This window comes from Lithobates pipiens, unplaced genomic scaffold (assembly GCF_037356315.1).
Source record: "Lithobates pipiens isolate NorthernLeopardFrog02 unplaced genomic scaffold, aLitPip1_a1.2 Scaffold_10, whole genome shotgun sequence".
Classification (NCBI taxonomy): domain Eukaryota; kingdom Metazoa; phylum Chordata; class Amphibia; order Anura; family Ranidae; genus Lithobates; species Lithobates pipiens.
The window spans coordinates 192,640,524-192,928,881 of record NW_027507686.1 but is presented as its reverse complement, the minus strand read 5'-3'; the positions used below and the strand labels follow the sequence as shown (position 1 = coordinate 192,928,881).

Sequence of the window (288,358 nt, the reverse complement as noted above, 5' to 3'; positions counted from 1 at the left end):
AGCTATTGGCTACTGGCTATTGAACTTCCTTTTTCTAGTCCCGTCGTACGTCATCGTATTCTACATGAACGGACTTTGGTGTGATCGTGTGTAGGGAAGTCCGTTTCAGCGGAACTCCGTCGTAAAGACTGTCAGAGTTTATTCTGACGGAAAAAACGGTAGTGTGTACACGGCATTAGAAGAAAGGTGTTCAGAAGAGCCTAATGTGCAAAAGGCCTTATAACGACATAGACTGAGATTATTATAATCTTTGAGCCAGTCTCTTTTTTTGTTGAGCAGTAGGTTCATAGCCTCATCTAATTAGCCTAGTTTGATGGCTAAATGTACATTTGGCCCATCTGGATATAGATTCTTTCCTCATACACATCAAAATTATAGAGTAAGTGAAGGAGATTTTTTTTGAGAACCATTATTATCTGAGTGATTGTATGTCCGTCTGGCGTTTTTTTAAAATATCTTTTCAATCCAACAATATAACTTCCGTATTTACTGTAGTGGGCCACTAGGAGGTGACACAACACCATTTATTACACTTTCAATAAACAAGCACTTGCAAGTATTTTAAGCGTATTCCCACTTTAGCATTAGCAGTCAAAAGCTTACTATATGTTTATTATATATTCACACAGCATGCCTAAAAATGTTTCTTATCTTTTACATGTTTCGTGGGGGAAGGCCTCTGGGCAACAAGTTCAAAGTGCATGTGTCCTCAAAGGAAGTGGGGGCAGACTGAATTTCCCCTCATTGGCATACAATGCAGAAGCCCCGCTTCTAGACCTTTAACCCTTTGTTAGAAAGACAATGTGCTCATCTAGTTTACAACTGATTATGAGACCTGCCAACACAGCACAAAAAGAGTTTATTATGGTAAACATCATGTTGCATAGCAAAGCAAAACTTCACTTTTGGCGTTTTCAGAAAAGCGCAAATAAAAACGGTAAGCGTCATTTTTTAAAATATTTTAATACATTTTGCTAAGAGAATGGGAACAGGTAACAAATATAAAGTAGGTGTTATCCCAATTTGGTTTCAAGTAGGAAATACACTTTCAGGTTGGGTAAAGCATGTTTAAAATGTACTCTTGTCTCAGCAAATTGAGGCATATTCATGACAGTTGGTCAGTTGTCAAAAGAGATAGCAGTGTAACACATTCAACAATCTGTTGGCTTACTTACTCAAACCATTGCTTCTCTACCACTTCATTTCAGTAGGAATAAAAGAATAGGCACAAACTGGTCTCAAACTGACTGTTTGCCGCATACAAACGAGCGGATTTTCCATCGGATAAATCTTGGATGGTTTTTCCTACGGAATTCCGCTCAAGCTTGGCTTGCATACACATGGTCACACAAAGGTTCGCTGAACTTTCGACCGTGAAGAACGCGGTGACGTACAACACTACGACGAACCGAGAAAATTAAGTTCAATGCTTCCGAAGCATGCGTTGAATTGTTTCCGAGCATGCGTAGGAATTTTTTGTGTCGAAATTGCTACAGACGATCGGAATTTCCGATCAAAACTTTTTCCGACCAAAAATAGAGAACTGGGGTATGTAAACTTTTGATCAGGGTCATTTGGGTAGTTTCTGTTGCCATTATGATTTAAAAAGAGTAAACACAGTTGATTGATAATAAATGGCTTCAGCCAAACATTAACCATTAGTGAAAGAAAAGTTTTGTGTTATCATTCATATTCTCTGAAAAATGGGCAAGAAATCATAAATTCTGCCAGGGTATGTAAACTTATGAGCACAAGTGTAGGTGTGCACAGCCCATTGCATTAGGGTGTGCATCCCAAAGCTCAAACACACACGCCTTTCTCTGCAACCTCAGCTTCACTGGACAGTGAATGAATGGGGAGTGCTCTGTGCTGAGCGGCTTCTTGTTCATTCAGAAACTGAAGCCTAGTAAACACAGTTTGCCCAGGCAATAGGAGAAATAGGCACTGCAGTGATTAGGGTGCACACCTGGCACACCCCCTGCACATGCCTATGCTCACACATGTGGCAGAAGGCAGTAAAACCAGATGGTTGAGTCCCAGTTTTACTGCCTCCTGTTTGCCTGAACATTGACATGCATTTGCTCAGGGCTGTACACATGCCACCAGCATGATACTGTTCTTCACGGTTGTTCAGCGGGTATTAATGCCACCAAATGTGACCCATGCAAGCCTATGGGGCATGCCACAACTGCAGGAAATGCATGTGATTCAGCCACAGTAGTGTGGAAATTACAGGGTTACATCAGGCGGTGAGGAAGCAACATAACGCCTTCTCACTGCCTGTCAAATGCCATCTGAAGAGAACATGGAACACTGTTCATAGGGCACCATACATGTGAAAGAGCCCTTGAAGTCTGTTTGAGATTGGTTTCTCCTTTGCCTTTATTCTTTTCTATATTTCAAACTGCATGCAGAGCAAATACTTGATAAATACGCTTTAAAAGCTAGTCACTTAGAGAGTCACTTCACCCTTTTTTAACCACTTCAATACCAGGCACTTTCACCCCCTTCCTGCGCAGAACAATTTTCAGCTTTCAGCGCTGTCACACATTGAATGCCAATTGTGTGGTCATGTGACACTGTACACATATGACATTTGTATATTTTATTTTAGACAGATAGAGCTTTCTTTTGCACCAAGAGACAACAAACAACAAAAGACAGAAAATTTTGAAAAAATTGTTTTTCTTAGTTTCTGTTATAAAATTTTGCAAATAAGTATTTTTTCTTCATCACTGATGTGCACTTATGGGCAGTGATGAGGCTGCACTGATGAGGTTGCGTTGATAGGCATTTATGAGGTTGCACTGATAGGCACTGATGAGGCTGTACTAATGAGGCTGTACTGATGAGGCTGCAATGATGTGCACTGATGGGGCAGCACCGATGACATTTGTATCTTTTTTTTTTTTTGACAGATAGAGCTTTCTTTTGCACCAAGAGTCAACAAACAACAAAAGACAGAAAATTTTGAAAAAAAAAAATGTTTTTCTTAGTTTCTGTTATAAAATTTTGCAAATAAGCAATTTTTCTTCTTCACTGATGTGCATTTATGGGCACTGATGAGGCTGCACTGATGAGGTTGCGTTGATAGGCATTTATGAGGTTGCACTGATAGGCACTGATGAGGCTGTACTGATGTGCACTGATGAGGCTGCACTGATGAGGCTGCAATGATGTGCACTGATGGGGCTGCACTGATGACATTTGTATCTTTTTTTTTTTTTTTTTTTAGACAGATAGAGCTTTCTTTTGCACCAAGAGACAACAAACAACAAAAGACAGCAAATTTTGAAAAAAATGTTTTTCTTAGTTTCTGTTATAAAATTTTGCAAATAAGCAATTTTTCTTCTTCACTGATGTGCATTTATGGGCACTGATGAGGCTTCACTGATGAGGTTGCGTTGATAGGCATTGATGAGGTTGCACTGATAGGCACCGATGAGGCTGCACTGATGGGCTACACTGATGAGGTTGCATTGATAGGCATTGATGAGGTTGCACTGATAGGCATAGATGAGGCTGCACTGATGGGCTACACTGATGAGGTTGCATTGATAGGCACCGATGAGGCTGCACTGATGGGGCTACACTGATGAGGTTGCATTGATAGGCACTGATGAGGTTGCACTGATAGGCACTGATGGGGCTGCACTGATAGGTGGCACTACCAGCTCCAGCAGCACTCCAGCCTTCTCAGGATACCATACAGTGTTAATGTCCCTGTCTTGTATGTGATGACACTGGATCTTTGAGTGGAGCCCTGGAGCTGGCTGGAGAGAGGTGTAAGGTAAGTGATACAGCCCCTTCATCTCTCCCCTAGACATAACAAGCATTTAACCCTTGAGGCGTGTGTGGTGGAAAGTACCCACTTTTATGTTGTGTTTGTGTTGTAATCTTGTAGTGGCTTTTTGCCTTTTTCCTTTATCTGGGCTTTAAGGCCCCATTCACATCTGGCGTAGCTGAAAAGCGGGCAGAACATTTCTACCCGCGTTTCCAGAATTGCGCATTGCGCTTGCAGTGCCATTATTGATTGCACCCAAATGGAGGTGGCAGTTGTGCATCCTGTTGCACACAAATAAAAATCACAAAAGGACGTGTTTCAAAACTTACATATATGAGCTTCAGCTCCTTGGCTTCTGATTCTTCTCTAGATCCACTCCATTGTAAAAGCAAATGTAAAGATTTTCCAGCTTGGTGGACAACATTCTAAGTACCAGACTGAGTGAGATTATCTCTGGGGCAAGTCAACTAAGCAATTAATCTTCTACACACGCGCCATAGCCATGTATTTGAAAGAGGAATTCCAGGTATGGATTTATGATATATAGTTACATTAGACTATGAGTAATCAATGTAACTATGTGTATACCATACCTGGCTGATGCCCCTGGAAGATGGAAATCACTGACGTAGACACTACTACTCCACTGATCTCTACTTGCTTCCAGGTCCCATGTGAGCAGCTGGCTTGATGCACTCTAAACACAGGAGGTCGGCTGCTTAGCGGGGGAGGGGGCAGTGGCGGTGCATCCATTAAGTGTACACGGGCGCCGCCCCCTCTCTCCAGCCACCCCCTCTGTGTACTATGGATAGATTCATGCATTTCACGAATCTATCTATGGCCTCTGTAGACAACTCCTATTCAGGCACCCAGCCCCTTTTCAGATGCCAGGTACCTGAATTCCAGCGGCAGTGGGGGGTGTTTTTGAAGCACCTGATTAGAGCCATAGGCTCTAATAGGTTTCAAAATAGGAGAACTGCGAGCGCAAAGCATTGAGCTTGCAGTTCACCCAGGTGGGTTAGCAAAGCAAATTAATATTTGCTTTGGTAACACTGAACCACCTATTAGCCAATTAGGAGGCACGTATCTAATACCTATTACCCGCCACCTGATTGGCTGAAGGCACAGACGCCGTGATTGGATGCCTAACGTAACTGAAGAATGGGAGGACAGAGAGCCACAAAGGACACAGGAGTTCGCCATCGTCACCTGCTGCATGTCCCACAGCTCGCTGCCATCATCCGCCACCAGGATGGGGTAAGTGTGTGACAGTCAGACGGTGAGCTGGGGGGGGGGGTCACAGAGGCTACATATGATGGGCACAGAGTCTGCATATGATGGGCACAAGCTTAATATGATGAGCATGAGGCTGCATATGATGGGCACATTGGCTGCATATGATGGACACAGTGGCTGCATTTTATGGGGCACAGTGGCTGCATTTTATGGGGCACAGTGACTGCATTTGATGGGGCAGAGTGGCTGCATTTTATGGGGCACAGTGGCTACATTTGATGGACACAGTGGCTGCATTTGATGGGTACAGTGAGGCTGCAATTGATTGGCACAGTGGCTGCATTTGATGGAACAGTGGCTGCATTTGATGGAACAGTGACTGCATTTTATGGGCACAGTGTGCTGCATTTGATGGCACAATGAGGCTGCAATTGATGTTTTTTTTCAGAATTTTTCAGTTTGTTTGTGCCCCCTCCAAACATTTTGATCACCAGCCACCACTGGGAGGGGGCATTCAGAGAATGCAGAAAGGCAGGGCAGTGATGTGTGGTGGAGATTTTGAAATATAATATTTATAGCAAAGAGCTTCAAGGAAACCATTGTGAGGACTTTCTATTTACATTTCCATGGTCTGTTTTATATATATATATATATATATATATATATATATATATATATATATATATATATATATATATATATATATATATATATATAATTTTTTTTTTTTATAGAAATGTGTGACTTAATAATTTTAGGTTTAATCATTAGATGGTGGGCCTATTTAATGTTTTTGGTATCACAAACACACCAACGTGTTTGATCTGCTGTCTGCATAGTAACTGAGTTACCCTATTGTTCATATACAGGGCCATTTCAGACATAATGGCTCTACCTGATCACAAGTCCTTGAAATGCTAATTTATGTTATATCAAAGAGGGCCAGCTATTTTTAAGACTGGCACCGGAGATTAGGTGGGAAGCATGATGTTTAACTGGGCTTGAAATTATAACCAATCAGAATAGGAGGCAACTTTGAACCAGTGAGGTGACCCTGAGTTCTGCTTGGTACGTAGGAGTGGGTTATTCTAACGACATAAAACCAAAATCCCCAGAGATGCCAGCTCTCTTAAGCCTCATGGACTGGACACGTAAGATTCCTGTGTAATGTATTACCTTATCTTTCTTCATCTCGGTGTGTCCCCTCCCCCACTGCAAGCATGGTAAATTAGAGCAGGCTAGATAATGTATCTGTATTATTATTATGTCTCTTTTCTTTTCTGTAACTCTTTCTACCATAGGACTTTGACTTAATATAATATTCATCTCTTGAAAGGATGTGTATGACCATTATAACAATATTTGGTAACATCGTTGTTTTTAAGGTTGTATCCTCTACATTATATGGGGTAATCTCTAACGTTTCTTTTCTATACAATAGTAAGTTTAAATAAATTAGATTGTTACCCTTTTCACACAGGTATCATTCGTTCTTAATTTCATGGTTTGATTCATATAGATAAAAGGTTTTTAATCACTTATTTTATGTATAGGTAAGTATATAAGTGAGGTAGGCAAAATAGCCATGACAGATGTCACATTCTTGTCCAATCAGAGAACACTTTGAATTAATTCAAAAAGTTCAGCCAACTTCCCGTGTCCATAAAGCAGCAGGCCAGCCAATCGGCACAGGACCCAGAAGCAAGTGAAGATCACGGGAGTAGCGGTATCTACTTCAGTGATTCCCAGATTCCAGGAGCATAAGATCACACGCCACATTTTCCTTTCCCCACAACACCACACCTACAAATGAATGCCACACCCCCAATTATAACAAGATCCCACCTACAGACAAAAAAGTGTCCCTATACTTTTTTTTACGTTGGCAACTATGACATACTGATCATTAAGAGCCGGTTCACATAGGGGCGACTCAGATCCGACTTCAGGTCGCCCCTAGTCGCGCTACATGTAAAAATCAATGTAAGTGAATGAGAGCCATCTTAATGCACACTACTGAAGTCGCTCCGACTTCAGAAAAGGTTCCTGTACTACTTCTATCTGACTTGTAGGCGACTGGTACCCATTGATTTCAATGGAGGTCGCCTACAAGTTGGATCTCCGTCTATACGGAGGCAACTCTCACAAAATTATCAGCTCTCAAAAGAGAACTCCACGCCAAATTTTTTTAATAAACGGTGACAGCGGCAGCGGCGACAGAAGACAGGACCACCACTTGTAAAAGAGCTAGAAGAAGGCGCGGTGGCCCGGCAATAAGAACCGAAGAGGGGGACAAGACCCCCGAAGTCGGAAGAAGAGGGCGGCGGCGAAGAAGAAAGCCAGGCTTCTCCGCTAGTAAAAGAGCTAGCAGAAGATATCGGAGGAGTCCGGCGAGAAGACCCCCGAAGACGGAAGGAGACCCCCGGAGCTGTGCAATAAATTATTTTAACCCTTGTGTATTGTGTTTTTTTTTTACATTTTTTTCACAGGTGAATGGGTACGGGTAAATTATACTCCATACTTATTCACATAGGGTGGGGTGCCGGGATCCGATCGCCCCCTTATTAAAGGGGGCTCACGGATTCCGATAAGCCCCTTGCCCGCAGACCCCGACAACCAACGGCCAGGGTTGTCGGGAAGAGGCCCTTGTCCTCATCAACATGGGGACAAGGTGCTTTGGGGTGGAGGGGCGCACGGCCCCCCTTTCCCCAAGGCACCCCCCCATGTTGAGGGCATGCGGCCTGGTACGGGGGGGGGGGCTTGCTCGTCCCCACCGCCTTTCCTGGCCGGCCGGGTAGCATGCTCGGATAAGGGTCTGGTATGGATCTGGGGGGACCCCCACGCCGTTTTTTCGGCGTAGGGGGTTCCCCTTAAAATCCATACCAGACCTAAGGGCCTGGTATGCTCCCTGAGGGGGAACCCACGCCGTTTTTTTTCTTTTTATTTGTTCCCCCTTGAGAGCTCATTCTCTGATTGTCCACGGCAAAAGTCGCCTAGCCTGGGGCGACTTAAAGAGGAAGTAAACCCTGATGAGTTTACTTCCTCTTTCATTCCCTGCAAAGGCAAAGCATAATGGACTACTATGCATCGCATAGTAGCCCATTATGTGTCACTTACCTGACACAGAAGCCAGCATAGTCGCTGTTGTCCCCTGTAGTCCGCCGCATCCATCTTGTTGGTGGGGTCTTGCAGCTCCGCCGCTGTCATTTGGCGAAGCCGTGATGACGTCACTCCCGCACATGCGCACGGGAGCCGACACGCACGGCAGCTCCGTCGCTGAGAATGCCGCGCTCAGTGCGCCTGCGCGCCGCTGTCTACGGCGCATGCGCCATAGACAGAGGTGCCCGTTTTTCGAGCAAATGTCTCCTAAACCATATAGGTTTAGGAGATATTGCTTAGACCTACAGGTAAGCCTTAATCTAGGCTTACCTGTAGGTCAAAGTGGTTTGTAAGGGTTTACAACCACTTTAAAGTCGCGTTGTAAGTTGCCCCAAGTCGTGTTGAAGTCGTGTCCAAGTTGCCTCCAAAAGTCGCGTTGAAAGTCGCGTTGCCCCTGTGTGAACCGACTCTAAAAGAAATGTCTGCATTACTCACTGCCTCACCCAAACAGGAGTAAAGCAGAGTTTACACTATGGTAGCTTTTTTACAGTAATTCCTAATTTCTAGTTAGAGCACTCAGAGATTCAGCTTAACAATTTGTATTATTGTTTAGCCAAAATAAAATAAAAACAATGCAATAAATATTTACAGAAAAGGTATAACAAAACAGACATTAACAATAATAAAATAAAAAGGTTAAGGCTGCATTCACACCTGAGCACGGCGTTTTCAAGCAGAAAATCGTGCGGTTTTGCAGCGTTTTTTACCGCTATTCGCGCCGTTTTTTACCGCGATTTTGTGCTGGCCAAAAGGTCACCAATGTTAAAAGAAGAAAAACGCCCAAATCTGCTCGATTTGAGCGACAAAAAAGGGACCGGAACTTGTTTGAGCTTCAGGCGTTCGGCTTCAGGCGACATGGAGTGGAGATGTGAACCATTTCCATTGAGAATAATAGATTTTTTCCCCTATAGCTTCAGGCTTCAAGCTACAAAACGCTCAGGTGTGAATGGGGTTCCGTTCACATATACGCGAATCGGATATGTTTTGAACTGCATCTGATTTGCATAACATGAGAACCGGCTGCCTTCTGAAGGCAGCCAGTTTACAGTTTACACATTTACACGGAGCGGCCACAGCGCGGTTTTAAAAGGAGTTTTGCATTTTTCAGTCTGGTGCAGGTGTGATTTCAGGTAAAAATTTGTACCTGAATTGCACCTAAACTGATGAACAGAACCGCACCGGAATCCCATGTTGAAACCACGGCCACATGTATGTGAACCCAGTCTACGGGTCCTTGCACATGCGACTGATGTATGAGCACTGGATGTTGCTGGCAGAAAGTTCCTGCACTTTATAGCGCACGCTATAGGTGAACAGCCCAGGTAAACATGCACGTAAAAATTCTTCTAGCTCCAAGAATAGCAATTATTTAAATCAAATAATTGCAGTCCAAGGGGGAAGTGTGATATATGCATCTACTCATTTGTAAAATACTGACCAGTAATGCAGATTTTTATTTTTTTTCTGATCTAAAAGCGTTAATAGTTTACTGATATTTACACAGCTGTGTATACAAGCTCAATGAAAGCAGTAGGCTGCATTTAGATCAATAGAAAAAAAAATGGCTGAACATCTAAAAAATGTTGTGTTTTTTTCACCCCCGTGTTGTATGCAAGAGCCACACATCAGGGGGACACAGGCGGCCATGCTGCGCAAGCCGCATATTATGTTGAAGTTTTGCAATACATTATGACCCGTACAAATGAGGGGGATTTAATATTGGCATACAATTTATTATCTATGAAGTACTGAAAGTGGACAGCTCTATCTCCAGCATTTTATCCTTTTCTATGACTGGCAGCCCTACACTGGGGTTGATGCACCTAGCCTCATGAATACGGTACACTGGTTGTTGCATATATAATACAGAACTTCTAACATCAGCCCAGGTGAACTCTAGGATTAGACAGCCAGCCGTGAATGTGCCCCCCGCACCTGTATTGTGATTGTTGCCGCTTTCTGCCCATAGGCCTCTTACCTGACCCTGAAAGTGTGTATATATACACGTGTACTTTATACTCAGCGCACCATGGGCTCCTGAGGAAGCGATCAAGTCGCAAAACATGTAGAGCTTTTTATAGTGTAAGGTGGAACCCCAGCACCTGGCGGGGAACCCCACAGGTGTTCTTTAGGGGGACCACATCATACCTGTTATATGAGTGTAGCACTACCCCCGAAGGAGCAGCTGGTTAGATTTGGGCTTAGCGTTACCTTCTCTTTTCCTTGTTTCACGTCTAGGGGTGTCCCGTGGTAAATGGCCCAGTAACTCAAGAGACTAACAACAGATCCACTTGAATGGATTTTATTTGCAAAACATAGACAATGAACAGTCTCTTAAATTGGGATCAGAGGGTTGGAAAGGAAGTTCAGGTACTTAGCGTCAAAGTCAAAATGTTGAAGAACTTGCTTACTTTGACTGCATCCAGAGAATAGCCATTCGCAACTGGATGTTCACTCAAGTTGGACAGTCCCTCTCTCACAAGGCCTAGAAGCCAACAAGGTGCTTACTCAGGAACAAGTCTCTGCCACAGACGTTGTTGTAGAACGTACAAGATAATGTCTCTGCCACAGACGTTGTTGTAGAACACGTAGGGAAACTAAACTTAAGGAACACTCGTAGGACACCTAGATCTTTCAGCCGGCTGAAAGATATCCATGAGACCGGATTCTCTTGGGTACTTCAGCTCTTCCAGGCTCTTACTAAGAAACCCACCAGTACGTGGTCTTCTTCTGAAGAGTCCTCCCCTGGAATGCTTGAAGTCACTGGGTCTCTCCCAAACCGGAGACGGCACCCGACCACCTCAGAATCCTCATTTTGTTTCCTTGCCTTGGGATAGCCAGCCCTGAGACATCCAAATCGGGTGGATCCGCACCCCAGGCCATAGCCTTCCTGGGGGCTGGTCAGGAGGACCAGGACCATGAAGTCAGTACATTATTCTGGACCGGAACCCCAAACCACGTGACGTCCACATCTTAAATACCCTCTCCCAGAAAGCACAGCGAGAGCACCACTCCCACTGGGCGGGCTCCGAGAGAGAGAGTAACTTAAGTGCCTAACCAGACCATAGTTCCATGCCTGCCAAGAAAGACAGTGCCCCCTGTGGCCAGGCTGAACATCTCACAGTCCAGTCAGACTGATGCCGAAGTCTAAATTTAGATAATTGTACCCAAACCAAACTGCAGTTCCGGCATAACTTTAACTTTGAAAAACGCATAGCTCGTGCTCTTCAGGAGCTGCTGCTACATGAGTATATCATTTTTATTTTAAATGATATGACCTTGTGATGATTGTGTAAGGTTTTATGACATTGTGAAAAAAAGATGATCATGTTTTATAATATTTTGAGTTCATGTGTATGTGCCTATAAAGACCATAATCTCATTACTCTAAAAAATGGTTGTGCTTGGGACGTGGCACCGAGTACCTACACTGTACCCATGGCACCACCCAGTGGGTACAACATTTACTGTATATTTATGCTCTAGGGCATTTGTCTCTGAATGCATATGGCCCTAATGTCAAGTACCAATCACCAGGTGCTACATATTTCAGCCTGTCACAGATTTTGATAGGCTTCTCCAAGGTGACCAAAGTGTAGGGATTTGATGAATACAGGATAAAACTAACCAATATTTTTTTTTTATATAATTATCTTCTAAGGGGTGTGGCAAGGGGTGTGTCCTATGCCTACATACTTTTGCTAATAGGTGTCCCTCGTTCCTCGTTCCTCAAAAAGTTGGGAGGCAGACCATTTATTACAAGGCCCTGTCCAAAGTCTTATGAAAACAGTGGGTTAGTAAAGGGCTATTGTGCCTCTGCATTGTTCCTAAGAAAACTATTTTTTTGTCAAATGCATTGATTCACATGGTGGCTTAGCGCAGGCTGGATATTATAATCTGACTGTCTTGTTACTTTTGAATTTTGGGGGAAATAAAGATGGTAGGGGCCCACTTCCCCATCCTCCCCACACAGATTGGGGTTCGTCGGACATCATTATAATCACACACAGTTTCACTTGTTGCCTGATATGATATAAAAGGGGGCTGCCATTGCTGGCTTCTTTCTGAAGGTACTATTTAATTAATTAAAGGACGATCAGCAAGGTGTGTTTCTCTATTGTAGACTGCACACATCTTGTTAAAGGATTTATGTGTAATACAGGTTTTGGCCACTAGATGGTGGTGTTTAAATATTTTTTTCTTCTTTGCACTGACATTGCTGTTTTTTTAATTTGTTTAATTGAGTTCTTTTTAGTAAAGTTGTTTTAAAGCAGTATTAAACCCAAAAGCAAAAGTTTATTACATTGCAGCTTACCAATACTTAGATGTAATGGCTGTATTAGTTTCCTTCTTTTTTTTACTTTTTTCTTCTACAGTAAAACTTCGGATTGCGAGTACAGCAGTTTACGAGCGCTTCTCAATACGAGCTGTTTTTAAAAAAAAAATGCTGACTCAGTCTGCGAGCGTTATTTTGCAAGCAGGGTTCAAGCCTCTGGGGGCACCGGCGACGCTCGGAGACACACAAAGTCGCTTGGAGACACTCGGAAACACTCCTGAGTGACACTCACTCTCTGACACTCACTGACACTGAAACTAATTATCTGAATTTCCATTGATTCCTATCAGGAAACTCGCTTTGATATACAAATGCATTGGATTACAAGCATTCTTCTGGAGCGCTTATGCTGGTAATCCAAGATACTACTGTATCTTCATCTGGTGAACCAGCTAGCAAGTCTGTTGTTTTTCAAAAGCGCAGTCTCTCCAGCAGAATGTATCAGTTTACATGGATGAGACAATCCACATAACACTGACAGGAGTGATTAAAATGATCAGCTTTTATGTATTCATGCAAAATCTTTATCCCAAAAGGAAAAAAAAACAGTTTGCTTAAACTGATTATAAAGTTTGAGCTGGAGTTTGGCTTCCATTTGTTAGGGTATCTAAATCTGCTAATACATTCAACACTACCCTCACACCCAGACTGACAATGGTTCTGTCTGATGTGTCCCCCTCCAAAGTTATGTCTCATTAATACAGGACGTGTGTTACTAGCCAGGTCACCGGGAGAAGACAGAAGGGAAAACGCCAAAGAAAAGAAAACTGATGCAGTCATCACATCTAACGATTGGTAAGCTGCAATGTAATACATTTTTGGTTTTATTACCACGTTAATATTTAATGTAATCTGGCAGTATCCTTTGTGTATTATAAATTATTTTATGTCTGATTTCAGTAGTCAGGGGGAGTGCCTGCTTTTCCTTTTCTGCAGTCTTCATAATGTATCATGACAAAACATGTAGGGAGAAGTTTGGTAGCTGATGTTATTACACACAGCAGTGAGCAGCAGCATCTGTACCATACATGCTGTTCTATTGAGTTTTACTGTGAATGTCAATTGCTTGTTTTTTAAAAAAAAGCGACTTATGCCGATTCACGCTTTGAGTCTGTCCCTTTCTTCTCCATGATCAGTATATTACCACACTGAGGAAATTTCATCTTTACTAAGTGGGAGTCCCGAATCTGGTGCAAGTAATGGCCTTTTTGTATGACCAGAATGCAGATTCCCAGGACCATTTTTTACGCTTTTGACCTTTACTTTATAAACTCTATAGCTTCTGGCAAAAAGTTTGAAGTGCGTTAGGGTGGCAGAAGAATTGATGTTTATTTATTTTATGTCTGAATTTAGTAGCCCGTGGGATTTCTGCAGGCTTTATAATGTAGTCTTTAGTCAGCTGCTACACACCATCCCCTGATGACATCCTTTCATGACGAAACGTGTAGGGAGGAGTTTGGTGGCTGATGTCTTTAAGCACACCAGTGGGCAGCAGCATCTGTTTATCAGCACAGTGAGTTTGTCATTATTGTTTGCACAGCGATGTCATCGCTGCAAGGGACACCTTTCTTTTTTTATTTTTTTATTTTTTTTACAATTTTTACCATGAAATTACTAGTTACCTGGCTGTCTCTGGCTTCAGTACTTTCTGAGTCACTGACTGGAATAAGTTTGTAGATCAAAAAAGTCAGAGGAAAGTCAGGGGTGCTTGCTGCATGCTTATTCAGTGAATAACAGAATTCAAGCAAAAGGTTCAGGGACAACAGCTAGGCAACTAGCATTTGCAGAATCCCCCCTGTTTCCCCAATGACGGGTCATCTTTGCGATCTGCATTCTGTGTTTAGTCAGCCTATTCGTTTTAGTGGGCTGCCCTAATAGGAAAATTGCAGGGAAAAAAGTCCCTGACCCTTTATTTAAAATCACTCCACACCAAGCGTATAGTGCTGTGACACCATGTGGTTTGGCGCACAAGGAAACGCGCCTCATTTGCCGATGCATGGGAATGCCATTAACATTAAGAATTAATGGCACCCCCACAGGTCTGCTAAGGAGTATGATTTTACGAGCATTTCCAACCCACAATAATGAATACAGTTCTTGAAAAAGTATTTTGGGTTCATTATCTCTTTAACGAAAGACAGTAAATGTAAAATGTACCTTTTGTCATTATGTACCAGAGAAGACATTGCACTATTTGGATTCTTTTACTGATTGAATTAATTACATTGTGTAAAATATATGCTGTACAGTATGTCAACTGGGTCACTGCTGCATTGAAATGCGCTCAAGTCTGTGACTCATGAATTTGGCAGGGCATTGTGTTCCCAGTAATGTAAGTGATTGGAGCTTACCAAATACCATTTTATTTTAGTTATCGCTTTGTCAGTCATTTTTATTGCAATGTCAAAATTTGCTCAATCTCATTGTGCGTGAAGATTACTGTCTCGATGTCTAATGCGGACTTGGACACTGCTAGCACATTATCAAATGAGCAAAAACTGCTGTGCTAGCTTGGAAAAGCCAAGTTAGAAGAACTTGAAACAGGCAATGCTACTTTTTGTGAACTGGAAAAAACAATGTAATATTATTTTCTTTTCAATAGATTTTCATTCAAAAGTTTGTCGGGATACAAAAAGAATATCATTGCATATAGAGCTGTACACTATTAAGAGGTTATCAAATGTAAAATTACAACAATAATTATAGTTAAAGTGGTGTTCCACACACAAAAAAAAATGATTAAAATTCCTAAAAAAAATAAAAAAAAAACATTTGGAAAAATGTATTTTTTAACTCACCTCTAAATGCCTGTTGCTAGGGGGTCCCTCGTAGTCTGCCTCCTTCAGTTCCTGGGCTGGTGACATCACTTCCCCTCGGTGCAGGAAGAGCTCAGCTCTGCCCCCTCCCTCCTGTCAGCCATCTGGGACACGTGACAGGTCCCAGATGACTGCGCGGCCAATCACGGCGCCCCTCACCGGGTGCCCACAGTTGCCCACAGTTGCAATGCCGGCGCCGCCGAGTGGAGGGGGGGACGAGCGGGGCTTCGTTACCCCGCATCGCTGGACCCTGGGACAGGTAAGTGTCCGATTAATAAAAGTCAGCAGCTGCAGTATTTGTAGCTGCTGACTTTTAATTTTTTTTTAAGGGGAACCCCTCTTTAAGTAAGGCTACTGCCTACTCGTATAAAGGTGCATACAAACTAGTGCTACAGATACAATTAACTAATTGGTTGCACGTGGCGCTGTTACCTGTGTGCCTTTCAGTCAACACTCCCTAATCTTCTAAAAAATCCTATCCCACATCATACAAAATGTGATAATTAGTAAACACTTCAGTAAATACCCAAATTTACAATTAGATTAAGTGTACAGTGACATAAATGAGCAAACGTGAATATAGTCCATCCACCGAATACAAAAAAAATTTAGATATATAAAAAAAATTAATTATAAAGATAAAGTAAAAAAATATATAATATCCAAATAATAAAGAGTTTTTTTATAGAGGCGTGAACAAATCTCCAGTGTTTAAATCTCCTTATACACGTGACTCCTTCACCACACCATCCGTGCTTAATGGCCCCCCTTCGTGAAAAAACTCACCAAATGCTAAGCCTTACACTCTCGTGTGAGGCAAAAGGGCTTGCAACAGATCTCTCAAGATGTAATTCAGATATCAGCACATCCGATTTTATCTTCTCCAATTGCGTACTTCAATGTGTATATATAAATACCTCAAAGAAAAATCACAGAGGGAGACCCCAATAGTGTAATACTGCAAACACTCTTTAATGTAAGAAATCGCACTCTTTATGCACTCACATGAACTTAAAAGGGTAAAATCACTTCAAAAGGATAAAGAAACTTGCTTCACAAATCCACTCCACAACAACATTCTGAATACGTCGGGGCATTGGTGGTCACAGCGGACTTATTAGATACGGTACTGGATCGCTGAATCTCACCCCTCCTCGTGCGTCCCGCCTGGTCCCACACAGCAGGTCCGTTAGAAAAAGGCGCCTTCAGATCAGATGATTCAGTCCACTTAGTCCTGTACCTCCTTCCCAGCTCCGTGTATGTCAGCTCAATGTTCACCATAGGGGGCGTGGCTATCTGGTGAACATTGAGCTGACATACACGGAGCTGGGAAGGAGGTACAGGACTAAGTGGACTGAATCATCTGATCTGAAGGCGCCTTTTTCGAACGGACCTGCTGTGTGGGACCAGGCGGGACGCACGAGGAGGGGTGAGATTCAGCGATCCAGTACCGTATCTAATAAGTCCGCTGTGACCACCAATGCCCCGACGTATTCAGAATGTTGTTGTGGAGTGGATTTGTGAAGCAAGTTTCTTTATCCTTTTGAAGTGATTTTACCCTTTTAAGTTCATGTGAGTGCATAAAGAGTGCGATTTCTTACATTAAAGAGTGTTTGCAGTATTACACTATTGGGGTCTCCCTCTGTGATTTTTCTTTGAGGTATTTATATATACACATTGAAGTACGCAATTGGAGAAGATAAAATCGGATGTGCTGATATCTGAATTACATCTTGAGAGATCTGTTGCAAGCCCTTTTGCCTCACACGAGAGTGTAAGGCTTAGCATTTGGTGAGTTTTTTCACGAAGGGGGGCCATTAAGCACGGATGGTGTGGTGAAGGAGTCACGTGTATAAGGAGATTTAAACACTGGAGATTTGTTCACGCCTCTATAAAAAGACTCTTTATTATTTGGATATTATATATTTTTTTACTTTATCTTTATAATTAATTTTTTTTATATATCTAAATTTTTTTTGTATTCGGTGGATGGACTATATTCACGTTTGCTCATTTATGTCACTGTACACTTAATCTAATTGTAAATTTGGGTATTTAGTGAAGTGTTTACTAATTATCACATTTTGTATGATGTGGGATAGGATTTTTTAGAAGATTAGGGAGTGTTGACTGAAAGGCACACAGGTAACAGCGCCACGTGCAACCAATTAGTTAATTGTATCTGTAGCACTAGTTTGTATGCACCTTTATATATTTTGACAGTTTGTAACAAGTGGCAGCTAAGGTGTAGAATTCGTGTCATTTAAGCGCTGTGGTGATACACTAGGTAAAGGGTTCGGTGTGTGTGTATCTTTAATAATTTACTGCCTACTTGTACCTGACCAGAGCACTTATAACTTCTTGGTAATGTTGAATCAAGTAGTAGCACCATTAGTATATTTTCAAGATCAGAGCCCTTGACACCAAAGGAGGTTAGGTATTTAGAGTGAGTTAACATTGCTCTTCCATCGGAGTCAAGAAGAGAGAAGCTCTAGGGCTCACCCTTTGTATCCATAAATTGAATCATTAAACTTAAAAAAAGAAATAAGGAGGGAAAGAGGAGAAGTAAATTAGAGTAAAATTAATTCAAAATAAAATAAGGAAGAGGAAGGGGGAGGGTGGGAAGGGGAGGAAAAGGAAAAAGGTAAAGGTCAGGAATCCAAAGTAGGAGTATTTTCCCTTGGCCTGGGCCCCCCACCATCCAGTTCTACCGACTATGGGGCTTGGAGGTACTTAATCCAGGGGGACCACACCCTGTCAAATCTGGCTTGTCTGTCTTTAAGGATTCTGGTCAATTTTTCATTGACCATGATCCCAGAAATGTAATGCTTTACCAGTGCAAGACTGACCACTGGAGTTTTCCATGCTCGTGCTATTATAAGCTATTTTATCTCCTGAAAAAATAAAAAAAGATGAGAGTTCGGAGATGTCTAGGGGTCTGGTCCAGCAGGTCTGCAGTGCTGTCTTAGGATTTTTAGGTAGATTTTGTCCTGTCATTGAATAGACCAGGGTGAATATTCTGATCCAAAAGTGCTGGACCTTAGGACAGGACCACCAGACATGTAACATAGTACCCTCTTGCCCGCATCCTCTGAAGCAAAGGGGTGAAGTGCCAGGGTACATTTTTGCCAGCCTTGCCAGAACAAGGTACCACCTGGACAGCATCTTGTAGTTTCCTTCCACCAGGGAAGTATTGAGTATTCCCTTGTGCACCATGGTCGACCATTGCCCCATGTAATATTATTGTAAAGTGTTACTAAACCCAGGACTCTGCATTCACTACATCTAGTCTCCCACAGTTCACCAAACAATTATTATTATTAGTAAATATAACCTGCTAAATATCTTTTCTCAGCACTACCGTGTTTCCCCGAAAATACTGTAAGCCCGGGTCTTATATTAATTTTAGCAACAAAAGACACAGTAGGGCTTATTTTTGGGGTAAGTCTTACCATGTAATGTGCTGTCTTCTCTACCCCTCTATCTCCCTGCCTGACAGGAATCCCCAGTGTCAGCTGAGTTAAAATGCTTGTAAAATCCTATAATCCACTCTATTACAGTAGTATATAATGTACAATGTGTGTGTTTCTGTAATATAATTGTGCCAAATACCTTCATTTATAGCGCTGCTCTGTGCTTCTGTGACCCGCCGGAGCGCTCTTCCCTGCATTTATATTACAGAAACACACACATTGTAAATTATATACTATAGGGATGAGTTTCGTGTTCGAGACGAACGTACGTTCAACTCGAACATTGGCTGTTCGGCCGTTCGGCGAATTCCGAACGTTTGGGCCGTTCGCGTCAAAATTCGAGTGGCGCGCGCGGACCACAATGCACTGCGGTGGCGCAGTGCATTGCTGGCTCAGGATTGGCCAAGCATGCACTGTGACCCCGCATGCTTGGCCAATCGTAGCGCCAGCAGCGAGGAGAGCCATGATTGGCCACAGGCATCCTGCCTGTGGCCAATCATAGCTCAGGCTGTGTAGTGCACGCCCCACACTATATAAGGCCGCCTTTGAGGCGGCCTTGTGTAGTGTGTTAGCATCTGAAGCAGTGGGTGTTCTGTGTACCTTCAACACAGTACACACCAATCGTTTTTGGCTGATTTCCTATCTTGCTGCTGTGTAGTGGTTGTTGTCTGTGCCCTGACCGCAGTATACACCACTATATTCACCTCACCTATATAGCTAGTGATCTAGCTTTAACCACTTAACAACTGCCCATTGCCGATTAACGGCTTCAGGGCGGTTGTTTAACTCTGAGAGGCCGTTAATTAACGGCCTCCCAGAATTCTGCTCTCGCGCGCCCCCTGGGGCGCGCACTCGAGAGCATCCGTGACCGCCGGGTCCACAGGACCCGGCGCATCACGGATCACGGTAAACGGCCGCTCATCGCGGCCGTTTACCACGTGATCGCTCCGTCAAATGACGGAGTGATCACTTGTAAACAAACCGGCGTCATGTTATGACGCCGGTTCCTCCCTCCCCTCTCTGTACTGATCGGTACAGCGGAGGGGAAAGAGATCGGTGTCAGCAGCGATGTGGGCTGCATCTGCAGTGCCCACATCGCTGCTCACCGAATTTAACCCCTCAATTCCCTGCCAATACTCTGCAATACCAGTGCATACTATGCAGTACCCTGCCATTACTCTGCAGTTCCCCGCCATTACTCTGCAGTACCCCGCCATTACTCTGCAGTACCCCGCCATTACTCTGCAGTGCAGTACCCTGCCATTACTCTGCAGTACCCTGCCATTACTCTGCAGTACCCCCCATTACTCTGCAGTACCCCCCAATACTCTGCAGTACCCCCCAATACTCTGCAGTACCCGCCATTACTCTGCAGTACCCCGCCATTACTCTGCAGTGCAGTACCCTGCCATTACTCTGGAGTACCCTGCCATTACTCTGCAGTACCCCCCATTACTCTGCAGTAACCCCCATTACTCTGCAGTACCCTACCATTACTCTGGAGTACCCCCCAATACTCTGCAGTACCCTGCTATTACTCTGTAGTACCCCGCCAATACCCCGCCAATACTCTGCAATACCCTGCCATAAATTGCCATACCCAGCCATACTCGGAGATACCCAGCCATACTCGGTGATACCCTGAAATACCCAGCCATAGACGCCCCCCACCCCTCACCGCCCTCCGGTGCTTCTACCAACTCGCCAGTACGATCAAAGCCAGAATCTTTTTTTTATTTTTTATTTCAGGCTTCCCAGCCTAGAGGTGAGATGTGGGGTCATATTGACCCCCAGATTTCACTGTAAAGAGGACCTGTCACCCCATATTCCTATTACAAGGGATGTTTACATTCCTTGTAATAGGAATAAAAGTGATCAAAAATATATTTTTGGGGAAAAAAATGTCAAACTAAAATAAATAAAGTAAAATGAACAATCAAAAAAAAAATTTTTTTTTAAAGCGCCCATGTCCCCATGTGCTCACATGCAGAAGGGAACGCATGCGTAAGCCCCGCCCACATATGAAAACGGTGTTCAAACCACACATGTGAGGTATCGCCGAGAACGTTAGAGCGAGAGCAATAATTCTAGTCCTAGACCTCCTCTGCAACTCAAAACATGTAACCTGTAAAAAAAATTTTAAGCGTCGCCTATGGGGATTTTTTAAGTAGCGACGTTTGGCGCCATTCCACGGGCATGTGCAATTTTGAAGAGTGACATGTTTGATATCTATTTACTCAGCATAACTTTATCTTTCACTTTATGCAAACATTGGGCTAACTTTACTGTTTTTTTTGTTTGTTTTTTAAGCACAAAACTGTTTTTTCCCCCCAAAAAACGAGTTTGAAAAATTGCTGTGCAAATACCGTGTGAGATAAAAATTTGCAACGACCACCATTGTATTCTCCAGGGTCTTTTGGTATGCATATGCTGTGTGTGTGAAATAACCTGATAATATGACAATTTTGTGGGGAAAAAAAAAAAAAGGAAATAGGCCGTCAGTACTTCAGGTGTGATCAATTTTCAGATATTGGCACCATAGCTTGTGGACTCTATAACTTTCACAAAGACCAAATAATATCCACCAATTTGTACTTATTTTTACCAAAGATATGTAGTAGTATGAATTTTGGCCAAAATTTATGAAGAAAAAATTACTAATCTGCTAAATTTTATAACAGAAACGAAGAAAAATTCATTTTTTCGCAGAATTTTCGGTCTTTTTTCTTTTATAGCACAAAAAATAAAAAACTGAGAGGTGATTAAATACCACCAAAAGAAAGCTCTATTTGTGTGAAAAAAAGGACAAACATTTCCTATAGGTCCAGTGTTGCATGACTGAGTAATTGTCATTCAAAATGTGAGGGCACCGAAAGCTGAAAATTGGTCTGGTTATTAAGGGTGTTTAAGTGCCCAGTGGTCAAGTGGTTAATAATAGAGCTTGCAGTCAGTAGTGTTAGGAGATAGTGCGTGCTGTCTGCGTGCTCTGTACCCAGTACATACCGCTATAATATAGGGCAGGCCCCTACTTTCAAACATCCAACTTACAAACATCTCCTACTTGCAAACGCAAGGAGACAGCAGCAAGTGAGATGAAAAAAGATGGACGACAAAACAAATTATACAGGGGTGATAACCCTTCCCTATGTTTTCCAAAAAGCTTAAAAATAGTTTGTTTGACTGGAGCTACACTTTAAAAATGTACCGGTTGAAAATTACAAACAGATTCAACTTAACACAACAAACCTACACAGTCCCTGTCTTGTTTGCACCGCCTGTATACTGCTGTTCTGAGTATATAGGGCCTGGGGGCCACACGCATTTCCTTTTTTTAATATGGGTACGGGGTTCCCCTTAATATGCGTACAAGACCCAAATAGGCTGGTAATGGGCAGGGAGGGCTACCCATGCCATTTTTCTGAATGATTTTCAACCATATTGCAGGAACCAGATATAACATTAAAACCGCAAGCAGTTTTAAATGGTGTTATTTCCGTTTAATGTCATTTTGTGCAGGGACTGTTCCAAACACGGGAAACACGTGGCACTTCACAGGCATACTACAGACACCCCCCAGGCACCATATTTAAAGGAATATTTCACCTTTTTTTTTCACTTTAATCGTCATTAAAATCAGTGCTCCCGCCAAAACGGCAGTTTTTAAAACTTTTTTTTGCAGTGACCCATGTCCCCTGAGGCAGGAGGCAGGTCCCCAAACCCTTTTTAGGACACTATCTTGCATATTAGCCGTTAAAATTAGCACTTTCCATTTCGAACGTTCGAGTCCCATAGACTTCAATGGGGTTCTAACGTTCGTTTCGAACGCGGGGGTCGTTCGCAAGTTCTGGTGCGAACCGAACCGGGGGGTGTTCGGCTCATCCCTAATATACTACTGTAATAGAGTGGATTGTAGGATTTTAAAAGCATTTTAAACTAGGGCTTATTTTCGGAGCATGGGCTTATATTGCAGCCCTCCTGGAAAATAACGCTAGTTCTTATTTTTGGGGTAGGTCTTATTTTTGGGGAAACACGGTATACAGTAGTCTGGCCAAGCACTGGTTAAAGCTTGTAGGAGGAGTTTTCATTCTTCTCTGATTGTTCTATGAGGCTTACCCTGACCCTCTTTCTGGACAGTGTTAATTGGCCCTGTGCTGATCTCCTATACCCCCCCCTCCCCCCCAAAAAACTATCTTGCAATACACACCAAACTGAGCATGTACAGAGTGCCTCCAAGGCTCTGTACTATCAGCAGATGGGTTGGGGACAGTAGAATAAGGGGAGGATCAGAGAAGACAGAATCAAACAGTATTTTTACAAAATGCAGAGGATTACCCCCTTAGGTTCCACGGTGAGTATAACAAGCATGATTTATTGCATATACAGACTGATTTTACTGTTGTAGGTTTAGTAAAAAATGATCTACTAATTATGAGTACATGCTACAATTACCCTTTGTCTTTGTATCTCTCGAGGACCCCAACTCCTGTTGCTAAACAAGTCTCTGTCATCCATCAAATAAACTGAAAAGGAGGAATGAGATTTCTATTGATAACTCAAGCAGGTCAATGCACTTGGATATTAAAGCGGAGTTCTGCTCATTTGTCTCCTCCCCCTCCAGTGTCACATTTGGCACCTTTCGGGGGGAGGTGGGAGCGGATACCTGTCTTTGACAGGTGTCCTGTCCCCATTTCCGGGAGTCCGCGCCAAATTACGACAACAGCTCGGCTCCCACCTCCTTCTTCCCCGGCTGCTGGACCAGTAGGAGAGAGGAGTGGAGCCTCGCGCATGCGCAGTAGGGTTCCCAGCGTGAAGCCTTAAGGCTACACTGCCGGGTTCCCCTACCCGCAATGGCGGGGGCAGCACCCAACAGCTGATGGAAACCTCCGCTGTGGTGCCAACATCACTGGACTCCAGGACAGGTAGGTGTCCTAATATTAAAAGTCAGCAGCTGCAGTATGTGTAGCTGGCGCTGCTGGCTTTAAATTTTTGCAAGGATGGGCAGACCTCTGTTTTAAAGTGTTTGTAAACGCTCAAGTTATTTATTTATTTTTAAATAACACATATACCTATACTTACTTGTTCTGTACAATGGTTTTGCACAGAGCAGCCCCAGGACATTTTTTAATGAGGGAGAACTGTCAGAAATGTACTAGAGACAAAAAGTACAAGCAGGTCTTTTATTACAAGAATTAAGAGACCACAGATGACACTGCAGTGTAAAATTGACCAGTAGCAGGATGAACAAGGGTAGGCCTAAATTTACTAAAGACAAAGAGCACTGGCAAGGGTTTTACTACAAGATAATGCAGTGGATTCAGTACAATGAAATTGGCCAGCAGCAGGACAATCATAAAATAGCTAACTTATATTTTTACTATGAGGATGTCTTGTTGAATAAACCTCTGTTGTAGTGATGTTACACATACCCCATGCAGTAGTTATAGACTCAAGTTCTTTAGTGATATATACAGACATCCCAACCTGCAAAAACTCATTTCAGGGAGGTGTTGCTTTGCAGTGCTTCTGGGGAAGAGGGTGGTATGTGGCAGTGGACGGTGTCAGTAGTTTTTTTATTTTTAATAATTGATTTTTTTACAATTTAATTTGTTTTTAATTGTTTTTCACAATGCTTTTTGGGGTGAGGGGTTGGGGCAGTGGACAGTGTTGGTAGGGCAGGGGAGAGTGGTGTCAGTACTAGTTAGTTTTATTAAATTTTTTTACACTTTTTCATTTTTTAGAATGACAAGGACATTATTCAATTTTGGTTAAAGATACCCGCAGGACAAAAAAAAAAACCTGTAAGGCAAGGGCATGATGAGCTAGTATGCAGTGCATACTAGCTCATTATGAAATACTTACCTTAGAATGAGGCGTTGGTATCCCACCCAGTCCACGCAGAGGGAGCTGACATTTTACTCTCTGCGTGTCTTCCGGGGTTGGCGGCTCTGGCGCTGTGAGTGCCCAGAGCCGCGATGACATCACTACCACACGTGCGCGTGGGTTTTTTCTTTCCGGCAAGGTCTGGCAGTGTCTGCCGGACCTTCAGGTGGGAATGCGCCGCTGAAATCAGTGGCTGCATGCAAAGCGAATATCTCCTAAACCAGGGATATGCAATTAACGGACCTCCAACAAATCCCATGAGGCATAGCAAGACTCTGGCAGGCACAAGCATGACACCCAGAGGCATGATGGGACTTGTAAATTTGCAGCAGATGGATGTTCGCTAATCGCATATCCCTGTCCTAAACCGTACAGGTTTAGGAGATATTCATTTTACCTACAGGTAAGCCTTATTATAGGCTTACCTGTAGGTAAACGTTAATAATTTGGGGTATGCAACCACTTTAAAGCTGTAAAGCTTGTTTTTACCTACAGACACCACTTATCTGCATAGGCAGTTTTTTTGGTAAGGGTGAATTATCCCTTTAAGATCCCAAAGTTTTAACTATCTGTTCAGCAGAAAGCATTCACATATGTCCCCTAACTCTTTAAAACATTTTGTAGGAACAAGACAAGTAATCAATACTGTTTGCAAAATGGATTACGGTATATCGTTATCTTGCCTTACAGTATCAAATTGCTCAGAATGATGCTAGGGAAATAACATGCTTACTTTATAGGAGGGACCAAAAGCAACAAGTACCTTCATTCTTAATGCAGCCCCATTATTTCAATTTGCCATCCGATTATTCGTGTCCCTTCTAAGTTTAAAATGTACACAGTGCATTGAGGGTAAGCCAGATAGAGTGCCTGTCATCTCTCAAGCAATCTGATCATAGATCAGATAGTGGGGCTGGTGGTGGCGTTGGGTGGATGGAAAGTGAGAACAGGTTCTATATGTTACCTCTTGTAAAATGAATCTGTTACTTTGTCCAGTAAGGGAAAAGTATTGGATTAGTGTAACTGATGGTCTTTGTCTCATTTCTATAGTATAGTAACTGAAATGATCAGCTTGCATATATTACCGTGTACAGAGAACACAAATTGTTTTGAACAAGCAGAATGATCAGGCCAAGGTTTTCTTGCAAAAACCCACATATTCTGTAAATCTAAAAAGGGATGAAAACAAAGTTAAAAAATCAATTAGAATTGCTTGCCAGTAAACCACTTTAATTATTTAATGGCAATGCTACCTTTATGATATTGCATAATGCGCCGTTCCATGTACATTAATAATCCTGCTGGCAGCAGAACCATGATCTGTTTCAACCCCATGCCTTTTTTTTTTGGCAACAACAAAGTACTGCAGTGCCTGCTGGTGCAATATCTCCTCTAAAACAGCCACTACTCTGCTACCCATACACCAGGCCAAGCAGAGTTTTGGTGCAGATGTGCAGCAACATGGCTAAATAATGCACGTAGTACACATAATAGGAACAAAAAAAGTTAAAGTGAATCTTTACCCTCATTGACAAATTTTTCCTCTCCGCCCCTCCTCCCCTCTTTTTAAACAGGGAGCGCACTTTGTTCGGGCCCCCCTTCTGTGCGTGTCATTCACCTAGGCGAATGATGTGCACTGTCCTCCCTTTGCCTACTGGGATATGTGACGAGCACATATCCCCAGGAAGCATAGTGCTCCATTGATAGAGGAGGAGGGGGTGGGCCTAGAGATGCCCATGCCATCACGAAGCCCAGCGACTGATATTGTATAAGAAGATGGCGGCGTGGGACTGAGCGGAGAAGAATTCTGAGAGTATTCTGCAAGACATCGCTGAATCTGCTGGGTGGGCGAGTATCTGAAATGCTAAAAACTTCCATCAAGGTAGGCAGGGGTGTAAAAAAAAAAAATACGGGAGGGGGAGCCTGGAGATCCGCTGGAAGAGAGCAGACTGTCTTTTATGGGTTGCCCTCTGTGTAGAGGTGATTAAGATTAAGGGGGGATATGATCAATATGTATAAATATATAAATGGTCCATATAGTGAACTCGGTGTAGAGTTATTCACTTTAAAGTCATCACAGAAGTCTAGGAGGCACTCTTTACACCTGGGGGAAAGAGATTTAAAGTGGTTGTAAACCCCATTCATGAAATTTGAATTAAGCACATATATCTGTAGTGTTTACATGTCTCTCTCCAAAGCTCTAAGGCTACTTTCACACTGGGGTGTTGGGGGCATCGGTGGTAAAGCACCACTATTTTTAGCAGCGCTTTGCTGCCGTTCTTGTGGGCCTTCTTGGCAGCTAGCGGGGGGCTTTCAACCCCGCTAATGGCCGAAAAAAGGGTTAAAAGCGCTCGCTCTGCACTTCAGCCACACTGCCCATTGATTTCAATGGGCAGGGGTGCTGTAGGAGCGGTGTATAAACCTCTTAAAGGGCAGGGAAGTGTTAAAAGGTCAATCAGATTGGGGTGCTGCTGCTGTAAGCTAAGCTAATGGTAAAATAAAATAATTATTCCGCAACAAAATATATACTGTATGTTGCCGATGAGGCTATTAATGAAAAAGGTTTTGTTCCGTACAAAACACAAAGTTTTAAGGCATCCCCCAACCATGTTATTTGTACGATTTGTATATTTTCATTGTTGCCCTAAAAGCTGCTTAAAAAGACCCCCCTCCCCCCACCCCTGTGGTACAGTATTTCGTTTTTTATGATCTTTTTTTTTTTTTGTGAACTAGAAGGGTTATAATAGATATGACAAGATAATGTTTGAAGTTTGGTGTACAATTGCCTGTTGCAATAAAAATGTTCATACTTTTGTACATCAAACATAGGGGTGCATTGTTTCTTATTTTGGGTTTTAAGGTAGCACACACCAGATAAAACATCCTAGACGTGGAATGGGTTTGGGTTGGAGGGAAGGGGAGTGTTTAAACCAGGGGTGCCCAACATTTTGATCTTCTTGGGCCACATTGGAAAAAGAGGAATTGTCTTGGGCAACACATAAAATACACTAACAATAAGAATAGCTGATGAGCAGAAAAAGTCGGGCAGGTCACAAGTTAACAATCACTGAAATAGATAATGTACCTATCTGAGTAATAAAACTTTTTTTTTTTGTAACATAAATTGAGTGTGATAGTTGACACTGTGTTTGATAAACTAAAGCCCCACACACACTATTAGTTTTTCCTTCAAATTTCTAAAAACCATATAATATGAGGTCAAACCTTAGGAGTTTCAATTAGTATGCAATCAGGCAGGCCCTTGCACTACATGGTTTTGGAAAACCTGAAGGAAAAAAATCATCATAAAATCTGATAGCTTGTATGGGGCATAAGGGATCAATATCTGGTTTGATGCATGTAGTAGCAATTCTCAATTAATTTGGTGGAGAAGGATCTGGGGGTTTTGGTAGATCATAAGCTCAATAATAGCATGCAATGCCAAGCTGCAGTTTCCAAAGCACGCAAAGTCCTTTCTTGTATTAAGAGAGAGAGAGAGAGAGAGAGAGAGAGAGAGAGAGAGAGAGAGAGAGAGAGAGAGAGAGAGAGAGAGAGAGAGAGAGAGAGAGAGAGAGAGAGAGAGAGAGAGAGAGAGAGAGAGAGAGAGAGAGAGAGAGAGAGAGAGAGAGAGAGAGAGAGAGAGATCATTTTGCCCCTGTACAAATCATTAGTAAGACCTCATCTGGAATATGCAGTTCATTTTTGGGCACCAGTTCTCAAAAAGGATATTGGGGAACTGGAGAAAGTGCAGAGAAGGGCAACCAAATGGATAAGAGGCATGGAGGAGCTCAGCTATGAGGAAAGATTAGAGGAACTGAATTTATTCACTCTTGAGAAAAGGATATTAAGGGTGGATATGATCACTATGTATAACTATATAAGGGGTCCATATAATGAACTTGGTTTTGAGTTATTCACTTTACGGTCAACACTGAGGACGGGGGGGCACTCTTTACGTCTAGAGGAAAATTTAATCTCCAAAAACGGAAAGGTTTCTTCACAGTAAGAGCTGTGAAAATGTGGAATAGATTCCCTCCAGAGGTGGTTCTGGCCAGCTCAGTAGATTACTTTAAGAAAGGCCTGTATTCTTTCCTAAATGTACATAATATAACTGGGTACTTACATTTATAGGTAAAGTTGATCCAGGGAAAATCTGATTGCCTCTCTGGGATCAGGAAGGATTTTTTTTACCCCTGCTGTAGCAAATTGGATCCTGCTTTTCTACTTTTTTCCTCCTTCCTCTGGATCAACTGTGGGTATAGGATTGGGTATATAGGATTGTATGATATTTTTTATTTTATTTTTTTATGGTTGAACTAGATCAGGGGTAGGCAACCTTGGCCCTCCAGCTGTGGTGAAACCACAAATCCCATCATGCCTCTACCTCTAGGAGTCATGCCTGTGATTGTTAGGGTCTTGCAATGTCTCATGGGACTTGTAGTTTCAAAACAGCTGGAGGGCTGCAGTTGCCTACCCCTGAACTAGATGGACTTATGTCTTTTTTTCAACCTGACTAACCATGTAACTATGTAATTTTCAAGGTACTTTGGTTCTAATTTTGCTCTTTGTGTGCTTTATCCTTGAAAATAGTTGCTCACAAATATAGGTGCTGCTGAAAACTGAAGAGTGACTATGAAGAGTGGGATATGTTTCTTTGGAAATATAAAACTTATAAAAGTCCAGTAAAAAAACACTGTCAAAATTGTCTTCGTCTGCATGTGTTCGTTAAGTGTGAATGCATTTTTACAAAAATTCCCCCCAAAATCAACATTTTCAAGCCTACTATTTTGTGTAGGTCCGCATTCACAGCTGTATTGGGCCACAGGTTAGACACCCCTGATTTAAACAGCGTTAGCTACTGGCCAATCAAAGTTTTACAATGATGCTTAAGGAGCATTTAGGCTTAAGTACTAAATGCATGATTTCCTGGCCCCATTGCTATGGTTCCTGCAGCTTCCTTGTGCTGAGATGTCATTGATTATAGGTGATAGACTTTTGCAGGCCATCAGAAGTCTAGTAACTTTAGCATCTGGGCCAGACCCAGATATTTCACAATGCAACCCAGGCAGGAATCTAGGGCTTTGAGGATATCACAGAGGCCCAACTACAACCTTTATACTCCTGCAGTTAAGCATGGGGATAGTACAGTTTGTTAAAGCTTTGCATACACCAATAAGATGTAGGGAGGCAAAGCTGATAACCTGGGCCCCTATTTGCTTTAATCCATCTTTAAGCTTTAGAGCAGGGGTCTCCAAACATTCTTAACAGAGAGGTAGTTTGCTGTCCTTCAGGATTTAGAGGGGTTAGACTGTGGGCCGTGGAAAAAGAAAATGCACCATCACTGGTTTTAGTGGGAGGAATAATGTCCCATCGATGGTGTCATTTGGAAGAATAGTACCCCAAGGGTTGGATAAAGGCAAGCAAGGGGCCACACCCGGCCCCAGGGCCGCAGTTTGGTGACCACTGCTTTAGAGAATTAAAGATGGATTAAACCAAATAGGGGTCCAGGTTATCAGCTTTGCCTCCATACATCTTATTGACATTGGTATATGCAAAGCTTCAACTGTGCTATCCCCATGCTTAACCACAGGAGCGTAAAGGTTGTATCTGGGCCTCTGGGATATCTATAAGGCCCTAAGCTCATGCCTAGGTTGCATATAGCCAACTGACCAAAAGGCAGCATAACAATAGCAAAGAATGGAGAGAAGATGGATGTCATAACTGTTCCACTGTTGTTACTGCTGCCTGTGTCCATGGCATGATTGATTATATTCCAGAAATGAGGACCCAGCTGCAAACTAGCTTATTCAGCTTATCGACCTGGTAACAGATTGGTAGTTGGGAATCACGCACAATCAATCAGACTGTGCTTTGTGAAGGGTAAACCAGAGAAGAGATGGGGGCAGGTAAGCAAGCAACACCAAAACTCATGTTTATCTTTGACGCTTTCCCAATCCATTGCTAGTTTAGTGATTTATGGGAGCAGACTAAGCCCTTGTACACACGGTCGGACATTCCGATGGACAATGTCTGATAGGACCGTGTTGTCGGATAATCCGACAGTGTGTGGGCTCCATCGGACTGTTTCCGTCGGTGTATCCGACGAACCAAGTTTTCCAGCTGGGCTATAAAATTTTCCGACAACATGATCCGATCATATATAGAGAATTCCGATCGGACAAAGCGCCACTCATGCTCAGATCAAATTCCTAGACCAAAGCTATTGGCTACTAGCCTGAACGTAGTCCCGTCCTAACTAAATAACGTCATCACATTAAAGCGGAGGTCCACCCTAAAGTGGACCTCCGCTCATCGGAACCCTCCCCCCCTCCGGCGCCACAATTGGCACCTTTCAGGGGGGAGGGGGGTGCAGATACCTGTACAGTACAGGTATTCTGCACCCACTTCCGGGATAGCTCTCTGCGGAAAGGGGCGTAGATTACGCCCCTTTCCGCAAGTGCCCGCCCCTGCCCCGCTGCCTGCTGGGAAACACACAGATCCCAGAGGCAGCGGGGACCATCCTTATTGCTCAGCGCGATTCGCGCATGCGCAGTAGGGAACCGGGAAATGAAGCCGAAAGGCTCCATTTCCTGATTCCCATACTCAAGATGGCGGCGGCAGCACCCGACAAGACGATCTAGAGATCGGCTTCGGGTGCCGACATCGCGGGCGCGCTGGACAGGTAAGTGTCACTATTTTAAAAGTCAGCAGCTGCAGTATTTGTAGCTGCTGGCTTTTAAAAAAAAAAAAAACGCGGAGTCCCGGCGGACTCCCGCTTTAAGTACGATCGGATTTTCTATCAACTTTGTCCGACTGTGTGTATGCAACAGTTTTGGACAAAATCCGACGGAATGTCTGACCATGTGTACAAGGGCTAATACAGTGTAGAATCTAAGCAAATACTGATAAATACTTTTACACAAGATCATGACACTTTCATTCAAGGTTAACGCATTTTTTAAAATTGTATTCAATTGGAAAAATGTGTAAATCCTGGGAAAGCTTAGGTTCACAATGATGCGGGTTTGAAATTGTGTGCGTTCAGTTGAACTTGCACAATTTCAGACCCGCATGTAAGTCCGACTTCGGGCACGATTTTAGAGACATCTGTGTGGGTTCCTGCACAGATATTGAAATCTATTGAAATCACCCAGAAGTCGCCACAAGTAGTGCAGGAATTACTTTTGGGAATCGGTGTGGCGCCCCAAAGTCGGTGTCGCACTGATTCAGATGGTGCAGTTGCCGTCAACGGCCAGGGATTTGACATGTCAATTCGCATGTCAAAACGGCCCGATGTAAACATGGGCTAAAAGTTGGGTGAAACTTGTGCGAAAACATTTTAAAAAAAGACACATTAGTGATTAAACAAAATATTAAGAGGTTAGAAAGTGTAACTTTATCAAGGTACCTGGAGTTGGGCTTTTAAAATAAGTTTGGGGGGAAGAATTTTAATATATAGTTATAGATTATTTTATCAGATACTTTTGGCTGGGCTTATAAAAACACAACCAAATCTGTAAATTACATCACTGTCTGCTTCTTGGAATATAATAGTTTGGATATTTTATTGACAATGGCATTAATAAATCATGACCTAATTTGTTCTGTTAAAATAACCAGGGCAAATTGTTATTGATGTGGGATAGTCAGCAGAGCATGCCGTACATGCTAATGCACAGAGCACAGTAATGGCTCTTTCCGAGACATATATTTAACTGAAAGTACTCGGCACTATATTTGCTATCTGATTTTAGAACGCAAATGATTTTCCAGGTTGAATTATTGTGCTTACAAATATCATTGCTTTGTTTAGAATACCTATCGTATCTTGTTATGTCCAATAAAGGAAATCTTTCTTTTTAAAGGGTAACTCCAGGCTTAAATTTTATACACACATGTGTATATACACTGACTGGCCACTTTATTGGGTACACCTGTTCAATTGCTTGGTACTAGTGATGGACGAACGTTTCGCCCGGCGGTCGTTTCGCGGCGAATTTCCGACTTTCGCCGTCCGCGGGTTCGAACGCCTTTTTCCGTCGTTCGCCCCGGCGGACTTACGTGTTTAATGTATACAAGAACTTTAACCTTTCGTGACACGTTTATCATGTGTTACAGGACAACCAATTGAGACATGACAGCTCATGGACACTTGGACATTCCCCCTAACCTATAAATACACCCGATCCGGTGGCCATTTTACATTCTTTCTTCTGTCACTGTAGGGAAAGGATCCTGTGTGGAGTAGGGACAGAGAAAACGCTAGCTATTTGGTACACAAAAGTTCTTTTCAGGACTGGTATAGGTGTTAGGTCAGCAGCCTGAGTTTCTTTTGTCAGTTTAGATAAAGGGACAGAGCGCTGTATGCTGCTATTTTAGGGACAGCTCAGCCAGATTAGTCTTTCTTCATCATCATCATCATCATCATCATTAGCTGTTACTATCAGGTCCACAAAAGAGCTGTTCCAGCTAATCGTTCCAGCCTACTCTTTTTTGCCAATTTGTATAGGGACAGGCAGGAAGCAGTGTGTCAGGCAGTGAGGATAATTTTAAAGACTTGCTGTTACTATTAGTTCCACAAAGGTTCTTTTCAGGACTGGTATCAGTGGTACGGTAATAGGCTTGTACACGTATAATATTCTTTCTTCCAAATATAGAAAGAATATTATACTTGACTGCTGCCCTTCTGCTGCAGTCTGCTAATCATTCACAACTCACTTGTTCCACAAAGCTCTTTATCAGGACTGGTAACTTGGTCTGTCTAGGGTGCTACGGTACATAGGCTTGGGTGCGGTACAGTCTGCTGTTCTGTAAGGACCGCTATCGGTCCACAATACATAGGGTTGCCGTGCACTACTGCTGACCGCTGCCCTATACTGCAGCAGTCCTTCAGCGGTATAGGGACTGACGCACAGTCTGCTAAACACTAATACACAACCTGCTTGGTCCACAAAAGTTCTTATAAGGACTGGTAACTTGGTATAGGGTGCTACGGTACATAGGCCTGAGTGCGTTACAGTCTGCTGTTCTGTAAGGACCGCTATCGGTCCACAATACATAGGGTTGCCGTGCACTACTGCTGACCGCTGCCCTATACTGCAGCAGTCCTTCATTGGTATAGGGACTGACGTACAGTCTGCTAATCACTAACACACAACCTGCTTGGTCCACAAAAGTTCTTATAAGGACTGGTAACTTGGTATAGGGTGCTACGGTACATAGGCCTGAGTGCGTTACAGTCTGCTGTTCTGTAAGGACCGCTATCGGTCCACAATACATAGGGTTGCCGTGCACTACTGCTGACCGCTGCCCTATACTGCAGCAGTCCTTCAGCGGTATAGGGACTGACGCACAGTCTGCTAAACACTAACACACAACCTGCTTGGTCCACAAAAGTTTTTATAAGGACTGGTAACTTGGTATAGGGTGCTACGGTACATAGGCCTGAGTGCAGTACAGTCTGCTGTTCTGTAAGGACCGCTATCGGTCCACAATACATAGGGTTGCCGTGCACTACTGCTGACCGCTGCCCTATACTGCAGCAGTCCTTCATTGGTATAGGGACTGACGTACAGTCTGCTAATCACTAACACACAACCTGCTTGGTCCACAAAAGTTCTTATAAGGACTGGTAACTTGGTATAGGGTGCTACGGTACATAGGCCTGAGTGCGTTACAGTCTGCTGTTCTGTAAGGACCGCTATCGGTCCACAATACATAGGGTTGCCGTGCACTACTGCTGACCGCTGCCCTATACTGCAGCAGTCCTTCATTGGTATAGGGACTGACGTACAGTCTGCTAATCACTAACACACAACCTGCTTGGTCCACAAAAGTTCTTATAAGGACTGGTAACTTGGTATAGGGTGCTACGGTACATAGGCCTGAGTGCGTTACAGTCTGCTGTTCTGTAAGGACCGCTATCGGTCCACAATACATAGGGTTGCCGTGCACTACTGCTGACCGCTGCCCTATACTGCAGCAGTCCTTCAGCGGTATAGGGACTGACGCACAGTCTGCTAAACACTAACACACAACCTGCTTGGTCCACAAAAGTTTTTATAAGGACTGGTAACTTGGTATAGGGTGCTACGGTACATAGGCCTGAGTGCAGTACAGTCTGCTGTTCTGTAAGGACCGCTATCGGTCCACAATACATAGGGTTGACGTGCACTACTGCTGACCGCTGCCCTATACTGCAGCAGTCCTTCAGCGGTATAGGGACTAAGAGTTTTGTCACAGGGTGATTTAAAAAATGACAGGCAGAGGAAGAGGCAGGCCCTTCCGCAGGGGTGGTAGGGGTAGGGCAGGAGCAACAGCCTTGAGCCAAAGTGGGAAGTTGCAGAAGGTGCGTTCAATTACTTTAAAGGACGCACCAGACTTGGTTGAGTGGCTCACTCAGCCTTATTCTTCTGCACCCTCCTCATCCTCTCGATCTGCACCCTCTTCTTCACTCTCTGCTATGTGCACCCCCAAAGACACTACCACCAACAACACCACCACCACCACATACCTTCCGCTTGAGTGCAAATGGGGGCCTTCATGCTCCAGTGTTTTAATAGGGACCCCCGTATAAAAAGCATGAGGGTCAAGGACCAGTACTGGGTGGCAACGTACTTAGATCCCCGGTACAAACACAAAATGGCGGAAATGTTACCGCCGTCGCAGAGGGCTGTCAGAATGCAGCACTTCCAGGCCTTGCTTCGAGAAATGCTGCATTCTGCTTTTGCGTGCGCTGGCAGAGGAGCAATTCCCACTCCCAGAGAAGGATTTGCGGGTACCAATCCAACAGCGCCTGCAAGAAGAGGCCGGTTTGAAGATGTGTTGGTGACTTCGGATATGAGGTCATTCTTTCAGCCGACCCATCGACAGGTGTCATCCGGATCCAGCATCAGGGAACGCCTAGACCGTCAGGTGTCCGACTACATTGGGTTAACGGCCGATGTGGACGCTCTGAGGAGTGATGAACCCCTAGACTACTGGGTGGGCAGGCTTGACCTCTGGCCAGAGCTTGCCCAATTTGCAATCGAACTGTTGGCTTGCCCCTCATCCAGTGTCCTGTCCGAAAGGACGTTCAGCGCAGCAGGGGGGATTGTGACCGATAAGCGTACTCGCCTAGCTCACGACAGTGTTAACTACCTCACATTTCTAAAAATGAATGAGGCATGGATCTCGGAGGAATTCAACACATGTGATCAGTAGACCATGTATATGTCTATAAACAATTTTTGGAATCAAGCACACAGACCTTCTTAATTCATTTGGCTCACTTCCCTGACCCAAAAAAGCACACCGTACTATATGCCCCTACCCTCCTCTTTGAAGAGGTTGAGCGGTGTCATATTTCTACTGGGGCTGCTTATTATGAGGGGTTCCCACCATCCCTGTGCTGTGCTGACTTCCTCCTGGGTGTTCTTATTATGAGGGGCTCCCACCATCCCTGTGCTGTGCTGACTTCCTCCTGGGGGTTCTTATTATGAGGGGATCACACCATCCCTGTGCTGTGCTGACTTCCTCCTGGGGCTGCTTACGGTGCTGCTGTCAGCGCTGTATGTCACGGAGCTGCTGTCAGCGCTGTATGTCACGGAGCTGCTGTCAGCGCTGTATGTCACGGAGCTGCTGTCAGCGCTGTATGTCACGGAGCTGCTGTCAGCGCTGTATGTCACGGAGCTGCTGTCAGCGCTGTATGTCACGGAGCTGCTGTCAGCGCTGTATGTCACGGAGCTGCTGTCAGCGCTGTATGTCACGGTGCTGCTGTCAGCGCTGTATGTCACGGAGCTGCTGTCAGCGCTGTATGTCACGGAGCTGCTGTCAGTGCTGTATGTCACGGAGCTGCTGTCAGCGCTGTATGTCACGGAGCTGCTGTCAGCGCTGTATGTCACGGAGCTGCTGTCAGCGCTGTATGTCACGGTGCTGCTGTCAGCGCTGTATGTCACGGAGCTGCTGTCAGCGCTGTATGTCACGGAGCTGCTGTCAGCGCTGTATGTCACGGAGCTGCTGTCAGCGCTGTATGTCACGGAGCTGCTGTCAGCGCTGTATGTCACGGAGCTGCTGTCAGCGCTGTATGTCACGGTGCTGATGTCAGTGCTCTGTATTACGGTGCTGCTGTCAGTGCTCTGTATCTCCTGCACCCTCTTGTTTGCCTACCCTGGTCCCTGACCTTCCCTCTCCTCCATTGCCTTCATTAGCTCCATAGTCCTGAATTGTCAGAACAATTTCCCAAATAAAAAAAAAATGCTTGTAGTTATCGATCCCAAATTCACCTCATACATGTATTATGCTATTGTCCAGGTGGTGGGACTACGTGCTACCCCCTAATAATTACCCCGTGGCCGCAAATTCGACCTAAAGGTTTGCGAAATTCGCCTCCCATTGAAGTCAATGGAGCCCGCGGCGAACGGTCGTTTTCGCGAACGTTTGTGTCCGTTCGCGTTTCGCGTTCGCGAAACGTCCCGTCGGAAGTTCGTCCATCACTACTTGGTACAACAAATTTCTAACCAGCAAATCACATGGCAATGCATTTAGGCATCTAGATGAGGTAAATATAACTTGCCGAAGTTCGAATTGAGGATCAGAATAGGGAAGAAAGGGGATTCAAGTGACTTTGAATGTGGCATGGTTGTTGGTGCAGATGGGCTGGTCTGAGTATTCCAAAAACTGCTGATTTACTGGGATTTTCATGCACAACCATTTCTAGGGTTTACAGCGATTGGTCCTAAAAAGAGAAAATAGCAAGCAGTTGTGTGGATGAAAATGCCTTGTTGATGTCAGAGGTCAGAGGAGAATGGGCAGACTGGTTCCAGATGATAGAAAGGAAACAGTAACTCAAATAACCACTCGTTATAACCAAGGTATGCAGGATACCATCTCTGCATGCAGCACACATCAAACCTTGAAACAGATGGGCTACAGCAGAAGATCACACCGGGTGCCACTCCTGTCAACTAAGAACAGGAAACTGAGGCTACTATTCACACAGGCTCACCAAAATTGGACAATAGAAGAGTGGAAAAAATGTTGCCTGGTTTGATGAGTCTCCGATAAGCCTCACATTCAGAGGGTAGGGTCAGAATTTGGCATAAACAATGAAAGCATGGATCCCAACTGCCTTTTATCAACGGATCAGGCTGGTGGTGATGGTGTAACGGTGTGGGGGATATTTTCTTTGCACACTTTGGACCCCTTAGTACCAATTGAGCATCATTTAAACGCCACAACAAGGAAAATCTCCCCAATGGGACAAAGATGGCGAAAGAAATTTGACAAGGGTCATGACCCTCCCTTACTCTATCCAAAATGAAAAAAAAAGTTTTGCCTATAGTTATACTTTAATTAACTTTCTCTTCCCACTTTGTTCCTGTTTCCAACTATAGTTTTGGCTATACAAACAGCTGATGACTTGAAGTTCTTCTTAAACTGTATCTGCAAATTGGAACGTCTATAGAAACAAAGAAAGGGTCATTGGGACTTTAAAGAGGTATATGCGGCAACAGAAAGGCAGTCAGTGTAAAAACACAATTTTTATTGCTTAGTAGTGATTGCATAACATGTTAAAAATCCATTCATGGGTTTGTAGTCTTATAAACAACATATAACGAAACTTGGTATATAGAACAAGCAACAACAATAAATTGATACATTATATAATATATGAAAACTGGCAACAGCATCAAGGTAATACATTGTAAGATAAATAATAACTATCCTAGATGACATAGACCACCTCAGGGACAGAGTATAAAAAAAGGAATTCTGTATGTATATAACTGATTGAACCATGTAATAAGAATATGATGCATCAAATAATCCCTAAATAAAAATTGCACAGGTGATCAAATACCACCAAAAGAAAGCTCTACAGGCACACCCCACTTTTAAGTACACAATGGGGTTTATTTACTAAAGTTGGAAAGTGCAAAATCAGGCTCACTTCTGAAAGAAACCAATGAGCTTCCAGGTTTTATTACCACTTAATTGAACAAACAGAAGTTTTTAAGCCCCGTACACACGACCGGACTTTTCAACATCCAAAGTCTGACGGAATGATTCTGGCAGACTATTCGATCGTGTGTGGGCTGCCACGGACTTTTGATTCGCAAAAGTCTGACAGACTTTAGAAATGGAACATGCTTCAAATTTTTACGCCAGAACTCTGCCGGACCCAGAAATCCGCTCGTGTGTGTGCTAGTCTGAAGAACACAGATTTTGGAACACAGAACTCGGAATTCGGAACACAGAATTTAGAATATGGAACATGGAATTTGGAATACAGATTTTGGAATACGGAATTTAGAATGCGGAACACGGAACATGTAATTTGGAACAGAGAATTTGGAATTCAGGACATAGAATTTAAATCTTGGAACACGGAATTTGGAACACGGAATTTGGAACACGGAATTTGGAACAAGGAATGTGGAAATCGGAATTTGGAAATCGGAATTTGGAAATCGGAATTTGGAACACAGAATTTGGAACACAGAATTTGAAATTCCGAACACGGAATTTGGAATTCAGAACACGGAATTTGGAATTCAGAACACAGAACTTGGAATTTGAAACACATAATTTGAAATTTGGAACGCCTAATTCAGAACATGGAAATTTGGAATTCAGAACATGCAACGCGTAATTCGGAACACGGAAATTTGGAATTCGGAACATGGAACGCGGAATTTGGAATTCGGAACACAAAATTTAGAATACGGAACGTGGAATTTGGAATTCGAAATAGGGAATTTTAAATACGGTACTCTGAATACAGAATTTGGAAAACACAGAATTTAGAATTCGGAATATAGAACACGAAACATGGAATTTGGAACACGGAGTTTGGAATTCGGAGCACGGAACATGAAATTTGGAACACGGAACTTGGAATCTGGAATTCTGAAAACGGAATTTGGAATTCGGAACACGGATTTCGAACACAGAATTTGGAACTCGGAAGACAGAATTTGGATTTCGGAACACGGAACATGAAATTTGGAACACGGAACTTGGCATCTGGAATTCTGAAAACGGAATTTGGAATTCGGAACACAGATTTGGAACACAGAATTTGGAACTCAGAAGACAGAATTTGGAATTCGGAACACAGAATTTGGCACACAAAATTTGGAACACGACATTTGGAACACAGATTTTGGAACAAAGAACTTGGAATTTGGAACACAGAATTTATAACTCAGACCATGGAATTGGTAACACAGAAATCGAAACATGGAATTTGGAACAAGGAACTTGGAAATCAAAATTTGGAACACAGAATTTGGAATTCAGAACACGGAATTTGGAATTCAGAACATGGAATTTGGAATTCAGAACATGGAATTTGGAACGCGAAATTTGGAACATGGAATACGGGATTTGAAACACAGAACACGGAGTTCGAAACATGGAATTCAGAAAACAGAATTCAGAATATGGAACACGGAATTCAGAATTCGGTATATGCAACACGGAACATGGAATTTGGAAATTGGAATTTGGAAAGCGAAATTTGGAATTCGGAACGCAGAACTTAGAATTTGGAACTTGGAATTTGGAATTCAGAACTTGGAATTTGGAATTCGGAACTTGGAATTTAGAATTCGGAACTTGGAATTTAGAATTCAGAACTTGGAATTTAGAATTCAGAACTAGGAATTAGGAATTCGGAAGTACCGGAATTTGAAATTCGGAATTTGGAATTCAGAACGCGGAATTTGGAACACGGAATTTGGAATTCGGAACACGGAATTTGGAATTCAGAACACGGAATTTGTAATTCGAAATACGGAATTTGGAATTCGAAACACGAAATTTGGAATACGGAACATGGAATTTGGAATTTGGAACACAGAATTTTAAATTCAGAACACGGAAGTCAGAACACAGAATTTGAAACACGGAATACGTAAACCAGAATTTGGAACACAGAACACAGACTTTGGAACACGGAATTCAGAAAACAGAATTCGGAATATGGAACACAGAATTTGGAATACAGAACACGGAACATGGAACATGGAATTTGGAACTCAGAATTTGGAACACGGAACTTGGAATTAGGAACGTGGAATTTGGAATTCAGAACATGGAATTTGGAGTTTGGAACACGAAATTCACAACACAGAACTTGGAATTTGAAACACAGAATTTGAAACACGGAACTCGGAATTCGGAACATGGAATTGGGAAAACAGAATTTGGAACACAGAATTTGGAACACAGAACTTGAAACAGGGAACTCGGAACATAGAATTCGGAACATGGACTTCAAAATATGGAACTTGAAACATGGAACACTGAATTCAGAACATGGAATTTGGAACACGAAACACTGAATTTGGAACATGGAACACTGAATTCGGAACACTGAATTCAGAACATTGAATTCGAAACACAGAACTTGGAATTCAGAACATAGTATTTGGAATTTGGAACACGGAATTCGGAACACGGAATTCGGAACATGGAATTTGGAACACAGAACTTGGAATTCAGAACATGGAATTTGGAATTCAGAACATGGAATTTGTAATTCGAAACACGGAATTTGTAATTCGAAACACGGAATTTGGAATACGGAACATGGAATTTGGAATTCGGAACACAGAATTTTAAATTCAGAACACGGAAGTCAGAACACAGAATTTGAAACACGGAATACGTAAACCAGAATTTGGAACACAGAACACAGACTTTGGAACACGGAATTCAGAAAACAGAATTCGGAATATGGAACACGGAATTCAGAATTTGGAATACAGAACACGGAACATGGAAGTCAGAACACAGAATTTGAAACACGGAATACGTAAACCAGAATTTGGAACACAGAACACAGACTTTGGAACACGGAATTCAGAAAACAGAATTCGGAATATGGAACACAGAATTTGAAATACAGAACACGGAACATGGAACATGGAATTTGGAACTCAGAATTTGGAACACGGAACTTGGAATTAGGAACGTGGAATTTGGAATTCAGAACATGGAATTTGGAGTTTGGAACACGAAATTCACAACACAGAACTTGGAATTTGAAACACAGAATTTGAAACACGGTACTCGGAATTCGGAACATGGAATTCGGAAAACAGAATTTGGAACACAGAATTCGGAACACAGAACTTGAAACATGGAACTCGGAACACGGAATTCGGAACATGGACTTCAAAATATGGAACTTGAAACATGGAACACTGAATTCAGAACATGGAATTTGGAACACGAAACACTGAATTTGGAACATGGAACACTGAATTCGGAACACTGAATTCAGAACATTGAATTCGGAACACAGAACTTGGAATTCAGAACATAGTATTTGGAATTTGGAACACGGAATTCGGAACACGGAATTCGGAACATGGAATTCGGAACACAGAACTTGGAATTCAGAACATGGTATTTGGAATTCGGAACACGGAATTTGGAACACAGAACTTGGAATTTGGAACACAGATTTCGGAATCCGGAACTTGGAATTTGGAACAATGAATTGAGAATACGGAACATGGAATTTGGAACACGGAATTTGGAATTCAGGACACAGAACTTATTACTCGGAACATGGAATTTGGAATTCAGGACACAGAACTTATTACTCGGAACACAGAATTGGGAACACGGAATTTGAAACATGGAATATAGAACAAAGAGCGTGTAAATTTGAACTTGGAATGCAGAATTTGGAACACGGAATTTGAAATTCAGAACACAGCATTTGGCAGGGGGGTGGGGGGGGGGTGCGTGCTGCCTGTGACACCCATGACCTGACCGATCAACCTGGGGGGGTGGTGGGTGCTGTCTGTGACCTGACCGACTGGGGGGGGGGGATTGGCAGTGGGTGGATCATTTTCCACCCCCTCAAAAAAAACACCAGCTGCCACTGTACCATATAGATTTATCCAGTCCATTTTGACGGACTGATTGATTGGTGTTAGGAAGGTTTTTAGATTTCCTGTCCTTCACTAACTGACTCTGAAAGGCAGTGGATCAGGGTCCACTCAGTAGGCAGGCAGGTCTTCAGTAGAATTGCAAGTAAGAAAGTGCACTAGAAAAGTATCACAGACAAATGGACAATCAAACTCTGATTAGCGGCTTCAAATATATAAGTGCAAGCCAACTTACAGGACCTCACCTTGCCAATTGGCAAAGATCATCGCTGGTAAGGTCATTACTCAAGAAGACTAGTGTATGTTGCCTGCCCAAAAATACAATCATATTTGCTTCATTCATGTTTCTGCTTTAGTAAATAAAACAGCCCTGGTTGTAACGTCTAGTGTTTTCCTGCTAAGTACATTTGAAAGAAACATTCAGCAAGCTTACTGCATATTAATTTATCAGATTTATCATCAATTACTTAATGAATTCCAAGGACTCCATGGGCTTCTCAGAGTTTTAATATATGCTAACGAACCTCATTTAGTAACTGGTATGCTGAAACACAATGCTTTCTTTGACATCTGATAAGATCTCTTGATACAAAGAGAAAGACACAAAAATATTGTAATTATTCAGTCATTAGTGTTCGCTTCACAAAAGATTTTATATTTATATTTATATACAGTATGTATATGTATGTATGTATGTATGTGTGTATATATTACACTGTGTGTATATATGGAATATATACAACACACGCCAACACATTCAGGGGTTCAAGAACTCACCTTTCACCAGGGCTAAAACACAAGTGACAAAGAGACATATTTGTTTACAAATGTGGTCTAAAAAGATGTTGAAAAAAGGTTATGACATATTAAAGAGTATGATCATTGGTGTGGGGCTTTTACTGCTGTAATAACTGCTGTGGAACTTCCTTTGTTGCTGCTGAATTATCCTTCTGCAGTATAGACAGGGTTAAACTGAATATTCATTAATGCATAAGTGCAGCAGCCATCTTGAAGGAGACCACTTTGCAATGCTTGTCTATGGAGTGTCTCTAATGCAGAGGGCAGCCATCTTGGCTGAGTCTGATTGTATGTCAGAGGTGATCGGCTTATGCAACAGAGCAAGGAGAAGGGGTCTGCAGGCTGGTGAGGAAAAAGGAGAGGACTGTTTGAAAGCAAGCATGTGTTTGGGGAAAGGACTGGGCTACTGCTGCTGGGTGAAAAAAACCCTGCCATAGCTGACCATAGTCAGGAGAAGAAAAAAAGAAGACTACTCACCTTGCCTCAGAGATTGGGAACTTAGCCACTGTGCTGCCCTATTGAGTGAACTGCCTGGTTCTACTTCTAACACCATTGTATAGTAATGAAAAATAGTATTGAAAGCTCATAGAAAGCTTTCACTTGTTGCCTGAAGCTGCTCTTTAATGTGCCCTTAATTAATACAATAATTATACATTATTGTTATTTTACATAGCAATAATTTAGCCCAATGCTACTTTTTTTAGATCAATCAGCAGAATTAGTCCTAGGATTTCTATACACTTGATGGCCAAAAGTATTTGGACATCATTCAAGTATTGAGTTGGGTGCACAAACACAGATTCCATAAAGACATATGTTTGAGGAGTTTGTGTTCAGGAATTTGACTGGTCAGCACTATTAACGCCTTGCAGATGAATTAGAATTTCTGATTGCTAGCCAGGTCTTCTTGTTCAACATCAGCACTAATTCCCACAGACACACTCCAAAATTTTGTGGAAAAACTTCTCAGATAAGTGGAGGCTTCTCTGAAGAGGGGGGAGCAGCCCTGTTTACATTTCTAAGTAGCCACCCTGCCATTAGCAGAGGTGACTAGTAAATTTGGTCTGCTAGGTAGTAGTTTGTCCAGGCCAATGTATAGCTTTTCACTTGGCTCTCCTCTAAATCCAGTGTTGCTGCCACTCTGTGTCACTGGCACATGGGACAATAATACATTTAATAATAAACTTTATTTTAAATAGCGCCTTTAACCACCTGCCAACCGGGCTATAGCTGAATGATGGCTACAGCATAGCCGGCCAGTTCTGGGAGGCCGTCATATGACGTCCTCCTGTGATCTGACCCACCGTGCAGAACGCTCTGTGATTGCTGACCGCAGATTGAGGTAAAGAGCCAATCAGAGGTTTTTTACCATGTGATCAGCTGTGTCCAATAACAGCTGATCATGATGTAACAGAAGCAGGTTATCAGCATTGCTTTCCTCGCGCTGACAGGGCGAGGAAGGGAGAAAAGAGCCGATAACCTTCTTTAAAAGCAACATGTACACTGATAATCAGGGCACTGATTATCAGTGTCCTTATTATTAGTTTAGTCCCAACAGTGCCCACCAGTGCTCCAATCAGTGCCCATCAACGTTGCCAATCAGTGCCTCCTTATCAGTGTCACCTATCAGTGCTGCCTATTAGTGCCACCTATCAGTGCAGCCTCATCAGTGCCCATCAGTGCGGCCTCATCAGCGCACATCAGTGAAGGAGAGAAATTACCTGTTTGCAAAATTTTAAAACAAACTATGAAAAAGTTTATTTATTTTTTTTCAACATTTTCGGTCTTTTTTTTTAGTTTATTTAGCAAAAAAACACAGTGGTTATTAAATACCACCAAAAAAATATTCTGGCGCTGAAAGCTGAAAATTGTGCTGGGCAGGAAGGGGATAAAAGTGCCCAGTAGGAAAGTGGTTAAAGGTAGCTTCTCAAAGTGCTTTACAAGGAAAACTCAAGAAATAAACAGGATAACATAAAGGAAAAAAGGGACAATTATGTGAACACTTTTTTAACCACTTCAATACAGGGCACTTTCGCCCCCTTCCTTCCCAGCCCAATTTTCAGCTTTCATCGCTCTAGCGCTTTCAGTGACAATTGCGCGGTCATGCTACACTGTACCCAAATGAAATTTTTATCATTTTGTTCGCACAAATAGAGCTTTATTTTGGTGGTATTTATTCACGACTCCAGCGGAAATTTGGAAAAAAAAACAATGTTTTCTTTTTTCTATTTTAAAAGAAATCCAATAAAATCTAATTTTGTCATAAATTTAAGCCAAAATGTATTCTGCTACATGTTTTTGGTAAAAAAAATTCTGTTAAGTGTATAATAATTGGTTTGTGTGATCACGGACATATGTACGCAAATGATCATGTACATATGTGTGCAGGTGATCACGTACATATGTGTGCAGATAATCATTGGGACATGTGATTTTAGTGGGACATATGTGGGGGACATGTTTTTATTATTAGGGACATGTGTATTTATTATTTGGGGACATGTATGTTTTGGGGACATGTGTGGGGACATTGTGTTTATACTGTGTGGTGTGTTTACACTGTGTGGTGATTTGTGTTTACACTAGACTGGTGATCAGTGAGTAAAAAGCTATAAAAAACAGCTCATACTCACTGATCATCAGCCGGCTGCAGCGATCTGCTCTCCTCTCCTCTCCTCTCCTCTCCTCAGAGATGACTTCTGTGTGAGGAGAGGAGGAGCCGATTGCCTAGCAACCGGCTTTTTGTTTACATCACATGACGGCAGTGATTGGACACGGCCGTCATGTGATCAGGAGGGCCAATCACAGAGCCCTCCTGCCGATCTGAGATGTGCCGTGTCTGGGTGACACGGGCACATCGGGATCGCGCCGCTGCGCGGGCACGCGCGCGCGATCCCGCTCCTTCTGATGGACGTTCCTGAACGTCCTATCAGAAGTAGACGGCTCCCACCCAGCCGTATATGTGCATTGGCCGGGTGGGAAGTGGTTAAAGAAAAAAGTTTTTAGATTTGATTTGAATAAGTTTAGAGAAGATGACTCTCGGACAGTGGCGGCCCATGCATTAAGGGCGCATGGGCGCCGCCCCCTCTAGCACCAATAGATAAATTCATGCATTGCATGAATCTATCTATGGCCGCCACTGATACCCCCTATTCAGGCGCCCAGCCCCTTTTCAGGAGCAGGGTGCCTGAATTGCAACGGAGAGGGGTGGTTTTGAATCACCTGATCAGGGCCATAGGCTCTAATAGGCGTCAAAAAAACGTGACTTGCAAGCGCCATGCTGGGCGCTCACAGGTCACTTAGCTGTGTTAGAAAAGCAAATGAATATTCGCTTTCCTAACACTAAACCGCCTCTCCGCCAATCAGGTGCTCGGATCTGTTACCCATCTCCTGATTGGCTGAAACGTCAGGCGCTGTGATTGGACGCCAGGCATCCAATCATAGCAGAGGACGGGTGGAGAGGATGGAAGAAGACATCGAGGAGCTGCTCCACTGAGACAGGTAAGTGCAGACGGCGGGGGGGGCACACTGGCAGCATTTGATATGGCACAGTAGTGGCAATTGATGGGCACAGTGGCGCCAATTGATGGGCACAGTGGCTGCGTTTGAGCACAGTGGCTGCATTTTATGGGGCGCAGTGGTGGCAATTGATGGGCACAGTGGCTGTGCTTGATGGCACAGTGGCTGTGCTTGATGGCACAGTGGCGACAATTGATGGGCACAGTGGCTGCGTTTGATGGCACAGTGGCTGTGATTGACGGTACAGTGAGGCTGCAATTGATGGGATTTTTTTTCAGAATTTTTCAGTTTCTTTGCGCCCCCTCAAAAAGTTTGAGCACCAGCCTGCACTGCTCTCGGATGTTCTTTTGAAGTAAATTCCAGAGATTTGGAGCATAGCAGGAGAAGGTTCTGTCTCCCGAGTGTAGGTGAGTGGAGGTTTTCCCGGGGGGGGGGGGGGGGGGGGTTGATAAAAGTTAAGAGAGATAATGGGGTGCCAAGCCATGAAGAGCCTTATTATAGGTGAGCAAGAGGAACATAAAGTCTATGCAAAACCTGATGGGTAACCATTGAAAGGACTCCAGGATAGAGGTAATATGATCACTTGTACAAGACCTAGTCAGGGTTTTGGCTGCAGAATTTTTAACATATTGAAGCTGATTAATAGTGGATTTAGATACACCAGTAAGTAGAGCATTGCAGTAGTCAAGATAAGAGAACATAAATGTATGATTCAGCTTTTCAGCTACAGTGTATGATAGCATAGAATGCAGCCAATCAATGTTTCTCAAGTGTAAAAAATATATTCTGACAGCATTTTGTACATGTGGATCAAAGGCTAAATTAGCATCAAATATAACCCGCAGAATTTTCAATTTAGACTGAAACCCAAATACAGTGCCATCTATAGATAACCTATTAGGACTGGCCTTACATAATTGATGGTGGTGCCAATAAGTATGGTTGCATACCACTTTTTAAAGACCGAGTACAAGTACCGATACTTTTTTTTCAAGTACTCGCCGATGCCGATTACAAATACTTTATTTTAATGTTATGTGACAGTGGCACTAATATGCAGCACTGATGACCCAAGATTGAGCTGAGAAACACCGTACTTGACTGGACCAACATCAGACTGGTATCCGTCAAGAGAAACAAAGTGGCAGCGATCAGTAAGATATGACTTCAGAGCCAATTCTGAGACTTCAAATATGGTTTTTAAGGTGAGAGACTTAAAGATTGTGGTCTACAATATTAAAGGCTGAACTAAGGTCCAATAGTATAATAAGAATAGCTATAATAAGAATAAGAATAGCTAGCGAACCAGAATCAGACGCTAACATTAGTGACTTAGACCAAGGTAGTTTCTGTACATTGCTGTTGCAGAAAACCAGATTGGAGGTGTTCAAATAGATGTGAAAGCTGTAACAATCTTGGATTATGAACATGTATGTCCCCCGGCCAACCACTAGGAGGGTATTGGCTGGTGGTGGATGCTGGGGGAGGATATAAATATTTAGTGAGTGGCCTGGTGAGCTCTCTTTCTCTTCAGGCTGCGTCCTGGGAAGGTGAGTGCATTTATTTGCGCTGACCAGGCGAGAAGCCTGTTTGGGCGTGGCACAACTCTTCAAGCTGCCCTGCCTGGTCGAGGAGTATACTGCATCAAAATTGGAGAGCCAGGGATGGAGGTCCTGCTGGAGGGAAATGGAGTCTGCCATCAGAGGATACTGGTACACTCTTGGATGGAGAAGGAGTGTGGTGGAGTCTGGAATCCATGCTACTGGAGATATCTAAAGTCCTGGCCCTTTCTCCCTGTAAGCAGACACAATCAAAACTTGGAAAAGACTAAAATGACTAGTGCCAATTTTTGTCAGGACTCTTCACTGCAGCCAACAAGTTCATATAGGTGTCATAGTCAGGTATCCACTGTTAGGAGCATAAGACATGCTACTACCACGTTCTCCTGGTCTGTTCATCTTACCAGGCAAGAGACCTTGCCAACAATACCTCTTTTCCACCTCCTCTGTTTTGATTGGCTGTCAGTGCTGTGGAGCTCTATTTGTATATCGCAAGCCCAGGGATTTTAATATCATTCAGCTTTATAGCTCCTGTGCCTAGTGCTTTGTCTCTGGATGTCTTCAGCTTCCTTGACCACTCGCCTGGACACAGATTATCTCTCCTCCTGGACTGCAGCCTGCCCTGATCCTTGTCTGGATTATGAATTACACTACTGTCTGCCACCTGCCCTGACCCTTGTCTGGATTACAAAATATGCTACTGTTTGCCATGAGCCCTGACCTCCACTAAGACTGTATCAGCCAGACACAAGACCAGATCACCACAGCATACATCACCTGCCTTTAGCTGCACCAGTTCTCCTAGCCATTTTACACTGTATGTGAACTCTCTCCCAGGGTGCTGTGGAGCACCCCAATCCTTTGACAATGGCACAATGTGCCTTATGTCCTGGGGAATCCATGTAATGACAGGCGTACTGGTCTTAAGGAAAAGGTCGCTGCTATAAGTGAAACTGAGTGAAAACCCCAATATGTTTTTGCAGAACAGGTCAATAATCGACAACCCTTACACCCAGAAACTTTTGCCCATATCGTGTATCTCATAGGGACGCTTCTCGTGAACTGCCACAGCCATTACAAATATTTTAATTCTTCTTTCTGGATTTTCTATTTTATGTTATGGATAATGCATTAAGGGGAATGACTCGTCCCCTTCTCCAGGAGAAAGGCAGATTGAGGGACACATTGAAGGTAACAGCCAAAAATTTGAAGACTGAGCTACTCTGAAGGATCCAAAAAGTACATGGTGGATGATTTAGCAAACTATCTTAACCACAACTGAAATACCAGTTTTGGGTTGATTTTTACTGTCTGTAACCCAGTGATTCACTTCTCTAGACCTACCAGCACAGTATCCTGTGTTCAAGATGTATCCAAAAATGTATCACACATAGTGCTAAAGTTATATTTGTGTCACTGGCATGCGTTCCTTTACTCATCCCTGGATTTTATTTGTGGCAGCTGACTGGGACTGGGCATTTCTACTCAGATTACTGACAGCTAGTATTCCTAGATCCTTTTCACATTTGAGTTTACAAATTGTTTTCACTTTATAATAGTGATGTAGTATAAATGATATTTGTATGAACGTATGAATGTAGTGTCAGTTCAATTAAACCTATTGCACAATTACCGTACTAAGACATTCCAATGGGTGTGAGGTATAAAAATGTAAATTAGTACATGCAATGTGGAAAAATACTAGTCATTGCTTTGTGAAGTGTAGGGCCAAATTGTAAGATACTGATGAACCTATTAGTAGACTTCTAAAAGGACACTCATTCAAATTCAGGGAAAAATGTATATCTTATGCAAATTGTGCCCATAGAGAGACCCCAACCAAAGCTGTGCTGTAAATGTGCTAACCAATTAGCCAACGTGCAGCCCACAAGATGAAGGGGCAATTTTCCACTGACCAGCAATGTAAGGGTGTTGGGTACAAGAATTGTGGCATATGTAGACTAAGGCTAGCCACAGACAGATTGTTGCTGAGCAGGCCCGAATTCTGTTCCATCTTTGGGCAGTCTGATTGTACTGAATCTATTGGTTGACTTTAGAACAACCAGCCTGTCATTTTTTTCCTTGTGCGATCCCTGCTGGCAGCTATAGCTGCTGGCAGTGATCATTGTATTCTGACAGCGGGGAAACCTTCCACTATCACACTACAATAGTGCAGAGGGAGGGATTCCCCCATTAACAATGTCTATGTTGATGGGGGGATCAAGTGATTTGAGAAGGAAAGAAAATGACATACTCTATGACTTTAAGGTTTTATAAAATCATGTACCTGTAGGTCACATCCACTATTTGGAGTGTTGTGGCCATGCACACCATTATGTACACTTCAGCATTTTTCTCTTTGGTGAGCCTGAAGTCTTTAACAATCCTAGCAATGCCCTGCTCATGTTAAAAAAAAAAAAAAACTGGAGAGATTGGTTCATTAGCATGCTTGTCTGAGGTGCAATGGATGACTTTATAAATATATATGGAATAAGCAAACAACTAGACCCTCTTACTAGCTATAACAGCCTCTGCGACTTTGAAAGTTACATATTTGTATCTAAAATAATAGCATCACCCCCAAGGGCTGATCTAATATATTAATATACCACCAACTAGGTTTCCTACCATAGAACAGAGATCCTAAGAACAGAAATGTGTCAGCCTTGACAATGTTGGGAATACAATATAAAAGTGTGAGCCTTTGACTCAATAAGGTAACAATCTAGTTTGAATGACTATTACAGCATATAAATCAGAGGTGGACTCTTAATTTCGTTTTGGCATCTACAGATGGTTACACCTGAAGCGCAAGATTAATTATCTGACTGTCCACAAAGCAGTAGTTCTTGGATCTTGTGAGGTTTTCAGCTACCAAAATAAGTTACAATTAGGCTATATGCCCACGGAAGTTTTAAAAAACGAGCTGCAAAGCTAGTACCAACACCAGGAAAAAAAAGCGGCGTTAAAACCGCAATTTTTTTTGTGTTTTGCATTGGCGTCAATTCCCATTTAGCCACTCTAGCTTTCAGTCGCATTTCTCTGTCTCTATTCAAAATCAATGGTTCCCTATGGGAGCACTTTGATTTAAATAGAAGTTGCACCAGAAGTCAGATCAAGACCCTGACAAAATTTACGTGAGGTTCCCCCAAGGTCCATACCAGATCCTTACCTGAGCACGCAGCCCGGCAGGTCAGGAAAGGGGAAGGGACGAGCGAGCGCCCCCCCCCCCCCCCCGGACCATACCAGGCCACATACCCTCAACATGCAGAGTAGGTGCTTTGGGGCAGATGGGACAACAGCATCTTGTCCCCCACAACCCTTGCCCAGTGGTTTTCGGGGTCTGTGGACGGGGACTTGTCGTGATCTGGAAGCCCCCTTTAACAAGGGACCCCCTCAGATCACGACCCCCCACCCTAGGTGAATGAGTATGGGGTACATCGTACCCCTATCCATTTACCTAATTAAAAAAGTGTCAAAAATAAACACACTACACAGGTTTTTAAAGTATTTTATTAAAGCAGCTCCGACTCTCTCTTCTGCTCTTTTGCTGGATCTTCGCCCCTCTCCGGTTCTTCTCCTCTCTCTTCTGCTCTTTTGCAATGTCTTTGCCCCTCTCTGGTTCTTCTCCTCTCTCTTCTGCTCTTTTGCAATGTCTTTGCCCCTCTCTGGTTCTTCTCCTCTCTCTTCTGCTCTTTTTCTGGGTCTTCTCCCTTTGTTCTTCTTCCGATGTTGACTTGATGCGATCTTCTGGTGTAATGCTGTGTCCGTCGTGTGCAATGACTTATATTGGCATGGGGCGGGGCCACCCTAGATGTAAGTCGGAGGACATGCCCCTTGTGATGTCACCACCCAGGGCATGATGGGGTTATGACATCACAAGGGGCATGTCCTCTAACTTACATCATCGGGTGGCCCCGCCCAATGCCAGTGTAAGCCATTGCACAGGGCAGACCCAGCATTACACAGCAGATCATGTCGAGTCAACATTGGAAGAAGAACCGGAGAGGGGCGAAGACCCAGCAAAAGATCAGAAGAGAGAGGAGACAAACCGGAGCTGCTTTAATAAAATAATTTAAAATATATGAAGGGGGCACTCATGAGTGGCTCTTCTTCCCAGGGCCGGATTATAGATTCTACACACAATTAATGGCCGGCCGCCAGCCGCTACATTGTCTTGCAGTCTTGGCAGACAGCTGAATTATAGGCCCAAGACAGTGAGGTGTACTAGTGCACTGAGGCTGAGCACGCTCCTCCCCTTAACGTTCCGGGCGGCACGATGTAATCCAGAAGCCAGCCCAAGAGGCTGGTGGGAAAGGAGTGTAGGTGGCGCAGACGCTGCTGCAAGTAAGGAGGAGGAATCGCCATACAATTACCTCTGCATGGGGATGGGGAAGTCGGGCAGATAAGTGAAGCTCAGTGTATTTGCTCTCAAAATATAAAACAAATCATATACCACGCTGTATTAGATATAAAAGCAGCCAGCACAGACAAAGACCAACAGCACAAGTAACAAAATTTAAAAAATGTGCAGCATTTAAATGTAATAAGTGAAAATGTGATACTGTGTGTCAACAATATATAGAAAAACAAAATAAAAAATAATGGATTAATGACATTTACATTACCAAATGACAAATAACAAAAAAAAAGTCCACCGCGTGAATATTAATAAGCATCAGTTGTTGATGAAACAGTTTTTCTAGAGGGTCTTCAGGTAAACATATTTGAAGAAAGCCGATCAAAAATTGAAGGAAATGTTGTGAAGGCACCACCACCAATCATATGAAGGCTTACCAGAAAAGGTGGACTTAAATATAGAGAGGAAAAGCCAGAGGGATTTCTCATACCCACACGTTGGAACCGAAAATGAAAACAAAGTTCCACATAGTGTGATACTGTTTTAAAAAAAGGGTTGTTTATTAAAACAAAGGTAAAATCAAACACTCACATTTTATGAAGTATTCAAAAGCATGTAGTGGATATAAAAAAGGCTCAGTAGTGATGGCAGCATTCAACCCGGCATGTTTCATCTAAATAGACATCATCTGGGGTAATGAATCTCCACCACCACATCTGCGCTAGAGAGAGTGGCCCCAAAATGGATCACATGAAAACCAGAAGTTCTGGTCCAGAAGGGCTTATGTCACTTCCGGTCTGGCGTGAAGAATTAAAAATACTAATCATTAAGATACGTTTTTACACCAGTCTCTGATAATTAAAAGACTACTATATTTAATCACGTGTAGCCCGCTGTAAATACCAGCATATCCGACGTTTGATTCCAATGGATATCAGTCACAACAGAGAAATGCAGAGCCAAGCCTCACTATGAAGTGAGGCCATCTATCGTCAATTCTGGTAGATAGCTGGAGAGGGGAAGTTGAAACCAAGCATCACTATGAGGCAAGACATCATTACATCACTTCCGATAAGGGAAAAACCCGGACTTAGGCATGCATGATGACGGACCATACAATAGATGGAAGGCACTTCACAACGCCTGATGGGATATGCACAATGATGTATGAAAGTGACACCTACAAGGAAAATAACACTCAGAAGTACACTCAAAACGTACAGTGTTAAAACAAAGTAAAAAAATTAAGTATAAACAAAGGGATGCAATTTGGAGCCACATAAAAACAATATGTTTACATCAACCGTATGAAGATTAATGAAACACTAGAAAATGTGCTCACTGACCCTTGTGGCAAACAAACGTATAGTATGACCACTGTACTGCTTGCCACATGGGCAGGTTATAAGGTACACACCAGTAGTGGCGCATGTACAAAATTGTTTGATGGAATATGTACGCTTAGTGACAGTGGAAGAAAACTGTTTTATCGTATGTCGACCACAGGTATTAACCTGACACACTGAACACTTCTTACAAGGATAGTATCCAATTAAATTATGAAAAAACTATGTATGTACAGGAGGGTGACATTTTGTGCAATCTTACCCCTCAAAGAGGGGGCTCCTCTATAGGTAACTCTTGCTCTTTCAGGCAGTAATGTACCCAACATACGGTCATTTCTTAACACGTTCCAGTGGCGTTCAATAATGGATTTAATTTGCTTTTGTTGTACAGAGAAAGATGTCAGTACAGACCATTTACAAGAATCATCAAGAACATGCTGAGGTTTCTCAGCGAGTAAAGAACTCCATTCTATTTGCACATTCAAAATCTCAATCTACTTCTCCTTGGTTGTAGCCCTTATCCAAAAATCTCTGTTTCAACACCATGGCTTGATTTTTATACATGTTCAAATCAGAGCAGTTCCTGCATAAATGCAGGAACTTACCCTTAGGAACTGAACGCAGCCAAGATTTATGGTGGCAACTATCAGATGAAATTAATCCATTACAGTCAGTGGGTTTTAAATACGTACTAAACTTGAACTGGCGTGTACATAACTCTATTTCGAGATCCGAAAAATGGATTTGAGTCTGGCTACATTCGAATGTCAAAACGATATTCCTATCATTCATTTTTAATTCTGCAAAAAACTGACACAAGGATTCTGAGGTGCCGTCCCATAGGAGGAGGATGTTGATGATGTATCTGGCCCACAAAATAAGCTCAGGTCTACGGTCAGCATAGACGACATCCTCCTCCCACTTGGCCATAAACAGGTTGGTGAGACTAGGGGCAAATTTCCTGTAGGTACCATGAATATCTTTTAAACCTGCACAGTTTAGGAGATACTCACTGTATCAGCATAGAAACAAGCAAGAAACAACTTGCTTGTGCCATTACTTCAGCTGCTGTGTCGTTATCGGACATCATCGTCTCTCTGGCCAATAACAGCGCCGGAGCCCGTGATACCCAGAAATAGCTCCGCGAGACAGGTCGCTGGCCACAGCAGTGTGCCAGAACCACTGCGGAAGCTGTGATCTAAGGTAAGTATTTCATAATGAGCTAGTATGCAGGTTTTTTGATTTTGTGGGTTTACAACCACTTTAACTAGTACACCAGAGTTACCTGCAAACAGCAGGCAAGAGTAAAGAAAGCCCCCCTTTGTACATCAAGCCTTGCCAGTACAGGAACGACCGGAGCCTCTAACTGTGGAGAATGAGGAGAGCCTCACAGCCAAAGTGGATGACCTGGTCGTTTCAGGACCTTGGGCCCCTAACAGAGTGACAGGTAACCAGAAAGCCAAAAACAAACAGATAAAAAAAGGGAACGGGGAAAAGAAAAAGGAGAAAAATAAACAGCAGGGAACCTAGATAGTGCAACTGTCTCTTTCTCTCTCTTTCTCCAGCGCTTGCATGACAAAAAGGTATTGCTGCCGGGGTCCTAGCAGGTCTTATGGCCTTCAGGATCCAAAACATGGTGAGGGGTGGGATATTAGGTGATGGACCTGTCATGTGCGAACAACCTAGTCAGCACTGTAAAGATAATACATAACCATATCCACTAGACCCCCTGTATCTAGTAGGGCTAAGCAATTTGTCAATCTCCAGAGAATAATACATCCAACCAAACCAGATGATGTTGTTCTTTTTGTTTACTAAGATAGACCCATCCTTTTGCCTGCATAGTCCTTTCTACCTCCATTCACCAATTTTGCAGGGTCAGGCATTTATTCTGCTTCCAATATCTAGGAATGAGGCTTTTGGCCGAGTTCAGCAAAAGTATGGGGTGGCGTTATTTTTATAGCATTTTAAGGGAGACGTGTGAAATAGGAACAGTAATAGAGCGAGGTAATTTCAATAGGTTTGAGTGTAGTTTTCTGAATACATGGAGAAATTTCCTGCCAGAAACTTGTAATTTTGGGGCAGTTCCACCATATATGTAGCTAGGTGCTCTCCTGGGTTCAACCTCACCAACATTTGGAATCCACTCCTAGGAACATTTTAGCCAAACGGTGGGGCATATGGTACCATCTAGAGAGAAATTTATAGCAGGTTTCTTGGGTTTTGGTACTAATGGAAGAGGCATGGGAAAGTTTAACAATTTCATGTAATTGAAGTATGGTAAAATCGAGCCCTAATTCTGCCTCCCATTTCCTTATGTAATATGGAATGAATTGCGACTGCGCCCCCAGAAATAATTTATACATTCTAGATAGCAAATGAGTGGTATCATCCTCTTGAGCACACAACTTTTCAAACTCTGGTAGAGACGCAGCTGTGCGTTTAGGGCAAAGGGATAATCTCTAAAGTGAAAGTAAACTCCCATCTCTGACTTTTACTTATAGGTACTGTAAATACCTCCTAAATGTGCACTGTTTAGGAGATATTTACTGTACATGCAGCCGGTGACATCACTGGCACATATGCTCTGAAGGAACGCCCACTCGAGCCATTCCTTCAGAGTCCTGTGCCGTAAGTGGCTGCTCCCGTGGCATGACGTTCAGCCGAATCTTGCAAACTCAGAAGGTAGATCGGGTGAAGATGTGGAGATAACCTGCTCCCTGTGGATCAAAAATTGCTCCTTGTTCTCAGACAGCAGCAGAAGGTCGGTGAGGTAATGGTACAAGCGTATCCCTCTTGTTCTGATGAGAGCCACCACGGCAAGAAAAACCTTTGAAAAGACTTGGAGTGAGGTTGTCAGCACGAAAGGGAGGCAAGTAAACTGCAGATGGTCTTGCCTGACTTGGAATCGGAGGTAATTGCGGAACTCCTCTGCCACAGGCACATGGAAGTAAGCATCTTTTAGGTCAATTGAGATCAGCCAATTGCCTGGCTGCACAGTTTGTTGGATAGCAGACAGGGTCTCCATTTTGAACCTTTCATACTTTATGAATTTGTTGAGGTAAGTTAGATCTATCACTGGACGCCATGAACCATTTTTCTTCTGAACTAAGAAGAGAGGCCAGTACACAGGCTGGAACATTTCGTCCTTTGGGACCGCCACCACTAATCCCTGTGTTTTCAGCGAATCCACATAGGATAGTAACACCTGCTTCTTTTCTTCTGACCGTGGAAGCAGGTTGGAAATAAATCTAGGGGGAGGAATACTGGTGAAGGACCATGTGTGGCCTGAGGATACCGTCTTGATGGTCCAGTAATCCGAGATTCAGGCCACCCAGATGTGCCAGAAAAGAAGCAAAGGAGCCCCTACCCCACCCGCCTGGGTGGGCCCAATCTCAAAATTACTTAGCTGGCTCACGTCCACTGGACGTCTGTTTTTTAGCGGACTTCTGAAAGGGAGCTTGCCCTCTGTTCTAATTCCTTCCTGAAGTCCCGACCAGGCCTGTAAGATCATGCTTCCCTTGAACACTCGGTACTGCGTCTTCAAAATTGAGGTCTCTTCTGACCAGACACCTATCCTGGGGCAGGAACTTCCCACCGGTGGCCCGGGCTATAGCGCTGACCAGCTTGTTCCGAAATAGCGAGGAGCCTTCAAAGGGGATCCTACACCAGGCTTGTTTAGACGCCGGATCAGCAACCCAAGGTCGTAACCACAGGGCCCGCTTAGCCGTGACCAAAGACAGCATAGTCCAGCCCAGCAGGCGGATAAAGTCGATAGAAGCCTCCCCGGTAAGGCTGCTTCCAACTTCAGTTACTAGACTACCGAGCCTGTGGCTAACTCTTATGAAACCCCTCTGAGTACAGAGTCCACATTCTCTGTCCAGGATTCCATAGCCTTAGACATAGCCGCAAGGGCCAGGGCGGGATTGAAAGCCATTCCAGCTAGCCCGTAGATTCTCTTAAGGTCTTGGTCTATCCTTTTCTCAAGACCGTCCTTGAAGGATACTGCATCCTCCAGGGGAAGAGTGACGTGTTTCGCCAGACACATTAGTGCTGCATCCACGAGTGGGAGCGTTTTCTATATGTTTGACTTCCTCTGCCTTGAATTTATATAATCTGGAGGTTTTGCGTGACATAAAAGCTTTCTTGTCTATTTTGTCAATGACATCCTTCAATTCTGAAAGAAGCGGAAAGTTAGAAAGTTATTTTCCCATATGTTTAAAGAACTTCCTTTGTTTAGCCGGTTGAGTAGAAGGGTCTTCCCACTTCAGGGCCTCTTTGACCACTTTGACTAGTGGAGAAACAAGAGCAAAGTCGAAACTTCCCCAGCAAAATCGTCTCCTTCTAACTCTCTGTCCAAAGATTCGGGAGAAGCATCATAGGGCTGGGATGGGCCTGGATCCTCCTGGGCCTTGTCAGCCAGGGAGCCAGATAGTGTGGTGGACTGCCTCCATGTGTGAGTTGTACCCCACTCCTTTAGAGACTGCTGTACCACATGCTTGACAAGTGACTCCATCTGTTGGTTTTTCTTTTTCTCCAACCGCCCGGGCCAAACATGGGTCACATAGTGACTTGCCCTCCGGGACTCGTGTTCCACATTCCCAGCAGGCTCTACAATCAGAGTGGCTGTCATGATGGTGGGTGCAGTGACTGGAGGAGGAATGGGAACATCTCTTCTGATTGGAGGAGGAATTGGAACTACTCTGATTGGAGGAGGAATGGGAACATCTCCTCTGCTGTTGGGTCCTGGATGGAGAATTCCGTCGAGACCTGGATGATGAGTGGTGATGTTGCGGCCCGGCAAGGTCTCTGTCATTCTGAACCACGATTTAGTGGTTTGATCTGGAAGGGATGAAGGAAGATAAAAAGAAGGGGGGGGGGATCTGATGTTAACGCATTCCCAACCAACAGAAAATAAATCTCAGCCCCACCCCCTCATCTGCACATACCTTGTGGGAGAGAGCTGGCCGCACAAAGGCGGTGATCTGTTCATGACTCCTGGACGGAATGTCAAAAACCAAAGGAACGAATCGCACGGAATAGTGGTAATATGCGGATATCACTAGGACAAGCTACGAAACTAGTAAAAACAAAAGGAACAATTATATATTTGTTATATATATATATATATATATATATATATATATATATATATATCACATACACACACATACCCATATACATACATATATTCTCTTATATATATATATATATATATATATATATATTTTACTTTTTTTAAATGTTTTTTGTTTTTTTATTTTATTATTATATTATTTCACTTTAAACATACCGTAACCCCCACAGAGGCTCACCTTGTGCAGTGCAAAAAGCTGGGCTTCGGAGAGGCTACCGCTCACTGCCTGTAGGAATCCCCACTTGGCAGAGGCTGACGGCTCCTTAAATCCCCTGCCCGATGACATCACCACCGTCACCTCGCACCTCTGCTGTGCAGTGCAACCGCTGGGCACTCTGCGGCCACGCACATGCGCAGAGGATATCGGCGGCCGCAACTCGGAAGTGGTACAGCATCCTGGAATGCAGAAGCGCTCCAGATGCCATGAGAAGTTCTCAACAAGGGGGCAATAGGGAAAATTGGCAGGGGGACGGTATGGACAAGACCCAACATAGAAAGAAAAAACACAAACAGCTGCCATGCAGAAAGTGAAAACAGCTGACCTTGCCAGCCGAGCTTGTCAGATGTCCATCCCCGGCATACAAAGGCAACCTCCCCTCCACCACTGGGGTATCTTGTGCCTGCAAAACAGCCACTCACCCGCCCATGGCTGGGCTCTGAACTTGCACCGCGTAAATGGTATGCCGTGATCCAGAACAATGTCCCAACTGGACGCCAAGGCAGGAGACAAATGAAATGTAGGTCCATTGGAGGAGGACAAAAAGTCCCTTGTGGTGAGTTCATATTTATGGGTATAGGGTCCTATAGCATTGGAGAGGAGGCAGAGTTAACCCACACGTAGGCTGCCATGGAGTCTGTCAGGAAAAAACATTTTGCCTATAGTTCTATTTTAACTTCTGTCTCTTCTGGGGCCCAATGTAGTAAGTCCAGAGGTAGCCTAAAAATAGTTCTGGAACAGTATTTGCTTGCATTCTCCAGGCTTTTCCACATACATAGGATTTTCCTTTAGCCACAAAGTAACAAAATTACCTCTTGTAATTATTATTTATGTACATTTGTCTCTGGAAATAGCTGTGCGGTTTGGACTAATAAAGAAAATCATTATGTGAATTCCACTACGGAAAGTTGATAGCTTGTGAAGAAAAGGGTCTTATTGCTTTCTAGTTTTAAACTTTATGGCCAAACACTAATAAATTCAATGAGAAAAGTCTAAAGTTAGCAGCAGGCAAACCTTTTAATGGACTTCCCATTCCAAAGTAGGGCCAAGCTCTTAAAAAAATTCCCTGCTCCCCCTGCATAATTATTATTGATCTGTTGCCATGCACCTGGTATTTTAAAGGCATTACTAACTTCCACTTGGCTTAAGTGGCAGGCGGAAGCATTTTTAGGTTGTAAACAATCTGGCAGACCAACTGAAGTATATTTATTTCTGTCCTGGAGGACAGCTTTCTAAATTATTCATGTTGACTGTCTTTTAAACCCATATCAAAACTCTCTTTAACTTTTAAGCTGGCCAAAGACAAGATGATATGGCGATGACGGGACTGGGTTATAGTTTCATGTCTTTGGGTCAACCTTATGACAGCCCTCTTGGGTATTTGTAATAGTAATACATCTAACAGGTAAAAACCTGTTTTGATGCTATTGTTCCTGCCCCCCCCCCCCTCCTTAAATATGAGGGGCACCAGTAAAAACTGACCACTCCTTTCTAACATAAATACTGGTTATTTTTTGTTATAAGCATAAAAACAAATCTGTTATAAACTAGGCTTCCCACAGCACAGCAAGAATTTAAGGTTTGTGACTTACTGTATGTGTTTGGAGGAAGAAAAATGCTAATTATGTCCCTAAGAACACCATCCCTACAGTCAAGCACAAAGTTGGAAACATTATGCTTTGGGGCTTTTTTCTGCTAAATGTACAGATTGACTTTGCCGCATTGAGGGGCCAATGGATGGGGCCATTTATTGTAAAATCTTGGATGAGAACCTTCTTCCCTCAGCCAAAAACACTGAAGATGGGTCATAGATGGGTCTTTCAGCATTATAATGACCCAAAACATACTGCCAAGGCAGCGGCGGCTGGTCTATAAGGGGCGCCGCCCCTTTAATCTCTATGTACCGGCCCCTAATTTTCATGTGGGGTGCTGGACACAGATTTCTACAAGTTTTTTTTAAGGCTCTAGAAGCTCTAATTGGCTTCAAAAACCCATTTGTGACATTAGCGAATCAGCATTTGCTATTGTCTTCCTGCTTCTCCTCCAAGCTAATCAGGACAGAAAGTGGATCTTCAGACCAGATTGGCCAGGAGGAGAAGCCAGGGAAGCCACCCATGACCTGAATGGGGTAAGTGCGGACCTGGTGGGGGGTTTTTGTTTGCCACCTCCCAAAAAATGGAACACCAGCCGCCACTGCGCCAAGGCAACAAAGTAGTGACTCAATAAGAAGCACATTAAGGTCATGGAGTGGCCTAGCCAGTCTCCAGACCTTAATCCTATAGAAAATTTATGGAGCGAGCTGAAACTTCGAGTTGCCAAGCAACAGCCAAGAAACCTTAAGGATTTAGAGAAGATCTGTAAAAAAGAGTGGAACGAAATCCCTCCTGAGATGTGTGCAAACCTGGTCACTAACTACAAGAAACGTCTTACCTTAGTGCTTGCCAACAAGGGTTTCTCCACCAAGTACTAAGTCATGTTCTGCTTGGGGATCAAATACTTTTTTTACTCACTGAACTGCAACTCAATTTATAACATTTGTGTTTTTTCTGGATTTTTGGATAATAGTCTGTCTCTATCATTTAAAATACACCTATGATAAAAATGATAGACCCCTCATTTCTTTGTAAGTGGGCAAACTTCCAAATTCTGCAGGGAATCAAATAATTATTTTCCCCATGGTATTGATTGGGCTGTTTTAGCAGTCTGAGAGTCTTGTGAGCATGACATAATCCAAATATTTGACCTAAAACAAACTTTAGACTCTTGCACGGGCAATAGAAGTGGTTGTTTAACACTACTATTCATCCTCATACTACATGAAGCTCTCTAAACATTTGGGATCTGAGTATACTTAATATACTTCAACTTCTCCAGTTGTAGACACCACATACATTGCCATTAAAACCTAAAGCTAGACTGAAATTTCAGTTTAAATAAGTTAAAGTGGTTGTATACTCTTTTTTTTTTACTTTTACCTACAGGAAAGCCTATAATAAGGCTTACCTGTAGGTAAAAAAAATATCTCCTAAACCTGTACGGTTTAGGAGATATTCCCCTCGGTATGCGCCGCTGACTGCAGCGGCGCATGCGCACAAGGGGATTCTCGGCAGAAAGCCCGGCAGTGGCCGGACCCGGCCGGGATGAAATCTCCCGCGCGCATGCGCGGGAGTGACGATATCGTGGCTCCGGCCACTCACAGCGCCGGAGCCGCGATACCCGGAAGAAACGCAGAGGGAGCATGTCAGCTCCCTCGGCGTGGATCGGACCAGATGTCGGGGCCTCGTTCTAAGGTAAGTATTTCATAATGAGCTAGTATGCGGTGCATACTAGCTCATTATGCCTTTTCCTTTGCAGGTAGACAAAAAAAACAAACATCTGCGGGTTTACTCCCGCTTTAAATTCATTCTGGGTGCTTTAAAACAGAAGATGTGCAAAGTATTTTATTTTATCTTCTTAGGAAAGCAGTCACAGTGTGAGTAGAAAATCCTGTCCATTGCTAGAAAGCTGCAGAGAAGGACCCTTCTCCCTAGTCAGAGCTCTTCATTCAGTAAGGAGCATGGGTTTTGCTGATTGCAGACATATACTTTAGGTTTGACGCAGCAGGTGGGCAATTCTGCAGAGAGTCCACTGCTTCCACACATTGTTCTAGGGTTCTTCTTTGCCACTTGCTGGCAGGGGCCAGGCATTTTTATTTGAGCTTGCCTGCTTCCGAAGAAAACAATCTCTAAGCCCCCATACACACATTCCGATCACCAAATCCGTCGGATAATTTCTGACGGATTTAGTCCGAAACTGGTGTTGCCTACACACGGTCAGACAAAGTTGTCAGAATTTCCGGTCGACAAGAATGTGGTGATGTAAACCGGGTACGACGGGACTAGAAAAGGGAAGTTCAGCACCACATGCGGCACCCTTTGGGCTTCTTCTGCTGATCTCGTGTTTATCGCGTGTTAGTAGAAGTTTGGTTAGAGACGATTTGCGCTTTTCAGATTTGTCCTTCACATCGTTACTGCTCTTCAGTTTGTGTTGTGGGTGCGTACCTGCTTATCAGTGCGTGTAGTCAGTTCGCATTTGTTGGTCATCGCGGATTATATCTTGATATAGTACGCTTTGATTTTCAGTGCTTATTGTCCACTCGTTTCTGGTTTTCAGTTCGTTCTTTCAGGCCTTGCTGTTTATCGGTGCCTTCTGTTGTCCATTCTGACCAGCTGACCGTTTTGAAGCCATGTTTCATGTACGTACTCGTCGTAGAGTTTGTGCTGTGCAGGGGCTTGGTGTTGGGCTTTTAACTTTGACACAAGCCCAGTCCATGAACAGGGCAAGGAGGAGTTTGTGGACCAAGAATTGGTTGCTCCAGCGTGACCAATTCTCGCACATGCCTTTGCTTCGTGAGATCTGGGAGAATAATCCTGATGATTTCAGGAATTATCTCCGGAAGACGGACACCGTTTTTCACCATCTGCTGGCTTTGCTGTCCCCTTATATCAGCATGCAGGATACCTGAATGCGGCAAGCCATCACTCTGGAGCAGAGGCTCATCGCTAAGTTGAGGTACTTGGCGACAGGGAGAAGGGAAGTCTTTAGGACCTGAAGTTCTTGACAGGCATCTCCCCCCAGACTCTGGAAATCATTATTCCAGAGACCTGTTCTGCCATCATACAGGTCCTGCAGAAGGACTATATTAAGCTAAGTTTTCTCCTTTAACATCACATTCTATGTATTTAATGTTTGCTAATGTATTGTATTTCTTTCCTCATTCCCTAATTACCAGGATTACAATATGCTGTAATTGATATGCTGTGCCCCTTTGTCCTCATGCATGCTGGAAGCTTTTAAAGTTCCTTTTTTGTCCTCCATGCATATTTGCCTTCACTAACCTCCCCAGCATGCTCTTCTGGGCCCATAAACCTATAGCCTAGTCACTTAGCAATGTATTTTGTCAGCTCCATAGTATTGCTTTTCCCTAAACACCCCCTAAAATGTGTACAAATGTTATGTGTGTGCTTAAATTCATGCAGAGTGCCAGAGGTTTTTTTTTGGTGGGCCAAACTCATTAGGAACTCCCCTCCCCCCAACTGCCACGTTGCGGTACTTTGTGACAGGGAGAAGAGAAGTCTTCAGGACCTGAAGTTCTTGACAGGCATCTCCCCCCAGGCTCTGTGAATCATTATTCCAGAGACCTGTTCTGCCATCATATAGGTCATGCAGAAGGACTATATGAAGGTACGTTTTCTCCTTTAACATCACATTCTATGTATTTAATGTTTGCTAATGTATTGTATTTCTTTCCTCATTTCCTAATTACCAGGATTGCAATATGCTGTAATTGATATGCTGTGCCCCTTTGTCCTCATGCATGCTGGAAGCTTTTAAAGTTCCTTTTTTGTCCTTCATGCATATTTGCCTTCTCTAACCTCCCCAGCATGCTCTTCTGGGCCCATAAAACTATAGCCTAGTCACTTAGCAATGTATTTTGTCAGCTCCATAGTATTGCTTTTCCCTAAACACCCCCTAAAATGTGTACAAATGTTATGTGTGCTTAAATTCATGCAGAGTGCCAGAGGTTTTTTTTTTGGTGAGCTAAACTCATTAGGAACCCCCCTCCCCCCAACTGCTAGGTCAGCTGATAGCAATCCTCTATCTGCTGACTTTGCCAAACCCAATACACACTATACCTACCTCTTTTGTGGTCAGATTTATGGATGAATTCACCAAAGCATGTAGTGCAAGGGCCTGCCTCAATACTTTAAAATGCTACTGTTCAAAGTTTTTTTTTCTCCTATTATTATCTTGATAGGTAATAGCAGAATGTAAAAATGTGCTTCCATTTGTTCATTTTTTTTGTATTATGACACTTCTTACCTGTCCGGTGGGCTGCCAATAGTGTAAGTAAGCGGGGGCTGGCCAAAGTATCACACATTATTTATGCATTTGACTCTCAATGAAGTGGAGAGGGTTACCTGTCCAAAACACCCCCCCCCCCTAATTTTTTGCAATGGGCCATCAGATGGGGGGGGGGGGGATGTTGGAGTGAGGAATCTGATAAGGGGACCTTATACTTTTGGCTTTAAATACTCATTTCCAAAAATGTTATACTGATCTTGGCCAAAAATGTTTGTGTCTAATCTGCTTGCAATTTTGATGTGCAAAATGACAATTTTTTTTCTTGTTTGATGCTACAGTTTCCTTCAGCGCCACAGGAATGGTAGACTGTGTCCTCCCACTTTGCCACCCATTGGGACTTTCCCAATTGTGGAGGTGCAATTGATGGGAAACATGTCCGCATCATCCCACTTCCCAACTTGGGGTCCTACTATTATAATTACAAGGGGTATAATAGTATCGTAATGTTGGCGGTGGTGTCAGCTACCTACGAGTTCCTGTATGTGGACGTGGGGAAAAATGGCCGGATGTCGGATAGTGGAGTGATCGCACAGAAGGAGTTCTACTGGCGTCTCCAGAGTGGCAGTCTGGGCTTGCCACCTCCAGAGGAGAATGTGGAAGGACTCCCTTTTGTCTTCATCGCGGATGAAGCGTTTGCTCTGGGAAACCATCTGATGCGGCCTTTCCCGATGAGGACCCTCACCCTGGACCAGAGGGTCTTTCATTTCCGGCTGGCTAGAGCCAGAAGAGTAGTGGAGAACACTTTTGGGATAATGGCCAGCCGGTTCTGCATATTTTTTACTCCAATCCATATGGCGGAATATAAACTCAATCATATTGTGCTTTCGTGCTACATTCTGCACAATTTTTTGAAGAAACACTCACCGAACTATGTGGCCTCAGTTGGGCCTGATGCAAACTTACCAGAAAATGCCAACCTGACGGCCCTTGAAGCTGCCCGTCCTGGCTTGCCCCCCCAAATCGCCTGCAAAGTCAGAACAAGATATATGGAGTACTTTGTGAGTAGGGGGCCATTGATATGCCAGACAATGTCTGAGAGGCATTTTTTAAATACATTTTTCTTTCAAACTGCAATAATCTTTGTTTTCATTTACTGCTTGGGTTTGTTTTAAGGTGTCTCCTTGGTTTTTTCTTTTGGTTATTTTTTTGGGCCTTTTTCTTCAACACTTCAGATAATATTATTATGTTGTGGGTCTGCTACACACATACACCTTGTTTTTGTTGTTAATATATGTAGTGCATCACTGACAAAAATATTGCTAATTTTCAGCACCATCACAGAAATTTGTGGAGTCATGAAAATGGCGTGATTGGGGCAAATTAAAAAGCACTGTGGGTGTTATTTACTAAAGGGAAATCCACTATGCACTACAAGTGCACTGAAAAAGTGTACCTGAAACTGCACTTGGAGTGCAAAGTGGAGTTACCTTTAGTAAATAACACCCATTGTCACGGAAAACAACAACTTTACTACAAATACTGCTTTTGCGCATTGAAAAAGGAAGCCACACATTGTTGATAATTAAACTTTTTACTCAAAGCACATTCACATTCCATATAAAAGGATTTTACAACAAACCAACATATTTGGTGTATATAACATTATGTTTGGTAACATTAATATAACTTGGAGTTTTTGTATAAACAGGCATGTATCAAAGCATGACATACAGAACACAGGAACTTACAAAGTTGAACTTTGAAAAGTTAAGACAATATCAGACATGAGTATGTACAAAATGTGCTGATATTGCCTTCATCACATGGGGTGTCACCCCTGTAAAAGCCAAATTTGGAAGATGCACACAAATTGTGAATCCAACTGGGCATTTTCCTCCTGATCCCATGCCTAATGTCAACATGTGCTATCTCCCATCATGGGGGATCAATGTACGTGTTTTGGGGGTGCAACCCCTTCATCTCAGCCACTTTAGTAGCAAGGAAGGGGTTGCACCCACAAAATGCATACATTGATCCCCCATGATGGGAGATAGCACATGTTGACACACTGTGTGCATCTTCCAAATCTGGATTTTCTAAAAATATAAAAGTGTTTTTTTTTAAATGAATATGGATGCTAGCTAGTTTTGGGTGTTTCAGATTCTCCCTAAAACATCAATGATGTTCTTAATTTTTTGTTGAACATCATTGATGTTTTTCTTGATATTATCTAAATCGCGATTGCACCCCATTATCTCCCCCCCGATGAGGATCTGGGCACTTTCACTGGTAAAATGCGATTCTTCTTCCACAACATCCACATCACCTAAAAAAAAAAAAAAAACACTGTGTATTATAAATATGCAGGCATGCATACATTGATTAGCTTACCTGAAGCTGTGGTCTCAGACACTCACCTTTTGTGGTGCCAATTTCTACAATCTCTCCTTCCTCCTCTGCTTCTGGTGTTGGTATTACCCCTTCTTTGGAAGATGTGGGGTTCCTGGTGTCCTCAGACGTCCCAAGTCTTCTCTCCCCTATGAGAATGTAAAAAAGGAATACTTACCACACAGATATTTGAGCGCAGAAATAGGAATATGAAACATTGCTTGGAAGTGTCGTACAATTGTGTTTTTTGGCAGAGTTCAAAGCTGAAAACATTATTTTTGACACTTTCTAAAGCTGAAATACTTACCTGTTTTGTGAACAAATGTAGTAAAGTGCAACTTGCCAAAACATCATCTTTGGAGTGTGCTAATGAACGATGTTTATTACGAACGACTGAACTCATGAACATGAAAGTGGCGATTTTAAACTGTACAACATTAAATCAAAGCGCATGGAGCAGTATGCAATAAATAATAATAATATGAACACACAACTACTTACTTTTTTGAAGAACTCACTTGATCCTTCTGTACTGATCGTGCTCCCTCAGTTTCAGGTCTGACCAGCGTTTTCTCAGTTGATCCATGGATCGTAGTACCCCAAAATTCTTCTGAAGACTCTTCACAACTTTAGTCATGATCTTGGCCTTTCTGACATTTGGGCTTGGGTAAGGTCCATACTTCCTATCATAGTCGTTCCTCTACAATATGTCCACCATCTCCAACATCTCTCCAAAATACATATTTGAGGCCTTAAATCTCCTCCTCTGGGATCGGGACGTTTCTGGCTCCGAGCTTTCCACGTCCTCCTCCTCCTTCTTACTAGTATGCTTTGTGCGCACCTGCTGGGTCTCCGCCATGTGCTCTCCCCACTGCGCCAAAAGAGAAGGATCGGGGAATAGACTAAAAAGAACGTCAGGAGAGGGTGGAGTTTCATGCATGCGCACTGTATATAAACCGCAACACGCGTGTGTCGTACATACGATATGTGAGCAGAGGGAGGAGCTGATGCGCCGATCATTCAAACGAATGTACAATTTTAACTTGGTACATCACTAGCCTATACTGCTTCTAGATTGAGGCCTATATTGGGACAAGATTAGGAGAGTTTAGCCTGACATTAGGGTACAGGGAGCTGCCCTGTCTGTGGCAAGCTAAACATCCCCACTAAAGCAACAAATTAAAGAGGCAGGCAGCGATGGAGAAACTGGTTGAGTTTGTGAAGCCGGTGGTCTCCAGGGCAGACATCAACTATTTAAGAACGAAAATTGGTGGCCTGAGGAGTACATATCTGAGGGAGCGCAAGAAGGTGCAGGAGTCCATGAAAACTGGAGCTGCCGCAGATAAAGTTTATGTCCCCAGGCTGTGGTACTATGAGAGGATGCATTTTCTGGCAGACTAGGCTGAGGTCAGGGAATCCCTCTCTACTCTTCCTTCCATGCTTCCTTCTATGCTTCATTCCACCCCTGCTGAGTCTTCCGACGCCCAACCTGGGCCTTCCAGTCAGGAAGGTGTGGAGGAGCCCAGCTTGAGCCAGGTATAGTATTGTTCTACATATTTTTGGAGTAAAAACGAATGATGTTAACTTGATTTTTGCTCACTAATTGCTGATTTTATAAAGTGTTTTACATATCAATAGACAGTAGTGGCCAAAATATTTGGGCCAAGAATGAAAAATGCTTGGCTCAGAATGATACTCTTTTCTATTCGTTAACAATTTGCAACAGCCAAGAGCTGAAAATTGTGTGTGTTTGATGAACCTAAAACTATGTCCCTTTTTCATACACAGGAAGACCTCAGCCAGGAGAAGGGTGTGGAATGCGGCAACCAGGAGGTGGCTGTGGAATGTGGCAGCCAGGAGGAGGCAGGGGTAAGTGGCAGCCAAGAGGTGGACAGGCCTAGGAGCCTGATTGAATCCCAAGTCCCTCCCCTCTGCCTTCCACTCAAAAGGGCCAGAAAGGGGGGGGGAACCTGGAGGAGTCAGCGCTCAAGCTAATTGGGGAGGCTTCTGTGGCCCTCAAAGACACCCCCACATATCAAAAGGCCTTTGCTGCCTTGGCTGCATGCAAACTGGACCAAATGGAGGAGGGGCAACGCCTCATGTGTGAGGAACTAATTATCCAAACTCTAAATAAGGGGTTGAAGGGCCAAATGACACAAACACGCTTGTGTGATTTGGACCATGCTCCTCCTCTTTCTCCTTCTGCCACACCTCCAGCACCACAGCCACAGCCTGGAAGGAAGCGTGGAAGGAAGACCAGAGAGTGATGACCTGGGTCCAGTCTGGTCTTACAGAAGATGCAGGCTCTTGTATGACCACAGCCTGGGGACATATATGTCATCTGCTGCTGTTCCGGGTTTCTTGGACTTCTGGACCAGACTGTTTTCCCTCAGATATATACTCCTCAGGCCACCAATTTTTGCGTTTAAATAGTTGATGTGTGCCCTGGGGGCCAAAGGCTTCGCAAATTTCCCCAGTTTCTCCAGCGCTGCCTCCCTCTTTATTTGTTTACGACACCTAAATAAAGCTTTTTTTTGGTGCAAGAAATACTTGCGTATGTGTTTTACTTCAAAAAGGACAGTTTATTTGTGAGTAGGCAGGTACATTTCAAAAATACTAAATCAAATTAAAACAACACCAAACAACCTCCTAGAGATTAAAAAATAAAACAATAAAATAAAAACATAATAATGGTGTTGTAGTAAGTTGACACACAAAACACACCAAAAAAATTACGAAGATGAGCAAAATGTCAAAAAAGGAGATCTTGATTAAAAAACCAATCACAAAATTTAAACTAAAAAAAAATCAAAAATGATTGGGGAGATGTGACGAATAAAAATATTGTATTCATGAAATCAGGAAAAAGAATAAAGAAATACGTTTTGGAGAAGTGTGTGTAAATATGAGCAGCAAAACAACTTCGTTCTTGTAGCATTATAAAGAAAAAGAGAATGCGCTGCATTAAAGAATTTTTAAAATTGCAGCGTGACAAATGTGCTATATCGATTACAAACGCTAGTTTTACCTGACCGAGCGCTTCTGTCTCAGAATTTATCCTGAGCATGCGTGGCACTTTGTCCGTCGGACTAGGTTACACATGATCGGAATTGACGCGCATCGGATCATGTTGTCAGAAAATTTTAGATCCAGCTCTCAAACTTTGTTGGTCAGACATTCCAACTGAAAAAGTCTGATGGAGCCCACACACCGTCGGATTATCCGACAACATGGTCCAATTGGAAATTTTCCGTCTGAATTTCCGACCATGTGTACAAGGGCTAAGTCTTTGCACACCTTTTGTTTTATGCACCTGAATGTATTTATCTGATATAAAAAACATTTTTGAAAGAAAAATCTGAGGTTATAAGGTAATTTTAAAGGCCGTTACTGCAACTGCAGCTAATATGACCCAACCTACACAGTTAATAGAATGTCTATGGACTATCTCGATATTTATTGACACAGGTAAATCAACAAATGAATTAAAAGGTAAGTTTTAATAATACTCAAAAGAAGAATTATACATAAAATATACAAAAACAATTACAATCAAACAAAACATTATAAAAACATCCTCCACAACTATACAATAACTGTCAGGTTTCCCTACCCTATGAATATGGCAATAAGGTGAGTTATGAGCCCCAATAAAAATTCAGAAAAACTTATATACAAGTACCTTCATCCTAATCAATCATTTTTGAAAGAAAAACTGGAGGTTATAAGGTCATTTTAAAGGCCGTTACTGCAACTGCAGCTAATATGACCAAACCTACACAGTTAATAGAATGTCTATGGAGCCCTATGAATATGGCAATAAAGTGAGTTATGAGCCCCAATAAAAATTCAGAAAAACTTATATACAAGTACCTTCATCCTAATCAATCATTTTTGAAAGAAAAACTGGAGGTTTCTAAAAAAAAGAGAATAATTGCGCAATACCGTTGTCTGAGGAACACAGAGAATTAGTGAGGAGGAGCAAGACGATGCATCTGACCAGGGGAGGGCTGGCAGCCTTAGGCCTGGGGGGCAAGTCTAGTCAAGTGGCCCATTAATCCACGAATCAGCTCACCATCAACAGTGCCCATCAATGCAGCCTCACCAATGCCCATCAATGCAGCCTCACCAATGCCCATCAATGCAGCCTCACCAATGCCCATCAATGCAGCCTCACTAGTGTCTATCAATGCAGCCTCACCAGTTCCCATCAGCTCAGCCTTGTCAGTGCCCATCAATGCAGCCTCACCATAGCCCATCAATGCAGTCTGTTCAGTGCATGGGGATTAGAGAGAGAAAAGCTGCTGGATAGGGATGAGCTTCGTGTTCGAGTCGAACGTACGTTCGACTCGAACATTGGCTGTTCGTCCGTTCGGCGAAATCCGAACACTTGGTCCGTTCGCGTCAAAATTCGTGTGGCGCGCACGGCCCACAATGCACTGCGATGGCGCAGTGCATTGCTGGCTCATGATTGGCCAAGCATGCACTGTGACCCCACATGCTTGGCCAATCGCAGCGCCAGCAGCAAGGAGAGCCATGATTGGCCACAGGCATCCTGCCTGTGGCCAATCATAGCTCAGGCTGTGTAGTGCACGCCCCACACTATATAAGGCCGCCATTGAGGCGGCCTCGTGTAGTGTGTTGGCATCTGAAGCAGTGGGTGTTCTGTGTACCTTCAACACAGTACACACCGATTGTTTTTGGCTGATTTCCTATCTTGCTGTTGTGTAGTGGTTATTGTCTATGCCCTGACCGCAGTATACACCACTATATTCACCTCACCTATATAGCTAGTGATCTATCTTTAATAATAGAGCTTGCAGTCAGTAGTGTTAGGAGATAGTGCGTGCTGTCTGCGTGCTCTGTACCCAGTACATACCGCTATAATCCACCTACATAGCTGTTCTCTATTTGAGCCCAATTGCCATCTGCAGGAGTTATTGGAAGTTGTGTGTGCCTCCAGCACAGCACAGTATACATCTGTATATACCCCTTTATCTCTGCTGTTCTATAAAAAAGGCATCTGCAGGAGTTAGTGGGTGTTGTGTGCCTCCAGCACAATATAAACTACCCAACTACTGTTTTACCCAACTCCCTTCAGGCCATTACCATGTCTGGAAGGCCAGCAAGGAGAGGCAGACAGGCGCGAGCCGATAAAAGAGGGCAAGCAGGCTCGTTGTCTAGAGACAACAGTGCTGGTCGTGGACGCGGTGCATTGTCATCAGCACGTGGCCATGGGACATGCTTGTCCTTCTTTTCTGCAGCTGGACATGTTGAACCGCAACATGCCAACGACTTGGTAGAGTGGATGACCAAGCCCTCTTCATCCTCCTCATCCTCTCTCACCCAGTCTCAGGGTAGTAGCAAAGCAGCTGCCAACGCATCGTCTTCCCTCCTCTCAATGTAATCATCAGTGACTCCTTCCCTAGACCCACCACGTCCTCCTGAGGAGTCTCCTGAACTCTTTGAGCACAGTGTTGGGTACATGCTCCAGGAGGATGCCCAGTGTTTGGTGGGCTCTGATGATGACACTCAGCTAGAGGAAGGCAGTAGCGTGAGCGCAGAGAGAGGGGATGCTCAAGAAGGACAGCAATCTGGCAGTCATGTTCCACAAGCTGCAGCATACTGCCAGGTTTGCTACAGCAATGAAGAGGGAGGGGATGATGAGGGCACTGACTCCACGTGGGTGCCTGGAAGGAGGGAGGAGGAGGAGGAGGAGGAGGCACATGTCCAACGAGGCAGGATGCCCTCCGGGGGCCAGCTTAGGGGCAGCACACCGACTGAATCACACCGCAGAGCTCCGCCTGTGCAGAGCGCTTCCTCTGCGCGTTATTCTAAAAGTTCTTTGGTGTGGGCCTTTTTTGAGACGAGTGCATCAGATCGCACCGCTGCTATTTGCAACATATGTCTCAAGCGTATATCTCACGTGGCCAAAACATCAGCCGCTTGGGCACCACATGCTTGACCAGACATATGTTGACCTGCCATGCAGCTCGTTGGCAAGCGTACCTCAAAGACCCACACCAAAGAACAAAGCGGACCTCTCCTTGCTCCTCATCAGCTGGCATCTCCAACCCCACTAGACCTTCAGTCCTCTCTGAAACCTGCTCTGAGAGGAATGAAGGTGTAGAATTAGGTGTGTCACAGCCAAGTGCTTCCGGGAACTCTGCTAGTGGTACACCCACGTCCGATTATAGCAGGCAAATGTCCCTGCCCCAGCTGCTGGACCGGCGGAAGAAGTTTACTCCCAGCCATCCACATGCCCAGCGGTTGAATGCTAGCTTGGCTAAATTGCTAGCACTTCAACTGCTGCCTTTTCAGTTGGTAGACTCGGCCCCCTTCCGTGAGTTTGTACAATGTGCGGTTCCTCAGTGGCAGGTCCCCAAACGCCACTTTTTCTCACGGAAGGCGATTCCGGCTCTCTACCGGCATGTGGAAGGCAATGTCCTTGCCTCGCTGGACAGGGCGGTCAGCGGTAAGGTGCATATTACCGCTGACTCATGGTCCAGCAGGCATGGACAGGGACGTTACCTGTCTTTCACGGCCCATTGGGTCACTCTTCTGGCTGCTGGGAAGGATGCAGGACAAGGTGCAGTAGTGTTGGAGGTTGTTCCGCCACCACGCCTCCAAAATGCTACTATTGGTTGTGACACACCTCTCTCCTCCACCCCCTCCTCTTCTTCTTCCTCCATGGCCTCTTCCAGTGCTCTGTCCTCAGAACCAGCGGTGCTCCGTAGGCGTTCCAGGGGCTACGCAAGTACGCAGGCAAAACGATGCCATGCCGTGCTTGCGCTGGTTTGTTTGGGGGACAGGAGCCACACTGGGGCGGATGTTTTGTCAGCTCTGCAGGGGTAGGCCGAGAGGTGGTTGACGCCACGCCAGCTTAAGCCAGGAATGGTGGTTTGCGACAATGGCACCAACCTCCTCTCCGCCCTCCGACAGGGACAACTGACCCATGTGCCCTGTGTAGCTCACGTCCTTAACCTGGTGGTGCAGCGGTTCTTGGGCAGGTACCCCGGCTTACATGATGTCCTGAAGCAGGCCAGGAAAGTCTGTGTGCATTTCCGCCGATCATTTAATGCCTGTGCTCGGCTGGCTGAGCTCCAAAAGGAGTTGAACCTGCCCAAGAACCGCCTTATATGTGACATGCCCACCAGATGGAACTCAACATTGGCCATGCTGCAGCGGCTGCACACGCAGCAGAGGGCCATCAATGAGTACCTGTGCGACTATGGCACCAGGACAGGGTCAGGGGAGCTTGGTTTTTTCTCACCACGCCAGTGGGGCATGATCAGGGATGCATGCACTGTCCTGTCACCGTTTGAGGAGGCCACAAGGATGGTGAGCAGTGACAGTGCATGCATCAGTGACACTGTACCTCTTGTCCACCTCTTGGAGCATACGCTGCGTGGAATAATGGACAGGGCACTTGAGGCAGAACAGAGGCAGGAAGAGGAGGACTTCCTTGCCTCTCAAGGCCCCCTTTATCCAGACAGTGTTCCTGCTGTGCTACCCATCACACAGGAAGAGGATGAGGAGGAGGAAGAGGAGGAGGAGGATGATTGTGTCAGCATGGAGGTGGAGGCTGGCACTCAGCATCAGCATCAGCAGCAGCAGCAGCAGTCTTATAGGGATGATTTACAGTCCCAAGAAACACGTGGACTTGTACGTGGCTGGGAGGAGGTAGCTGCGGATCATGTTGTCCTTAGTGACCCAGAGGACTCCGGACCGAATGCCTCAGCTAACCTACGCTGCATGGCCTCCCTGATCCTGCAAAGCCTGCGGAAGGATCCTCGTATTCTTCGGATCAAGGAGAGGGACCATTAGTGATGGACGAACTTCCGACGGGACGTTTCGCGAACGCGAAACGCGAACGGACACAAACGTTCGCGAAAACGACCGTTCGCCGCGGGCTCCATTGACTTCAATGGGAGGCGAATTTCGCAAACCTTTAGGTCGAATTTGCGGCCACGGGGTAATTATTAGGGGGTAGCACGTAGTCCCACCACCTGGACAATAGCATAATACATGTATGAGGTGAATTTGGGATCGATAACTACAAGCATTTTTTTTTTATTTGGGAAATTGTTCTGACAATTCAGGACTATGGAGCTAATGAAGGCAATGGAGGAGAGGGAAGGTCAGGGACCAGGGTAGGCAAACAAGAGGGTGCAGGAGATACAGAGCACTGACAGCAGCACCGTAATACAGAGCACTGACATCAGCACCGTGACATACAGCGCTGACAGCAGCTCCGTGACATACAGCGCTGACAGCAGCTCCGTGACATACAGCGCTGACAGCAGCTCCGTGACATACAGCGCTGACAGCAGCTCCGTGACATACAGCGCTGACAGCAGCTCCGTGACATACAGCGCTGACAGCAGCACCGTGACATACAGCGCTGACAGCAGCTCCGTGACATACAGCGCTGACAGCAGCTCCGTGACATACAGCGCTGACAGCAGCTCCGTGACATACAGCACTGACAGCAGCTCCGTGACATACAGCGCTGACAGCAGCTCCGTGACATACAGCGCTGACAGCAGCACCGTGACATACAGCGCTGACAGCAGCTCCGTGACATACAGCGCTGACAGCAGCTCCGTGACATACAGCGCTGACAGCAGCTCCGTGACATACAGCGCTGACAGCAGCTCCGTGACATACAGCGCTGACAGCAGCTCCGTGACATACAGCGCTGACAGCAGCTCCGTGACATACAGCGCTGACAGCAGCTCCGTGACATACAGCGCTGACAGCAGCTCCGTGACATACAGCGCTGACAGCAGCTCCGTGACATACAGCGCTGACAGCAGCTCCGTGACATACAGCGCTGACAGCAGCACCGTAAGCAGCCCCAGGAGGAAGTCAGCACAGCACAGGGATGGTGTGATCCCCTCATAATAAGAACCCCCAGGAGGAAGTCAGCACAGCACAGGGATGGTGGGAGCCCCTCATAATAAGAACACCCAGGAGGAAGTCAGCACAGCACAGGGATGGTGGGAACCCCTCATAATAAGCAGCCCCAGTAGAAATATGACACCGCTCAACCTCTTCAAAGAGGAGGGTAGGGGCATATAGTACGGTGTGCTTTTTTGGGTCAGGGAAGTGAGCCAAATGAATTAAGAAGGTCTGTGTGCTTGATTCCAAAAATTGTTTATAGACATATACATGGTCTACTGATCACATGTGTTGAATTCCTCCGAGATCCATGCCTCATTCATTTTTAGAAATGTGAGGTAGTTAACACTGTGGTGAGCTAGGCGAGTACGCTTATCGGTCACAATCCCCCCTGCTGCGCTGAACGTCCTTTCGGACAGGACACTGGATGAGGGGCAAGCCAACAGTTCGATTGCAAATTGGGCAAGCTCTGGCCAGAGGTCAAGCCTGCCCACCCAGTAGTCTAGGGGTTCATCACTCCTCAGAGCGTCCACATCGGCCGTTAACCCAATGTAGTCGGACACCTGACGGTCTAGGCGTTCCCTGATGCTGGATCCGGATGACACCTGTCGATGGGTCGGCTGAAAGAATGACCTCATATCCGAAGTCACCAACACATCTTCAAACCGGCCTCTTCTTGCAGGCGCTGTTGGATTGGTACCCGCAAATCCTTCTCTGGGAGTGGGAATTGCTCCTCTGCCAGCGCACGCAAAAGCAGAATGCAGCATTTCTCGAAGCAAGGCCTGGAAGTGCTGCATTCTGACAGCCCTCTGCGACGGCGGTAACATTTCCGCCATTTTGTGTTTGTACCGGGGGTCTAAGTACGTTGCCACCCAGTACTGGTCCTTGACCCTCATGCTTTTTATACGGGGGTCCCTATTAAAACACTGGAGCATGAAGGCCCCCATTTGCACTAAAGTGGAAGCGGTGTGGTGGCCTGGCTCCTGCTCATCATCCAGGATAATGTCGTCCTCTTCATTCTCCTCTCCCCATCCTCGCACAACAGGGATCCCAGAAAGGTTTAAAGCATGCTCTTCTTGCTCCTGCTCATCCGCCCCGGCACCATCCTCCTCTGACTCCTCATCAGACTCCTGTTGTTGACTTGTCTCAGATAGAGTAGCCCCCCCTGGGAATTCATCCAGCATTGCGACTTCCTCATCTTCCCGCTCCTGCTCCTCCACAGCCTGATCAATGACACGACGCAATGCACGCTCCAGAAAGAAGGCATAAGGTACCATGTCACTGATGGCGCCATGGCTGCGACTGACCAGTTTGGTGATCTCCTCAAATGGCCGCAGAAGTCTGCATGTGTCGCGCATGAGCAGCCACTGGCGCGGTGAAAAAAAACCCAGCTCCCCAGAACCGTTTCTTTCGCAGAGTTCATACAGGTAGACGTTAACTGCACGTTTCTGCTGGAGCAGCCTATCAAGCATATAGAAGGTTGAGTTCCATCGCGTCGGGCAATCGCAAATAAGACGTCTGACCGGCAGATGGTGTCGCCGCTGAATGTCAGCAAGGCGAGCCATGGCCGTGTAAGATCTTCTGAAATGGGCCGAGATTTTCCTTGCCTGCCGCAAGATGTCCTGGACCCCAGGGTATTTGACAAGGAATCGCTGCACGACCAAGTTTAAGACGTGTGCCATGCACGGCACGTGCGTGATTTTGCCCTGTTTCAATGCGCTAAGCAGATTGGCACCGTTGTCACACACCACTTTACCAACTGTCAAATTGAGCGGTGTTAGCCACTCATCTGCCTGTGAACGCAAAGCTGAAAGGAGTGCCGGGCCAGTGTGGCTCTTTGCTTCCAGGCACAACAGACGCAGCACGGCATGGCAACGTCTCACCTGGCATGTGGAATAGGTTCTGGGGAGCTTGGGCGGTGCAGTGGAAGAGACGCTAGCAGCGGAAAAGGAGGAGGCAGCTGAGGAGGAGAGGGAGGAGGATGGAGTAGGAGGAGGAGAAGAAGAGTCAGGCCTGCATGCAATCCGTGGCGGTAAAACCAAATCTACACGGGTGCCACGGGTTACATGCTTGACGGCCGTCAGAAGGTTCACCCAGTGGGCAGTAAAACTGATATACCTTCCCTGCCCGTGTTTGCTAGACCACGTGTCTGTGGTCAGATGTATCTTGGCACCGACACTGTGTGCCAGAGATACATTCACTTGCCGCTGAACATGGCCATATAGCTCTGGGATGCCCTTCTCTGAGAAATACTTCCTTCCTGGGACCTTCCATTGTGGTGTTCCAATGGCCACAAATTTGCGAAAGGCCTCCGAGTCCACCAGTTTATATGGCAGTAGTTGGCGGGCTATGAGTTCTGACAAGCCAGCCGCCAACCGTTGGGCAAGAGGGTTATCCGGCGTCATCATTTTTTTACGCTCAAACATTAGGCCCACGGAAGCCTGCCTTTTTGCAGAAAAATGTGAGCTTGGCGTGATGGAAGGTGGAGTGGAGGACAATTGTGAGGAGAGAGGAGAAGGAGAAGTAGAAGACGAGGCTGGACGGTGAGAGCCTGCAGTGTGGCTTTGTGTGTTCCGTTGCTCCCACTGGGCTCGGTGATGGCTGCTCATGTGCCTTCTTAAGGCGGTCGTCCCTAGGTGAGTATTGGGCTTACCGCGACTAACGCGTTGACTGCAAAGATTGCAGATGGCAACGCTATTGTCAGCAGCGGACACGTTAAAAAAAGCCCACACTGCGGAGCCATGTGCCGGTGTCCTGGGAGCGCCAGATGTGACCGTACATGGTCGATGACTCGCTCCTGATACATTTGCAGTCTGCTTTGTCCCTGCTGTGCAATGTAAGTCATTGCTGCTTCTCCTCCCTATCTGCTGGTCCATATCTCCCTCTGAACTCCCCTCCTCTTCCTCTCTTGTGGGCACCCACGTGACATCACTAGACACGTCATCATCAACGTCACCTTCCCCACCGCTATAAGTAGAGTAGGCAGCAACACCGGGGACCAACCTCCTCCTTGGGCTGATCTGGGTACTGGCGTCAGACTGCTGAGTAGCGCTTGTTGCTACCTCCTCTTCCTGATCCAATACCAAGAGTGGCTGCGCATCAGAAATGTCCTCTTGATATGGATCGGAAAATAATTCCAGTGACTCAAGCGGAAGGTATGTGGTGGTGGTGGTGGTGGTCGTGTTGTTGGTGGTAGTGTCTTTGGGGGTGCACATAGCAGAGAGTGAAGAAGAGGGTGCAGATCGAGAGGATGAGGAGGGTGCAGAAGAGTAAGGCTGAGCGAGCCACTCAACCAAGTCTGGTGCATCCTTTAAAGTAATTGAACGCACCTTCTGCAACTTCCCACTTTGGCTCAAGCCTGTTGCTCCTGCCCTACCCCTACCACCCCTGCGGAAGGGCCTGCCTCTTCCTCTGCATGTCATTTTTTAAATGACCCTGTGACAAAACTCTTAGTCCCTATACCGCTGAAGGACTGCTGCAGTATAGGTGAGCGGTCAGCAGTGGTGCACGTCAACCCTATCTATTGTGGACCTATAGCGGTCCTTACAGAACAGCAGACTGTACCGCACTCAAGCCTATGTACCGTAGCACCCTATACCAAGTTACCAGTCCTTATAAGAACTTTTGTGGACCAAGCAGGTTGTGTATTAGTGTTTAGCAGACTGTACGTCAGTCCCTATACCGCTGAAGGACTGCTGCAGTATAGGGCAGCGGTCAGCAGTGGTGCACGTCAACCCTATCTATTGTGGACCGATAGCGGTCCTTACAGAACAGCAGACTGTACCGCACTCAAGCCTATGTACCGTAGCACCCTATACCAAGTTACCAGTCCTTATAAGAACTTTTGTGGACCAAGCAGGTTGTGTATTAGTGTTTAGCAGACTGTACGTCAGTCCCTATACCGCTGAAGGACTGCTGCAGTATAGGGCAGCGGTCAGCAGTGGTGCACGTCAACCCTATCTATTGTGGACCGATAGCGGTCCTTACAGAACAGCAGACTGTACCGCACTCAAGCCTATGTACCGTAGCACCCTATACCAAGTTACCAGTCCTTATAAGAACTTTTGTGGAACAAGCAGGTTGTGTGTTAGTGATTAGCAGACTGTACGTCAGTCCCTATACCGCTGAAGGACTGCTGCAGTATAGGTGAGCGGTCAGCAGTGGTGCACGTCAACCCTATCTATTGTGGACCGATAGCGGTCCTTACAGAACAGCAGACTGTACCGCACTCAAGCCTATGTACCGTAGCACCCTATACCAAGTTACCAGTCCTTATAAGAACTTTTGTGGAACAAGCAGGTTGTGTGTTAGTGATTAGCAGACTGTACGTCAGTCCCTATACCGCTGAAGGACTGCTGCAGTATAGGTGAGCGGTCAGCAGTGGTGCACGTCAACCCTATCTATTGTGGACCGATAGCGGTCCTTACAGAACAGCAGACTGTACCGCACTCAAGCCTATGTACCGTAGCACCCTATACCAAGTTACCAGTCCTTATAAGAACTTTTGTGGACCAAGCAGGTTGTGTATTAGTGTTTAGCAGACTGTACGTCAGTCCCTATACCGCTGAAGGACTGCTGCAGTATAGGGCAGCGGTCAGCAGTGGTGCACGTCAACCCTATCTATTGTGGACCGATAGCGGTCCTTACAGAACAGCAGACTGTACCGCACTCAAGCCTATGTACCGTAGCACCCTATACCAAGTTACCAGTCCTTATAAGAACTTTTGTGGAACAAGCAGGTTGTGTGTTAGTGATTAGCAGACTGTACGTCAGTCCCTATACCGCTGAAGGACTGCTGCAGTATAGGGCAGCGGTCAGCAGTGGTGCACGTCAACCCTATCTATTGTGGACCGATAGCGGTCCTTACAGAACAGCAGACTGTACCGCACTCAAGCCTATGTACCGTAGCACCCTATACCAAGTTACCAGTCCTTATAAGAACTTTTGTGGAACAAGCAGGTTGTGTGTTAGTGATTAGCAGACTGTACGTCAGTCCCTATACCGCTGAAGGACTGCTGCAGTATAGGTGAGCGGTCAGCAGTGGTGCACGTCAACCCTATCTATTGTGGACCGATAGCGGTCCTTACAGAACAGCAGACTGTACCGCACTCAAGCCTATGTACCGTAGCACCCTATACCAAGTTACCAGTCCTTATAAGAACTTTTGTGGACCAAGCAGGTTGTGTATTAGTGTTTAGCAGACTGTACGTCAGTCCCTATACCGCTGAAGGACTGCTGCAGTATAGGGCAGCGGTCAGCAGTGGTGCACGTCAACCCTATCTATTGTGGACCGATAGCGGTCCTTACAGAACAGCAGACTGTACCGCACTCAAGCCTATGTACCGTAGCACCCTATACCAAGTTACCAGTCCTTATAAGAACTTTTGTGGACCAAGCAGGTTGTGTATTAGTGTTTAGCAGACTGTACGTCAGTCCCTATACCGCTGAAGGACTGCTGCAGTATAGGGCAGCGGTCAGCAGTGGTGCACGTCAACCCTATCTATTGTGGACCGATAGCGGTCCTTACAGAACAGCAGACTGTACCGCACTCAAGCCTATGTACCGTAGCACCCTATACCAAGTTACCAGTCCTTATAAGAACTTTTGTGGACCAAGCAGGTTGTGTATTAGTGTTTAGCAGACTGTACGTCAGTCCCTATACCGCTGAAGGACTGCTGCAGTATAGGGCAGCGGTCAGCAGTGGTGCACGTCAACCCTATCTATTGTGGACCGATAGCGGTCCTTACAGAACAGCAGACTGTACCGCACTCAAGCCTATGTACCGTAGCACCCTATACCAAGTTACCAGTCCTTATAAGAACTTTTGTGGAACAAGCAGGTTGTGTGTTAGTGATTAGCAGACTGTACGTCAGTCCCTATACCGCTGAAGGACTGCTGCAGTATAGGTGAGCGGTCAGCAGTGGTGCACGTCAACCCTATCTATTGTGGACCGATAGCGGTCCTTACAGAACAGCAGACTGTACCGCACTCAAGCCTATGTACCGTAGCACCCTATACCAAGTTACCAGTCCTTATAAGAACTTTTGTGGACCAAGCAGGTTGTGTATTAGTGTTTAGCAGACTGTACGTCAGTCCCTATACCGCTGAAGGACTGCTGCAGTATAGGGCAGCGGTCAGCAGTGGTGCACGTCAACCCTATCTATTGTGGACCGATAGCGGTCCTTACAGAACAGCAGACTGTACCGCACTCAAGCCTATGTACCGTAGCACCCTATACCAAGTTACCAGTCCTTATAAGAACTTTTGTGGACCAAGCAGGTTGTGTGTTAGTGTTTAGCAGACTGTACGTCAGTCCCTATACCGCTGAAGGACTGCTGCAGTATAGGGCAGCGGTCAGCAGTGGTGCACGTCAACCCTATCTATTGTGGACCGATAGCGGTCCTTACAGAACAGCAGACTGTACCGCACTCAAGCCTATGTACCGTAGCACCCTATACCAAGTTACCAGTCCTTATAAGAACTTTTGTGGAACAAGCAGGTTGTGTGTTAGTGATTAGCAGACTGTACGTCAGTCCCTATACCGCTGAAGGACTGCTGCAGTATAGGTGAGCGGTCAGCAGTGGTGCACGTCAACCCTATCTATTGTGGACCGATAGCGGTCCTTACAGAACAGCAGACTGTACCGCACTCAAGCCTATGTACCGTAGCACCCTATACCAAGTTACCAGTCCTTATAAGAACTTTTGTGGACCAAGCAGGTTGTGTATTAGTGTTTAGCAGACTGTACGTCAGTCCCTATACCGCTGAAGGACTGCTGCAGTATAGGGCAGCGGTCAGCAGTGGTGCACGTCAACCCTATCTATTGTGGACCGATAGCGGTCCTTACAGAACAGCAGACTGTACCGCACTCAAGCCTATGTACCGTAGCACCCTATACCAAGTTACCAGTCCTTATAAGAACTTTTGTGGACCAAGCAGGTTGTGTATTAGTGTTTAGCAGACTGTACGTCAGTCCCTATACCGCTGAAGGACTGCTGCAGTATAGGGCAGCGGTCAGCAGTGGTGCACGTCAACCCTATCTATTGTGGACCGATAGCGGTCCTTACAGAACAGCAGACTGTACCGCACTCAAGCCTATGTACCGTAGCACCCTATACCAAGTTACCAGTCCTTATAAGAACTTTTGTGGAACAAGCAGGTTGTGTGTTAGTGATTAGCAGACTGTACGTCAGTCCCTATACCGCTGAAGGACTGCTGCAGTATAGGGCAGCGGTCAGCAGTGGTGCACGTCAACCCTATCTATTGTGGACCGATAGCGGTCCTTACAGAACAGCAGACTGTACCGCACTCAAGCCTATGTACCGTAGCACCCTATACCAAGTTACCAGTCCTTATAAGAACTTTTGTGGAACAAGTGAGTTGTGAATGTTTAGCAGACTGCAGCAGAAGGGCAGCAGTCAAGTATAATATCCTTTCTATATTTGGAAGAAAGAATATTATACATGTACAAGCCTATTACTGTACCACTGATACCAGTCCTGAAAAGAACCTTTGTGGAACTAATAATAACAGCAAGTCTTTAAAATTACCCTCACTGCCTGACAACACTGCTTCCTTCCTGTCCCTATACAAATTGGCAAAAAAAGAGAACGATTAGTGGTTACTGGAACAGCTCTTTTGTGGACCTTGATAGTAACAGCTAATGATGATGATGATGATGATGATGATGAAAGACTAATCTGGCTGTCCCTGTAGCATACACCGTCCTTTCCCTTTCTCTAAACTAACAAAAGACACTCAGGCTGCTGCAAGAATCAGCAGCACAGCAAACCTATCAACACCTAACACCTATACCAGTCCTGAAAAGAACTTTTGTGTACCAAATAGCTAGTGGTTTATCTCTCCCTACTCCACACAGGAACCTGTCCCTATCTTAACAGAAGAAAGAATGTAAAATGGCCACCGGATCGGGTGTATTTATAGGTTAGGGGGAATGTACAAGTGTCCATGTGCTGTCATGTCTCAATTGGCTGTCCTGTATCACATGATAAACGTGTCACCAAAGGTTAAAGTTCTTGTATACATTAAACACGTAAGTCCGCCGCGGCGAACGACGGAAAAAGGCGTTCGAACGTGCGGACCGCGAATGTCGGAAATTCGCCGCGAAACGACCGCCGGGCGAACCGTTCGGCCATCACTAGGGACCATTACTGGCTGGCCACTCTCCTTGATCCACGGTACAAGGGTAAGGTTGCCGACCTTATCTTGCCATCGCAGAGGGAGCAGAGGATGAGACATCTCCGGGAGGCCTTGCAGAAAGCTCTGTGCAAGCGTTCCCAGAGACTGGGAGGTTACAAACTCCTGGTCCTGGACAACGTTTTGCTGAGGCATCGGTCAGAAGGAGCGGTGGAGAAGGTGGCCGTCTGACTGATGCTTTCAGACAATTTTTTAGTCCGCAGCCCCAAGGTATGATTGGTTCCAGCACCCATCGCCAGCGTCTAATTTACATGGTGCAGGAATATCTAGGGGCAAGGTCAGACTTGGACACCTTTCCCACCGAAAATCCTCTGGCTTACTGGGTCTTGAGGATGGATCACTGGCCAGAGCTTGCACAATATGCAATTGAGCTACTGGCCTGTCCTGCATCCAGCGTTCTTTCGGAACGCACCTTCAGTGCTGCTGGTGGCTTTGTTACCGATCACAGGGTGCGCCTGTCCACCGAATCAGTTGATCGACTGACCTTCATCAAGATGAATCAGTCTTGGATCACCCACAGCTACCAAGCACCTGAAGCTGATGTAACCGAATAATTTTTTTTGAAATACCACATCCCTTCAAGACTGCCTATGCTGATGCTGAGTGACTGTCCTGTTATGTTGATTGTCTATCCTCTTCCTCCTCCGCTGATATGTTGGAAGAACATTTTTGGTTCTGGGTGATGCCAGCAGCCCAATTTTTCTGCCCCTGTTTAACAGGGGCGTTTAATTACAATTTTTGATGCAATGCTTTGCAGCAGGGCTAATTCCTGCAATAAAACTAGAGTATATAGCAGAGGTTGCAGTGTGGTGGCACCAGCACCAGTGCCTAAGGCCCAATTTTTCTGCCCCTGTTTAACAGGGGCGTTTAATTACAATTTTTGATGCAATGCTTTGCAGCAGGGCTAATTCCTGCAATAAAACTAGAGTATATGGCAGAGGTTGCAGTGTGGTGGCACCAGCACCAGTGCCTAAGGCCCAATTTTTCTGCCCCTGTTTAACAGGGGCATTTAAGTACAATTTTTGATGCAATGCTTTGCAGCAGGGCTAATTCCAGCAAAAAAAACTAGAGTATATGGAAGAGGTTGCAGTGTGGTGGCACCAGCAGCAGTGCCTAAGGCAAAATTTTTCTGCCCCTGTTTAACAGGGACATGTAATTACAATTCTTGATATAATATTTCACAGGAGGGCCCCTTCCTGTGCCCACCCAGAGTAACGGTGAGGACTTATAGTGTTGTGGCACCAGCACCACAACCACCAAAGGTCAATTTTTCTACCACTGTTCAACAATGGCATGTAATTACAATTCTTGATATAATCGTTCACAGCAGGGCGCTCCAGCGCCCACCAAGAGTCACTTTGATGATGAAGATGAAAAAAGATGGACGACAAAACAAATTATACAGGGGTGATAACCCTTCCCTATGTTTTCCAAAAAGCTTAAAAATAATTTTTTTGACTGGAGCTACACTTTAAAAATGTTCCAGTTGAAAATTACAAACAGATTCAACTTAACACAACAAACCTACACAGTCCCTGTCTTGTTTGCACCGCCTGTATACTGCTGTTCTGAGTATATAGGGCCTGGGGGCCACACGCATTTCCTTTTTTTAATATGGGTACAGGGTTCCCCTTAATATGCGTACAAGACCCAAATAGGCTGGTAATGGGCAGGGAGGGCTACCCATGCCATTTTTCTCAATGATTTTCAACCATATTGCAGGAACCAGATATAACATTAAAACCGCAAGCAGTTTTAAATGGTGTTATTTCCGTTTAATGTCATTTTGTGCAGGGACTGTTCTAAACACGGGAAACATGTGGCACTTCACAGGCATACTACAGACACCCCCCAGGCACCATATTTAAAGGAATATTTCACTTTTTTTTTCACTTTAATCGTCATTAAAATCAGTGCTCCCGCCAAAACGGCCGTTTTTAAAACTTTTTTTTGCATTGACCCATGTCCCCTGAGGCAGGAGTCAGGTCCCCAAACCCTTTTTAGGACAATATCTTGCATATTAGCCGTTAAAATTAGCACTTTCCATTTTGAACGTTCGAGTCCCATAGACTTCAATGGGGTTCTAACGTTCGTAACGAACGTGGGGTCCGTTCGAAAGTTCTGGTGCGAACCGAACCGGGGGGTGTTCGGCTCATCCCTACTGCTGGATAACACAGAGCGGAGATCTCCCGCTTACCCAGTGCGGCTTCTGTCATATGAAGTCCTGCCTCCTGGACCAGGTTCTATGATAGATGTCACCAGTGTGCTCTTTATCATAGGACATCCTTGGCTTCCTGGCAGTACACTGAGGTACACGTCACCGAGGAGCCGATGCACGTACCCGGTTGCTGTGATGTCTGCCGGGCACCCGCAATCGCTCATGACAGAGCAGGAATGTGGATCTGTGTGTGTAAATACACAGATCCACATCCTGTCAGGGGAGAGGAGACAGATCGTATGTTCCTAGTATATAGGATTGGTCTCCTCCCTAGTCAGTCCCATCTCCCCCACAGTTAAAATCACTCCCTAGGTAACACATTTAACCCCTTGATTGCCCCCTAGTGTTAACCCCTTCCCTGTCAGTGATATTTATACAGTAATCAGTGCATTTTTATAGCACTGATCGCTGTATAAAAGTCACTGGTCCCAAAATAGTGTCAAAAGTGTCCGATCTGTCCACCGCAATGTCACAGTCACAATAAAAATTGCAGCATTACTAGTAAAAAGAAAAAAATTATAAAAATTCCATAAATCAATAACCTATTTTGTAGACGCTATAACTTATTACTTCTTATCGCAATTTTTTTTACCAAAAATATGTAGAAAATTACACATCAGCCTAAACTGTTAAGGCTTAAGTTGGCATATTATAGCAAAAAGTTAAAAATATTGTGTTTTTTTTAACCAGTTCCCGACCAGCGCACGCCAATGTACATCAGCACAATGGCACAGGCAGGCATATTGGCGTACAGGTATGTCCAATCTGGTCGGGACCCCTGTGAGTCCGGTCGCGGGTACCCGCGATCGTCTCACGGGGCGGCTGAACGGAGAGATGCCGTTGTAAACAGCATCTCCCCGTTCTGCCTAGCAACAAGTGACGCTGATCTCTGCTCCATGTGATTGGAGTAGAGATCAATGTTCACTAAATGAAAGCCCAGCCCCCCCCCCCACAGTTAGTAACACACCCCTAGGAACACTTAACCCCTACACTACCACCTACTGGTTAACCCCTTCACTGCCAGTGTCATTTACACTGGAATCACTGTATTTGTATAGCAGTGATTGCTGTATAAATGACAATGGTCCCAAAAATGTGTCAAAAATGTCCAATGTGTCCGCCATAATGTCGCAGTCACAATAAAAATCACTGATCGCCGCCATTACTAGTAAAAAAAAAATTATTAAAAAATGCCATAAAACTATCCCCTATTTTGTAAACGCTATAACTTTTGTGCAAACCAATCAATCGCTTATTGCGATTTTTTTTACCAAAAATATGTAGAAGAATACGTATTGGCCTAAACTGAGGGAAAAATTTTTTTGTTATATATATTTTTGGGGGATATTTATTATAACAAAAAGTAAAAAATAATGCATTTTTTTCAAAATTGTCGCTCTATTTTTGTTCATAGCGCAAAAAATAAAAACCGCAGGGTTGATCAAAAACCACCAAAAGAAAGCTCTATTTGTGGGAAAAAAAGGACGTCAATTTTGTTTGGGAGCCACGTCGCACGACCGTGCAATTGTCAGTTAAAGCGACGCAGTGCCGAATCGCAAAAAGTGGTCTGGTCTTTGGCCAGTAAAATGGTCCGGGGCTGAAGTGGTTAAAGTTGGCACTCTTTTTTTGTTTAAAGTGCAAATAATAAAAACCACAGAGGTGATCAAATACCACCAAAAGAAAGCTCTATTTGTGGGAAAAAATTTATTTGGGTACAATGTTGCATGACCGCACAATGAAAACTGACCTGGACAGGAAGGGATGAAAATGGCCGGTATTGAAGTGGTAAATTAATGAAAGTGTATTTCTTCCAAAAAAAATTGTATTTGAAAAACAGCTACATAAATACAGTGTGACATAAAATATTGCAACAATTGCCATTTTATTCTCTAGGGTCTCTGCAAAAAAAAAAAAAAAATTATATATATATATATATATATATATATATATATATATATATATATATATATATATATATATATATATATATATATATATATATATATATATATATATATATATATATATATATATATATAATGCTTGGGGGTTCTAAGTAATTTTCTAACAAAAGATTTATTACTTGTAAACAAGTGTGAAAAAAGGTTTAGGCATGAAGGGGTTAATAATATCAGCTCCCAGCTTGAAACAATGGGAAAGAAGTGAGAAATCTTCATAGTGTAAGACTTTTCTTTTTAATAAAAAAAACACATTTACCAAAAAACTTACATTATCTGTGCTCTGTCCTCAGGATCAGCCTCATGGGGTGACAGTCTGCTCCCCCGCAGCCTCTCGTTTGTTCTCTTCCTGTGGTCAAGCTAGGGAATTTTTTGCGCCCAGGAATTGCTATTTGGCCACCGGGACTACATGTCCCATCAGGGGCGGGCTGGGCCAGGGGGCAGGGTGGCAATTTCCCCCTAGGCTGCCCTAACAATATATGCAAAATGGCCGGCGGCCACCGCTCACGATTTTTTTTTTCTTTTCGGGTCAGGGCAGGGGCTGCAAGCGGAGGCAGAGGGAGGGGCGCGGAAACTCAAGAGGCACTCACTTATGTAGTGGAGGCCGCTCTGTTCCCGCACCTCCCGTCGGTCGCGCTCACACTAATCCACTGACAGTGGAGTGAGAGCCAACCTGTCAGCTCATGTGGGGGATCCCCCCCCCCTCTCCTCCGAACACTGCAGCCTGTGTGAGCGTCCGCCCACTCTGTTCCCTCCCCTACTTCCTCATTGGTAGAGGGAGGGAGCCCATCAGGGCCTCCAGCAGCTGCAAAGCATCATGGGACATGTAGTCCCGGTGGCCAAATAGCAATTCCTGGGCGCAAAAAATTCCCTAGCTTGACCACAGGAAGAGAACAAACGAGAGGCTGCGGGGGAGCAGACTGTCACCCCATGAGGCTGATCCTGAGGACAGAGCACAGATAATGTAAGTTTTTTGGTGAATGTGTTTTTTTTATTAAAAAGAAAAGTCTTACACTATGAAGATTTCTCACTTCTTTCCCATTGTTTCAAGCTGGGAGCTGATATTATTAACCCCTTCATGCCTAAACCTTTTTTCACACTTGTTTACAAGTAATAAATCTTTTGTTAGAAAATTACTTAGAACCCCCAAGCATTATATATATATATATATATATATATATAATTTTTTTTTTTTTTTTGCAGAGACCCTAGAGAATAAAATGGCAATTGTTGCAATATTTTATGTCACACTGTATTTATGTAGCTGTTTTTCAAATACAATTTTTTTTGGAAGAAATACACTTTCATTAATTTACCACTTCAATACCGGCCATTTTCATCCCTTCCTGTCCAGGTCAGTTTTCATTGTGCGGTCATGCAACATTGTACCCAAATAAATTTTTTCCCACAAATAGAGCTTTCTTTTGGTGGTATTTGATCACCTCTGTGGTTTTTATTATTTGCACTTTAAACAAAAAAAGAGTGCCAACTTTAACCACTTCAGCCCCGGACCATTTTACTGGCCAAAGACCAGACCACTTTTTGCGATTCGGCACTGCGTCGCTTTAACTGACAATTGCACGGTCGTGCGACGTGGCTCCCAAACAAAATTGACGTCCTTTTTTTCCCACAAATAGAGCTTTCTTTTGGTGGTTTTTGATCAACCCTGCGGTTTTTATTTTTTGCGCTATGAACAAAAATAGAGCGACAATTTTGAAAAAAATGCATTATTTTTTACTTTTTGTTATAATAAATATCCCCCAAAAATATATATAACAAAAAAATGTTTCCCTCAGTTTAGGCCAATACGTATTCTTCTACATATTTTTGGTAAAAAAAATCGCAATAAGCGATTATTGATTGGTTTGCACAAAAGTTATAGCGTTTACAAAATAGGGGATAGTTTTATGGCATTTTTTTATAATTTTTTTTTTACTAGTAATGGCGGCGATCAGTGATTTTTATTGTGACTGCGACATTATGGCGGACACATTGGACATTTTTGACACATTTTTGGGACCATTGTCATTTATACAGCAATCACTGCTATACAAATACAGTGATTCCAGTGTAAATGACACTGGCAGTGAAGGGGTTAACCAGTAGGTGGTAGTGTAGGGGTTAAGTGTTCCTAGGGGTGTGTTACTAACTGTGGGGGGGGGGGGGGGGCTGGGCTTTCATTTAGTGAACATTGATCTCTACTCCAATCACATGGAGCAGAGATCAGCGTCACTTGTTGCTAGGCAGAACGGGGAGATGCTGTTTACAACGGCATCTCTCCGTTCAGCCGCCCCGTGAGACGATCGCGGGTACCCGCGACCGGACTCACAGGGGTCCCGACCAGATTGGACATACCTGTACGCCAATATGCCTGCCTGTGCCATTGTGCCGATGTACATTGGCGTGCGCTGGTCGGGAACTGGTTAAAAAAAACACAATATTTTTAACTTTTTGCTATAATATGCCAACTTAAGCCTTAACAGTTTAGGCTGATGTGTAATTTTCTACATATTTTTGGTAAAAAAAATTGCGATAAGAAGTAATAAGTTATAGCGTCTACAAAATAGGTTATTGATTTATGGAATTTTTATAATTTTTTTCTTTTTACTAGTAATGCTGCAATTTTTATTGTGACTGTGACATTGCGGTGGACAGATCGGACACTTTTGACACTATTTTGGGACCAGTGACTTTTATACAGCGATCAGTGCTATAAAAATGCACTGATTACTGTATAAATATCACTGGCAGGGAAGGGGTTAACACTAGGGGGCAATCAAGGGGTTAAATGTGTTACCTAGGGATTGATTTTAACTGTGGGGGAGATGGGACTGACTAGGGAGGAGACCAATCCTATATACTAGGAACATACGATATGTCTCCTCTCCCCTGACAGGATGTGGATCTGTGTATTTACATACACAGATCCACATTCCTGCTCTGTCATGAGCGATTGCGGGTGCCCGGCAGACATCACAGCAACCGGTACGTGCATCGGCTCCTCGGTGACGTGTACCTCAGTGTACTGCCAGGAAGCCAAGGATGTCCTATGATAAAGAGCACACTGGTGACATCTATCATAGAACCTGGTCCAGGAGGCAGGACTTCATATGACAGAAGCCGCACTGGGTAAGCGGGAGATATCCGCTCTGTGTTATCCAGCAGTAGGGATGAGCCGAACACCCCCCGGTTCGGTTCGCACCAGAACTTTCGAACGGACCCCACGTTCGTTACGAACGTTAGAACCCCATTGAAGTCTATGGGACTCGAACGTTCGAAATGGAAAGTGCTAATTTTAACGGCTAATATGCAAGATATTGTCCTAAAAAGGGTTTGGGGACCTGACTCCTGCCTCAGGGGACATGGGTCAATGCAAAAAAAAGTTTTAAAAACGGCCGTTTTGGCGGGAGCACTGATTTTAATGACGATTAAAGTGAAAAAAAAAAGTGAAATATTCCTTTAAATATGGTGCCTGGGGGGTGTCTGTAGTATGCCTGTGAAGTGCCACATGTTTCCCGTGTTTAGAACAGTCCCTGCACAAAATGACATTAAACGGAAATAACACCATTTAAAACTGCTTGCGGTTTTAATGTTATATCTGGTTCCTGCAATATGGTTGAAAATCATTGAGAAAAATGGCATGGGTAGCCCTCCCTGCCCATTACCAGCCTATTTGGGTCTTGTACGCATATTAAGGGGAACCCTGTACCCATATTAAAAAAAGGAAATGCGTGTGGCCCCCAGGCCCTATATACTCAGAACAGCAGTATACAGGCGGTGCAAACAAGACAGGGACTGTGTAGGTTTGTTGTGTTAAGTTGAATCTGTTTGTAATTTTCAACTGGTACATTTTTAAAGTGTAGCTCCAGTCAAAAAAACTATTTTTAAGCTTTTTGGAAAACATAGGGAAGGGTTATCACCCCTGTATAATTTGTTTTGTCGTCCATCTTTTTTCATCTCACTTGCTGTTGTCTCCTTCCGTTTGCAAGTAGGAGATGTTTGTAAATTGGATGTTTTGAAAGTAGGGGCCTGCCCTATATGCTCTGCAGAAATGGCGGAACAAGGTGTTGGTTTTGCCACAACATTGTAGGCCCTCAAAGTGACTCTTGGTGGGCGCTGGAGCGCCCTGCTGTGAACGATTATATCAAGAATTGTAATTACATGCCATTGTTGAACAGTGGTAGAAAAATTGACCTTTGGTGGTTGTGGTGCTGGTGCCACAACACTATAAGTCCTCACCGTTACTCTGGGTGGGCACAGGAAGGGGCCCTCCTGTGAAATATTATATCAAGAATTGTAATTACATGTCCCTGTTAAACAGGGGCAGAAAAATTTGGCCTTAGGCACTGCTGCTGGTGCCACCACACTGCAACCTCTTCCATATACTCTAGTTTTTTTTGCTGGAATTAGCCCTGCTGCAAAGCATTGCATCAAAAATTGTACTTAAACGCCCCTGTTAAACAGGGGCAGAAAAATTGGGCCTTAGGCACTGGTGCTGGTGCCACCACACTGCAACCTCTGCCATATACTCTAGTTTTATTGCAGGAATTAGCCCTGCTGCAAAGCATTGCATCAAAAATTGTAATTAAACGCCCCTGTTAAACAGGGGCAGAAAAATTGGGCCTTAGGCACTGGTGCTGGTGCCACCACACTGCAACCTCTGCCATATACTCTAGTTTTATTGCAGGAATTAGCCCTGCTGCAAAGCATTGCATCAAAAATTGTAATTAAACGCCCCTGTTAAACAGGGGCATAAAAATTGGGCCTTAGGCACTGGTGCTGGTGCCACCACACTGCAACCTCTGCCATATACTCTAGTTTTATTGCAGGAATTAGCCCTGCTGCAAAGCATTGCATCAAAAATTGTAATTAAACGCCCCTGTTAAACAGGGGCAGAAAAATTGGGCTGCTGGCATCACCCAGAACCAAAAATGTTCTTCCAACATATCAGCGGAGGAGGAAGAGGATAGACAATCAACATAACAGGACAGTCACTCAGCATCAGCATAGGCAGTCTTGAAGGGATGTGGTATTTCAAAAAAAATTATTCGGTTACATCAGCTTCAGGTGCTTGGTAGCTGTGGGTGATCCAAGACTGATTCATCTTGATGAAGGTCAGTCGATCAACTGACTCGGTGGACAGGCGCACCCTGTGATCGGTAACAAAGCCACCAGCAGCACTGAAGGTGCGTTCCGAAAGAACGCTGGATGCAGGACAGGCCAGTAGCTCAATTGCATACTGTGCAAGCTCTGGCCAGTGATCCATCCTCAAGACCCAGTAAGCCAGAGGATTTTCGGTGGGAAAGGTGTCCAAGTCTGACCTTGCCCCTAGATATTCCTGCACCATGTAAATTAGACGCTGGCGATGGGTGCTGGAACCAATCATACCTTGGGGCTGCCGACTAAAAAATTGTCTGAAAGCATCAGTCAGACGGCCACCTTCTCCACCGCTCCTTCTGACCGATGCCTCAGCAACACGTTGTCCAGGACCAGGAGTTTGTAACCTCCCAGTCTCTGGGAACGCGTTGCACAGAGCTTTCTGCAAGGCCTCCCGGAGATGTCTCATCCTCTGCTCCCTCTGCGATGGCAAGATAAGGTCGGCAACCTTACCCTTGTACCGTTACCGTGGATCAAGGAGAGTGGCCAGCCAGTAATGGTCCCTCTCCTTGATCCGAAGAATACGAGGATCCTTCCGCAGGCTTTGCAGGATCAGGGAGGCCATGCAGCGTAGGTTAGCTGAGGCATTCGGGGGGTTGCTATGAATAGATCTGGCGCTATACCTATATGTGAAAGTATGTCTCCAGGGACTTAATGGTGTAATAAATTAAAAGTGTTACTTCAACCTGATATATAAGTGACAATGTGCAATGTGCTGTTCTAGTATGAAATATATATAAGTAAAGATTGGAAAATGTATAAATGGAAATATTTGCCACAGTAGATATTTGCCAGCGTGCTGGCTATAAAATAAAATTATGTGCAATGTAAGACTTAAATTAGTGATCACTTCTTAATGTCTAAAAACATATAAATACCCAGAACATGTAAGGTGCTAGTGCTAGTTCTACTTAATATATTAGTGACAAATATGAAATGTAAACATAGAATTAACCAAACTATAAAGTTTAAAGTGCACAAATGTGACGGTAAAATATATGCATGCAATAATAAAATACACAGTAAATATGTGATAGATGTCAGTACATCAAGTGGAACATGCCAAAAAATTGGGAGTGAAAAAAGGGTAGCTCCTACCTATTTCATCTCATTTTATTTTATATTTACATATAAGCTCCATAGCGCAACCTACCACCCCTGTTCCTTTCCTTTATTTGGAGCCTTTTTGACTCCCAATAACAGGTTGCAGCAATGGACCTTTTTAAATATGTTGACAGCAGAGCTATTAATTTAATGGAAATCTTTAACCAAGAACATGTAGCCAATAAACAGGATTTAGACAGTCTGTTCAAACAATTAAAGCACAATTTAGAAAAGCAATTAAGAGTATGGTGGGACTTAGCCATCTTGGAGATGTACATCTCAGCAAAAATCACCCCCAGGAGGCTAAGATGGGATGTTTCCCCCAACGACGCCCTAAATGATAAACACCTAATGGAAGACTGGTTTAAATTTTTCAATGAAAGTGAAACTCTGCTACTACAAAAGATTGTACTGAGAAGACAAGTCAAACTCAAAAACATTGAAGCAGAGATTTCACACATTAAAGAACAACTGTCACCACATAAAGAAACAACTGAATACAAGGAGAAAGAACAAAATTTGCAAGAAGCAATCAGGAAATATGATAAGGATGTCCAACAAAAAAAGCAGAAAAAATTCCGGAGGGATGTACTGGATTATAAAAATCAACAAATCTACAAGTGGCAAATGGATACCACTTATACAGATGAGGACAACAACATTTCCATGGGTGATGACCCAGACGAAGATCAAGGAAATGGAGGAGATGTAGAATGGCAACAACCCACCCAAACACCCAACAGGGCAATTAGACTAACAGAACCTTACACACCTAATTACCGAGGACCAGAAACTAATCAGAACACAAACAGGGACAGAAGAGAATGGGACACTCCTAGATATGTCCCTCAACCACACCCGGATCCTTATAACATTCCAAGACATCACAACAGGTACTCCCCTCTTAGAAGATACCCTCAAACTACCCCCTCTCATGGCAGGTACCAAAATGATTTTTTTCACAGGGGACAAGGACACAGACCACTGAGGAATCCCCCATTTGGACCAAGAGACGGCTGGAGACCTTTCCGGTACCCAACAAGAAGCCAACATCAGAGACCTCCGAGGAGGAATGGAGGATGGAATCCCAGGTGGACAGGTCCAGGAAACATGAGAGAAGAACATTTAGTACAACAGGACTACCGAGAGAACCAAGGGAGAGAGTACAGACCCCCAAGGTGGGCAGAAGGAAACGAAAGAGGGGCAAAAGAGGAGGCCTCAAGAAAAAGAAGGCGAGAATATTAGGTGAAGGTATATACAATCTAAGCGGGACCACTTTCTGCGAGGAGGAACTCAAAATACTTGACTTAGGCTTAAAATATGCGCCGGATAAAGATCTGGATAAATTTGAAACCTTTATCGACCTACAAAAATTCATTAGGAAATTAAATATAAAAAAGTTTTTTGCCAACAAAAAAAAGGGAAGGAAGAATCAAGTTTTAAACATTCTGAGTTGAGAAATAATTCAATTTTTAATCCCAATCAGCAGCAAAACGAGGGAATTAAAGTTTTCAAAAAATTGGTTGAAAGAGACATTAGGGAATTAACAATTAAACCCTCCAAGAAGAAGGGTATTTGGAAGACCATAAAACAGTTGGAAAAAAAGAAAGATATAGTTATAAGACCAGCGGACAAGGGCGGTGGACTGGTCATACTTAACAAAACAGACTACGAACAAGAAATGGCCAATCTTCTGAATATTCCAGACACTTACCAACAATTAAAGAAAAATCCAAAAACGGTATATAAGAACAAACTTAACAGCTACGTCCAGAAAGGCCTAAACAAGGGGATTCTTAATAAAAAAGAAGCCCAATACTTAATCCCAAAAGCACCAAAAATTCCTGTAATTTACTATGTCCCAAAAATCCACAAGAGCCAAACGCAACCCCCAGGGAGACCCATAGTAAGTGGAATTGACTCCCTTTTTTCAAGACTGGGAGCATATGTGGATGGTTTTTTACAACCGCTGGTAACCAAAGGCAAATCTTACCTAAGAGATAGCAGACAATTATTGAAGGAACTGGATAACATTAAGATAGATGAAAAGGATTTACTAGTCACTATTGATGTCAATTCTTTATACACTAACATTAAACAGAAAGACGGCCTCAATGCGGTAGAATGGGCCCTCCACAGAAGATCTGATCTAAAACAAGAACAAATAGACTACATACTGGAAGGATTAGACTTGGCGATGAAACATAACCACTTCTGGTACAAAGACAAATATTATGTCCAAACCAAGGGAGTTGCCATGGGGGCCAAATACGCACCCAGCGTAGCAAACTTATTCCTGGATCACTGGGAGGAAGAGCAAATTTATGGAACCCCCAGAGAGAATTTAAAAATGTACAGAAGATATATAGATGACATTTTAATAGTCTGGGGTGGCTCCCAAGAGGAACTACGGTCCTTTCTGGAAGAAATAAATTATAACATTTATGGCATCACATTTACAGAAAAATGGGACACACAAAGTATAGACTACCTAGATCTACAAATCTTTAAGTCAGAAGGATCACTAGGTACAAAAACTTTCTTTAAGGCTACGGACAGAAATGGGTACATACCTACGTCAAGCTGCCACCACCCAAGATGGATAGGCAATATACCCAAAGGACAGCTCTTAAGAATATATAGAAACTGTACCAAAAGAGAGGACTTTGAAGCACAAGCGGAGGTTATAATTAGGAGATTCACACAGAAGGGATATAAAGAACCCTATCTCAGAGCCCTCAAAGAAACCATAAATAAAACGGAGAGAAAAAAATTAATAGAGGACAAGACGACCTTCAGGAACAAGAAAAATATAGAAACGGCTTTTTTTACAGGTTTTAATAGACATCACAAACAAATAGAAAAGATCATAAAGAAACACTGGCCAATCCTAAAAACAGATGAAACGCTAAAGAAAATATTACCCAATAACCCCGCTTTCATTTATAAGAAGGCCCCTAACTTAAGAAATAAATTGGTTAAAAACACTATCGACCCCCCACGACACATAAAAATCAGTAAACACCTGAAAGGTTTCTTCAAATGTGGACAGTGTCTCCCATGTCGCAAAAGCAAAAAAACCCAAAGAAAAACCACCAAATTCATGTCAGCCACCAATGGAAGGGAATTCCTCATAAAAGAACTGATTTCCTGTAAAAGCACGCATGTGACATACGTTATAGAATGTCCGTGCCGCAAACAATATGTAGGAAGAACAACACGGGAACTACATATAAGAATCAGTGAACACATTAAAAATATTAAGAAAGGATATGACAAACACAGTGTCTCGCGGCATTTTAGGGATTTTCACAATCAAGATCCCAATCAAATGATTTTTTATGCCATTGATAAAGTGAAGGGACACTGGAGAGGAGAAGACATGACTAAAAAGATTTCACAGAATGAAACAAGGTGGATTTTTAATTTAGAAAGTTTACACCCAGCAGGAATGAACATAGACCTGAATTTGAATTGTTTTTTAACTCATTTTTAATTCAAAATTCATTTAAAATTCTTCCTTTTAACATTTTCAACAATTTTAATTTTTTAATAATTCATCCAGATCGAATGTAACTCTATCCACACTATTACCAAAGAGAAAATATATTATTTAGTGTCGAATTTTTGATCGAATACAGTCCACAGCATCTTAGGCCGAATGTTGTCCACTTAATAAACCAAGCAACCATTTTAACATTATTAAAGAAAAAATACATACGTCTTTAGGTCGAATTTCGGATCGAATGAAGCCTGCAGTACTGTGGGTCGAATGTTATCTATTCGATAAACCAACATTCCAACCCATTACTTTAATACGAAAAACAATAACTGTGGAGGGGCACATTTAACCTTGAAACATTCCTCTCTATTCTCTTTGTACACACATATATATATATACATATGGTTTTATGTAATTCACGTAGTCGAAAAGTCCAAACATCTCATATTAAGTAAATTTTATTAAAATCACTGTATTCACTTCATCCCAATCCAATCCTTCAATTCTAACCTTTATTCCTTACTCCCTACCTCACACTTCCAGGCATTTTTCCATCATACACATATGTCTTTATTTTATGCCCAGATACATTTTATGTTGCTAAGGAATGATAATTCCCATTCACAACATACTTCCTTCCCTCTGTATCACATAACCAAATCTAAACATTATCCGTCCAAGCCTCTATTGTTTTTATGATCGGGTATTAATATTTGTATCTTACTTTCTATAGCACGGTCTGTCTATTGTTAATGTCATTTTTATTTGCATTTTTATCTGTATTTTTATATTCACTTATTTTTTATATTAGTCCGTAATTGTAACTCTGATTTCAGCATAGAGAATATGTGCAGAAATACACAACAGCAAATAGGCATATATGCATGGGTATGCACATATATGCTTTGTAGGTCCTGAAAAACCTCCGGTGGGCTAAATTGTAGAATACTGTAAAGGATAGTAGCAGGAACACAATCACCACAGCGCTTTATTCGATATAAGGGCATTCCCATAGTTAAAATGGCGGCGTTCGCCCGCGCATGCGCGATAGGTGTATTGTGCTCTATATAGAGCGTAAGGTGTGTGAAGATGGCCGCTCCAGATGACGTCCCAGTGACGAAACGCGTAGGGCGTGGCTTATTGAACACACACTTTCAACACAGACGGCGTGGAAGCCGAACGGAACGCTCGCAGCAGCTTCCTTACTTCTTATACAGCAACCTTTTATGCCATTACCTATATCTAAAATTGTGAGTAGTTTTAAGCATTTGTTTAATAAATTGATTTATACGGTATCACACTATGGATGGTCCTCTCTTTTAACATATACATACTGTGGCACACTCCACCTGGAAATAACGAGGGATCCCCAGCAGCCCACCAGAAGCAAGCCAGAGAGCGACACAGTAGCTCATACTGTGAAGGCTGATCCTCCCCGGATGGGGTTATTTTTCTGGTGAGAGTACAACCTAGAAGTGTCCACAATGCATGAAGAATAGATTTGGATCTATCACATCCCCTCCTTTTATCCACGGAAAAAACCCCATTAATTGCACTGCACCAAAGACTTCTTGCTCTTTTTTACATTTTTATCTCTTTTATATTTTTTTTATATATTTTTATATTTTCTGGACAAATATTTAACATTTTTATTTTTATTTTTACCCTTTTTTCACTCCCAATTTTTTGGCATGTTCCACTTGATGTACTGACATCTATCACATATTTACTGTGTATTTTATTATTGCATGCATATATTTTACCGTCACATTTGTGCACTTTAAACTTTATAGTTTGGTTAATTCTATGTTTACATTTCATATTTGTCACTAATATATTAAGTAGAACTAGCACTAGCACCTTACATGTTCTGGGTATTTATATGTTTTTAGACATTAAGAAGTGATCACTAATTTAAGTCTTACATTGCACATAATTTTATTTTATAGCCAGCACGCTGGCAAATATCTACTGTGGCAAATATTTCCATTTATACATTTTCCAATCTTTACTTATATATATTTCATACTAGAACAGCACATTGCACATTGTCACTTATATATCAGGTTGAAGTAACACTTTTAATTTATTACACCATTAAGTCCCTGGAGACATACTTTCACATATAGGTATAGCGCCAGATCTATTCATAGCAACCCCCAATTTAATATTCCCCACCCTACCAGGTGGATACTAATAGAGGCAGCTCCTACCTATTTCATCTCATTTTATTTTATATTTACATATACCGTATATACTCGAGTATAAGCCGAGATTTTCAGCCTCTTTTTTGAGGCTGAAAGTGCCCCCCTCGGCTTATACTCGAGTCATCGCTGTCTGCCCGCTCGATCAGCGTGTCGAGCAGACAGACAGCGGCCATTCTGATTCAAAAGCCGCGCCTCCGGCTCCGCCTTCGCCTGTGATAGGCGGAACACTGAATTTCCCAGCAGCCTGTGTTCCGCCTATCACGGGCATCTTCTCATCCTCGTACTACGGACGAGGATGATACGACGTCCGTGATAGGCGGAACACAGGCTGCTGGGAAATTCAGTGTTCCGCCTATCACAGGCGAAGGAGGAGGCGCGGCTTTTGAATTTTACAATGGCCGCCGACGAAGAGGGCACGGGACGGAGGCAAGGCAAGGCACGGCACGGCACGGGACAGGACAGGACGGGACGGGACGGGACGAAGGCAAGGCACGACACGGGACAAAGGCTCGGGACACAGGTAGGCTGGACACACACACACACACACACACACACACACACACACACACACACACACACACACACACATGGAGACACACACACACGGATGGATGGATGGATGGAGACACACACACACACAGGGATGGATACACACACACACAGGGATGGATGGATGGATGGATGGAGACACACACACACAGGGATGGATGGATGGATGGATGGAGACACACACACACAGGGATGGATGGATGGATGGATGGAGACACACACACACAGGGATGGATGGACACACACACACACAGGGATGGATGGACAGACACACAGGGATGGACGGACACACAGGGATGGACGGACACACACACAGGGATAGACAGGCATGTCTCACCCTCGGCTTATACACGAGTCAATAAGTTTGCCAGTTTTTTTGGGGGTAAATTGGGGGCCTCGGCTTATATTCGGGTCGGCCTATACTCGAGTATATACGGTAAGCTCCATAGCGCAACCTACCACCCCTGTTCCAGCTGAGGCATTCGGTCCGGAGTCCTCTGGGTCACTAAGGACAACATGATCCGCAGCTACCTCCTCCCAGCCACGTACAAGTCCACGTGTTTCTTGGGACTGTAAATCATCCCTATAAGACTGCTGCTGCTGCTGCTGATGCTGATGCTGAGTGCCAGCCTCCACCTCCATGCTGACACAATCATCCTCCTCCTCCTCTTCCTCCTCCTCATCCTCTTCCTGTGTGATGGGTGGCACAGCAGGAACACTGTCTGGATAAAGGGGGCCTTGAGAGGCAAGGAAGTCCTCCTCTTCCTGCCTCTGTTCTGCCTCAAGTGCCCTGTCCATTATTCCACGCAGCGTATGCTCCAAGAGGTGGACAAGAGGTACAGTGTCACTGATGCATGCACTGTCACTGCTCACCATCCTTGTGGCCTCCTCAAACGGTGACAGGACAGTGCATGCATCCCTGATCATGCCCCGCTGGCGTGGTGAGAAAAAACCAAGCTCCCCTGACCCTGTCCTGGTGCCATAGTCGCACAGGTACTCATTGATGGCCCTCTGCTGCGTGTGCAGCCGCTGCAGCATGGCCAATGTTGAGTTCCATCTGGTGGGCATGTCACATATAAGGCGGTTCTTGGGCACGTTCAACTCCTTTTGGAGCTCAGCCAGCCGAGCACAGGCATTAAATGATCGGCGGAAATGCACACAGACTTTCCTGGCCTGCTTCAGGGCATCATGTAAGCCGGGGTACCTGCCCAAGAACCGCTGCACCACCAGGCAGGTTAAGGACGTGAGCTACACAGGGCACATGGGTCAGTTGTCCCTGTCGGAGGGCGGAGAGGAGGTTGGTGCCATTGTCGCAAACCACCATTCCTGGCTTAAGCTGGCGTGGCGTCAACCACCTCTCGGCCTACCCCTGCAGAGCTGACAAAACATCCGCCCCAGTGTGGCTCCTGTCCCCCAAACAAACCAGCGCAAGCACGGCATGGCATCGTTTTGCCTGCGTACTTGCGTAGCCCCTGGAACGCCTACGGAGCACCGCTGGTTCTGAGGACAGAGCACTGGAAGAGGCCATGGAGGAAGAAGAAGAGGAGGGGGTGGAGGAGAGAGGTGTGTCACAACCAATAGTAGCATTTTGGAGGCGTGGTGGCGGAACAACCTCCAACACTAAAGCACCTTGTCCTGCATCCTTCCCAGCAGCCAGAAGAGTGACCCAATGGGCCGTGAAAGACAGGTAACGTCCCTGTCCATGCCTGCTGGACCATGAGTCAGCGGTAATATGCACCTTACCGCTGACCGCCCTGTCCAGCGAGGCAAGGACATTGCCTTCCACATGCCGGTAGAGAGCCGGAATCGCCTTCCGTGAGAAAAAGTGGCGTTTGGGGACCTGCCACTGAGGAACCGCACATTGTACAAACTCACGGAAGGGGGCCGAGTCTACCAACTGAAAAGGCAGCAGTTGAAGTGCTAGCAATTTAGCCAAGCTAGCATTCAACCGCTGGGCATGTGGATGGCTGGGAGTAAACTTCTTCCGCCGGTCCAGCAGCTGGGGCAGGGACATTTGCCTGCTATAATCGGACGTGGGTGTACCACTAGCAGAGTTCCCGGAAGCACTTGGCTGTGACACACCTAATTCTACACCTTCATTCCTCTCAGAGCAGGTTTCAGAGAGGACTGAAGGTCTAGTGGGGTTGGAGATGCCAGCTGATGAGGAGCAAGGAGAGGTCCGCTTTGTTCTTTGGTGTGGGTCTTTGAGGTACGCTTGCCAACGAGCTGCATGGCAGGTCAACATATGTCTGGTCAAGCATGTGGTGCCCAAGCGGCTGATGTTTTGGCCACGTGAGATACGCTTGAGACATATGTTGCAAATAGCAGCGGTGCGATCTGATGCACTCGTCTCAAAAAAGGCCCACACCAAAGAACTTTTAGAATAACGCGCAGAGGAAGCGCTCTGCACAGGCGGAGCTCTGCGGTGTGATTCAGTCGGTGTGCTGCCCCTAAGCTGGCCCCCGGAGGGCATCCTGCCTCGTTGGACATGTGCCTCCTCCTCCTCCTCCTCCTCCCTCCTTCCAGGCACCCACGTGGAGTCAGTGCCCTCATCATCCCCTCCCTCTTCATTGCTGTAGCAAACCTGGCAGTATGCTGCAGCTTGTGGAACATGACTGCCAGATTGCTGTCCTTCTTGAGCATCCCCTCTCTCTGCGCTCACGCTACTGCCTTCCTCTAGCTGAGTGTCATCATCAGAGCCCACCAAACACTGGGCATCCTCCTGGAGCATGTACCCAACACTGTGCTCAAAGAGTTCAGGAGACTCCTCAGGAGGACGTGGTGGGTCTAGGGAAGGAGTCACTGATGATTACATTGAGAGGAGGGAAGACGATGCGTTGGCAGCTGCTTTGCTACTACCCTGAGACTGGGTGAGAGAGGATGAGGAGGATGAAGAGGGCTTGGTCATCCACTCTACCAAGTCGTTGGCATGTTGCGGTTCAACATGTCCAGCTGCAGAAAAGAAGGACAAGCATGTCCCATGGCCACGTGCTGATGACAATGCACCGCGTCCACGACCAGCACTGTTGTCTCTAGACAACGAGCCTGCTTGCCCTCTTTTATCGGCTCGCGCCTGTCTGCCTCTCCTTGCTGGCCTTCCAGACATGGTAATGGCCTGAAGGGAGTTGGGTAAAACAGTAGTTGGGTAGTTTATATTGTGCTGGAGGCACACAACACCCACTAACTCCTGCAGATGCCTTTTTTATAGAACAGCAGAGATAAAGGGGTATATACAGATGTATACTGTGCTGTGCTGGAGGCACACACAACTTCCAATAACTCCTGCAGATGGCAATTGGGCTCAAATAGAGAACAGCTATGTAGGTGGATTATAGCGGTATGTACTGGGTACAGAGCACGCAGACAGCAAGCACTATCTCCTAACACTACTGACTGCAAGCTCTATTATTAAAGATAGATCACTAGCTATATAGGTGAGGTGAATATAGTGGTGTATACTGCGGTCAGGGCATAGACAATAACCACTACACAACAGCAAGATAGGAAATCAGCCAAAAACAATCGGTGTGTACTGTGTTGAAGGTACACAGAACACCCACTGCTTCAGATGCCAACACACTACACGAGGCCGCCTCAATGGCGGCCTTATATAGTGTGGGGCGTGCACTACACAGCCTGAGCTATGATTGGCCACAGGCAGGATGCCTGTGGCCAATCATGGCTCTCCTTGCTGCTGGCGCTGCGATTGGCCAAGCGTGTGGGGTCACAGTGCATGCTTGGCCAATCATGAGCCAGCAATGCACTGCGCCATCGCAGTGCATTGTGGGCCGTGCGCGCCACACGAATTTTGACGCGAACGGACCAAGTGTTCGGATTTCGCCGAACGGACGAACAGCCAATGTTCGAGTCGAACGTACGTTCGACTCGAACACGAAGCTCATCCCTATCCAGCAGCTTTTCTCTCTCTAATCCCCATGCACTGAACAGACTGCATTGATGGGCTATGGTGAGGCTGCATTGATGGGCACTGACAAGGCTGAGCTGATGGGCACTGGTGAGGCTGCATTGATAGACACTAGTGAGGCTGCATTGATGGGCATTGGTGAGGCTGCATTGATGGGCATTGGTGAGGCTGCATTGATGGGCATTGGTGAGGCTGCATTGATGGGCACTGTTGATGGTGAGCTGATTCGTGGATTAATGGGCCACTTGACTAGACTTGCCCCCCAGGCCTAAGGCTGCCAGCCCTCCCCTGCAGATAACCCAGTTTGTAAGCACATTCACATGGGCACTGATTGTATAAGGTGGCAACTGTGCTAATATCAAAGGGTGACAGCAGTGCACTAATTGTACACAATTAATTGTTTACAGATATTTTAAAGAACCTTATCAGGTTGCCATACCATGGAGAAGCTGAGTATATTTATAGACCGTAAAACAAGAAACTATTTTGCTTCCTGTTGCATGAAATGACATCTTAGCAGGAGTTCCCAAACAGTCTGGAACATATGTCTTTCTTAATATACCCCTGTATCATGAAACATGCCTGCAATGCTTCTGTAGAGAAGGTAGTAATATGTTTCCCTCTCTGTAAAGCAGAGCAAATAATGAGATGTAATGTCCAGTAAACCATGGACACTGACACTTCTAAATTATAATTCCTATACCAACTACAGTAAAGTGAGGTCTGATTAGCTGTCATATTACTGTACTGTAGTTTGCAATTGAGATGAAGTTCGACACTGCCATGGGTTCATGCCAAATACTGCATGTTCAAGTTTCGTGGACCCAAGGAGAAAAATAAAAACAAAATGCACTGCCCGGCCTTTAACTTAGGTCAGCTAGCTTAGAAGGACCAAAAGGGGGTTCTTTAGGATAGGTCATCTCCATCACTATAAAAAAGAGGTTGCGGAGGCGCATGCGCGGCAGCTCCATGGACGGTCGCATGTCCTGAGGGCTCCGTTCGCCCCGACCGTGATCCGCAGCCTTTGAGCCACACGGAGAAGAGCTCAATACCGCAATTTCACCCTCTCGTCCCCGCGGATCAGCGCCACCCACTTACCGTTCGTTCATCACGGCGAGACGCAGCTTATCCCGGCGGCTGACTCCGGAGTTCCAGGCCGCATCCACCGCCATGATGGCGGACGCCGCTCCCGTCGCACAAGGCCCTCGTCTTCATCCGATGCCATCCATCGCGGATCGACTCCCGTCCAGCCCTAACTCCACGGAACTGAATCTTCATTCTGTGAGTTACCCGCTGCCATCACTTTCATCCCCAGCATCCACGGAATCATTGCTGAGGAGATTTCATGGGGGATCCCCGCTCACTCCTATGGAAGACTATCTCTCCTCTCCGGCGGCGTGTGGGGCTGCCCCATCTATCCAGACTAATCCCACTGATATCCCGGCCCTGCTAGAGACATTCTCCCACATGCTATCCAGAGGCCTAGCTCAGAACGCATCGCATATTACCTCAATTATTCAAGCTGACCTACAGCAACTTGGGGCCAGGATTGAGGCAATAGAACTTAAAACTGACCAGACTGTTGCCAGAACCATACAAAATTCTGACAGGATCTCTGAACTACAGGAGCAGCTGGACACCGCTTACTCTAAATTAGATGACCTCGAAAACAGGAATCGCCGATATAATTTTAGGCTCCGAGGCCTACCTGAATCTTTTAAAGAAACAGACGAGGTGGTACGCGCCTTTATTTCTTCACTATTACCTGATCTGCCTGACCATCGTCTAGAGCTAGATCGCGCTCACCGAGCACTTCAACCCCCTCGCCAAGATGGCCTACCCAGAGACATTGTGGTCAAACCCCACTTCTTTAAAACTAAGGAAGAAGTCATGCGCAAGGCCAGAGAAACTGAAAATCTTTCCTTCCAGGGCCATCCAATCCAAATCTTCTCGGATCTATCCCCATACACGATCCAGCTGCGGAGATCCTTGAAACCACTCTTACAAATTTTAACACAAAACTCCATAGCTTATCGCTGGGCTTTCCCATTCAGACTGCATTTCACTTATTCCAATAAACAATATGGCTTCTCCAACTTCACCGATGGCGAACGCCTGCTTCTTCAATTGGGCCTCATCTCTCAATCTCCTGTTGACCCTGCGGATCCCAAGTCTTCCAGCTCTGCGAAGAGGCCTCCACCTGCAAGCCCCGACAAGCCCCTCTGGCAAAAGCAGAAGGCGAAGCGTCCCAAGGATGGACGCCCAACTTGAAAGACAGACTTTGAATATGTTGACATTGATTACTGTTTTCTGCTAATAAGTCTTTGTTTTGGATTCCACGATTACAGCGCGTATTTTGCGCAATCTCCTTTTTCTCCCCCCTTTTTTGCAAGGGTACATTTCTTCTCAGACGGGTGCGATCAGCACTACCACAGACTTCCTACATGACTTTTGAATTTTTTTTTTTTATGCCTGTTTTGTGTTTTAGCTATTGGTTTCCTCCTTTTATGTCTTATCCCTAGATGGGTTTTGATAATACGAGCGACGGCTCTTCTCCACGTGGCTTTCGATAGCTATCGTAAGCTTACGGCTCTCCCACTTGTGATTGTTTTCCCATTCTTGTTCTACAGTTTTTTTTTTTTATTATTTGTTTGGTTTTTCATATTTTTTTATTAAGCGGGTTTTAAGATGCCCCTCATTTCATTTGAAGGGGCATTGGGCCTTAGGTGGGTCCCGGTCGGGGTGGTTTGCACTGCGCCCCCTACAGTCTCCGAGTGACGGGCCTTTTCTTCCCCTCACTCAGAGGCTTCCACACTTTTCCCTTTTTGGGACTTTTTCCCGAGACTAGGCTTCTCGGGCCTTACATGCAGGGGACTGACGTGTGTCATCCTCCCCTGCAGATTGTTTCATGTATTGTATGTGTTTTATCTGTTTTTGTTCTCTCAAAGATATCCATAGCTTTCAGGTGGTTAAGATGTCTTTTGCTCTTTCTCTGCAGGATCAGTCAACTCCTCCCTTACCCCTTTTTTCCTCCCCTCTTCTCCCGGGTCTACCAGGGCTCCTCTAAGCCGACAGCGTCACTTCCTTTTGCTGAGGCATTCCTAAGCCAGGATGATCCCTCTCTTCGCAAGGATATGGTAAGAGATCCCTATATAACATACTGGCTATTCCCTCTGACTCGCTATGCCTGATCAAACACCCCCCCCTTCCTTCTGTATAGCAACACATAATGTGCAGGGGATGAACTCTCCCGTCAAAAGGAGAAAACTATTTCAATTATACCAAGCCCAAAAGATTGATGTAATTCTCATGCAGGAAACTCACTTCAAATCCGCGTTTAATCCCTCCTTCCTACATAGTAGATTTCCCCTCTTCTTCCTGGCTAACGCCAAAAACAAAACTAAAGGGGTCGCAATATGCATATCTAAGTACCTTAGATTCACCGCTACGGACATATATAGAGACAAGGAAGGCAGGTTTGTTTTAGTTAAAGGATCCCTGGAAGGAACTATTTACTCATTTGTGTCGTACTATGCCCCTAATAAGGGACAATCAGCTTTCTTTCACTCCATGATGTCCACGTTGGACCCTCTACTAGAGGGTAAGGTAATAATGGGGGGTGATACTAACATCCCATTTGACCATTCCCTGGATAAAACAGGAAAAGGGTCAGCTCGCAACAGAAAACCGCCTAAACAGAGCACTAAGATAGCGGCTATCCTACACTCGAGAGGCTTAGTGGACATATGGAGAGAAAAAAAACCCACTTGTAAAGACTTCACACATTACTCAGCCCCCCACCAGGTACATGCCAGGATTGATCACATTTTTGTGCAATCACACACTATTCCATTGGCTTTAAAATCGGAAATCAGGGACACATCACTATCTGACCATTCGCTTGTACTACTTCACGTTCAGTCCACCCACAATCTCAGCAATAGATTCACGTGGCGACTTAACGAAGGTCTCCTTAGTGACCCAGCTCATAGTGCAGACATCTCCACTGCCATAAAGGAATACTTCTCCCTTAATAAGGATCCCTATACAGCCCCAGAAGTTGTCTGGGCTGCACATAAAGCTGTGATCAGGGGGAGAATCATCCAAATATCGTCCCAACTAAAAAGAGGGAGGAAGGCTCACGTAGACTCTCTATCCAAGGAATTCCGATTACTAAGCAAAGCTCATAAACGTACCCCCACTAGAGAATCCCTGGAAGCCCTGCAAGCAGCTAGGACTGCGCTCAATTTGGCTCTCACCACCGAGGCTGAGAAACACTTAAGATGGTCCGGGGCCAGGTTTTATTATCAGAAAGACAAGATAGGTTCTAAACTTGCAGCCAAATTATCCCCGAGGCCTCGTCCTTCGGCGTTCCCGAAAATTAGAGATCAGGACGGAATTCTAACACAGAATCCCCTCCGCATCATGTCATCCTTTCATAAATTTTACTCCTCCCTATATAAAGATGATGAGGATAGTCCACAACCCTCTGTGGATCAATTCTTGGATACTGTCTCCCTCCCAAAATTGTCACCAGACCATGCAAACCTACTGGAGGACCCAATTTCGGTCACTGAAGTCCTAGAGGTGATCAAACATCTTAAAAGTAATTCTGCCCCAGGTCCTGATGGCTTCTCGGTGGGATATTATAAAAAATTTGCCCCGGTCCTTGCCCCCTTTTTGGTTGATTTCTTCAACTCCATCCGGTCCGGCTCTCCCTTGGATAAAGCCCTGAATTTAGCCTATATTTCTGTCATTCCTAAACCCGGCAAGGACGCATCCTTGGTGCAAAATTATCGCCCAATTTCGCTTATCAACAATGACCTAAAAATCTTAACTAAGGTGCTTTCTAATAGGATCTCATCATTTATTTCACGATATATTCATAAGGATCAGGTGGGCTTTATCCCAGGGAGACAAGGTCCAGACCAAATCAGGCGAGCAGTGGATATCATTTCTATTCTTAACTCACATTGGGATGGCGGATCCCCACAGGACGGCTTTTTGTTGTCCATTGACTTGCAAAAGGCTTTTGATACACTGACGTGGCCCTTTCTGTTTAGAGTCCTAGAGAAATGGGGCTTTGGTCCCCTTTTTCTGGGGACTCTCAAAGCCTTGTACTCTACCCCGAGCGCACAAGTCCGTCTACAAGGCTGTTACTCAGAGACGTTCGACATCAAAAAAGGCACCAGACAGGGGTGCCCACTATCACCCCTGCTATTCGCCATCGCCATAGAGACTTTAGCTATTGCCATTAGAGCTCACCCTGACATTAAAGGAGTCCGTTGTGGCCCGCAAGAACACAAATGTGCTTTATTCGCGGATGATCTCCTCCTCTTTTTAACTTCCCCACTGATCTCCACACCTAATGTTTTTGCCCTTTTGGAAGCATTTGGACTAGCCTCCGGTCTAAAAATGAATGCATCAAAATCCCTAGCACTCAATGTCTCAGTTCCCCTGCCTATAGTAACTACACTACAGAATCATTTCCCTTTTACATGGTGTCTCGATTCCTTACCCTATTTGGGCATCTACCTAACATCTAATATGAACACTCTCTACTCGGCCAATTATCCTTCCGCCCTTGCAAAATTATCTGCAGACTTACTAACCTGGTCCCATCTCGGTCTCTCCTGGCTAGGTCGTATCTTTGCGGTCAAGATGACCCTCCTTCCCCGTATCTTGTATCTGTTTAGATCCCTTCCTCTCCCCGTAAAGAAAGCCCAACTCCAACCACTTCAATCTAAAATTCTCCAATTCATCTGGGGTTCCAAGGGTTGCAGAGGATCAAAACAATTATTGTATAGACTCAAAAAGCAGGGAGGCTTAGCGCTACCTAACATTTGGTGGTATTACCAAGCAGCACAATTAACCCAGATCTCTATGGTTTATTCCCGGGGCCCCAAACCTGATTGGGTTGCGATTGAAAGACTGGCTGCCCCCCATTACACCATTGACTATCTCATCTGGGCTCCGCCTAGAAGCCGACCCCCTATCATGTCTCCCACCCTCTCCCATTCGCTAACCCTATGTGATCGATTACATAAAAACCCTGCCGTTAAGGCCGTTAACGCATGTTTTTCACAATCCAGACTTCCCGCCGGGTATGAATATCCTGGCCTTTAGTTGGTGGCTCAACAAAGGACTACTCAGGATTGGTAATTTTTTTAACGCTTCAGGCCCTATCTCATTTTCTTTCTGCCTGAAAAAACTCGAGATGCCCCCAACCGAACGATTTAGATTCTCCCAACTAATCCATTTCTTGCACTCCAAATGGCCCGATAGACCAAATCCTCCTGCTATCACGACATACGAGTCATGGTGTTCAGACATAGCGAGTCAAAGGGGAGGGATCTCTACGATTTATACAGCTCTAGCTTCTGTTACGGCCAAACCTACCTATGCATTGGCCTGGGAAAATGATCTCAATATTTCTTGGGATAGTGACCTATGGTACTCTTGTTTCCAAAGATCTTTCACTGGGATCCTCAACGTGTCCCTGATTGAAGCTAGCCTTAAACTTGTCACTAGGTGGTACAGGGTTCCCGCCCGACTAGCACAGATCTTTCCGGAGGCGTCTCCTCTTTGTTTCCGTGGTTGCGGACATATAGGTTCATTGCTCCACACCTGGTGGTCTTGCCCACATATCAGGGGCCTTTGGAACAGAGTATTTGCCCTAATTCGCAAGCTGATACCGCTTCCGGTTCCCCAAAATCCGGAAGTGGCATTGCTTAACCGCAAAGTGGACAAAGCCAATAAATCATCTCAGACACTTATATTCTTTATCCTTTTAGGCACCAAAATCACTATAGCAACCCACTGGAAACAACATACAGTCCCATTCGGGGCAGTTAAACGAAAGATCTCCTGGATTATGGCGCAAGAGAAGTTGGTCAGTCGCATACAGGATAAGGCCTCCTTCTTTGAAAAAGTGTGGGAACCCTGGGCCACATTCCACAAAATCCCCCTTGTTCCGGGATTATAACTTTAATTTTTATAACTTGTATTATCCTTTTGCTTGGACACCCTGGTAGACCCCCCCCCACCCCCCCTTGATCCCCCTTAACCTTCCTCCTTTCCCCTCTCCTACACCCCTTTTTTGGATTGATCTAGGACGAGCTTGGAGCGGACTGATCCCATTCTCTCCATGATACCTGCTCAGTTGTCTGTTCTATTTTCCCACCTGATAGTTTATAAGGCCTTACACTCCCTCATAGATGGTACAGGGTGTAACGGTTACTATAGTTATTGTTGGTTATAGTTGTTGTGCACAGACTGCGCCCGGCGCCGCTCTGGCTTCCCGGGCTTGCTTAAGGTACTCGGTCTTCTGTGCTACTAGTTTATTAATAATTAATCCTTCATTATGTTTTAACTAGTCCAGTCTCTGTCGGCCTATCCAGGTCGGGGCGGGGTGGGGGGGTCTCCTACCACAGCAAGTACCCTTTTCGGGGTGGTGGGGGGCCTTCTGTCACTCTTCCCTAGACCGCCTGCAATAGGGTGTAGGTGTGAGATGCACCCCTAATAACATCACCGAGCAGTGACGACTTCTTATTTACGTTACCGCTAACGGGCCAACTTGCCTGGATAGCTGAGTCCCGCGCCCATTAGATTCCCTCAAAGTTTATCTCGTTAGGGCAATTTGGTCTCCTGATGTGTCTACATAGATCCTGACCGAAGCTTAATACATGTTTTATTCTGTTAGCTTTGGATCTTGCAGTGTGTATTACTGATTTTTACCAATAACATGTGCCTTTTTCGTAATGGTCATTGTTATTTAACAACCATCTACTGTAATACTGCTTGATGATGTAAGGCGGACATGTCATGTCTTGTTGTTCTTTCGGTTTGCATAAAATCAATAAAAATATTGAAACTAAAAAAAAAAAAAAAAAAAAAAAAAAGAGGTTGCAGGAGCCATATTGATAATGTGATTTAGCGGCGTTAGGGAAAGCAATGGAATTGCTGTCAATAAGGTGCATAATGAGCAATAAGTGTAGGAACCTGTAGGCACTGGCAGGTCTGTAAAAGTAGACGCAAACCCTGTAGTCCTGTAGTTGTCCATAGAAAAATGTTGTGTATCTTTGTGAACAAGAGGATGGAAGGAGGGAAGGGTTTTTACCTTTTTTTTTTTTATTCTTTTTTTTCCACTTTTTCCATCCTTTCTTATATCGTTATGCTTCTGATGTCCTATAGCCTCTTTACATCCTGTTTCTGTCCATGTACACTACAGTGATAACAGGCTGCATGTGGTTTTTCACAATACATATTTCTTAATTGTTGTTGGCTTCAAATGTTTTTTTAAAGGTTTCATTTTACAGCCTGCTCTATTAACATTAAAAGCCTTCACTACCCACAGTCATATCGTCTAAATATTGGTTTCCAAAATAAACCCTCCAGTCCTTTGCAAGAGTATATTATTGTGGGCACCTAGTTATCCTAGGAGGCCCCCTGAAGCGTTTGAGGCTTTTCTTTCTTCTTTTTTTTTGCATCAGCTTTATTTTTTAAATCATCTGTAGATGATTTGACTTTGGGGGTGGGGGGCTTTGTAGTATATGAGATGAGCATGTGATAGGGTGGTTTACAGGGCAGGGGATTGTGGGTTATGGGCAGAGTATTGTAACCAAATAACATAAAATGCCCCAACAAGAACCTTTATACAGTGTTAGTATCACTAAATGTTTTTTTTCAAGAAAGCTAATATTTAAAAAAAAAAAAAAAAAAAAAACAGGCTTTCCAAATGATGTTATCATGTTAAGGCTTATATGAGATTTTAGTGGTTAGGATTACATCAACTTTAACAAACTAAGCTTAAGATCTTTGAATTGCAGTACTTCAGTTCATTTTATGTGCCCTTACCTGTGTGTCCAGATCTGTACAACCAAAAATACTTTTAGGCTGGGTTAATACTATGTGCAGCCGAAGGAAAAACAGGGGGTCCCGTTCACCGTTTCAGGTCCAAATTTTGGCTGAATTTGGACCTGAAATGGCGCCAAAGATGCACAGGACTCTTCTGTGCGCTCCACGGCTGCCCTGAAGATGTGTGAATCAGCTATATTAAGAGCCGGTCACACTCTCCATGCGCATTGGATGTGGGGAAATGCATACAATTCGCAATAGTGTGAACCCAGCCTTAACAACCACTGTCTGTTTACAACAATTGACTGATAGCTAGCTCTTCAACTGATAAAACATTAGCCACTTTTTATCTATTTCCCAAAAAACATGTAAAAATACTGTACAGTATACTAAGTTTATCACTAACATCTGCATTGGTTATTTTTGGTAGTCTTCCTTAATCCAGATCTGATTTGTTTTATTAAAAAGCCAGCATTTCATTCACAAATCCCCCTGCTGCACTGAAGGACTTCTCTAAATATAACACGTGCAGCAGGGTAAGCTAATACCATAAGGGCATATAAGGTCACCACCAGCCAGTGATACATCCTTAATACCCAGTAGACAAATGGAATAAAAAAAAACATGTGGGATTTAAAAAAAAAAAAATTCATACTCACCTACTGTAGGTGGATGCAGCATTGGTCTGATACTGCATCTTTCCCTTGCCGCCTCTAAGACCAAGAAGTGAGCAATCAAAGACGACTGTTAGTCACCGGCTCTGTGCTCTTCCCCTTCAGCGCTCACTGGAGGCCGGGCTGTAGAGGGGGCAGGAGTGGCTCATGTTCTCAGTGGCACTGAAGTCTCTCCAGAGCCTGGGTCGACTGGGTGACATCAGCTGACAGGAGTGTGGGCCACAGGAGTGCAGAACTAAGTGCACACCTGTGATCTATAGAAGAAGTAGGGCAAAAAGAGCTCTGGCCCTACTTCTCCTTTAAACTTGTAACTGTTTTAGTTACAGTCTTGCCTTCTCTGACCAGTTGACTAGGGCAGGGACAGCCTTATGAGGAAGAAAAATTTAAAAAACCTAAAAAAAAAACATTTTAAAAATGAAATCTATAAATAGAAAACACATTAAAAATCTGATGGCGGTTGGGAAAATGTTAATGTGGTAGATGCCCAAGCCATGAACAAGAGGGAGGGGGCTGGAATAATATAAAATGATATACACCACCCTAAAAAAAAATCTTGATTTTTAATTTTTGAAACTGCGTCTGGGAACCTTCCACTCTGTGGTAACTCAGGGCAAGAATTTTCCACTAGGTTATATGTGGGGAGGGGGCGTTTGTTGCTGTACTGCTGTGCAAGGCGCTTGGACAAAGTGGGGCTATACAGTACATAGACCTAAATTCATCAGGCTCAGCAGGGACCAGATGAATTTTGATCCATGTATGGGCAGGGTAGTAGTACAGAAGTCAATCTACTGATTGACTTTTGTGCAATCGCCCTGTTGGGTCTTGTCACTCAGTCAACACTGCCCACTATTGCCATTGTTTCTCAAATAATGCCCTCTACTTTCTATTTGAAGATACATTCTGCCTCTTGCTGCCTATCCAATGTGCACCAAACACACACATAAAGTCTATACTTTTTGGAAATAACAGGGAGAGGACAGGATACATAGAATATGATTTTTTACAGTGGGGACAGAGACAGCAAAAAAAAAAAAAACCTAGCCTTCTCCAATGAAATAAAATGTTTTTAGATACACATTAATAATCTTTTTCCCCGAAAGCATAAAAGATCGCTGGGACTTGCTACTCTGCATCTTATTTCTTCAACAACCACTATTTACTATTTTTTTTTATATTAAAATAGGAACTGCGTGTATAACAAAGCAAAAGAAGATACAATGTTGGGATCTCCTCCTATGCAATGCTCCTATTAAGTTGAGAATAAATCAAGGAAAAGGTTTATTTAGCATGATACTTAATCCACTGCTGAATACCTGCCCAAAGCTGAAACCTGATCTGGAAAATCTCAATGGAAAGCTACTCTGCTATTGGACATGGTGATATTTAAGAGCACAAATCTGTTAGCATAATAAATATTTATTGCACTTCTTGGTACAGATAGAGTAACAGAAACCTCTCACTAACCCCTGAGAATCTGATATATGCAGTAAGCTCAACATTAGAGTGGTAGGCAAATAGCAGAGACACATTTGTTAAAAATCCTTATGTTGGCCAAAGAGAAAACATTCAACATACATTGGTTTTTGTCCCATCTTGAGACTGAAACTCATCCTGGGCTCTAAGCCCTGCCATTTGCAGGTAGCCTGGGGAAAGTAGGTAGTAAAGGAAGTACTTCTTACCACCATGTCTAGGCCCCTTGGGAGGGGGGTGGGGTGTAACATGTCAGAGGGCATGGCCTGGATGGAGTTAGGCTGAGGCTGTTATCACCTATTACATGCTGTGCTTGTATGGTGTGCGTTGGTTGGAGTTCTGTGGATTACATGGGGTCAGGCAGATTTTTAGCCTGACCTGCACCCTCAGTGGAATACACCGAATGGGGGACATAGATGCAGAAGCGGTAACCCTAAAGTTGGCTTAGGTTCACAGTGAGTAGGGGAAGATTACTTTCATTTTATTATCTGCAGATCACTTAATAAGGGAAATCTCTACAAAAGAGGATTCATACAGAAATATAATTCAAACCATTTTCATGGGGTAACAAATGGGGATCTTTGTCTGGAGGACCAACACAACAAAATGGCCCTTTCATTGTAGGGACAGATTTTTGTTCAATTAAAAAAGTGTACCTTGCAAAGTGTTCTGTGATGTTGCAGTGTTTGATAGACATGGTGAAAGGTGGGTGTTCCAAAAGGATATATTTTTTGTCTGGTGCGCTCCATTTTTTCACTTCTTTGAGCTTCCCACCTCCAGGCTTGCCAGGGCCAAAACCTTATCTCCCGATCCTAATCCTTCTGTGTCCTTCTGAAATTGGCTGGCTGAGTGCAGAACCTGCATTATCTGCAAGAAAAGCTTCCTCCTCTGACGTCAACTTCTCTCCAAGTTTTCTCAGACTCGTCAGGTACTCCCCTTTCTGCTGAGTATAGAGGTCTCTCCCAAGTTTTCCGATCTTTAAATCGTGGTCCATCTCTCCTAACCACGTCCTCAGCTGCCCTGGCTGTTTTTTGGCAAACATCCGGATAACCTCTGGGGTCTTGAAGGCCTGGATGATCGCTGCTTGAATCGACAGCTGCATTCCGCTCAGCTCATCAACCAGTCACATTGTCAGCATAATCTTCTGCAGAGAGTCATCAAATTCACTTAGTTTCTCTTAAAGTTTCTTTCTTGGTTTCCTCATACTCATCAGTGCCCAACATTTCCCTACACTCCTCCAGGTCTTGGAGCTGCTGCATCAATCTATCGAGCTGTTCTTCCAGGTTCTGCCGGAGTTTACTGGTCTCCGTCATACCTCTTGATGCCGTGTTCAGGCTGAGCCTGGGCTGGCTTCCTAGGATATATTTTTTGTTACACTTTGTCACATCTTCCATTTGGTTACATGACATCTCAAAATGTTGCAATTACAGCTCACAATGGGGAGCAGGTAGTTATATAATGTCCACTATGTGTAACTGACCATATGATATGATATGATGGATCCTGAATGGTAAAGCATCTCCATTCAGGGACACAAGTCGTATTACGTATTAGTACTGGTCCAGAGGGAAGTCCACTCCTGCTTCCCAGTAAGGGTTTGGTTGAGTGGAGTTCTATTTTGTATGTTTTTAACTACAATAACAATAGTGATTTTAAAACTGTCACTGGTTAAACTAGAAAAAAATTATATTGTGCAGTTATAGATTTATATTGTAAAATAAAATTATTTGGCATATATAATAAAATAATTCTTGGAAATACTACCAAAAGCTACATATACATATCACCTTTTTTATCATAGTTAATAATCAAAGAAGGGAAATAATTAGCTCTATAGCTGAATTGTGAAAATTGCTTATTCAAGGATGAAACAAGGTGTCAGGTCACCTTGAGGTGAGGTGACAGATGCACACTGTAGGGATCAGGAGTGCACCGTAATGTTGTGGACCCTACGGCTGACTGCTGCGGACGGGAGACAGGTCCCACCAGGGTTAGAGCGTAAGATTCCCTGGGGCGTGGAGTCTAAGAGCCAGCAGGTGTTCACCAGAGCCTCGAGTGGTGAGGATGGACTTGGCTGCAACTGGCTCCAGGTCGCGACCCCCAGGGTCCCTCAGCTCACACCCACAGTAGGCAACAGGAGGATAGGGATGGTGAGGGACAAAGCCAAGGTCGGGGCCACAAGCAGACAGGAATAGTCAGGGACACGCCAAAAGGTCAGGATCACAGGCAAACAGGGATAGTCAAAGACACGCCAAAGTCGGAAACGGAACAACAGAAGAGCACACGGCAGGTAACAGGAAGCTAAACACACAAAGGAATTGTCACGATCGATCGACCGTCCCGATCGTACATAGGAAACTCACCCGCAGGTTTCCTGTACAAGAAGCTCGTCGGTGTCCTCGGACGCGGGCTGGCGCGAATGAACGCACGCGAGTGCACGTAGTCCCTAACAGGCGCACGCGGGTACGCGTTGACACAAACGAACCGAACTGGTGTACGCGGGTATGCGGGGTCACGAGCGGGAGTACGGTTACCGGCGGGGGCACGCAAACTCGCCGTGGCGACCGTTCTTGGCGCCCAACAGGCTATTTAGGGAATCAGCTCCTGTTCTCCCGTGCTGTCCTGTCTACAGCGTTCCTGTGACTTCTGCTACCAGTTCCTGCTTGTTCCTGATACTGTACCCGGCCTGTTCTTGACCTTGTTTGATTGCTGCCTGCCTCCGACCCTCTGCCTGACTGACCACGTTTCTGCCTTCTGCTGTGTACCTCTGCTGCCCGCTAGTTGCCGACCCGGCTCGCCTCTGACCACGCCTGCTGCACCCACCTGAACATCAGCACCTGCTATTCCTGCTGTTCCTGCCTGACTGCCAGTGCCAGCTGTTTCTGCCGTCCCTGCCCAGTTGCCAGTGCCAGCCGCTCCTGCTGTTCCTGCCCGGCTTCCAGCGCCGGCTGCACCTGCCGTTCCAGTCAGTTACCTGTTCCTGCTGTGCCCGTTGTCTACTGCCTTCTGTCCTCTACCTGACCGCCTGCACCAGCTGGTGGTGGATCTCCGTTGCTGCAACCCAGCTTGGCACTTGTGCCCTCCGAACTCTTGAATCCCTGTCTCCACCTCCAGGGGCTCTCAAGCCGGAGGCTTACGAGGCGCCGCTCCCTGCACTGTTGGGCTCTCCAACCAGGTACGTGACAGGAATACACAATGGTTGATCAGCACTGTTGGCTTGCAGTGCACAGGTTAATATAAGGTTCCCTGATAAGGCCTGGGGTGGAGCCATGCTTAGAGGAGAGGTTATAAAAACCACCAGGTGGAAGTGGCTGGCCTCTTAGTCTGAACACATGAGGGGAGGTAAGCAAACAGGAAGATCACTGCATAACCATGACACAAGGGCTGCCAAATCTGCACTGTTATTCAAGCTTACAGGTCTGTGATGGACTGATATATTGGCTTTTCAGCTGAGCTACTTGTATCGGTGATCTATTAAGGCTCCAGATATTCATATTAAAGTGGATGTAAACCCACTCTCATCCTTTCTAAACTACTGCAATATTGGTTATCTAGAAGGATATACATGCCTCCTGCATGTATACTTATCTGTCAAATGTCTCCCCTCTGTCTGCTATGAGACCCGAAAAACTGCAGATTCTGTGGGTGGGTCTGTTTTCCAGGGCTCAGTGGGTGGAGTCGTGATGTCAGTAGACTCCCCGCCCACCTCTACACTCCCCTTATCAACATGCATTTTCTCCTGTGTATTTCTTACACTGAACTCCTGCTATGATCTCTAACATCCAGTCAAAACCCAGAAAAGTCACCACATGACTTCAACATGCCAAATCATGCTGAGGTGTAAAACAGCCAATCCTTGCTGAGCTGCTTAAGAAAGGAGTGGGGGTGGGAATTAAAAAATAATGCATTTCTTAGGCTAGTGCACAAGATATGTAAATCACCTGTCAATCACAGCAAGGGGGAAGAACGGACAAAGATTTTGCAGTTTGTCCGTTTTATTTCATTATTCAAAACATTTTCGGGTTTACATCCACTTTAAGTATCCACTAGCCCATCGGAGGGATATGCAACTAGCAGACCTTCAGCTGTTGCAAAACTACAAGTTCCATCATGCTCTGCCTCTGGGTGTCATGCTTGTGGCAGAGTCTTGCTATGCCTCATAGGACTTGTAGTTCTGCAACAGCTGGAGGTTCGCTAATTGCATATCCCTACATAGAGGGTGCATGATACATCACTTTATCACAGTCACAGTTGGCACAGGATTATTGGAATTTCATCAACCTCAGCGTGATATAATTAATATCTCCAGAACTGTACACAGTAAGCGAGTCAGTAACAGATTTTAGCAATAATAGACATATGAAATGCACATGCTGCACGCGAGACCTTTCCGACACTGTTGTTCACAGTAATTATTTTGTAAAGAGTACCAGTCACTTATATACAAGAAATTGAATATTCAAGCTTTTATAATTAAAATTGTGCAAGCTTACTTACTAAAGCTTTGCCCTTTTAAAAGGCTATATTGACTTTATCTTAGTCTGTCAATGACCTGACCTCTTAGCCCTTGTACACACAGTCGGACATTCTGACAACCAAATCCGTTGGATTTTGTCCGACGGATTTTGTCCGAAACTGTTGCATACACATGGTCAGACAAAGTTGTCGGAAAATCCGATCGTTCAGAACGTGGTGACGTTATTTCATTACGACTGGTATACGTTCAGGCTAGTAGCCAATAGCTTTGGTCTAGGAATTTGATCTGAGCATGTGTGGCACTTTGTCCGATCGGAATTCTCTACAAATGATCGGACAAAGTCCGATCGGACCATGTTGTCGGAAAATTTTATAGCCCTGCTCTAAAACTTTGTTGGTCGGATTTTCCGACGGAAACAGTCCGATGGAGCCCACACACGGTCGGATTATCCAACAACGCGGTCCGATCGGACATTTTCCGTCGGAATGTACGATCGTGTGTACAAGGGCTTTCACTTACAGGGTCCCTGAGCTTCTGAGTTTGTGTAACAGTATAAAATAAAAGAGCCTCTTTCTTGATCAGTTCAAGACTGACCATTTAGAATCTTGTATAAGTTCAGTTGTGACTGGCACTGTTTAAGAGAACAGCTCTATTCCAGTCATTGTTGCAATATGGATGTAGAAGGTCCTACCAATTATAAGCTTATTGTGAAGATACTTTGTTATGCCCCGTACACACGAGAGGGATTAAGTCTGACAGACCTCCAAAGGAGTTCCGCCGGAGTTCCGCTGGAGTTCCGACGGAGTTCTGGCGGACTTTTCGACCGAACGGACTTGACCACACACCATCACACCAAACTCCGACGGAGTCGAACGTGATGACGTACGACTGGATTCGACGTAGGAAGTTCATAGACAGTAGCCAATAGCTGCCCTAGCGTCGGTTTTAGTCCGTCGGAGTAGCACACACACGAGCGGATTTTTCAAAGGGGACCGGGTCCGGCGGAGTTCCGTCGGGAAAATTTAAAGCATGCTTCATTTCTAAAGTCCGTCAGACTTTAGCTTCGCTAAAGTCCGTTGCAGCCCACACACGATCGGATAGTCCGCCGGACTCAGTCCGTCGGAGTTTGGATGTCGAAAAGTCCGCTCGTGTGTACGAGGCATTAGACATAGTCTAGATTGAAATGAATTTGACCCCAATAAGCTTTATTACATCAACTAAAGGTCTTTAAAGGGTGAAAATAAGCGTTAAAAATATATAAAAAAAAGCCTATGTAGGTAAGGGGTGCTTGTAGATAAAAAACAAATTGTGCAGTGCTGTTCATTTATTATGTCATTTATTAGGAAAATCTATCTAAATCTGCTAGTGCATCTCACTACCTTCTCTCCTGATTGGCAATGCTGCTGTCTAAGGGTGTCTCCATTGCTCCTCCATCCAGAGTGGAGTGTGTTATTGGCCAGATCACGGGGGGGGGGGGGGGGGTTTACAAACAAAGTCACCACATTAATACCCCTTTCACACTGGGGCACTTTGCAGGCGCTATAACGCTAAAAATAACGCCCGCAAAGCACCCTGAAAGAGCTGCTGCTGTCTCTCCAGTGTGAAAGCCCCAAGGGCTTTCACACTGGATTGGTGCACTGGCAGGACGCTAAAAAAAAGTCCTGCTAGCAGCATCTTTGGAGAGGTGAAGGAGCGGTGTATACCTTCACTGCTCCTGCCCATTGAAATCAATGGGGCACCACGGCTATACCGCCGGCATATCGCTGCTGCAGCAACGCTTTGCGGTGGTTTTAACCCTTTTTCGGCCACTAGCAGGGGGGGTAAAAGCATTCCGTTATTGGCCAAATAGCGGCGTTTTACCGCGACACACCCACCACCCAATTTGTGGGTTTAATTCCACTTTAATTATGGACTGTACAGTATAGATGCTTTCAGGATTATGTGGATTAATCCAAAAATACTGGAAAAGCAAATGTTACCCACGTCCAGTCTAAAGCCTCAGAAGTTTAGCTAAATATGAGAAATATTCCCCAGATTACTTCAAAACTTGCAATCTGTGATTAATGCTGACAGCTCTGTCTATCCTGTGTGGTGCCAAGACATACTGATAACAGATGTTAAATCACACTTGCAGCTGAGGTGTCTTCAACACAAGATGTTATAAAGGAAACAATATACTTTAAAGGAGAAGTAAGGCCAAAGCTATATTGGCTCTACTTCTCCTATGGATCACAAGAGTGCATGTTCTGCATGCCTGCACTCCTGTGACCCATATTCAGCTGAGTGCAGGCTAAAGTTCACTGTCGACTGATGTCACAGAACCGGTTCAGGGTCTGCATTGTTCATGACTTTACAGTGGAGATTAACCCAAATGCTTGGACCGGCAGCTGGCTCAGCCACTCAGTAAGCCATTGAGAGCCTGAGCCAGCCACTCCAGCCCGTTGCACAGCCCAGCACTCCAGTGAGCACTGGAGGGGCAGAGCAGAGGCTCTTTGAAGACTGAGAACTAAGTGATCAGCAGTCTTTGATCAATCAGTTTTCAGTCTTAGAAGCAGCGGGGGACAAATGCAGTATCAGACCAATGCATCAACCTAGGTGAGTATAATTTTTTTTCCACAACCCCATATGTCTCTGTAAGGCTAACTATACTAAAACTACCTGTTGGCAGACAAATACTACTGTTGTTGACCTCATTCTGAAAGTGCTAGTTGCCTTGCTGTTATACACTGATACACTAGTTCAGTGCTTTTTGGGTCGCTACTCCAAAACAAAAACAAAACATAAGATCAGGATAGTCAAAGTATATACCGGTAGTCCTTTCACAAGTCAGTTCACACAGGGAGTGTAGATGGTCTTTTTTTCAACATGATTAACTATGTAACTATATATAGCATGCATGTTTTCTTCTTTTCCACATCTCATTACTACCTTTTATAAAAAGCTACACAGGCGAATTAATCAATTAAATGTCTCAGTCCCTATCAGGCAGTTCAATTGAAGGTTTCCATCAGACATAACAGAAATAGAGCATTAAATAAACCACTTATAAACTTTTGGTATTTGGGACAGGCTCGTTCTGGTATATATTTTAATATATAAAATAAAAAGTGAAATGAAATAACCAAGATGCCCACCAATTCATCTGACATTTGCTTTGTATTGACTGCAGTTCTTTTTTAGGGCCATTTTACTCAGTGGTGGCTCCCAGCATTTTAGTGCGCCTGCAAGGGACAGGTGCAGCATCCAGGCCCTTTGCCTGGAGCCAGTAAAGACTATGACAAGCTGTAGCTGGATAGGGCTGATTGTAATGAGTGGCGTTCACATTTAGGGTCCTGTGTTTTTTTGTTTTTTGTTTTTTTTGTTTAATTTGTATTTATTAAAGTAAAGGTATGAACAAAGTATGAGGGACAATACAAAGAAGGTTAAAGCAAATTCATAAGTTAACCTCAAAAGGAAAGCATGGTCCATACCTCATACATACAACGGTGAGCATGTATGAGCTTATCCTAAAGAACAACCTTAACAAATGTCAAGGTACTAATTGTTCAGTTCTGACCCGCTTAACACGATTAGTGACATGTTCATATTAAGGCCCCTTTCTCACTGGGGAGCTTTGCAGGAGCTACAGCGCTAAAAATAATGCCTGCAAGGTGCCCTGAAACAGCCACTGCTGTGTCTCCAGTGTGATAGGCCGAGGGCTTTCACACTGGAGCGGCGCACTTGCAGGACAGTCAAAAAAGGCCTGCAAGCCGCATCTTTGGAGCTCTGTAGGAATGGTATTTACCGCTCCTAAAGCGCCCTTCCTATTGAAAACAATGGGGTACGCTGCAAACCTGTCTCCAAAGCGCCGCCGCAGCAGTGCTCTGCAGGTGGTTTTAACCCTTTTTCGGCCGCTGGCGGGGGTTAAAACGGGGCTGCTAGCGGCCGAATAGCGCCGCTAAAACGACGGTAAAGCGGTGCTAAATATAGCGCCGCTTTACCGCCAGTGCCCGCAATGCTTCAGTGTGAAAGTAGCCTAACGCAGATCAAAAACGGCAGAAACTACCCTATAAAAGCCCTTAATTTAGGCATATAACCTTGAGAAAACAGAATACAGGTAAAAGAAAAGAGGGGATAGGAAGTAGAGAATAAAAGCGAGGATGGGGGGGGGGGGGGGGGGGTGTCCACCTCGGTCCAATCCCTCTTATGCAAAATATTACACACATAGCGTGTTACACTTTACCCAGGTTGGGACATAATTTCAGCAAATACAGTATTTAAAGGCAAACCAGCAGGACCATATTTTCTTAGCAAGGTCTGATTTATCTCTAAGGGAGAGAGTCAAGTCTTCCATATAGTATGTGTGGTCTACTTTCACTAGCCATTGGCGAAGTGTGGGTATAGTTGATTGCTTCCAATATTGGGGGATGAGGGCCTTTGCAGCATTATGTAGGTATGGTGTTATAGATTTCTTATATGATCCCGGTTAGTGTGTATAATGTAGCAAAGCATACCACAGATCATTGGGGATCTCAAAACACTGGATCTCCTTGGACCAGTGTAAAATTGCCAGCCAATATGAGCGTATAAGCAGACAAAACTACCAGATCTGAGCATGTGTTGCTCTTTTCCCGCATCACCTCCAGCACAGAGGTGATGCTTGTGAAAAAACCTTGTGCAGAACTACAGGAGAGTAGTGCCCTCTCGTAAGCAGTTTATAGTTTACCTCCACCATTTTGGTAGCCCCAGAGGAAATGTGGGCCATTGTGAGGATGGTGGACCTTTGGGCTGCTGACAGCTCTTTGCCTAAGTCATGTTCCCAGTTGTTTAAGAAATTAGGGGCTCCTGTGGTAGCTAATGTTAGCAAAATTTGATAAAAGTGGGAGATAGGTTTCTCCACAGGTCGTGCTTCAGAAAAGGCAGCTTCTATAGGAGTCAGATCCGAAAAGGACCGTAGAGGTTTAGGGAGAGATTGCACAAAGGCTGCTAATTGGCGGTATCTCCACCGATCTATGGGTATAGGTGTAGCGCTATGTATTTTTGTAAACAGAGGTACAATGCCCGATGGGTTAGTTACTAGGGCCCTGTGTTTTATAGGAATAAGTGTTTGGAATGCAGGTCCCTGAATGCATAGGGCTATATGAGTACCATTTACTACAGTATTCAGTGCTGTCCAGCTGATGCCTACCATAGATTTTAATACCCTGTAGGTAGCAGGACTAGATATTGAACCTGTCCCTCGTAGGCGCACTAAGATGACAGAAGGGATGCACAGCTGCTATACACTAGAGCTGGCCAAAATGAGAATCACATTTTTTTTGCTTAGAAGATAGATCACGATCCTCTCACGATTCTCGTGGCGTAACATCATCTTTCACATTAAAACAAAAAATTGGGCTAACTTTACTGTTTCGTTTTTTTTTTTATTCATTGAAGTGTATTTTTTCCCAAAAAATTGCGTTTGAAAGGATGCTGGGCAAATACAGTGTGACATAAAATATTGTAGCAATTGACATTTTATTCCCTAGGGTATATAATATACTGGTATAATACGGGATAATATATATCATATATATAATTTTTTGGGGGTTCCAAGTCATTTTATATTAAAAAATATTGATTTTAACTTAAAGTGGATGTAAACCCGAAAAAAATATATTTTTATGTCATAATGTAGAGTATAAGATTTCCTATCATTTGAGCCCAGTCTTGCCACAAAGAGTTAATCCAGCTCTGAGCAATCCTCTTTTATTATTCAGTGAGATAATTCTTGACAGAGAAAAACTTTGTCAAATCCTCCCCCTTGCTGTGAGTGACAGGTGATTTACATATCTCGTGCACTAGCCTAAGAGACATGCATTATTGCCTACCGCTCCTTTCTAATGCTGCTATGCCAGGATTGGATGTTGCACACCTCAGCATAATTGGGCATACTGAAGTCATGTGGTTACTTTTCTGTCTTTTCACTGGATGTTAGAGATCATAGCAGAAGTTCAGTGTAAGAAATACACAGGAGAAAATGCATATTGACAAGGGGAGTGTAGAGGTGGGCGGGGAGTCTACTGACATCACGACTACACCCACCGAGCTCCACACAACAGACCCACCCACAGAATATGCAGTTTTTCGGTTCTCATAACAGACAGATGGGAGACTTTTGACAGGTAGGGATACATGCAGGAGGCATGCATATCCTTATAGATAACCCCTATGGCAGTAGTTTAGAAAGGATGACATTGTGTTTACATCCACTTTAAGAAACAAGTGTCAGAAAAAGATTTAGACTTTAAGTGTTTAAACTTCCTGCATTTTAAAACTCCAGGCAGACTGCCCGGATTTTTTTTCTTTACACACAGAAGTTTCCCTTTGATCTAAGAAGGAAGTTAGTTACAATGTTTCATTTTACAAACTTGGCCAACCGCAAAGATGTTTTCTTTTGACAGCTGAGTGAGCAGATAAGTCTCTCCACTTGTTATATGAAAGAATCGGCAAACTCTGCAATAGAGATTATCAGAGGGGTTGAATCGAGATCACGATTTTTTAATGATTAATTGTGCAGCTCTACTATACATCCCTGTATGCAAAGGCCCAATTGTTCAGAGATTTACGGTATATGTGAAAAAAGGCAAGAAGCGCACAAGAAGATAAAATGTAAGACTTTAATAATGGTACAACCAAGCATCAATACTTTGATTTGGTTATATAAAACAGATTTGAAGGAGTGTTGGATTGGCTTATCTATACAAAGAGGTAGATACAATAGTTTTACTTACTTAAACATTCCTTGAAATAAATAGAGCAGTGTACAAGTTTTTTTTTTTTTTTAGCTTCACAACACACTATGATTTTAGATTATATTTTAAACTGCTGTGACATGTCACAGGAGATCACATACAAATTACGGTATATTCCAAGGCAAAATAGGTACCATAAGAAATATGGTTAAAGTGATCACGTTCTTGTAGTGCCAGGGCAAAAATACAGCAGCCATAGCAGTCCATACAGCTGCTATGAGGTTCTAAGGACCTGGGGGCCCATTCTGTGCCTGAAAAGGGATTGTAAAATTGATGGTTTAAATGTTAGGGGTTGAAAATGACAGAATTTTCAGTGCATTGATTACGTGTAAATACATTCACTAGATCCGTAATAGTGTCAGCTGACCAGGAAGCAGAAACTTTTCTATTATGCAACATAGCATAGACCCAGCACAGCAGCACCTCACAAGAAGTTAAGGCTCTGCCTGCACCTGAGGACCATAGAGTGACTAGTTCCTAATTTCTGACTATATATTCCATTACTGTAGCTGACAGTGTTAAAGGGTATTAATAGAATCCAAATAGTGGTGTGTTATAAGCTGCCTAACTATGCTTATCAGCGTTAAAAGGGGTGTAAATAGGTATGGACTATGGGCCATTAAAATTTTTCTATGGGGCCCTAAGATTTCTAGTAATGTCCCTATTGTGACACTTGGGAAAGTGCAATTATCTCTAAATTAGAGACGTTTCTATGATTACTACTGTCTTCTCAGAAGTGAGTCTTAAAGTGTATTTTTTACCTTTGGCTAAAGTAGGGAAGGGTTAAAACCACTATATTGTTATTTTTTGGCTGGGAGATTTCTCTTTAAAGCGGAGTTCCACCCAAAAATGGAACTTCTGCTGTCCGGATTCCACCTCCCCTCCGGTGTCACACTTGGCACCTTTCAGGGGGCAGGGGGGAGCAGATACCTGTCTAATCCAGGTATTTGCGCCCACTTCTGGCGAAAGATCAAAGCAGTATCCTCAGCGATCTACGCCCTCCTCTGTCACCCCCGCTGTCTTCTGGGAGACACACAGGTCCCAAAAGACAGCGGGGACCAGTCAGAATGCGCAGTGCGACTTGCGCAAGCGTAGTGGGAAACCAGGCTGTGAAGCCGCAAGGCTTCCCTTCCTGATTCCCTTACAAGCAATGCCAGCATCTCCACCTGTACCTGTAGGTACAATAAATACCTCCTAAATGTGTATCATTTAGGAGAAATTTGCTGTAATAGCGGCCAATGGCCTCACCTGCGCATAACACACAGTGCCATCCATTGAGAGAGAGCTGTGCCGTGGCTGTGACTCACATTTACACATGTATGAGAGCCAGGGAACTAGCATTTCTGGAGATGTCAGCAATGCTGTCTCCATACTTCCTTGCCACACACTTTTTTGCACAGGGTCTTTTGGCAGTCTGCCTCTACCACTATCTTTGATCATCTCTAAATATTCATCTAATATTAATTTCTATTGACACGGCTCAGCACAACTACCACTTGTATACTGCTCACCAAGGTAAACATTCAAACTTGGCCTTTTGTTCATCCAGTTTTAATGACATGAAGTCATCAGATATGATCATTTGTGCCACGTACCTTGACCCATTATGGAAAATATACATTAAATCACTTGTACTGGCAAATACAATCAAATGGCTGTGAGTACCTGTAACAGTTTTACATATATTAGATTATCTTTATAAAAACTGGAATTTCCTGTAGGCCACAGCTATAGTTTTGTAGGATGGTTCCTCCATCAAACACCTGTGAAGTATTGGTGTCCATCCATTGGCAATCCTTTCCAGGAAGGTAAATATCTCGGTGGAAATGACCTTTTTCAGTAATTGGTGCAATCAGCATCTGAAAAGGAAAGTGATTTGCTCAGAGTGGAATTTTAATCTTGGAAATGTGCAGATCTGCCCACACCATCTTTAAGGAAATTACCTGGTGTTATCTTAGCAGAGGATTTATTTTAATATATAATTATTATTTATTCCTGAGGAAGTGAACGTTGTTCAATACAACATGTTGAAGAAATTCCTAAGTCCCTGGATCATCTTAAACTATTGTATGATATCAATATGTAATTTAAAGAGATATTAAAGCCAAGCTCCACCCAAAAGGGGAAGCTCTGCTTATTTGCTCCCCTCACCCCCTCCGGTGCCACATTTGGCACCTTTTGAGGGAAGTGGGTACCCGGTTTTGAAAGGTACCCACTCCAACTTCCAGGTTGAAAGTTCAGCCCCCTCCTCCTTCAACCGCCGCCGGGCCATTCACAAAGTGCAGTGCGCTTCGCGCATGCACAGTAGAAAACTGTCTGTGAAGCCGCAAGGCTTCACTGCTGGTTACCATTACATGCAATGGTGGCAGAGCCCATTGGAAAAATTGGCTGAGGTGAAGAAACCTCTGGATTCCTGGACAGGTAAATGTCCTAATACAGTATTTGTAGCTGCTGACTCTTAATTTTTTATGAAGGAGCCTGGAACTCTTCTTTAAAGTAGATCAGGATAAATTTAAAGTGATTGCATGTTCCTAGTAAACATTTTGTAAAACTGTAAATATACAAGTGAACTACCAGGCTAAATGTATCATTTCAAAATGGTTGTATCTGATATAAATAAAGTTTGAAGCTTTTATGAGATATATTATTATTATTATAATACAGGTTTTATATAGCTCCAACAGTTTGCGCAGACAGCAGGCAGTACACTTACAAAACACTTCAATACAGGAGAAATCATTGGGCCCTGCTCATTGGAGCTTACAATTTAGGATGGAGGGTCAAGTAATACAAAAGGCAATAGCTAGCTGTGGGGGATGAACTGATGGGAAAAAATAAAGTACAGTTGTTAGGTGGAGGTAGAACAGGCTTCTCTTAAGAGGAGGTTTTTCAGGGATCGTCTAAAAGCAAACAGAGTAGGGGATAATCAGACAGATTGCGGTAGGGAGTTCCATAGGATGGGAGAGGCTCAGGAAAAGTCCTGGAGGCGAGCATGGGAGAAGGTGACGAGGGAGCAAGCTAGCAAGAGGTCTTGGGAGAAAGAAAGAGAATGATTGAGTTGGTATTTTGGGACTAGATTAGTGATGTAGCTTTGGATGGCTTTGTAAGTTATTGTTAGTATTTTGAATTTAATTTGTTGGGTGAGTGGCAGCCAAAGAGGGATTGGGAGAGAGGATTAGCAGACACTGAGTGGTTGTTAAGGAGGATGAATCTGATAGCACTATTCGTGAAGGACTGAAGGGGGGATTGCCTATGTAAAGGTAAGCGAATGAGGAGGGAGCTGCAGTAATCGAGGCGAGAGATAACCATGGAGTGAATTAAGAGCTTAGCAGTGTCATTGGTTAGAAAGGGGCATATTTTCGAGTTGTTGCGGAGGTTGAGGTGGCAAGATTTGGACAGTGATTGGACATGGGACCAAAAGGATAGTTCAGAGTCCAGGATTACACCTAGAACCATGCCATGAGGAGATGGGCTGAGAGTTCTGCCATCGATCTTGACCAGGGGAAGGGGCACAATATATTTGTTGTATTTTACGTATGTATGATGACTATGAGGTACTCGGAAAGTCCCACTGATACTTCTAGAGTTGAATTTAAAATTGGGGATGATGGTACAAATAAAATTATCTACTCATACAATCCAGTAATTGTTCTCTATTTTTTTGTGGATTGATTGTCCATTGTCCATAGTACTTTTTGTAGTAAATTAGTGTAGCGCTACACTAACTAACTATTTTTCAGTTAGGCTTTGTTTGCTTGAGTGTCAGCTGCTCACTACCGTCACATTTTTTTGCTTTTTCACATTTATTTTTTTAGCGCAGTGTTTTTCCTCCACTATCCTTCATAGTACTTTTTGGTTTTGAGTGATACATGAGTTAATTTCCAAAAACAAAAAGTAAACAGCTGTTAGCCATACAAACCAGATTCTTCCTTTAAAAAAAAACTTGAAACTTGATTGGTTGCCATTGGAAACTGCCTCTTTCTTATTCCAGTTTTTGCAAATTATCTCTACAGCCTACATTAGCTTGGGCATCCTCTCTCTATTTCATATGGCACTCTTAAAATGACATCTATCATATTGACAACCACTCAAAAAAATAGAATTCTTATTAGCGTGACAAAATGGAAGCTCAAGAAACCTGATCCACAAGTCACTGGCTCTTTCTGAGGGTGTCATGTTTGCATCCTGAGCTCTGAATCATTTGTGGTGAGTGCAGATGTTTCAGAGGTTCTCTCAGCAATGGAAACAATGACTAATTGGCCATAACTTCAAAATACATCACTTCTCCTTTTCTCTTTTACGTTAAAAGGCCTGAGTCCGTGATTTATTGATGTAGATGTGTGAAGTAGTCTGGACTTCCAATGGAGTCAACATCAAAGTGTCAGATACTAATATGATCCATAAAGCTGTTTGAATGGGATCATGGCCTAAGATGAGTGATTTCAGCCAATAAACTCAGGAATGTTTACTACCACAGAATGATGGGCCACAATTCAAACTGTCCAGATGGGAAAACTTTGCAAATCTGAGATATGAGAATTACAGCCATAAAAGGAAGTATGTAGAGATTGTAAGCTATGATTTACTGATATAGTAGCTAGCTACCATGCTTATCCAGAATGTAGACCCCAAAATGTTTCAGAAAATAGGAGAATTAAAAAACAAAACAAATAAAGCTTTATGGGGAGTTTAAATGTCAGGTGAAAAATGGTCCATTTAATGGAATGGAAAGCATGGTATTGATTTGATTACTCTAGTGTTGTTTCTTAGGCATTTTTTTGTGAAAACTCAACCAAATTTTATTACAAAGAACTAATTCATAGTCATAATTGGAACTTACGCAAGTTTTTTTCTATCCACGTTACACTATGTTTTTAAGCTATTGCCATCCTAGCCCTAGGGAGTAATAGGGAGTTAGGGAGTAATATCTGTATACTGTGTAATAACACCTTTTGTCTGTACTTTGACTATGTACTGCTTCCACTTCTCTTTTTTAATGCAAAAACGTAATATGTTTTAGTAAAAGAGAAAAATGGTCTACTGATCTAAACCTCTTTGTGTGGTAACATGGATTGGTCACACTCCCTGGTCTGTCTGGATGAGAATCACCTAGTCCTTTATACCAACAGTTGCCAACCAGTGGTCCGTGGTCCATGAGAAAATTTTGATGTTCCCCAGTGATTTTGCTGGAAATCAACATTGTGGTGGATGTATCCTGCCCAAGTAGTGAGTGTACAGTTTGTATAACAGTGTACATTTGGTGCCCCCTCAAAATAACTCATCACACAGCCATCAGTGTCTAAACCGCTGGCAACAAAAGTGAGTACTCCCATAAGTGAAAGTGTCCAAATTGGGCGCAATTAGCCATTTTCCCTCTCCGATGTTATGTGACTCGTTAGTGTTACAAGGTCTCAGATGTGAATGGGGAGCAGGTGTGTTATATGTGGTGTTATCGCTCTCACTCTCTGATACTGGTCAGTGGTTACTGGAAGTTCAACATGGCACTTCATGGCAAAAAATTCTCTGAGAAGCTGAAAAAAAATATTGTTGCTCCACATAATGATGGCCTAGTCTATAAGAAGACCCTGAAACTGAGCTGCAGCATGGTGGCCAAGACCATACAGCGGTTTAACAGGACAGGTTCCACACAGGCCTCACCATGGTCGACCAAAGAAGTTGAGTGTACGTGCTCAGCGTCATATCCAGAGACTGTCTTTGAGAAATAGACATATGAATGTTGTAAAGGTTGAAGGGGTGGGGCATCAGCCTGTCAGTGCTCAGACCATACATTACACACTGCATCAAATTGGTGAAGGAAGCCTCTTTTAAAGATAATGCACAAGAAAGCCTGCAAACAGGTTGCTAAAGACAAGCAGACTAAGGACATGCATTATTGGAACCATATCCTGTGGTCTCATGAAACAAAGATAAACTTATTTGGTTCAGATGGTGTCAAGCATGTGTGGCGGCAACCAGGTGGGGAGTACAAAGACAAGTGTGTTTTGCCTATAGTCCAGCATGGTGGTGGGAGTGTCATGGTCTGGGGCTGCATGAGTGCTGCCGACACTGGAAAGCTACAGTTCATTGATGGAACCATGAATGCCAACACATACTGTGACATACTAAAGCAGAGCATGATCACCTCCCTTCGGAGACTGGGCCGCAGGGCAGTATTCCAACATGATAATCACCCCAAACACACCTCCAAGATGGCCTTTGCCTTGCTAAAGGAGCTGAGAATTAAGATGATGGACTGGCTAAGCATGTCTCCACACATAAACCCTATTGAGCATTTGTGGGGCATCCTCAAACGAAAGGTGGAGGAGCGCAAGGTCTCTAACATCCACTAGCTCAGTGATGTCATAATGGAGGAGTGGAAGAGGACTCCAGTGACAACCTGTGAAGCTCTGGTGAACTCCATGCCCAAGAGGGTTAAAGCAGTGCTGGAAAATAATGGAGGTTACACAAAATATTGACACTGTGGTCCCAATTTAGACATTTTCACTTAGGGGTGTACTCACTTTTGTTGCCAGTGGTTTAGGAATTAATGGCTGTGTGTTGAGTTATTTTGAGTGGACAGCAAATGTACATTGTTATACACGCTGTACACTCACTACTTTACATTGTAGCAAAGTGTAATTTCTTCAGTTTTGACACATGAAAAGAATTAATAAAATATTTACATAAATGTGAGAGTTGTACTCACTTTTGTGAGATCCTGTGTATATATATATATATATATATATATATATATATATATATATAAATAACTTCCATCCTGAAGTTCTCTGGCTGTTCTGACAGAGGTCCTTACAGTGGCCTCCTATACACCTGGACAGCTCTGCACTCAAGTAATGATGCATTAGAGATACACTGTCCCGGAATACTGGAAGATAAGTCCATATTGATAATGTTTTATGTGGCGCTAACTAAAATATCACTCAATGTGTACTAACCAAAATAATATAAATATATAAATAAGAAAAATATAGAGAAATATATATAGTAAATTAATACAGTGCATAAAAATGTGCAAAAAAATTTTAAAACTAGTGCAACACAGTAAAGTGTATAAAGTATCAATACCAATAGTAAAGAGCATCAAACATAACGATATGACGAAATTGAATCAATCAATAGGTCCATGCAATGGTGCAAAAAGTGCAAATCGTATAAAAAATATTTTTGCCAAAAAACCTTAAAAACTCCAATAAGTTAAAAAATCCAGTGCAAAGTGCAAAAATTTAAAAATGTAAACAGTCCACTCAGAAACATGTGCAATCCGTTCAACAGATGATGATAATCATGCAATGTGAGTGATGAGTGCAATATACACCGTTCCTTAATTCTTCAGTGCTTTAGGTGCACCCCTTGTTTCCCCCAGCCTCTCACCTCTAATAAAGGTCCCTAAGGACCGGAACACGCTTGAGGGGTGGTTGGTAAACAATCTTCCACCTCTTATAAAAACAACCTCCGGACCATCAGTTATTTCCTCCAATATCCACACTCCGGTTCATATATAAGAGAACAAGGGGCCTCCAATGAGTAGTACAGTTAATTCACTTTATTGATAAAAATATCCACACTTACATTTAAATGCAGAGATTCACAAATATAAACAGAGGTGCTTCCGGTCTCGGCCGTGACCGGAAGTGACGAACGACACCTCAACTCCTCCCTGACGCGTTGCGTCACATACCACGTGACTTTCTCACGGCCGAGATCGGAAGCACCGCTGTTTATATTTGTGAATCTCTGCATTTAAATGTAAGTGTGGATATTTTTATCAATAAAGTGAATTAACTGTACTACTCATTGGAGGCCCCTTGTTCTCTTATATATGAACTGGAGTGTGGATATTGGAGGAAATAACTGATGGTCCGGAAGGTTGTTTTTATAAGAGGTGGAAGATTGTTTACCAACCACCCCTCAAGCGTGATCCGGTCCTTAGGGACCTTTATTAGAGGTGAGAGGCTGGGGGAAACAAGGGGTGCACCTAAAGCACTGAAGGTTTAGGGAACGGTGCATATTGCACTCATCACTCACATTGCATGATTATCATCATCTGTGGAATGGATTGCACATGTTTCTAAGTGGACTGTTTACATTTTTACATTTTTGCACTTTGCACTGGATTTTTTTACTTATTGGAGTTTTTAAGGTTTTTTGGCAAAAATCATTTTTATACGATTTGCACTTTTTGCACCATTGCATGGACCTATTGATTGATTCAATTTTGTCATTTCGTTATGTTTGATGCACTTTACTATTGCTATTGATACTTTATACACTTTACTGTGTTGCACTAGTTTTAATATTTTTTTGCCACATTTTTATGCACTGTATTAATTTACTATATATATTTCTCTTTATTTTTCTTATTTATATATTTATATTATTTTGGTTAGTACACATTGAGTGATATTTTAGTTAGCGCCACATAAAACACCCCCCCCCCCCCCTTATTTGCATTGTGAGTGTAGAGAACTCTTTTATATGTGAGCAGCTTTCTATAGTTTATACCTAGTTCTTCTAGTGAGGTTGTGCGCAACAGGATTTACCCATTTTTTTACATATTGATAATGTGCCATCATAAAGCGTGTCGATGACAGTCTGGGCAAAGTATATATTGCCAGCATACAATGGGTCTCTGTACAAAAATGTATTTATGCGATCATATCACAGCAGTAAATTTGTAAAGTTCTGGCGCCAGGAAAAACCTCTTGACATGCCTGATGAAGGTGTCCTGCATGGCCCCAAAAAGTTACAATTTACTGTTGTGATGTGATCGCTTTAATCCATTTTTGGATACTATTTTGAAGATCCATGATGTGTTAGTAAATATGTTTTTGACTTGTGTTGATACTGGTTCCCAGCAGCTAGTTGCTACTGCACCCGCTTGTTTCCAGCCAAACATATGAGATGGGAATTTCTTTAATGCCAAAGGTAGAGAAGTACTAACAGACCCTTTTGTTCAGGCTCTTTTCAAATGAATTGAGCCTATTTAGTATTTGTTGCTTGCTAATGATGTTGTAGACACGTTTGTCTATGTATGCAGCCTATTAATTTCAGCACATGGCACATTTGCATTCGTAGTTTGGCTTGCATACACACGATCACGCAAAAGTTCTATGAACTTTCGACTGTCAAGAATGCGGTGACGTATAACACTACGACGAGCCGAGAAAATGAAGTTCAATGCTTCCGAGAATGCATTGAATTGTTTCCGAGCATGCGTAGGAATTTTGCGCGTTGGAATTTGTACAGGCGAACTTTTTCTGACCCAAAAATAGAGAACCTGCTCTCAAACTTTTGCTGCCTGGAATTCTGCCAGCAAAAGTCCGATGGAGCATACACACGCAATTTCTGTCCAAAAGCTCACATCCGACTTTTGCTGGCTTTTAAGATTCCACACACCTTTGCTTCTGTTAACAAAAATGTACAGTAAGGCCCCTTTCACACTTGGGCGCTTTGCAGGCGCTACAGCACTAAAAATAGGCCTGCAAAGCACCCTGAAACAGCTGCTGCTGTGTCTCCAGTGTGAAAGCCTGATGGCTTTCACACTGGAGCGGTGCACTTGCAGGACGTTAAAAAAACTCCTGCAAGCACCATCTTTGGAGCAGTGAAGGCAGCAGAACTGCAAACAGCAGTCGGTTTTTAGCAGAGCCAGGGACAGATTCTTATATTTTCAACCTCCATAAGACTGTTAGGCATAGAGAGTTAATTTCTGTGCTGGTCAGGATGTCCAGAAGCTCTGGGGGCAATAAATTCATCCTATTAAGATAGCTAAACTAATTTTCCTTACTATTCAGCCACAAAGGAAATTTGTGACTAGAGACAACATGTTTGAAGTCTCCTCCTGTATGTTGATGTTAGCTCTTCGTGATCGGAAATGTCGCAGGATAAGTGTCAACAGCAACCGCTGCAATACTTAATAATACGGTAATGGGTAAGTGTTATCTTCATATGCATAAGCAGGGCTTTTTATCAGAAGGAACTAGGAGGAACTCAGTTCCACCACCTCTGGCTCAGGTCTTCTGCTCCCTGCACACCACTATCACTTGGTAACACTAAAGTCCAGCTTTTGCGTTTACAAGTGATAGCTTATCTCCCAGTAGTTCCCACAGGTCAGATCGCCTGTGCAGATCCCACTGAGTGCCGGACAGGGACAAGGGAGATCAGAACAGAACAGGTGCCCAGGGTTTAGTGCAGTCACGGGCAGGAGAGGGTGCGTGGTAGGTTGCAGCATCTGTGGTCTCCATTTTTTTCCTGGTGGCCAGTTGATGATGCTCTTACTGCATAATCTCCCTTGCAAGTGACTGCAGTATAGTATGCTGGGAGGTACTACAGCCAGATATGTTTTTCAGCTTAATATTGCAACAAAGGTAAGATATATGGCAGATGGTGTAGCTTTTAAGGAGGGGGAAGAAAATGAGGGCAGTGGAGGGAGGGGGTTGTATGCAGAGGGAAGAGCTACTATTTGATACCAGTTGGCAGGTATGTGAGTGTGGCCAGCATGGTTGAGTTCCTGCAACTATTCTCTGAGAAAAAGAAGCCCTGTGCATAAGGATATGCTTAACTCTTCAGCCCACATAATGGGCTGCTTCCACCCACAGGCCCCACTGCAACCAAGTGAGCTGCTATGGCAATTGTTATGCCACTAGTGGCCAGGTGGGGATGGTGCTTGAGGGGCCAGAGTGTTGTAATTGTCTGTTTACATGTTTGTTGATGAATAAGGAAGCCAGAGGCTGTAAATACTGGCATCTCCCTCTAAAAATACTACTTGCCTGGCTGTTGAGCTGATGTATTGGCTTTCATACTTTCCGAGTCCCTGATCTTAAATAATTATGCAAAGTATGTGCTCTGACTTAGGTCTGACATTTCTGAGCTGTGTGTTCTTTTCCGAGCTAAGTGTCAGAGAATGCATTGAAAGCACGGGCAGCCAGAAAACTAATATTTTCACTGAGCTTAGCAATGGCAGCTTCCATATTCTGTTTAGGTTAATTGTTTTTTATTTGCTACATTTTACTTTTCCTATTGTTTATAGCATTTTCATAATATATTTTTCTGTTTTTGCTCTCAGTCTTTCCTTACCTCATCTCCAATAAGAAACTCATCATCCGTTGTGAAAGCCACTGGGTCCTCTGGGCTGAGCCACCAGACAGGCCTGTAGATGGGGTTTCCGGTCCTAAGCCATTCATAAGTGTATTTCATCAGTAGGGGAACAACTAAGTCTTGGTGTCTTTGTATATACCGCTTTGTAAGATTGAGGACCTGTCTCATTAAAACATAAGCAGAATTTTATTCAGTACATGATTATTGCCATCGGAAGCTGTTTATACTATTTATACTGCTCTATTTATTATACTATACCATTTAGTTTTTACACTTATTATATTATTATAGTAATATATAGCTGTTAAAATTAGTATTGAACACATCACCATTTTTTTAGGTAAATATATTTCTAAAGGTGCTATTGATATGAAATTTTTACTACATCTCGGTAACAACCCATGCATACAAAGAAACCAAAAAATAATAATTTCAAAAAATGACGTTATATGTAATAAAATGGAATGACACAGTGAAAAAGTATTAAACACGCTAACTGAAATTCATTTAATTCTTCAAAATCCTTTGTTGGTAATAACAGGTTCAAGATGCCCCCTGTATGGAGAAACTAGTCGCATGCATTGCTCAGGTGTGATTTTTTTGCCCATTCTTCTACACCAGTGATGGCGAACCTTGGCACCCCAGATGTTTTGGAACTACATTTCCCATGATCCTCATGCACTCTGCAGTGTAGATGAGCATCATGGGAAATGCAGTTCCAAAACATCTGGGGTGCCAAGGTTCGCCATCACTGTTCTACACTGTATTTAAATCTTGAAGGTTATGTGGGTCTCTTCCATGAACTTTGATTTTTAGTTCTTTCCATAGATTTTGAAATTCAAGTCAGATTCAAGTCAGGTGATTGGCTATGCCATTCTAGCAGCTTAATTTTCTTTCTTTGAAACCATATGAGAGTTTCCTTGGCTTTGTGTTTGGGATCATTGTCTTGCTGAAATGTACACCCTCGTTTCATTTACCTCACCCTAGTAGATGGCAGCAGATTTTTATCAAGAATGTCTTGGTACATTTTTCCATTCATCGTTCCTTCAATGATATAAAGTTTGCCAGTATTGAATGCTGAAAATGCCCTGCACCATGATGTTTCCACCTCCAAACTTCACTGTTGGTATGGGGGTGTTTTTGGGGTGATGTGCAGTGCCATTTGACCTCCAAACATGGCGTGTATTATTATTAATTTTGGTCTGATCCTGCTAATTCCAGGTCTTTCTGAAGCCCTTCACAACTGGTCCTTGGCTCTTGGACAACTCTTCTAATAATTCTTTTCACTCCTCTGTCAGAAATCTTGCGAGTTGCACCTGGTCGTGGCCGGTTTATGATGAAATTATGTTCTTTTCACTTCCAGATTATGGCCCCAACAGTGCTCACTGGGACATTCAGAAGTTTAGAAATCATTCTGTAACCAAAATCATCAGTATGTTTTGCAACAATAAGGTTGTGAAGGTCTTGAGAGAGCTCTTTGCTTTTACCATCATGAGATGTTTCTTGACTAAATCAGCTGATAATAATTTGCACTGACAAGGGGCAGGATTGCTTTCTAATTACTGAATGAATGAATGAATGAAATACTTGTATAGCGCACAATGCGAACTGAATCGCCTCTAATGATAGATTTCAGCTGGTGTCTTGGCTTTCCATGCCTTCTGCACCTTCCTTTCTTCATGTGTTCAATACTTTTTCCCTGTGATTTTTATATATAATATATATATATATATATATATATATATATATATATATATATATATATATATATATATATATATATATATACAGATATATGCACACACACAGTATAGTATATAGTGCTGGGTTCCAACTGTGAGACACAGACTGAAGCTGCATACAGTTCATACAGCACTTAGAACCAAAGCAGCACTTAGTGAGAGAAATAGTTAATTTGGACCAGCTTGGTTCAAATTAACTATTTAAAGTGTCAGAAAACCTGAAGGTCAGCTTTCTACAATATGCAGGTTGTAATTTGGATCGAGTCGCTGTCTGCCAAACTGCTAGACTGTATGTTAAGCTATTTCACCACAATTGGATCCCTTCTAGAGATCACACTTTCAGTGTCAAGCCATGGTTTCCATAAACTGCTACTGCAACTGAACTGCTAAAAAGCCTGCAACAGCTGTATGACTAAATGGCTCTAGAGGGGGCACCCATGAAAAAAAGGGCATACACATTTGAAATATATATGTCAGTCCATTCTGGCAAAATGTTTGTAATCAGCTTGGCCGGTCTAATGGTCCAGTTTTTCTTTCTGGGCAGCATAGCCTGGTCAGTAACTTTAATTTTCACTGCTGCAGTTAACGTGGTCCCCTTTTTTAAGTGTGGCCCACTCCCTGTTGCAAAAAAGCAGTAAAAAAAAAAAAAAACAAAGAAAAATTATAATAATATACTCACCTTTGCCTGGCTTCATAAGCACAATGGGGGACGCCATCATTCTGCCGATGGGATCCCAGGAAATGCTGAGTACTCAAAATTTTGTGTATTTCAGCACAGTGACAGCTTGTCCTTTCAGTGAGATTTGGGCTACTCAGTATTCCTCAGAATCTTGCTGGAAAGAGGATGATGTCACCTTTGACTGGGTGAAGTGGGCAGAAGCCAGAGGAAAGATAACTACATAATCCAAGTTTTTCCCCCTGCAGGTGTCTTTTCTTATATACCTCAATTCTGCAGGGGGCACATGTAAAAAATGGAAGCGTGATAAATCTTAGTAAGTCATCCTACCCAGCCTGCTAATTCACAGCAAAAGAGCATAACTACACTAGTGATATCATCAGTGTACTCTCTATTCCTTTCAGTACACTTCCAGTATTCATTTGACAGCACTGTGCAAAGTATTGTAGCAATGGCTTATAGTACTGCCCCTCCCTCTGCTATTTCTGCTGTGCAGGGGAATACAAGAACGTAATGTAAAGTCAGAGTCAGATGCTAATGCAAATTGTATTTTAAAATAAATGTAAGTATTTTTTAAAAAATGCCTAGATGTAAATAATATGTGTCACTTATATCTGTCTGGAGTTCACCTTTAACTTTCTATTACAGTGCTAAGAAAGCTTACCCAGTTGTCGCAGCAAACCCACGGAGGTGTATTAAAAGACATCACGGGTAGAAAGGTGACAATTTGTAGCCAACGGATAAAGAGTTCCTCTTCTGTTACAAATTCCCCACTTAGAGTTCCACCTTTAAATAAACACATTTCAAGAAGCTGAAACATTAAAGTGGTTGCTAAGCCTCTACAATAAAAACATCCCATCACCTCTGTAACATAACTTTATGTGTCCCTGTGTCTGTGTTATATAAAACATCTGCCAAATTGTACCTTATATCCACAGCGCTCACGTGACTCCTCAGCTCTCTCCTCTGCCCGGCTGACAGCTATAGTGGGTGGGGCCGAGCAGCCGCAGAGGAGAGAGAGAGCTGAGGAGTCACATGAGCACCGGGAGATGCTCTGATATAAAGTACAGTCTGGTAGCTTTTTTTAAATAACACAGACACAGGGGCACATAATGTTATGATACAGAAGGGATGGGATGTTTTTTTGCAGTGATTGCAGCAGGAGGGGAGGGGGCGAGCACTGACACGAGCAGACAGGCATGGAGGATTGGGGAGAGGAGACAGAGAAGGACAGAGCAGGGCTGCAAAAGACAAAGGCATGTAAACTGACCACGGTGTAAGTGCTCAGCAGTCATGATAAATCGTGGTCAGTTTACAGGGTGGGGGGCATAGCTTTAAGGGGGCAGGATCTGTTTTTTTCTTTTAGGGTAACAAATTCTTTAATGTTTGTCATTATTCAACTTGGTTCACGCAAAAAGGGTATTATCCATAGGCTTCAAAGCAGAAGCTTGAATTTATACACACCATTTACAATTCCATACAGTTTCTAAATTAGTGCCCCTGAGGAATATATAGGATTTACGTAATATACCTACATAATAAAAATGTACCACAAAGCAAAGTGAAGGAAGCCACATAACTGTGAATTTTAAAGAAATGAAAGCCATAGCAAAGCAATAAAAAGGAAGATTTGCTAAAGTAAGAAAGACAAACAACAAATTACACTTGCAAAAAAAAGGTGTAATAACAGACATCATGTTGATTAAAGACCCTTAGTGCACATTTCAAGTATATACACTGGACCTTTTTAACAACTTCTGTCACATTGTATGATGGTGACCACTGACCACACTTATCAGCATGGGGAGGCTTTTTTTTTTGTTGAAGAAATAGCTATCAGCTGTTTTAATTCATAAAGGTTTTTAGGTACAGTACAGTATACTAGCTGAGTTGGGGTGCATGTCCTCAATGAAGTGATGCAATTCCTATGTGGTTATTAAGACAAGAAAAGAAGAGAATATACAGCACACAATAAGAAAAAAACAAAACAGTTGAATATGAACCTTCCAACTGTCCCTTATCTAGAGGAACTGTCCCCTTTTTCTCCTCAGTTGTCCCTTTTTGCGATCAGATATACATTCTGATATTGAAAGTGTGCAGTGGGATAGCCAATTACATAGAAACTGGTCCAGCCTGGACCAATGTAACTATGCAAACTGTTTACAATACTTGTGGGTTCCCTCTAGAAGCTGGAAATCACTGTAGTAGACACCACTACTCAAATGATCTCCACTAGCTTCCAGGTCCCGTGTCAAACAACTGCCCTGCTTCACAAGAAGTTGTTCGCTTGGCATGGGTGCCATACAGAGAAAGCTTAGTATCTTTTCAACCAATGCATTGTCTTGCTGGACAAGGTGTGTCTTGTGATAAGCTACTTGTGAACACATGAGATTGCCCATCTGACACTTTCAGAGAATGCTTTGCATTTTCTCAATGAATGTAAAGGTTTCTCTGTTTGGACAAGGTGGAGTGGCAGCGCGTGATGTCACGCTGTCCACCTTGTCCAATGAGGCAATGCATTGGTTGAAAAGTTGCAAAACATTCTCTGTATGGCACCCCTTCCAAGCGAACAACTGTGCAACAGGGCAGATGCTTGGCACAGGACTCAGAAGCTAGTTATTTCCAGCTTTCAGGGGGATTGGCCAGGTATGCTATGTGCATACACAGGAAGACCAAGTAACTACAGTAGGCAAAAATTTCCATAGCTTTAATTGATTTTGAAGATATACTGTACATGAATTAAGGGGAACTTGCATGGTTACTTGAAGTTGTTCTCTAAGGAAACACAACCCATAGACCCAAGAAATAAAAATATAGAGAAAATAATATGGCATATATTTCTTGGTATATTACATACATCACCATTTTCCAAGGTAAATATATTTCTAGGTGCTATGGACATGACATTTTTGCCACTTGTCGGTAAAAACCCATGCAAACCATACATACAAAGAAATAAAAATAAATAAGTTTAGAAAGTTATGCGTAATAAAATGGAATGACACCGGGAAAAAGTATTGAACACATGAAAAAAGGAAGGTGCAAAAAGGCATGGAAAGCCAAGACATCAGCTTAAATCTATCAGTAACTAGAAAGCAATCCTGCCCCTTGTCAGTGCAAATTAATATCAGCTGGTTCAGTCTCAACTTATGGCCTATAAAAAGGTGTCTCATTACCAAGGTGTCACACAAGAAACATCCCATGATGGGTAAAAGCAAAGAGATCTCTCAAGACCTTCACAACCTTATTGTTGCAAAACATACTGATGCCAATTGTTACAGAAGGATTTCTAAACTTCTGAGTGTTCCAGTGAGCACTGTTGGGGCCATAATCCAGAAGTGGAAAAGACCTGAAATTAGCTGGTACAATAATTTTAAAGGAAACAATAAATAATGCACTCACCCACCATGGCTTGCATGCATGCTCATCATGCAAGACTTCATTCTAGAAGAAAAAGTATGTTGAAACTTGTTTAAGTTTTCCTGTACAACATTTAGACAGGCCTTTGAAATACTGGGGTAATGTAGTCTGGTTAGATGAGGCCAGAACTGAACTCTTTGGAAACTATAATACACACCATGTTTGGAGGTCAAATGGCACTGCACATCACCCCAAAAACTTCATACCAACAGTGAAGTTTGGAGGTGGGAACATCTGTTTTTTGGGCTGTTTTTCAGCATACCGTAATGACAAACTTCATATCATTGAAGGAAGGATAAATAGAAAAATTTACTAAGACATTCTTGATAAAAATCTGCTGCCATCTACCAGGATGAGGAAAATGAAACGAGGGTGGACATTTCAGCAAGGTAATGATTCAAAGCACAAAGCCAAGGAAACTCTCAATTGGTTTCAAAGAAATAAATAAAGCTTCTAGAATGGCCCAGCCAATCACCTGAATTGAATCCAAAAGAAAATCTATGGAAAGAACTAAAGACAAGGCCCAGGGAACCTTTAAGATTTGAAGACTGTGTGGAAGAATGGGCCAAAATCACACCTGAGCAATGCATGCGACTAGTTTCTCCACAGAGGGGGTGTCTTGAAGCTGCCATTACCAACAACGATTTTTGTACGAAGCATTAAATAAATTTCAGGGGGCATGGCCTGTAAGGGCATGTGAGTGGACGCATTACACAGAGCTCCAGCTGACTTTCCTTCACCGATCCTTTCCTCGCTGTTTATCTGGACTGGCACTGACCACCATCACTTATTAACACTCCCTGGACATACCAGGACTCTATCCGGTGTCTTCCCGAGCCCATGATGACCCCCTAGAGGCCCAAGATGGTGTCTGCTCTCCACAGTGCAGCCTGCAACATGTAGAGCAGAGAAAAAGAAAGAGCTCTGGGGTAAGTACCACAAGGCAAACAAAACACAGGGGAAGGAGCAACCCAGGGACATGATCTATTACACCCAGAAACTGAATGGGGCAAGCGGCTCATTATCCACACCTGCACAGAACCCTGCATATGAGCCAGAGGGCCAGGGGGGTGTAACGGCTTTAGATGATGTGTCGCCATTAGAAGCATCCCCAGTCCCTACCCCAGATATTTTTGACTTGCCACCTGATGACACCCCGCAGCCCACACTCACTGAAATCTTGCATTCGGTCCACAAGTGCATTGCTTCCGGGGGCTTAAAGAAACGGTCTCCCTATTGACTTCCAAAAGACGGATGTGGAAGGTAGGAGTAGTGATCTGGAAGATCAATTACCCCCTCTCATCAGGTATGCAAGTTTGGCTGCACAACAAATGCTATAGGCTGACAACAAGTCAGATGACATAGAAAATTGCCCTAGGCATAATGATGTCTGCATTGTACGGCTCCCAGAGAAGATTGAGGGCAGAGACCCCACTACTTTCATAGAGCAATGGCTGCAAGATGCATTTGGAAAAAAGGCCTTCACGCTCTTTTCAATTTAATGAGACTAAAGTTTCATTCTATCCAGATTTCTAAGCGGTGGTGCAACACAAGAGAGCTAAGTTCACAGATGTGAAGAAACGACTGCAGAGGCTCCAAGTGAGCTACGCAATGCTCTACCCAGCCAGGCTGAGGATTACAGCCAGAGGGCAGTCTACCTTCTTTGAAACAGCATATGAAGTTTCAGCGTGGCTGGATCACAATGAATAGGACCTCCAGTGATGCTGCAACACCGACAGGGGTGACTGACATCTGTGAAACCTATTTGCCATGACCACCAAGGTGCCTTCTTGTTAACCTCTGAGTTACCTATTCCCACAGGGGACATGTTACAGCTGGTTTAGTCCAGCATTTGTACTGGCTTCTTTGAAAAACTGCCTAGTACAACAGCCAGCATAATGCAAAAGTGTGTGAGCCTTGTTTGCACGCACCCACCTTGTTACATAGGTGTCGCAGCTTCTGTGGCACTCCTGTTTGTGCCCGATTGGCACTCATGCATCTATTCAAAACTGCGTAAAGGAGATTGCTTACATTTTGTTATTGATGGATACGGCCCACTGGCATCCCAGAGTTACATCACCCCTTACAGATGATACTGTTGCGCAGTGTTTTGCAATATTTTCCTCAATACCATTTCTAGTTATGTATGCCACTACTTCGGTCCTCCACTCTTGGGCACCAACAGGAAATCTTCAGTTACATCTCAATTCATGTGAGCCCTCTACTGGGGAACTTCATCTTGTGTGATGCCCACTGTTGCAGAGATCGTCCATTGTGCACAATATGTCTACCACCCCAGTTGTTTCATGGAACGTCGGAGGAGTTCATGATCCGTTAAAACATACTATAATTACTTCTTATTTAAGGAAATTCCATCCAGCCATCAGAGGCCTGCAAGAAGTTCACCTCACAAGGGATGCAGTGAACTGTCTGCAGTACCCTTGGGTGGGCAAGGCGTATCACTCCACTCACTCTGCCTATTCTTGTGGGGTGAGTGTACTGGTTCACAAATCTTTGGCATATCAGGAACTAGACTCCCTGATAGATTCTATGGGCTGCTATGTATTTCTGCATTGTAAACTATTTACTTTAACCCTTATCATTGCTTTTGTGTATATTCCCAATTTTCTAGAGAAATATTGCAGCTCTTTCTGTCATACCTGGTTGACAAGCCAGAAGTTCCCACTATGATCATGGAAGACTTAAGTGGCTATTTGGACTCTAGATAGGATAGACATCCTCCAGTCCAACCACTGTCTGGCGGAAGGGGCACTCTTCTGAGCCGTCTGCTGGCGGAGGTAGGCTGGGTGGATACATGGCATTCAAGGTACCCTGCAACAAAACAATTCTCATGCTTTTCAAAAACTCATGGCTCTCTTTCCCACATAGATCTCTGTGTAGGCTCTTCCCATGTCCTTAATTATGTCTCTAAAGTAGAGTACTTCCCCAGAGGGGTGTCTGATCATTCCCCCATGGTGACACACTTAGTTACCTGTCCCTCTAGTTCCCTACCAAGAGCCCGATCGAAATTGAATGCCTTCTGGCTAAAACTTTTCCCCTCTCATGTGCATGTAACTCACCAAATTGGGAGTTACTTTTCCATCAATCAACTGTAGTCATGTGTACACTGAAATATTTCGTTTTGGAATTCTATTTTTGTCTGAAAAATAAATGTATTTAGTTACTCCCAAAATCCGTTTTTTATTTATTTAGTTTCGTTAAAAAATGCATTCGTCCGAAAATCCGAAATAATTAAGGTCCAATCTGTCATTGAAGGCTTATGGTGTCTGTTGAATGTTCTAAGAAGATTCGACGGAGCAGCTAAACAGTACAACGTTGCAATCATACATTTCCGGTCGAATGTTCCACCTACAAGCTACAGTAGAATTCTAATGTTGTATGACACTAGTAATAATTATATTTATTAATTATTATTACTAGCCAACCAACATTAGAATTCTTCTATAGCATATGGGCGGAGCATTCATGGTGACTGCTTCATCGAATCTTCATGTCAAATCTTTCCTCTCTATGTCGAATAATCTTGGACTAATAGAGTTAGGTTAGGCACATTCAACCTTTTTTGCTATTGTCTTTATAATGTCAAATCTTTTCTCTCTGTTGAATCTTTTCTCTCTATGTTGAATAATCTTGGACTAATAGAGCTAAGGTTAGGCACATTCAAGCACAGGTTTGATGGACACAGATTGCTACTGTCACCGTTATGTCAAATCTCCTATCTATATCGAACTGTTGTCACAACAAAAACAAAAATAAAGCATTTGTTTACGTCGGATCTTTTGGTTTTCGGATTCTGTGCGTTTGTTATTATTTGTTAAAACAATAACGAAAATACCCGGAATTCTGATGAAAATGCATTCGGACAAAAACGAATGCACATGTCTAATCAACAGTATTCAAATTCTTTACCGAAATGGGACACCTTTAAAGCCTGCCTCAGAGGCACTTTTGTAGCAGGAATTTAAGCCATAAAACATGACTCTTCAGCCCTCTTGGAGTATTTGGAAAACCCAAGTGTGACAACTAGAGCTTGCATATGTCACAAATCTTTCTGATTCTGCGAGGGAGGCATGGATATTGGGCCAGGATTCCCTGGACTGGTTGAGATCCTCCACCGCAGAAAGGAAATGCTTTTTTTACCAAATTGTCATTTTATGAGGAAGGGGCGAAAACGGGTCGCCAACTGTAAAAAATTGCCAGATCTCAACCATCCACTCCTCCACTGGGCTAATAGTAAATGACCCAGAATCATTACTGAACTGGCCTCTTTTTACACAGACCTATATGGTTCATGTGACAGCTATTCAGATGAGGCACTGCTGAACTATTTCTAGTCCATATCCTTGCCAGCTCTAACCCAACAGGCTCACAAGGATGAGCACTTGTAAGGCACCGGGGGATGACGGTATACCCATGGAGGTCTACACACAATACGGAGAAGTTATTTTACCTAAACTGTTGGAGGTCTTCAGTCAATCCCTGGAGTTGGGACAGTTACCTATGTCCATGTCCAGGGCAAATTTTATTTTATTGCTTAAGCCAGGGAAGGACCCGGTGACCCGAGTTCATACAGACCCATTTCTTTACTTCAAAGTGATGTTAAAATTTTGGCAAAAGTATTGGCACTGAGGGTGAACAAAATCACTCTACACTCTACTCTACTCTAAACAATCTATTATCCATCCTGATCAGGCAGGCTTCATGCCATGCAAGTCCACTGCTACCAACCTTAGAAGACTCTTTCTGAATATACCGATAATGCCGGACACAGAGCCTTGTTGTCCCCTGATGCCAATAAGGCATTTGACAGTGTTAGCTGGAGCTACCTATTAGCTAGATTTGGTTTTTGAGCCCACTTTATTGCATGGAGGCGACTGCTGCATAGCTCTCCACAGTCGGCCATACGAGTATCGGACAGGATGTTTTCTGTCTTTGCACTGGGCAGGGGAACTATGCAGGGATATCCCCTGTCCCCTCTGCTCTTTCTTTTGGCCATTGAGCCCCTTGCTGTCCAGGTGCGTGATTGTCCACAAATAACAGGCTTTGAATTTGGCGAAATGCATGAGTGACTCTACGCTGACGACATGCTACTTTTCCTGGGGGAAGTACATGACTCTTTAACTAGGGTGATGTCCATTATCTCAAACTTTGGTCATTTTTCGGGCCTTACTATTAATTGGACAAAATCATCTTTGATGCTCTTGGATGATGCACCTGGGCAGCGATCAGCGCTTCGCCTGCCCTGTTCCAGTAGTTACTTCATTTAGATACTTGGGCATCCAAATATCTTCTATGCTTACTGATTACTATAGCTTAACCATTTAACCATTATTGTCCCGGTTCAGAGATAAGATAAATATATGGAACAGACTTAATATGTCTCTGGCGGGGAAAACCCACCTCATCAAGATAACTTTAATGCAGCGTGATCAAACATTCCAACAACACAAAGTTGTTAAAATTTCTAAACGTCAAGAACGAGGTGACATACAACACGTACGACAAGCTGAGAAAAATGAATTTCAATAGCCAGTGCAGCTCTTCTGCTTGATTCCGAGAATTCGTGGAACTTTGTACGTCGGAATTGTGTACACAAGATCGGAGTTTACGCAAACAGATTTTGTTGTCGGAAAATTTGAGAACCAGATCTCAAATTTTGTGTAACAGAAATTCCGATGGAGCCTACACACAGTTGGAATTTCTGACAACACGCTCCGATCGCACATTTACCGTTGGAAAGTCCTATCTGGCAGCACAATTGCAGCATTTAATTGGAGCTATGTCCTCTGACCCCGATAGCTTATCGGCTCAGCTCTTGCTCAGAGTACGAGAGAAGAATCGATTCCAGAGGGACTGAAGGCTCAGCTGTTCCAGTGGCCTAACAAACAAATGTCCACTTATACGCTCCTATAACTTGTTAGCCCCTTAACATTGCAAAATGTTAAGGGGCTCACAAGTTATAGTCCGCTCTGGGGAAACAGAACGTATGAGGAACTGGTCAAACTTCAACAGGGGCCTAGGTGGCGTTCCCAATGTATAATTTACCTCTCAGATATTTTTCACAATGGAAAACTACTCTCCTTTTCAGACTTACAAAATCTCGGTATGCATTGCCCTCCAATATTCTATTTTATTACCTGCAACTACAACATGCAGTTAGGGCACAAGGGGAGGCTGTAGACTGGGTACATTCCCCTACACCTATTTACAATTTGCTTCAGACAGCTACTGAGACAAAATAATTATCTCACAATGCTCTTATGTTATCTTATGTTTCTAAAGGACTTTCTAGGGGACCATCCAATAAAGGCAATGGCTTTGTGGGAGGGTGACCTGGGCCCTGTGCCAGATGATCAATGGGAGGAAGCCCTCCAGTCTGTCAATACCTGCTATTTGAATGTTTTGCAGATTACACTCCTGTTAAACTTCATAGAATGAGCAAACTATCCAATCTGATATGTAGTAAATGTAAGATGGTGCCCGATGACCTGGTGCATCTCCTCTGGCAATGCCCCAAGCTCCAGAGATACTGGAGTGAGTTTCTTGCCACACTCAATAAGGTCTTCCAAACAAATTTCCCCCTTGACCCGATATGCTGTTTACTAAATGTCTTGGAGGGGGTGATCCCAGAGGAGTTGACTAGGATTGCTTTCTCTTGAGCCCTATTTCAAGCTAGGAAAACTATTCTTATTAGCTGGAAGTCTGACACCCCTCTGAATATTAACTCATGGATACAACATATGGGGAACACCCTTCTTGAAAGGTAAATATATCAACATAGGGGGAGGCCTGCCAAATTTGACAGCGTGTGGGCCCCTTTGCTTGATACACTGGGACTCAGTCCCAAAGAGCTTGTCCAGATGAGGTTTCTGCAATGTACATAGATGAAGGATTCTTAGGAGTACTGCCTGATTAGAGAACATGTTCACATAAAGAGCAAGCACAGGAAAGGTGTAAATGCCAGTATCTCTATATGAGTTTCCCTCTAATGGTAATGATACACTCGGCACCAGGATCCTATCGGATCACTCTCCATACTGGGCTACCCTCTGCTTGCCTTCTACCCCATTGTCCAGAGATTGAACCCATTCTGGTTTATGGTCCTTACTGATTTGGAGGCCGTCCAGCGAGAATGGACCAAATACTTCCAGTCTAATGCGTGATCGGCCTCGACCTGGGAGGCTTTCAAACTCCATGCTCATATGATAATATCAAACCGATAAAAAGACATAAAGCCTCCTCCAAACTCATCCTAAAACAAGCTGAAGAAACACTGGACTCTCTTGAGCAAGTGTACCTTGCAAATCCCACGGCCTCCAATTCAGCTAAACTACGCCTGCAATCCAGACTCACAGACCACCTACACTTTGAAAAGGCCAAAAAGGGCTTTTTTTTTTAGCAAACAAAAAATATATACAAACACAGAGAGCGGGCGGGGAAACTCTTTGCATATATGGCTCATCTAGATCATAGCCCCCCAGTAGTGGTCCAACTTCTGTCAGAAACTGGGACCACCCTGACAGACCCAGCATTGGTAGCCCAGGAGTTTAGACGCTTCTATGCTGACTTGTACACCTCAAGGGCCAACCGGCCTTCGAACGAGCTACATGCCCTTCTGCAGGGCGTAGAATTCTCCACCCTCACAGAGCCCCAGGTATAGCTCCTCGAGGCCCCTATAACAGAAGAATGTATAGCGAAGGCTATAGCATGCCTACCACCATCCAAGGCCCCAGGCTCTGATGGTCTTCCCCGAGAGTTCTACTCCCAGTTCCAAGAAACCCTACTTCCCAGACTCCATGCATTATACTCCCACATATATGAAACCGGCACGCTCCCACGCACCATGAGCGAGGCCCTGATTGTCCTTATCCCAAAGCCAGGCAAAGACCCTCTATATCCCGAATCATACCGCCCCATCTCCCTCCTACAATTGTACGTTAAAATATTGGCCAAAATTCTTGCCCTTAGACTAAACAAAGTAATACTCAGCCTCATCCATGCCGATCAAACCGGCTTCATGCCCAATAAGAACATGGCATTCAACCTTAGAGGGTTATTCATGAACCTTCATGAACCAAGCCCCTCATGATAACGCCGGTACAAGGGTGGGAGTTAGCCTTGATTCCGCCAAGGCATTTGATTCAGTAGAGTGGAGCTACCCTCTGGGAGTGCCTCCACAGATTTGGCTTCGGCCCCAGATTTGTTAAGTGGCTCCAGCTCCTCTACCAAGCCCCCACTGCCCACATTCAAGTAAATGGACAAACATCTAGTTCCTTTCCGCTGTCCTGAGGAACCCGCCAAGGCTGTCCCATTTCACCCATGCTGTATGCATTGGTTGTGGAACCCCTGGCCATTGCTATCAGGGAGCACCCTGATATTCGGGGCCTCCGCATGGGCCAGGTGATCAAGGTGATCAGCCTCTATGCTGATGACATGCTGCTCTACTTGGAAGACGCAGGTCCCTCCTTGACAGCAGCCCTACATTTAATTCAACACTTTGGCGCTTTCTCGGGACTACAGATAAACTGGTCCAAATCCCAAATTCTCCCTATAGACGCCACCGCCCCCACAGATATGCAGGCAGCCTTACCCCTAGTGTGAACCAGCCAAATAAAATATTTAGGTGTACAATGCTTCGGCTCCCTCACCTACTACACACGATTGAACTTAGAACCACTTTTTGAGCTCCTCAAACGCAGAACCCAGGTCTGGTCCAGACTCCCTCTTGGGGTCATGGGCCGGCTCAAAAATGATTCTTCTCCCCAAATTACTCTACCTCTTCTGGCATGCCCCACTTTATGTTCCAGGCCATATGTTCAGAAACATGGAATCTAGCCTCAATACAGTTGCATGGGGCTCCTCTAGGCACAAGCTGGCATGGCAGACTCTTAAATGCCCTGTCCACCTGGGCGGCACTGCCCTACCCGACCTGGCACTATACTACCTCGCCTCCCAACTATCCAACCTCTATTATCTCAACAGACACGATAAAATCAGATACTCCACACTAGTGTGCATGGTGGCCATGGATGTAGTGGCCCACCCTTTTCAGATAATTTTCTGTAAGCATCAAGGCCTCTCACGTCTAGGTGACAAACCACACATGCTAATACACCACAATAAGATTTGGCACATAGCACAATCCATTATTGGGGCTCCTCCCTTACACGCCCATACACCACTATGGGAAAATCCTCTCCTCCCAGAACTACTGACCATCCCAGATCATAAAATATGGATAGTTAAGAGAGTTATATACCTATCCCAACTTATTACTGGACATACCATTAAGATGTTCCAAACCCTTAAGGAAGAATTCGCTCTCCCCAACCACACGCTCTTCCGCTACTTACAGGTCCGCCATGCCATCCAGTCTCAGTTCAAGAACCTTGCCCCTATATTAGAAACCGGGACCCTGACGGATATGGTACTTGTTGAAGACCCTAAGAAACTGATATCCCTCTTATACACACACCTTCTCTGTTAGGGTCCGGGTGTGGAAGCCCGACTTGTAGGAGGAGACCTCTCTTACAACGCTGGTTCAGGAGCCGCTGGAATGGAGACAGCGGTCTCGAGAGCACAGTGGGTAGGAGTGCCTGCTGGATAGGACCGCTGGAGCTGGTAGCAGAGCGGAGGATCCTCTGGAAAGGCTGAGCGACTGGAGGTTGCTGGAAGGCTGAGAAATGCAGACAGTAGCTTCAGAAGCCGATCACTGAACAGGCAGAAGGCTGGAGCAGAGTCAGACGGTCCGGGTCAAGGTAAGTAGGCAGGTGGCAACAGGAGGCAGGAGGTGTCGGTAAAACTGGCAGAGGTCGGCAACGGAATCGTAGGCAGGAGAGGTAGCGAGGTCAGGCAGGCCGGGTCGGGTTCGGAGAAGGCAGAGAAGTCAAACAGGCCGGGTCGGTAACGGTAGCAGGTAATCAGGTTCAGAATCAGGTATTCAGGCACACAGGAGCTGAGACGAAACAGCGCCGCACCGGCGCGCTTGAGGAACCTTTAAACGTTCAGTGGTGGGAAGTAGCGCACGAACGCCACTCACGACCACGCGAACGAGCGCGCGCACGAACGGCACACACGACGATGCATACTAACGTGTAAACGAACGCGCACGCGAACGCGGACGCGTACGCGAACGCGCAGGGAACACGCGTCGACGCCTGTGTGAACGCAGCTGTGCCTGTCTATTGCTGGTAAGTTCCTGACATTGCCCCCTCCCAAGGGGCAGCTTCCGGATGCCCAACAGGTCCCTCTTTTCTGGATGGGCAGACAGGTATGCACGAATTAACCGCCTGGCATGGATATTGCTGTCCGGCTCCCAGGAATTGTTCTCCGGCCCAAACCCCTTCCATTTGATCAAAAACTGAATACGTCCCTGTCTTCTTCTGCAGTCGAGGATGGCCTCCACCTCATATTCCTACTTTCCATCCACTAGGATGGGCTCTGGAGGTCTAGTTCCTCTATCAGGAAAAGGATCAGGGACGGCAGGTTTCAGCAGTGACACGTGAAACACAGGGTGAATCCTAAGCGACTCGGGCAGGGTTAACTCATAGGAAACTTCATTAATTTTCCTCTTCACCGGGAATGGTCCCATAAATTTAGGTGCAAGTTTCCTGGAAGGACAAGCCATTTTAATGTTATTGGTAGAAAGCCATACCTGGTCGCCAGGTTGTAGGGTCAGTTCCCCTCTTCTTTTCCGGTCAAAGGCTCTCTTACCGTCTGCCTGGGCCTTAGCCGCTGCCTCCTGCAACACCCGGTTATTGTGGCTGAGGAAGTCCACTGTCTCCTGGACCGCTTGAACTGAGGTCTCTGAAAGAAAGTCAGGCAAAAAGGTTAAATGAAAGCCATAATTGGCGAAAAAAGGGGACTGACCGGTGGCCGAATGACAAGCATTGTTATAGGCAAATTCTGCCAAAGGCAGCAGGGGCACCCAATCATTCTGTACGAATGATGTGAAGCACCTAATATACTGCTCAAGAGTCTGGTTGGTCCTTTCTGTCTGCCCATTAGTTTGGGGATGATAGGCCGAGGACAGGGCCAGCTCAATTTTCAGGATTTCACACAGGGCCCTCCAGAAACGTGAGGTGAACTGCACTCCTCTGTCGGAGACTATATTTGCTGGAATTCCGTGTAGCCTCACAATCTCCTTAATGAATACGTGGGCAGTCTCCACGGCAGATGGGGTCCCTTTTAGGGGTAAGAAATGGGCCATTTTGGATAACCGGTCTACCACCACAAAGATAGTCGAGCACCCCTCAGAACATGGGAGCTCGACAATGAAGTCCATGCTAATCATTTTCCAGGGTCTGTCGGGCACGGGTAAGGGTTTTAGCAGTCCCCAAGCCTGATTCCTTGGCGTCTTGTTCTGAATGCAAACGGGACAGGAGCTGACGTACTTTTCGCAAAAGTCCTTCAGATTGGGCCACCAGAACGTGCGTCGTACGAGCTCAAGGGTCTTACGGACCCCAAAGTGGCCTGCCAGCGGGTGGTCATGAAGAAGGGACAACACTTTGACTCGGACATCTTTGGGGACGAAAACTTGACTTCCCCTCCAGAACAGGCCGTCTCTGGACACTAGGGTGATTCCGGGGGGTTTTGAGGAGTCAGAGGATGCTTCCTTGATCAGGGAAAGTAGGTCTGACTGTAAAAGTAAAAAATTTCCGGCAGGCAGGATTGTATCAGGGACAGATGAGTCCTTGGGGTTGTCATACATTCGTGACAGCGCATCTGGTTTCACGTTCTTCGATCCGGGCCGGTACGTGATATGAAAGGAGAAACGTGAGAAGAACAAGGCCCAGCGGGCTTGTCGGGGTCTTAGTCGCTTGGCAGACCTTAGGTACTCTAAGTTCTTGTGATCTGTATATATTAGTACCGGGTGAGCAGCGCCCTCCAACAGATATCTCCATTCCTCCAAGGCAGCTTTAATAGCAAGCAATTCTCGGTCGCCCACGTCGTAATTTCTCTCTGCGGAAGAAAGTTTCCTGGAGAAGAACCCCACAGGGTGCATTAGGTCCTTGTTGCCTCGACGTTGGGAAATGACCGCTCCTACAGCCACTTCAGAAGCGTCTACTTCGAGGATGAAGGGTAGAGACGGGTTCGGGTGACTGAGAATTGGGGCAGACGTGAAAAGTCTTTTAAGTTCTTCAAAGGCACTCTGGGCCTCCTGAGTCCAGCAGAAGCGAGAGTTCTGTTTGGTCAGTTGCGTGATGGGCGCAATTATAGCTGAAAAGCCTCTTATGAATTTTCTATAGAAATTCGCGAAGCCGATGAAGCGGTGTACGCCCTTCTTATCCGGAGGCGCTGGCCAGTCTAGCACAGCAGACACTTTCTGGGGATCCATCTTGATGCCCGTTGGGGAGATCACTAGTCCCAGGAATCGGATGCTCTGTAACTCGAATTCGCATTTCTCAGCCTTTGCGTAGAGTCGATGTTGGCGAAGACGGTTTAGGACCTTGCGGACATGTTCCCGATGCTGATCGAGGGAGCTGGAAAATATTAAGATGTCGTCCAGGTAGACAATCACAAATACATCAAGGAAATCCCTGAATACGTCATTAATTAGGTGTTGGAACGTGGCCGGGGCGTTGCAGAGCCCGAAGGGCATTACTAGGTATTCATAATGCCCAAATCGGGTCCGGAAGGCTGTCTTCCATTCGTGCCCGGCCTGAATGCGAACTAGGTTATAGGCTCCTCTTAGGTCAAGCTTGGTGAATATGATAGCGGACCTCAGTCTCTGAAAGAGTTCGGGTATCAAAGGTAAGGGGTAGCGGTTCTTAACCGTAATCTTGTTTAACTCCCTATAGTCCACACATGGTCGGAGGGTCTGATCTTTCTTGGTGACGAAAAAGATTCCAGCTCCTGCTGGGGAAGTTGAAGGGCGAATGAACCCCTTCTCTAGGTTCTCGTCCAAGTAGGTCTTAAGTGCCCCCTGCTCCTTTTCTGATAGAGGGAAAATGCGTCCGAAAGGGATCTCGGCCCCAGGGAGTAGTTCAATCGGACAATCATAGGGGCGGTGAGGAGGTAGAGTGTCTGCTCCCTTCTTACTGAAAACATCAATAAAGTCGTGGTAATGCTTGGGTACAGTCTGAAGTAGATCTTGGTCAGAGTCTACACATAAAAGGGTGGCAGAAGGTTTGGTGGAGTCTGTTAGGCAGTGCTTCAAACAATAGGAAGAAGGAAACGTGACTTCTCTAGTAACCCAATTGATGTAGGGGTTATGGGCTTGGAGCCAAGGTATGCCCAGAATGATCGGGAACATTGGAGAGGAGATCACATCAAGGGTCAGGAATTCCTTGTGCAGAGAGGAGATGGTGACAGGCAGGGGAAGAGTCTCTTGGATTACCTTCCCAGAACTGATGCTGGACCCATCGGCCAGGAAAACTGAGAGTTCATGAGCCTTGCCTCGTAACGGGATGCCCTGTTGGCCAGCAAAGGTGGAATCAATAAAGCAGCTGCACGCCCCGGAGTCAATGATAGCGTTGACTGTCACCGTCCTTCCTTGGAGCTGTAGTAAAAGAGGAACAGCAAGGTGGGTTGAATTGGCAGACAATGCAGAGAGACTGGCAGAAGCAGGAGATAGACACTTACTTGTCTTGACAGGGCAGTTAAAGACATAGTGGCCCGAACCACCACAGTAGAGGCAGAGATTCAGCTGCCGACGATGTGCGCGTTCCTCCGGGAGTAAAGCAGGGCGCATTAGTCCCAATTGCATGGGCTCAGAGGTGTCAGGAGTCGTACAAGGCGGAATGGAGCTGGTCGGAGGTACATAACGGGAAGCAGGCATTGGGGCTTTTGCTGTCATCCAAACTGGGCGGCCTTGCTGAGCGGAGCGCTCTGATCTTCGCTCCCGGAGACGACGGTCAATCTGGATTGCCAAGGAGATCAGGGCCTCCAGAGTTTCTGGTATGCCAACTCGAGCAAGTTCATCTTTAAGCCCCTCGGATAACCCCATGCGAAATTGATGTCTCAAAGCTGCATCATTCCATTCCGTGTCTGCGTTCCAGCGTCGAAAGTCCATAACGTAATCCTCGGCCGGTCTGCGGCCCTGCTGGAGCGCAAACAGGGCAGACTCAGCCGTGGCAGTCCTTTGGGGATCCTCGTAAAGCTGGGCCATGGCCTCGAAAAAGGACTGCAGAGAGAAGGTCGAGACTGAATCTCCTTCAAGTAAGCGGTGGGCCCAGGTCTGGGGTTCTCCTTGCAGGAGGGAGATTACAAACCCTACTTTAGTAATTTCTAGGGAAAAAGTCCGTGGTTGTAGGGCGAAATACAGTTGACAAGCGTTCCGAAAGGCCCGAAATTTGGTTCGATCCCCAGAGAACCTCTCTGGGATGGGTACCCTTGGTTCAGGTGGAAGCATGACAACAGATGGTGAGGCGGCAGGCTGTACTGGTGGGGAGGAAGGAGCAGGAGCCGCGTGACCAGTATCAGTAAGGTTCTGGACCTGTCCTTCAAGTCTGGCGTAGCCATCCTGCAGCGATTTTACAGCTTGGGTAAGGGCCGACAGATGCGTGCAGATCTCCTTCATGGGAGAGGTCTCTCCTGCGGGCTCAGTCATGGCTGTTTCGTACTGTTAGGGTCCGGGTGTGGAAGCCCGACTTGTAGGAGGAGACCTCTCTTACAACGGTGGTTCAGGAGCCGCTGGAATGGAGACAGCGGTCTCGAGAGCACAGTGGGTAGGAGTGCCTGCTGGATAGGACCGCTGGAGCTGGTAGTAGAGCGGAGGATCCTCTGGAAAGGCTGAGCGACTGGAGGTTGCTGGAAGGCTGAGAAATGCAGACAGTAGCTTCAGAAGCCGATCACTGAACAGGCAGAAGGCTGGAGCAGAGTCAGACGGTCCGGGTCAAGGTAAGTAGGCAGGTGGCAACAGGAGGCAGGAGGTGTCGGTAAAACTGGCAGAGGTCGGCAACGGAATCGTAGGCAGGAGAGGTAGCGAGGTCAGGCAGGCCGGGTCGGGTTCGGAGAAGGCAGAGAAGTCAAACAGGCCGGGTCGGTAACGGTAGCAGGTAATCAGGTTCAGAATCAGGTATTCAGGCACACAGGAGCTGAGACGAAACAGCGCCGCACCGGCGCGCTTGAGGAACCTTTAAACGTTCAGTGGCGGGAAGTAGCGCACGAACGCCACTCACGACCACGCGAACGAGCGCGCGCACGAACGGCACACACGACGATGCATACTAACGTGTAAACGAACTCGCACGCGAACGCGTACGCGAACGCGCAGGGAACACGCGTCGACGCCTGTGTGAACGCAGCTGTGCCTGTCTATTGCTGGTAAGTTCCTGACATTCTCACTCCCAGAGCTACAGCTCACGCATCTCGACTAAAGACAAAATGGGAGGCGAACCTCGGGGAATTTGAGGATGAACAGTGGGGGGAAATATTAGAAATACCCAAAAAAGTATCACCCAAACTCTCCGACAGACTTACACACCTCTATATCCTCCACAAGTCGTACATCACCCCTTCCCGACTCTCCAAATATAAACCAGATACTGACCCAACAGCACCTTCTATCACCTCATATGGTTTTGCCCACCCATCCAACAATATTGGACACAGATTATTAAATTCCTCCATGACCACATGGGATCTCCCCTAACCTTATGCCCATGCCAATGCATACATGGTCTCCTCCACTTACCTGAAGAAGAGAAATACCTTACAACATTCTTGCAGGAAACTCTTTTCACTGCCAGAATGCAAATAGCTCAATTATGGCTTAGATCCACCTCACCCACAGTCCGACAATAGAAGAGGGCTGAGAACCTCACATTACCTTACAAAAAAGTCCTCTACTCCCACTGCGGATGCCCAGGTAAAGTTCAGAAGATCTGGGATAGATGGATAGAAGACTCCTCCACTTGTGCGGATTAGGACCAATAGTTCACTTAAAACTAGGTCGCAATATTAATCTGCTATTATCCTTATCGCCTATGACAAAAGAACTCACGTGCATTAATGTCTTTATGTAAAAGAAATAAGGCTATGAAAACGGTAGATCTAGATACGTTTGTCGGACAAAACTTGTATATCCTATCAATACATTGGGGTGCCTGTTGCACCCGGCAATTGCAGTATAATATCCTGTATTGACTTTTATGCTCAATAAACTTTATTTTGATTTAAAAAAATGGTAATGATACACGAATGAAGGTGTACTATGAGGTCTTATGCCGTGTACACACGGCCGGAATTTTTCGTCAGCAAAGGTCCAACAGAACAAATCCAGCAGACAGTTCAATCATGTGTGGGCTTCATCGGACCTTTGCTGTTGAAAAATCATATGGACCTTAGATTTAAAACATGTTTCAAATCTTTCCGACGGATTCGAGTCCAGTCGAAAAATCCATTCGTCTATATGCTAGTCCGATGGACGAAAAGCTATAGGCTACTGGCTATGAACTTCCTTATTCTAGTCCGGTTGTACGTCATCACGTGCGAATCCGTCAGACTTTGGTGTGCTTGTTTGTGGCCAAATCCGTTCGTTTGGAAAGTCCGTCGGAACTCCGCCCGAAAGTTTGTAGAGAAGACTCATGTGTACGCGGCATTTGAGACCTGTTTACTCTTTATTTCTTCTTATTTCTACATGCCTTGTAATTTTGACTTGTGTTTGAAGATAATGTGACAAACAAATGTATTGTGGTATAATTGTTATGCATATAATTTTGCAATAAAAAACCTTTTGATTTAAAAAAAATAAAAATCAGTTAGCATGGTTTTCCCTGCGTCATTCCATTTTATTACACATAACTTAATTTCTGAACTTGTTTGTTTTGGTTTCTTTGTATGTATGTATTGAATGGGTTGTTACCAGCATGTGGTGAAAATTTCATGCCAGTAGCACCTTTAGAAATATATTTACATAGAAAAATGGTGACATGTTCAATACTTATTTTACCCGCTGTATTTACATTTAGAGCAGATGTCCAAACCTATCTAGAAAATAATAATTCAACATTATAATATTTCATAAAACTCATCCTTCAATTTGCCAGTTGTGCTTCAAGTTACAGGAATAAACTAAGGCTGACATATTGTACAGTAGATGTCTGGTGTGGGTAAATTTGCTGACTAATGCCGCGTACACACGACCAGTTTTTCCGTCAGAATAAACTCTGACGGTCTTTCTGACGGAGTTCCGATAGAGTTCCGCTGAAATGAACTTACCTACACACGATCAACCCAAAGTCCGTTCATTTAGAACGCGATGACATACGACGGGACTAGAAAAAGGAAATTCAATAGGCAGTAGCCAATAGCTGCCCTTGCGTCGTTTTTTGTCCGTCGGAATAGCATACAGGCAAGTGGTTTTCCCGATAGGAATTAGTTCCGTCTGAAAGATTTAAAACATGTACTTTTTCTAGGTCCATCAGAATTTTTGAAAAAAAAAGTCAGATGAAGCCCACACATGATCAGAATATCCGATGAAATGATTCCGTCTGACCTTTTCTGCCAGAAAGTCCAGTCGTGTGTACGCGGCATAAGAAGTTCCAAGCAGCATTATACTAAATATGTGTGCTGTGAATAAATGCAGCCGCATCTGAAGTGGTTGAAACTACAAGTTGTACACTTGATAATATGAACAATTTAAATGCCCCTTCTAGTGTAACAGGTGTTATGCCTTATACACACAGTCGAAAATTCCGACAGAAAAGGTCCGATTGGATTATATTGTCTGTAAATCCGATCGTGTGTGGGCTCTATCTGACTTTTTTCCGTAGGAAGTTCCGACTGAAAAAATTTAAGAGCAGGATCTCAAATTTGCCGACAAAAAAATCCGATCTGACTTTTTTCGATCGTTTGTAGAGAATTTCGATCGGACAAAGTGCCACGCATGCTCAGATCAAATTACGAGACCAAAGCTATTGGTTACTAGCCTCAAAGTAGTCCTGTCGCAACAAACAAATGTCATCATGTCCTGAATGATCGGATTTTCCGACAACTTTGTCCGAGCTTGTGTATGCAACACCAGTTTAGGACAAAAATCCGTCTGAAAAAATCCAACGGATTTTGTGGTCGGAATGTCCGGCCGTGTGTACGAGGGCTTAGTGTAGGCATGAGATATCATCTAACTATGAAAATGAAAAAAAGGACACCCCCACAGTAGGGATGAGCTTCATGTTCGAGTCGAACATACGTTCGACTCGAACATCGGCTGTTCGCCCGTTCGGCGAATTCCGAACGTTATGGGCCGTTCGCACCAAATTCGTGTGGAGCTTACGGCCCACAATGTACTGCGATTGCGCAGTGCATTGCTGGCTCATGATTGGCCAAGCATGCACTGTGACCCCACATGCTTGGCCAATCACAGCGCCGGCAGCGAGGAGAGCCATGATTGGCCACAGGCAGGATGCCTGTGGCCAATCATAGCTCAGGCTGTGTAGTACACGCCCCACACTATATAAGGCCGCCAGCGCGGTGGCCTTGTGTAGTGTGTTGGCATCTGTAGCAGTTAGTGGGTGTTCTGTGTACCTTCAACACAGTATACACAGATCGATATCGGACGATTTTTCGTTCTTGCTCTTCTGTAGTGGTTGTTGTCTGCGTACCCTGACCGCAGTATACACCGCTATATTCACCTATATAGCTAGCGATATATCTATCTTTTATAATAGAGCTTGCAGTCAGTGTTAGGAGATTGTGCGTGCTGTCTGCGTGCTCTGAACGCAGTACACACCGCTATATCCACATATATAGCTAACTATCTTGCTCGTTTAAATAGAGCTTTCAGTCAGTGTTAGGAGATTATGTGTGTTGTCTGCGTGCTCTGAACACAGTATACACCGCTATATCCACATATATAGCTAGCTATCTTGCTCGTTTTAAATAGAGCTTTCAGTCAGTGTTAGGAGATTGTGCATGCTGTCTGCGTGCTCTGAACGCAGTATACACCGATATATCCACCTATATAGCTAACTATCTTGCTCGTTTAAATAGAGCTTTCAGTCAGTGTTAGGAGATTATGTGTGTTGTCTGCGTGCTCTGAACACAGTATACACCGCTATATCCACATATATAGCTAACTATCTTGCTCGTTTTAAATAGAGCTTTCAGTCAGTGTTAGGAGATTGTGCGTGCTGTCTGCGTGCTCTGAACGCAGTATACACCGCTATATCCACCTATATCCACCTATATAGTTAACTACATTGCTACATTGCGGTGCATTACATTGCATCTTAACATGGACTTTTCTCCCCACTTCCTGAAACATGCAAAGGGCCAATGGCAAAATTTACACTGACCTGAGGTTTTTCATGTGTCATGATGCACAAAAAATAGGGCACGTTTTACACAACAAACAAGTATCCAACAGTCGCGTCTCTGACAGCTCCCCCCCTGGGGCTCGTGGCTCTGATTCCCGCCCCACCACACATGCAGCTCTGATTTTCCCCCGCTCGCAATTCTGATTTCCCCCCTCTCGCGGCTCCGACAGCCCCCCCCACAGGTGGTCCAGCACTGCCAGTCCTGAATCCACCAGAGCAGCAGTGGCGGCGGGGATGTCCGTCCTCCTGTCTCCTCTGTGCCACCTCTTCCTAAGCGCCAGGGCATCTGCTAGTTAAAGAGCTGGAAGAAGAAAGCAGAGGCCCGGCAAGAAGAACCGAAGAGCGGGACAAGACCCCCGAATTCGGAAGAAGACCCCCGGACAGCGGCAGCGATGAAGGAGAAAGCCGGGCTCCTCCGCTAGCAAAAGAGCTAGCAAAAGAGCAGAAGACAGCGGAGGATTCCAGCGAGAAGACCCCCGAAGACGGAAGACCCCCGGAGCTGTCTAATAAAATACTTTAACCACTTTCAGACCGGACCATTTTGCTGGTAAATGACCAGAGGTCTTTTTACACTTTGGCACTGCGCTGCTTTAACTGGTAATTGCGCGGTCATGCAATGTTGTACCCAAACAAAATTTGCGTCCTTTTCTTCCCACAAATAGAGCTTTCTTCTGATGGTATTTGATTGCCTCTGCGATTTTTATTTTTTGCGATATAAACGTAAAAAGACCGCAAATTTTGAAAAAAAATGATATTTTCTACTTTTTGTTATTAGAAAAATCCAATAAACTCAATTTTAGTCATACATTTAGGCCAAAATGTATTCAGCCACATGTCTTTGGTAAAAAAAAAGTCAATAATTGTATATTTATTGGTTTGCGCAAAAGTTGTCACATCTACAAACTAAGGTACGTTTTCTGGAATTTACGCAGCTTTTAGTTTACGACTGCCTATCTCATTTCTTGAGGTGCTAAAATGGCAGGGCAGTACAAAACCCCCCCAAATGACCCCATTTTGGAAAGTAGACCCCCTAAGGAAATTGATAAGAGGCATGTTGAGCCCATTGAATATTTTATTTTTTTGCCTCAAGCGATTGAATAATGACAAAAAAAAAATTTTTTTTTTTTTTTTACACAAAGTTGTCACTAAATGATATATTGCTCACACATGCTATGGGCGTATGTGAAATGACACCCCAAAATAAATTCTGCTGCTTCTCCTGAGTACGGGGATACCACATATGTGGGACTTTTTGGGAGCCTAGCCGCGTACGGGGCCCCGAAAACCAAGCACCGCCTTCAGGCTTTCTAAGGGCGTAAATTTTTGAGTTCACTTCTCACTACCTATTACAGTTTTGAAGGCCATAAAATGCCAAGATGGCACAAAACCCCCACAAATGACCCCATTTTAGAAAGTAGACACCCCAAGCTATTTGCTGAGAGGCATGTTGAGTTCATGGAATATTTTATATTTTGCCACAAGTTGCGGGAAAATTACAAACTTTTTTTTTTTTTTTTTTTTTTTCACAAAGTTGTCACTAAATGATATATTGCTCACACATGCCATGGGCATATGTGAAATGACACCCCAAAATAAATTCTGCTGCTTCTCCTGAGTACGGGGATACCACATATGTGGGACTTTTTGGGAGCCTAGCCGCGTACGGGGCCCCGAAAACCAAGCACCGCCTTCAGGCTTTCTAAGGGCGTAAATATTTGACTTCACTCCTCACTACCTATTACAGTTTTGAAGGCCATAAAATGCCAAGATGGCACAAAACCCCCACAAATGACCCCATTTTAGAAAGTAGACACCCCAAGCTATTTGCTGAGAGGCATGTTGAGTCCATGGAATATTTTATATTTTGCCACAAGTTGCGGGAAAATTACAAACTTTTTTTTTTTTTTTTTTTTTCACAAAGTTGTCACTAAATGATATATTGCTCACGCATGCCATGGGCATATGTGAAATGACACCCCAAAATAAATTCTGCTGCTTCTCCTGAGTACGGGGATACCACATATGTGGGACTTTTTGGGAGCCTAGCCGCGTACGGGGCCCCGAAAACCAAGCACCGCCTTCAGGCTTTCTAAGGGCGTTACAGTTTTGAAGGCCATAAAATGCCAAGATGGCACAAACCCCCCCCAAATGACCCCATTTTGGAAAGTAGACACCCCTAAATTTAGGGGTACACTAGTGAGACTAGGTAATAAATGGCGGGTGCCCTGAAACTATAAAAAAATAACTAACCAACCAGCGTCACCTGTAACAGTTATATGGTGATCACTGGTGAAAGGGTTAACTAGGGGGCAATCAGGGGGCTTTATGCGGTAGTATATGGGGGTCCCTGGCGCTATAAAAAGCTGCGGCGAACCTAAATACCTACCTGCCTAACTAGCGTCACCTGTGACACTAATACAGCGATCAGAAAAACGATCGCTTATTAGGCTGGGTTCACACTGGAGCGATGCGGGAACGCCACGAATGCGCGGCGGGTTCCCGCATCGCATGCCTCCCGGCGGCAGTTCACACTGCCCTATGCGAACTGCTGGGAGTGTCAGTGAAATGTTACTGACACCCCCAGATCAGTTCGCATATCGCAGTGCGATCTGCAAACTCGGATCGCATGGTGTGAACACCCATGCGATCCGATTCTGCTGCGGGCCAAAAAAAGGGTCCCGTGCGAATTTGCGGCGGGTGCGGCGGGTGTGGCGGGTGCGGCGGGTGCGGCGAATGGCTGAACTCGAATCGCACAGAGATCGGATGTGATTTGCACTGCAGTGCGGTGCGAATCACATCCGTTCTCAAACCGCTGCAATCTGAACCCAGCCTTAGTGACACTGGCGACGGGGGGTGATCACGGGGTTAAACCTTTATTGGGGGGGTTAGGGGGGTACCTTAGAACTAAAGGGGGCTAGCCCTAACTGCCCTAACAGTTATTAGTCACAAATGACACCCGCCGGGTGATCAGGGGGTTAAACCTTTATTAGGTAATAAATGGCGGGTGCCCTGAAACTATAAAAAAATAACTAACCAACCAGCGTCACCTGTAACAGTTATATGGTGATCACTGGTGAAAGGGTTAACTAGGGGGCAATCAGGGGGCTTTATGCGGTAGTATATGGGGGTCCCTGGCGCTATAAAAAGCTGCGGCGAACCTAAATACCTACCTGCCTAACTAGCGTCACCTGTGACACTAATACGGCGATCAGAAAAATGATCGCTTATTAGGCTGGGTTCACACTGGAGCGATGCGGAAACGCCGCGAATCCGCGGCGGGTTCCCGCATCGCATGCCTCCCGGCGGCAGTTCACACTGCCCTATGCGAACTGCTGGGAGTGTCAGTGAAATGTTACTGACACCCCCAGATCAGTTCGCATATCGCAGTGCGATCTGCAAACTCGGATCGCATGGTGTGAACACCCATGCGATCCGATTCTGCTGCGGGCCAAAAAAAGGGTCCCGTTCGAATTTGCGGCGGGTGCGGCGGGTGTGGCGGGTGCGGCGGGTGCGGCGAATGGCTGAACTCGAATCGCACAGAGATCGGATGTGATTTGCACTGCAGTGCGGTGCGAATCACATTCGTTCTCATAAACCGCTGCAATGTGAACCCAGCCTTAGTGACACTGGCGACGGGGGGTGATCACGGGGTTAAACCTTTATTGGGGGGGTTAGGGGGGTACATTAGAACTAAAGGGGGCTAACTCTAACTGCCCTAACAGTTATTACAGTCACAAATGACACCAATGCAAAAAAAAAAAAAAAATGACATTGGTGTCACTGTGACTGGGGGGCAGGGGTAATTGGGGGGGTGATCGGGGGGTAAAGGGGGGGTGTGAGTGTGCCTGGCATGTTCTACTGTGTGTGTAGAGTGTTGGTGCAACTCACCGATCCGCTCTCCTCCGTGTCGGAACGGAAAATACCGACACGGAGGAGAGAATACATCACTTCCTCTCCTGTGTTTACATTACAGGAGAGGAAGTGATGTCACGGGGGATTTCCATTCGTCGAGAGCGATCGCGAGGGGGTGGCCATGAATGAATGGCCGCCCCCTCATCCCGGATCGCTCTCGAAGAAATGCCGACCGCCGCAGGCACCGGGGGGGGGGCCCGATCGGGCCCCCCACCCGCGGGCAGGCAGGGACTTATATATACGCCCATATGCCTGCCCGTGCCATTCTGCCGACGTATATCGTCGTGCGGTGGTCGGCAAGTGGTTAAAAACCTGTGTTGTGTTTTTTTATGTACACTTTTTTACCCAGGTGAATGGGTAGGGGTACATTGTACCCCATACTCATTCACATAGGGTAGGGGGCCAGAATCTGGGGCCCCCTTATTAAAGGGGGCTCCCAGATTCTGATAAGCTTCCCACCCACAGACCCATACAACCAACGGCCAGGGTTGTCGGGAAGAGGCCCTTGTCCTCATCAACATGGGGACAAGGTGCTTTGGGGTGGGGGGGCCAGAAAAATGCACTTCAATCACCTTGACACCATATCAAGCCTGGTGCCAGGATGATTGAAGCGCTAACACCAGCCACTGCCCTGACAAATTACCCGTGAAAAATCGCTTACCCCCACGGGCCCCCCACCGGGGCCGTTTTTAAGGCAGGGCAAAAGGGGCAGCTGCCCTGGGCCCTGTGATTGTTGTGGGGCCCAGAGCAGCTGCCTCATACTTGCCAACTATCCTGGTTTAAATTCCCTCACCCCTTGAGGTTTTAGTCCTGTGCTGTGTCCTGATATCTCAGTGTGAAGTGCTGCTACTAATGCTGCCCAGCTCTACACTATTAGTGTATACAGATGACTCACCTGCAAACCCTGTGTTTAAATGTAAATTACCAATATTCTTATGTAAATAGCGGTGGCATTCATATGTAAATAGCGGTGGCATTCATATGTAAATAGTGGTGGCCGGGCAGCATTGATGTGTATCTCATGCCCCCCTGAGGTCATATACACAGTAATCTCTAGCAACCAAAAAACAAGCAGAACTCACTTGCTGTAACCTCTAGCAACTAACCAGTGAGCTGTAATGTGTTCTGCAACCTCTAGCAACCAGTCAGTGAGCAGTAATGATACACTGTAACTTCTGGCATCCAATCGCAATTGCTGCCTGATCTGATTCAGTAAACTGATTTTGAGTCCAGCTGCTATTTATTTTATGTTTCAGAGAAGGTGAAGAGTAAAAATGCATAGGGGGGGGGGGGCATGAAAATTTTGCTCAGGGTCCAATCAATATTAAAGACGGCCCTGCCCCCCACCCCAAGCCTTGGCACAATTTTCTTTCATGCAGCTGGTCCCTGGTGCCAAAAAGGTTGGAGACCGCTGATCTAATAGATTCTGCACGGCAATATACGGCAATATATGTGAAGAATTCAAACTGGTGTCTGGTAGATGAGCTGAAACTTGAATGAACTGAGAAAAATTACCTATTGCATCTGGAATGAAAAAATTGTATCCTAGCAAACTGTAGTGCAGCACAGATGGGATGATTCCTTTCAGGCCACTATAGCTCCAGTCTGACTGCAGAGGGCTCATTTGAATGAAGAATGGCAGATAGCTGGACCTGTTAAAAGAGAACATTGGGATCATTTACTGCAAAATATATAATTTTTAACATTTTTTAAGCAATACTATATATTATGGAGATGGAGATCATTACGTCATCTGTCTGCCTCTCCATCGCCAATTAGTGGAAGTCTTGTATTCATTGATAAAAATACAAGGCTCACTCTTAATGGCTGAGAAGCACTTTAGCCTGACTCATTTTTGTTCTGGCAGCAGAAGGGAAGTCTTCCGAGCCACTGCCAAAACAACACTTCACAGTGTATGTCGCTAATGCAAATACAGTATAATATAGCGCTCACAGCAGCTGCATTACTTAGTAAGGAAAATAGTTTGTATGGGCCAACTTGGCCCCAGCAAACTAATGCCAAACTAGTGCCAAGAATTCTGGGAAGGGGATGCCCCAGGGTTCCTTGTAACATCATTAGGATCTAATATCACATTTAGTATAGCAATACCAAACATACAAGCCAATTGAGCCAAAAAGGATACTTTACATGTTTTCATGGACTATATGTACAACCTTAAAGTGGTTGTAAACCCTTACAGACCACTCTTTGCTACAGGTAAGCCTATAATAAGGCTTACTTGTAGCTACCCAGGATATCTCCTAAACCTGCACCGTTTAGGAGATATCCCCTGTATTTGCACGTGCCAACGTCATCGGTGCATGGGCACTGACACAAACTGAAGCAACGGCACGTATGTGCTGTTGCTTCAGTGACTGTGCCATCACCTCGCGCATGCTCGGGAGTGACGTCATCGTGGCTCCGGCCAATCACACCGCTGGAGCAACAATACCTGGAAGTGACCCCCAGGAGTGACGTTGCGGCCGGTGCTATGCACGGGCAACGCAGCAAGGGCTTCGATCTGAGGTGAGTATTACATAATGAGCTAGTATGCTATGCATACCAACTCATTATGCCTTTGTCTTGCAGGTGTTAGTTTATATATTTTTTTAAAGTGGGTTTACAACCCACATTAATTAGCCTGAATAGTTATGAATAGCGACAATGGGTGCAAGGAGAATCCTGCTGGTGCCAGATTTGAGCTCCCAGTGAACTAGGCCAGCAAGTGTAGAAGGGCCAATAAGGGGGTTTTAGAATAAGCAAGTCCCCTCACTATCAAATGGAGGACAGGATAGGCAATCCATGCCCCTTAGAAGACATGGCATTAGTGAATTGGAAGCTAATTTAGGGAAAGCTGACAAACTGAATATAGAGATTTGGTGACAAATCAAACATAGGCAAATTTGCCCATCACTAGTTATGATCTGTTTTTGAAACTAATGATTGACAGCCATATTCATACATTTCACACTAAGCATATATGTGAGTCTTACAGGGATGACTATTTTATCCTCCCTGTATGTATATTTTTTCTTTTCCAATTTTTGTCCATGAATGGTTGATTTTGATATACTTACCTCTCCTTATAGATGTATCATGCATCCACCCCTGATGAGTGGATAGATCCCATGAAACGCGTCGGGCTTAACATAGATGCAACACATACATACTTACTTGGTCTTTGGATCCAGACAATACTGTGGATTATAACTGTTATATTATAGTGATTTTTTTTTATAATTGAGGACAATATTATTATATATTCTATTCATGCTTTTAACATGTAAATGATTTGGATACATGATTTGTTACATTATGTGTCACTATTGCATGTATTGTCTGCTATGTACCTACTCAATCATGGCAAACAAATAAATACTTGTCCATGTTTTTACTTTGACTCCTTCTATTAGCTACAATATATACACACTTCATTTTTTTTTTTTTTATTCTTTTATTAACCACTTGACCACTGGGCACTTAAACACCCTTAATAACCAGACCAATTTTCAGCTTTCGGTGCTCTCGCATTTTGAATGACAATTACTCAGTCATGCAACACTGGACCTATATGAAATTTTTGTCCTTTTTTTCACACAAATAGAGCTTTCTTTTGGTGGTATTTAATCACCGCTGGGTTTTTTATTTTTTGTGCTATAAAAGAAAAAATACCGAAAATTCTGTAAAAAAACGAATTTTTCTTTGTTTCTGTTAGAAAATTTAGCAGATTAGTAATTTTTTCTTCATAAATTTGGGCCAAAATTTATACTACTACATATCTTTGGTAAAAATAAGTACAAATTGGTGGATATTATTTGGTCTTTGTGAAAGTTATAGAGTCCACAAGCTATGGTGCCAATATCTGAAAATTTATCACACCTGAAGTACTGACGGCCTATTTCAATTCTTGAGACCCCAACATGCCAGAAAAGTACAAATACCCCCCAAATGACCCCTTTTTGGAAAGAAGACATTCCAAGGTATTTAGTAAGAGGCATGATGAGTTTTTTGAAGTTGTCATTTTTTCCCACAATTCTTTGCAAAATCAAGATTCTTTTTACTTTTTTTTTTTTTTTCACAAAATTGTCATATTATCAGGTTATTTCTCACACACAGCATATGCATACCACAAATTACACCCCAAAACACATTCTGCTATTACTCCCGAGTATGGTGATACCACATGTGTGAGACTTTTACACAGCGTGGCCACATACAGAGGCCCAACATGCATGGAGCGCCATCAGGTGTTCTGGAGCACCCAGGACAATTCTGACATTTCTCTCCTACATGTAAAAATCATCATTTATTTGCTAGAAAATTACATAGAACTCCAAAACATTATATATGTTTTTTTAGCAAACACCCTGGAGAATACAATGGTGGTCTTTGCAACTTTTTATCTCGCACGGTATTTGCGCAGTAATTTTTCGAATGCTTTTTTTTGGAAAAAAAACTGTTTTGTGCTTAAAAAAAAAAAAACACAGTAAAGTTAGCCCAATTTTTGCATAATGTGAAAGATGAAGTTACGCTGAGTAAATAGATACCTAATATGTCACTCTTCAAAATTGCACACGCTCGTGGAATGGCGGCAAACGTCGCTACTTAAAAATCCCCATAGGCGACGATTTACATTTTTTTTACTGGTTATATGTTTTGAGTTACAGAGGAGGTCTAGGGCTAGAATTATTTCTCTCGCTCTAACGTTCGCAGCGATACCTCACATGTGTGGTTTGAACACCGTTTTCATATGTGGGCGGGACTTACGCATGCGTTCGCTTCTGCATGCGAGCACATGGGGACAGGGGCGCTTTTAAAAAAACATTTTTTTTTATTGTTCATTTTACTTTATTTATTTTAGTTTGACATTTTTTTCCCCAAAAATAATTTTTTTGATCACTTTTATTCCTATTACAAGGAATGTAAACATCCCTTGTAATAGGAATATGGCATGACAGGTCCTCTTTACAGTGAGATGTGGGGTCAATAAGACCCACATCTCACCTCTAAGCTGGGAAGCCTGAAAAAAAAAAAGATTCTGGCTTTGATCGTATTAGCGATTCGGTAGAAGCACCGGAGGGCGGAGGGCGGCGGGAGATGTCTATGGCTGGGTATTGCAGGGTATCACCGACTATGGCTGGGTATCTCAGAGCATGGTGTTGCAGAGTACTGCGTTGCAGAGCATTGCAGGGTATTGGCGGGTGTTGCAGAGCATTGCAGAGTGTTGCAGGGTATTGGCGGGTGTTGCAGAGCATTGCAGAGTGTTGCAGGGTATCGGCGGGGGTTGCAGAGCATTGCAGAGTGTTGCAGGGTATCGGCGGGGGTTTCAGAGCATTGCAGAGTGTTGCAGGGTATCGGCGGGGGTTGCAGAGCATTGCAGAGTGTTGCAGGGTATTGGCGGGTGTTGCAGAGTGTTGCAGAGTGTTGCAGGGTATTGCAGAGCGTTGCGGAGTGTTGCAGGGCATTGCGGAGTGTTGCAGGGCATTGCGGAGTGTTGCAGGGCATTGCGGAGTGTTGCAGGGCATTGCTGAGTGTTGCAGGGCAATGCAGAGTGTTGCAGGGCAATGCAGAGTGTTGCAGGGCAATGCAGAGTGTTGCAGGGCAATGCAGAGTATTTGCAGGGCATTGCAGAGTATTTGCAGGGCATTGCAGAGTATTTGCAGGGAATTGCAGAGTAATGCAGAGTATTTGCAGGGAATTGCAGAGTAATGCAGAGTATTTGCAGGGAATTGCAGAGTAATGCAGAGTATTTGCAGGGAATTGCAGAGTAATGCAGAGTATTTGCAGGGAATTGCAGAGTAATGCAGAGTATTTGCAGGGAATTGAGGGGTTAATTTTCGGTGAGCAGCGATGTGGGCACTGCAGATGCAGCCCACATCGCTGCTGACACCGATCTCTTCCCCCTCCGCTGTACCGATCGGTACAGAGAGGGGAGGGAGGAACCGGCGTCATAACATGACGCCGGCTTGTTTACAAGTGATCACTCCGTCATTTGACGGAGCGATCACGTGGTAAACGGCCGCGATGAGCGGCCGTTTACCGTGATTCGTGATGCGCCGGGTCCACTGGACCCAGCGGTCACGGATGCTCTCGTGTGCGCGCCCCAGGGGGCGCGCGAGAGCAGAATTCTGGGAGGCCGTTAATTAACGGCCTCTCAGAGTTAAACAACCGCCCTGAAGCCGTTAATCGGGAATGGGCGGTTGTTAAGTGGTTAAGTATAAGTAGAACAACATAAATATAACAGTCAACCGTACAGCATGACCCAGGGTCACAAGTACATGGTAACAAAAAATAGGCAACCAAATAACTCTGGGTTCTCAGTGGGGAGTTCTACAGTTTTATGCAAAAAAGAGAGAAACCCCACCTCCGACATGTAGTAAAGTATAACTAGTGCAGCTCCGATCGAACAAGTGTAATCATGGAGGACAACTGGGACCCCAGAGAGCCAGCTCATCATGACCTATGTGAACCAGAGTAAAATATGAGCCGGTTGTGTACAGAACCCTAGGGTTCTTCTGGGTCCCGAAGGCTAGTAAGGAGACAAGGCATAGTCAAAAGGGAGGATAGGGAGAGAGGACAGTGAAAAGACGGAGAGGGGGGGGGGGGGGGTGGCAGGCGGGGAAGTAAGAAAAATAAAGACAAAAAGGGAGGGGGGGAATGCCAGCCAGGACAGACATGGCCTACGTAGGTAAACGTTAGATGTTCAGTGATTTTCTGGGACAGGGGCGCTGCTCACCTCCCGAATGTAGTCTCGAGTACCAGTAAAATACCTCCAGGGCCTCCACTTATCACTAAATGCCTCTTCAGTGTTGTGAAGGGTGGCGGTCAATTCTTCCATCCGGAGAATATGATTGACTTTGGAATACCACAGCACCTTTGATGGGGGCTGGGGCTGCCTCCACAGTGTGGGAATGCAGGCCTGGGCGGCATTCAAGAGTTGCATCGTAAGGGTTTTTTGTATTTTCGAACAGGCCATTCGGTCAAGTGTAGAAGGCACGCCGCTGGGTTGTCTGCGATATCTACATTTGTGAGGGTCTTTATGGTCCCAGTCACCTCCACCCAAAAGTTCTTCAATGCCGGGCATGCCCAAAAAATGTGGCCCATGGTCCCCGTATCTGAATTGCACCTCCAACAAATATCTGGGATCGATCTATTCATTTTATTCAGAATGTATGGGACTCTATACCAGCGTGAGACTATCTTGTATCCCGATTCTTGATATTGGTTTGCGATGGAAGCTTTATGTACTAAGGTCAGGATCTTCCCTATCTGTTGTGGGGTAAATGTGATGCCTAAGTCCCTCTCCCATTGGTGGATAAATGGTGGGGTCGATTCCTCCTCCTGACCACTCAATAAGTTGTACAGGAGGGAGAGGGTGTGTCGCACAGGTTCCCTTTTGTGACAGATAGATTCATAGGGCGTTAGGTCTCTAGGAGTGTAGGGGCCCCTTTGTATGGCCAGAAGAAAGTGACGAAGTTGATAGGCACTAAACAAGTCAAGCGGAGGGTCAGAAAGCTCGGCGACAGTTTGCGTGGTCGGGAGCCCCCCCGAGAGCCACACCTCTCCCAGACACTGTTTCCCCACCACAGTCAACTGTCGTCGTTTCTTATTGGTAAATCCCGGTGGAAAGTCTGGATTACCTATAACCAGAGTCATTGGTGAAGGCAGGGGAGCAATGCATGTGCAGTGGAACAACCTCCGCACAACATTCAACGTAGCTCCCACCACGGGGTGATCTCTGAGGTCTTTTGGTAGGGAGGACAGGAGCCACGGGGAGGTCAATAAGGGAATGGATCCATCCTCAATCTCCATATCCACCCACTGTTTGTGTGGACCATTACAGTGCCAATCAAAGACTCTCACTAGCAGAGTCGCTCTGTAGTATTGTCTCAGATCGGGGAGACCCAGACCCCCCCTGTCCTTTGGTCTGGCAAGCAATTGCAAACGGGCTCTGGGCGGTTTTCACGCCCAAATAAAGTCCCGGAGCAACACCTGCAGTTGTCTGAAAAAAATTGGGGGTAACCGGATCGGTAATGTCTGGAACAAGTATAAGATCCGCGACAGGGCTGTCATTTTGAATGCATTACAGTGCCCTAACGAGGTCAGGGTTAAAGCATGCCAGTTTCCCAAATCAGATTTCAGTCTATTCAAGAGAGGGACAAAATTAAGCGGGTACAATTGTGCCAAATCCGCTGCGATGTCAACGCCCAGGTAATGTATAGATTTTTCAGCCCAGTAGAATGGAAAAGCGGAGCGTAGCCTCTTGGCTTCACCATCCGGGACCGATATATTCAATACAGCCGACTTGGCGCAATTGATTTTATAATTTGATAGGCTGCCGTATCGCTGGAGAGCCGCTAGTATATTGGGAAGCGAAATGTGTGGATTGGAGACGGAAAAAATTCGATCGTCAGTGTACGCCGCAATTTTGTGGTGCGCCGAGGGTTTGGATATGCCAGTAATATTTGGGTCATTCCGAACGTGACACATAAGTGGTTCCAGTGTCAGAATAAAAATTAGGGGAGACAGAGGGCACCCCTGCCTCGTCCCATTAGTGATGGGGAAAGAATCCGAGCACCACTCGTTCACCCGTACCGCTGCCGATGGCGTGGAGTAAAGCGACATTACCCAGCTCATCATGTTGGGGCCGAGACCTATATGTTCCAGGGTGGCCTGCATAAAATGCCAGGCCACCCTGTCAAAGGCCTTCTCCGCGTCTGTTGACAACATAAGCAAGGGCCCTCCCTGTACACGTACCGCATGGATTAAATTGAGAACTCGGACCGTATTATCTCTAGCTTCCCATTGTGGAACGAACCCTACCTGGTCAAAATGGATTAAATTTGGTATATATGGTAGCAACCTGTTTGAGAGTATTTTCGAAAAAAATGTCATAATGTATTTAGTATGTAAACTCTTGGATGGGATGATAAGGGACTATATACAAGATTTTAGTAATGAGAACGGTATCATTAGCAGTAATCTGCACTGATTCATGAAGAATCATTCTTGCCAAACCAATCTACTAACCTTCTATGAGGAGGTGAGTTGCTATCTAGATAAAGGAAGGCCCGTAGACATGGTGTATCTGGATTTTGCAAAAGCATTTGACACAGTTCCCCATAAACGTCTACTGTACAAAATAAGGTCCGTTAGCATGGACCATAGGGTAAGTACATGGATTGAAAGCTGGCTACAAGGGCGAGTTCAGAGGGTGGTGATAACTGGGGAGTACTCGGAATAGTCAGGGGTGGGTAGTGGGGGTCCCAGTGTTCTGTGCTTGGACCAGTCTTATTTAATTTGTTCATAGACAACCTGGAGGATGGGGCTAACCGTTCAATCTCTGTATCTGCGGACAATACTAAGTTAGCAGGGCAATAACTTCTCCGCAGGATGTGGAAACCTTGCAAAAAGATCTGAACAAATGGGGTGGGCAACTACATGGCAAATGAGGTTAAATGTAGAAAAATTTTAAATAATGCATTTGGGTGGCAAAAATATAAATGCAATCTATACACTGGGGGGAGACCCTCTGGGAGAATCTAGGATGGAAAAGGACCTGAGGGTCCTAGTAGATGATAGATAGATAGATGGCTCAGCAATGTCTTGCAATGCCAAGCTGCTGCTAACAAAGCAAACAGAATATTGGCATGTATTAAAAAGGGGATCAACTCCAGAGATAAAACAATAATTCTCCCACTCTACAAGACTCTGGTCTGGCCACACCTAGAGTATGCTGTCCAGTTCTGGGCACCAGTCCTCAGGAAGGATGTACTGGAAATTGAGGGAGTACAAAGAAGGGCAACAAAGCTAATAAAGGGTCTGGAGGATATTAGTTATGAGGAAAGGTTGCGAGCACTGAACTTATTCTCTCTAGAGAAGAGATGCCTGAGAGGGGATATGATTTCAATATACATGTTTTAAATTAATAATTGCGGTAATATTAACCTACTAATATTGCACAGTGTACCACCAAATTAAGTGAATAATTATGAACATATAGTGAACCATACAAAATATAAGAAATATATGAAATTCCTTCTGTGTAACAAAGCAAACTTTTGCCACAAGTAAAAGAATATCACATTCCACTGTGTACAAACCAAAGTCTCTGCCAATAAATTCACATAAGTGGGACTAGATAATCAAGCCTTAATGAGTCTTCTGAGTAACAGAAGTTTCATTCAGAGATTTCACTGCTGATACCCATGGATGAATTTCCAAATTTCAGCAAGCCTCCATAACATGAAAAACAAGGAACAAGACCATTGCGCAGATATTATAACAAAGTGACCCCTATTTAGTTAGGGTGAACCTCACTCACGCTTCCCTGCAAGATAGATTGCATATGAAATGATCAGTTGCATACAGCATAACGCTGGGATCTCCTCATATGCCGACAGTGCACACAAAACACTGCTGGTAACATCACAGGCTTCTCCTTCCAACTAGTTTCATCACTAGACATGTGACTTTTTCAATATACAAAAACCATACTGGTGACCCCACAATAGGGATAAAACATTTTCGCAAAAGGGAGTTTAACAAGACACATGGCCACTCATTAAAATTAGAAGAAAAGAGGTTTAACCTTAAACTATGTAGAGGGTTCTTTACTGTAAGAGCGGCAAGGATGTGGAATTCCCTTCCACAAGTGGTGGTCTCAGCGGGGAGCATCGTTAGTTTTAAGAAACTATTAGATAAACACCTGAAGGACCGCAACATACAGGGATATACAATATAATACTGACATATAATCACGCACATAGGTTGGACTTGACGGACTTGTGTCTTTTTTCAACCTCACCTACTATGTAACTATGTATTCATGATTTAACCAAAGCTATTAAAAATGGTTTATAACACATAAATAGCATAAAATTTAAAAAACATCAAGATAATTTCTATAGTTAGGTATGAGTATATATGGAGAATGAGGTTACTTTACCTTGTACAAGCTGTAACTATTGCAGAATTTCCCAAATTTGTCACTGCTCCAACTAACATTTCTGTATATCGGTCAGCCTCAAAGCCTCTTGGAGGTTGAATGGATTGTTCTAGAAATGTGTTGCCTCCTACCCCTTCAAACATGATGTATTTAGGACCAAGTTTGTTGATCAACCTTTTTACACTATTCAAGTACCATGTAGCAGCGCCATTGTTGCTTATATTCAATCTCACCGAAAACTGGCCTTTCCATCTTGTCAGAATTGGTGCCTATGAGAAGAAAAGTAGAAAAAAGGCTTTGGTCAAATGTTTACGTTTTTATACATACAGACCATTCTATCCCTGGTAGGCATTGACTACATGTGGTCACTTGACACAAGCAAAATAGAAATAAAAACTTTATACCTTTTTTTTTTTCTTTTTATTGAAAGATTTTGCATATAGATGCCAAATAAAATACCAAAACATAATACAAAATTACAAAAAACTGCGACTGCAGGCACAAAATAACAAGCTGCAGTACAATCAAAAACAAAGAAAAATGCCTGTGATTAATACAGCAAGTGTCCCACAATATGACATCTGGAGAAAAGGACCTCTCTACAACATCACGTTATTTATGTGAGCAAAACATTCCACGCTGGCCCCCTCTTTGTCAAGATAGTGGTCAGCAATGGGACTAACAAATTCTAGAGATCAGACCTCTCCTGTAGGAGGCAATAATGCAAAAACTAGCTTGACCAAATCATGGAAAACCTTACAATTCAATCTGACACCGTAAGCGGAGAAGCCACACATCCTCCCACACCTTGTCAAATTTATCAGGTACCCCCCTATTAGCCTATCTGGTCTTATATAGTGGAAGGTCCTTATATAATAAAAGAGAAGTATGGGATTTTTTTTTTTTAATCATACTTACCTAGCTGGATGCAGCATTGGGCAGATGCTGTACCTGACCACTGCCAGCTCTAACACTGAGAACCGAGCGATCTAACACAGCTGATCGCTCAGTTCTCACAGCTCCCTGAGCAGAGAACTGCAGGAGCAGCGGACTCAGGTTGAGCCGGGTTTCCGGTCCAGGCATGTGGGTGGATCCCAACTGTGAGTCAATCAGGATGCGTTTTGGAAGCTTAACCACACCTACTTCATCAGCCTGATGAAGGAGGCGTGGTTAAGCGTCCAAAACGCGTCCCGATGCCTGACGCCGGTCTCTAGGCTTATCTTGCTCCCCACCACAGCCGGCTTTCTTCTCCACCAGCTCATTACAATCCACTGCAGACTGTCATTCTCTCTCTCCCCCTCACCCGCTTGGGAGTTCTATTTGTTTTATAGTAGATTACTTAATAAATTGTGTTACACTATGACGGTTTGGCGGTTTCTTCCCTTCCTATTTTTCAGATTGTGGATTTCCAGCCCACACATGAAAGCATCCTCGCCAGCACCACAGTGTCAACCATTTTCTACGAATTTACATTTTTATTCCTATACCTCTGGGAGTAAGTATCTTTCAATACCTTTTTTTTACCTGGTATATGACATTTTATCACTATAAAAAGTGTCAGCACTGTAGTATTTTTTGGTTGTGTTTACTGACTGTATGGGTGACGGTCTGACTGGGACAACACAGAGATCCGTCTTCCTGCATAGTAGAAAGCCAAAATCCTGTGTCATTCCCTGTCAGAATGGATATCTGCCATGTTTACATTGGCAGATCCACATTCTGTCTCTGTGAGAAACAATTGCGGGCGGCCGGTGGACACTGCTGATTGGCTCCCCCACTGGGCAATTGGCGCACACCGCGTCCCCACACAGACTAGTGCACAAAATGACTAACCTGTACGTTATTTTGCGGAGCCGAGCCACCTTTCCACAGTGTAACGTTGGGTGGTCGGCAAGTGGTTAAACATAAAAACCTAATCTCACATCTACTGTAAGTTTCTCTTGTTTAGGCCTCTACTGGACCAGAAAAGTAGGCAAAACAGTAAAATCAGTCTGTATATGCAATAAAGCATGCTTGTTATTACCCAGCTTCCAACTGTCCCTGATTTCGAAGGAATGTCCCTGATTTGGAACAAAGTCCCTCTGTCCCTTTTTCCTTCTCATCTGTCCCTCATTTTGGTCTGATCTATATAGTTGTATATAAAATATACTTTTCATCTTTCAAAAAGTATTTCCCAGTGCTAAAACTTTCATCCAATTACTAACTTGCTGCATTTGTAAATTTCAAAAGGCAGTAAAAACAATAGTAGTGGTTAAAAAAAGCACTTATGGGTTTAACTGATTTTTTTATTTGTACAATTCTCCTTTAAGGGGGCATTGCAGGGGGTGTGTCCTATGCCTACATACTTTTTATAATAGGTGTCCCTCGTTCCCATCTCAAAAAGTTGGGAGGTATGATATATTCACTATGGAACCCTAAGGGGTTAATCCTCCACATTGTGCAAAAAGTATGTTTGATCCTGTCTTCTCTGATCTTCCCCTTCTTTTACTATCCCCAATTCATTTGCTGATAGAACAGAGCCTCTGCACATTCTCAGTTTGGTATGTATTACTAGAAAGTGTGTATTTTTGTTTTTGTTGGGGGGGGGGGGGATACATGTGATCAGCACAGGGCCAATCAGCACTGTCCAGACAGAAAGTTAGGGGTCATGCAGTGTCATAGGACAGTCAGAGGAGAATGAAAACTCCTCTTAGCCCTTGTACACACGGTCGGAGATTCCGACGGAATGTGTCCTATCGGACCGTTTTGTCGGATAATCTGACTGTGTGTGGTCTCCATCGGACTGTTTCCGTCAGAATATCTGACGGACCAAGTTTTCCAACTTGTCTATAAAATATTCCGAAAACATGCTCCGTATCATATAAATGTACTCACCGAGGCCAAGATGCAGAGAGCGGTCGCTGTTGCGACTCGGCGCAGACTACCCCTGAAGGTGGCACAGGGGGTGGTTGCACCAAGAGGCACAAGCTACCAGTAGGACAGTCACTTGCTAGTAGATCAGCAGGTAGCTTGAGCAGAGCTGAAAGGTGATGTCCCGTGGGAAGGTCCAGAAGCAATGGTAGCAAGTCCGTAAGGTTAAGGCAGAATCCAGGAGACAGGCCAGGGGTAAAACACAGTCCAGATCAGAAGACAACAAGTACCAGGAACGCTGAGACAGAAGGATAATCTAAGACAAGCCGGGGGTCGAACACAGGAGATAGTAGGTAAGTCCAGATGCAGGCTGAGGGTCAAACACATTCAGAAAGCGGGAGTCCAAGGTCAAGCCAGAGGTCGGGTCAGGAGAAGATCAGCGAAGTCGATGAGGCAATCCGGGTCACAACGGGTAATATAGATCACAGGAACAGACATGGGAAACACAGGAAGCTGAAGACAAACCAGCAGTGTGTTTGGATGACCTCACTTCCTTTATAGGTCAGCGAGGGGTCACACCCTGTGTGTGTGTGCTTGTGTGCTTTAGTTTATTCCTATTGCACACAGCTGTGCGCCAGAGCACTTTACCCGTGCGCATCCTATGACACTCTGATCGGACATACTCCGATCATGTGTAGCCTACTCCGACGGACAAAGTGCCACGCATGCTCAGATCAAATTCCTAGACCAAAGCTATTGGCTACTAGCCTGAAAGTAGTCCAGTCCTAACGAAATAACGTCATCACGTTATGTACAATCGGATTTTCCGACAACTTTGTCCAACCGTGTGTATGCAACAGTTTCGGACAAAATCCGTCTGACAAAATCCAACGGATTTGGTTTTCAGAATGTCCGACCTTGTGTACAAGGGTATACAAGCCTTAATCAGTTGTCGGCTGGACACTGATAGAAGTCACAAGACTGATCTAACTGCTAATGAGAAAAGGCAGTTTATATTAAAATAAAACAATTGCATTTCTATGTTCTGTGTACTATGAGAAACCATATATTGTGAATGTAGGGTCCTGGGTTTAGTAATACTTTAAGTCAGCTGGCACGCCTAGCATCTTCAGAAAAATGTCTACTGTTTGTAAATTAATTGCAGGGACTGGTAACATATTGGCCATCCTGGCTCTGTATAGTGATCTGCAAGTGAACATATTATACTCTATGACCAGGCCTACATATACACAGCATGCATGGGAGTGTTATTCAGTAGGGTTGCTTACATAGATTAGACCTTTATTCTTCCCACAGTATTAGAACAACAGAGGTGGTCATTTTAAAGAGGAAGTAAACTCTCCCACTATGTTTCTTTTCATTTAGTCCATTATAATAAGTAATTATCAAACTATAGCCACTGTAATCCAGCCGAAATTGCATATTACTGTTTAAAGAAACTTTAAAAAAACGTGTTTTCAGGGGTTAGGCAGCGCCATCTTAAGTATTGTTTTCTGAGTCCACAGTGGAGTGTATTTCCGCCCTTACATTGAGCACTTCCTGTACTGTTAACCAAGCCTCCTTCTCAATCCAACATTTCTATGGCAACCCTGCTTCCCTGTTCATAGCTGACTTGTTTTATTTCATAGTATTTACTTGTGCCAATTGTCTAATGTTTGCCTTTGTCAGTCTTATCAGCTTCAGCTTATAAGACTGCAGTAATGGCCAGGTTTATACTGCATGTGATATCACATGGTTACATGGGGTGTAGGAGGAAGCTCTGAGTGATTATGAAGTCTCCTGGGATTTTATTGGTGTGCTGTAGAAAGTCCTGATAACAGATAGACAAGCACATAGAGAGTGTGCCATAAATCAGGGGAGATCTGGGCATGCTCAGTGACGTCATTCTAAAGAACAAAAAGGATTACAATACTAAGCAAGTAAGGAGATATCTACAAGCAGTGTTCATTAGGTTTTTTTTTGCTGATTTACATGGGACAACGTTGTGGGGGAGAGTTTACAACCACTATAAGGCCCCATGCACACTGGGCATTTTTACAGCTGCTGTTTTTGGCTTCAGGTGTTTTTTTCTACAGCCAGTAAACTGCCCAGCATGCTATCCTATGTGTCCAGGCAAACACAGGCTTTTGTCAGCATTTTTGGCAAGGGTGTTTTCTGGCTGGAAAAAAAAACTAGTGGAATTGAAGAGTTTATCAATGTTAAAAATTCAACCATACTATACCATACCATACCATTGATCCATCTAATTTTGAAGGGAGACTGAGCCAGTAATTTTCCTGTCCCTTATGCAGATAATCTTGAAGTTCCTCACAGTCAAAACTTGCATATGGGGATGTAGTTACTGAGAGATTGAGGTGCTTAAGGGTATATGGATCCCTGCGATGTCTGTGAGTCTCTCCTGCTTGGTCTGTATTATGTATATGGTCCTATAAAGAAGGAAACATTAAAATAACTTATACTAACGACAGTTGTCTAATTAAATATTTACCTTATATTAAAAGCACCTTGTTGCTTCTGTAAGAAAATACACTTAACTGCTCCCTAAGAAAAAACTGAATACTTAAAGTGGATGTAAACCCGAAAAAAAAAAAAAAAAAAAAAAAATATATATATATATATATATATATATATATATATATATATATATATATATATATATATATATATATATATATATATATATATATATATATATATATATATATATATATATATATATTTTTTTTTTTTTGATGTCATGATGTAGAGTATAAGATTTCCTATCATTTGAGTCCAGTCTTGCCACAGAAAGTTAATCCAGCTCTGAGCAATCCTCTTTTATTGTTCAGTGAGATAAATCTTGACAAACAGAGAAAAACTTTGTCAAATGCTCCCCCTTGTTGTGAGTGACAGGTGATTTACATATCTCGTGCACTGGCCTAAGAGACAAGCATTATTTTTTAATACCCTCCCACTCCTTTCTTCTGCTGCTCTGCCAGGATTGGCTGTTCCACACCTCAGCATGATTTGGCATGCTGAAGTCATGTGGTGACTTTTCTGGGTTTTGACTGGATGTTAGTGATCATAGCAGAAGTTCAGTGTAAGAAATACACAGGAGAAAATGTATGGTGATAAGGGGAGTGTAGAGGTGGTCGGAGAGTCTACTGACATCACGACTCCGCCTACTGAGCCCTGGAAATCAGACCCACCCACAAAATCTTCAGTTTTTCGGGTGTCATAGCAGACAAAGGGGAGACATTTGACAGGTAAAGATACATGCAGGAGGCATGTATATCCTTCTAGATAACCAATATTGCAGTAGTTTAGAAAGGATGAGAGTGGGTTTACATCCACTTTAAGTATGCCCATGTAAACGAGGCCATTGAAAAGCATTAATACTTATCCCTCCCTTGCTGAACGGTAACCTGTACTGAAAGAAATGTTGTTTTTAAAGTGATTGTAGAGTCTCGTTTTTGTATTTTACTGTCGCTACTAAGTCCAAGCCAATCAGGAGGAGAGTCCCGGATGGGGTTAATTGGGTTGCTTACCTAAGGAACAGAGCATGATGACTTAGCTTAAAGTGGTTGTAAACCCTTACAACACACTTTGACCTACAGGTAAGCCTAGATTAAGGCTTACCTGTAGGTCCAAGAAATATCTCCTAAACCTACACAGTTTAGGAGATATTTGCCAAAAGACAGGCACCGCTGTCTACGGCGCATGCGCCTAAGACAGCGGCGCGCAGGCGCACTGAGCGCTGCACCGTCGACAGCGAATATGCCGTGCGTGGTCGGCTCCCATGCGCATGCGCGGGAGTGACGTCATCGCGGCTTCGCCGGAAGACAGCGGCGGAGCGGCGAGACCCACCAAGAAGATGGATGCGCCGGACTACAGGGGACAGCGGTGACATCGCTGGCTCCTGTGTCAGGTAAGTGACACATAATGGACTACTATGCGATGCATAGTAGTCCATTATGCTTTACCTTTGCAGGGAATGAAAGAGGAAGTAAACTCATCAGGGTTTACTTCCTCTTTAATAAATCTAAGGTGATGAAATAAAAAGGTGAATATTTTACTTTGAATACCCAGACATGTGAAATGGAAAACAATAGGAATTTTGCACATGACTGGGTGAGTCGATTAAACACAGCTTCACCTTTTGCACTAAGCTAAGTGAACTTTCACTTCAGAAAATAAATCCCAATGTCTTTCCAACAGAGTTCCAACCGAACGGACTTGCCTACACACGATCACACCAAAGTCCGTTTGTTTCAAACACAATGACGTACGACGGGACTAGAAAGGGAAGTTCAATAGTCAGTAGCCAATAGCTGCCCTTGCATCGCTTTTGGTCCATCAGAATAGCATACAGACGAACGGTTTTCCCGATAGGAATCGATTCCATCGGAAAGATTTAAAACATGTTCTATTTCTAGGTCCATCAGAAATTTTAAAGGAAAAAAGTCAGATGAAGCCCACACACGATCGGAATATCCGATGAAATGATTTCGTCTGACCTTTTCTGCCGGAAAGTCCGGTCGCATGTACGCAGCATAACTGTTTCATACCCACTTCATTATGCTCATGCCGGCTTCCAGAGAAAATTACAAAATTGTGCATTCAGCCCAATGCAACCCCTTTAAACCTACAATACAAAAAACTTTTAGGTTTATAATGTTTATGTGTAACTGATAAGCTTTTTAATTTCAAAGTTTTACACTTAACTTTATCCGTTTGGAAAAAATATTACTCGATAAAGACTTCCTTAAACATGTTTTTCCAAAAGAAAAAAAGCAGATAATCTAATTAAAGGGAAATTTGGGTTTAGATTGGTGAACACTTTTGTCCCATCATGGCTGTGATTGAGGAAGAGTCCTCGATTTGATGGCTTATACCAGGGATGTCCAAACTTTTTTCAAAGAGGGCCAGATTTGATGAACTGAACATGCGCGAGCAGGGCCGCTGATAGAAATCGTGGGGCCCCGTACAGACTACCTGATGGGGCCCCTTCAGCTCCACCCCTGGCCCCGCCCATGGTCCCTCCTTCAGCCCCGCCCTGTCCCAGCCCCTCCCCAGACTCCCGCCTTGAAACAAAGTGCTGGTTTTCTACAAGTGATAGGCATGGCTGGCACTGTCTGCAGCACATTACGGCATTGGCGGCATGGGTGGCACTGTCTGCAGCACATTACGGCATTGGCGGCACTGTCTGTAGCACATTACGGCATTGACGGCATGGGTGACACTGTCTGTAGCACATTACGGCATTGGCCGCCAATGCTGTAACGTGCTGCAAACAGTGCCAGCCGTGACACTAATGGCATAACGCATGTGCTACTTGCTGACAGTGCACCCATGCCGCCAATGACATATTGTGCTGCAGACAGTGCCACCCATGCCGCCAATGGCATAATACCATTGGCAGCATGGATGGCACTGTCTCTGCAGGCATCACATGCGTTATGACATTAGCGTCATGGGTGGCACTGTCTGCAGCACAATATGGCATTGGCAGCATGGGTGGCACTGTCTGCAGGCAGCTAGGGATGAGCCGAACACCCCCCGGTTCGGTTCGCACCAGAACTTTCGAACGGACCCCAAATTCGTACGAACGTTAGAACCCCATTGAAGTCTATGGGACTCGAACGTTCGAAATTAAAAGTGCTAATTTTAACAGCTAATATGCAAGATACTGTCCTAAAAAGGGTTTGGGGACCTGGCTCCTGCCCCAGGGGACATGGGTCAATGCAAAAAAAGTTTTTAAAAACGGCCGTTTTGGCGGGAGCACTGATTTTAATGATGATTAAAGTGGAAAAAAAAGTGAAATATTCCTTTAAATATGGTGCCTGGGGGGTGTCTGTAGTATGCCTGTGAAGTGCCACGTGTTTCCCGTGTTTGGAACAGTCCCTGCACAAAATGACATTTAACAGAAATAACGTCATTTAAAGCTGCTTGCGGTTTTAATGTTATATCTGGTTCCTGCAATATGGTTGAAAATCATTGAGAAAAATGGCATGGGTAGCCCTCCCTCCCATTACCAGCCCCTTTGGGTCTTGTACGCATTTTAAGGGGAACCCCGTACCCAAAAAAGGAAATGTGTGTGGCCCCCAGGCCCTATATACTCAGAACAGCAGTATACAGGCGGTGCAAACAAGACAGGGACTGTGTAGGTTTGTTGTGTTAAGTTGAATCTGTTTGTAATTTTCAACTGGTACATTTTTAAAGTGTAGCTCCAGTCAAAAAAAAAATTTTTAAGCTTTTTGGAAAACATAGGGAAGGGTTATCACCCCTGTATAATTTGTTTTGTCGTCCATCTTTTTTCATCTCACTTGCTGTTGTCTCCTTCCGTTTGCAAGTAGGAGATGTTTGTAAGTTGGATGTTTGAAAGTAGGGGCCTGCCCTATATGCTCTGCAGAAATGGCGGAACAAGGTGTTGGTTTTGCCACAACATTGTAAGCCCTCAAAGTGACTCTTGGTGGGCGCTGGAGCGCCCTGCTGTGAACGATTATATCAAGAATTGTAATTACATGGCATTGTTGAACAGTGGTAGAAAAATTGACCTTTGGTGGTTGTGGTGCTGGTGCCACAACACTATAAGTCCTCACAGTTACTCTGGGTGGGCACAGGAACGGGCCCTCCTGTGAAATATTATATCAAGAATTGTAATTATATGTCCCTGTTAAACAGGGGCAGAAAAATTGGGCCTTAGGCACTGGTGCTGGTGCCACGATACTGCAACCTCTCCCATATACTCTAGTTTTATTGCAGGAATTAGCCCTGCTGCAAAGCATTGCATCAAAAATTGTAATTAAACGCCCCTGTTAAACAGGGGCAGAAAAATTGGGCTTTAGGCACTGGTGCCACGACACTGCAACCTCTCCCATATACTCTAGTTTTATTGCAGGAATTAGCCCTGCTGCAAAGCATTGCATCAAAAATTGTACTTAAACGCCCCTGTTAAACAGGGGCAGAAAAATTGGGCCTTAGGCACTGGTGCTGGTGCCACGACACTGCAACCTCTCCCATATACTCTAGTTTTATTGCAGGAATTAGCCCTGCTGCAAAGCATTGCATCAAAAATTGTAATTAAACGCCCCTGTTAAACAGGGGCAGAAAAATTGGGCTTTAGGCACTGGTGCCACGACACTGCAACCTCTCCCATATACTCTAGTTTTATTGCAGGAATTAGCCCTGCTGCAAAGCATTGCATCAAAAATTGTAATTAAACGCCCCTGTTAAACAGGGGCAGAAAAATTGGGCCTTAGGCACTGGTGCTGGTGCCACGACACTGCAACCTCTCCCATATACTCTAGTTTTATTGCAGGAATTAGCCCTGCTGCAAAGCATTGCATCAAAAATTGTAATTAAACGCCCCTGTTAAACAGGGGCAGAAAAATTGGGCTTTAGGCACTGGTGCTGGTGCCACGACACTGCAACCTCTCCCATATACTCTAGTTTTATTGCAGGAATTAGCCCTGCTGCAAAGCATTGCATCAAAAATTGTAATTAAACGCCCCTGTTAAACAGGGGCAGAAAAATTGGGCTTTAGGCACTGGTGCTGGTGCCACGACACTGCAACCTCTCCCATATACTCTAGTTTTATTGCAGGAATTAGCCCTGCTGCAAAACATTGCATCAAAAATTGTAATTAAACGCCCCTGTTAAACAGGGGCAGAAAAATTGGGCCTTAGGCAATGGTGCTGGTGCCACCACACTGCAACCTCTCCCATATACTCTTGTTTTATTGCAGGAATTAGCCCTGCTGCAAAGCATTGCATCAAAAATTGTACTTAAACGCCCCTGTTAAACAGGGGCAGAAAAATTGGGCTGATGGCATCACCCAGAAACAGAAATGTTCTTCCAGCATATCATCGGAGGAGGAAGAGGATAGACAATCAACATAACAGGACAGTCACTCAGCATCAGCATAGGCAGAAAAAAAAATTATTCGGTTACATCAGCTTCAGGTGCTTGGTAGCTGTGGGTGATCCAAGACCGATTCATCTTGATGAAGGTCAGTCGATCAACTGATTCGGTAGACAGCCACACCCTGTGATCGGTAACAAAGCCACCAGCAGCACTGAAGGTGCGTTCTGAAAGAACGCTGGATGCAGGACAGGCCAGTAGCTCAATTGCATACTGTGCAAGCTCTGGCCAGTGATCCATCCTCAAGACCCAGTAAGCCAGAGGATTTTCAGTGGGAAAGGTGTCCAAGTCTGACCTTGCCCCTAGGTATTCCTGCACTATGTAAATCAGACGCTGGCGATGGTTGCTGGAACCGATCATACCTTGGGGCTGCGGAATAAAAAATTGTCTGAAAGCATCAGTCAGACGGCCACCTTCTCCACCGCTCCTTCTGACCGATGCCTCAGCAACACGTTGTCCAGGACCAGGAGTTTGTAACCTCCCAGTCTCTGGGAACGCGTTGCACAGACCTTTCTGCAAGGCCTCCCGGAGATGTCTCATCCTCTGCTCCCTCTGCGATGGCAAGATAAGGTCGGCAACCTTACCCTTGTACCGTGGATCAAGGAGAGTGGCCAGCCAGTAATGGTCCCTCTCCTTGATCCGAAGAATACGAGGATCCTTCCACAGGCTTTGCAGGATCAGGGAGGCCATGCAGCGTAGGTTAGCTGAGGCATTCAGTCCGGAGTCCTCTGGGTCACTAAGGACAACATGATCCGCAGCTACCTCCTCCCAGCCACGTACAAGTCCACGTGTTTCTTGGGACTGTAAATCATCCCTACAAGACTCCTGCTGCTGCTGCTGATGCTGAGTGCCAACCTCCACCTCCATGCTGACACAATCATCCTCCTCCTCCTCTTCCTCCTCCTCATCCTCTTCCTGTGTGATGGGTGGCACAGCAGGAACACTGTCTGGATAAAGGGGGCCTTGAGAGGCAAGGAAGTCCTCCTCTTCCTGCCTCTGTTCTGCCTCAAGTGCCCTGTCCATTATTCCACGCAGCGTATGCTCCAAGAGGTGGACAAGAGGTACAGTGTCACTGATGCATGCACTGTCACTGCTCACCATCCTTGTGGCCTCCTCAAACGGTGACAGGACAGTGCATGCATCCCTGATCATGCCCCACTGGCGTGGTGAGAAAAATCCGAGCTCCCCTGACCCTGTCCTGGTGCTGTAGTCGCACAGGTACTCATGGATGGCCCTCTGCTGCGTGTGCAGCCGCTGCAGCATGGCCAACGTTGAGTTCCACCTAGTGGGCATGTCACATATAAGGCGGTTCTTGGGCAGGTTCAACTCCTTTTGGAGCTCAGCCAGCCGAGCACAGGCATTAAATGATCGGCGGAAATGCACACAGACTTTCCTGGCCTGCTTCAGGACATCCTGTAAGCCGAGGTACCTGCCCAAGAACCGCTGCACCACCAGGTTAAGGACGTGAGCTACACAGGGCACATGGGTCAGTTGTCCCTGTCGGAGGGCGGAGAGGAGGTTGGTGCCATTGTCGCAAACCACCATTCCTGGCTTAAGCTGGCGTGGCGTCAACCACCTCTCGGCCTGCCCCTGCAGAGCTGACAAAACATCTGCCCCAGTGTGGCTCCTGTCCCCCAAACAAACCAGCGCAAGCATGGCATGGCATCGTTTTGCCTGCGTACTTGCGTAGCCCCTGGAACCCCTACGGAGCACCGCTGGTTCTGAGGACAGAGCACTGGAAGAGGCCATGGAGGAAGAAGAAGAGGAGGGGGTGGAGGAGAGAGGTGTGTCACAACCAATAGTAGCATTTTGGAGGCGTGGTGGCAGAACAACCTCCAACACTACTGCACCTTGTCCTGCATCCTTCCCAGCTGCCAGAAGAGTGACCCAATGGGCAGTGAAAGACAGGTAACGTCCCTGTCCATGCCTGCTGGACCATGAGTCAGCGGTAATATGCACCTTACCGCTGACCGCCCTGTCCAGCGAGGCAAGGACATTGCCTTCCACATGCCGGTAGAGAGCCGGAATCGCCTTCCGTGAGAAAAAGTGGCGTTTGGGGACCTGCCACTGAGGAACCGCACATTGTACAAACTCACGGAAGGGGGCCGAGTCTACCAACTGAAAAGGCAGCAGTTGAAGTGCTAGCAATTTAGCCAAGCTAGCATTCAACCGCTGGGCATGTGGATGGCTGGGAGTGAACTTCTTTCGCCGGTCCAGCAGCTGGGGCAGGGACATTTGCCTGCTATAATCGGACGTGGGTGTACTGCTAGCAGAGTGCCCGGAAGCACTTGGCTGTGACACACCTAATTCTACACCTTCATTCCTCTCAGAGCAGGTTTCAGAGAGGACTGAAGGTCTAGTGGGGTTGGAGATGCCAGCTGATGAGGAGCAAGGAGAGGGCCGCTTTGTTCTTTGGTGTGGGTCTTTGAGGTACGCTTGCCAACGAGCTGCATGGCAGGTCAACATATGTCTGGTCAAGCATGTGGTGCCCAAGCGGCTGATGTTTTGGCCACGCGAGATACGCTTGAGACATATGTTGCAAATAGCAGCGGTGCGATCTGATGCACTCGTCTCAAAAAAGGCCCACACCAAAGAACTTTTAGCATAACGTGCAGAGGCAGCGCCCTGCACAGGCGGAGCTCTGCGGTGTGATTCAGTCAGTGTGCTGCCCCTAAGCTGGCCCCCGGAGGGCATCCTGCCTCGTTGGACATGTGCCTCCTCCTCCTCCTCCTCCTCCTCCTCCTCTCTCCTACCAGGCACCCACGTGGAGTCAGTGCCCTCATCATCCCCTCCCTCTTCATCGCTGTAGCAAACCTGGCAGTATGCTGCAGCTTGTGGAACATGACTGCCAGATTGCTGTCCTTCTTGAGCATCCCCTCTCTCTGCATTCACGCTACTGCCTTCCTCTAGCTGAGTGTCATCATCAGAGGCTACAAAACACTGGGCATCCTCCTGGAGCATGTACCCAACACTGTGCTCAAAGAGTTCAGGAGACTCCTCAGGAGGACGTGGTGGGTCTAGGGAAGGAGTCACCGATGATGACATTGAGAGGAGGGAAGACGATGCGTTGGCAGCTGCTTTGCTAGTACCCTGAGACTGGGTGAGAGAGGATGAGGAGGATGAAGAGGGCTTGGTCATCCACTCTACCAAGTCATTGGCATGTTGCGGCTCAACATGTCCAGCTGCCGAAAAGAAGGACAAGCGTGTCCCATGGCCACGTGCTGATGACAATGCACCGCGTCCACGACCAGCACTGTTGTCTCTAGACACAGAGCCTGCTTGCCCTCTTTTATCGGCTCGCGCCTGTTTGCCTCTCCTTGCTGGCCTTCCAGACATGGTAATGGCCTGAAGGGAGTTGGGTAAAAAAGCAGTTGGGTAGTGTATATTGTGCTAGAGGCACACAACACCCACTAACTCCTGCAGATGCCTTTATTATAGAACACCAGAGATAAAGGGGTATATACAGATGTATACTGTGCTGTGCTGGAGGCACACACAACTTCCAATAACTCCTGCAGATGGCAAGTGGGCTCAAATAGAGAAGAGCTATGTAGGTGGATATAGCGATATGTACTGGGTACAGAGCGCGCAGACAGCACGCACTAGCTCCTAACACTACTGACTGCAAGCTCTATTATAAAAGATAGATCACTAGCTATATAGGTGAGGTGAATATAGCGGTGTATACTGTGGTCAGGGCACGCAGACAACAACCACTACACAACAGCAAGATCGAAAATCGGCCGAAAACGATCGGTGTGTACTGTGTTGAAGGTACACAGAACACCCACTAACTCCTGCAGATGCCTTTTTTATAGAACACCAGAGATAAAGGGGTATATACAGATGTATACTGTGCTGTGCTGGAGGCACACACAACTTCCAATAACTCCTGCAGATGGCAAGTGGGCTCAAATAGAGAACAGCTATGTAGGTGGATATAGCGGTATGTACTGGGTACAGAGCACGCAGACAGCACGCACTAGCTCCTAACACTACTGACTGCAAGCTCTATTATAAAAGATAGATCACTAGCTATATAGGTGAGGTGAATATAGTGGTGTATACTGCGGTCAGGGCACGCAGACAACAACCACTACACAACAGCAAGATCGAAAATCGTCCGAAAACGATCGGTGTGTACTGTGTTGAAGGTACACAGAACACCCACTGCTTCAGACGCCAACACACTACACAAGGCCGCCGCGCTGGCGGCCTTATATAGTGTGGGGCGTGCACTACACAGCCTGAGCTATGATTGGCCACAGGCATCCTGCCTGTGGCCAATCATGGCTTTCCTCGCTGCTGGCGCTGCGATTGGCCAAGCATGCGGGGTCACAGTGCATGCTTGGCCAATCATGAGCCAGCAATGCACTGCGCCATCGCAGTGCATTGTGGGCCGTGAGCGCCACACGAATTTGGCGCCAACGGACCAAAACGTTCGGACTTCGCCGAACGGGCGAACAGCCAATGTTCGAGTCGAACGTATGTTCGACTCGAACACGAAGCTCATCCCTACAGGCAGCACATGTCTTATGGGCCATAACGCATGTGCTACCTGCAGACAGTGCCACCCATGCCACCAATGCCATATTCTGCTGTAGACAGTGCAACCCATGCTGCTAATACCATAATGTATATACGCTGCTGCATCAGTAGTAGATCTTGAATTCCCCCCCAAGCAAGCACACACCTGTGTCATTTTTAGCTGGGCTCCATGAGGCACTTCCTCCCTGATCCTGCTGCGCTGCTACCTGGACTGGAGTGTCCAACTGTCCACAAATGATTCCATTCAGATGTTATCATGTCAGCTACTTATTTGTGGTGTTCTGCCAGTCTGCCACCGCCGCTCACCTCACTGGCACTTCTCGCAAGAGGAGGCGGAGGAATCACTCCACGGCGCCAAGGGGGACGGCACGATAGAGGACGCACTGGCTGGGACTTGAGCCACAGCCAGCCATGAAGAGCGGGTGCAGAAGAGGTATTCTTCCGCACCCGAAATAGAGGAAATAGTCCCTCCCCTGCCGCCACCTAGTCTGCAGATAGCTATCTGCAGAAAAAAAAAATTAAAAATAACCGGGGGGTGGTGAGGGCTATTTGGTTGGTAGTTGAGTCGGAACGGCCATGGCTGGAGGATTTTTTTTTTTTAACATTATTATTTATCAGCTCAGCTTGCCCGGGCCCCCCTGCTGGCCGGGCCCAGTACAACAGGGCCAGTCGTACTGGCCTATCAGCGGCCCTGTGCGCGAGGGCCGACCATTTTGCCTGACATTCTTTGAACCATTAAAATTCGGTCTAAGTGTGTCCATCCGAGCACTAATACACTTCCCCACAAGAATTCTCTTGATTTGTGGCTGTGTGTGGTGAATAGATGAGCTCAAGTGTATTATTTGGATACACCATATTTATTGACGTATAACACGCACCTTCACTTTAAGAAAACTTCAGGAAAAAAAAACTTAACATTTTAAATAAAGAACTGTGAAGCAAAACAAGGATCAGTGTCTATCTGCAGACCCACAATTGCTAGGAATGCAGCGCTCACCATTGCTAGGAATGCAGCGGCCACCATTGCCAGGGATGCACCCACCATTGCCAGGGAATTCACCCACCATTGCCGGGAATTCACTCACCATTGCCGGGAATTCACTCACCATTGCCAGGAATGCAGCCACCATTGCCAGGGATTCACCTGCCATTGCCAGGGATTCAGTCACCATTGCCGGGAATGCAGTCACCATTGCCAGGAATGCTGCCACCATTGCCAGGAATGCAGCCACCATTGCCAGAGAATTCACTCACCATTGCCGGGAATGCTGCCACCATTGCCAGGAATGCAGCCACCATTGCCAGGGATTCACCCGCAATTGCCAGGGATTCAGTCACCATTGCCGGGAATGCAGTCACCATTGCCAGGAATGCAGCCACCATTGCCAGGAATGCAGCCACCATTGCCAGAGAATTCACTCACCATTGCCGGGAATGCAGCCACCATTGCCGGGAATACAGCCACCATTGCCGGGAATGCAGCCACCATTGCCGGGAATGCAGCCACCATTGCCAGGGATTCACTCACCATTGCCGGGAATGCAGCCACCATTGCCGGGAATGCAGCCACCATTGCCGGGAATGCAGCCACCATTGCCGGGAATGCAGCCGCCATTGCCAGGAATGCAGCCGCCATTGCCGGGAATGCAGGCACCATTGCCAGGAATGCAGGCACCATTGCCAGGAATGCACCCACCATTGATAGGAATGCACCCACCATTGCCAGGAATGCACCCACCATTGCCAGGGATTCACCCGCCAATGTCAGGAATTCACTCACCATTGTCGGGAATGCTGCCACCATTGCCGGGAATGCTGCCACCATTGCCAGGAATGCATCCACCAATGCCAGAAATGCAGCCACCATTGCTAGGAATGCAGCCACCATTGCCAGGCATTTCACCCACCATTGCCAGGAATTTCACCCACCATTGCCAGGAATGCAGCCACCATTGCCAGGAATTTCACCCACCATTGCCAGGAATGCAGCCACCATTGCTAGTAATTCACTCACCATTGCCACGAATGCAGCTCCACAATTGCAATTGCCAGGAATGCAGCCACCATTACCATCAGTGCAGCCATGGAGGGCAGGACGAGCGCCAAAGACATCTTACAGGAGAATCTCCTGTTTACACAACGGCCTCTTTAAGAGAAAGTCCCGCCTCCTTTGATGGACAGCACAGTCGTCCAATGGCAGAGACGGGACTTCCTATTACAGCTGCCGTGTAAACAGGAAGTTCTCCTCCTGTGTGCACGGCACTCGTCCCGCCTCCTCCCTCCGAGGCAGCTGGACTATACATCTTTTGTGGCCCCGGCGCTGGGAGATCGCCGGGGGCCACAAAAGATATATATGTTTAAACAACCAGGCGGGCCGTTCAAAACCGGACCGCGGGCCGCAATTGGCCCGCGGGCCGGACTTTGGACATGCCTGGCTTATACTAATACCAGAAAAGACAGCACATAAACATTTTTAAACTCTTTGCCGTAATTACTCTCTAATAGATAGTGAAAGGAAACCAGAATGCTAGGGGAAAATTCAGGTCAACATGGGACAACATAGAAATTCCATGAACAGAATGTTTGAGTAAAATGTGAATTCTGAACTCTAGTGCTATACGGCCACATTGTTCACAGCTGAACCGCTGCTCTGTCTCTATATACCCAAGCTGTCCCTGCTCTAGACTGCAGTTGGTAGTGAATTTGCACAAAGCATTTATTTGGAAATAGTTTTGGGTTTGGGGAGAGCAATCTGATGTTTTCTATGTGGGACAAACAAGGTGGAGGCTTACCTTGCTAGAAAGTAACTTAGTGGAATGTTCATTGAGAGATATGAGGCATTCTCCTAGACGGTACCTCTTTAATTTATTATGGAACGATTTGACTTCTCTTTCAAGTTTTGCAGCAGAGTCTGATATACCATAGTGTCTCCAGACTGGTATCCTGAACAGGGAAAAAAGCCACTTACATATATATTTTCTTTAATCCTTTCTCATTTTGATGTAATGGCAAGGTCAAACAAATGTCTATCTTCTTCTAATTGGCAGTGGCGTTGCTATAAAATCATAACATAGGGGATAAAACAACAGAAAACTCTGTGCAAGTTTTAAACGATTATTTACGAAAATCCATGATTAACCAACTTTCCAGATTGCTTTTGCAAAATACCGGTAAACTTAAACCCTGGTGGTAATTTGTGTATGATCACAAACACATTGGCACTCAACTATTGATGGACCTTTTTATTGTGAAAAACAAAAATTCATATCCGGACCAATACCTACAGCTGCCACTTTCATCCCTCCTCGCCATACAACTCATAGCATACGTTGTTTTAATAGGATACATTTGTTATTATAATGTTACCTGAAAATATTGATGTTTGGAAGCGTCCTTTGGTTTTCATAAAGATGGATTCCTACGTCTTGGTGAACAGATCGGATATTCTGCCCAATGCAGATTGTATATTGTAGAGGGAGCCTCTCTGTGCTTGCAGGTGTCTTTACACAAAATGATTTGTTTTTCTCAATGGACATAAAAAGTGGAACACGTGGGTTGATCACCACTGAAACACCTAACAAGGTAAGACAGGCACAAATGTAAGAGATACGAAAAATTGTAATGAATGATTAATGGCTTGGCACACCTGTAATATGAGGCAATAGGTCATAAATGTGCCTATCTTGTTATGCTCTAAAAGCCCCGTGTAACAATGGGTGCAAACATCCACCCTCTTTGACACACATTGAAATACTAGTCCATAGATACACACCAGTTCAATAATCTTTGCTACTGGAAGTTTGGTCCTAGGAGCTTTGGCCTACCCCAGTGCCTGGTACACACGGGTTGAACTAAAAAAACGACAGATAGATGTACAAGCAATGGTAGTACAGCGATCTCACCTGCTGAGCTATTGTGTTTTGACAAGGGAACTCCACCCCACCACCACCAGAACACACTGACCAGCGCTTACAGCCATAGCCCGCTTGATAGAAGCTGGTCCTTAGATTGACTTCTGTCAGACAGGCTGCTGTACACATGGGCTGAATGTTGATACTGGCAGATACTGGACCCATGTTTACCAGTATTAATTCCTCCTCACACTTCCCCTTCCCGTAACCCTAACATTAACTCTCCCTGTAACACTAACCCCACCTTAACCCCAAGCCCAACAATAACCCTTTTTGTAACATTAACCCAAACACCAACCATTCCAGTTATCCTAAAACTAAAGCCCTCATACTATCCTGTAATCCTAGCACCTACAACCTTCCTTATAACCCCAGCCCCAACTTTCAATATAACTTTAACCCCAACCCAAACCCTCCTTGTAACCCTAATGCCCCATACACATCATCAGATTTTCCGACAACAAATGTTGGATGTGAGCTTGTTGGCGGAAAGTCTGACCATGTATATGCTTCATCAGACATTTGTTGTCGGATTTTCCGCCAACAAATGTTTGTTGTCTGACTTTCCGATCGTGTGTACACAAGTTCATTGGACAAAAGTCCACGCATGCTTGGAATCAAGTATGAGCCGGAAGCACTCGGGCTTATAAAACTAGCGTACGTAATGGAGACATCACGTATGTCTTGTACGTCACTACGTTTGCAAACGTTGGCCAACATTTGTGTGACCATGTGTATGCAAGACAAGTTGAAGCCAACATATCAAAATCCATGGTTTTGTTGTCAGAAAGTCCGATCATGTGTACGGGGCATAAAACTTACCTTAAAGCCTCATACACACGATTGGACTTTGTACAAACTTTCCTGTGGATTTTTGTACAACGGGCGTTGGCCGTGAACTTGTATTGCATACACACAGCAGGACTTTTTCAGCCAACTTTCACCAAATCACATGTTTTTTCTGCTCGTTCTTTACCGCTACCTTTGGTCAACTTCTATATTGTTGCCTGATCTTTTGCATTGTTCTGACCATGCGTGTTTGTACTTTGTACAAAAGTCCTATGGTTTTCTGTACACACGATTGGACTTTGCTCCATCTGAATTTTGTTGCCGGAAAGTTTGGCCATTCGCTCAGTCAACAAAAGTCAGATGAAAACCGAAAAAGTTTGTCCGATGAAGCGTACACACGGTCAGAAGTTGCCTGAAAACAGCTAATTTGCATGTTTGTTGTCAAAAAGTCCAATCGTGTGTATGGGCCTTTACACTAACTCTTCCTGTAATTCTAGTACCCTCCCTGTAACCTTAATACTAAATCCTTCTGTAACTTTAAAAATAACCCTCCCTATAACCTGAATCCCAACACTAACCTCTCTTCCAATCCTAACATATACATGTATCCTGAAAATAATGCCGTGTACACACGACTGGTTTTTCTGTCGGAATAAACTCTGGCGGTTTTTCCGGCTGAGTTACGCTGAAACTGTCTTGACTACACACGATCACACCAAAGTCCGACCGTCTACAATGTGGTGATGTACAACACGTATGACGGGACTAGAAAAAGGAAGTTCAATAGCCAGTAGCCAATAGCCGCCCATGCCCATCAGAACAGCATACAGACGAACAGTTTTCCCGATAGGAATTGATTCAGTTGGAAAGATTTAAAACATGTTCTATTTCTAGGTCCGTCATAATTTTCGAAAAAAAGAAGTCAGATGAGGCATACACACGATTGGAATATCTGATGAAAAGATTCCGTCTGACTTTTTCTGCCAGAAAGTCCGACCGTGTGTACATGGCATAACACTCTTTGCAAAAATTATTGCAATTCTACATGAAGCCCCAGTCTGAACAGTAACCCTCTCTTAATTTACAGGTAGCACTTATACCAATCCAACCTGTAAACATCCAATCTCTGACACTAAAATGAACCCTCCTTATAATCCCAACACTAATCTTCCCTGTAGCCTCAAAAATAATCCTCCCTGTATCCCTAATACTAACCCTTCCTGTAACTAGAACACTAACCCTCCCTGATGTAAATGTAATACTTTGTTCCCATACTCCCCACTGCTGCATCAGGAAATGTGTTCTGAAGACCAACCTCTATACGCTTAAAGATACATATGCCCTCCGTTTTCTGTACTGTACTGTACAATACAACAATGTATAGCAGGTCGTTAGGGTGGGAAGAGCTGGTCGTAAGTATGAGTGGTCCTTAAACAGATAAGACGTTAAACGAGGAGTATCTGTATTATTATTAGATATAATATTATTCTCAGTTTAAGTGAATACTTATAGTTTGCTCAAGAACCTTCCACTATAGCTACCACTGGCCCTTTTATACACATTTGATGGCAATGTCCATTTATTAAACAGTTTTTTAAATGAGTGTACACAAATTTACTTAATGCACATAAAAAAAAAACAGGGTGCCTCTGACCCTAAGATTAGCAATAATTTACTATATACTCAATTATAAATGGATCTGAATGGCTTAATGGAATGCTCAAGATAGGATTCGATCATAACAGACCTCCAGCAGGCTATAATGGGCATATGAAAGCATTTTAAGTATTTGTAATTGCACACAGAGATCTAAAAAGGCGAAAACTTCAGTGCAACTAATCTGATCCTTCCATCTCCTCAGTGAGAAGTAGTAGGAAATGGGTGTTCTACTTTTTTCTGTATTGGTTCCCACCAAGGAACCATATGCCTATCTATAGCTAGCCTTATCTTTCTTTTGCTCCACTACAACCCCACTCGCCTACCAGAGTTGAATTAAATACCCAGCATGTGGGAGCATGTGACTCTCTCCCTGCAGTGCTTGATGCGTGAGCAGGAAAGCGCCAGGCCTGGCGAAAGAGGGAGGATCCTTAGCCCTTTATAAGTTCTGACCAACCTAACCTGGAGCTTAAACAGGACCTTTTCACTTCACTACATGGGGTGTGAATGTTGGATGAGTGCAAGCAGTGGAATGCTGTGTGTAATGTAGTATAGGAGACTGACCATAGAATGGCAGTAGCTGTGCATGCTGGTTACTGGAATTCAGTGTTTAACTCTGCCAACGGCTGTCACACTGCAGAATTAAAGAGACGTGGAAAAGGGGATCCCTACAACAGCACCAAGAGGGACTGTATTATGAGACGGTAAAACTAATCACACTGAGCATATATAGCTTGCATCTAATTATTCAATTACTGTATGTTCAAGTAATCTTCTGTAAGTGACTAAATCAATATACTAGGAAAGAATCATATTGTTTCCCAACTTATTGGTATTTTATTTTACTTTATTATAATCTTGATAACCGGTAGTCATAAAATATGTTTGCATTAGACAAGTTCAAAGCTTGTTAAGAGTTAAGGAGGATCATTACACACACTTTTTATCTTCTGTTCATCAGACCCCCCCCCCCCTTTCAGCAAATATAAAAAGAAAGGGGGGTCCTTTAACAGCAGAGCACGGACACCATTTTTGCCTTTCTGGCCTATACCCAAAGCCTCATAGGTTACCCTGCCACAGATCCCAGAAGGCTTCAAGCAGTGAATAACCCAATGTGCATGCACAGTGAAGCAAATTCAGGAGACCAAATATTAGGAAGAGACATATGGCCTCCTGATGATGTCACAAAAAAGATGGCGTTGGCCCAGGCAGTGCAGTTGCCTTTGCCAGATGACATCGGGGCAGAGATAGATTTGCTAGGCAGGTGAAAATGTTATTTTAGCTCCTTCAGCCGACCAGGAAGATGGGGATAATACGTGTAAGTAAGTTAGAGGTAGTGCAGTGTGAAATCTCTGATGACCTGATATATAAATGCTGCCAAGTTACACTGTTAAATTAAACTAGTTGTCAATTTCAAAAACATACTGTGTTATTGATACTGTACAAATCATGATAGTTCCAAAGAGACAGGGACTGTTGATTAGATGATGGCCTTGTTTTGATTGTAATTGTATGGTTGTGTTTCATATGGGTGCCGTATTTTCAGAAACTGACATTTATTGAAATTGTTTAGATTTGTGTGCAGTAGGAAAATCCAAGAAATACATCTATGAGATCTTTAAAAACAGAAAGAAAGTGGTAATAATAGCAGCTGATAACCATGTCTTCCATCAAGAGGTTCAATAACAGGTTTGTTTAAATGTGATTTTATAAGTGATTAAAGAGATTATTACAGAATGGTCAATGGAAGTCATATATAAAGCAAACTGTTGTTTAGGACTGAAAATTGCTGCTACCAGTTAATAATGATGAACTTTAAAAGCATTGGTAAAACCTTTTATGATTGTCACAAGAAGTTCAGATCAAACAGCAAAAGTTTATCTGATGCACAAATAGTGTGATAGAATGGTGATCATCTTATAACAACTTCTAGACATGTGCATGACGAAAAAATGTGTTTCGTTTAATCTAATTATTAGTTAATCTAATTATTTAGTTTAGTTAAACTTGGTTGATTCGTTTAATTCCTATTTGGGTTTCGTATTCGGAATTTGTATTTGGACTTTTCTTCGAATTTACATTTTTTTTTTTCGATTTGAAACGTTCAATAAAATCAATCAAATCGATAAATTTCAAATCAGTCGAATCAAAAATGTTATATTATTTTCGATTCAAATGCAAATGCCTTACTTTGGGGACCTTCAATAGAAGTTAGGTGGATAGACTTGCTGTCCACAATGAAATGTGAATCTGGAACATTTTCTAAACAAAATTCCACTTAATCTCACCTGTTATAATCTCCTTTCTCTAAATGCTGGCCATACCTGCCAGTCTTATATACTCTCTGGTGTTACCATGGAAACTTAAAGCTGAACTTTGGGTAGAAAATTTCTCAGCTGAGAGTATTGGTGCTTGCACTCTTTTCCAAGGACTTCATGGCATCACTGGGGTTGAAGATTTTAAATTACAAGAAATGTAAAGCCGCGTACACACGGGCGGACTGTATGGCCTACTTAGTCCGTCATACAATCCGACGGACAGTCCGTCCTACTTTCGAATGAACGGACTTGACCACACACGGATGCACAAACAGTCCGTCGAAAGCTTGCGCGATGACGTGTACAGCACGTACGACGGGACTAGAAATAGGAAGTCCAACACACAGCAATGCAACCTTTCGCCGTGTAAATCCTTTCTGAGCATGCGCCATTCTTAGTCCGTCGAACTAGCCTACTGACGAGCGGATTGTCCGCTGAAACCAAAGTATGACGGACAGTATTTCGAAAATTACGAAATACTTAGTACGCCAGACTGCACGCTGAAAAAGTCTGCTGAAGCCCACACACGAGCGGACTGTCTGCTGAAATGTGTTTCGACGGACTAAGTAGGCCATACAGTCCGCCCGTGTGTACGCGGCTTTAGGCGACTATGATTTAAACTTTATCAGTGGTTTAACAGAGTTTAGGAAGAGGGATATGCATTTGCAAAGTTAGCCAGATCCTGGAGTTCAGCTTTAAATCCCTTTTTCCATATTGCCCACAACATAGACATGACAGAGGGAACTCTCCTGGCCATTGTTACTCTCCAAAAAAAAGACACCAGCTACTGTCCAGATCTTACTAAATTTTCTGTGCCCCACTGTATTTGAAATGCTTTGCATGATGGGAGTGGCATGCAGAGGATTGGCAGTATCTACAAATATTCCCAAATACAGATGTGACCCCGAAACTCAAATGTATACTTGAACGGAAACATATTTTAAATAAAGAACTTACCTTGGAAGAATGGGGTAAGACATGTGCCTTGGCCCACAAATCCTCACTTTGTGCTGTCTACAAAGTTTAAAATTCTATACCATTGAATACTCTTATCTTTTTACACTCTCTCAACTCCAACATCTTGGATCAATATTAGAGATTCATCTCAAACACTCTGGGACTCTGTTTCACATGTTTTGGACCATTAGATAAAACTGTTCTAGTAGGTGGTAGAGAAGCTCTTTCATAAATCTCTTGCAAATTCAGCTGCCTCTTTTATGATCAACCTATTTTCTGAGTCTTCTCCAACCCAGTTTAACTAAAGATTCCTGAAAGGTATTTTTGTATGTGCTGACTACCGCTAGATCTTTAATTGCTTTACATTGGAGGCGTTACATGGGCTAACTACACTCAACCTTATTTTCACATTCGAGAAGTTAATCTCATGGAAGCCTTTAAAGCTATTGTGGCCAATACTCTCATCAACTATGAACATGCATGGAACCTCTGGGTCTACTTTGGCTTAAACTCTCCCCAAAGGATGCTTCTAATGTGACAGTACCACAATGCAACTTGCCATTCCATCCTCTCTGCCTATCTATAATCCCTGTCTTACCCCTCCTCTTCCCTTGTCTCCTTCTGCAGCAATGTTTCCTTTGTTGTCCACATTTTACATCTCACATTACTCTGTTTACAATATACATTACTACATTGAATTGCTTATTGCTTGTAATCATGACTTTTGGCTGTTAGCCATCTGCCTCATGGATTACAGAATCCTATACAACATACTGTGATCCTTTGAACTGTCGTAACATAATTGTAGGTGGGACTGTACAGTGCTAGACTAAGCCCTTGTACACACGGTCGGAGATTCCGACAGAATGTGACCGATCGGACCGTTTTGTCGGATATTCCGACTGTGTGTGGCCTACATCGGACTGTTTCCGTCGGAGTATCCGACGGACCAAGTTTTCCAACTTGTTGGTAACATTTTCCGACAAAATGCTCTGATCGGACATACTCCGATCATGTGTAGAGAATTCCGATCGGACAAAGTGCCACGCATGCTCAGATCAAATTCCTACACCAAAGCTATTGGCTACTAGCGTGAACGTAGTCCCATCGTAACGAAATAACACAATCACATCGGATTTTCCGACAACTTTGTCCAACTGTGTGTATGCAACAGTTTCGGACAAAATCCGACGGATTTGGTTGTCGGAATCTCCGACCGTGTGTACAAGGGCTTACAGTTTCATATGCTGCATTAATAATAACTACTATGTCTAGTTTTTATTGGTACATGCTCTCAACATCATGCTTGATGTATTCGGCTGTTTGCCAGTTCAACTTTAACCACTTACTGACAGCCCCATAGCAGAATTACTGCTCCAGGATGGCTTTTCTGTGCAGAATCATGTACAGTGCTTTCCAAAAGTATTCACCCCCTTGGCATTTTTCTACCGGCTGGCCTGAGACCCAAACAAAGCTAGATTTGCCTTTGATCGTGTCTCTGATGTAGGAATCCAGAAGCGACATCACAGTGTCACTTCAGGTTTACTCGGCAGTCAATGGCGCCATTTAAAAAAAAAAATCTGAATTCAAAAATACTGATCTTGGCAGAGACAGACCCCACATCTCTCCATAAAGAGTACCTTCCTATTACTGTCACAAGGGATGTGTATTTGTGCAATAAATATTCTTGAAACATTACAAATTTTTGTGGGTGTTTTTGCATTTTAAATTTGGGGGGTCGGGTGCCAGATATAGGATCTGCGGGTGCCAAATGCTCTAGGTATGCCTCCGTGTTTAGGAGATATTCCTTTTACTTACAGGTAAGCCTTATTATAGGCTTACCTGTGCGTAAAAATAGCAAAGCGGACTTTACTACCACTTTAAAGCAAATTATTTAAAGCAGTATTATATTGCAGCTAAATAATTTTTAGATGCCTGCATTTGTTTTCTTCTTTAGGCTTTTTGCCTTTTTTTATCTGTTGATCTTGCTATTAAGCCTGTTATTTTCCAACTTCCTTCAAAGGCTAAGTTTACCTTTTCCAGAAAATAACTTATGCAGTCAAGAGGCCCCAGTATCTTTTAGAAAACTGTGCAAATTTTTTAATACTCATTCTTTTTATTTTCATACTTGTAGGCAGGGGTCAAGTCCTGGGGAAAAAAGTGTGGAAACTCCCACCCAAGATCCACTCCCCCACCAAAAAAAAAAAATGATATGCACGAATGCTTCAAAAGTGGTATTTTTCATCCAATTTTCGCATTGTGTGTATGAAGTACATAAAAAAAAAATATCCTCAATAAACATAAATACGGTAATTCTCTGAATAATCAGCATTCGTTCAATTGTGCTTTCATGCAAATGTGAACATCATGTTCTGATCTTTATTGAGGAATTTTATTTTGTTTATACAGTGTTTATGTGCCAAGTTTACACTTTTCATTGAACACAGTTTGGATAACACAGGGTTAAACGGAAAGGTCATAAATTAACTGCACATTATCTGGACAGAATGCTTGGGGAGATAGTGATGTGTTCCTGCTTAGGAGATGTATGTTAGCTGCAAACTCTGCAGGGCTCCAACACACACTCGCTGCTATTCCAACCCTTCACATATTTCCACATAAACTTCCCTCCTGGCATTAAACTTTGCCAGGTATTGTGCTCAGCTTACCACCCCAAACTGATGTTCCTCCCTCAGCTCACCTCTCTCCCTGCATGTCCTGTGAGCAGAATAGCTGATCTACCCGTCAGCTAGACCTAGACCTGATCTAACCGTCAGCTAGCTGTGATTGACAGGTAGATCGAAGCGGAAGCTGTCATGGGGCCCCCTACTGGCAATGCCTGAATGGTCAGGTGTGCGGCACTTACTATTGCAAGCTGTGTCGGCAACTGCTGGTGTAGCACCTGCCACACAGCTCGCATACTTCAACGTCTTGCAGGACATGGCTGCTAATGGGAACTGAGTCCCTGTTGTGGAAAAAGTACAGGAACTCCGTTCCCATGCGTTCCCGCTGGACTTGAGCCCTGCTTGTAGGCAATTTTATCCCCTCTGAAGCCTGGCTAAAAAACTCCCAACTAGAAATATCCCTCTGCCTTGTCGCTAGGACATTGATTTTTCTTCATGTAATGCTAGGAGTGAGCATCCAAAGGTTTTCATGTCCTAGCAACAAGTATGGACATGGGGATAGCTAACTGGGAGTTTTCGGCTAACTTCTGGGGGAACAAATGGCCTACAGGTATAACAATAACATTAACCGCTTGCCGACCAGCTGCCAAAGTTATACTGCAGATCCTGACATATGGAATCGGATCCCGACATATGTGTACGTCAGGCTTGTACACGGCTTTCTGTGGGTGTGCGCCGACTGGCCAGCGGGGGAGCCAATCAGCAGGTCTGCGATCAAGAGGACGTTCAATTACTCCAGCGCCACCTTTGGTTAACTTCTGTATTGTTGTCTGATCTTTTGCATTGGTTCTGAGCATGCGTGTTTGTAAAGTCCGATGGTTTTCTGTACACACATTTGGACTTTGCTCCATCGGACTTATGTTGTCAAAAAATTTGTCCGTTCGCACAGCCAACAAAAGGCAGATGAAAGCCAAAAAAGTTTGTCCGATGGAGTGTACACACGGTCGAATGTTGCTCCAAAACAGCTAATTTGCATGTTTGTTGTCAAAAAGTCCGATCGTGTGTAAGGGCCTTATAATGCCACTGGTTCCCAAAAAAGTGTCAAAAATGTCAGGTGTCTGATCTGTCCGCCACAATATCACAGTAATATCGCCATTACTAGTAAAAAGGAATAAAAATGATATATCCCCTATTTTGTAGACACTATAACTATTGCGCAAACCAATCAATATAGGCTTATTTTTATTTATTTTTACCAAAAATATGTAGCAGAATACAAATTGGCCTAAATTGATGAAGAAATTCGATTTTTTTTTTTATTGCGTATGTTTTATAGCAGAAAGCAAAAAATATTGTTTGTTTGTTTTTTCAAAATTGTTGGTTTTTTTTTTTTTTAGCGCAAAAAAATAAAAACTGCCCAGGTGACCAAATACCACCAAAAGAAAGCTCAATTTGTGCAGGGAAAAAGGGACATCAGTTTTATTTGGGTACAGTGTTGCACGACCGCGAAATTGTCAGTTAAAGTAACGCAGTGCAGTATCGCAAAAAATGGCCTGGTCATTAAGGGATAAATCCTTCCGGGGCTGAAGTGGTTAACAAACTTTTTATAAATCTGCACAGTTTTTAATATCTACTGAGACCCATTGACTGCATAGACTATTTTCTGGAAAACATGAAATTAGTCTTTAACAAACATAGCTGCCAAGAAAAAGTACCAGTTGGATGGTTGAGACAAACCATTTAACCCTGACAGGGATGCTTACGAAGGTTAGCTTTTATTTATTGATATAAAACCTTTATTGCAACATGAAAAACAACTGTTGCTGTATCTGCTTGAAAAGTGCTAGCAGGAGATTGGCTATAATGTTTTAGTCAAGTCCATCTAAATCTGCTAGTGCATCTAATGCCCTGTACACACGACCGGTTTTCCCGTCGGAATAAACTCTGAAGGTTTTTACGATGGAGTTCAGAAGGAATTCTGCTGAAAATGTCTTGCCTACACATGATCACACCAAAGTCCAATCGTCAACAACGTGGTGACGTACAACGCGTACGACGGGACTAGAAAAAGGAAGTTCAATAGCCAGTAGCCAATAGCTTCCGTCTCGTACTTGGTTCAGCTCATGCGCCGTTTTTGGTCCGTCGGAACAGCATACAGACGAGCGGTTTTCCCGATAGGAATTGGTTCCGTCGGAAATATTTAGAACATGTTCTATTTCTAGGTCCGTCAGAATTTGCGACGTAAAAAGTCCAATGGGTCATACACAGGATCGGAATATACAATGAAAAGCTCCCGTCAGACTTTTTCTGTCGGACATTCCGCTTGTGTGTACGAGGCATAACACTACCCTCTTTCCAGATTGACAACGTTTCTGTCCAAGGGTGTCTCCGGTTTGCCTCCATCCAGAGTTACTTGCCAGATGATCTGATGAAGGTAAAGGAAGAAAATGCCTAAAAAAGAAAACAAACGCAGCCACCACATTTGAGGATTTGTAGAATGTAATTAGAATTATAATTGTAATCGCTTACAGAAAAGTTTCTGTCTTGTGCCTTTGTCTATTGTTTTGTGCTTTTTATGGACAGCTGTATTCATTATTGGAAATGTTTTATTCATTTCTGTCATCTGTATTACTCACCCTTGTTTGTTTAGAAGAAATGTCTTATTTCCATTACTGCCATTACACTCCCTTGTCTGTATGACTTACATTGTATATCACCAGAGGAGATGATGACACTATAAATATTATTAATAATACAAAGAACTTCGTTCTCTGTATAAGCAAATAGTCAATGGGGGCATGACATTACGTCACTCGGCTGAAGACTCCCACAGAGGCGGATCGTGCGGATGGAGCAGAGAAGGAGCCGGAGCAAAATGCGGGACAAGAAGAGCGGAGGAAGAAGAATATGGAGAAGAAGTTGGAGGAACAAGAAGAACACGGAAGACCAAAAGAAAGAATATGAAAGAAGAAGCATTTAATAAAGGACTTGTCAAAAACATCTCTTGTCTTTTTTAACCTCTTTGTCACTTTTTTTGTGAAATGGTAGGGGTACCCCATTACCAATTCACACAGGTAGGGCCGGGATCTGGGGGTCCCCTTGTTAAAAGGGGCTTCCAGATTCCGATAAGCCACCCGCCCGCAGACCCCCACAACCACCGGGCAAGGGTTGTGGGAATGAGGCCCTTCTCCCCTTTAACTTGGAGACAAGGTGCTTTGAGGGGCTACCTCAAAGCACCCTTCCAATCTTGAGGGCATGTGGCCTGGTATGGTTCAGGAGGGGGGGGGGACGCTCTCTCGTCCTCCCTCTTTTCCTGCAGCCTGCCAGGTTGCGTGCTCGGATAAGGGTCTGCCATGGATTTTTGGGGGGACCCCATGCCATTTTTTTTTATTTTGTTGTGCAGTTCCCCTTAAAATCCATAGCAGACCCTTTTCTGCTATGGATTTTGAAGGGGAACACCAGGCCATTTTTTATTTTATTTTGGCATGATGCGGGGTTCCCCTTAATATCCAAACCAGAACTGAAGGGCCTTTAGGAGAATTTAGGGGGACCTCCCACGCATTTTTTTTAAAAATTTTGGTTTGGGGTTCCTCTGTGGGGAAATCCCCATGCCGTTTTTATTAATGAACATTTATGTTTATTGCGGACCGACAATTCATTGTAAGCGCGAGTAGTTTTAAATGACTTTTTTTTCTTTAGAAATGTAATTGTGCACTGGGACTGTTCTAAACACGGGAGACATGCGCCCCTTTACAGGCATACTATAGACACCCCCCCACCGTATGAAATTTAAAGGAATATTACACTTTTATTGTTTAACTTTAAGCATTATTAAAATCACTGGTCCCGAAAAAACTGCAGTTTTTAAAACTTTTTTTTTGCATTGATACATATCCCCTGGGGCAGGACCCAGGTCTCCAAACACTTTTTATGACAATACTATGCATATAAGCCTTTAAAATTAGCACTTTTGATTTCTCCCATAGACTTTTAAAGGGTGATCCGCGGCTTTCAAATTTGCTGCGAACACCCGAAATTGTTCGCTGTTTGGCAAACAGCCAATGTTTGAGTCGAACATAAAGCTCATCCCTGTTGACAGCTCTCAACCAGTTCATTTTTCCATCTCATGTTAAGCACTTCTTTCTATAATATATGTAACCCCACACCTGAAAGAAGAAGAGCTCTTCGTACATTCCTTTGGAATATAGGAAGGTGGACAGGAATAGCCTGCAGAATCCGGAAAAAAATATAGACAGCAGGGGACTAATGCCAGCCCCCGGCTTGTTGCCAAACAGTAATGTATACTTTCACTACTAAAATGCCACATGCCTCTAATTTAGGGCAAGGTCATAACACAACAAGCTTTACAAAAATTTAAATTTATGACATTTAAAGTATGCCTGTTGCATCTTTGCAGTTAATAGAGATACACTATATTATCAAAAGTATCAGGACGTCTGCCTTTACACACACGTGAACTTTAATGGCATCCCAGTTTTAATCCGTAGAGTTCATTATTGAGTTGGCCCATCCTTGCAGCTATAACAGCTTCAACTCTTCTGGGAAGGCCGTCCACAAGGTTTAGGAGTGTGTCTATGGGAATTGTTGACCATTCTTCCAGACACGCATTTGTGAAGTCAGACGCTGATGTGGACGAGAAGGCCTAGCTAGCAGTCTCCACTCTAATTTATCCCAAAGGTATTCTATTGGGTTGAGGTCAGGACTCTGTGCAGGCCAGTCAAGTTCCTCCATCCCAAACTAGGTCATCTATGTCTTTATGGACCTTGCTTTGTGCAGTTGTGCGCAGTCATGTTGGAACAGGAAGGGGCCATCTCCAAACTGCTCCCACAAAGTTGGGAGCATTAAATTGTCCAAAATATCTTGGTATGCTAACACATTAAGAGTTCCCTTCACTGGAACTAAGGGGCCAAGCCCAACCAAAAAATTTGCACCAGTGCACAATTTAAGGTCCATTAAGACATGAATGAGTGAGCTTGGGGTGGAGGAACTTGACTGGCCTGCACAAGTAAGTAGTGGTAGCATCCAAAATAATCAAAAACGTTGTAGCGAAGGACAAGAACTCAGCACCAATTTTTATTAATGATATCACAATTTTCACCTAATTTGCTGCAGAACACAGCGCTGCATGCTGTATGTAGCTATTGCTACCTACTACTTAAAAGAGAAGTATGGTCAAAGCTCTTTTTACCTTACTTCTCTTGTGGGTCACAGATGTGCACTCCTGTGACCTAGAATCAGCCCACTATTGGCACAGCCGATCCAGACTCTGGAGGCATCTTGACAATAACGTTACACAATTGTCGTGCCACAAACACAAATTTAGTGCTGTACTATGAAGAATTTCAGCTTTTAAGCGCCACCCTTTGGGCCCCTTCTGCTATTTTCGTGTTTGGTGAGCATTGATTGCGAGCATGCGTGTTTGTAGTTTGACTTTTGTGTGACAGAATTTAGGACAACAGTCTGTCAACAGACAATCCACTTCCAACAATCGAACCATATGTACAAGGCTTTAGGCTGGGTTCACACTGATACAATACGACTGTTGTATGACTATCAACCTACTTGGCCCTGCTACATCTGTCCTACATCCATCCTACTTCAGTCTTACTTCCATCCGATTTGAATGAACAAGATAAGAGTTTTCTCTGAATTTGAGATAGTACGACTTGTCCTTTGACCAATCAAAACAATCCCAGTGTGACATAAATTCCTTTTACTGCTGCTGCAATCACCATTTTGGATGTCATAAGTCAGGTGGTTAGGACAAGGATCCGACTTCAATGATATTCAATGGGCTGAAGTAGGACCAAAGTCAGACCAAAGTAGTGCAGGGAGCATTTTCAAAGTCGGACCGACTTGTGTTGCACCAGGTAAGACAGCTCTCATAGGGAAACATTGATTTTCACACGTCATGCGACATGAGCTCCCAATGTCGGAGCGCAACCCAAGGCTGGGTTCACTCTGAGGCCGAGTTCACACTAGTACGACAAAGGCTCCGACATTGGGAGCTCATGACGTGTGAAAATCAATGTTTCCCTATGAGAGCTGTCTTAACTGGTCCAACACAAGTCGGTCTGACTTTGAAAATGCTCCCTGCACTACTTTGGTCCGACTTTGATCCTACTTCAGCCCATTGAATATCACTGAAGGGTGGGGGGTGCAGGGCCCCCCGCCTCAAAACACCCACCCCCCATGTTGAGGGCATGTGGCCTGGTACGGTTCAGGAGGGGGGTTCCCCTTAAAATCCATACCAGACCGAAGGGCCTGGTATGCTTTTGGAGGAGGAAGCCATGCCAGTGTTTTTTTTTAAATTTGGCATGGAGTTCCCCTTCAAGATCATCGGAGCACACGTCGCATGCCAAACTGGGATCAGTCAAGACGGCAATCCGACTTTGATCCGACTTCAGTGATATTCAACGGACTGAAGTAGGATCAAAGTTGGACAAAAGTAGTGCAGGGAGAATTTTCAAAGTCAGACTGACTTGTGTCGGACCAGTTAAGATGGCTCTCATAGGGAAACATTGATTTTCACATGTCATGCCACATGTGTCCCAATGTCGGAGCGTTAGTCGTACCATTGTGAACTTGGCCTCATATGACTGTCATCCTACTTTGCTCTGCGACATCAGTCCTACATCGGTCCTACATTGGTCCTTCATCCATCCAACTTAAATGAACAGGATACTACTTTGATCCGACTTTGTGATAGTACAACTTGTGGGGGAGGGAGAACACAGTGGAGAAGACCCAGCAAAAGAGCGAGAAGATAGCGTAGAAGACTCGGACAGTGGAGAACACAGCGGACAGAGGGAGAAAAACCGGAGAGGGCTAGAAGACGTTAGTGGAGAGCAGAGAAGACCCCTAGAGGGGAAGGGAACTGGCAGAAGACGTCAGCGGAGGAGGCAGAGTCAGAGAGGGGAGAAGAAATAGGAAGAGACGACAGAGCTGCCTTACTTTAAAAACCTGTGTAATGTGTTTTATTTTAGATTTTTTCAGGTGAATGGGTACCCCATACTCATTCACATAGGGTGGGGTGCCAGGATCTTGGTAAAGGGGTCTTCCAGATTCTGATAAGGCCAGGGTTTTCGGTAGAGGCTCTTGTTCTCATCAACATGGGGACAAGATGCGCAGGCCCCCCGCCCCAAAGCACCCACCCCTTCATGTTGAGGGTGTGGGGGTTCCCCTTAAAATCCATACCAGACCGAAAGGCCTGGTGTGCTCTTGGAGGGGGAACCCATGCATTTTTTTTTACATTGTGTGTGAAGTTCCCCCCCTAAAGATTCATGCCCGGTATTGTTGGGGATCAAAGTCGGATCACTGTTCATTGAAGTCTGACTTCAAGTCGCAGGGCAAAGTCGGATCCAAAGTGGTACAACTGTCGTGTCGTAACAGTGTGAACCCAGCCCCAACCTGATTGAAAATAGGAAAAAAATCAGCTGCGCTCCAATTAGCATTTCTTGCAAGTCCTATCTCCTAGCCTTGTTTACAAGCCAGTGGTGAAAACGTGTCAAGAAAGGCTGGTTTTGGGTTGGAGATGAAGTCAATGCACTGATTATTAAAATTTTCAATGAAGAGTGTAGATGGACTATGATGGCCAACACCCAGGGGCAGAAGGTTCCAGTCTTGAGTAGAGCTATGGATCTGTGTGTGTTTCTACTAGAAGCTGATTGGGTACTTTGTACAGCTGCACCAGATTCAGTGTGCACTACTTTTAGTAAATCTCCCCCATATAGTCACTATTTTTTAAATAGATTTTGGAGGTGTTTCATTTCATATTTTCACTTGTATGATTTTTCACTCTGATTGAAAAAAAGTGTTCCTGGTATTACAGTCATTGAACTGATTTTAGCCAATGATCATACCTTTAAACATGCAGTGTAATAATATCAGATAACATTGATGTGGATTTATCTTACCAGTTGATCCCAGGAAGTATCTTTCTAAAACAGATCCATAAGCACCAGCACTGGATTTAAGATTACTGATCACAAATGGCTGTAAAGCCGCATTGACAAAGTTCATCGGCCAGCGTTGAGCACTAAGGATTGCTCCACCATACCATGATATGTTCTTCATAGAAAAGCAATCCTAAAATATAAGAGGCATATTATATCCAATATCCAATACACATTTATGTACAATATGGTAAAATCAAACCTAACCAGGCAGTACAATATGTTGTTTCTGATAAAGCTGATCTACAGTATTTACAAAGGTAGTTGTTGGGGTAGATGACATACAATTGGGGAACTGACAAGCTGCTCACTTTTCAGTTTGTTGCCAAGAATCAATATTCACTACTTGTTAGTACAAAGGCAGGTACAGTGACCCCTTTATATTAGATAAAGTATTTTTTTTGTCCTCAATTTAATCAAAAATACTGTAATTAGTTTCTTAATTAAAGTATGCCAGTTCTATAGTTTTAACATAATGCTATGCTAACAGTCTTTCTGGAATAGATATATAAAGAGTAATATCCTGTCCTGGAGAAAATGCTGTTCCAGCTTTCCTGGCCACTAGTGCTGGACTCAGGTCTGAAATGTTCTGCTGCAGGGTAAGATCAATCAAGTTGAACCTTGATCAGCATTCTTTTTGGAGAGATCACAGCCTCTGCATATCCTGGAGTTTTGGTAAATAGCTCATACCCAATTTGCTTACAAATGTCTCAGAAGACTCAGATTTATTAGCCTTCATAACTGCAAGATATGGAATTCTGACTTTCATGTAAGAGCTGGGTAAGCAGTTACTTCCAGGGTATGTTGCCTGGCTAACTGGCCATCAGAAAGCAGGTTTCTTGGCCACCACAATTTTAGGAAAGAACCATAACAATCAAAAGCTGACACTGGCTGGTGGAAAAAAACAGAACAATGCAGAGCAGGGAACTAGGCATCTGGCACATGGGGATGTGTGCCATATACATAAGATCTTTGTGTAAGCTTCATTCTTAAAGTGATCACCTTGTAAAACAACCCATTCAGTTTAAAATAGAAACGGTGGGCAAAACATTTTTGTATAGGTATAAAAATAAATTATAAATACCTTTTTCCCCTTTTTATTTATATGTGATCACATTCCCTCTGTGCTCCCACTGCATAAGAGCTAGGGGGAGGAGCAGCAGCAGCACACTGAGCTTCCCAGTGAATGGCTGTGCAGCGGAGGCGTATCAGGACAAGTCTGACTATTAGAGGAGAGCATACTTAGTTCCCAGCATTGCTAGAGAACTGACCACGTTGTGCTCTCCTGCTTAATGTGGTCAGTTTTTATTAGGAAAGCAAGGGGACTAGCAGGAACACCAAGGATTTCACATAAAAGAAGCAATTCGAAGAGAACAGGATACTGTTTCATACAAGCACATGGTACAGCAGGCACATATCAGGAATATTAAGTGTTGGGGTAACACACACTTTAAATCCAAGTGATCAGAAGCGAGAGCAGTGGGGCAGGTAAGTGTTCATGGCTTTTTCTTCTGGGAAGACTGCATTTTAACTTTTAAACACAGCAAAAATAGCTTTAAAGTTGTTGTAAATGCTGAAGATTTTTTACCTTCATGTATGAAGGTAAAAAAAACCTTTAGTGTGAAGCCCCCCCCCAATACTTACCTAAGCCCGATCTTGATCCAGCAATGTGCACGACGAGACCCAAGGCTCTCCGGGTCTCTACATCCTGATTGACTGAGATACAACAGCCAGTGAGGTGGGAGCGGGGGGCGGGGATGTTTTGCACGGCAGCGAGCACTCAGGAGTGCCCCCACAGCAAGCGGCTTGGTATGGAGGCACTTGACAAGGGAGAGGGGCCCAGAGCGGCAGCGGGGAACCCGAGAAGAGGAGGATGGGGGCTGCTCTGTGCAAAACTGCTGTTATTTTTTTTAAATAAAAAATGTTGCTTTACAATCATTCTCTGTAGAGGGGTTGGGGTCTTATCATTTGGTTTTCATTGTTTAACCACTTAACAACCGCCCATTGCCGATTAACGGCATCAGGGCGGTTGTTTAACTCTAAGAGGCCGTTAATTAACGGCCTCCTAGAATTCTGCTCTCGCACGCCCCCTGGGGCGCGCACACGAGAGCATCCGTGACCGCTGGGTCCAGTGGACCCGGCGCATCACGAATCACGGTAAACGGCCGCTCATCGCGGCCGTTTACCACGTGATCGCTCCGTCAAATGACGGAGTGATCACTTGTAAACAAGCCGGCGTCATGTTATGACGCCGGTTCCTCCCTCCCCCTCTCTGTACCGATCGGTACAGCGGAGGGGGAAGAGATCGGTGTCAGCAGCGATGTGGGCTGCATCTGCAGTGCCCACATCGCTGCTCACTGAAAATTAACCCCTCAAATCCCTGCAAATACTCTGCATTACTCTGCAATTCCCTGCAAATACTCTGCATTACTCTGCAATTCCCTGCAAATACTCTGCATTACTCTGCAATTCCCTGCAAATACTCTGCATTACTCTGCAATTCCCTGCAAATACTGCAACACTCCGCAATGCCCTGCAACACTCCGCAATGCCCTGCAACACTCCGCAACGCCCTGCAATACCCTGCAACACTCTGCAACACCCGCCAATACCCTGCAACACTCTGCAATGCTCTGCAACCCCCGCCGATACCCTGCAACACTCTGCAATGCTCTGCAACCCCCGCTGATACCCTGCAACACTCTGCAATGCTCTGCAACCCCCGCCGATACCCTGCAACACTCTGCAATGCTCTGCAACACCCGCCAATACCCTGCAACACTCTGCAATGCTCTGCAACACCCGCCAATACCCTGCAATGCTCTGCAACGCAGTACTCTGCAACACCATGCTCTGAGATACCCAGCCATAGTCGGTGATACCCTGCAATACCCAGCCATAGACATCTCCCGCCGCCCTCCGCCCTCCGGTGCTTCTACCGAATCGCTAATACGATCAAAGCCAGAATCTTTTTTTTTTTCAGGCTTCCCAGCTTAGAGGTGAGATGTGGGTCTTATTGACCCCACATCTCACTGTAAAGAGGACCTGTCATGCCATATTCCTATTACAAGGGATGTTTACATTCCTTGTAATAGGAATAAAAGTGATCAAAAAAATTATTTTTGGGGAAAAAAATGTCAAACTAAAATAAATAAAGTAAAATGAACAATAAAAAAAAAATGTTTTTTTTAAAGCGCCCCTGTCCCCATGTGCTCGCATGCAGAAGCGAACGCATGCGTAAGTCCCGCCCACATATGAAAACGGTGTTCAAACCACACATGTGAGGTATCGCTGCGAACGTTAGAGCGAGAGAAATAATTCTAGCCCTAGACCTCCTCTGTAACTCAAAACATATAACCAGTAAAAAAAATGTAAATCGTCGCCTATGGGGATTTTTAAGTAGCGACGTTTGCCGCCATTCCACGAGCGTGTGCAATTTTGAAGAGTGACATATTAGGTATCTATTTACTCAGCGTAACTTCATCTTTCACATTATGCAAAAATTGGGCTAACTTTACTGTGTTTTTTTTTTTTTTAAGCACAAAACAGTTTTTTTTCCAAAAAAAAGCATTCGAAAAATTACTGCGCAAATACCGTGCGAGATAAAAAGTTGCAAAGACCACCATTGTATTCTCCAGGGTGTTTGCTAAAAAAACATATATAATGTTTTGGAGTTCTATGTAATTTTCTAGCAAATAAATGATGATTTTTACATGTAGGAGAGAAATGTCAGAATTGTCCTGGGTGCTCCAGAACGCCTGATGGCGCTCCCTGCATGTTGGGCCTCTGTATGTGGCCACGCTGTGTAAAAGTCTCACACATGTGGTATCACCATACTCGGGAGTAATAGCAGAATGTGTTTTGGGGTGTAATTTGTGGTATGCATATGCTGTGTGTGAGAAATAACCTGATAATATGACAATTTTGTGAAAAAAAAAAAAAAGTAAAAAGAATCTTGATTTTGCAAAGAATTGTGGGAAAAAATGACAACTTCAAAAAACTCATCATGCCTCCTACTAAATACCTTGGAATGTCTTCTTTCCAAAAAGGGGTCATTTGGGGGGTATTTGTACTTTTCTGGCATGTTAGGGTCTCAAGAATTGAAATAGGCCGTCAGTCCTTCAGGTGTGATCAATTTTCAGATATTGGCACCATAGCTTGTGGACTCTATAACTTTCACAAAGACCAAATAATATCCACCAATTTGTACTTATTTTTACCAAAGATATGTAGTAGTATAAATTTTGGCCAAAATTTATGAAGAAAAAATTTCTAATCTGCTAAATTTTCTAACAGAAACAAAGAAAAATTAGTTTTTTTACAGAATTTTCGGTATTTTTTCTTTTATAGCACAAAAAAAAAAAAACCCAGCGGTGATTAAATACCACCAAAAGAAAGCTCTATTTGTGTGAAAAAAAGGACAAAAATTTCATATAGGTCCAGTGTTGCATGACTGAGTAATTGTCATTCAAAATGCGAGAGCACCGAAAGCTGAAAATTGGTCTGGTTATTAAGGGTGTTTAAAGAGGAAGTAAACCCTGATGGGTTTACTTCCTCTTCTTTTCCCTGCAAAGGTAAAGCATAATGGACTACTATGCATCGCATAGTAGCTCATTATGTGTCACTTACCTGACACAGGAGCCAGCGAAGTCGCCGCTGATCCCTGTAGTCCGCCGCGTCCATCTTGCTGGTGGCGTCTCGCAGCTCCGACCAATGACAGCGGCGCAACCGCGATGACGTCACTCCCGCGCATGCGCACGGGAGTCGCGCCTCGCAGCTCCGTTGCTGTCATACGGCGAAGCCGCGATGACGTCACTCCCGCGCATGCGCACGGGAGTCGACAAATTTGGCAAATCCATTCTTGGATTTGCCGCATTTAGTGCGCCTGCGCGCCGCTGTCTACGGCGCATGCGCCGTAGACAGCGGTGCCCATTTTCGGGCAAATATCTCCTAAACCATATAGGTTTAGGAGATATTGCTTGGACCTACAGGTAAGCCTTAATCTAGGCTTACCTATAGGTCCAAGTTGTTTGGAAGGGTTTACTTCCCTTTTAAGTGCCCAGTGGTCAAGTGGTTAAAATTCAAAATGGTAAAGTGATCCCCTCTTCCTATCTGATATATTGATATATAAATAAGTCCAAAACATAAACAATGAACAATACACAGTATAAAAACAACACATAAAGAAATAGTTGTACAAATAAGTGTCACTTTAAACCAAAAATTTGATGTTTCTCCTCGAATAAGTCACGTGGTGTGTGCCCAACCAGGAAGATTTGCTACCCCGTGTGCTGGCTGCTGCCACAGATATCCAAGTGATTGCTGCATACCCTTTATGTGCAATGCAAGCGATCTGAGTGCACCAGTGCTAGTGCACAGAAACATGAGTTTAATTTTGGATTTTTTAAAAAAAAGTTGTAAAACAATTTAGCACTATGTTAGTTTTCCTTTATTGTTCTATGAGCACCACTAGGGGACTACCTAGGACCCATTTGAACCCAAGGAGATTATAATCATCTACCAAAGGATCTATATACCCCTTAAAGGGTAAGGTGCATGGTGACCAGTTGTTGGTCTCTCGTGGAGGTGAGCGCATAGTTGTGAAGGTGGAGGGACACAGAAGGTGTTATTTGTTTGTACAATACCCACGGATTCACCATTTGGACTTTACTGTCTCTTCATTAATTTGTATGCTTTACCAGTGTATTTAACACTGGCCCACATGCACAAGCACTTTATATTTACTGGACATTTGTGACCTAGTGGCAGGGCTGGTGCAAGGATTTTTGACACCCTAGACCAGGCATGTCCAAAGTCCGGCCCGTGGGCCAATCGCGGCCCGCGGCCCGGTTTTGAACGGCCCGCCAGGCTATTTGGACATACATATCTTTTGTGGCCCCCGACGATCTCCCAGCGCCGGGGCCACAAAAGATATATATGCTTCGGAAGGTACAGGGCGGACAGGACCGAGCGCCGTACACAGGAGAATTTCCTGTTTACGGGCGGCCTCTGTAATAGGAAGTCCTTCTCCTGCACTGCCATTGGACGACTGTTCTGTCCATCAAAGGAGGCGGGACTTTCTATTAAAGAAGCCGCCGTGTAAACAGGAGATTCTCCTTTGGCGCTCGTCAGTGCATTCCTGGCAATGGTGCTGCGTTCCTGGCAATGGTGCTGCATTCCTGGCAATGGTGCTGCGTTCCTGGCAATGGTGCTGTGTTCCTGGCAATGGTGAGTCATTCCTGGCAATGGTGCTGCATTCCTGGCAATGGTGCTGCATTCCTGGCAATGGTGAGGCATTTGGGGAGGCATTCCTGGCAATGGTGAGGCATTTGGGGAGGCATTCCTGGCATTGGTGCTGCGTCCCAGGCAATGGTGCTGCGTCCCAGGCAATGGTGCTGCGTCCCAGGCAATGGTGCTGCGTCCCTGACAATGGTGCTGCGTCCCTGGCAATGGTGCTGCGTCCCTGGCAATGGTGCTGCGTCCCTGGCAATGGTGCTGCATTCCTGGCAATGGTGAGGCATTTGGGGAGGCATTCCTGGCAATGGTGAGGCATTTGGGGAGGCATTCCTGGCAATGGTGCTGCGTCCCTGGCAATGGTGCTGCATCCCTGGCAATGTTGCTGCGTCCCTGGCAATGGTGCTGCGTCCCTGGCAATGGTGCTGCGTCCCTGGCAATGGTGCTGCATTCCTGGCTATGGTGGGGGCATTCCTGGCTATGGTGGGGGCATTCCTTGCTATGGGGGGGCATTCCTTGCTATGGGGGGGCATTCCTGGCTATGGGGGGACATTCCTGGCTATGGGGGGGCATTCCTGGCTATGGTGGGGCATTCCTGGCTATGGTGGGGGCATTCTTGGCTATGGTGAGTGCATTCCTGGCTGTGGTGGGTGTGTTCCTGGCAAAGGTGGGTCTGCAGATGTGCACTGATTAGGCTGCATTGGTGGGCACTGACCATTATTTTGCTTCACAGTTCTTTATTTAAAAAAAAATTTTTCCTGAAACTTCCCTCTTAAAGTGAAGGTGTGTGTTATACGCCAATTAATACAGTATGTACAAATACGCCCAAGCTCATTTCTTCCCACACACAGCCACAAAGGCAAGAGAATTCTTGTTGGGCAGTGTATTAGAGCTCGAACGAACACACTTAGACCGAATTTTAATGATTCAAAGAATGTCAGGCAAAATGGTCGGCCCTCGCGCATGTTCACTTCATCAAATCCGGCCCTCTTTGAAAAAAGTTTGGACACCCCTGCCCTAGACAAAACCTCATTTTGGCTCCACCCCTGACTCCATCCCCTTTTATCTGCCCATGTATACCCCACCTTTTTAATGAAGCACCCATCAAATGCATCCCACCAGTGCCTATTAAATGTAGCCTCACCAGCGCCCATCAAATTCAGCCTCACCAGCGCCCATCAAATGCAGCCTCACCAGCGCTCCTCAAATGCAGCCTACCAGCGCCCATCAATGCAGCCTGCCAGCGCCCATCAATGCAGCCTACCAGCGCCCATCAATGCAGCCTACCAGCGCCCATCAACGCAGCCTCACTAGTGCCCATCAAATGCAGCCTCACCAGCGCCCATCAATGCTACCTCACCAGCGCCCATCAAATGCAGCCTACCGGCACCCATCAATTCAGCCTCACCAGCGCTCCTCAATGCAGCCTCACTAGCGCCCATCAAATGCAGCCTCACCAGCGCCCATCAATGCAGTCTCACCAGCACCCATCAAATGTAGCCTCACCAGCGCCCATCAAATGCAGCCTACCAGTGCCCTTCAATGAATGTTTGCTTGCTTCCATTCATTTGGGACACAGACACAGTCCTCTGCCATTGCTGCCCCTCTAAAACTGTGCAATGGAGCTTACTGCAGAGAGAAGAGAGTTGGAACACCAGTAGCCAGGTGACCTAAGCAGCAGGACGCCCTAGACAGCTGCCTAGTTTGCCTAGTGGTCGGCCCTGCCTAGTGGTGGCATACTGTTATCACATTTTTGCCACTTATTTATACAACTATTTCTTTATGTGTTGTTTTTATACTGTGTATTGTGTCTTTGTTTATGTTTTGTACTTACTTGTATAGCAATAGATCAGATAGGAATAAGGGAGCGCTATAACATTTTGAGTTTTAATATTTACCATTTTTGAACATGCACCAGTTATATAGCAGCAGACCCCCAAACACTGTTTTTATAGCACAGCTCAACATTACACAGAGTAGTGCAGGGGACTATACATTTAGTGGTTTTCATTGTTTGTTTACAATAATTAAAAAATGATTTTACAGAGGAACATTTTTAAGCGTAAAATACCGTAAGACTTTACTTGCTTCCAACATGACTAGTAATGTAGCACCTTCTTAAATAAATAGGGATATGGTAGTAAAGGCAATACAATACCACAGTATAATGTGAACCAGACAGAATTTTGATCACTTGGTATTCACCCTGATTTATGAGCTTTAACAAATGTCCGCAACCTTATCCTGACACAGTTAATATAGGAAATACTTATCCTGACTGTGTTCCTCCACTTGAATTCCGGATAGCAGATAAACCTTCTAAATGTTTTCTTCTAGAACCAATACTTCTAATCACTTGGCCCCCAAACATATCTCAAGTATTTTCTAATTTTGTATTCTGCTAATGTGTAATTATCCAAATCTCTGCATATTTCTTTAACATAGAGGGCACTGATAATTACAAATCCTAAAGGCTGATTTACTAAGGAGTAAACTAATAATAATAATGTGTGTGTACTTCAAATACTCCATGAAATAGGTGCCTGGGATCACCTCAGAAGTGCCCCTGGGAAAAGGGAGAAAAGTTTGGACTATCTCAATACCTCAAGGAAGTAAATAAGGATATGTATAGTTTTACATAAAATAAATGCAATTGTATATATAATATAAAAACATTGTTGGACAAAACCACATTGACAAAATAGTTATATACCGTTGATAATTACAGCCTTTTATGCTGCTTCAAACAATTATACAAAAAATTAAATGAAGATGACCCCCAGTGCTGAATTGGGGTGTTGAATATGATGCGTCTTGGCGATAGTACTTAACTGGTTTTGCAGCAATTGCTGCTTCTTCAGAAGGAGCCAGTCATAAGCATCTATTGAGATAAATCATAATCAGAATTTCATGTTTAAACCATTATTTATGACATTGATATATATTTCAATACAGTGGAACCTTGGATTACGAGCATAATCCATTCCAGGAAAATGCTTGTAATCCAAAGCACTCCATTTCAAAATGAGTTTCCCCATAGAAGTCAATGGAAATGAAGATAATTTGTTCCGCATTGACTTCTATTACATGCACTACCGCATGTGGCCAGAGGTGGGGGGGGAGTGCTGGAGAGCCTCGGAAATACTCGGGGACAGCTCGGCTGAAACACTCGAAACGGAGTATTTACGAGTATTTCCAAGTACTTCCGAATGGCTCCAATCCGTTCTGAGTGTCCCCCGCGCCCCTTCACCTCTGGCCAAATGCGGTACTACACTGTCCATTAGCATGAATTCTGATCATTTTGCGAGACGACACTTGCAAACAGAGTCAGAATTTAAAAAAAAAAGTTGCTCATCTTTCAAAACGCTCATTAACCACATTACTCGTAAACCAAGGTTCTACTGTATATCCTATTGATAAAATACTCAATGAAGTCAACGCAGATTTGTATTTGTATGTGTGTTTTATTAAGCCTAACCAACTCCAGTCAAAATGTCATCTTTGGAAACAGTGCACACATTTGGAGCCTCTGTCAGGTTTCTATTGCCATCTATGTCTTTGTTGGGGAGATTCCCCCTCAATTCCTGTCAGGACAGAACGTAATGGGAGATTTCTCTAATGGGAAAACAGACAAAAACACAAACACATTTTTAGTAGAATGAGAAAAAAATGGGAAAGTTACAACCTCTGCCTTTGTTTTTATTGCTGTTTGTGCCTTTCTGTTTCCATCAGAGCCAGATTTCTCACTAGGCCACATAGATCATGGCCTATTGTGTACCATGGCTGCCAGCAGCAGCATATATAGCTGCCCAGGCCAGTTAAAATTTATGCTGGGTACTGCAATTTATAGGATCACAGAGCTTACAAGCACCTCTGCCCTCCTCTGTACCCTGCCTACTAATTCTTACAAAAGGCAAACAAAATTTGGTAGATCAAAACATGTTTAAGGTTCTGTCATTACAGTACTGATTGTGTCTCAGCTGAGGTTGCTCTAGTTAGTTAGTAAGTAATGTTAAAGCAAAGTTCCAGCAAAAAAGTAATGCAGAGCTCCAGCAAAAAATTAAAAGTCAGCAGCTTCACATACTGTAGCTGCCGACTTTTAATATTAGGACACTTACCTGTCCTGGAATCCAGCGATGTCGGCACCCCAGCCAATGTTTCCATCGGCTCTCGGGTGCTGCCACCACCATTGTCAGTAAGGGAAACCGAAAGTGAAGTTCCCTACTGCGCTGGGCTTTCTGAATGGCCTATTGGCGGGGGGAAGGAGGAGGGGGCTGAACTTTCGAGTGGCCATGTCATGGCGTAATCTCAACAACAGGTACTCGCTCTCCCCCGAAAGGTGCCAAATGTGGTACCGGAGAGGGGGAGGAGTCATATAAGCAGAGCTTCCACTTTTAGGTGGAACTCCGCTTTAAGTAGTTGATATTCAATCCTCTCTCCAAACGATTATTACTTTGTGTGTAACTGAAACAGTGCATTAGTCTTTTGTGTGTGCATGTTTGTGGGGTAAATATATCCAAAACAGTTGTTGGAGAGCTAAGAGGGGGTGACACAAAATACATTACCTATGGGTGAAAAGAAAATACAGAAAATCTGGCCTTCATCAAATCTCAAAATCCAAATTGTGTGTTGACAGTTTAAGAGTCAGAGGGTTTGTATACAATATGGCTGACTCTTAAAATATGCAGAGGGGATTGAATATCAACTACTTATATTTTAACAAATATCTTCTTTTGTATAGTCAGAATATGACTATGCTTATCCAGTGTTGGTACTCTTACATTAAAAAAGTAATTAGTTAAGTTACAAATTACTTCTCCCAAAAAGTAATTGCGTTAGTAACTCAATTACTACATTGGAAAAGTAATTAGTTACTCAGCAAAGTAACTGTGACTTTTTTAAAATATTCTATAATGCAATTACATTCTATAACAGCTTTAATATCAAAGATGTTTATATTAACTGATTGAAGAATAAAAACACTATATACAGTATTTTAGAACATTTGGTATTTATTTGAACCCAAATGTTGAGGGGGGTGGCAGCGGTGGTACTTGAGGGGGTGGCAGCAGTGGTACTTGAGGGGGTAGCAGCGGTGGTACTTGGGGGGGGTGGCAGTGGTGGTGTACCTGGGGGGATGGCAGCGGTGATACTTGGGGGGGTGGCAGTGGTGGTGGTGTACTTGGGGGGGGTGGCAGGCAGCGTGGTACTTGGGGGGGTGGCAGCGGTGGTGGTGCCATCCTCTCCCACCACCACCACTGCCTCTTACTGATCCCACCCCCCACCACCACTGATCTCATCCCTACTCTATCCCCCCATCAAATCTGTTGTAGAAGTGATGGTGGGTGGGTAGGGATGGGATCAGTAAGAGGCAGAGGTGGTGGAGGACTTGGGATGGATTGATTGCACCGCAATTTGAATCATCAGTCACTTACTTGAATGCCTCCAGGGATGCCTTTCCTCATGGGGAGAGAGAGAGACCCTCCCCTTCACTCAATTGGTGTCAGCTGGTCAGCTGACTTAATTTTTCAGTGTCCGCCCCGCCTCCCTACATTCTCTCTCTGGATAAGCGGGGCAGGATGGGGCGGTCCAGACAGTCTCTCTGAGTCTCAGTCTCTTCTCAGCTCAGTGGGCGAAAGCCCCCCTCCCCGCTGCGAACGAACGGCCAGGCAGCGCGGTCACAGCGGGGCCTCCTGGGAGGTAAATGTAATTGAGGTAACGCTGCCCAAGTAATGGCAACTGAGTTACCATGAGGTAAAGAGTAATCAGTTAGATTACTCGTTACCCTCTAAAGTAACTCTGTTTATTTTAACGAAGTTACTTACATCACTGTACCTATCAATGCAAACTAAGGTGTGAGACAAGCAAAAGTATAAAATGAATCCTCCTCAGTATAAAATGAATCCTCATCATGGCACCATTCCATTCAAGTACATAACAAACCACAACATAAACACTGTAAGCCCTTGTACACACGGTCGGAGAATCCGTCGGAATGTGTCCTATCGGACCGTGTCGTCGGAAAATCTGACTGTGTGTGGTATGCATCGGACTGATTCCGTCGGACCCAATTTTCCAACATGTTGGAAATATTTCCCGACCAACTGGGCCGATCGGACATACTCCGATCATGTGTAGAGAATTTTGATCGGACCAAGTGCCACACATGCTCAGATCAAATTCCTACATCAAAGCTATTGGCTACTAGCCTGAATGTAGTCCCATCGTAACGAAATTACGTTATCACGTTCTGAAAGATCGGATTTTTCGCCAACTTTGTCCGACCGTGTGTATGCAACAGTTTTGGACAAGACCTGATGGACAAAATCCGACGGGCAAAATCTGACGGATTTGGTTGTGGAAATCTCCGACAGTGTGTACAGGGGCTAAGAGGGAGGACCATATACTAAAAAGGAGGAGGGGACCTTAACAACCACAGGGGAAGGGACTTTAATTGTGCCAACAAATGAGGAAGAATAGAACCTTCAATAGAAGGTTCTATTCTTCATAATTATATTGTATCACATAATTATATTGTATCACATTAAAAAGATAAAGTGCCATCAAAAGTAAAAAGATATCATATAAAACCATAACAGTGTTAGACAGTCAGTCTTAGATATTATTAAGCTTATGGAATTAATGCGTTTCACTGTTAATCTGCAAATGTGTTGATTCCATACGCTTATAATATCTAATACTGACTGTCTAACACTGTATTATTATTTTTTTTATATGAATTTACTTTTGATGGCTCTTCATCTTTTTATTGTGATACAATAAAATTATGTTTTTATGCTATTGAATCTCTATTCTTTCTTATTTATTGGCACAATTAAAGTCCCTTCCCTTGTGGTTGTTGAGGTCCCCTCCTCCTTTTGAGATGTGGCCCTCCCTCTTGTAGGGGTTATTGAAAGGGAAAATGTAGATTGTCTAGAGGTCGTTTAACCCTTCAATGTCTGTTAAAGTGTGATTTTCAATCCCCACAGGCCTGTGAGATTAGCGAATTGAGACAATGACACAAAACAACAAAGTCTCTCCAAGCAAATCTAATCTTTATTCTTTAGTGTGAATATTTAAAGGGGGCTTTCAGAAAGTACCACCCTTTGAACGTGTCATACAGATTATCCAATCATATACAAGTTCAGCCTATGACAAAAGTGAAACTAGTGATTTCTCAAAAATCATGTGCTTTCCAAGAAACTAAACAACTAAAGAAGATAACAGTAACATGAAAAACGAAACTAGATTAGCAAAACTTGAGCATATCTATTCGCGAAGTGTATGTTAGAGAGACACAAAATAGAAACCGATTATCCTAAAGAATAAAAGCGGTTAAGCTAAATATCCCTTCAGTTATGTTGTGGTTTGTTATATGACTATACCTACTTTAGGTTTCTTTCAGTGAATCATCTTTAATACATGGGATATTGCCATCCTGGAATGAGAATTTGTGATATGTGGTCTGTTACTTATATGGGGTCTGAGCATTAAAGAGGAAATAAACCCTGATGAGTTTACTTCCTCTTTCATTCCCTGCAAAGGCAAAGCATAATGGACTACTATGCATCGCATAGTAGCCCATTATGTGTCACTTACCTGACACAGGAGCCAGTGAAGTCACCGCTGTCCCCTGTAGTTCGACGCATCCATCTTCTCGGTGGGGTCTCGCAGCTCCGCCGCTGTCATTCGGCGAAGCCGCGATGCCGTCAATCCTGCGCATGCGCATGGAAGCCGAGACGCGCGGCATCTTCGTCATCGAGGATGCCACGCTCAGTGCGCCTGCGCGCCGCTGTCTACGGCGCATGCGCCGTAGACAGCGGTGCCCGTCTTCGGGCAAATATCTCCTAAACCGTATAGGTTTGGGAGATATTTCTTGGACCTACAGGTAAGCCTTAATCTAGGCTTACCTGTAGGTCAAAGTGGTTTGTAAGGGTTTACAACCACTTTAAGATGCAGTATGAAGGAGTTTTAGGCTCTCTCCTGAGGCAAATCCATAGAAGATGGACTATCCTCTGTTCTATTCAGTGCACCAAGCTTTGTTAGTTGCCAAAGGTGACCCATACCTTTGTGAGCCCAAGTCAAAAAAAGCAATTCATACAGTCAAACTCTCTGAGATGAGAAAGAAGGATCAGGATGCCTTAAAGCCAAGGATTAAGGCAAAGGACACACTATTTTCCATGCAGCCAGTTATGTGCACCATTTATTAATCACACAAGTCCCTTTTTTTTCACTTCTCTTGTTTCCTTCATACTGGCTTTTCAAAATAGTACATTTATAAATAGGAGTATACATCAAAAGAGGGACAACTGTTGAGGAAAAAAATTACAGAAGGATTTGGTTTAAAAACAAGGATTGTTCCTCCAAATGAGAGACTGTTGGAAGCTATGCAATTTAGAGCAGCAAAAGAATTTTTACGTGGTATATATTATCAGGCCTATATGCCCATGCAGAATGTAAACTATGACCCATGAAAATGTCCCTGTTGGATATGTTTGTCATGACTTCACATTAGCCATTGGGAAATATGTCAGCATTACTAAATTATATTATTTTGAGTAAAGCACGATACTAAACCCCGATAAAGACTATGGGTATTTAGTAGTGTATTAGAGTCCAAGTTAATTGCGAGAGACACATGGTCAAGAGTTATTCAAACAATTTGCTTTTTCAGCATTGTTAGCAACTTGTCTCAAGGAAAGACATTGTAAGTCATGTCAGCCTTTCACTACAGCTGTTCATACCCCTTGAGCATGTGTGCAGCCCTTTCATTACACTAATTTATATGCTGCTTCTCTATAGCTCTGTTAAATCATTTGTTTACACTGTCTATCAGGTTCTTGTTCAATGTGGTGACCTCTTGTACTTAAAACAAAGTCTAAATTTGGTGACAGCAATAATTTACACAACTCATCTTCTGCCATGTGAGAATTCGGATGGAGATATGGTAGCTAAATGTATGGCTTCGCTAATTTTGTGGAGAAATAAAACACTCTTAACATATGCTCCCAACATGCACACCAACTATACTACTCGTCCCAGGGAAAGAAGTAAACACTTACATGCTTTGTGGTGGCATGTTCAAGAATTTGTCATTTATACCAGGAAATTGCCCATTCAGACATCAACTGACTAAATTGTACACCCAATGCGGTAAAATATTTTCAGTTAAAAATCTTCCCCTTCTGGCTCAAGTTTGTATTCTGCTTCTAAGCCCTTGTACACACGGTCGGAGATTCCGACGGAATGTGTCCTATCGGACCGTTTTGTCTGTTTTTCCGACTGTGTGTGGTCTCCATCGGACTGTTTGCGTCGGAATATCCGTCGGACCAACTTTTCCAACTTGCCGGTAAAATTTTCCGACAAAATGCTCCGATCGGACATACTCCGATCATGTGTAGCCTACTCCGACAGACAAAGTGCCACGCATGCTCAGATCAAATTCCTAGACCAAAGCTATTGGCTACTAGCCTGAATGTAGTCCCGTCGTAACGAAAATAACGTCATCACGTTATGTACAATCGGATTTTCCGACAACTTTGTCCAACCGTGTGTATGCAACAGTTTTGGACAAAATCAGTCGGACAAAATACATCTGACAAAATCCAACGGATTTGGTTGTCAGAATGTCCGACCGTGTGTACAAGGACTTAGACATGAAGGCCACCATTGTGTATGTGCAACTCCATCACAAATGTATGCACCTATTCAGCACCACAAAAACACCCTTGCTGCTGGTCTAAAATGCTTTTTCAGGGCAATTTACCCCTCTTCCCCCTACCCCCTCCTCCAGCTAAGACACAAGACTGTTTCAATTCAGACACAGTGCAATTCCAGTTCATTGGGCAAAACTGACACGTCTTTTAGCTATATGTAGGCTGAACACTTTGTAGGGATGGGTTAAATTATTACAAAAGGTTCCTCTAGGTCTGCTAGTCCCCCATATAGCAAAAAACTCACCAACTGACCTCTCTGCATACTTACCATTTTGAACGGTGACTAGAAATCCATCCTGACTCCCTCCATAGAGTTGGCTAAGCGGGGCCCTCCATTTTACTGCTGTTACTACAAGTTAATCATCTAGTGAATGGATGTTGCTAGTGCACCACACTTATGTTGCCTGTATTATTAAATCATGCTATCTTTGATACTACACCATGATGGTCTCCCCATTGCTTTCATGCATTTGTGTTGATGGGATAAAGTAGATATTTGCCAGCACACCATGGATCAACACAAAGTAGTGTCCAAACTGATTATTTATCGCATGATCACAACACAAGGAGAGTGCAATGTTTCGGAGTCACGCAGGACCCCTTCGTCAAGCATGTGAGGCGTGTCTTGATAGGAGTCTCCCCATATAAAGAGAGTTCCTATACCAAACCAGTGGAGCTGAAGAAATCTGGATATATACCCTATATTGGGACAAGCACTGTTAAAACTTGCCATTATGTATGTCTAAATGTGAGGTAAGGGGCCAGAGTGTGGTGTGGCGGTTCACTGTGTTGCCAGATTTTGCTTGGAGCACTTTCTTTACACAAGAAGTTGTTGAAGTTCATTGGAGCACTGCTGCTATGCAAAATTATTTTTTATATATTGCACTTTGAGAACTTATGCACAAAAGGATATTTATTGTTTTTTTGTATTCACTTTTTTTCACATATATTGCAAATCTTTCAGTTTGTATAAGTACAGTACATGTTTATACATGTTTCACTATATATTTTTCATGTCGAGAATAATTTTATTGATTGCTTTTTTTTATGTTATGCTAACATTATTGTGGAAGCGCTGCACTTTATTTGAGGTTTTTACTACTACTTACTACTTGGCTGCACCACTTGTGATTTTATATATATATATATATATATATATATATATATATAGATATAATATCTATATCTATATCTATATCTATATCTATATCTATATCTATATCTATTTCTATATCTATCTATCTATATATCTATATATATATATATATATATATATATATATATATATATTCTCTTTTTTTTTTGGTGAGCGTGGAGAAATTGTTTTTTAGTTTACATTGCTCTTTTAGCCTTTAGTGAACTATAACTTTAAATATCAGTTACCAGGAAATCATCCATTTTTCTTGCTACCTCTTTTGTGTTCCGCAGCTTTACCTCTCTTACTGTAAAAATCCTTTTGCAAAACAGATACAATTTTTTCCTTCAGATACAAATGCTACCTACTTGCCATTTGTACAGTTCCTAGGGTAATAAATACATTTTCAAATATTTACGCTGGCCTTGGATATATTTGAGCCTTTTAATAAATAACCTCTAAGATTTATTTTTTCATTAAATTCTAGCATTTTTATTAAATAAGTTGGCGTCTCTGAGAACAAGAATAAGGAAAGGTGTTTAGTGGTTACTTACCTGGCGGTATGCTTCTGCACTGCTGCCCTGCCTCTGATGATGTTGGGATTATACTGTGACTGTCATACAAGAGATTTCTCCACCTGGCACTCAGTGGTAGTGCTGGAATGCTCTGCTACTTGATAAATATCCCTTAATGCCCCCATTGTACCCAAAGAGCATGGCCTAAGGCAAAGTTTTAACCTCCCTTCATGTCAGGCAAGCCCTTCAGTACAGTTCAAATTGACTGTACTGGTATCAGTGGCGTAACAAGAACCTTCAGGGCCCCGATGCAAGAAACCATGAAGGGCCCCCCTGAACCCCAGCCAGGGCCCTTGCCTCCAAATCCGGCGGTGGAACTCCAGGGCGTGGTCACAGGTATGACCTTTGTGAGCCCTGTAGTTCCACCACTAGTATCAGTAGTTTTTTTTATTATTATTTTTTTTATTTTTAGGTGCCCCATTGGGGGACTGTCCCTAGGCAGGATGGGGCCCCCATCCCCAGAAGAGATGAGGTCCTTTTCTCCAGGGCAGATGAAGTTACTGCCCCCAGGTGAGAAGGGGTCCCTGTCCCCAAGGGAGGTGGGGGTCCCTGTCCCCACGTGAGAAGGGGTCCCTGTCCCCAGGGGGAGATGGAGGGGGTATGTAATGGTGTGTGGGGGATGGAGTCCTCTCACTCACCATGACCAAGCTGTAGGCCGCGCACTCATCCATGTTGGCCTGGGCTCCATCCAGTGTGCTGGACGGGCGATCAGCATATCTCCCAGAAAGACCTTTCATCATCTGTGTATGACGAGGGAGGAGGGGGGCTGACAGACAAGCCTGCAGTGTCCTCCGGGGGGCTCTTATAGGGCTGCACTGCATCTGTGTGCTTAAAGTTTGTTTACCCGGGAGAAGTATGCAGTACAGTGTGGGCCGGACTCGGGGGGGCAGGACTCTGGCTGGGGAGAACAGACATCGGACTGAGCGGCAATGCATGGAGCAGGAGAGGGGTACTCTGAGGAGCCGGCCAAGGACACAGGTCATGCGGGGAATGCACAACTAAAGAGCAGCCAGTGCGATAGTCGAGCATGGAGCTCTGCTAGTCACCCTCCAGCCACCCGTGTGCATGGTGCACTGGTACCCCTAGGTGCCTATGCTGCTGCCGGCCATATGTAGAGGGGGCTGCATGGGCCCCCTGCATCACAGGGCCCGGTTGCGGTCGCGACTGCTGCACCCCCTATAGTTACGCCCCTGACTGGTATGGTGGGTGGACTTATCTAACTTTATTAAAAACAAAACCTCACATATTGACCACATATTAACCGCACTATTGAAATGTAAATAAAAGTGTCATGATTTCAAAGAAATATATAAAACAGTGTGACAATGTATAAGTGACATAAACTCAAATTCATCAATAAAAAGTCCATATAAGTCCAGAAAAAGAGAAAAAAAAAGGGAAAAGGTAATGAAATAAAAATTCAAGTGTCCTCGAGAAGCAGATTCCACAGGAAAAGGAAATGCATGATTGCATGCATAGGAGAGCCAGCTTCCCAAGTTCCTCCATGTGCAACACCAACAATGTAGAAGGTAGCAGCTTACCAGAATGTATTGGCCTCCAAACTTATGGAAAAGCCAAATGAGCTGTAGGGAAAAAACTTTCCCAAATAAATCCACAGTGGTACTAGCAGTCCTGGCATACTCCAAATCAGAATCCCATTCCAGATACAGTAAAACCTTGGATTGCGAGCATAATTAGTTCCAAAAAAATGCTTGTAATCCAAAGCACTTGTATATCAAAGCAAATTTCCCCATAGGAAACAATGGAAACTCAGATGATTTGTTCCACAACCATTTATTCATAGGTCTTTCAGTTTCTAGTCCATATAAAAAGATCATAGCAATCTGATAGGTTGTGTAACCATAAAATGTCCATCCACAAATGGCAACCCCCACAAGGGGATCAAGCAGGAGTTACAGAGTATAAAATAGAAGAGAGGTGCCTCACATGGTTGATGATTAAAACTGGCACATCTAAGTATGTAGGCATCCACCAGCTCTTACTGCTGTCAATCTGTCAATCTGCAATCGTGACCGGGAAGACTACCCTGCAGTAGAGCAATCTGAAAGTGAGGCCTGAAGAGCTCGTGGAGCACAGCATGACGTCGATGGCGGTGTGGAGTATGATCTATGTGGACAGCTTTATCTCAGATGCCTGCATACTTAGATGTGCCTATTTTAATCAACAACCATGTGAGTTGCTAAATGTTGTACCTTCATTAAATGTACCATATTGCTACACTTAGAGGCGCCTCTCTTCTCTTTTATACTCAGTTGTGACTTGACGCTACTTGTATATCAAGACATCACTTGTATATCAAGTCAAATTTTATGAAAAATGTTTGCTTGTCTTGCAAAACGCTCTCAAACCAAGTTACTCTCAAACCAATTTTTTACTGTATATGCATATTAAACATAAGATCATAGCATAATTCTGTATAAAAGGCTGTTTAATGTATAAAGTGGTGCACTCACGTATCCATAATAGAAAACTAGCATGTGAACACATTAAAGAGATGGCCATGAACAAAGTAGCAAGCAGCCGAAGATCATGGTGATGTCACGTCTGCCCACCCAACACGTTTCGTCATGTTTGACATCGCCAAGGGTGTAGTTACCAGTCACACACCATGCTTTAAATACCTAAAACAAGAGAAGGGCAGAAGTGCACACTCATTCATGCACAGAACTAGCCAGAAGCAGGGCAAGAAGTGGAAAGATTTCTCTGAATGAACAGAAAAAAAACACAGCCACCACATGTTTAATAAAAAACAGAAATTTCATGTATGGAAATATTATAAAAAATGATTTAGATTAAAAAAAAGGAACATTCATTTGAGGATGTTGTTTTAGCATCGAAAATGGGTCAAAATGGCCAATCCATCATAAAGAAGGAAAGGACACATCCAGATGCCAGCTAGTGGTAACAAAGAAAAGAGAAAAAACATAAAAATGTAATACTTTTACCAAAAATATAAATGATATAGCCTGGTCCATGCACTATGAGGTACAGCACTCCACAATGTTACAATACAAATAAAAATATACAACAAAATATGATAAAAATAAAAATAGAAAATGAATCAATTTTTTTAGGAAATATTTGTATATGAAAAAGAAAAAAAAGGAATTATTTATATAAAAGATTATCAAACAACAACCATTATTGATGAAACAGTTTGTGTCGCATTCAAAATTTAGTCCAAATGGGACTTAAGATTTTAAACAATATATCCAGCATGTCGCCATGCGAGAGATTTCTCTTCTCACATGGCAACCTCTCCAATGTGGGGTCAATTTATCGATGGCAACAAACAAGTTATTATGGGGGTTCCTATGGTGGCATTGGTCATAGTGTTTAGACACACTATGACCATTAGGAGAGGCACACAGCTGGTTGATCTGGGCTTGGAGAGCGATAACCCCTGTAGGGTTATTGGAGCTGGTGAGTGGGGACCCAAGAGGGGGAGCACTTAAAAGTCACCTGGATTTTGTTCTTGTGTTTATTGTCACCAAGCACTTAATTATCACATAAGACTTTGGTTGGATTGATTTTTTTAATGTATTTTTTGGACTTGACACGCTAATTTTTTGGGGTCGTTTTATATCATTTCAACTATTTTTTTATTTAATATTTGTCTTACACTTTTGGGATTATTTTATATATACATTTATTTTTATTTATTTATTCGACCAGCATATTGTTTCCCACATTTACATTGCAACATGTAAACCACATTCTTAGTGGAACAATTAATGAAAGAATTAATGGTATATTCCCGTCCAGTCTGTTGAGAGAGGAAACTCTCTATTCTTCTCCTTTTAAAAGAATTAAAGCGGAGGTCCACCCTAAAGTGGACCTTCCGCTCATCGGAACCCTCCCCCCCTCCGGCGCCACAATTGGCACCTTTCAGGGGGGAGGGGGGTGCAGATACCTGTACAGTACAGGTATCTGCACCCACTTCCGGGATAGCTCTCTGCGGAAAGGGGCGTATATTACGCCCCTTTCCGCAAGTGCCCACCCCTTTCTGCAAGTGCCCCGCTGCCTGCTGGGAAAACACACAGATCCCAGAGGCAGCGGGGACCGTCCTTATTGCGCAGCGCGGCTCGCGCATGCGCAGTAGGGAACCGGGAAATTAAGCCGAAAGGCTCCATTTCCTGATTCCCATACCCAAGATGGCGGCGGCAGCACCCGAGAAACGATCTACAGATCGGCTTCGGGTGCCGACATCGCGGGCGCGCTGGACAGGTAAGTGTCACTATTTTAAAAGTCAGCAGCTGCAGTATTTGTAGCTGCTGGCTTTAAAAAAAAAAAAAACGTGGAGTCCCGGCGTACTCCCGCTTTAAGTGCACAGATGTTACATCTGCGACATGGGAAAAAGCCTTTTAAACCCTGAAAAAACATGGGTTTCACAGGTCGATTACATTATGAGCAATTTTATGTCTTAATGATGGTACACCTCTGAAAATAACACAAGATTGTTCTGGAAGCACAGGCCTCAGTACACTGTCATTTTTGAGAACTGGCCAGTGCTTTTGAAAACACTTTTTAAAACATAATGCTAGGTAGAAAAAGAAGTAATGAAAGAACTTTTAAAAGACTTGTTAGGATTGTTTCTACATTTATTGTTTTTCAGCAAATCTCTCCTGTCCATAAGGGCAACTTCCCCCAATGATAGGCATTAGATCATTTTCATGGTAACCCTTGTCTATAAACCTGGATTTCAGATCATGGGCCTGCAGAAGGAAGTCACCTTCGAGAGAGCAATTCTGCCTCAAGTGCATGAATTTGAGTTTATATCGCTTATACATTGTCACATTGTTTTATATATTTCTTTGAAATCATGTACATTTTATTCACTTTTCAGTAGAGTTGCACTTTATATATTGTGCTTATTTTTAAGTGTTTGTATATTGGCCTGTGCTAGCAGCTGTTTTTTTTATTTTTTTATTATTTGTGGGTTTTTTTTCCATACACACATCTAGCTTGTATATTTTACAAAAAACGTAAGTGCGCTGGAACTTCCTACTCCAATATATGCAGAATTGAAGCAGGTAATGGTCTGATGACTATTTAGCTATGAGTTTTAGAGTGTAAATGCCATGTAGGAAAAAGGGAGTTTCATTAGAAGATCAAAGACATTCTTTAACTATGCTGTATTATAGCTTTTCTTACATCATGTATACTTTGAGGTCAATAATCCTTATTTTGTACAAATTGGATTACTGAGATTTAACAGTTCCCACGACTTCTTAATACAACTCAGAACAGACCTAATTAAAAAAAGCATAAACGTAAGCCACTGGGTTAATCCTGCAAAGAATACGGAAAGGCCCAATAAACCGAGGTGCGAACTTCAGTGAGGGAACACAAAGTCAGAGGTTGCGAGATGACAGCCAGACCTGTCCCCAACCTGATAGGAAAACGCAGGCAGGCGTCTGCGGTCAGGGTGGAGTCTTTACCTATCATTAGCATGTCGCAAAGCCTCCTGGACTTGTGCCCAAGTGGAACGAAGACCACAGAGATGCTCCTCTAACCCAGGAATATTCTGCAGAACAAACGAATCAGGCAACATGGAAGGTTGGAAACCATAATTTCGCCATAAACAGGGACAACCGAGAAGCAGAATTCAAACTAGCATAGCAACATAGGAATTGCTCCAAAGACTGATTGGTTCATTCTGCGACCCCATTTGACTGCGGGTGATTTGCAGAGGAGAAAGCAAGCTGAATTCCCAACTGTGCACAAAAGGCTCACCAGAACCAGGACACAAACTGACTACCCCTGTCCAAGAAAATCACCTTGGGTAGCTTATGTAAGCGAAAGATCTCCCGGGCAAAAATTTAACCAGTTCCTTAGAAGTGGGCAACTTAGGTGGAATACAATGACACATCTTTGAGAACCGGCCAAGCACCATAAGGATAACTGTGTTGTCCTGGGAGTTGGGTAACTCCACAATGAAATCCATAGACAGGTGGGTCCAGGGCCTCTCTTCATTGGGTATGGGTTGTAGGAGGCCCCCTGGAATGTGTCATGGGGACTTACTCTGAGCACATACGGAACAGGCAGCTATGAAGACAGTTACATCATCACGTAGACTAGGCCACCCAGAATTGTTGGGAAATGGCCCAAAAGAGTTGATTCTTCCGAGGGTGGCCAGGAGGGGTGCAACGGATCAAAAATCTCACGGATTGGATCGTTCCTCGGATCGGATCATTTTTCGGATCAGCAAATAATAATTTAATTTGCAAAAACCTGTGAAAATTCCACCACCATATAGTCCCCACTGTAATATCCACACTCTCCCCCACTGTAATATTGGCTGAGTATGGCTGGGTACGGCTGGGCATGGCTGAGTATTGCAGAGTATGGCTGGGTATCACAGAGTATTGCAGAGTATGGCTGGGTATCGCAGAGTATGGCTGGGTATCAATCACAGAGTATTGCTGGGTATCGCAGAGTATGGCTGGGTATCAATCACAGAGTATTGCTGGGTATCGCAGAGTATGGCTGGGTATCGCAGAGTATGGCTGGGTATCGCAGAGTATGGCTGGGTATCGCAGAGTATGGCTGGGTATCGCAGGGTATTGCAGAGTATTGCAGGGTATGGCTGGGTATGGCTGGGTATGGCTGGGTATGGCAGGGTATGGCAGGGTATGGCAGGGTATGGCAGGGTATGGTTGGGTATGTCAGAGTATGGTTGGGTATGGAAGAGTATGGCAGAGTATGGCAGGGTATGGCAGAGTATGGCTGGGTATGGCAGAGTATGGCTGGGTACGGCAGGGTATGGCTGAGTATTGCAGAGTATGGCTGGGTATCGCAGAGTATTGCAGAGTATGGCTGGGTATCGCAGAGTATGGCTGGGTATCAATCGCAGAGTATGGCTGGGTATGGCAGAGTATGGTTGTGTATCGCAGGGTATTGCAGAGTATTGCAGGGTATGGCTGGGTATGGCAGGGTATGGCTGGGTATGGCTGAGTATGGCTGGGTATGGCTGAGTATGGCTGGGTATGGCTGGGTATGGCTGGGTATGGCAGAGTATGGCAGAGTATGGCAGAGTATGGCAGAGAATGGCAGAGAATGGCAGAGAATAGCAGGGTATTGGCAGGGTATTGGCAGGGTATTGGCAGGGTACTGCAGAGTATTGCAGAGTATTGCAGAGTATTGGCAGGGTATTGCAGAGTATTGGCAGGGTATTGGCAGAGTATTGCAGAGTATTGGCTGGGTATGGCAGTGTATTGCAGGGTATTGCAGAGTATTGGCAAGGTATGAAGGGATGGCTGCTTCCATCCAATCTCTCCCCTCCACTGTACAGATTAGTACAGAGAGGGGAGAGAGGAACCGGCGTCCGTCAGAGCGATCACATTGTAAACGGCCTGGGTGTAGAAATATGGCTGCCGCTTTGGACCTAGGCCGAAGCCGCGGCCTTTCTAAGGCCGAGACCGCAGAGCTCTCCGAGGATCGCGCCATGTGCCGATCCGAGCGGGGTGACCCGTTCGGATCAAAGATCGAGAATACAATCAGGAGAAATCACAGGAACAGGAACCAACTCCAACTTGGAAGTGGAGGAAATTGTCGTGACAGGGCGTCAGCCCTTACATTCTTAGTACCGGGTAAGAATGAGACAATAAAAATGAAAGGTGTAACGCTAAAATAATAAACAATAAAAGTCCATCAATAATAAAAAACGGAGAAGTATATCTAATCCGAATCTTCATCCGACAATCAGAAAGAGTGGATAGAATAGCCACCACCAACACTCAAATCAACTGACCCTTACCGTCAGTGTGTAGGGTACACCCAAAATAAGTATTGGTAAATGGCCCCAGCAATTCCTCTGCATCGATCAATCCACTCAGCTAGCAGTTAAGCCTATTTCTCTTTTAAAGTTCAGATCATTTAAATGGCCATGGACAGCTCAAGCATCCACATATGTATATGAAGAAATACAAATGCTCATTGCGCAGACATCCGAAATTGGAATTCATTATAAGTAGAAAAAGGCTGGTAAACTCACAACAAGCATGTGGAAACATAGCGGCGCTTTCAACCGAAAACATGGCCGCCATGTCTCCAATCAATCTCCATTTGGAATGAATATTGAATGGGATATCAATTCTTTTATTAACAATAGTTGATTTCTATTTGTTTTATTTTATTTTTTAGTATTTTTTTTTTTTTTGATCCTTTTGAAAAAATGTTTTATGTTATTTAGAATATGTTTAATTGATATATGTCATTGTCCCTATTTTGGGTTTGTTTTCTATTAATATTTGTTATTCTCTCTGTTTTTAGACCGTTCATCTGTATTTGTGATTGTAATTTGTGTTTCCAAAACTAGTTGTCTCCACCTCTCGGTTCCGTTCCGCGTCCCCACAAAAAAACTTTTTTTCCTGTTTGAATACTGTTATTGTCCTTGTGCTTGATAATCGCTTTCTAGTGATAAGTGTTATGCTTTTACTTTGCTAATTTTAGCATTACGTATTCGTTTTCAATTCCCGGAGGTTTGCTGCGTCTTCCTGTATCTGGAATGCAATTTATTTCTGGTCTGTGGAGCGCATTTGGTGGATTGCAGCTGGTCCGTCCCCTATAAATAGACCATCCCACATGCCCTAAACCTGATGACGCATTTATGTCAAAACGTCGGGTGGAGCCTAGGACGTGTGATGTGGGACGCTGATTGGAGGCGTGGCAGCCATCTTTTCATTTGGAAACACCACTATATTTCCACATGCTTGTTGATTCATTCATATTGTGTGTTTACCAGCCTTTTTCTACTTATTATAAATTCCAATTTTGGATGTCTGCGCAATGAGCATTTTTATTTCCTCATATGCATATGTGGATGCCTGAGCTGTCCATGGGAATTCAAATGATCTGAACTTTGAAAGAGGAATAGGCTTAAATGCTGGCTGAGTGGATCAATCGATGCAGAGGGATTGCTGGGGCCATTTACCAATACTTATTTTGTGTGTACCCTACACACTGACGGTAAGGGTTAGTTGATTTGGGTATTGGTTGTGGCTATTCTATCCACTCTTTCTGATTGTTGGATGAAACAATAGATTTACAATAGAGATTGTTCTCTCTTAGTTTCTGAAGTACATGACAGACATCTGTGTGGTGGCTCTCCAGGGACTTGGAAAATATGAGGATATCATCAAGATAAACTACCACACATAACTGCAACCAGGGCAGGACTTACCATTGGGCTTGACTGGGCTCAAGCCCATGGGCCCCACCCAATAGGGGCCCCGCAGGCCCCGCTGAGATACATAGCCAAGTGTACTTGGCTCGGCTCCGCTCACAGTCCCGCCCTATGATGGACATAACACAGGGACTGGGCGTGACGGAGAGCCGAGCCGAGTACTCTCTGCTCAGCTCGGGACTGCAAGAGGACCCGAGTGCCTTCGTGAGGACCTGAGAGCCGCCGAGAGGACCAGAGAGCCGCCAAGATACACAGGACTCTGTATCTCGGCAGCGCCATTTTTAAACTTCAAGACTGCAATGACAAGGCTGCAAATGACAAGGCTAAACTGACAAGGCTGCAAATGACACTGACAAGGCTGCAATGACACTGGACAAGGCTGCAGATGGACACTGATAAGGCTGCATTGATGGGCATTTAAATGTAATTTTTTTTTTCCCTTAAACGTCCCTCCTAAAAGTTTTTTTTTCCTTAAAATTCCCTCCTAAACTTGGGGTGCGTGTTATACGCTGGCACATGTTATATGCTGATAAATACGGTAATGTATAGACGGTAGGGCCCGAAAGTGACTCAAGCCCAGGGGCCCCCACCACCCTAAGTCCTGCCCTGACTGCAACAAATCTCGGAGGACAACGTTAATAAATTCCTGGAAAACTGCCAGGGAGTTACAAAGGCCAAAAGGCATTACGAGGTACACAGAATGGTATGTTCTGGTGTTAAACACAGTTTTCCACCCGTCAGCCTGGTTAATCCTCACGACATTGTATGCCCCTCTCAAATCGAGCTTCGTGAAAACTGTTGCTCCCTTGAGGCGGGCAAATAATTCCGTAATCAATGGAATCGGATAAGCATTCTTAATCGTGAAACTACTGAGATCCCTATAATCAATACAAGGTCTCAGTTCACCACTCTTCTTCTTCACAAAGAATAAACCAGCACCAGCAGAAGATGAGGATTTACGGATGAAACCTTGAGAAAGTGCATCTGCAACATACTCCTCCATGGCCTTATCCTCCAAGATCGACAAAGGGTAAACCCGGCCACGAGGGGGTATGGCACCAGGTTGAAGGTCAATTGCGCAATCATATGGCCGGTGTGGAGGCAAACTACCGGCTTGACTTTTGTCAAAGACATCGCTAAAATCGCAGTACTCCTCCAGCAGGGAGTAGAGTGGAGACGTGCACAGGACCTTTACTAGCTGCTGGAAGCATGTCCCACTGCATTGTGGTGACTAGGAAAGAACCTCAGCATGGAGCCAATCAAAAGAGGGTTTATGCCTCTGTAACCAAGGATAACCAATAACCAGCGAAAACTTAGGTGAGGAAATAACTTGGAATTGGAATATATCATGGTGAAGAGCCCCTACGGCCATGGACAATGGAACCGTCTCATGAGTCACATGGGCAGGCTGTAGAGGTCTCCCATCAAGAGCCTCAATGGCAAGTGGAGTCTGCAGTGGAATCGAGTGCTTTGATACATAGGCAGCATCAATGAACAGGCCAGCAGCCCCAGAGTCGTTTAGAGCCTGTATCTCGACGGACGACTCAGCACAAGAAAGGGTGACCGAAACCAATGGCTTAGCCTTCTGGATAACTGGGAATGAAACGCCACCTAAGGTCTGTCCGTGACAGGACCTCATGGTTTGGGCATTCTCTGGACGGGTAGGACAAGACTTCAAAAAGTGACCTGCCTGACCACAATAAAGGCACAATCTCTCCCTCCTCCTAAAGGCTCTCTCATCTGCAGAGAGATGCGTGGAAACCCAAGTGCAAGGGTTCCCCTTCACTGACTGACTCAGTAGCAGAAGGCATAGGAGGTGAGGGAGGCGCGGATGGAACTGCAAACTTCTCTGAGTCCGGAGTCAATGAGGATGACAAACGTGATCATCTTCTCCAGCTCAGTGGGTATATCTCGGGCTGCTATCTCATCCTTGATGATATCTGAGAGACCATGAGAAAAAGCAGCCACGAGGGCCTCATTGTTCCATGCAACCTCTGCTGCCAGAGTACGGAATTCAATGGCATAGTCAGCAACAGTTCTTGTACTCTGTTCGATGGACATGAGGCACTTGGCAGCAGAAGCAGAGTGTGCAGGAACGTTAAATACCCTTTTAAACGAAGCCACAAACTCAGGGTAGCTGAAGACAACAGGTTTTCGTGTTTCTCATAGAGGGTTTGCCCAGGCCAAGGCTCTCTCAGAAAGCAAAATTATCACAAAGCCTACTTTGCTTCTGTGCGTGGGAAATATCCCAGTCCCGCTATAAGTCACTGATTGCTGCCATACTAGTAAAAAAATAAAAGTATTCCATAGTTTGTAGACACTATAACTTTTGCACAAACCAATCAATATATGCTTATTGGAATTTGTTTACCAAAAATAAGTATAAGAATACATATTGTCCTAAATTTATGAAGAGATTTGATTTTTATTATTTTTTTATTGAAAATGTTTTATAGCAGAAAGTAAAAAATATAGTTTTTTTTAGTTTATAGCGCAAATAATAACGCAGAGGTGATCAAATATCACCAAAAGAAAGCTCTATTTGTGTAAAAAATGCTATACGTTTTATTTAGGTACAGCTTTTATGACCGTGCAATTATCAGTTAAAGTAACAAAGTCCTGTATCGCAAAAAATGGCCCGGTCCTGAGGGGGGTGAATCTTTCAGAGGTGGTTAAAAATGTTTAAAGCAGAACTCCAGCAATAAAAAAAACAGCCCATGACTAAAAAAAATTAAAAATAAACTTTAACTGCAACCTTTATCTTAATACTGCCCATGCAGAAGATCTTTTCCACCAGAAGATGGCGCTCCTCCTTTTGGCCAGTGTCATTCAACCTACTTCCTGTATAGCCAGGCTGTCATGGACACACCCCCTGGGAACACAATATCAGACAGGCCTGTGCTCCCACATCATTACATGAGTGCCAATGAGTGCAGGAACAAGGACCACCCAAAGGCACCACCAAAGGGAAGGACGTATCTGTGACTTCACCAACCCTTTAAAAACATGTGAGGGGCCTCAGAGAACAGGGAAAGGTGTTGTCCCTTGCTATTGTAAAATTGCCTTAACACTAACTTCATCATCCAAGTTGATCAGGAGGCTCTGATACAAAGAGTTGTACCACTACTTCTTTCTGAGCTCCAATACTTGTTCTGAAAGTGGGCCTTGTGTTTTGGTGGGTCTGGTGCACATGTCTTTTGTACCACTTTAGTCAAAATAGTCCTTCTTACAATACTATTGTCATTATGTATACAAAGGGCTGCTGTTAGAAATCATGGGGTCCCGTATATCCTACCTGACAGGGACCACCCCCGTAAAAATACAGTAAAATCATTCGTTATTCCTGCTAAAGCTAAAAGCAAAACTGTAATGAGTTAAAAAATTAAGCTCTGGTGTGAATGAGGTCTTCAGATGGGTGCTGTGCCCTGTAAAAGTATGAATCAGTGGTTTGTTTATGTGATAGAAAGGGCCTGGAGCTGTGTGCAGGTAGGCTATGTTATGCTATGGGAACGCAGCAGCTGTATGAACACAGCCTCGGGTCCTAATGTGACAGGCATGCGGGTGCAGGTGTACAGCCCTGAACACTGACAGTGTGCATTCTGAGCCACACCTGTACATCTTTCATATTAGAACCTGTGGCTGTGTTCGTACAGCCACCACTTCCCTTTAGAGTAATCGGCGGCCCCATCTGCATGAACAATTCACTTATTTACACGGTCAGAGTACCTGTGCGAATGAGTTCTTAGGGCTCATTCACGTGTGAGGTTGGGGGGCAGTAAAACCCCACAGTTGAGCTGTGCTTTTATTGCCCAACTGCTACCCCCTTTAGCAACAGAGGCATTTGATAGTAGTGTACACATGTCATGGCCCCTGATTCTATGCCATGGCAGAAATTATACCCCCCCCTCATTGAATAAGTCCCCTTGAAGTGAATAGGGCTGCCAGCGCCTTGGAACTGTGTGCAAAGCACGCAGTTGCGGTGCGCTAGTGTGGGGTAAAGCAGGTGGTGAGGAGGCAATATGCTTCCTCACTGCCTGTCAAATGCTTTTAAGGAAGAATGACAAGCAGAAAGCCACTGTTGGAAGAAAGCCATATGAAGTCCTATTTGCAGTTTGCGAGAAGCCATGGGGGGGACACAGCAAACATGTGGAAGAAGGTGCTCTGGTCAGATGAGATCAAAATTGAACTTTTTGGTCTGAAAGCCAAACGCTATGTGTGGTGGAAAACTAACACTGCACATCACCGCTGAACACACCATCCCAACTGTGAAACATGGTGGTGGCAGAATCATGTTGTGGGATGCTTTTCTTCAGCAGGGACAGGGAAGCTGGTCAGAGTTGATGGGAAGGTGAATGGAGCCAAATACAGGGCAATCTTAGAAGAAAACATGTTAGAGTCTGCAAAAGACTTGAGACTGGGTTCACCTTCCAGCAGGACAATGACCCTAGACATACAGCCAGAGCTAAAATGGAATGGTTTGGATCAAAGCATATTCATGCAATAGAATTGCCCAGTCAAAGTCCAGACCTAAATCTAATTGAGAATCTGTGGCAAGACTTGAAAATTGCTGTTCATAGATGCTCTCCATCCAATTTGACAGAGCTTGAACTATTTTTCAAAGAAGAATGGGCAAAAATGTCACTCTCTAGATGTGCAGAGTTGGTAGAGACATCCCCAAAAAGACTTGCAGCTGTAATTGCAGCGAAAGGTGGATCTACAAAGTATTGACTGAGGGAAGCTAAATAAAAAAGCACGAAAACATGAGAAAATGTGGAAAATGTCAAGGGGTGTGAATACTTTTTCAAGGCAGGTAGCTTTGCTCTTTGGCCACAGGATAGGATGGACAGAAACACAATCCGTGTAACAGGTAAAGCATCTCCCATTTTTATATTCTATCTGCGCATTTAGCAGTTTTCCTGGAGTTCGGTTTTAAATGAAATGATATTTTTACAGACTGGCATAAAGTGGCGACCATAGTGGTACCTTTAACATAGGCAGCAAAAATCCAATTGCCCGTTGCTTAAAATTTTCATTCCAAGTTGTCAGTGAAATTGTACCAGCTATATTTATAGCTGATCTTTGCATCCCTATATCCTACACCACATATTATATACTCTGCAGTAAAGGTAATATACAAACTAACTTGGATTTTCCATCTCACATTACTGTTGCATCTCTAGTCAGCAAATACCATGGGCAGTATTTCTCGTCCAGCACTGCAAGCACTATGTGTGATCAGCAGAAGATGTGCAGATGATGTGTGGATATGAGCGTTGGTGTATGCATAGAGAGGGTACTAAAATGAAGGCCTCTTGACCCCCTTTAGCGAAAGAGAGCCTTGACTGATGGGGACATGGCCAGGAGCCATTATACGGTATAGAAGTGGCCAAAGAGGATTGGTGGAAATGCAGAGTGATGGGGTTGGGCCTGAGCTCAATAAAAGGACTGCCCCCAGGGAATTCTGCCCCTTTTTTGAAGAGCATGTGGCTAGAAGAGCTGCACACTCTACCACCCCCTTCTTTATGGATGGTCTGTCACAGCTTTAGCAGCGTTTTTTGACCTTGCCAGCATTAAATGTTGCTGTAATGGGCTATGCCCTTAATGGGAAATTGGAATTAGGCTGTCTGTCCAGCACTTATGGTAAGGACAGGCCCCCTTTGGAATTTGATTGGTTAATGTTATTGGCACTGGTTTAAAGTGTGTTGGAAAATTAAATAAAGCTGTGTCCTTGCCCCTTTTCCAACTTAAGTGTCGTAAGTGTGGTTTCCTATAGGGGGGCAAGAGGTTGTGCTGATGTTAATGGTTGGCTTTATGCCTAGGCCTATGCGCTTTAGCAGTCATGTAAATCTTAAAAGGTAATAGGTCCACTATATTTACTTTAGAATCTTTTGTTTTTGAACTATTAGGAATTTTTTCTGACTAGTGACATTTTTGAAAACAAAGCGAACATGAGATCAGAGCAGAACTACATACAAGTCACATTGAGGTTGATTTACTAAGGACAAATAGATGGTTCGCTTTGCAAGGAAGTTGCGCTTTGCAGGGGAATTATACCCAGAGTTTAGTGAATGAGGTGAAGCTCTGCTGACTTCCATCACCCAGTCATGTACAAGCAAAATTGCTGTTTTTAAAATTTTCCTTGCATGTAATTTGGTATTCTTTGCTAAGTGAAATCTTAACTCTGGGGAAAATTGCCTTGCAAAGTGACTTGCCTACAGGCATACCCCACTTTTAAGTACACAATGGGCTTTATTTACTAAAGCTGGAAAGTGCAAAATCAGGCTCACTTCTGCATAGAAACCAGGCCTGCCCCCCCCCTCCCTGATCCTGACCACCAATATTCCCCAGGGCCTACCCACGGCCATCCTACCGAATCCGCACACCGGCCACCTCACCTGTACGCACTCAGCCCCCCCTCAATCCTGTATATTTGTCAGCCCTCCACACACCACACCTGTATATATGTCAGCCCTCTCACACACACCTGTATATATGTCAGCCCCCCACACCTGTATATTTGTCAGCCCCCACACACCTGTATATATGTCAGCCCCCCCCACACGTGTATATATGTCAGCCTCCCACACACCTGTATATATATCAGCCTCCCACACACCTGTATATATATCAGCCTCCCACACACCTGTATATATATCAGCCTCCCACACACCTGTATATATGTCAGCCCCCCTACACATCTGTATATATGTCAGCCCCCCTACACATCTGTATATACAGTGCCTTGCGAAAGTATTCGGCCCCCTTGAACTTTTCAACCTTTTGCCACATTTCAGGCTTCAAACATAAAGATATAACATTTTTATTTTTTGTGAAGAATCACCAATAAGTGGGACACAATTGTGAAGTGGAACGAAATCTATTGGATTTTTGAAACTTTTTTAACTAATAAAAAAATGAAAAGTGGGGCGTGCAAAATTATTCGGCCCCCTTGCGTTAATACTTTGTAGAGCCACCTTTTGCTGCGATTACAGCTGCAAGTCGCTTGGGGTATGTCTCTATCAGTTTTGCACATCGAGAGACTGAAATTCTTGCCCATTCTTCCTTGCAAAACAGCTCAAGCTCAGTGAGGTTGGATGGAGAGCGTTTGTGAACAGCAGTTTTCAGCTCTTTCCACAGATTCTCGATTGGATTCAGGTCTGGACTTTGACTTGGCCATTCTAACACCTGGATACGTTTATTTGTGAACCATTCCTTTGTAGATTTTGCTGTATGTTTGGGATCATTGTCTTGTTGGAAGATAAATCTACGTCCCAGTTTCAGGTCTTTTTCAGACTCCAACAGGTTTTCATCCAGAATGGTCCTGTATTTGGCTGCATCCATCTTCCCCTCAATTTTAACCATCTTCCCTGTCCCTGCTGAAGAAAAGCAGGCCCAAACCATGATGCTGCCACCACCATGTTTGACAGTGGGGATTGTGTGTTGAGGGTGATGAGCTGTGTTGCTTTTACGCCAAACATACTGTTTTGCATTGTGGGCAAAAAGTTCGATTTTGGTTTCATCTGACCAGAGCACCTTCTTCCACATGTTTGGTGTGTCTCCCAGGTGGCTTGTGGCAAACTTTAGACGAGACTTTTTATGGATATCTTTGAGAAATGGCTTTCTTCTTGCCACTCCATAAAGGCCAGATTTGTGCAGTGTACAACTGATTGTTGTCCTATGGACAGACTCTCCCACCTCAGCTGTAGTTCTCTGCAGTTCATCCAGAGTGATCATGGGCCTCTTGGCTGCATCTCTGATCAGTCTTCTCCTTGTCTGAGCTGAAAGTTTAGAGGGACGGCCAGGTCTTGGTAGATTTGCAGTGGTCTGATACTCCTTCCATTTCAAAATGATCGCTTGCACAGTGCTCCTTGGGATGTTTAAAGCTTGGGAAATCTTTTTGTATCCAAATCCGGCTTTAAACTTCTCCACAAAAGTATTACGGACCTGCCTGGTGTGTTCCTTGGTCTTCATGATGCTCTCTGCGCTTTCAACAGAACCCTGAGACTATCACAGAGCAGGTGCATTTATACAGAGACTTGATTACACACAGGTGGATTCTATTTATCACCATCAGTCATTTAGTATCATATAAATGTACTCACCGAGGCCAAGATGCAGAGAGCGGTCGCTGTTGAGACTCGGCGCAGACCACCCCTGAAGGTGGCACAGGGGGTGGTTGCACCAAGAGGCACAAGCTACCAGTAGGACAGTCACTTGCTAGTAGATCAGCAGGTAGCTTGAGCAGAGCTGAAAGGTGATGTCCCGTGGGAAGGTCCAGAAGCAATGGTAGCAAGTCCGTAAGGCAAAGGCAGAATCCAGGAGACAGGCCAGGGGTCAAACACAGTCCAGATCAGAAGACAACAAGTACCAGGAACGTTGAGACAGAAGGATAATCCAAGACAAGCCGGGGGTCGAACACAGGAGATAGCAGGTAAGTCCAGATGCAGGCTGAGGGTCAAACACGGCAATCCGGGTCACAACGGGTAATACAGATCACAGGAACAGACGTGTGAAACACAGGAAGCTGAAGACAAACCAACAGTGTGTTTGGATGACCTCACTTCCTTTATAGGTCAGCGAGGGGTTACACCCTGTGTGTGTGTGCTTGTGTGCTTTAGTTTATTCCTATTGCACACAGCTGTGCACCAGAGCACTTTACCTGTGCGCATCCTATGACATTTAGGACAACATTGGATCATTCAGAGATCCTCGCTGAACTTCTGGAGTGAGTTTGCTGCACTGAAAGTAAAGGGGCCGAATAATTTTGCACGCACCACTTTCCGTTTTTTTTTTTTGCTAAAAAAGTTTAAATTATCCAATAGATTTCGTTCCACTTCACAATTGTGTCCCACTTGTTGGTGACTCTTCACAAAAAATTAAAATTTTATATCTTAATGTTTGAAGCCTGAAATGTGGCAAAAGGTTGAAAAGTTCAAGGGGGCCGAATACTTTCACAAGACACTGTATACCTGTATATATGTCAGCCCCCCCACACCTATATATATGTCAGCCTCCCACACACCTGCATATATGTCAGCCCCCCACACACCTGGATATTTGTCAGCTCACCCACACACCTGTATATATGTCAGCCCACCTCACATCTGTATATATTTCAGCCCCTCCCCCACACACCTGTATATTTGTCAGTCCCCCTCACACCTGGATGTATGCCATCCCCCTCCCACACACCTGTATATATGTCAGCCCTCCATACACCTGTATATATGTCAGCCCCCCACACACCTGTATATGTCAGCCCCCCCACACACCTGTATATATGTCAGCCCCCCTACACACCTGTATATATATCTGTATATATTGATTCGCTGTTGTACCACACCTGGTAAAGCATTTAATCTGCGACCCAAGCCCACCCTATATTGAAGCCTATTAGAGCCCCTGTCTCTAATCAGTGCTTGAAAAAAACAGCCCCACCCCACTGGAATCCATGAGCCGGTGTCCTGAAAGGGGCTGGATGCATGAATAGATGGACAGTGCCCCCTTAATAGACAGGCTGCCCCAGGTTCCTAGGAATGGAGATTCCCCTGTACATACAATACCACTTTCTGCTCTGATAGGACGGCATACAGGTTTTTACAACTGTCTCTATTTTGGCATGTGCAAATTTCCGTAAACTGGTCAGTTTTACAAAAATAGAAATGAAAAAAAACATTATCATAACAAAACGCACAAAAGCGGCATAATTAGATGTTCAATGTATAAGGCAAATACAACTGCACTATATGCATTGAACATCAGTGTAGGATCAGCATTGTACATCCTCACATACGTGCAAATCTGCGATGTAAGCAATCTCCATTTGATTTAACCCTGCTTTTGTTGATTTAATTTAGTAAATGAGGCTTGTGGATGAATGCACAAAGGTTATTTGCTTTGGAAACTGTAAAACAGCAACTACTGGTATCAGTATTCAAGTGGGTGAAAAGCGTAAAACCCAAGAATTGCAAAGCAGGTCAGATTAATGGAATCCATGTGACTCATGTGTTAGCAAATTGCAACCAGTAATAGGCTTATCGTCTAAAACCTTACCAACCAGATCTGTGTGATATCAGCTCTGATGAACACAATCCAAGATGGGCTAAGGGAAGCAAATGTCTGGCAGGCCGCCATGGCTTATAGAACATTTGTGCTATTTACTGACTGTTATTAAATAAGCCTGTAATTGTATGATAGTTTAAAACAGGACAACTACTATTCATCTACAATTTCAGTACATGAATTGTACTATCGTTTTCTGTATGTACTGTATCTAGCTTATGTATATTTAATCTATTTGTATCAATGTAATAAGATACATTGCATTAAAAAAAAAAAGTTCAATAGCTCAACAGTTCAATTTTTTCATCCAGACACTGCTGTACTGAGCCTGTCCACTCCACCTGGTCAGTAATTTGGTGATCCTGGAAACAACTTGCTGGGGATAATAGAACACCATCCTTGCATGCACACACAACAACAAATGCTGGGACTAAAGCCCGTACACACGGGCAGAATGTCAGGAGACATTTACCAGTTAAAAAAAAAGCCGAGCATTCTGCCAGCTTCTGCCAGGCGCACATGCTGGATAACCAGCATCCGTCCGACTCCCGATCAGTGCTGTCAGCCAATCAGGGGCGGACTGACCATTGGGCCACTCAGGCACTGCCCGAGGGCCCCATGCCACTAGGGGGCCCCATCAGGGTTGCCAGCCTCAGTAAAACCAGGGACAGTATGTAAATATTTGTGTTTTTTTTACATCTGTCTCTGAAATGTCCCTTAACAACATTCTTTTGGTCTAAAAATCCTGAGATTATAGCTGCCCCACCTCTCCAGTACCTTCTCAGCCAATAGAAACATTTCTGTGTATACTATGTGATTGTATACTGTGTGTGTGTGTGTTTGTGTCTACTGTGTGGCCCCATAATCTCTGATTGCCTGGGGGCCCCATAATCTCCTATTGCCCGGGGGCCCCATGAGTTGTCAGTCCGCCCCTGCAGCCAATATCAGAGAGTTCTGATCGGAGTGTTCAGGCGGGGGGGGGGGCGTCTCACAGTCAGAACACAACAGCTCAGCGGGGGAGATCACTGAACTAACCTTGCATGGTTAGTACAACGGATCCGATGGGAGCTGACATTTTTTTTTCATGCAACCCGCTGGCTTGCATGCAAAGACAACTGTTATGCCGCGTACACACGATCGGAAATTCTCATCGGAAAAAGCTCTGATGGTTTTCCTGACGGAATTCCGACGGAATTCAGCTCAAGCTGTCTTGCCTACACACGGTCACACCAAATTCCGATCGTTTATAATGTGATGACGTACGACGCGACTACAAAAAGGAAGTTCAATAGCCAGTAGCCAATAGCTTCTGTCTCATAGTTGAATCTGAGCATGCACGATTTTTGGCGTGTCGGAATTGCATACACACGATCGGAATTACCGATAGAAAGTTTTCCGTCGGCAAAATTGAGAACATGCTATCAGTTTTTGGCTGGCGGGAATTCGGACAGCTAAATTTCTGATGGAGCATACACACGGTCGCATTTTCAGATGAAAAGCTCTCATCAGTCTTTTTCTGGCCGGAATTCCGGTCGTGTGTACGCGGCATTAGTGTGTATCCGGCTTAAGTTTATCACAGACACCAATTCTATTCAAACCAGCCTTAAAAGTATGAATGTGATTGGTAATGATAGGAGCAGAGAGTGAGGTTCCAATTAGACAAAGGGGACTGCAAAACAAGCAGTGTCTGCTGTGCAATCTCTTTAGAATAGAAAGTATATTAAATATGTATTCGGAAATTGAGGCGATTCACTTAGCAAAATAAATGTTTTGCATAGGTCAGTAAATACTCTTTCACCTGCAAAATAAATAAAATAAACTGGAATTTAGCTAGCATATCTATTGAAGTGAATACAGCTTTATTTTGCACACTAAGCTAGGTGAACATTCGTTTTGCTAGGAGAACAGTCTATGGTTAGTAAATCAACCCTAAGCCTAGGTTCACATTGGTAGGATTTGGTATGTTAAATCACATGGCAAATCGGCGACTATTGTTGGCAATGGTGCCATCCGAATCGGTGCCACGCCATACCGATTCCCAAAATAGTTCCTGTACTACTTTTGCCAACTTCGGGGGACGATTTGTATAGCTATCTGTGCAGGAACTCACAGAGATGTCTGTCAAATCGCCCCCAAAGTCAGACTGCATTGCTGGGTTGAAATCTTGCAGCTGAATTTGCATGATTTCTAACCCACAGCAATGTGAACCCCGGATAATAAATAAAGTAAAATAGCATTTTAAAAAGTTTTGATGGAATACGAACAAGCTTATTTAGTCACTCACAAGACAGCAACGGGGTGTTTAAAGTAAAATAAAAAACACCAATCTAATTTAGTTTTCTGATGTCGGATGAACTTTGACTAGTTGTACAGGTTTACTGCATTTTTGTACATTTATAGATTCAGTCTCCCCAGTGACGAGGTCCATTATGACAAAACATACATCAGGCAGTCAAGAGTAGGGGTTGCATCAGTTCGTCTGTACGGACGCTAAACATTGGGGGTTGTTTACGAAAGGCAAATCCACTTTGCTCTGCACGTGCACTTGAAAGTGCACTTGGAAATGCAGTTGCTCTAAATCTGCTGATTTTATCATGTGAAAGCTAAAATGCATGTCCCCTCCCCTCCCCTTCCTTGCATGTCCTCCTCGGATCTACAGCAACTTTACTTCCAAGTGCACTTGCAGTGCAAAGTGGATTTTCCTTTAGTAAATAACCCCCATTGGGGCATTATACATACCTGTTACTATCTTCCTTCCTGTGAGTATTACAGTATTTTAATAAATCTAGAGTATAAGAATGTTGCGCAATGAGTCTGTCCCTTGCTTTTTCCATCTATATCACACCCCTTCTATGTGACTGAGGATTGAGCAGAGAGTGGGAGTTTTAGGAGATGTGGAGAGCACATGCGTTTGAGTATATAGCAGTCAGAGGAGACAATAGAGCTTCAAGGGTCGGCACACTGAGTTCAAAGAGACCCAAAATTTGGTACTCCTGCCATCTATAGTTCCGGAGATAAGGGGCTCCATGTGCAGCCGGTCAGAAACTACATACAGAGCGCCCAGTTTAAATACAAACTGGCACACTGTTTACAGCAGACTGAGAGGATGAGCTCACAGTGCCTCTCATTTCTTGTCAGAGGCACTGAGCTTAATGGACAGCTTGGAGCCTTGGTAAAGCACCATTGGAACAAGCTGTCCAATAAAAATACTGCAGTGGAGGCAGTGGCGGAATTATAGGGGTCGCCAAGATCGCCATGGCGACCGGGCCCCTTGCTGCAGGGGGCCTTTGAGGGCCCCCTGTACTCTTCGATAGGAGGGGAGGTTGACAGGAGCTCCCTAATCATCAGCCGAACTGAAATCGGCACTGTGCAGGGAGCTCCGTCCTCACATTAGCCTAAGTAAAAGCACAGTGTGTGCTCTTTGTCTCCCCCTAGAGTGCAGTACCCGGCCGGAAAAGCAAAGGTAAATGTTGGCCTTTTTTTTTTTTTTTTTTTTTCTTTTATAATTCTATCTACTGTATTTGTCTTTATATGTGTGTGTGTGTGAGCATGTTTGTATCTGTGTGTGTGTGTGTGAGCATGCTTGTATGTGTGCGTGTGAGCATGCATGTATGTGTGCGTGTGAGCATGCATGTATGTGTGTGTGTGAGCATGCATGTGTGCGTGCGTGCGTGTGTGTGTGTGTGTGTGAGCATGCTTGTATGTGTGTGTGTGAGCATGCTTGTATGTGTGTGTGTGTTTGTGAGCATGCATGTATGTGTGTGTGTGTGTGTGAGCATGTGTGTATGTGTGCGTGTGAGCATGCATGTATGTGTGTGTGTGAGCATGCATGTATGTGTGCGTGTGAGCATGCTTGTATGTGTGCGTGTGAGCATGCTTGTATGTGTGTGTGTGAGCATGCTTGTATGTGTGTGTGTGTGAGCATGCTTGTATGTGTGTGTATGTGTGTGAGCATGCATGTATGTGTGTGTGTGAGCATGCATGTATGTGTGTGTGAGCATGCGTGTGTGTGTGTGTGAGCATGCTTGTATCTGTGAGCATGCGTGTATGTGTGTGTGTGTGAGCATGCTTGTATGTGTGTGAGCATGCATGTATGTGTGCGTGTGAGCATGCATGTATGTGTGTGTGTGTGTGCATGCTTGTATGTATGTGTGTGTGTGCATGCTTGTATGTGTGTGTGTGTGAGCATGCTTGTATGTGTGTGAGCATGCTTGTATGTGTGTGAGCATGCATGTATGTGTGAGCATGCATGTATGTGTGTGTGTGTGTGTGTGTGAGCATGCTTGTATTTGTGTGTGTGAGCAGTGAGCATGCATGTATGTGTGCGTGTGTGTGCATGCTTGTATGTGTGTGTGTGTGAGCATGCTTGTATGTATGTGTGTGTGTGCATGCTTGTATGTGTGTATGCTTATGTGTGTGTGTGTGTGTGTGTGTGTGTGTGTGTGTGTGAGCATGCATGTATGTGTGTGTGTGTGCATGCATGTATGTGTGCGTGTGTGTGCATGCATGTATGTGTGCGTGTGTGTGCATGCTTGTATGTGTGTGTGTGTGAGCATGCTTGTATGTGTGTGTGTGTGTGTGTGTGTGTGTGTGTGTGTTCATATATGTATGTGTGCATGTATGTATGTATGTGAATGTGCATGTGTTTATCAGTGGCGGAGCATTCAAAAGGGCGCACAGGTACCGCCCCCTCTCTCCAGCCACCCCCTCTATGACCAATGGATAAATTCATGCATAGCATAGCATGAATCTATCCATGGCCACCACTGCCACCCCCATATTTAGGTGTCTGGTCCCTTTTGGGGTGCCGGACGCCTGAATTACAGCAGCGGGGGGTGTTTTTGCAGCACCTGATTAGAGCCATAGGCTCTAATATAGGCTTCAAAATAGGTGAACTGCGAGCGCCATGCTTGACGCTCACAGTCCACCCAGGTGTGTTAGAAAAGTGAATTAATATTCACTTTCCTAACACTGAACTGCCTCTCCACCAATCAGGTGTGCGGGTCTGTTACCTGTCACCTGATAGGCGTCCAATAGCTACGCCTATCATTTCAGCCAATCAGGAGGAGAGGACGGGAGATGAGGATGGCAGGAGATGCATGGAGGACCCCGCTCATGGCCGTTACCCGCTGCCCCACCAAGACAGGGTAAGTGGCAGGCAGGCAGACAGCGAGCGGGCGGTGGGGATTCACAGTGGCAGAATTTGATGGACACACCAACAGCATTTGATGTGCTCAGTGGCGCCATTTTATGGCCACAGTGGCAGAGCTTGATAGGCACAGTGGCAGAGCTTGATGGGCACAGTGGCAGCATTTGATGGGCACACTGGTGGCATTTGATGGGCACACTGGTGGCATTTGATGGCACAGCGGCAGAGTTTGATGGGCACAGTGATGACATTTGATGCCACAGTGGTGGCGTTTGATGGTACAGTGGCTGTAATTTATGTTTTTTTCTGAATTTTTCAGTTTGCTTGCGCCCCCCTAAAAATTTTGAGCACCAGCTGCCACTGGTTTATATGTGTGTGCATATGTGAATTTTCCTCCTGCAGCCGCTGAATGCCTGTGGGTAGGAGAGGAGGAGAAGCAGGGGGAAATGGAGAAATCGGTTCCTTTATAGGGCAGCCACCCACTTGGGACCGGGCCCTGGTGTTCCACCATCGGGCTCGGAGAAAAGAGCCCTGTACGGAGGTGGGGGGGGGCCCTCCATGGTTTCTTGCATCGGGGCCCTGAAGGTTCTAGTTACGCCACTGAGTGGAGGCTGTCCTCTCACTGCAGTGTCATAAACGGGGGCATGTGTTTAAAAGACAAATGCTCCCTTCCAGCCCAGCCCTCTTAACTAGAAGGAAAAAAAAATATGTGTTTATGGGGATTTACCCACAATTCCATGTTTTTCTCACACAGTTAAGAGGCAGAATGAGAATCTGCTGCTGCTGAAAAGGTACTGTTTTAATCAAGTTAAATTATATATTATTATGCTGTATGTTATAAGATAATAATTTTAGCTAAGATCAAGTGTAGTATCTGTTCTTATCAGTTGGGAAGCCTTCTGGTGAGAGTGGAGAACCACTGGTCGAAGCCAGGGGAGGGGACCCTGGCCTTCTGGTTTGGATTGTGGCAGCTTTAGCTCCGGTCAGTTTTACGGGAGGGAACGTTTGTTCCCCTTTTGTCCTCCGGGGGGAACGGCCAGTACTTCCCGAATGTAATTAGGTAGGAGTGATGGGAGCGAGGGTGTGACCTGATGAGTAAGGGTCTCACCAAGCTCCTGGATTTCTATGCCTTTCTGGCTGGGGTGGGGGCTGTCGTGGTCTGGGTTGGGGGGTCAGGGATGCTTCTGTTGAAAAGCCCATGGTGATGTGCCCCTGGAGTGGCAGTCCAGGGGTGCCTTATATTCACTGTGCTTGCACTTTGATATCTGGCACCTAGGTCACGTCACCAGACCACACGCTTTTTCACACCTGCCTCTAGGGCCCGGCCTTTTGGCTAGGACCAGAGGAATTTTTGATTCCTGGCCGGAGGGCCTGGCCATTGTATTACACAATGGTCACATTTTCACTCTCCTCTTCACTATCCCTTTCCTCACTATTTATTTATTTTATCTTATTTGTGTTTGTGTGTCACGTTTGTCACTTTCACGTTTTGATGAGTAGGGTGTCGGTCCTCGGACCAATCCTGAAAGTCTTGTGGGAGGGTGGACATAGGCCTTCTGGCTTGGTCCGCCCTCCATTGGGGGGGCCTACATTCGGGGAAGCCCCATAGTACCTAGTACCTAGGAGGTTCTTTTTCGGCAGACCTCCCGGGGAAAGGAGATTGTCCGGCTTCGGCTGGATGACCACTTGATGAGTCTGGTACCTCAGTCCCTGTCAGGAGCCCCGGGGGATCAGGGTATGGTACTTCCTAGGGAGGACATCAGACACCCATCTGCACTTTTTAGTGTGTCACTCTTTATGTGTGTGCACTTTTTTTTATGCACCGGGTGGAAGTTTTTTGGGTGTGTTTGCATGCCATGGGCTTTTTCAATCGAAAAATAATTTAGCAGTAGAAGTTATAACTTCAGTAATTTGTACGTTAAGCCACCTGCTGAGTACAGTTTTTGAAAATATAGTAAATTACCTTAAAAACAATATATAATAATTATTTGTATATTACTTACTTATGGTAATTAACCCCTTGCCACCCAGGCCAATTCTGACACTTCTCTCCTACATGTAAAAATCATAATTTTTTTGCTAGAAAATTACATAGAACCCCCAAACATTATATATATATTTATAGCAGACACCCTAGGGAATAAAATGGTGGTCATTGCAATTTTTTATGTTACACGATATTTGTGCAGCAATTTATAAAAAAAAAAAAAACTGTTTCATGAATGTAAAAAAATAAAAAAACACTAACATTAGCCGATTTTTTTTGTATAATGTGAAAGATGATGTTATGGCAAGTAAAACGATACCTAACATGTCACGATTTAAAATTGCGCACACTGGTGGAATCTCCATAGGCAACGCTTTCAACATTTTTATAGGTTACATGATTAGAGTTACAGAGGAGGTCTAGTGCTAGAATTATTGCTCTCACTCTAACATTTGTGGAGTATGTAACCTGTGTGTATCTGGCTCTGATACTAGCCAGAGCCTCACCAGCTACTGACCTCACCGCATGTCCCTGGTATATAGCGCTGCCAAGTGAAACACCAACATACATACACCTAGGAGTGGCTTGTTTACAAAAAGGCATTTTCTGCCCTATTAGGGTCTGACTCCCTGGTAAGTGGCCAATCCTTCTCTGTGGTTTGCAGTGACATCAGAAGGGGATGGGGTCACCCAGTTACATCACCGGGTGGCCCCGCCCTTGCCTATATAACAGCTGTCACAGCCAAGAGACAGCAGTCAGCGGGACGCCTCCCATCGAGGCAGATTTTTTTTTTCAGGTCCAGGTGCCATTATTGAAGATGGATGGATATTGCGGGACACACTTTTTTTTAGTAAAGAAATTGTCAAAAACTGTCTCCTGTCGTTTTTACATTTTTTATACTTTTTTTTGGTGAATGGGTAGGGGTACAATATATTCACATAGGGAGGGCCGGGATCTGGGGTTCCCATTGTTAAAGGAGGCTTCCAGATTCCGATAAGCTCCCCACCCGCAGACCCCCACAACCCTTAGGCAAGGGTTGTGAGGATGAGTCCCTTGTCCCCATCAACATAGGGACAAGGTGCTTTGGGGGGACCCTAAAGCACCCTCCCCATGTTGAGGGCAAGTGGTCTGGTATGGTTCGGGGGGGGGGGGGCGCTCGCTCGCCAACCCCTTTTACTGGCCTGCTATGGCTACTTGCTTGGATAAGGGTGTGGTATGGATTTTGGGGGGATCCCCACGACATTTTTTGTTTAAATTTTGGAGTGGTGTCCCCCCTAAAATTCCTACCAGACCCGAAGGGCCTGGCATGGATTTTGGGGGGACCCCCACGCCATTATTTTTTTGGTGCGGCGTTCCCCTTAACCACTTCAATACACTGTGTTATATATACTACACTGCCTGCACTGACTGAATATAGAGTCTACACTGAATATCTAGTCTACACTAAATGCAGAGTTTATATATATATATATATATATATATATATATATATATATATATATATATACACACTAGACTGTATATATATATATATATATATATATATATATATATATATATATTAAATACACTGGCACTAACTAACCTGCCTGCCTAATCTAGCTCAATATATCTCCGTCCACAGTCACACACTATACATGGCCGCTATGTAAGCAGCCTTATATAGTGTGGGGCCCCCTGAGCCATGATTGGCCAAAGGCACCCTACCTTTGGCCAATTATGGCTCTCGCAGCAGGTTTTCACTGTGATCATTAATCACATTGGAATAGAACTTTTTGCAATTTAAATACCTATATATGAAATATTTAATCATTGTGGAGGGATAGCGCATCAATTTTTTAAATATGTTTTTGTTTTTTGTTGTGTGCAATGGATGGATGGATTTGGATACACTTTTGATTATTTTATATTGAATATATATTTTTACAGTTCTAATTTTTTACCTAAATGCAGAAATTTGCACCTTAAAATTTTTGTACATTTGTCTTACTATATAAGCTCTGAAAGTGTAAATTCACTATTTCACATATAATGAAAAGAAGAACTACCACCCTACACCCTTCCCATCTCCCAGATTCCCGCTGCACTTACGTCCATAGGTGAATAGCTGTCACTACCTTTGCAGCCAATGTAGTGGTCATGTGCTGGAACGTGACCACTTTGACAAATTGGAATCGCTCTGATCCACCTAAGGAAAGAACGAAGGGATGAAGATCATGGCTTTCAAATCCTTGGACTGCTGCACCGTCTGCGTTGGTAGTGACAGATAATCATCCATGGAGGTAGGTTTAGAGGGGCCAGGAGGGGTAGGAAGGGTGAAGGGCAGGGTTTCCCAACTAGGGTTCCTCCAGCGGCTGCTGGGGGTTCCTTGAGCAATGAGCAACTTCTGCCTCTCAGTACCCACTGACACCATTGATCTTTTTAGCTTTTTGTAAGGGGGTAATTCTTCCCAATGTCCAAAAGTGTAAGGAGAATTCTTACCAGTGACCATCACACTAATGTATCTTGCGTTGTAGATATAGTAATTTTTAGCAGGGGTTCCCTTAGCACGAAAATTAGTTTAAGGGTTCCTCTGTGTTGAAAAGGTTGAGAAAGGCTGATGTAGGGTGTTGGTTCCCTTTTTAATTTTTTGTGAAAATGTGAACTTACACTTTAAATATATGGATACTGTATGCTGCAGTAAAAGGAGATGTGTGGTCATTTTCTTTAATAGTCCAGTAATTGTGTATTCTCTTCTCAAAAAACACCTGACAATTTGTGAGAAGTTAAATTATATTTCCTGTCTAGAAAAGTTCCCTTTTTATCTATTTGGTTGTATAAATGAACAACAGGCGAATCACAGACATTTATATCACTGAAAACACTTATTATTCATACACCAACCAGGCAATACACAAGGCTTTGTCATTCACCAGTTCCTGATGATCTAAGGGTACCTAACTGTATATCGCTCAGATCTATGAATAAATATGATTTATTAGCTTTTTTAAAATAATGTCTAAATCTCATATATATTTTACAGCAGTTTTCTGTTCAATATACTATATATCTAATAAAATAAATGTTTGCAGCTTACAGTATATTTAAAACCCAATTTTTTTTCTTTACATTTTGGACAGCATGGAAAAGGATAAAAGCAGCATTCAAGTTCTTATTGCTGTCTGTGTCCCCACCAGGGAGATCTTCCTCTCTGTTTGTTCTGGTGACCATTGTCACTGGGACTGAAAGTGAGGGAAAAATCCAAAATTTGGTGTTGTCACTGAAACAGTAATAGTGGGGAAATCTTACAATGTGCTGTCTGCATCTCCGTTGGGGAGATCCACCCTATCTATATGTCCTGAATATATTGGTCAACAGAACAGGACAAAAGTAATATGAAGTCCAAAATTTTATAATTGTGACCAAAACAAGAAGTATAAGAAAAACTTAGAATTGAAAAACACCTGTTTTGGTAACAGCTGTCTAATGCAGGCCATACATGGGCAACGGGCATACAATTCAGAACGAGAAATGTCCAAATAAGAAATTTCATGCATTTTGTAATCCAATGGTGCCACCATTGATTTCGACCAAACAAGCCTTTAATTTCACCTCATGTTGTTACAGAAAATAATTTTTGTGGTTGGGAGTCTTCTTATCTTTCCAGGTCACAGCTCATGCACATTTCTTTTTCAATTATATTTCTCACACGATTTTCCCATCATTAAACAGAAATTTGTTTGCTTTTCAAAAAATTTCCAACATGCCTGATCACTCAAATTAGATGGCCATGCGAAAATCGGCCATTGCTGAGACCAACCAATGGTGCGAAATTTGAGCGAAAATTCTTAATTATGATTCTTAAAAGAAAATGTGTTCGGAATTTGACCCGTATATGAGCGGCTTAAACTCCAATGCATAATTTGTACCTAGAGGTCAGTGATGGTGAACCTTGGCACCCCAGATGTTTTGAAACTACATTTCCTATGATGCTCAACTACACTGCAAAGTGCATGAGCATCATGGAAAATGTAGTTCTAAGCCCTTGTACACACAGTCGGATATTCCGATGGACAATGTTCGATAGGACCGTGTTGTCGGATAATCCGACCGTGTGTGGGCTCCATCGGACTGTTTCCGTCGGAATATCCGACGGACCAAGTTTTCCAGCTGGGCTATAAAGTTTTCCGACAATATGATCCGATCAGACTTTGTCCGATTGTGTGTAGAGAATTCCGATCGGACAAAGTGCCACGCATGCTCAGATCAAATTCCTACACCAAAGCTATTGGCTACTAGCCTGAACGTAGTCCCATCGTAAGGAAATAACGTCATCACGTTCTGAACGATCAGATTTTCCGACAACTTTGTCCAACTGTGTGTATGCAACAGTTTCGGACAAAATCCATCAGACAAAATCCAACGGATTTTGTTTTTAGAATGTCCGACCGTGTGTACAAGGGCTAAAACATCTAGGGTGCCATTACTGCTATAGGTAAACCTATAATAAGGCTTACCTATAGGTACTGTAAATATCTCCTAAACGTGCACCATTTTTGTTTACTGTGCATGCTACCAGTTAGGGCCATTCTTTCAGAGTCCTGTGCCGTAAACGGCATTGCAGCTCCAGGCCAGTCACACAGCGATGCATACTAGCACATTATGCCTTTACCTTGCAGGGTACAAAAAAAAAAAAACACCCAGCAGTTTACTACCACTTTAAGCAAAACATTATAAAGTTTCCACTCACTTCCTGTTGGGTGTCCAGGAGAGAAAGTAAAGATAAATCTCAGGACACATACAGCAAAAAAAAAAAACTTAAAAGCATTTTAAACCTTCCCTACTTTTTCCAAAAATAATTAAAATAGGTTTTAGTTATACATGAACTTTAGGCAAAGATTCTTATAAGGAGGCAATCCTTATCTCAAAAAGGTTGCTCTTGGATAAGACGGTTGAGACCTTCTGCACTACATGATTATTATAGCATCATTTAGGTCTTGCGTCATCTATTTTTTATTTATTTTTATGGTTGAACTGGATGGACTTGTGTCTTTTTTTCAACCTGACTAACTATGTAACTATCTTAAAATGTAATCTAGTATATGCAATGTTATAAAAAAAACAATAGAGAATCTTATTAAAAATGTTTGCACATGAAGGCAATTGCAAGCAACATTGCTGAAGCCTAGGTTACAAATGTCAAACAGGTAAATAAGGACACAATAGACATACCTTGAGCTTCACATCACAGTGTATTGGGGTCCAGGTAATATTATAACACTCAGTACCAGCTGAGTAATTGTGTTCTAAACTAATCTTCAGGTCTGTAATGGATTCCCAGGTATAACAAAATTCTGTCTTATTGAGCCAACACAAATTCTTAACAAAATTTTGCTCCATATCAGGAAAGTTGCCTACGTCTATCTCCACAAAAGTTTTGTCTTCGTTCAAAGTCTGCAGTATCAAAGTGTGAGTATTTCTCTCCCAAATGAGTCCACTGACCCGTCCTTTCAAGATCCAGTTTTTGTTAGGTTGGTCCATCACCTGCCAGTAGATAATTCCAATTGTCATAATGAAGAAGATTGCGACCCCGACACAAGCAACGGCTCCCTTCCAGGTCTCATTCATTTCCTTCAGTCCGCTTTCCCAGTTGACCTCGGGAATATTGCTTGGGCTCCTTGGACGGGAGTGAGGCATTGCCGAAAAAAAAAATTCAGTCTAATATAATATTGCTCTTGCAAAATATATGCGTTTCTTCTTCATAAAAAAAAAAGCATAAAACTCAGATGTTAAGTTGGGTAAAGCATTTTCAGATGTGAGCTTTTAAAAGCCATCTTCAACCTAGCACATGTTGCGAGAAGTATGGGGAAGTTATTCTTGTCTAGTTGTACTCTGTATGCTCAGCGGAAGAAGAGAGCCTTGAAATAGCTACAACTGGCACTAGAAGAAATCAGCTAAAGGGCCGTCCCACTGCCAGATTTGTCCCAGGTGCTTGAGCAGTGACGTATGCAGAATGTGAACTGTACCTAATCAATTGCACTTCTGCAAACCAACTCTCTGTACATTCCAATAAAGATTAACAATACGAGTCTACAGCAAGTACGAATGTTAAGTGTCTGTCATTTTGCACTTCCAAAAATCATATTGTAACTCAAAAAGAATTGTAATGTGCTGTTTTTTTTTTTTTTTATGAGTTCCAATATTAAAAATTGCTGAAAGACTTTACATTTTTAATGCTTTCAATGACCCCAAAACAAGTTGTGATTATTATTATTATTACTATTAGCCCTTGTACACATGGTCGGACATTCCGACAACCAAATCCATCGGATTTTGTCTGACGGATTTTGTCCGAAACTGTTGCATACACACGGTCGGACAAAGTTATCGCAAACAGAACGTGATGACGTTATTTCGTTACGATGGGACTACGTTCAGGCTAGTAGCCAATAGCTTTGGTGTAGGAATTTGATCTGAGCATGCGTGGCACTTTGTCCGATCGGAATTCTCTACACATGATCAGAGTATGTCCAATCGGAGCATTTTGTCGGAAAATTTTACCAAGTTCGAAAACTTGGTCCGTCGGATACTCCGACGGAAACAGTCCGATGGAGACCACACACAAAACGGTCTGATCGGACACATTCCGTGTACAAGGGCTAATTATCATATGTCAGGATTTATATGGCACCAACAGTTTGCAGTGCACATACGCTACAATATAAATGGAAACAGTACCGTTACAATACAATATGATACAAGAGGGTTAAGGGGCCTCAGCTCATAAGATCTTACAATCTAATCAGTAGGCAGCTTAAAAGTTCTGACTTCCTCCGTGCCTCCGAAAGCATTGAGGGCAGAGAGAGCCAGGAAATTAGCATTTTCAGAATGATTTTGAAATTGGTCACCTCACTATTTCATTCAGCAGGATATTATTTTACACCGAGGAGCTGGTAAAATCACTAAATATAACCAATCATACTTTCAATGTAACCAAGGAGCAATGTATGGTTCAGAACAGAGGGATAGGGTGCGCTATGGAATCTGTTATACAGAGAGTATGTAGTGTAATATAGGTAAGAGCAGCCTCTATTATGTTTCCATTCAGATGGATGGAACAGTAAAATAGGTGAAAGAAGGAGAATAGATGTGGCGCTATACCTTATTGAACTCACTAAAATATAAAATATAAAATAATATAATATAAAATAAAATAATATAATATAAAATAAAATTGTACAAATTTTCCAGCTTGCTGGCTAATATTTTTTAAAATCAGCGAGAGACCTTAATGGACTGAATAGTAAAATCAAATCAATAAATAATAAAGTGCTGGGGGTTAATCCTTATTAAATAGTGAATGCAAAGTGAATATAAATTTTCCAGCGTGCTAGTTAGTAAATGCAATAAAACTGTACGGTCCACTCAAATTAGGTAAAGGTGAATAGATAAATAAATAATTGATAAAACTATCATGAATCAATCAATACTCAATAGTGAAAACTACTAAAGTTGCTTGTGACTGTGATTGTAGCACAACCAAATGAATAGACACAAGGGGAACAATCAAAACTATATAAACGTGAATACTGGTGGGATGGTGGGTGTAAACACACTGTGTCAAATCTCAAAACATGCCAAAAATACCACAATATAAAAATAGAAAAAATAGAAAATTAAATACAGATAAGAAATAAAAATAAAAGATTTAAAAGATGAGTCCAGGAAGTAAAAAAAAAAAAAAAAAAAGTAAAAAAAAATCTTGCGGTGACAAGTCAAAAGTGAAAGTCCAATTGAATAAAGTTTAAAATTAATATTAAAACATGAAACGAATATTTGATGGTGAAAAAAAGTAAGTGAAGAAAGTGACTTCAATATTCGTTCGCAGTGAACGTTTGCAGTGAACGTTTATGGATTTTGCTCTCACCAGAGATATGACCCCGTCCGGGGTGGATCAGCCTCCACAGTATAAGCCACTGTGTCGCTTCTTGGGCTGTCTCTGCTATGCTGCTGGGGAGATCCCTCGTTCTTCTGTGGGGATGTTGTACCTCGTTTACATGTGATAGAAAAGAGGACTGCCCATGGTGTAGTATGTTTGAAACTCAGTTTATTTGAAACAACCTTAAAAATACTCACATTTAGTACGAAAAAAACACGTATTGTATTAAAAGCGTTCGGAACATCCACTCGGCTGACACGCCGTTTGTGCTGAAGGTGTACGTATCTGGCCACGCCCTACGCGTTTCGTCATTCAGACGTCATCTGGAGCGGCCTATTCATTTGGTTGTGCTACAATCACAGTCACAAGCAACTTTAGTAGTTTTCACTATTGAGTATTGATTGATTCATGATAGTTTTATCAATTATTTATTTATCTATTCACCTTTACCTAATTTGAGTGGACCGTACAGTTTTATTGCATTTACTAACTAGCACGCTGGAAAATTTATATTCACTTTGCATTCACTATTTAATAAGGATTAACCCCCAGCACTTTATTATTTATTGATTTGATTTTACTATTCAGTCCATTAAGGTCTCTCGCTGATTTTAAAAAATATTAGCCAGCAAGCTGGAAAATTTGTACAATTTTATTTTATATTATATTATTTTATTTTAATTATATTATTTTATATTTTATATTTTAGTGAGTTCAATAAGGTATAGCGCCACATCTATTCTCCTTCTTTCACCTAATGTATGGTTCAGGACCTGACACCCTCAAAATGTGTGTCGCTGGCTAACCTCTACGTAATACTGTGCTAACTAACTGGATAGCTTACAGTATAAGTAAACTCAAGCACTAAAAGCTCATATAAGCTTAAAGTGATTGTAAAGGCAGAAGGTATTTTTTTTTTTTTTTTTATCTTAATGCATTCTATGCATTAGGATAAAAAGCCTTCTGTGTGCAGCAGCCACCCTCAGCCCCCCTAACACTTACCTGTGGTCCCTCTCTGTCCAGCAATGTCCCCGATCCGGGCCGATGTTATGCCCTGTACACACAGTCAGACATTCCGACCACAAAATCCGTCTGATTTTTTTCAGATGGATTTTGGACAAAATTTGTGTTGCATACACACGGTCAGACAAAGTTGTCGGGAAATCCGATCGTTCGGAGCAGATAGCCAATAGCTTTCGTCTCGTAATTTTTTCTGAGCATGTGTGGCACTTTGTCTGTCGTAATTCTCTACAAACGATCGGAAAAAGTCCGATCGGAATAGAGCTCACACACAATTGGATTTTCCGACAAAATAATCCGATCGGACCGTTTCCGTTGGAATTTCCCCTGATGGGGTCCTCCCCTTCTATCTTAGCACAAATCTTCTCCCCCCAAATCCCCCCTGCCAGCACAAATCCCCCATAATCCCACCTATTAGCCCCAAATTCCCCCATCCGCCCGGCACAAAATCCCCCCATTTCCCCTCCCAGCACAAATCATCTCACTTCAATCCCCCTCCTAGGAAAAATTCGCACAAATCCCTCCTCCTAGCACAACCCCCTCTAACTTACTCTTTCCAGCACAATTTCTTCCTCCCTACCAAAATCCCCACCAGCATTGATCCCCCTACCACAAGCATCCCCTCTCCTGGTTGAACTCCCAACACAGACACAGCCACTCACCCCCCCCCCCCCCCAACTTACACGGGGTGGCCACTAATAGCCAGCAGCAGCAAAAGAGCATTCACCTACAGTATACAGGACATGAGACCGGATCTTACTGTAGATTGCATTGCCCTTAACGCACACACTGCCCTATTTCTCCTCTAAGGGCTGCTCTTCTCCTGGCAGCAGGAAATGTGGATGGGGGCACTGTGTGTATAAAGTGCAATGCCATCTACAGTGACAGCAATCCGCACTCTCATGTGCTGTACAGTGGAAGGCTCTTCTGACAGGAAGGAGAGTACAACGCAGCGCACCTCCTCCTGGATGTCTCCTCTCTGCTCCAGCCTCCTGTCTCCTTGTCCCAGCTGTAAGTGCAGGTGAGGGTGGGGCAAGGAGCCCAGCAGCAGCCGGCCAGGCTCATCCCCCCTTTATGTCTCTCACCCAGCAGCTAAAAGCCGGCGGGAGAGAGAGGGGGAGAAACCTGGGTGAGCGACATGGAGGGCATTGTTCTCCACCAATCCTTCTGCTCTCCAGGCCCCTCTGTGTGCCGGGGTCCCCTACAGGAGGAACGGTGGTCCCGCCCTACCAGCAGCCCTGTCCACGAGTGTCTCAGCTAACCAAGATTCTCCTTCCTGATTGGCTGAGACACAGCAGAGGTGCCATTGGCTCCTGTAGCTGTCAATCAAAGTCCGCTAGCCAATCAGGGGAGAAAGGGGGCAGGACCGGGTCTGGGCTCCATGTCTGAATGGACACAGAGAGCTGTGACTTAGCTCGGGTGCCTCCTTAGCAAGCTGCTTGCTGTGGGGCACCCAAAATGAGGAAGGGGCCAGAAGCACAGAAGCGTGACCAGAGAAGAGAAGGATCCAGGCTGCTCTGTGCAAATCTGCGGTAAGTATAACATGTTTGTTATTTTTATAGGAAAAAAAAAAACAATACTTTTTCCAATCACTTTAATGGCTTGTAGGTGGGGTGCAGCACTGTGCGGAGGCAATAACTCACACAATCCAAATACAAAGATATTCTGTTGGCAGGCAATAGATGAAGCTATCGTCTAAAAACAAAATAAAAAAAAATTGCCTAATTCCCTCATTAACACTTGGTGTTGATGGAGGAATCCCAGCCGTCCCTGCTGGGAGAACACCGTGATTATTGCTAGTGGCTATAGCCGCTAGAAATCTGACATGCTAGTTGTACCCAAGTCAATGGATCAACTTGGGTACAATTAGCCTGCCCATACATGGATTGAATCTTGGGCAGTCTCTGCTGAACCAGCCATCTATAGCTGGTTTTAGCGGGCACATTTCTACTACAACAAGCTTCTTCCAAGTCTACGACACTATAAACAGCCAGGCAACTAGTGTTTTCCAAAGTGGGCCAGCAACGGCAGGTCTTATACTGTCCTAGGTCACGTTAACATTTTAATGCCATCGGACAGCCTGTCAACTGGGGTTGCTGTAATAGACTGTAATGGCATTAGCTACTTGCATTAAGCAGCTATGTGTTCCGGCAGCTGCATGAGACACTTCTGCTGCCAGGTATAGAGCAAGTCGGTCTTAGTGCCTCCCCACCATTCAGGAGTAGCTTTTTATTTTTATCAGTGAATATAAGGCTTTCTCCAATTGGCTGAGGTGGAGGTTGTGACATCATCATCCAGCCTCTCCATCTTGACCAACAAGATGAGTCCTGAGTTTTTTTTTACTTTCTAAAAATCTGCTCATTTAAATCATTCAGAGAAAGATAATAAGCCACACAGGGAAGGTAAAGTTAATGTTATGTTTAAATCTCTGATATATATATGTAGTGACATAGCTCTTAGACCTAGTCTGTATAGTCAGTGTGAGCACTTGCTGACTTAGCAGAACCCACAGACAGTTTCATTATTCAAAAAGACACAGAAGTTAAATCCAACACACTTTTTTCCTAACTTTTTAAAGGGGTTATGTCATGTGGCCATTTTCTCTGTAAATAGAACTTAAAACAGTTTCAGTGACTGTCAAGTTTTTCCTGTCAAAAAATAATTTGAAATATTGGCACTTCATAACTAGCAAATGATTACCTGATTCATGTGCTATCCTGATTGAATTTTACTCACAGATCTCTGGTCATTAGAGGGTTCATCTCTGAAGGAGCTTATACATATTATATTCACAGTTGTGAACATTCATATGTGTAGCCAGGAGTCGGCTATTGTTGCCTGCAATTCAGCGACAGTGTGCAGGGCTACTGTTGTGGAGCTGTCTCCCTCTAGTGTTGGCTTGGACTCCATGTTGTCATTTCCTAAAGGTAGAGCATAGAGCAAAGCAATGCATCATAGGATGTGTAGTTCAGAATGCTGGGGTTTCAATTCTAGCAGGACTGTCCTAAACTACAACTACCAGACTGCTGGGAGAGGATATAAAGTGGCTGTTCTAGGCCTAGATTGCTCTCACGTGGCCCCAGCCTAGATCTGCCAGCAGGAACTCTGTGCCTGTGTGATTTGCAGCCAAGTCACGACCTGCATAAGATAGAGTGATCAAGCTCATCCAGAGGGACATCTGTGAATAGCATCGCTTCCTTATCTTGCAGCGGTCTGGAGGCTGTTCCTGCTCCTTCCAAGCTACTGCACTTCAGATCTGGGTGAGCTGGGGCATGGTGCGACAGAGGTCGGACGCCGTTCCCTGAGCCAGGAGATCCTGAAAAGCCATCACCATCTACATAGCTATCAGAAACTTCAGTTACAGTGTCGGTGAGCGGGCAACTACCCATTTAGTCCTATAGACACTGTATACAAACATGTACATCTATGTGCCTCCACTGCGGGGACACTTATATTTTAGTGTTAGGATCACAGATACCACGGTGCCTTGACGTGGCTCTGTGGCTCACGCATGCGCTTGCAAATGTGTGCGGACAAAACCCCTGTTTTTAACGCATACTGTTAGACAGGTTAATTTGGTTTTCTGCGAGCTGGTGGTAAGTAGGCTTTGGTTTTTTCCTGGGCATTCCCCAGCCATTGATGGTAACTGTATACAAACATCATTGTCTTTGTCCACATTTCTGATACTTGTAGTGCCACTGGATGCAAGTTCATTTAATCCCATAGACACTGTATACAGACACCTGTGCTTTAGATCACATCCCTGGCATCTGTAGTCCTATAGGATACAATACCATTGAACCAACATGCATTGTGATCACTTGTGCCAAGGCTATACAGGAAAAGTCTGCATCCTCTATTGGGTAACCACATACCAGCTAAATTTGCTCTGCTCTACCATTCAGGATTTATCTACCATTCTTCAAATTGCTAGCTAAAGACTTGCTGGATTCCACAGAATTACTTTTAACCCCTTTTATCCCTTCCAGATCCCCACAAGTGACTAGTGTTGTTTAAAGTGGACGTAAACCCAATGTCATCCTTTCTAAACTACTGCCATAGGGGTTATCTATAAGGATATACATGCCTCCTCCATGTATCTTTACCTATCAAATGTCTCCCCTCTGTCTGTTATGAGACGCGAAAAACTGCTCATCTGTGGGTGGGTCTGTTGTCTGGAGCTCAGTGGGTGGAGTCGTGATGTCAGTAGACTCCCCGCCCACCTCTACACTCCCCTTATCAACATGCATTTTCTCCTGTGTAATTCTTACACTGAACTTCTGCTATGATCTCTAACTTCCAGTGAAAAGACAGGAAAGTAACCACATGACTTCGGCATGCCCAATTATGCTGAGGTGTGGAACATCCAATCCTGGCAGAGCAGCAGAAGAAAGGAGTGGGAGGGAATAAAAAAATAATTCATGTCTCTTAGGCTAGTCACTAGTGCATGAGATATGTAATTCACCTGTCACTCACAGCAAGGGGGAGGATTTGACAAAGTTTTTCTCTGTGAAGAGTTATCTCACTGAACAATAAAATAGGATTACTCAGAGCTGGATTAAGTCTTTGTGGCAAGACTGGGCTCAAATGATAGGAAATCGTATACTCTACATCAGGGATATGCAATTAGCGGACCTCCAGCTGTTGCAAAACTACAAGTCCCATCATGCCTCTGCCTCTGGGTGTCATGCTTGTGGCTGTCAGAGTCTTGCTATGCCTCATGGGAGTTGTAGTTCTGCAACAGCTGGAGGTCCGCTAATTGCATATCCCTGCTCTACATTATAACATAAAAAAATAAAAAAAATAAACAATTTTCGGGTTTACATCCACTTTAACAGAAGGGGTCTGCTCTCATTTATCGAGAACTCTGCTTAAAGGAGCCAGTCAAGGTAAACACAACAGTTTGTTGAATGTTTTGCAAGTTGTTTTGATGTTAAGTGCCTGTGGGCTGAGGAGACAGAAAGGAGTGGTCTGACATAGTCAACAAAATAACTTTCTGCTGCCTGTTCACATAGGCTTCAGTGACTGAAACAGGGTTTGATTGTATTTAATCACATTGTACTTCTTTGCATTCTACCTTACTAACAAAAACCCTGATGCCGTGTACACATGGTCGGAATTTCGGCCAGCAAAAGACCGATGAGAGCTTTTAGTCGGAAAATGCGACCGTGTTGCATCAGAATTTTGCTGGCCGAATTTCCGCCAGCAAAAGATTGAGAGCAGGTTCTCAATTTTTCCAACGGAAAAAGTTCCTATTGGAGATTCCAATCGTGTGTATGCAATTCCGACGCGCAAAAACTCACACATGCTCAGATTCAACTAAGAAACGGAAGCTATTGGCTACTGGCTATTGAACTTCCTTTTTCTACCGTGTTCTTGACAGTCGGAATTTGGTGTGGCTGTGTGTATGCAAGACAGCTTGAGCGAAATCCTGTCGGAATTCCATCGGGAATACCATCAGAGCTTTTTTTGACCAAAATTCTGATCGTGTGTACGCGGCATTAGATTGTATAATTGCATTTAATACTAGTGCTTTGTTGCCTTCAGATAACATACAGTATCCTTATGACATACAGTCTTGTTATGTACTCCTTTGTGTCACTCTTGCCACAGTAAACAAACTTTAACTGTTTCATCCATATTGTGTAAGTTTCTTATGTAGCACTGACCCCTGAAGGAGCGGCTGATTTTGTTGGGCTTACCGTTACCTTCTTGACCTTGTGTATGTCTAGGGGGTTCCCGAGGTAGATGGCCCAAAGAATTGTTTGAACTGACACTGGATCCACTTTAAGTATTTTTATTTTTCAAAAGAACTGTTTAGTAAAGTAGAAATTGCATATCAACACTGGTCTGATCTTTTGGCTGATACCATACCACAACACTTGGCATCATGAATAGGATTAGCCACGTCAGTCAGTGGTGAGGGGAGCAGCACAACTGCAGAGTAAGCCAGCTGGAGCACTGAGGGAGTTAAACAGTCTGCCATTACTTCCCTATTGCTGGAGGGATTGCTACCTCAACAGCTGCCTAAGTACACAGGACCAGATCAGGCATTAGTTGTCTGGATTAGGAGATTTATGCCGCGTACACACGACCGGACTTATCAATGGACTAGGACCGACGGTCTTCCCGACAGACTTTCGGCGGAGTTCCGATGGACTTTCAAAATGAACGGATTTGACCACACACAATCACACCAAAGTCCGATGGATTTGAACGTGATGACGTACGACCAGACTAGAATAAGGAAGTTCATAGCCAGTAGCCAATAGCTGCCCTAGCGTTGGTTTTTGTCTGTCGTACTAGCATACACACGTATTTCTCTATAGGAACTGGGTCCGATGGAGTTCCAACCGAAAAATATGAAACATGTTCTATTTCTAGTCCTTCAGATTTTTGGACAGCAAAGGTCCAATGAAGCCCACACATGATCGAATTGTCCGACGGATTCGTTCCATTGGACCTTTGCTGTCGAAAAGTCCGGTCGTGTGTACGTGGCATTAGGGGCTTGATACGGACATATGGGGTTCCACCTACACAGTAGGAAGACCTGGCCATTAACACCCTTGAAGGGGAAGCAAGGAAGTTAATTTTGCACCTTCCAGCAAAGGACCAGGTTTCACTGGAGAAGATAATCAGCCACTTGGAAGCAGTGTACACTCCAACGGTTGCATTAGGATACCTTAGGGCTCACTTTATCAGTAGGAAGCAGAGAGAGGGAGAAGCCATTCCACAGTATGCCCTGGAATTGCAGGATATAGCAGCTCCACCACAAGGAAAGGTGGCGACCAGGACGTGCTGGGTGTAGTGACACAGACAAGACAGTTGGCTGAAAGATCAGTTTGTTGATGGGCTTCTGTCTGACAAAGTCATTGAAAAGTTACAAAAAAAAGGACAGAAGTGACCCAAATTTAAAATCCAATTAATTATTAGACGCAGCTATCCTGTGTACAGAGCAGAGACATGCCAGTATGGACGCCCTTGTTGCCAGCATAGGCGATAAACCATACAAATCGCCACAAACTGAACAAACCACTTCATGGCAAGCTGCCATCCACAAACTGACAGAGGGGATGGTCCAGCTTCAGACAGAACTAGCCGCGCTGAGGTGCGAACAAGGCATTCCAAGGGACTACACCCCCTCTGGGGGAGAAAGCAAACACCCTCCCAGAGACGATCTAGACAAGAGAGGTCACTCTCCTCATTTTGGGGCTGTCATAAAAAGAGGCATTGCTTGAGAGATTTCACTGATAGAATACGGAGGGAGCCATTAAACCCAAAGTGCCCCGCTGCTAGGAGTCAAGCAGTGGCGCGGCCCAGTGGAATGACTCCCCTGTCAAACACAGAGGATGTGGTGGTCAATTGCCCTGTGGTGCATGGATACTTTGATGGCCAGGAGATAAACTGCCTTCTTGACACTGGGTCGCAAGTCACTATTCTACCATAATTTTTATTCCAGCAGTACTTCCCAAGAAGATAATAAGTCAGGATACTCCATGGATCCACTGACAGCTGCCAACGAACTTTCTATAGAAGTAGTTGGAATTACCTGGATGAAACTGTGGGGGCAGGACCTTGGCTAAAAATGTGTGGTGGTCACCCGAGCGTCCGGAGAAGGATGACAAGTTATATTGGGCATGAATATCATCCAAAGCCTGAAGCCAGAGCTTTTGAAATGTTGCCCTTCCCACCTGGGACCACTTAAGGAGGTCAGAAAACTGCTTCATGCCTTGGAAGTACTAAAGGACTCTGCCTCAAGTATGGCAAACATCAAGGAAAAAGCTAGCATTGTGAGGGTTCCCTTTGGGACAAAAATTGTAATTCCTCCCTGCCAAGAGCTTGTACTTCCCATGAATGTTGGATCGTGACATCGGCTGCAAGGTTTCCCAGGCCTAGTGGAACCCTTACCCCCAGATATGGCACAATTTGTTGCTAGAACCCTCGCAGTAGTTCGACAAGGCCCTGTGTTAGGATGCGTAACAGCAAAACGATTCCACTTCGCCTGCCCCCAGGGACACCAGTAGCAAAGCTGGCCCTGATTACAGGTGTGATTGCTCCTGTAGCAGTTGCCCCGTGAGGGCTGCTGATTGACTCGATAACCCACTGGCTACCCCAACTCTGCAGATCCTCTCTTACCTCTGACACCTTGGGTTCCATTCTGCAATGTGACGATAACAGTGAGAAACTCACACAATATCGTGGAGCCATGAAGGAGGATGAAGGAGGATGAGCTGTTTTACATGTTGTAGCATTTAAAGTTTCTGGTTCACCTGGGGTATCAGAATATACTGCCTTAGCCTTTTTTTATCAATTATATATCTATAAAGCGCTAGTGTGGAGTTCATATAATCTATGCACACAGGCACTTAATGAAGCATTTTGTGGTTACTTTAGCACTTTATGTGTAGTGATGGACGAACTTCCGACGGGACGTTTCGCAAACGGCCAAAAGTTCACGAACTGCAAAGTTTGCGGCGGACCCCATCGACTTTAATGGCAGATGAACCTTAAAGGGATTGTAAAGTGAATTTTTTTTTTTTTAAATAACAAACATGTTATACTTACCTCCACTATGCAGCTCGTTTTGCAGAGTGGCCCCGAACCTGCTCTTCTGGGGTCCCTCGGCGGCTGTCTCTGCTTCCTCCCGCAGGTGCTCCTCACGTTCATGCGAGCTCCCTCGCATGGTGAGAAGCATCTGTGGGTGCGCTCCTGTGATACAGCCGGCGGCTATAGCCGCTCGCTGTATCACATGGCCCCGCCCCCCGGCGCTCCGCGTCAGTGGATGTGATTGACAGCAGCGCAAGCCAATGGCTGCGCTGCTTTCCATCCATCCACTCCAGCCAATCAGCGGCCAGGCTGAACAGTGGAAAGGACGTCGGGGGACGAGTGCGGGACTTTCGAGGGGTGAGGTAAGTAAAACTGGGGGCGCAGGCACTGTCAGATGTTTTTTCACCTTAATGCATAGACTGCATTAAGGTGAAAAAACATTTGCCTTTACAACCCCTTTAAAAACCTACAGGTCATATTTTCAGCCACAAAATACTTACTAGCTGTGCACACATAGTCCCACCACATGGACACTGACATAACAAAAGTATTAAGTGAATCTGGGATTGACAACGACAAGCATTCTTTTTTTATCTGTGAAATTTTGACAATTCAGGAGTGCATGAAGGCCATGGAGGAGAGGCAAGGTCAGGCCAGGCTATAAAGGGGGTGCAGGAGATGATCAGTGCCCCAGTCAGGGCAGCTCAGTCCTGTGCCAGTGTCCCAGTGTGCCAACCTGTGCTTGAGCCCCTCCCTCTGCCCGGCCCTTACCCCCACCTATGCAGGGCTCCACTGCGGTGGTCCGGAGGTGCCAGTCCAGTGCTGATCCTCAGCCATGGTGCTGGCACTGCCTGCTGATTGGCTTCTCCGCTGCTATCTCCCTCACTGTCTGAAACCAGCACCGCCATAGAGACTGAGCACTGACACCAGCACCGTGAGAGAGAGCACTGACACCAGCACCGTGAGAGAGAGCACTGACACCAGCACAGAGATAGAGAGCACTGACACCAGCAAAGATAGAGAGCACTGATACCAGCACCGAGATAGAGAGCACTGACACCACACCAGCACCATGATAGAAAGCACTGACACCAGCACCGTGATAGAGAGCACTGACACCAGCACCGTGATAGAGAGCACTGACACCAGCACCGAGATAGAGAGCACTGACACCAGCACCGTGTTAGAGAGCACTGAGACCATACCAGCACCGAGATAGAGAGCACTGACACCCCACCAGCACCGAGATAGAGAGCACTGACACCACACCAGCACCAAGATAGAGAGAGAGCACTGACACCAGCACCGAGATAGAGAGCACTGACAGCAGCACTGATACCAGCAACTCGCTGTGGGACCCAAAAATATGACACTGCTCAACCTCTTCAAACAGGAAGGTATGGGCATATAGTACAGTGTGCTTTTTTTGTACAAGGAAGTGAGCCAAAGGTAGAAAAAAGGTCTGTGTGCTCGATTAAATAAATCGTTTATAGAGTTATGCATATACATGGTCTACTGGTCACATGTGTTGAATTCCTCCGAGATCCATGCCTCATTCATTTTTATAAATGTGAGGTAGTCAACACTGTCGTGAGCTAGGCGAGTGCGCTTATCGGTCACGATCCCCCCTGCTGCGCTGAACGTCCTTTCGGACAGGACGAGGGGCAAACCAACAGTTCCATTGCAAATTGGGCAAGCTCTGGCCAGAGGTCAAGCCTGCCCACCCAGTAGTCCAGGGGTTCATCACTCCTCAGAGCGTCCACATCGGCTGTTATCCCGATCGGACACCTGTCGGTCTAGGCGTTCCCTGATGCTGGATCCGGATGACACCTGTCGATGGGTCGGCTGAAAGAATGACCTCATATCTGAAGTCACCAACACATCTTCAAACCGCCCTCTTCTTGCAGGCACTGTTGGATTGGTACCCACAACTCTTTTTTTGGGAGTGGGAATTCCTCCTCTGCCAGCGCACGCAAAAGCAGAATGCAGCATTTCTCAAAGCAAGTCCTGAAAGTGCTCCATTCTGACAGCCCTCTGTGACGGTGGTAACATTTCCACCATTTTGTGTTTGTACCGGGGGTCTAAGTACGTTGCCACCCAGTGCTGGTCCTTGACCCTTATGCTTTTTATACGGGGGTCCCTGTTAAAACACTGGAGCATGAAGGCCCCCATTTGCACTAAACTGGAAGCGGTGTGGTGGCCTGGCTCCTGCTCATCATCCAGGATAATGTCGTCCTCCTCGTTCTCCTCTCCCCATCCACGCACAACAACAGGGATCCCAGAAAGGTTTAAAGCATGCTCTTCTTGCTCTTCCTCATCTGCCCCGGCACCGTCCTCCTCTGACTCCTCTTCAGACTCCTGTTGTTGACTTGTCTCAGATAGAGTAGCCCCCCCTGGGAATTCACCCAGCATTGCGACTTCCTCATCTTCCTGCTCCTGCATGGCTTGATCAATGACACGATGCAATGCACGCTCCATAAAGAAGGCATAAGGTACGTAGTCACTGATGGCGCCATGGCTGCGACTGACCAGTTTGGTGATCTCATCAAATGGCCACAGAAGTCTGCATGCATCGCGATGAGCAGTCACTGGCGCGGTGATAAAAAAACCCAGCTCCCCAGAACCTGTTCTGCCTCAGAGTTCGTACAGGTAGTCGTTAACTGCACGCTTCTGCTGGAGCAGCCTATCAAGCATATAGAAGGTTGAGTTCCATCGCGTCGGGCAATCGCAAATAAGACGTCTGATCGGCAGATTGTGTCGCCGCTGAATGTCAGCAAGGCAAGCCATGGCCGTGTAAGATCTTCTGAAATGGGCCAAGATTTTCCTTGCCTGCCACAAGATGTCCTGGACCCCAGGGTATTGGACAACGAATCGCTGCACGACCAAGTTTAAGACGTGTGCCATGCATGGCACGTGTGTAATTTTGCCCTGTTTCAATGCACTAAGAAGATTGGCACCGTTGTCACACACCACTTTACCAACTGTCAAATTGAGCGGTGTTAGCCACTGATCTGCCTGTGAACGCAAAGCTGAAAGGAGTGCAGGGCCAGTGTGGCTCTTGGTTTCCAGGCACAACAGAAGCAGCACAGCATGGCAACGTCTCACCTGGCATGTCGAATAGGTTCTGGGGAGCTTGGGCGGTGCAGCGGAAGAGACGCTAGCAGCGAAAAAGGAGGAGTCAGCCGAGGAGGAGAGGGAGGAGGATGGAGTAGGAGGAGGAGAAGAAGAGGCAGGCCTGCATGCAATCCGTGGCAGTAAAGCCAAATCTACACAGGTGCCACGGGTTACTTGCTTGACGGCCATCAGAAGGTTCACCCAGTGGGCAGTAAAAGTTATATACCTTCCCTGCCCGTGTTTGCTAGACCCCGTGTCTGTGGTCAGATGTATCTTGGCACCGACACTGTGTGCCAGAGATACATTCACTTGCCGCTGAACATGGCCATATAGCTCTGGGATGCCCTTCTGTGAGAAATACTTCCTTCCTGGGACCTTCCATTGTGGTGTTCCAATGGCCACAAATTTTCGAAAGGCCTCCGAGTCCACCAGTTTATATGGCAGTAGTTGGCGGGATACATTAGGTGTCTGCTTTGTCCCTCCTGTGCAATCTAATTCCTGTCTGCTTCTCCTCCCTATCTGCTGGTCCATATGTTCCTCTGAACTCCCCTCCTCTTCCTCTCTTGTGGGCACCCACGTGACATTACTAGACACGTCATCATCGACGTCACCTTCCCCACCGCTATAATTAGAGATCTCGGAGTAGGCAGCAACAGCGGGGACCAACCTCCTCCTTGGGCTGATCTGGGTACTGTCGTCAGACTGCTGAGTGGCGGTTGTTGCTACCTCCTCTTCCTGATCCAATGCCAAGAATGGCTGCGCATCGGAAATGTCCTGTGATGGATCGGAAAATAATTCCTGTGACTCAAGCGGAAGTTATATGGTGGTGGTGGTGTTGGTGGTAGTGTCTTTGGGGGTGCACACAGCAGAGAGTGAAGAGGGTGCAGATCGAGAGGATGAGGAAGGTGCAGAAGAGTAAGGCTGAGTGAGCCACTCAACCAAGTCTGGTGCGTCCTTTGACGTAATCACACGTACCTTCTGCAATTTGGCAATTTGGATCAAGTCTGCTGCTCCTGCCCTACTCCTACCACCCCTGCGGAAGGGCCTGCCTCTTCCTCTGCCTGTCATTTTTTAAATGACCCTGTGACAAAAGTCTCTAGAGAAGTGCAGTATGTATGTGGAAGAAGGTATATAACACCCCGCTTCAATCTGTCGTTTTTGGGGGCCACTGGTCTATCACGCCAGTTATAATACTTTTGTAGTATCGCTGCAGAACCGCTCAGCAGTCAAAATGCTGCACAGTGGAAATGCACTATACTATGCTTTCTATATGTGTAAGTATTTTATACGTGTATTACACCCCTATATACTGCACACCAAATAGTACACCTTTACCAGTCCTTAAAAGGACCTTTGTGGACCTAGTAGCTAGTGATTTGCAGACTGTCCCTCAGTCCCTACACTGACAAAAGACAGCTGCAGAATCGGTCAGCAGTCAAGTATAATAGGCTTTCTATATTTGAAAGAAAGTATATTATACGTGTACAAGCCTATATACTGTACACCTATACCAGTCCTTAAAAGGACCTTTGTGGACCTAGTAGCTAGTGATTTGCAGAGTGTCCTTCAGTCCCTACACTGATAAAAGACAGCTGCAGAATCGATTAGCAATCAAGTATAATAGCTTATGCCAGTAGCAGCCTTCATGCAACCGAGAGAAACCCTGCAAACTACAGCTCATTCAAGCTGGAACTGTTAGCATTGGTGTGGGGCATCACAGAACATATATTCTTCCAGGTGAATCTGCACATTTGTTTGCTGGGACCACAAATCTCACACCTGCAGGATTCACTGTAAAAACATAGCGGCAAGCCTGAAACTCATCCTTTTTGAACAGCGAGGGATGTATTTCTCATTTTTATACATAGAAGCAGGACAAAGTAGCAGTGTAATGCAATTGATACTGATTGAACTCGCCACTTGCTGAGAGTCAATAAGGGACTATTTCTCTTTGCCAGTAGGATTATCTATTAAATAGGATTGTAAAGATAGAAAACCATTTGTTTGAATATTGTAGATACCTATTGAGGAAGGGCAGCCAGATATGGGATGCTAAATGGCAACTATTAAATAATGCATTCGTACTGTATATAGCGATGGCTTGAGAGCCGACACATCCAGTATATGAGCTTGCAATGTACATATTACCGGATCAAGAGCATTGTAAAAGATTGTAAGCCAGGAGATTGCTTGCAACAATATTGGTTTCTCCTTTGGTATGGAAAACTTTATACTGAAAAACTTTATACATTTTGGAATGTTCTGGAAATGTAATTGGACTTATAACCCTGATTTAAAAAATAAATAAAAAATCTCTGGGCGCATTATAAGTTCCAGTTGGTGGATTTTAGTGAACTATGGGCAGCACAGTGGCTAAGTGGTTAGTACTTCTGCCAAGCCGCAGTAGGGTCGTTGGTTCAAATTCCAAGCATGGTCCTACCTGCCTGGATTTTTCATGTTCTCCCTGTGCCTGCGTCAGTTTCCTCCCACACTCCAAAGACCTGCAGGTTAATTGGCTCCTGCCTACATTGGCCCTAGTATGAATGTGAGTTAGGGACCTTAGATTGTAAGCTCCTTGAGGGCAGGAACTGATGTGAATGTACTATATGTGTAAAGTGCTGCGTAAATTGATGGTGCTATATAAGTACTGCATCTGTAATAAAATATGTTGAATACAACATTACTTCTCGAATGTTGAAGGAACTATAGGTGAACAAAAATTCCTAAAATGGATTTGTATAGCTGAGATGGATATGGCATTTTTGGCACCCCAGATGTTTTGGAACTACATTTTCCATGATACTCAACTACTACTACTACTACCTACTACTAATACCAAAACATCTGGGGTGCCAAGGTTCGCCATCACTGCTGTAGGGGAAGGATAGGGAAACCTGACAAACTTCCTAGAAATAGATTATGGGCACTTATGATACTCCTCTGATTGCTAGCTCTTTGTGCAATCAACCCCTTTGCTGCCTTTTTTTCTCCATCGTATTGGGGGGCTTTTTGTCTTTAATTTTTGTGGTTGATTTGAGGTCAACGGTCACTTTATCTGCTCTTGTGTCCATAGCAAACATTTTTTTTTTGTTTGATTTTTTTTCTGACAGATATTGGCTCAAACTTCTCTTGCCTACACACAGTCACACAATGTTGTTGGAAATTCTGAATGTCAAGAATGTGGTGACTTATGACGAGCCAAGAAAATTAAAGTTCAATAGCCAGTGTGGCTCTTCTGCTTGATTCCGAGCATGCATAGAGCTTTGTGCGTCGGAATTGTGTACACACAATCAGAATCTCTGACAGCGGATCTTGTTGTCGGGAAATTTGAGATCCAGATCTCAAATTTTGTGTGTCGGAAATTCTGATGGAAAATGTCCGATGGAGCCTACACACAGACACAATTTCCGACAAAATGCTCCCATCGAACATTTTCCGTTGGAAAGTCCGACCGTGTGTACGCGGCATAAGGCTTCTCTTTTAAAAACTGGTCTTTTGTTTTCAGGAAGCCAGTATTTTGGTGATTTCATTTTGCTTTCGAGGTTTGTCGGTTTTATTTTATGTTAATATGACCTTTTTAGCTTAAACATTTTTTTTTAAATAACATTTTGATTCAGGGTGGAATTTTGAGGTTCTTTTTTTATTTTATTTTATGCTAATAGGGCTTTTTTGTGGCTCTCAAACTGCAGCATTCACTTACTGTCCATCAGTTCTTAGAGCTGTCTTTTGTTCACAGCATGCCACCACATTGCTTGGAAAAAATGAAAAAACAAAAAAAGCGAATCAGAACCGCCACAAATGTGCTCACTCACATTCACTACCACCCCTACCCTCATAGTAAAAATTTAAATTAGGCATACACTGGTTAGGCCTACTATTTCTGCTTAACCAATTAAGGACCAGGCCTCTTTTTCAGATTTGGCGTTTACATGTTTAAAACTGTTTTTTTTTTTTGCTAGAAAGTTACTTAGAACACCCAAACATTCAATTTTGTTTTTTTTCTAACACCCTAGAGAATAAAATGGCGGTCATTGCAATACTTTTTTTTCACACCGTATTTGCGCAGCGGTCTTACAAGCGCACTTTTTTGGGAAAAAAATCACTTTTTTGAATAAAAAAATAAGACAACAGTAAAATTAGCCCAATTTTTTTATATTGTGAAAGATAATGTTATACGAGTAAATTGATACGCAACATGTCATGCTTCAAAATTGCGCCCGCTCGTGGAATGGCGTCAAACTTTTACCCTCAAAAATCTCCATAAGCGACATTTAAAAAATTCTACAGGTTGCATGTTTTGCATTACAGAGGAGGTCTAGGGCTAGAATTATTGCTCTCGCTCTACCAATCGCAGCGACACCTCACATGTGTGGTTTGACCGCCGTTTCCATATGCGGACGCTACTCACGTATGCGTTCACTTCTGTGCGCGAGCTCGTTGGGATGGGGGGGGGGGTTTAAAAAAAGGTTATTTATTTTTTCTTATTTATTTTACTTGATTTTATTTATTTTTACACTTTAAAAAAGAATGTATGGATCACTTTTATTCCTATTACAAGGAATGTAAACATCCCTTGTAATAAAAAAAATCATGACAGGTCCTCTTAAATATGAGATCTGGGGTCAAAAAGTCCTCAGATCTCTAATTTGGACTTAAAAAAAAGTGACGGTTTGACGTCGCTTCCGCCCTTCTATGGTATAGAGACGAGTGGGGGCCATCTTAGCCTCACTCGTCTCCATACCCAGCCATCGGTAGGATCCCGCCGCCGACAACGGTGATCTCGCGGCGAACCCGCCACGGAGACCACCATTATCGTACACAGGACTGCCTCCTGTAAAGAGGGATATCTCGGTTGTGGCAGCAGCTGCGACGTATATTTACATGAGGTGGTCCTTAAGTGGTTAACATTACTTTGCAGTTGTCAAATTTAACACTGATGTATTCTTCGTAGTATCTTAATTTTTGTAATAAAACCCCAGTCTGTTCTGCCTCTCTGTAGAAAATATAGGACTAGCCTTGTTATTTTAAATTGTCCTGCTGCTGGCCAAACTTACACTGCTGTAACATCTACAGTCTCTCAATTTTTAAAGAGGAGGTCCAGTTCCCCCATGAAAAAAATTTAAGTTAGCTGCTACATTATTTAATGTAATGTAGCGGCTGACTTTTAATATTAGAACACTTACCTGTCCTGGAATCCAGTGATGTCGGCACCCCAGACGATGTTTCCATCAGCTCTCAGATGCTGCTGCCGCCATTGCCTGTAAGGGAAACCGACAGTGAAGCCTTGCGGCTTCAGAGCCGGCTCTCTACTGCTTTGTAAATGGCCTGGCGGCAGGCGAAGGAGGATGCGGGCCGAACTTCCGAGGAACCTCGCCATATCTCCCTGCAGCCTGGTCTCCTGGAAGTGGAAAAACAGGTAACCCTTCCCCCCAGCCCCCGAAAGGTGCCAAATGTGGCACTAGAGGGAAGGTGGAAGCAGATAAGCAGAGCTTTCACTTTTGGGTGGAACTCCACTTTATTGAGAGTTTGATTGAACTTGGCCACTGGACATTCTCAGAGAACTACTGGCCAACATCTATCCACCAGTCAAAGTGGGCCTAGTATGGCTTGATGCTAAATTGTGTTTTCCCGCTAAAACTACCTTTTAAAAGTTATTTTTTTTAACAGAATGAATAGGGTACTGACGTTTTATGTAAGCCAAGCTAACTGTAAAAGGAAAAAATCAATTCCATACTGTCGCTAAGACTGTCAATGAAAAACGTTCTGTAATCATATCTGTAACATCATGTACAGCTTTAAGCATTTCAGCCTTGGAAGGATTTACCCCCTTAATGACCAGGCCATTTTTTGTGATAAGGCACTGTGCTACTTTAACCGACAATTGCACGGATGTGCAATGCTGTATCCAAATAAAATTGATGTCCTTTTTTTCCCACAAATAGAGATTTCTGTTGGTGGTATTTGATCACCTCTGTCGTTTTTATTTTTTGCGCTATAAAAAAACACTGACAATTTTGAAAAAAACTATATTTTTTACTTTTTGCTATAGCACATATCCAAAAAAATATATATTAAAAAAATGTATTCAGCAATTTAGGCCAATATGTATTCTGCTACATATTTTTGATTAAAAAAAAATCCCAATAAGCGTATATTGATTGGTTTGCACAAAAGTTATAGCATCTACAAAATAGGGTATAGATTTATGGCATTTTTATTATTATTTATTTTTCTTATGGTGGTAATTAGCCATTTTTAGTGGGATTGTGACATTGCAGCAGGCAGATCGGACACTTTTGACACATTTTTGGGACCTGTGACTTTATCAGAGCTAAAAATAGCCACTGATTATGTATAAATGAGACTGGCAGGGAAGGGGTTAACACTAGGGGTCAAGTGTGTTCTAGGGAGGTTTCTAACTGTGGGGTGGAGTGGACTGACTGGGAGTAGAGAGAGATCACTGTTCCTGATCATTAGGAACAGACGATCTTTCTCTACTCCCCTGTCAGTACGGGGATCTGCTTTGTTTACACTGGCAGATCCCCATTCTGGCTCTCTGTGGAGCGATTGCTGGTGGCCAGTGGGCATCGTGTTTTGTGCAATAGAGCCGTCCTTCTACAGTATATCTGCGGTGACTGGTCAGCAAGTGGTTGTAAAGGCACTATGCAGTAAGCTAAAAAAAAATGTCTTCATGCAGCTCCTACTGCAGCACTCCTGAGTACAAACCAAGCTGAGGCTCTGTTGGGCTCCCTCCCTCCTCACTGGCTCAGATACAGCAGCGGGATCCAATGACAGTTACAGCCAGTGACGGGGAGCGGGAGGCGGGGCCAATTCACGCTCTGTGCGTCTTATAGGCACACACAGTACGGCATAGGATCAAGCATGTATGAGTGCCCTCATAGCAAACAGCTTGCTATGGGGAACACTTGGTGTGAGGGGAACCAGGAGCACCAGCGGGAGGACTTGAGGAGAGGAAGATCAGGGTGCAAAATCATTGTAAAAAGCAGGTAAGCAGGACATATAGAATGCCTGCACTTTGATGATTAAGCTATATGGAATCTGGCACTATACCTTTTGTAATGTCAGTTGTATCTCATTATTGTAAAAAATTGTCAAATTTTCTTTTTATTTTTTATGTTCCAATTTTTTTACAAGGCTATTTTGTAAATAGACTATTGGTAATGTTCGTCAGTTGATGCTGCCATGTAATTATTTTTTTCAAACACTAGATGGCGGTACTCATATATATTCATATATATTTTTTTAAACATTAGATGGTGGTATTTATATTTATTTGTATTTTTATATATATTTTTTATTAATATTAATTTCTTATTTAATTTTCAATAAAGTTTCTCTACTACTGGAGACATTGTTACTCAAATATCCCGATCGGCCTGTATTGTCATACGACCGTTTTGCTAACGGGATTAATTTAGGTTTTTGACCCCGTTCGAATGTTTAAGACTTCCGGGGGTTAACTTACTAAGCCCGTGATAGGGCGTTTGTTTCAACCTATGGCATGGCTCCTTTCCTTACCAGTAGGCTATAAAAGGGTTTGGCACAATGGTGTGGGCGTACTCCTGATGACGTCAGACCTTTGACGAAACGATCGTCGGGTAGCCACGCTCACACCCTTTGTGCATTAGCATTCATTTTTTATTTTTGCTAGCAATCTGTTCATTTTTAAACGTTATGTTTATCTTTGTGTGACTCGGTGGAGTCACTTTTCAGCGCTCAAATTATTCGGTTGAATAAAAATCTGTTCAAACCATACTACACGATTTGGCGCATTTTTGTTTTGTTTTTTCTGGTGATATGATGCTTCGAGGCCTATGAGAGGATCCAAGCGGATTTGGAGATTACGTGATATCCGTTTTCCGGCTTCCTGTATCGAAACGTCTATGTGATCGTATCTGCGCAGACTGACCTCCCTTAACAGGGGGTCACCGGTGATCTGCTAAGCCTCCATTCATTATTGATTTACAGAGGTGAAGGGCCCACGTGGTCAAGCATTATTATCGTTGTTTGAACAAACAAGATCAATCACTTTTTGTTTCATATTCACTTGGGACATTATGTATACTGTGCTGCATCATTTTTCATGATTATTTGGTTCTATAGTTTGTTTTTCACTTTATTGGACACTTGAGTTATAGATAAACGTCTTTTGATTTCATTGGACATTTGAGCTTTGAAAGTATTTTTCATTAATGACTTTCACATTATTTAGGTTTTTCATAACATTTATATATTTTTCTATTAAGTCACATTCATATTTAGAGGCTTAGCGCTGCACTTTTATTTCTTCAGGTAAGCAGGACATGTTTGTTATTTTAATTAAACAAAGCTTTACATTCACTTTTAAGGCATCTCCAAAGCATGTTATTTAAAGGATTTGTATACTTAAATGTGTTTTTTTCATTGTTGTCCTCAATGCTACTAAAAAAGACCCTCTAGCACTGTACTGTATTTACTAAAATATTATTTGTATTGGTACTTGTCCCTCATAGCAAAGATTTTTTTCGACAGTACTTTGCCTAATAACCCTGAAAATGGTCAGAAGCGAGCAACAGGATTTGATGCCCCATAGAATTCAAAGGGATCTGCTGAATTTTAAACAGGATTCACTGAACCCTCAGCGAATTGAACCCAAACAGATTTGCTCGTCCCCACTGTTCACACCGCAGGCAGTCACTGGCTCAAAGGCACATATCATTTAATAGTATTCAGTAACTACGGTGCCTTGAAAAAGTATTCACGCCCCTTGACAGTTTCCACATTTTGTCATGTTACAACCAAAAATGTAAATGTATTTTATTAGGATTTTATGTGATAGACCAACACAAAGTGGCACAAAGTTGTGAAGTGGAAGGAAAATAATAAATGTTTTTTAACATTTTGTACAAATAAATATATGGAAAGTGTGAATTTGTATTCAGCCCCCTTTACTCTGATATCCCTAACTAAAATCTAGTGGAACCAGTTGCCTTCATATGTCACCTAATTAGTAAATATAGTCCACCTGTGTGTAATTTATTCTCAGTGGAAATACAGATGTTCTGTGAAGTCCTCAGAGATTCGTTAGAGAACCTTAGTGAACACACAGCATCCTAAAGGCCAAGGAACACACCAGACGGGTCAGGGATAAAGTTGTGGAGAAGGTTAAAGCAGGGTTAGGTCTTAAAAAAATATCCCAAGCTTTGAACATCTGACGGAGCACTGTTCAATCCATCATCCGACAATGGAAAGAGTATGGCGCAACTGCAAACCTACCAATACATGGCCGCCCATCTAAACTGACAGGCCAGGCAAGG

General features: G+C 44.1%; 1 protein-coding gene and 1 pseudogene across 2 annotated transcripts; both read right to left on the bottom strand.

The window, feature by feature from the left end:
* Positions 1-117,216: 117,216 nt before the first annotated feature.
* On the bottom strand, positions 117,217-117,890 carry LOC143926080 (protein LZIC pseudogene; annotated as a pseudogene).
* A 9,692-nt stretch (positions 117,891-127,582) lies between these two features.
* Positions 127,583-264,346, bottom strand: LOC143937244 (SITS-binding protein-like). Of its 2 annotated transcripts, XM_077460793.1 has the most exons (10): positions 263,654-264,345; positions 214,338-214,509; positions 197,512-197,719; positions 196,938-197,088; positions 183,927-184,121; positions 178,825-179,093; positions 169,392-169,528; positions 141,929-142,050; positions 138,826-139,005; positions 127,583-129,590 (listed from the first exon to the last, which is right to left on the bottom strand). In XM_077460793.1, exons 1-10 carry the CDS (start codon positions 264,116-264,118, stop codon positions 129,417-129,419), a joined length of 2,073 nt encoding a protein of 690 aa, XP_077316919.1. In that variant the 5' UTR covers positions 264,119-264,345; the 3' UTR covers positions 127,583-129,416. The 2 variants fall into 2 exon arrangements, 1 of the variants encoding a protein (XP_077316919.1); XR_013263654.1 differs by lacking the exon at positions 141,929-142,050 and having other exon boundaries at positions 129,452-129,590; positions 263,654-264,346.
* Positions 264,347-288,358: the final 24,012 nt, after the last annotated feature.

Bases quoted from the DNA above. Each gene is read 5' to 3' on its own strand.
- LOC143937244 (XM_077460793.1), bottom strand. From the start codon at position 264,118: ATGCCTCACTCCCGTCCAAGGAGCCCAAGCAATATTCCCGAGGTCAAC. The intron at 214,510-263,653 runs GTATGTCTATTG...CTTATATTTTAG, and splicing joins ACTGTGATGTGAAGCTCAAG to GATTGCTTTTCTATGAAGAA. The intron at 129,591-138,825 runs GTAAGGAAAGAC...TTTCCTTTTCAG, and splicing joins AGTTTCTTATTGGAGATGAG to ATGCTGATTGCACCAATTAC.